Here is a 240945-nt window from a genome sequence, read left to right on the forward strand (position 1 = left end):
TTCATATAAATAAATGAGCCCTTGTGGAATATATTATCTTTTTTATTCTATAAGTCTCCATTTTAAAACAGAAATAAGCTCAAAAGTGTCCTCATTCGTGAAAGTGGGGACACAAATAGTTATTTGTACAACCATGTTCATAAAAGCATCATCCAACATAGTCAAAAGGTGGAAGGAACCTAAGTTGCCCATTGACAAATGAATGGAAAATCAAAATGTCATATATATGTACCTGCAATGGAATATCATTCAGCCTTTAAAAGAAAATTCTGGGCTTCCCTGGTGGCGCAGTGGTTGAGCGTCCGCCTGCCGATGCAGGGGACGCAGGTTCGTGCCCCGGTCCAGGAAGATCCCACATGCCGCGGAGCGGCTGGGCCCGTGAGCCATGGCCGCTGAGCCTGCGCGTCCGGAGCCTGTGCTCCGCAACGGGAGAGGCCACAGCAGTGAGAGGCCCACGTACCGCCAAAAAAAAAAAGAAAAAAGAAAAAAAAAGAAAATTCTGTCATATGCTACAATATGATGAACCCTGAAGACATTATTAAGAGAAATAAGCTAGTCACAAAAGGACAAATACTATACGATTCCACTCACATGAGGTACGCAGGGTAGTTAAATTCATAGAGACTGAAGATAGAATGGTAGTTGCCAGGAGCTGGGGGAAAGGATAAATAGGGAGTTTTAGTCAATGGTTTCAGAGTTTCAGTTTTGCAAGATGAAAAAATTTCTGTGGATGGATTGTGATGATGATCGTACAACAATGTGAATGTACTTAAAGCCACTGAATTGTACATTTAGAAATGGTTAAAATAGTAAATTTTAGGTTATGTATATTTTACCACAATTTAAAAAAAGAAATAATTTTTAGAGTGTCTTAATTCACATAGGATTCTCAAGAAGCTATATCTAAAGGAAAGATTCATGTTTTGTGTACCATGATCCTTAGAGACTGAAGTAAGAGATCAATGAGACACGATTAATGAACACATCTGAAAACCCCTAAGTTTCACACAAATATATGGATTTTATTGACACACGATATTTTCCTACAGTAATAAATAGAATGCAATCTTAAGGGTTACTTTGGAGTTCAGAAGGCAGTGTATCCTTGATAGGGGTGGTCAGATTTTGTGGTACCATTTTCTTTAGAACTGCATCTAAGAGGGAACAAGTGTACTGGCCGGGAATCACACAGGTATATGCAATATCTGTGTGGGCCCTACTGTTTCTCTCCACACCAACATAATTCATAATTCATAATTCAAACTGGCTAATATCCCCCAAGTTTTCCCCTCCTCCCAGTTTTAACATATCATAAAAATAGCTAGTACCATAAAAGTCAACATTTCAAATATAAAAATCTCTTATACAAATATAATTCATAATATAATCATTCTTAAAATACAGCCATTTATATGTGTTTGAAACATTATTAAAATAAATATTTCCTAGAGAAAATTTCATTTGCATCACAAAATTATAAAACAGAAGCATATAAAACTAATTCATGATTGACTCTACTTCAGTGTGTCCATTATCTCTCCTGCTCAGTATATACAGTATGAAGTACACATAGGTAGCCTGAAAACATACCACATCACCCTTTCTATACCTAGATCTTTGAATTTCACGTACATCTACCTGTAGCGCCCACAGCCTACCTGCCTACACACTCTACCTGGAGCTTCTGGGTGATGAAGGGTTCTCCTGCACCAATTTGCATTAAAGCGTTTTTCCAGCCATCCTTCAGTTCAGAAGTCTTATGAGCTTGTTACTTTCTGGAAGCAGACATCTTCTCTTCCAAATCAAGGGAGCTACATCTTGGTTCCCTACATGGGACTGTAACAGCCCGTTTCCCAGATAACGGATGTTTTCTGTTTTATTTGCATTTGGGTACTGCTGAATGGTACTAACCCTGATTTCCAAGATCGGGAAGTTCTGTCTCCTGACTGATACTTAGGTGTTGTGTGGTGCATATCTTGATGGGCTGTCTTGTGACTCTCACAGCATTCCATTACTTGCTTGGAAACGGGGCAGTCTGAATCCTTAACAGACAATATAGCTGTGTTTTTAAATATCGTGGAGAAAGTGGAGAAAAAGGTATATAAACATATATAAGCCACTAAAGTTTCCAGTTATCATTACTTAATTGTATCTCTAAGTAGTATGATTACAGTTCTTCTTCAATAATATAAATGAGTAAGTTTCACTAAACAATAAGTTGAAGAATTAAGCTGGCTGACGTTTACAGCCACCTTTCCAGTGACGACCAAAGGGAAAAGTTTTCAGGAAAAGCTGGCTTGCGATTCCAAGTGGTAAACCTTCAAGGATTTGAAGTACCTGTCACACGGTTTGACCATTGCCAGGAAGCCATTCATCCACGGGAACATCCTTAATTCCTCTTACCCGAAGTTTTCCTTTTTTAAAAAAACATCATTCATCCTTGTTTTCTGAGGCAGAAACTCTTTTTTTTTCTTTTCTTCAACTCCACGCGTGAATGTCCCAGGCAAACCTTTGTTCTGCTCTCTAAAGCCTTGTTTCTTGTACCTCTTCTTCCGTCTCCTCCTTCAGGGCAGCGATTTTGGACCGAGACGTCTGCTTGCTCGAGTTCCGGTGGGGGAAGAGCTTCAAGCGGACTGTGGGGCTGATCGCCTGCCGGAAGAGGCTCTTCTCGCTCAGCATCCTCTGGATGGAGTCGTACTGCCGCACTCTATTCTCCTCTATGACCTAGGGAAGTGGCCGTTAGTGACAACTCGGACAAAGAGGCAGGGCGGACCAAAGCAAGGCAAGAAGGGCACAGGCTCAGAGGATGAGGAAAGCCAGAAAGAACACACAGCGAGTGTCCAGAGGCTTGCAGTCTGAACAGTCAGGCAGAGCTTGTTTCACTGCTGAGTCCTCGTGCTTTATGGAGCTTCTACCATTTGTGAAATCAGCTGTAATTTTTTACTTAGAAGCTGGGAGATTGCTTTTTTTAAGTTGCTATAGTACTGAACAATGTGCTTCTTCAGAGAACTTTAGAGGAACTAAGGGGGCTTTGAAAACAAGAACTATTCATGTTAGATCCCTTGTGTATTAACCTTACAAATGAGTGTTAAGTCCACAGCACCATAAAGAGTTGAACCACGTCAACAGTGGATTTGAAGCTTAACAATTTCAAATTGGTCAGGATGTGCCTGAGTTACTGTGCCTCCTTCACTCGTTCAAGCTGAACCTGACCGTAGCTGGGCAAGAGGTTGTGAGTCGGCCCCTAACTTATCACTCGAAGCTTAGTAATAATAATGGTAATAACAATCCTTCAGTAAGAAAAGCATTTACCTCCAGGAGCCTGAAAAGCCTTAACAGAAATGATGTGATACATCATCCTCAGGATTTCCTTGTGGCTAAACCCAAAGGAATTTGTAAACATCACTTGAAAGAATCGGTGACAGTTTTGAAACCACAATGAGAAGGTGGTTGGGAGACGCACTAAGCTGAGTTCCAAATAATGGCTAGAAAAATGAAATAAACCTTTCAACTACTGCGTTAAAACCATACATCAGGTTGCAAGACAATCCAGGCCTGTTCTGGACCCCATCCATGGGAGATTCAGTTACTGAAAGCATCAGGACCTAGTCTTTTTCATGACTGATCCCCAAATAAAAGAAGCAAAAAGTATAGATGTTCCAATTTATTAATGTAATTTAGTAATAAGCTGCTATTTTAGATTGGCTGAATTCCAACCTCAACTCGTTGCACAAAGTGAGACACTTGGGCAGGTATTTTGAGTAAAGCTGGATAGCTGTGAGCTTGTACATTGCTGTGACTTGCAGGAACCAGCACATATCAGATTGTTATCAAGAATCAAAGGAGAGATGAGATCTTAGGTAAATTAGAAACACTCACCAAAAATCGCTGACATTCCAACATTGCCTCTATCCTGTGTTCAGAGAGGATTACTGTGCAATCAGCAAATGCTTGTTTTAGGGTTCTTCGAATGATCTGGTATGTTCTAGCAAAGAAAAAATACCACATATAACATCACAGAATGTTAATAATCTGTCTCTATCCTTGATAACATACCTATTCTTCTGTCAATGTAATTCCTTAAATTATCTTTCCTTGAATCCTTTTAACAGAATGTTGCAATAGAGTCAGCCACAATCAGCTTTCCAACCACAGGGCAGATTCTAAGTTTTCATAAATAAATAGGACAAATATTTGGGAAAAAATTTCACAGTTTGAAAAAAGTTTCCCAAATAAGTATATTTTTCATTATGTAGCATCAATAGTAGTTCTTTATTTTATGCTATAAATATTTCCTATGTTATAAATGGGATAGTAAGGAAGACCATAAGGATCCAAGTATGCCTATGTAACTAAATATTTTACCACACGTCAATAAGGGGGAAGAGTTTGTATGAAATTGCAAAATTACACTTAGAAGAGAACACATGGCTCTTATACTAGGAAATAAGCACTTGTGCGCATGTCAAACAGTAACTTTTCCACTGGGCAATTATTTCATATCTAGAAGGTAGTCTCCTGCTTGCAGACATGACAGCCTGATGGAAATTTGTGTCAATATGAAGTATGTCTCAATGATTCTTTTCCCCCTGTGTTATTAAATAGCAGGAATTCGGAAACTCACATTGGATCCAGATGAGCACTGGGTTCATCAAGCAGCAAGATCTTTGCTTTACTGAGAACGGATCTGGCCAAGCACATCAGCTGCTTGTGGCCATGGCTTAGGACACAACCCCCATCCATAAGGACAAAATCAAGCTTCCCAGGAAACTGCTCTATCACAGATCTGAGTCCAACCTGCAGAAAAGAAAGAGGAAAAACACTGGGCTTAGGAGGGGTAGTTCACATACTACAGGGTTAAAAACACTTAAGAGGCTGATAATCTGAAAAGACAGGAGTTCTAAAAGTTTAAATTTCATAACAACCCCCCACCATTCCTGCTATTTGGCTTTAACTGAACAAAAGACTATGTATAATCTTGGCAGCTCTAAAGCATCAGTCTACAGACTGTTTCAGCTCTGTACTTTTCCTTTCATGAGGTTTTCAGGGAATGCCTATTCTATGCCAGGTCCTCCAATAGGGATTAAAGAGAGGATAAATGGTCCGTGGGCCCTGCAAAGCTCAGGATTTATAAAGACATACACAGATAATTATAACACAATTTAATACATGCTAGAAAAGATAATATGTATAGAATGCAGTTACTTACTGTATCATGACAGATTCTTTTATGTTACCTTCCATTCTCTACTCTGTAATAACAGAGCATGAAAGGCAGCAATAAAAATCAACTGAGGAGCCATTTAAAACCACATATGGCAATGTACTACTCATCTCTTTAATTCATAAAAACTGACTTTAAGAAAGTCACGAAACTATGAAGTAAAAATAACTGGAGTTAAAATAGTGGTGTATTACTGGAGATTTAAAGGTGCTTAAATATTCGGGTGGAATATGAGAGTTGTGTTAGGGTCAACGGCTTATTTTTTTAAGCTAGATAGGAAAAATAAATAGGTTGAAAAAGCAAATGAGATAGAGAAACCCGTTCTTTCGAAATAAGATAAAAAATGTAACCTTGCCTCATATCACTTATTCAAATAAATGTGCATTGACATATGTATTTTTGCCAAGTGTTGCTGAGTGTTTGAGACCTAAAGAGATACACATATGATTATATCCCGCCCTTGGGAAGTCTGGGATTTAGTATTGGGAGGTAAGATGTGTTCCCACCTACCTGTAATACAGGCAGAATAAGATAGTGGCCTTAAGACAGACTCTCACGAGTTCAGTGATGAATCTGGAGATGGCTCACATCACTGTGTTTGTTCAGTAAATATTAACTGTGCCCAGGATATGTATTGCAGCCAATATTCCTTTCCTTGAGTGGATTTCTCATTAAAACAACCTCACTTTGTGTGAATTCATTAATGTTTGAAAAGAGTTTCTGAGATGGTAGGGAAAGTAAACATATTAATTAGACAAGGGGGACTATTCTCATGTATCCTGGAAGACTCAAACATAAAACTAATTTTGGATCTAACCAGCTGAGAATGTGAATAAGGGCTCTTGGGTGAGGAACTGGAGGACTTGTGTTCTTTCTCTCTTCAACTTTCGCTTTTTATTGGCTTCAGCCTGTGAACCTGCTACATCTCTCCCCTCTTGAAACAAAACCCCCTCATTTGCCTCCAGGTTCTCCTTTAGCTATTATTTATTTATTTAACAGATCTTTACTGGAGTATAATTGCTTCACAATACTGTGTTAGTTTCTGTTGTACAACAAAGTGAATCAGCCATATGTATATATATGTCCCCATATCCCCTCCCTCTTGAGCCTCCCTCCCGCCCTCCCTATCCCACCTCTCTAGGTCATCGCAAAGCACTGAGCTGATCTCCCTGTGCTATGCAGCAGCTTCCCACTAGCTAACCATTTTAAATTTGGTAGTGTATATATGTCGATGCTACTCTCACTTTGCCCAGCTTCCCCTCCCCTCCCGTGTCCTCAAGTCCATTCTCTACGTTTATGTCTTTATTCCTGCCCTGCCACTAGGTTTGTCAGTACCATTTTTTTTTTAGAGTCCATATATATGCGTTTGCATACAGTATTTTCTCTTTCTGACTTATTTCACTCTGTATGACAAACTAGGTTCAGACTCATCCACCTCACTACAAATAACTCAATTTCGTTTCTTTTTATGGCTGAGTAATATTCCATTGTATATATGTGCCACGTCTTTATCCATTCATCTGTCAATGGACACTTAGGTTGCTTCCATGTCCTGGCTATTGCAAATAGTGCTGCAATGAATATTGTGGTATATGTTGCTTTTTGAATTATGGTTTTCTCAGGGTATATGCCCAGTAGTGGGATTGCTGGGTTGTATGGTAGTTCTATTTGTAGTTTTTTAAGGAAACTCTATACTGTTCTCCATAGTGGCTGTATCAATTTACATTCCCACCAACAGCGTAAGAGGGTTCCCTTTTCTCCACACCCTCTCCAGCACTTATTGTTTGTAGATTTTTTGATGATGGCCACTCTGACTGGTGTGAGGTGATACCTCATTGTAGTTTTGATTTGCATTTCTCTAATAATTAGTGATGTTGAGCATCCTTTCATGTGCCTCTTGGCCATCTGTACGTCTTCTTTGGTGAAATGTCTATTTAGGTCTTCTGCCCATTTTGTAATTGCATTGTTTGTCTTTTTGATATTGAGCTCCATGAGCTGTTTGTATATTTTGGAGATTAATCCTTTGTCCATTGCTTCATTTGCAAATATATTCTCCCATTCTGAGGGTTGTCTTTTTGTCTTGTTTATGGTTTCCTTTGCTGTGCAAAAGCTTTTAAGTTGAATTAGGTCCCATTGGTTTATTTTTGTTTTTATTTTCATTACTCTAGGAGGTGGGTCAAAAAAGATCTTGCTGTGGTTTACATCAAAGAGTGTTTTTCCTATGTTTTCCTTTAAGAGTTTTATAGTGTCTGGTCTTACATTTAGGTCTTTAATCCATTTGGAGTTTATTTTTGTGTATGGTGTTAGGGAGTGTTCTAATTTCATTCTTTTACATGTAGCTGCCCAGTTTTTGCAGCACCACTTATTGAAAAGGCTGCCTTTTCTCCATTTTATGTTCTTGCCTCCTTTGTCGTAAATTAGGTGACCATATATGTGTGGGTTTATCTCTGGGTTTTCTATCCTGTACCATTGATCTATATTTCTGTTCTTGTGCCAGTACCATACTGTCTTGATTACTGTAGCTTAGTAGTATAGTTTGACATCAGGGAGCCTGATTCCTCTAGCTCCGTTTTTCTTTCTCAAGATTTCTTTGGCTATTCGGGGTCTTTTGTATTTCCATACGAACTGTAAAATTTTTTGTTCTAACTCTGTGAAGAATGACATTGGTAGTTTGATAGGGATTGCATTGAATCTGTAGATTGCTTTGGGTAGTATAGTCATTTTCACAATACTGATTCTTCCAATCCAAGAACATGGTATATTTCTCCATCTGTTTATGTCATCTTTGATTTCTTTCATCAGTGTTTAATAGTTTTCTGAGTACAAGTCTTTCACCTCCTTAGGCAGGTTTATTCCTGGGTATTTTATTATTTTTGCTGTGATGGTAAATGGGATTGTTTCCTTAATTCTTCATTTTGATTTTTCATTGTTAGTGTATAGGAATGCCAGAGATTTCTGTGCATTAATTTTGTATCCTGCAACCTTGCCAAATTCATTGATTAGTTCTAGTAGTTTTCTGGTGGCATCTTTAGGATTTTCTATGTATAGTATCATGTCATCTGCAAACAGTGACAGTTTTACTTCTTCTTTCCCAATTTGTATTCCTTTTATTTCTTTTTCTTCTCTGATTGCCATGGCCAGGACTTCCAAAACTATGTTGAATAAGAATGGTGAGAGTGGACATCCTTGTCTTGTTCCCAATCTTAGAGTAAAGGCTTTCAGCTTTTCACCATTGAGTATGTTTGCTGTGGGTCTGTCATATATGGCCTTTATTATGTTGAGGTAGGTTCCCTCTATGCCCATTTTCTGGAGAGTTTTTATCGTAAATGGGTGTCGAATTTTGTCAAAAGCTTTTTCTGCATCTATTGAGATGATCATACGGTTTTTATTCCTTAATTCATTAATACGGTGTATCACATTGATTGATTTGCATATATTGAAGAATCCTTGCATCCCTGGGATAAATCCCACTTGGTCATGGTGTATGATCGTTTTAATATATTGTTGGATTCTGTTTGCTAGTATTTTGTTCAGGATTTTTGCATCTATGTTCATCAGTGATACTGGTCCATAATTTTCTTTTTTTGTGATATCTTTTTCTGGTTTTGGTATCAGGGTGATGGTGGTTTCATAGAATGAATTTGGGAGTGTTCCTCCCTCTGCAATTTTTTGCAAGAGTTTGAGAAGGATCAGTGTTAGCTCTTCTCTAAATGTTTCGTAGAATTCACTTGTGAAGCCATCTGGTCCTGGACTTTTGTTTGTTGGAAGATTTTAAATTACAGTTTCAATTTCATTACTTCTGCGCACGGGCTTTTTCTAGTCGCAGCCAGTGGGGGCTACTCTTTATTTCAGTGCACAGGCTTCTCATTGCGGTGGCTTCTCTTGTTGTGGAGCACAGGCTCTAGATGCGCTGGCTTCAGTAGTTGTGGCATGCAGGCTCCATAGTTGTGGCTCATGGGCTTAGCTGCTCCGCAGTGTGTGGGATCTTCCCGGACCAGGGCTCAAACCCATGTCCCCTGCATTGGCACACCGATTCTTAACCACTGTGCCACCAGGGAAGCCCTAGCTATTATTTAATGTCTCCCCCTTTTCTCATCTAGAAATCTTAAATAATGAGTGTGTATCTGTTGTCTCTACTGCCTGAGACCATAGAACATTTTTTCCCTTCTTCAAACATCTATTCCTTGCCTTATGAGAAACCACACCCTCTATGGACATTTCTTCTTATTATCACATGTAGGTAATTCTCCCTCTTCCTGTCCCTTGAATATTAGTTTTCCTCATTGCCAACTCTCCAAATGCTCCTTCTGAGATCTTATTCATGCTCAGAGTATCAACTACCACCGATAAGCGAATGATTTTTCATCTTTATATCCAGCCCTGGACCTCTTCCAAATACTTCTCAATCTTCCATCTCCTTGCCAGTCCTATTACAACAACCCTAGGCCAGGCCATTATTGTCTCTTAAGCTTCATACTGTAATCTCAAGTTGATTGTAACCCGACAACCCCACAGGGATCCTTCTAAAATATAGGTTTGACCCCATCATTTCTCTGTTTTAAATACTATGGTGGCTCTCCTGCTGACAGAATAACTGAACTCTCTCAGATGGCAGATAAGGCATCCAGAATTGAGCCCCCTCCACTTTTACTTCCAGCAGCACTAAACACTCAGCTTGTAGTTCCCCATACACCTTGACCTTCTCAGGTTTGTGCCATTGCTTAGCCGGGAGCACCATTCCAAATACTCCTGATCATCCTCTAGGGCAGTCAGGCACATAGTCACAGAAGTATGGGTGCAAGTTCCCCTGTTAGACTGTTGGCTTCCTGAGGGTAAAGACATGTGCTCTTTAGCTCACTACCAATGTCAGACACATTGTCAGCCTCAACACACCCATTCATTTGTTCAACAAATGTGTACTGAGCCCCTGGAATGCTGGCCAAACAAAACAAACACAGTTTTGATGAATGACAAATCAATCCGATTTAAGGAAGAATGACAAATGGTAAATGAATGAGTGCTGGTTTTAGCTCCCCCAATATGGAGTGTGATCTAAAACCAGTCACTTCACCTGTCGGTGTGCCTCCACTTTCTCATCTTTAAGACTCTATAAAACTCCTTAAAAACAAATTATCAAATAAGAAGTTCTTTAACACTGATAGGTCAGCATTTCCTTTCAGATCAATCAGAAATACTTGAGAATTTTTCTTAAGTCAAATTAAGCATCAAGAAAAGTGCTGATGAAAGACTGGAGCTATGAAGTCACACAGAAGTGGCTTTAAGTCTGCACTCCACCACTCGCTGGCTGACGCTGTCAGATGTGTTACTGGAAGTCTCACTTAGCTCACTGGAAAAAAATGGAGAAAATACTAGGATAGACTTCAAAGGCTTGTAATGGGGACTAAATGGGATAATTTGTGGAAAGAGCTTGCCACAGAGTGTAGCTTGTGGTAAGCACCTAATCAACCCTGACTATTAGTATTGTTAGAGCCTGGGAAATCCCAAGACATGAGCCTGGCCACTGAAACGTTTCCCTGGTATGACAGTATGACTTGTAAGACTTTCCCTTTACAAGTTATCTTGGAAAGCAAGTTAGCAGAAAGTGTCACAATACTAGTAATTTACATCATGCTTAGTAACAAGGTTGAGACTTTGTTAAGAACATTGCAGCATGTAGTCTCCCTTTAGATTCACACCAATCATACTCTAGTTTCCTAAGGCCATAGGGGGAAAGCTACTTTAGTGTGTTATACTTTGTACTTTCTTGTGATAGAGAGCTGAGCAAAGTGTGTGGTTCTTACCCAAATGAAACTGTTTCTTAACACAAGTAAATAAGTACCTAAATATATAGCACTGTCAATATTTAGAGAAGAAAACTGTATAAAATGAGTGACAGAGACACAGGCCAATCTACGGTGCATTTTGCCACATTCCTATCTCAACTGTTTTACTCACTATCAAGTATAGTAAAAATCTTTTAAAATCATATTCACTAGAGAAAGGTCAACATAAGTTAGTAAAAGTTTACTAGTTTGAAGTCAGTGAATATTTAACAAATGTATTAATTACCTATTTTCTGCCAGATATTGTGATAGGCTTTGGAGAGAAAATGGGAAGCAAGATAGACTAGTAATTGGTTTTTAAAAGATATAAAGTTCTTGTTACCAACTCCATGTACTGATAAGAATGGCTTAAATTAACCTCGTGATTGTTTGGGTGCTCAGTCATGTATTCCTTAATGGACTCTTACTGAGAGTTTATTAAGTTCTAGGCACTATGGCAGACCTGGGAATTCAAAGATGAATAACACAAGGCTCTGCCTTGAAGGAACTCATGGCTCAGACAGGGAGAAAAATAATAGGTGGGAAATTAGTGTTAAAAGAGAAAAGAGCTATGGGGGGGAAAAAAGACTTAAAGGGAACTTGCTACAGAGATCATCTAATTTAGTGATCTTTAACAGCAGAATTCTTTAAAAATAAATATATACATGTATACACACATATACATACATATTCCCAATATAATATTATTTACACTATTGTCACAAACCACTTTTCAACAGATTAAAAAAAATACAAACTTTAGATTAGCTCTGTCCAAACTAAGGTGAATTTTAATTACTGGGATCTAAACATTTCTAAGTATTTTCGTTCCAACTTAGCATTACAAATTAATCAAAGCATCAAAAGTTTGTGGATATAAAGAACTTTGGGAAGAAAGAATTTGCCAGATTTATGCAGTTGAGCTAATAAATCATATGTATTTCCAAACTACTATTTACAAAGAAGAAATTTTATTTTGTGACATATGAAACTTAAAAAATGTATTACAGTCTGTAAAGGACCAGGTATTTTCTTCAAAGTGTTGACTTTTGCTATCGCTGCCCTCTGGAATGTTATTATAGAGCAAGAGTTTGCTCTTGTGATAAGGAAACATGAAAAAAAAATCAGAAAAGTGAACTGTGGTTGGACTGGGCAGTTATAAAAATAGACTCTGTCAACTCCTTTAGACACTCCTTTTGCTATTCTGCAGGTTTTCCAGGGCAAATTTTCACCTTAAAAGGCCACTATTTCTGTTAGTTTGTTTGCCCTCTAAAATAGCTTACCTGACTATCGATGTGTAAGGAAGGAAACTATTTTCTAAGTAATCCAAAAAGCAAACAATTACCGAACAGTTTTCCTTCTAAAAGCATTCTAAACCATTCTAGAACCAACAGATGTGCTGCTTGGATGACACAGGGTAACACAGACTGTGGTGAAGGAGCCTGAGATTCTGGATGCCACTGGGAAAGCTCACTGTGGCGAAAGAGCCTGTGAACCAGAAATCAAGGGAGACAGCTGTTTCTGCGCCCACCACCCAGCTCAGCTAAGTCCCTCCGATGTCTCAGGGCTCAGTGTCCTCATTGCTAATGGTGATACCCATTGTGTGTCAATCACAAGGCTACCTGCATGATACATTACACATGAACCATTTATTTATTCATTTAAATAAATGAATCAGATCATTCATCCATTCATTCATTCATCCAATCAATGTTTATTGAACACCATGCACATGCCCAACACTACTCTAAGCAAGGAAATACCACAGTGAATATCTCTGCCCTCAAGGAACTTACAAGCCAGTGGTGGACATGGACAAGTTAAGAGGTAAATCTCTCTCCCGTGCGAAGAAAGCTGTGAAAGGGGTGGAGGTACAGGATACACGTAGGAGGGGCTCCTCTCTCACACCTGGAGCATCAGGGCAGGTTTCTGGGAAGAAGTGATGTGTAAGGAGAGGCCTGAATGGTGAGGGGGATCAGGCAGTGAAGGGCTGGGGGTGCCCCAGGCACAGAGCGTGTGAAAAAACCTCTGGAGAACAGACAGCACATGGTGCCTTAGAGGAAACAAAGGAATTCAGTGTAGCTGGATCCTGGCAAGCAGAGGCAGTTGGGGAGGGAGTTTAGAGAGGCAGGCAAAGATGAAATCATGAAGGACGTTACAAGCCACCTTGAGCAGTGTGGACTTTGTCCAACAGGCAATAAGGAGCCTTAGAAGGGGAGAAACAAGTGCTCAGATACAAGGCTGCAAAGAACAGAATGAACTGTAGGGAGCCGGTAAGAGAGACACCAGACAGGAGCCTGTTTCTAAAATCCACATGAGAATTAGTAGTGGTGTGAGATGGGGATGGAGAAAAGTGAGTATATCCTAGATTTTTGCAGGAGACAGTCTTGACAGGGCTTGATATGTGAAGACAGGTGGAGAAACTGGGAGTCAAGGATGAGACCCAGGTCTTGGCTTTGGGCAACAAGAAGCTGGTGATGCCATCCACTGGAATTGGAAACGCAGGACACTTGTGTGGGTGGGGCAGCTAAGAGACTCACTTATGGACATAAGATGCCTGTCCATGCTGAGATGTCAGGTAGGGAGCTCTGGGGACAGGAGGATTTGGGAGTCATCAGCACAGAAGTATTAGTTAGAGCTAAGAAGATGCATGGTATTTCCCAGGAAGAGTAAGTAAAGTAAGAAAACAATTAGGATTCTGGCAAGCAACAACATTTAAGAGACGGCCAGGTAAAGACCTCATGAAAACATGATTGTAATAGCTAACATTTACTTAGTACCTATTATGTGCCAGGCCTTAGGCTGGGCCCATTATACATATTAGCCTGAAAATGTACAGCAATGCTACCAATTTATTAGACCACAATGTTAGGGTCATCTTTTTGTTTCCTTAAGATTCAGCCTCCTTTGAGATTCTCTTTGGTCTACACAGCTGGTAAAGTCAGTGCTCCTGTGGAGAAGCTATCTGGTCCTGAGTTGTTTGTGAAGGGGAAAATTAGATCTCTGTAGTTCTGGGTCTTAGAAACTCTTTCCCTCCCTTGGACTTGCTTTAAATTCATCCATAGAATTATAAGGCATACAGTGCCAAGATGAAGGTACGGGCCTAGGGCACAAAGGGTAAGGAAGCTGCTTTGGCCAGTTTTGTTTCCAAGTCTTAGAGCTTGTAACTAATCATGTTCCTCATGGCTTCACACAAGTCAGCCCAGATCTGCAAAGATAAGGTTTCACACTGGAGTGCAGGGCCCAATCCAAGGTAGGAATAGAGTGTTTCTTGGCCTGACATTGTCATCGTGCACACTTTTGATTTCCGTTTCAGGGAAAGGGGAATTACAAAGAATTGGGATAAGATTCAAGTGTTTGGCTCTCTGCTGTTACTCAACTCATTTCCCTCTAGAGAAACAAGTCATACCAAGGTCACAGAGAGGACTTAGATGAAATGAAATTCAATCCCAGTTTGCCCTGGTCAATCCTGGTTTACACCTTTTGTCCCATTATCCTGTCCAGGTGAGAAACTGACCCCTCCCCAAATGGTCCTGTTTGGGCAAAGTATATGATCAACCATATAGGACTAAAGTCCAGACCCCAAAACTTGTAAATCAATGCCTTTTCTGCTTCTCTGGGATGTTGCTTTTTTGTCTGTGCTCCATTCTAAGGCCTCCTCAACAAAATGTATCACTGTTACTCAAACACATGGCATAACTGTGAGGACAGCAGCCCATCTCTGTTTTTGAACAGCAAATTATTTTTAAAAGGATCAGTAAAAAAGATATACCTAGGGGGCTTCCCTGGTGGCGCAGTGGTTGAGAATCTGCCTACCAATGCAAGGGACACGGGTTCGAGCCCTGGTCTGGGAAGATCCCACATGCCGCAGAGCAACTAGGCCCGTGAGCCATGGCCGCTGAGCCTGCGCGTCCGGAGCCTGTGCTCCGCAACGGGAGAGGCCGCGATAGTGAGAGGCCCGTGCACCGCGATGGAGAGGTCCCCGCTTGCCGCAACTAGAGAAAGCCCTCGCACAGAAACGAAGAGCCAACACAGCCAAAAATAAATAAATAAATAATTAAAAAAAAAAAAGATATACCTAAGTATGAGTTGATCAAATAAAAATCTAAACAGGTAAAATTTCTGCACATATTGGCATTTAAAATCTTAACCATGTCTTCTAAAATTTTAGATTTTTTTATGATCCTGATTTCCTGTAAACTTTATTGTGACTTGGCAATACTTGCAGATTTTATAAAGTCTAATGTCTTCCTTTCAAAGTTTCTCTCCCACCACACTGTGTTCCTATAGTTCATTCTCTGAAGTCACATCAAAGACCTTAAAACGTGTCACTTGCAATTTAGTTAATGTTTTCTTTAAAACCCCTGTTTGTTCGGTAATAAGGAAACTTTGATAATGAAGACGGTTAATCTAAGTGCATTTTATTAGGGGCATGTTAAGGTTAGACACTCAATGGGTAAGTGTTTAACACTCACAGGCATTTCAAAGCTTCTGTCAAGATCTACTCTGAAGGGAGGAAGCCAAGGAAAGAACATTTGGGATAAACCGAATTGGGCTTTACAACAAGGACCAAATATGTCAGAGACAGTGGAATAAAGCTGTTCTCTGAGAAGACCTTTGCATCTCAATGTTCTTAGGCCCCATAATTGTAGTCTGCCACCATCCAGAGCTTTGGACATAAACCTCAAGTTTAGTAAACTAGAACAATTTATGTTCTCCTTTTCTTAAATAAAACGCCTGTATTTCAAGGATTATCAGTTAACAGCTAGGGTGTCGGTTAAGGGAACCAAGAATCCCACTCTAGCTCTCCCCCAGCCCTAAATTCCTTAACCACCTGGTGGGTAAATACAGGGTATTATTTAGGAATTTAGATTCCATTTTAATCCATGTATTTCCTATGGTGTCCTAATGACCTCAAGGAATAGAGTCTGCCACATCTACGTCATGTGGTATTTTGGCTGGAGGTGCTCACAGCCAAAGCCTCTGAAGGCAGTTGATTTCTGGCGACTTCCAGAGAAGATTGTAGCCATCTTCAGGTGTTCTAGGATGATCATTAACCTTTTGTGCTAAACCTATGCTTCCCAGAGAAGTATATCATGTCAAACCAAAGCCTCCTTCTTATGCTGGGAAAGTTTCAGAACCTAGACAGGGAGTAGATGAGATGGTGTGGACAGATGCTCCTCTGTATCGGGAATAATCCTGGTGTGCTGTAGGTGTCTGGGTCTCTCCTAGTTCATGTCTCAGTGATGCGCATTTGGGAAGAAGGCCAGAGTATACTATCTCTGGGGCCTGAGAGTTGGAAACTTACTACTGAGGAAAGGGCTAGGTCTAATCCAAAAAACTCGGTGCTCGAGGTATATTAGAGTTTTCCATTTTAAAGTTATCCACACACACATGCACATACACGCACAAAAGTGTATAAAATCATCTCAGCTGTGATAACCACTCGTGTGTATGAGCAACCTTTTTCAGAATTACTTCAGTGAGAATCCTTACCTCATCAGCAACTTTCCATATTTCTTGATCACTCCACTGCCCATAAGGATCCAGGTTTTTTCTAAATGTGCCATAAAAGATGAATACTTTCTATATCAATAAAAAAAGAGGAAAGCATGAATAACCTAAAAAACTTTGTATATTTCCCTCATTTTATTGTGAAATATTCCAAACAGAAAAAAATATTTAAAGAAATAGCACAATAAACATCCATGTACTTACCATCCAGTTTTCTTAAATTTTTATCATATTTGCTTTGTATATTTTTAAGAAATAAAATATTACAGCTACATTTGAAGCCCCTTGTCAACACTTGTCTAATCACAATGTCCTTAGAATAAAGAAACTGAGATCACTATAAGTTGTGGGAAATTAATTTTTTTTATTCCTAGTAATATTCCTTACTATGAACAAATATAAAATTAAAGTTAAAAATTATAAGTTTATGAGTTATAATTAACTTGTTAGAAGAAATTCCTATTTTGTTCATGTATTTTCCCTGGATTTCTTTTATGATCCTAGCTTCCTCAGGGGTTCTGAAACTCTATGAATTTACAGACACTCAAACACATATATTCATAGGGTCTATAAACCAAGGCACACTTCTACTTATACAACCAGACAGACACAGGAAAGTGTCACGACTTAGAGATCAGTGAAAGAATGAGAATCAAATATTTGTTTAACTGAATGTATGACACAGAAGGGAGGGGAGGCAGATGAGCTGGATCCTGCTGAGGTAGCAAAATGACAATCAAATTTCCTGTAAGGAGCATTGCACAGCTATCCCCCCTACTTGCTACATCACTGTCTACTTAGGTCTGCCTATATGAATAAAAAATTTTTTTTAAAGAAAATCACTGTCTCACTGGGAAATGCTGATGCAACAATAAAGATAATATTTAGGTCTCTCTCTCTCTGTACACATGGGTGAACTGAAAAATACTTTTGATGTAACATTCAGAAAATTTTTTTCTTTACCATTTTTCTTTTGCCTTTGGTTAATAACATCCAGTCAGGAGAATTGAGAACTAAATTCTTTGAAGCTTTAGTTTTCATTAATTGCCTTAGGCTAAGAGAGAATGCTCAGTGCCCAACTGGTCTGTGAGGAACTGCACAAGGTAAGTCAGCCCCAGATGAATGGTGTCTGTGCCTCTCAGGCAGAAGGAGAGTATCCTCACCATGGCAGCCAAGTTCAAGGACAGTCACGTTAGAAACCTCAGTCGCCGGGGCATAATTTATGGCTTAAAGAACAAAGTTGTGGCCAAATATCACAGGAACCCTCTGGAGAAGGCAACAAGACTTATGCTGGTATTTCTTAATCTGCATCAAATCACGTTCCTAAGGGATGCTTCCACTGCTTTACAGAAGTGAATATAAGAGACAAATATATGACTCATAAGAGATGATGGATATATTTGTACATCCTCCTCCAAGCTTCCAGGTAAATGAAAGTAATGTCCAAATAAGCTAAAGAGAGCAGACAAAGTGTGCTATCAGGAGATTCTGATAAACTAAAGAGAATTAAATAAGAAGTGGTTCTGAGAAGGCCAGTCAATGTATTATTGAAGCAATTAGGTTTATTTGGTATCTAAAGTTCAAAGGCTTGCCAATGGAATTTTGCCATTTACTGTTTTTCACATGTTTTCTTTTAATATTATGTTTCTTTATATAAAAGCTTCTAGCATTATTGAGAAACATAGGAAATAACAACTGTGAGGGTTTACCAAGTATAAGCCAATGTATTACTTCACTGAAGTTATCTCCACCGGGAACTCAGAGGCCAGAACACAGAGCTCCGGTCTATGGCAGGCTTACCGTGTGCCTGGCAAGGCTCTTTACATGTGTTATATCTTTTTATCTTCATATCAGCCTAATGAAATAGATCTTATTGTACATGAAGAAATCACAGCTGGGAGAAGTTAAGTGACTTGCCCAGGGTTACTTAGCTAGTAGTTATGGAGCTGGAATTCAAACCTAATAGTGTTTGTCTCCAAACCTGTGCTCCTCATAACCATAGCAAAATGCCTCAAGTCCTGGGCAGACCAGTTTTTATTCCTATCTGGAGCTCAAGAAAGATTAAAGGTTGAGCAGGTGCAGCCCATTGGGTCCATAAAAAGCCCATCAGTGCTCAGCAGCATAGTCATAATCCAAGCACTGCTATCCATCCCTCTGGTCACGGGCTCAGTTCCTGCACTGGGAGTGGAGATTTCAGCTTCCTGTTCCTATTCAGGATCTGACTTGAAGGTTTTTATATGGGTTACAGTGTCCTTGTAACTTTCAAAGAGACTTAACACATCCAATGGAAGAGCACAATAGGAAATTTTACTTTGGCCAAATGGAAAAGGCCATTATTCTGGAGGACTGTGTAGAGGCCAAAGGTGTCATAACATCAAAGCAGACACAGAAGTTATAAAGGCAAGGTGCCTTCCTAAGATGCTGTGGCAATGCAGCTCTGGCCTGGTAGGTATACCTGTGAACAGGAACCCAATATCTTTGAGCCTTAGTGTTATTGTAAAATGGGGAGATGCTACCTTTCTTCTCAAATCTTCTCTCACTTCGGGCTTTCCCATTTTGATAGATGACACCTTCGTTTTATCAATCCACAAACCTTGGAGTCATCCATGACTTTTCTTTCTTCCTGATCCTCCCAAAAGGAACCAATCATCAGTCCTGTGGATTGTTTTCCCCAATGTATCTCAAATCCATTTGTTTCTCTATCTCTATGGCCACCACATAGTTCAAGCCACCCGTATCTTTCTCTGAACACTGTAAGAACCTCCTAATTGGTTTCCTTCCTTTCACTCTTGCCTCCCTCCCAGTCTACTCTCATTTAGCAACCAAAGTAATCACCACAAGTGTAAGTTGCATCATGTCATTAACCTTTTAAAAAACTGTCAGTGGCCTTCCATTACATTCAGAGTAAAATGTAAAACCCTTAAGATGGCCTACAGACCCTGCATGATGCAACCTCTTGCACTTCGTCTGTCTCGTTTAGTGCCCCTGGCTACCCCACTCCCTTTTTCACTCCAGCCTCCAGCCACCTGGGTTTCTTTTACTTCCTCAGTTCACTTCACACATTCTATCCTCCCTGCCTGGGAATCTCATCCCCTACCTTCTTCCTACGGCCAGCTACATCCTTCAGGTCTCAAGTTCAATGTCACTTCCTCAGAGAATCTCTCTTGATTCTTAACACCGAATAAGGTCGTCCAGTAGGATACGGCTTATAGTGAATATTAAAATTACATATGCATTTATGAGCATTTTGTTTTTAATGTCTATCTCCTCCCCTAGACCATAACTTTGCTGTGTACCCTGTCATTAGCACACAGGCTTTACATAGTATATGCTCAGTAAACACTGCCTGAATAAATAAATGGGCTGATGTGAACGTAAGAAGTAAAACTATGAAACATCACAGTCACAGTTCAGCACATACTATTTTTCTTCCTTTTGAAAGAATAGCTACCACAACCCAGAGTGTTTAAATGAATAGTACTAACAGCCCATTAAAGCCGTGATGTTTGTAATTGCTTGAGAAATGGTATGCCTAACTTTTTTTCACAGTAGCCTGATAATTTATATGTAATAAATGTATGGCGATATACTATATATTAATTTTATTTAAAGTAGATACATATTCAAAATTACACTGGAAGGAAGTCTTTGTTGAAGCTAGACATCCAAAAATTTTAGATGCAGTCGATTTGATACCATTCAGAAATTCTATAGGTCTTTTGTTTACAGTTTATTGTCTAGCGTTAAAATAATACTTTAACTCTAAAGAAAAATTAAGTGAAGGAACTGGTTCAGTTAAAATTCAGTTTCATACAATTAATCAAACATTCCATTCTTGTCTGACAAATAGTACCTGGCACTCATTTGCTTTGAGGGGTGCCAGTGGGTGTCCCATTGTTTTCTATACTACTGGAAACAGTGTTTCTACAAACTCATCTCTAAAGCTGAGAGGTCCTTGGAGGTCACCTATGTCCTTTTCCTGGTGTACAGATGAAACAGCCAGGGTCCTAAGAAGTTATATGGTTTGGCCAAGGAGGCACAGTCTGATTGTGCAGCAAAAAATACGCTGGAAATTATATATCACAATGATCTTCTACCTCTCTTTCAAGAAACTGTTCACTGGTGGGAAAATTAGGATGTGCAAATATTTGATATTTATGTAATGTCATCACGTATGTATGCTACAAAAACAATTCTTGGGGCTCAAGGAAGAACAAAGAGAGCACCATTGTTCGCCACCTGACTCATCTCTTCCCTGAAGCTGACTCCTCAACCGCTCAGGTCAGTGGCGATGGCTGAGCCTGTGTGGGGCGTTCAGGGCTGGCCACGCATCACAGCAACAGGCATTATGCTTTAGCCTTGGAGGTCAGATGAAAAACAAAAAAGCATTTGTCTTCTGCGGTTATTGAGTGTAGTATAAATTAAATAAGTGGGAGGAATGACTCCTTATCCTTAAGTGTATAGTGTTGCTTTGTTTTGGCTCAGAAGGGTGGGAAAAAGAAATATATATATACACAATATGTATATACATACATATACAGTGTATAGTTTTATTAAAATGTGGCCCAAATGTTTATAAGCAATGAAGTGTCTGTGATCTTGCCTTTTGGCAATGTTTGCAAAACTTTATTATACATTGAATTTGTACAATAAAAATTCATCAATATGAACAAATCATGATCCTAAGGTTGGATTACAGAATGTCTAAAAATAAATGCTGCTTTGCTTTTAGGAACATCTAGGAAGAAAAACAAGGTGAATTTTATGAGTCAAAAATGTTTAAGCTTGATAACAACTTGAGAATAACTTTAAAATTTTGATGTACGTGTCATTTATTTGTAGGTAAATTGACTGCATGTAACGTGTTCAGATTTTTGTTTCTGTAAAGTCATTTAATGTTTCATGACCTTTTACACTACGTTTTAATACACACTTTCTCAGAAATAGCATTAAAAAATGATTTTCAGATCTGGCCAAATTATCACAAATTTCAAATGGTTAGGCTCAGAAATAGTACAATTGTGTTGCACTAATGTCCATACTAGTTATTTTTCGTTTCTCCCTTGAATTCGGCACTCCACGCCCAATGCCCACTGTCCTCTTCAGTTTAGTCCAGGCTCTCACCACATCACAGCTAGAGAGTTTCTGAGCCCATCTCCCTGCTTCCCATCCTGCCTGCTGAAGTCCTCTGTCCACACACAGCCAGCCGCAGCATACCCTTCGGCTGCTCTTTTCCTACCCTCCTTCCAGCTCAAGAAAACTCAACCCACTCCTCGACCATTTTAGTACTAGTGAAGTCTTTCCCTCTTTCTCCTAATGCTCCCTAACAGGTGGCCTCCTCTGCCCATTTTGCCCCCACAGCTCTTTCTAGTTCCACCTCTGTAGCTGTTTACAATATCCATGTCTAGGATCCCAGAATATCCTCTCCACAGCTCCCTGCCCCCAACCCTTCTAAAACCTACACATTTTATGACCCTTTAAGGCCCACCTCCATCATCATCTTCTTTGTGAAACTGTCAATACTCATTTGTCAATACAAAGATGAAAGAGACATGCTCCTCTACCCTTAAGGAACTCTAAAAAATAGTAACAACCAGCATAACACAGTGTGTTGTAATTGCTACATGCCAGGGAGTATTTTAAGTACTTCGAGTTATTTATTCCTTTACTCATTTAATCCTCATAAAACCCCAATGAAGTAGTTACTACCATTATACACATTTTACAGACAAGGAAATTGAGGCTTGGAGAAATTAAATAAATTGCATAAGTTTATATGGCAAGAAAACCCAGACACTGGTAGAACCACAGCCTCTTGTAAAAGAGAGCAAGCATTTAGTGACTCAGCAGAAAAATATACATCTTGAATTCCTACCATGTAACCTACTGTATGTGCTATATAAGACACAGAAAAATCAGTAAGGGAAAAAAAAATCTATGTTTAATTTAGCATTGCTACTCTATTCTTCTTGCTAGATTTCTTTGATTGTTGATGATTTTGTCTTTACGTCTTGCTTCCTTAACTAGTATATCTACAAAGTGTTTATAATACTGAGTGGAAATTAAATAAATACACAGATAATTCCAATATAAGACATAGAGAAGTACCAGGAGAGATTTGTAAACAAAGTTCTAGATCCCATCTGGGACTGGGATGTGGGAGTGGAGAGCTGGGGTTAGAGACAGGGTTAACAGGGAAAGGGAGTCAGAAGAGGCCATCTGGCAGAGTTTAACATCTGAGGTGCCAAAGTGACTCCAGTGAACGAAGATCATCTCAGACAGAGGAAGTGCGTGGACAGAGGAAATGACCGAGAAAAGTGAGGTATATCTCACGGCACAGTAAGTCCAGCTTGACTGAAACTTAAAGGTGCCCAGGTATGAGGAGTGGTGGATCTGACTGGACAGGTTGGGTTGGGACCAGATTATCAGGGACCTAAACCACAAATGGAAGAATCTGGATGTTATTCAGTGAAGAAAGGGGTGTCTTAGAAGGTTTTTGACTTGGCAAATCACAGAGCTGGAATGCTACTGTAAAAAGTTTAATCTGTGTGCAACATGTAATAGAGAATTCCAAAGAATAAGGTGAGAAAAGCACAGCAGTGGGGGTAAAAGAAGGAAGGCTACAGTTCTGTGGTGGAAGTAGCAATGACGGAGCTTGGAGCTGGATTCTTGCTCATCATTACCCACGGCACTCCATCACTATACTTAATTACCTATGCTTAATTTATCATTTTGGCTTCTTCCTCTGATCGCTGACTTAAGGCGATGAGCTCCCACTGAAAGCTCATGGGTGGGATTGGGACCTCAGTATCTTTTACATAAGTATGGAACCTATGGTACTTATTATCATTTAAAGCATATGGAAGTAGTTTAATAACTAATTATTAAATTGTTAATCATTGTGAAATTGAATGTGAACTGCTGCACTCACAGTTCCATTGTTCAGCTCTACAGATACATGACTTGGCCCTATCTGACATCCCTGACAGCAAAAGATGCTCCAGCTCTGGGGGAAGTCGTATGCAGGTATGGATTATTTTCAGATCATAAAGTCTTATTGCAGGAATAGGCCTAGTCATTCCCCAATTATAGTTTGCAGCCCTTCAAATTTGTAATTGAGGCTTTAAAATAAATTTAAACTTATTTTTCTGTTTTTCATGAATTAAGTGATTAACAAGATTCAAGGCGAATGAACAGTTTTAAGTCTTGGTGTTCAATTGCCTAAGCCAATGGGACTCTGACTATAGGCCTCACTGTCTTGTCCACGCTCTCAGAGCTGAGAGGTAGAGTAGAACAAATTAAAGAAGGCTCCACCTTGAAATGTACACAATGTCCTGTTTTCCACGCTGGTACCTTCTCTAAGATTGCTTTCTAGCTGCAGGAGGGAAGAACACACAAATACACACACACACACACACACGCACACGCACACACACACACACACACACACACACACACAAACTGCAAGAATCTGCCGAAACTAATGACATCTTGTGATTCCACAGCTGATGTCTCGGGATCACTATGAGGGAGAGGGAAGTTTCTTGTTCAAAGTTCCTGTTTCATGTGTCTGAAAACAAGTGATTAATTGACCTAGAGATCTCTGCTATCTCAATGTCAGAGGTCTTGGGGAAACTCTTGCAAGGTCAGAAAGATGGAAGGGAAAACAAAAGATGGAAAAGCAAACAAAAATAGTTCCTGGATTTTTAATTTCTTCTTTCTGCTTTTTAAAGATCAAACTCCAGAAAAGGAAAAAAATTACTTAATTTGAACTTTCAAAGGAAAGTTGGGAAAATAAAAGCAACTCTTGGTTTGGATGTTAAAAAGGTCTGAGGAGTTTACCCTCTTTCTCTCTTTCTTGGGCATTCACTTAACGTTCTCAAGATGTCACTGTACAAGAAATAGTACCTTCTGTCTACAGACATCCTTGTGATACCGGAAGACAGTCCCAGAAACCAGGGTCATAAACATGTACAATGAGAAGCATTTTTATTAGCACGATTACACAGTTTTAAAGGCGTAGCTCAAAGTATTTCTTGTTTAGTTTATAAAAAACTTGATGCCATGGAAGAGGGAAAAGGCAAGTTTGGAAGATTCATGTTGGCAGAGAGGCAAGATAAAGAATTTTCATAATTCTAGCTCACTTGGTTTTCCTCTACGTTTTGCATATTTGGGTTCCTAAATAGAACATACAATAAAACAAAAATCTTTTCATCACATGGCAGGTAACTAAAGGATTCTCAATGAAACTGAAATTATTTCTTAGAGCTTTGCTTATTCTAATGGGTGTATTTGTATAAACAAGAACAACAAAAAAGAACAAAAGTTTCACTACTGTAGTTTAAAATGGGATCAGAAAACAGAGTCAACTGAACGGCAGTGCATCTCGGAAAACCAAATTCTATGCCATGCTCTTCAACATTGTTATCTTGCCTAATGCTGTCACCTTGGGATACTTGTATTCCCAGTGTTTCTTTATCTTCAGACCCTCTGACAATCCCTTTTTTCTTTCTGAAGAAACAATACTGTTTTTCAAAAGTTCAACCAAAGCTGAACTTTTGAAAAAGCTTTTGATGAAGCTTCTGGCAACATGACAAAGTTTAGACAAATGAATTAAAAGCATCAGTCTAGCAGTTACAATATTTAGTGCCTCACTAGATGAAAGGAGCAAATGTTCCACAGAGGTAATCTATCAAGACATACAAGCTGTTTTCTCAGGCTAGATTTGTAGCCTGTAGCATCTACCTGGAGATGCTCCTGGCATTTTAATTTTGTGTTAAAAGTAGAGAATTGTTAGGACCATGGTAGTAGAAACGATTCAGTGCCCATTAGTATAAGGGGAACAAAGATATTAAACCAGCAACTATATCCATAGAGATGAGAACAAACACCAGTAGATATACAGCCCATGCCTTTCAGATTTGGTCCCAGTAAAGACATTCCTTGGTTTCCATTAAGATCATTTAAAAATGGAACTGTTGCTATTTCTCTCATAATTAAAAAGTCCTCTTGCACAATAACACAGATAGAATGATACTAAGCCAGTGAGGCTGAAGATCCTTTGTGACCCAAATCAAAGAGTGACATTAAAAAAAAAAAAAGCTACAGATTACTCTGACATGGTTCATTCTTTTCAAAGAACAAAAAACCAATCATTACACTTTTTATTTTCAATTCCACTACTTCAGGCTTCCAAGTGTTTGTTATTTCAGCAGCATCTTTTATATCTTGCAAAGCATTTCTCAACCTGCTGTGATTGCTAACTTGGAGCTCAGACCACTGAAGCAGAAACAAAACGTTGATAAAAACAAAAGCCCCATGCTCCTGCAGTGGTTTACGTCTTCCGGAAAAAGCTATCAAAACTATTAATAGTTCGATAACTGTATGTCAGAGAATTCCAAACTTCTAGAGGTAGTTTCTCTCCTATGAAAAGGCTGCATTGCAGAAAAAAAAAGACAGCGATACATAGGGAATATATTTTGCAGGGAAATGTGAATTTCTTGAGTGCAAGTGTCAAATAAAGGGAACACTGTACTTAGTCATTTTTTTTACTAGCTAAGTCTTTCTGGCTTACCTGTGGTAGGACTCCAAAGGCTTTCCTCCACTGTTGCAAAGTTACTGAATCCCAAGACACACCATCTATCTGGATTTCTCCTTTGGTGTTCAGCAGTCTCAAAAAAGCCAGTAACAAAGTGCTCTTCCCTGATCCAGTTCTTCCCAAGAGGCCCACCTAGAATATCAGTGATGGAATTACTCCTGTGACAGATAGATACAATACCATAAATGTAATCTGATATTATACGTTAATAAAAAACCCCACTGGAACCGTTTTCTTGTTGCTGTTGTTGTTTTTTAAATCATCACCAGGGGAAGTTTCACTTATTCATTCAAACCTTTTTGCACACTTCAAATTCTGACCAAAATTGATCTGGAACAGAGCAACCCTGGAAGACAATATAGAAACTGGCCATAACAGATTGGACCCCTGATGCTGGGTTCAGTTATTACTGACCTTTACTAACGGCAAAAAGGTTGAAAATGCCCATTTTGCATGGAAGAAAACAAAGATACAGTGTCTTAATGCACTAATTTTTTTTAACATCTTTATTGGGGTATAATTGCTTTACAATGGTGTGTTAGTTTCTGCTTTATAACAAAGTGAATCAGTTATACATATACATATGTTCCCACATCTCTTCCCTCTTGCGTCTCCCTCCCTCCCACTCTCCTTATCCCACCCCTCCAGGCTGTCACAAAGCACCGAGCTGATCTCCCTGTTAATGCACTAATTTTTGAGAATGGGCTCAAGCCAGAAGCGGAGACCTGTAGCTTGATCTAGTTCCAAACATGAATATGAGTTTGAAAATTAATAAATCTGCAACGGTTCTAATATTTAGATACTGCCATAATAAAATAAGCGAGCATCAAGTTTAGGCCTAAAATAAAGAATAAGTTCACATTCTCACAGAAGGCAGGTTGGGCCTTACCACTCCTCAGTGGATAAGCACATGGACAGTTGTCAAATCAACTTTTTATATCCATTCTGATTGGCAAGAAGAGAATTTTAGGAAGCAAAAGGGATATTAAGGAAAAGAAAAAACTAGTCTTGCTCCTTAAAGACTGTAAGAACACAGCACGGAAGTGAGAAGGCTGTGCACTGCAAGGAGAGAAGAGGTGCCTCATGTGCCCCACAGGGAGCTGACTCTGTGTTCTGATGCCAGCCCAGACCCAGCTCTCAGAGGAAGATGCTGTGAGTGGGACAGAATATTTCTGCAGTCATTAACTAAACCCTGAATAAAGTGCTCGACATTTAGTGGCACTGAATGTTTCTTTCTTTCCCCTTACATTATTGCTATTTCTTTTTTATCATTTGGCCTTTTTACAAGAGAGCTGAACAAATGGTCTTGTAAATCGTGCTTTTTACACTATTTGTGGTAAAGGACAGTTTTGCTTTGTGTTTTCGTTTCCAATCCACCATCAGTACTTTAAAAAGTAGAAAATAAAAATGAATTTCTAAATGCTTACTCTCAATTTCTATACTTATTACAGACTAGTAACAGTTTCTAAACCAGAACTAGTTACAGACCACAATAAATGCTTGAGAGTGTACAGAAACCCACAATAATAACTTATTGAATACTGATTAGGAACCTGGTAGTAAACTAGGCCTTTAGGTAAGCTGATTAAACAAAAGTGACACAATTGTCTTTCTGTCTATCATAAGAGCCCTATAATGGGAGTTTCACATGTTTGTTTTCTGAGACAACTGAGAAAATCAGATAAACAACAGGTTATACATAACACCCTGTTGAGGTTCTTCATACTACTAATCACAATTGGTAATTATTTTATTTATTCTTTCCTTGATTATTGCTTGTATTCACCCAAAGAATATAAGTTCAAAAAGGGCAGGGTAATCTATCTTGTTTTCCACTGAATTCTCAGAACCTGGCATAGTGGTTGGCTCACATAAATACTCAATAAAAACTTATTTGGATTGACTGAGAGACAGTCAGATGGAAGGATGAATGGATGGATGGACAGACAGACAGATAGGTGGGTGAGCAGGTGGGTAGATAGAGGGAAGGAAGGAAGGAAGGAGGGGAGGAAGGGAGGGAGGGTAGATGAATGAATAAACTTCTTTAGTAGATCTAATAAATAAATGGATATAGTCAATTTTGGTCAATTACCAGATCAACTCTTAATTTAAAAATCTTGTGGAATTTCATATGCACACTTCTATTTCTGAATCAGCCCATGTTGTACAAGCACATTCACCATACATCATGATTTTCCAAACACAACAGTAAGGCTTTGTATAAGCAATCTGAGTATGCCCTGTGTAGATGAGGCATGAGGAAAGAGAAGCAAAGGCAAGTTCAAGAGCAGGAAGTGATCTGCTCTAAAGTCATATCAAGCACTTTTGATGAAAAGTTCCTTGAGTTTCAGACTCTTAAATCATTAGCCAGGATTCTAATGATTAGGATAAATGACTACATTCCTTTTCCTTAAGAAGCAAATATTGAATGTTTAGAGAACACAGGTTTTATGTTGGGATAAAACCGGATTCAGAGGCAATTTGTAAATCTTTAGCTTTAAAGTTTTTAGCTATCGCTCTGGTTTCCTTATATTGTTGAACTGCTGGCATTGCATTATGCCACACACGGTTTTCAACAGCGCGGAATCTAATTGGTTCATACATAACAAAGTCTTCTGTTGTTTATATAATTGGCACATAATAATTCTTTTCCAGGATTTGTTTTTCCAGGCTTCTCAGTGATCTGTTGAATAAGGCCAGAGTACTTCCCGCAAATAAGCTTTTAAGATAGATCTTAATTCCAAGTCAATGTTTTCTAGTAACTTCAGTGTACCTCCTCTTTGAGAACTTTGGATCAAGATAAATCAAAATGTTATGTGGAAAGTTAAACAGTGTTGAGTTTGGTGCTAGCTGTAATTGCATTGTACCATGACTAGAACAGTCTCAGTACATTCTTTTCAGAGTGTCTTATTCACCATTTTAATACTGCAACAGATTGAAACCTGTTGTAATTATTTTTCATCTCCTTTAGTCTCCAGAAATCAAGATGCCAAATCAAATGAAATTTGGATCCCCAGAGTTATAATAATTGTAACTTTTATATGTCGATTATTAATCTGTTTATTATTAATAAAACATAATTCCTAACATAATAAGTTCTTGAGACTATGCTCCTTATAAAACCAGTATAAGACAGAAGTCCATATGCGTTTAACAAATCAAATAGATACTAAGCACTTATGCTGCTATGATCTGGGCCCTTGATATTGTTTGAATTGTTTGTGGCATCTTAGTATTTTAAAGAGACTACAAATGGAGAGAGCAGATAAGCTCACCCAAAAGAACCGACCTTGAAGTCTGATTCAATATCTATTTAATCAGAGAACTATCCAGTACTGTAATATATACAATATATCATCTGAGGCATTTTGTTAATTCTAGGTTTATCATGAAAGACCTAGCTCCAGATTAAAATCACAGCCTGTATTTTGAGAGGAAAGAGAAAAGGAAAAAAAGGAAGAGATATTCTAGTTAGGGGAAGGTGATGTTAAAAATTTAGGCAAAAATCAAAAGCTTTTAAGAAAAAACTATTTGAGACTGAAAAGAAAAATAAGTTTTTTTTAAGTTACTGTTTTTAAGTTAAAGTTATGAAATACTTTCTACATTTCTCATGCGTTGAAAATAAAATTTAAATCACAGGTTCTGTGAAGCAAAGGCCTAAATTAAGAGCCAAGAAAGTAATAGGACATCTCTTCACTAAAGTAATTTCTATGAACAAAGTGTTTTAATATGAATATTGAATCATTTTTATGCATAAAATATTGACTTTTTCCTCTTTTCACCATGCTATAGGCTGAATATTTGTGTCTCTCCTAAATTCATATGTTGAAATCCTAACCCCCAATGTGACAGTATTAGGAGGTAGGGCCAATGGGAGGTGATTTGGTCACGAGGGTGGAGCCTTCATGAATGGGATTAGTGCACTTATAAAAGAGGCCCCAGAGAAATCCCTTGTCCCTTCCACCATGTGAGGTTACAGTGAGAAGACAGACACCTATGATGAAGTGGGCTCTCATCAGACACTGAACCTGTGGGGCCATGATCTTGGACTTCCCAGACTCCAGAATTGTGAGAAATAAATTTCTGTTGTTTATAAGTCATGAAGCCTATGATATTTTGTTATAGCAGCCTGAATGGACTCAGACACACCATAGAACCAAGGACACTGAAATTCATTAAAAATTAAACAAGAAATGCCCATTTAGGTCCTTTTCAAATGTTTTCTCTCTCTCTTTTAAGAAGATGAATTAGACCACAGTTAAGATTGCAGGACTTTTGGATAATAGAAATAATATACAGATGGTCCCTGACTTAAGATGGTTTGACTTACAATTTTCTGACTTTACAATGATGCAAAAGCAATATGCATTCAGTAGAAACTGTACTTTGAATTCTGAATTTTGATCTTTTCCTGGGCTAGTGATATGTGGTATGATACTCTCTCATGATGCTGGATAGCAGCAGTGAGCTGCAGCTCCCAGTCAGCCATGTGATTATGAGGGTAAACAACTGATACACTCACAACCTTTCCATAACCATACAACCATTCTGTTTTCACTCAGTTTAATATTAAATAAAGTACATGAGATATTTGACACTTTATTATAAAATAGGCTTTGTGTAAGATAACTTTGCCCAACTGTAGGCTAACGTAAGTGTTCTGAGCTTGTTTAAGGTAGGCCAGGCTAAGCTATGATGTTCAGTAGATTAAGTGTATTAAATGCATTTTTGACTTAATATTTTCAACTTCTGATGGGTTTAATAGGACATAACCCCATCATAAGTCAAGGAAGATCCATACTAAACTTGAGCCAACTTCTTAATCACTATGCAAGAAGTTTTTGGGGGGGCATCTTGTTACAGTTTGTAAGATGTTGTTAAAGGTTCTAAGGGCAAAGCAGTAGAAATTACATTCTTAAGAGAGTTGCTCAGAATAACATTTTAAGAATCAATTCCTACTGTAATCAATCATATGACCTAGAAGTAGGTATAATCCATTCATTCATTCATGCATTTAACATATAGTAAGCTAGGCAATGTGCCAGGCAAAGGGACAAAAAAAATTGAAAAACAAGACTTCTAGTTTCTGGTCCAGCATATAAGGAATTTGGGTGTCATCACTCTATATTAACAACAAGTGAAAAGCTAAGCAAACTGAAAATCAAAACTCTTCTTAGATCCTTCAGAAAATGAAGTCACAGGGCAAATCACTGCCACCACAAGTGGAGAGACAGACAGAATCACAACTTACTGGAACAGAAACCCATGATCAGAAACCTCCATAGCAACTCGAGCGAGGGTAGGGAAATCTAAACTGTAACCAACAAATTGCTGGAGGCTCAGTGTGGTCAAGTCTGAGAGTAAAAACCTCCCAGGGAGGTCATTCATAGAGAGGTCCCCACACTTTTGTAAGTATTACCTCCAGAAGCTCAATCACAGAGGTCCCCACACTTTTGTAAGTATTACCTCCAGAAGCTCAAAGTACACAGAAATACCCTCTGGTGCATCCAGCAGGAAGATGTGGGAAACCACAATTTCATAATATTACAGAACATTCTGTTTTTCTTAACAAGGCCTCCTTCAAGAGAAACTATTTTACCAGAACCTAACCTACTGGGTTTTTTATTAGAACCTAACTGACTGAAGAAAGGAGAATACTCAACTCCAGCCCACATAAGTGTACTGTTGCACCTAAGGGGGAGAAAAATCTGAGAAGCACTTGTGAAGTTCACTGCTCAAGGGCACAGTCTCAATAAAAGACTGAGACTTAATTATAGGACAACAGAACACTTCCCTTTCCCCCAGACCTTACACCACTAAAGGCCTAATTATCAGTTTCTTTTATCCAGTATGTCATGCCCACCTTTCAACAAAAAAATCACAAGGTAGGGAATTCCCTGGAGGTCCAGTGGTTAAGACTTCGCCTTCCAATGCAGGGGGTACAAGTTCGATCCCTGGTGAAGGAGTTAAGATCCCATATGCTTCGTGGCCAAAAAACCAAAACAAAAAAACAGAAGCAATATTGTAACAAATTCAATAAAGACTTTAAAAATGGTCCACGTCAAAAAAAAAAAAACTTAAAAAAAAAATTACAATGTACACTAAAAGGCAAAAAACACAGTATGAAGAGATTGAGCAAGCATCAGAACCAGAGTCAGATATGCCAGAAATGTTGGGATTATCAGTCTAGGAATTCAAAACAACTATGAATAATATGCTAAGAGCTCTACTGGAAAAAGTAGAAAACATGCAAGAACAGATAGTGTAAGCAGAGAGAATGAAATTTTAATAAAATTAAAAAAGAAATGCAAGAGATAAACAACAACAACAACACTTTAACAGGAATGAAGAATGGCTATGATGGGCACAGCAGACTGAACATGGCTAAGGAAAAAAAAACCTGTGAGCTTGAGGCTATGACAACAGAAACCTCCAAACCAAAAAGCAAAGAGAAAAAGACTAAAAAACAGAATATCCAAGAACTGTGGGACAATTACAAAAGGTATAACATACCGCCAATGGAAATACCAGAAGGAGAAGAAACAGAGAAAGAAACAAAAATATTTGAAACAATAATGACTCAGAACTTCCCCAAATTAATGTCAAAAACTAAACCACAGGTCCAGGAAGTTCAGAACACCAAGCAGGATAAATGCCAAAAAACTACATGTAGGCATATTATATTCAAACTACAGAAAATCAGAGATAAAGAAAAAATCTTGAAAGAAGCCAGAGGGAAAAAAACCACCTTACTTATAGAGGAACAAAGAAAAGAACTAAATTCAACTATTCTTCAGAAAACATGCAAACAAAAAAAGAATGGAGTGAAATATTTAAAGTGTTGAGAGAAAAGAACCACCAAGCTAGAATTCTGTACCTTGTGAAATTATCCTTCAAAAGATAATGGAGAAATAAAGAGTTTCTCAAACAAAAATCAAGGGAATTTGATGCCAGTAGATCAGCTTTGCAATAAGTGTTTTAAAAAGTTCTTTAGGAAAATTAATTAAGCCAGAAATTCTGATCTACGTAAAGAAAGGAAGAGCATCAGAGAATGAATAAGTGAAGGTAAAATAAGAAATATTATTTTTCTTATTCTTAATTGATCTGACAGGTAGTAGTGTGTTCAAAATAATAATAGCAACAATGTATTCAATTATGTATATTTATATATATGCTTCTGTATAAGTGAAATGAATGGCAGCAACAATACAAGGGACAAAGAGGGAGGAAGTGGGAATACAGTTGACCCTTGAACAACACAGGTTTGAACTGTGCAAGTCCACTTACACGCAGATTATTTTCAATAGTAAACACTACAGTGCTATAATATCTAGAGTTGGTTGAATTAGATGATGCAGAACTGCGGATAAAGAGGGACCATGTGTACAGAGCAATCCCAGATAAACAGAGAAGATATTTTCAACTGTGCAGAGGGTGGGCACCCCCTACCTCTACTCTGTTCAGTGGTCAACTGTATTTTGTTATAATAACATACTTCCAAGACCTGTGAGGCACTATAGTGTTGTTTAAAGGTAACCTGGATTAGTTGAAAACATTTATTGCAAATTTTAGGGCAACTACAAAAAATTTTAATCTCTCTCACCTATTTCTCTCATCCTCCCAGTGCCCACCCCTCTGGCAACCACTTGTTCTCTGTATCTATGGCTCTCTGTTTTGTTATATTTGTTCATTTTTTTGTTTTTAGAGTTCATGTATAAGTGAAGCCAGATGGTATTTGTCTTTCCCTAATTTCACTTTAAAGAAATAAACCCACTTTAAATGTAAAGGCATATATAAATAGATTAAAAGTACAGAAAAAGATATACCATGTTAATACTAATTAAAGAAAGTTGTAGTAACTAATTTTACACAGAGCAGACATCAGAGCAAGAGAAATTATCAGATAAGGGGTACCATATAATGATAAAGGGGCCAATACTCCAGAAAGACATAATAATTTTTAATGTGTATATGCCTAACAGTGTGTCAAAATAACATGAGGCAAAAACTGACAGAATTGCAAAGAGAAATAGATGAATCCACTATTAAGTTGGAGACTTCAATATTCCTCTATCAAAAATGGACAGACACAGAAGTTAGAAAATCAGTAAGGATATAGTTGAACTCTACACAATCATCAGTCAATTGGATATAATTAACACCTATAGACTACTTTATCCAACAACAGCAAAATAACATTATTCTCAAGCTCACAGGGAACATTCACCAAGATAAATCACATTATGGGTCATAAAACACAATTTAACGAATTCAAGAGAATGCAACTCATACAATGTATGCTCTCAGACCATGATGGAATTAAACCAGAAATCAATAACAGAAAGACAGCTGGAAAATCCCCAAATACTTGGACATTAAAAAACACATAGGTTAAAAAAGAAATCTCAAGGGAAAAAAGATTTCGAATAAATGAAAATAAAAAAGAAATTTATCAGATTTTGTGGTATGCAGCAAAAGCAGTACAGAGGGAAATTTATAATATTAAATGCTATAGAAAATAAGAAATATCTAATATAGAAATATCTAATATATCTCATACAAAAAATATATATTTGTAGTATAATATAAATATCTTGTATAGAAAAGAATATGTAATACAAAAAAGAAGAAATATCTAAAATCAATAATCTAAGCTTCCATCTCAGGAAACCAGAAAAAGAAGAGTAAATTAAATCCAAATTAGGCAGAAGAAAAATAAATAAATAACAATTACAGTAGAATCAACCAATTGAAAATAGGAAATTGGTAGGGAAAATCAATGAAACTAAAAACTGGTTCTCTGAAAAGATCATTAAATTTTATAAGTTTCTAGCCAGGCTAACTAAGAAAATAAGGAGATGACACAAATTACTAACATCAAAAATGAAAGAATATTTACCTTATTTAGCATAAGGAATGTGGTTAATATTGTAATAACTTTGTATGGGGATGAATGGTTACTAGACTTATTGTGGTGACCATTTCATAATGTATGCAGATGTCAAATCACTATGTAGTACACCTGAACCTTACATAATATTGTATGTCAACTATATTTCAATTAAAAATTTTTTTAAAGAAATGAAAGAGGGAAAGTCACTACATCTCTTAATACATATTATTAATAGTGAAGAAATACTATGAACAACTCTATGCCCACTAGTTTGATAACTTAGATGAAATGAACAAATTCCTTAAAAGATACAATCTGCCAAAACACATAAGAAGAAATAGAGAATCTGAATAGGCATATACTTTTTAAAGAAATTGAATTGATAATTAATAACCTTCCAAATTGGAAAGCACCAATCCCAGATAGATTCACTGGTGAATTCTACAAATCACCTAAAGTAGAATTTCTACCAATTTTCTACAATCTCATTCAGAAGACAGAAGCAAAAGGAATACATCCTAAATCATTCTATGAAACCAGCAGTGCCATAATACCAAAACTAGACATTACAGATCAATATTTCTCATGAATATAGATGCAAAATGCTTTAAAAAATTAACAAATGAAATCCAACAATGTATAAATGTAAATGTAAATCCCATGACCAAGTGGGATTTATCCCAGATATGCAGGGTTGGTTCAACATTTGAAAATCAATTAATACAATCCATCATATCAATGGGCAAGAAAAATAATACGGCCATATCAACAGATGCAGAAAAAACCTTTGACAAAATCCACCATCAATGCCTGATAAAAACTCTTAGCAAAGTAGGAATAGAGGGAAAGGTCATCAACTTGATAAAGAACCTCTGCAAAAACCCTACAGCTATTATTACTGAATGATGAAAAATGTGAAGCTTTCCCACTAAGATCAACATCAAGGCAAGAATGCCCCCTCTTACAACTGCTTTCAGCATCCTAATCTTAGCTAATGCAAGACAAGAAAAGGAAATAAAAGGCATACAGATTGAGAAGAACAAAATAAAACTGTTTTTGTTCGCAGATGACGTTATCATCTATGTAGAGAGTACAAAAGGATAAATACTAAAACTCCTGGAACTAATAAGTGACTACAGGAAGATTGCAGGATACAAGGTTAATATACATAAGTCAACTGCTTTCCTACATACCAGCAATGAACAAGTGGAATTTTAAATTAAAAACAAAATACAATTTACATTAGCACTCCCCAAAATGAAATACTTAGGTATAAATCTAAGAAAATATACACAAGATCAGGATGAGAAAAACTTCAAAAAGTGATGAAGTAAATCAAAGAAAAATTAAACAAGTGGAGAGATATTCCATGTTCATGGATAGGAAGACTCAATATTGTCAAGATGTTGGTTCTTCTCAACTTGATCTATAGATTCAGTGCAATCCCAGTCAAAATCCCAGCAAGTTATTTTGTGTATATGGCAAACTGATTCTAAAGTTTACATGGAGATGCAAAAGAACAGTCAACACATTATTGAAGGATAAGAACAAAATCAGAGAACTGACACTACTCAACTTCGATGATTTTGGAAGTTGACTTAAAATATTAAGGCAGTCTAATAAGAACATCTTCAGTTTTCCAGCTTTTTGCTCAATGACTCTCTTTAACTCCACTTCTCTTTAACTCCACTTATCTCCTTTCCTCCTGTCTCAAGAAACAAAATAAAACAAACAAACAAAAAAAAAAACCCCAACTACTCCTACAGGACAAAGGCAAATCCCTCTATATACCCATCCTCTTACACAGATGTTCTTGCTTTCTCTCTCCCACCACCAACATTGGTGTTCTATACAACCCCTCAATTTAGGAATCACCCATTCCCTAAGCCTTTACAGTTGGAATTCTACCCTCACTCTTCTACATCACTCCTCTACACCTAAAGACTCTCTTAAATATGGGTTCTCACAAGTAGATGGGCATGTATCAGCACCACCTGGAAGGTGTGATAAAACACAGACCACTGTTCCCACCCCTTGGGCAGTAGGGCTCAGTGAGGCTCAAAAATATGCATTTCTTGCAAGTTTTCAAGTGACACAGATGATGCTGGTGCAGGAACCACACTTTGAGAACCACTGCTCTCAAAGACCATGTGGTAGCAAAATCAATTAGGATTTTCTGAGTTATCACCTCCCTTTATTGCTTTGGCTCTCAAGATCCATAATCTGCACCAACTTGCACCAGTCTTGGATCCAATTACATCCTTTATGCATCCTCCAGTCATCGAATGGCTGAACCAGTCATTGTTTTCCACACATGCTCCATGCCTCATGTTTTTCCCTCTGCCTACAGCACCTTTCTTCACCCACCTTAATCATTCAAATCACAGTTTAAGTCTTGAAGCCTCATTCTAAATGCCACTTCCTGTGGAAAACCTTCCCTGAATAGCCCAACTCCTAGCCAAATGATAATAACTGCTTCCTCTTCTGAACTACCTTAGCATTTTATCTATATATCTCTTATTCAAGGGTATAATTTTTTTGGGGGGGAAGGGAGCTCTTTTCAAGAATAAAGATTTCAAAGCTATAAACACAAAATTATGTACAGGGCCTTGAAAGGGGCTCAGGCAAGTGAAGTTCTTTGAAACCTCAGCCTTGTTAGCTTCAGAGTAATTCTGCTTTAGCTGTTACTGGATTTCACATTTCCCCTTTTAGAATGACATCTTCTGTGACAGATCTCTCTCTCCCTTTCTGTCTTCTGTCTTCTTTCTTCTGCTCCTTCTTTTTCTTCTTTTAAGAGAAGCAGGTAAAATAGGACTTTGAGGTCAGACAGATCTGAGTTTGAGATCACTCAGTGAACTCACTGAGTTCACTCACTTAACTGATTGTTAGTTTCTTCCACTATGCGCAAAAAGGGTAATAACATCTACCTTTGGAGTTAAAATAAGATCAAATGTGATAGCAAATAAAGGTCTTTAAACAGTGCTTAGGACATGATAAGCACTCTATAAACATCTATAGCCTTATGTGAGTGATTTTCAATTCCCCCAAAGCACCTAGGGAGTGTCTTGCAAAGACACATCACCTGCTTCCTGTATAAAGGTTCAGAGAAGATGGAATGCCTGAGCATATTGCTTCTTCCTCATTTTACAGCATCTCTGATTACTACTCTCGCATCAAGGAAACTACCTACAAAAACGAGGACTCTGAAACTCTGTCACTCTACTCGGACTTGTTTGTATTTAATTTAGTGGGCAAGTGAGCATTGGAAAAGCAAATGGATGGGAGAATGTCAGGAGTAGGGAAAGCAAATAATTTACCAAATCTATTCCTCCTGTGGATCAAGCTATCTGCTGCTGTTGTTATAACTTCACAGTGCTTTTGGCATCCATCCTGGTGACCCTCAGCTGCCTATGGCATTCACTGATGTATAAGCAAGAAAAAGTAATTAATTATGCTTTTCTCAATGGAAGGGAAGAATGAAGGCAAACCATTAATTTTACTTAGTTCCAAAGCATAACTTTAGACAACCTCATTCTAATATTAGGGGAAAATTCAGTCTAAAACCTAGTCTTTCCATTTATGCCCATTTATACTTTTCTCTCAGAAAAAAAAAATCTCATTCTTGATGAGCATAAATATAATAGAGAGCTAATTTTAGTAGTATGTGAATATATTTTTCCTAACTAGACTAAAAGGTAAGTCAAAATTTCCAGTGTGCAATTTCAAGCCATTTAGCATAAGATGTAGAAAATTTTTGCTCACTCTATACATTTTTCTTATCAGAACTTTGCCTAATATATCCAATTATCAAACATTCCTAAACCCATGGGCAAAAGCAAGTGAAAACAGTCTGTTTCTGTGTTGGTGACAGTGATGGTGGCCTAACGAAACTTACTGACCATTATCTCCCCAGTTAAAAAAAAAATCTCTGTTTGAGATTAAACCACAGAGAGATGAAGTTTTAAAATTCAGTTTTCAGTGAATTCGTTGGTGGCGCAGTGGTTAAGACTTCGCGCTCCCAATGCAGGGGGCCGGGTTAGATCCCTGGTCAGGGAACTAGATCCCAAATGCATGCCACAACTAAGGAGCCGGTGAGCTGCAACTAAGACCAGCGCAACCCAATAAATATTTTAAAAAATAAATAAAATAAAATTCAGTTTTCATAAGAAGTGGCCCTATTGTATTCTATCTCAATTTAAATGGAAAAGAAAGCAATCAAAACAATATAATACTCCTGCTAGATTTATAGAGTGGCCCAGAATAAGGAATCTGGAGAGAATGTAAAATCACATTTACAGAGCATAAAATGTAGAGAGAATGACCATCCCCTTCTCTAAGAATCAATTCCAGAATCCGTATATTTGAGTAACTTCTGTGAATTCAGCCCAGCGCTGGGATCCATAAAAAAACACTTTAAAATAGTACAAGGTTATTTTTGCTTATTAAATAATAAAAAATTATTGCTTCATAAATAATTATAACTTAGCACATTATTGGCAAAAAATTTAACAATCCATACCTTGATGAAAACTCCAACTAAACAAGAAAATTGGAAAAAGCTAAGAAAAAAAGTACCACTTGTTTGAAAGAGTGTCAATTACATAAAATTTAAGAAAACTTTAGATGGAGTCAGCAACAAAATATTTCCCTCACCTGAAATGGAAGATAGTTTCAAGATGCAAAATCTAAAACATGTTATAATTTTGGTTTATTTAACAGCTTCTTTAGTTGGTAAGGTAGCAATCAATTAGATATTCTGCAAGTAGAATCACATTTAAAATGGTCCCGGGGCTTCCCTGGTGGCGCAGTGGTTGAGAATCCGCCTGCCAATGCAGTTCGATTCCTGGTCCAGGAAGATCCCACATGCCACAGAGCAACTAAGCCTGTGCGCCACAACTACAGAGCCTGTGCTCTAGAGCCCGTGAGCCACAACTATTGAGCCTGCATACCGCAACCACTGAAGCCCACGCACCTAGATCCCGTGCTCTGCAACAAGAGAAGCCACTGCAATGAGAAGCCTGCGCACCGCAACGAAGAGTAGCCCCTGCTCACCACAACTAGAGAAAGCATGTGCACAGCAACAAAGACCCAACTCAGCCAAAAATAAATAAGTCAAATAAATTAATTTTTTTAAAAAAAAGATCCCATTATATGCCCAGGAGTGGGATTGCTGGATCATATGGTAGCTCCATTTTTAGTTTTTTAAGGAAACTCCATACTGTTCTCCATAGTGGCTGTATCAATTTACATTCCCACCAACAGTGCAAGAGGGTTCCCTTTTCTCCACACCCTCTCCAGCATTTATTATTTGTAGACTTTTTGATGATGGTCACTCTGACCAGTGTGAGGTGATATCTCACTGTAGTTCTGATTTGTATTTCTCTAATAATTAGTGATGTTGAGCATCCTTTCATGTGCCTCTTGGCCATGTGTATGTCTTCTTTGGAGAAATGTCTATTTAGATCTTCTACCCATTTTTTGATTGGGTTGTTTGTTTTTTGATATTGAGCTGCATGAGCTGTTTGTATAAGCAACCTAAATGTCCATTGACAGAGGAATGGATAAAGAAGATGTGGCATATATATATATATATAATATATATATAATGGAATATTACTCAGCCATAAAAAAGAACGAAATAATATCATTTCCAGCAACATGGATGGACCCAGAGATTGTCATACAGAGTGAAGTAAGTCAGAAAGAGAAAGACAAATATCATATAATATTGCTTATATGTGGAACCTAGAAAAATGGTACAGATGAACTTACTTGCAAAGCAGAAATAGAATTACAGATGTAGAAAACAAACTCATGTTTACCAAGGGGGAAAGAGGTGAGTGGGATGAATTGGGGGATTAGGACTGACATATATACACTACTATGTATAAAATAGATAACTAATGAGCACCTACTGTATAGCACAGGGAGCGCTACTCAGTGCTCTGTGGTGACCTAAATAGGAATGGAATCTAAAAAAGAGTGCATATATGTATATATATAACTGATTCACTCTGATGTACAGCAGAAACTAACATAACATCTTAAAGTAACTATACTCCAATAAAAATTAATACAAAAATAAAATAAAATGGTTCCATTATATAGACTCAGGACTTTGCAAAGTATATTTCACATGAAACAATGACTTCATATAATAACTTGAAAATATTTGTGTTCAATATTGGTCCTAGTCTACAATAACAGTGTTACAAATGGATTCTACTAACACATTGCTTTAGGCTACTGAAATTCACTTACTGAACACAGGTTTAACAAAGGAAGCAATGTTTAAATCTCACCCTCTGGCCAGGACTTATTGAGAAGGAAATGTTCTCTAATATGGCATTCCCACCGTCTATATACTTCACTGTGAGGTCTTTCACGGTCATTCGGCCCCCTGAGGGCCAGATGTCATCTTTCTTCACATGATGATTCTCGATAATCATAACTTTTGAGAGCTGGCCATCCTTGGATGGTTTCAGTGACTTGTTAGGTTTACCATCTTCTGCTGGCATATCAATAAACTTAAAGACTCGGCTCACAGATCGCATCTGAAATAAAAATAATTTTTAATTTTTCTTTAAGAGCTGCAGACAATGTCGTAATTAGTTTGGTGTTTGCTAAAAAATAACTTTTAAGATGGGATGCTAGCTAGTCGTCACTTGGTTATTTGTTAGGTTTTTCAATGAACTAACAGGAAATAACTGGATGTAATTAAAAGCTTAACCAAGAGAATTAACTAGGATTTCTATAAATGTGCTCTGTATAAAACTGCTTGTTTTTGTGATCAGTAAATTCTCAGTTATGCAAGTCACACATAAATAGCCAAACTCTACTCAAGGGAATAGATGATGTCAAGGGGAAAACTTTTTTCTACCATGAGTAGTACTACACAATGTTTTACAACTGGTATATTATAATAAAATGTTTCACACCTCTAAACCACTACATAAGAGTCTTGCCTTACTCTCACAGTACATTAATAACTATCAACAGTTCTATGTCAGCTGGGTGGTAAGTGGACTCTTGAGGCTTAGTAAATTTTGAATAACCACAATAATCTTCAAACAAATTTAAGTCACTGGCATATATCTGTAGTTAAATATTACATTTTTAATCTGAATTACTTAAAGATCAATTTCCATTGCTGAGCAAAATGTGACTGTGTGTAAGAGCTGTATTTAAAATTCAACCATTTTTAAAATTATTTTTTAAAATGTATTTTATTGAAGTATAGTTGATTTACAATGTTGTGTTAGTTTCTGATATACAGCAAAGTGATTCAGTTATGCATATGTATATAAATTCTTTTTCATATTCTTTTCCCTTATGGTTTATCACAGGATATTGAATATAGTTCCCTTGCAACAGTAGGACCTTGTTGTTTATCCATTCTATATATAATGGCTTGCATCTGCTAACCTCAAACTCCCAATCCATCCCCCACCCCTGCACTGCCTACCCTCCTTGGCAACCACAAGTCCATTCTCTATGTCTGTGAGTCTGTTTCTGTTTTGTAAATAAGTTCATTTGTGTCATATTTTAGATTCTACATATAAGTGATATCATATAGTATTTGTCTTTCTCCTTCTGACTTACTTCACTTAGTATGATAATCTCTAGTTGCATCCATGTTGCTGCAAATGGCATTAAGAAATTCAACTATTTTTCAAAGGTGCTTAAATTCTTTAACAAGAACATATTTCTCTGAACAACTATAATTTATTGGAATTTGATTTTTAAAATAGCCTGGCATATAATAAGCATCCAATAAATATTTGAAAAAATTTAAGTGAATAAAGGGATAAATATGTGAATGATTAAATATATAAATAAATAAATGAATAAGAAGAAAGAGTTGGAGACTTTGAATTCACTCAATTTCTTTTTTTTTTTTTTTTTTTGCGGTACACGGGCCTCTCACTGTTGTGGCCTCTCCCATTGTGGAGCACAGGCTCTGGACACACAGGCTCAGCGGCCATGGCTCACAGGCCCAGCCGCTCCGCGGCATGTGGGATCTTCCCGGACCGAGGCACAAACCCGTGTCCCCTGCATCAGCAGGCGTACTCTCAACCACGGCGCCACCAGGGAAGCCCTCAATTTCTATTTTTAAAAGATATCATCCTTGATTCTATGGCTTAGTCCTTCACAGGTGTTAACAGCTTACTAGACAGAAATTTTTTTGTCTTAAAAGTAATTGTTGATTCTGGCTTTACCCAGTCGAGATTTTAACCTTCTCCTTTACAATGTTAATTTCTTATCATTGTATTTATAGTTAAGGTTTAGATTATTAGAAATGATTCTTTTTGCAAAAAAATGGTGGGAAGAAATGCCTTTGGGCATATGTCTCTATTATTTCTATTTTTCATTATCAAAAGGTGAAATGGGAAGAATTCTTCACCTTTAGTATGAATGACTGGTAGATGAATCTGAGAAGTTTAGACATTGATCCTTAACTGAACATTAAAAGTTCCACCTTAGCAAATCTAATAGCGTTGCCTGTTTTCACATGCACTGATCAAGTCTGCTGTTTATAAAGAGCTTTCTTCTGTCTAGTAATTGTGTGCTTCAATTTCCTTCGTCTTGAGACTATCTTTGAAGTATCTTCAATAATTATTCAAAATTCAAAAAGGGAATCCTTTTAAGCCAAACCCACTGTAAATGGAAGTGAAAAGTATCCAAAGCCCACATCCATCATAACTAACTCTAGAGGAAATGAAAGGCATATTATAACTAGTCCTCTGACATAGTATTTTAAATTCCAAATTATGGGTGATTTTCAGGGTTTGTTAAATCCTGATTCAGTTATTTTTTATTAATTTTGAATTAAAGTAAACTGTTGACATTTCTGCATGTCAATGCTGTGAAGAATTCTGAACTAGTCTTTGGTTAGGTGCTTTAGTATGTCAAGAAAGGTACTGTATAACAAAAATCTATCGTATTTTCATACTTCCAAGCAATCAAAAAGAACATTTAAATATTGCTATCTAAACTACTCAAAATTATATGTGGTGTTATTAGAAAATGACATTCAAAACTACTATTTTGGTAGCACTAAAATGTAGTGGATAAGCTTTCTGTGTAAGGATTTGTGTTTGAGTACAGCAAATTACATTCTCCATTAGCAAGGGTGAATCCAGAACTTCTTTGTTTGCTTGGTTTTTTTTTGTTTTTTTTTTTTGCGGTACGCAGGCCTCTCACTGTTGTGGCCTCTCCCGTAGCGGAGCACAGGCTCTGGACGCTCAGGCTCAGAGGCCATGGCTCACAGGCCCAGCCGCTCCGCGGCATGTGGGATCTTCCCAGACCGGGGCACGAACCTGCGTCCCCTGCATCGGCAGGCGGACTCTCAACCGCTGCACCACCAGGGAAGCCCTGTTTGCTTGTTTTTTGAATGCAGAACTTCTAATGTCAGCTATGATAGATGGAATGTACCTATCAAATTTAGAAAACAATTTTCAACTCGTCACCTTTCATATAGTCTAATTGCATAAAGTGACCCCAAGACAGGCTATTATAGTTACCCACAGCATGGTCAAATATCCCTGACCAAGAACTAGTTCACCTTAACAATGGGCACTCATCCACAGCACATGAACATTCACTCAACTCAATGGGTTAGAATATTTTCTGATGGGAAGAAAAGGTGGCTAGGGCAGACACCTGCATTATGGTCAGTTTATCAGCCACTGAAATGCCGCTACTGAATAGATGATGTGGCCAGATAATGTTATGAATTGCTAACTAATTCCTTGTACCTCGCAGGCTCTCCAATTTGCACATTCTACTTTCACTGCCTCTCAAAGGAGAAGCTACATCAGAACCAGAGCACAGAAAATCATTTCTAGTCTTGCAAGTTGCAAAAATTTGCCTTTGTAGTCAGAGATTGACAGTTTGAAAATTCTGAGCCACATGAATATTGCCTTTTAAGCTTCAAAAACCAAAACCTGAAGGACACGAAGCACAGTGTTTATGTAAAAAACAGTAGTCATGGATGAAATTCTGATGGATGAGAAATAGCCTCTCTCCTCACTGCACAATCCAACTCATGAATGGGCTGAGACACCAGTTCCTCTTAAAAGAAGCACTGCCTTGCAACTGAACTCTGGTTCTCTCCTCAAGTAGATTTGAGGGATTTTAGAACATAGGAAGCCTATGCCTCATTTCTAAGGTGGAGCCAGGAATGAGGAGGGCCTTAGAGAAGCTTCCAGTGCCCGGCATGGCACAGGAGCAATAGAGTGGACACGGATGCTTGGCATGTCTAGACATAGATAACTTGACATAGCTTCAGATTTTCTTGTATTTCCAGAATGGTGCTGAAGGGAAGCCAAAGAATCCCAATGCTTTGATCCCTCAGGGTCTTCCATTCCTCAGAGACATGGAAGCAGCTGAGAGAGAGAGAGAGAGCTCACCTAGGGAGAGCTCAGAATCAGGACCAGAAGGACAAAGACCCAATATACCTGGACTGTACACTTCTAGGTCAGAGATAGTCTCGGAGACAGCAAGCACAACAAGGGACAACCTAGGGCCAGACGCCCCCTCCTTCAGGGTCTTGGTATCCTGTAAACTCCACTCACAATTTATTATAGTTTCACTTCTAGGAAGATCTCTGTATTTGCTGAGGTTGTTTCTTCCACTCGGCGGAAGGCATGTCAAATAGAAAATAAATTTGACTATAGCACAAGTCATATTTCTCGTACACTTGATTTCACAGCCAAAGATTCACACCTGCAATCAGGGATGGATCCAGGTTTGGTGGAACCTGAAACTTCAGTAATTTAGGGGACTCTTCTTAAGAAAAAGAATATATATACAATGAAATCTTAGCCATAAAAAGGATGAAATATTGCCATTTGCAGCAACATTGATGGGTCTAGAGAATATCATACTAAGTGAAGCAAGTCAGACAGAGAAAGATAAATATTATATGATATCACTTATATGTGAAATCTAAAAAATAATACTAATGAATCTACCTACAAAACAGAAACAGACTCACAGATACAGAAAACAAACTTATGGTTACTAAGGGGGAATAAATTAGGAGTATGGGATTAACAGATGCACACTACTATAAATAAAATAGATAAGCAATAAGGATTTACTGTATAACAACAAGGATTTACAGGGAACAATATTCAAAAAGAGAGAAGAAAGAAAAAGAATTAAAATTCCGCATAAAAAATTAAGTATAGGGCCTTCAAAGGGTTCCATGCAAGTGGGAGAACGTGAAGCTTACATCTTATGGGCTTCAGTTAAATCCACTGTGGCTATTACAGTAAACTTATTCAAGCATTGTTTGTTGTATCTTCCCCATCTAGTGTTTACCATCATGCAGTCCCTTAATAAATCTTTGTTCATAATGAATTAATGCATTGTTCTACCTCATATGCAGAAAGCAGTTTCTGAGCAGGGAGAATGACAGTGCTGTGAGGACCTTAGCAGGAAATCCAGGCTGCAGTTGTAGCCTCGGCCTCTCAGCCTGAAAATATACACTGCTATCTGGATTAGAAGGAAGTTGTAACATACCAAACTATTTTTAGTCTCATATATTTGTCTTCATTGAGCTTTTTAAACTAACTTAATTCTGTCTCTAATTTGGAATGTCTAAACATTTTCAGGTGATATGTAAAAACTGCCACGCCATTGTCCAGCTATGTAGATGGAGCTGGATGGAAATTCAGAGTTGGCAATTTTCAGAGTTCTGTAGACGGAGTCAGGCAAACTCCTTAACCGTAAGCTGCTGCTTCTGTGCATAGAAACGTGTTTCCCGAAGAGGAATGAGGGGGAAGCTCTGTCTAGCCCACTGACAGCAAAGTCTCAACGTAGCCATTACCAGCTTAGGTGGGAGAATGTGTCTTAGATTTTAAGAAGTAAATGATGAAGCCAAAATGAGACTCAGGCACTGAAACATCAAACCTTTCCTCACATGAAGAGGAAAACTTGATATAATTTGCACAGATTTCTATAAAATTGGAGTTGAACTAAAATGAAGTGGGATTTTTGCTTGAGTAGCATCTGCTTAATTTTGGGCTTGATTATTTAAATTTACTATGCTCAAAAAATTCTCCTGAGTCAATCTTTAAAACTGAATCTCATTATCTTTATGATAGCATCTAAATCAGAGGTCCCCAACCCCCAGTCTGCGGACCTCTACAGGTCCGCAGCCCGTTAGGAACAGGGCCGCACAACAGCAGGTGAGCGGTTGGGCAGCGAGCAAAGCCTCATTTGCCGCTCCCCACCGCTCCCCATCGCTCGCGTTACCACCTGAACCAACCCCCCAACCCCCCGTCCGTGGAAAAATTGTCTTCCACGAAACCGGTCCCTGGTGCCAAAAAGGTTGGGGACCGTTGGTCTAAATTACTAATCTAAGCATCAGGAGAACAGAGTCTTTTGGGAAAAGACAGCTCCACAGCCTCATCTCAACTTTATAACATATATTTAGTGAAAAAGAAAATGATTCCTGATTTTCCTTTCCACCTTTCATTAACAAAGAGGCTTAAAGATCTATTCTAGGGCAAGTCAGGAAGCCAGACTCCTCTCCCTCACAAAATATTGCTCTTTTTCCTTTCATCCTTTTGGTTATTTGGAAACCAGTACATCAAAACTGTGCATTAACACCTAAACTACATGCTGTAATACCCCAAAAGCCATGATGATAGAAAATATATTTCATAAGCCTGAGATCTGGCTGGCAACACTGTAAAGAGTTTTCATAACTGGTTGTTATAAGAAGATTATAAGAAATAAATGTGAAGAGAATCATCTAGAAGAGTGACATGTGAAATAACACACATTTTGCAAGAGAGATTTTCAAAATGTGAAGTACATGAAAGGGAGGATTAAAGTGTTTTAAATCATAGATTCTTCCTGGTAGACCCAAACTAAATGCTTTTCAGAATCAACTAACTAGAGACCTGAGACCCAAGACCACATTAGAGTCATCGGCATAATCTTTAAGCCATGCATATAGATTTAAGAGATAATGGTTGAGTAGTGACCACCTGGAGGGGTGGGATAGGGAGGGTGGGAGGGAGGGAGACGCAAGAGGGAAGAGATATGGGAACACATGTATATGTATAACTGATTCACTTTGTTATAAAGCAGAAACTAACTCACCATTGTAAAGCAATTATACTCTAATAAAGATGTAAAAAAAAAAAAAAAAAGAGATAATGGTTATTATAGAAACAGACTCTGCCCAAAACATATTCTTGAAACTCTGGTCTATCTTTCTGCACCCATTACTTATGCTCCTAGAGCACTTAAAAAGTCAATCAGAACTGTATTGTTATAAATTATTAACAGCATAAGTGAGTTACTTATAGTATACTATAAATTCTAACCCTTTGGAAATTATTATAGCTTGCTATTTAACTTGTGGCAAATCACATGGCAAGTCAATGTCACTTTTTCTGACTGTAAGAAGTGAGAAAGAGAAAGAAAACACATTACAACTAATGACAAAAGACATATCCTAAATAAACGTGGAGGTATCAAATATGTTGTGCCTATTTTAATAATTAAGAGTTTCAATAATCAAGGTACTAAGTGCCAATAGGCAAAGGAAGACTCTTAAATTTACCTATCTGAAAAGGTCTGGTATCACTTACTGAATCTATTACTCCAACTTGAACTCTTTCTGGTGTTACTGTTTTTTAAAAGCACATGATAGGCCATCAGCAAGTGCTTGGTGAATGCAACTGGGTCTATGTGGTATCCATTAAACATATTTCAAAGGAAATCTCAAGAAGAGAAGATTTACTAAAAAACAAAATCCAGAACAACAAATCAAAATATTTTCCCAAGGTTTTGATTTTCCATAAGCATCTTAATTTTGAGATAGTGCAACTTCCCCAAGTTCTCTCTCATTAAGCACCATCCTTTATATGTCTTATACAGATTTATATGTGTCATTGGTTGATATACAGGACAAAAATAATTTGCTGATGGTCTGTCAGTTCCAAGGTAAATTCTATCCCATAGACCAGAGGTCAGCAAAACTATGGCCCAATGGCCAGATCCAGTCACATCCATTGTTTACATTAGCTTTGCCCGACAAAGGCTGAGTTGAATAATTGCCATAGAGACCACATAGCTCACAAGGCTGAAAAAAGTACTATCTAACCCTTTATAGACAAAGCTTGCTGACTCCGTGCCATGACTCTCAGAAAACTGGAGTGAAAATGAATCTTAGAGACCATCCAATCCAGTGATTCACAAGTCTAGATATACCAGAATCACCTGGAACACTTTTTAAAAGATAGACATCATGCCTGGTCACCTCGCCCCCAACGAAGAGAACGGCTTTAACTAATCTTAGAGGACCCTGAGTAATCTCTCTCTTTATAAAGTTTCCACATGCGCTGTCAGGTTGAGAACCTCTGTTCTAATCCATTCCTTCTTGGTACAAATGAAAAATTCTAAACCCAGAAAGTTAAAGTGACAGGCACAAAGCTCAACAAATTTTCCCAACTTTTCCACACTCCCGCAATCCCTTCAGGTTCTCATAAGCCTCTCCTACTAATTCAAGACCCAAGAACATCTTAATGGTGCTTTCTTTGTCTTTCTTGGTTCCAGTAACACACTGGTTCAGAGTTCTTTATCAGCTCTGACAACTGCAGTGGTGAATGACCTAATCATTGGACATGAGCATTCAGGGACAGTGGCAGATATGTGTGATTCCTGAGAGCACCTGGAATAGTGCCTGTATACATGCCAGTCAAGACTTGAACTCTTTCATAGGTTCAGAAGAGAATGTCAGAGCTAACAGAAGCTTAAAAAATTTCTAACCAAAATAGAATTAGGCATCAGGAGCACTGAAGAAAAGGCAGGTTCCCCACTTCTCCTCCCATCAGGTTTCTTGTTGGTCATTATACAATCAGTCACTTGATCTTTACTGGAACCCAAAATAAACACGGTCAATAAAAGGACAAAGGAGAAACAGAGGGAGTTTCTATTGACAGAAAACTCTTCTCAGATTACATCAATCTTGCAAGAACTTTCTGAAAACTCATTAACTGGAATCTAACTGTGAACCGTACAGAGGCACATTCTTCCCTGCTCATCCCGGCGGCTTCCTTTAATCCTGTGTTATTAGGAACACACTCTATAACAGGGATGGCTTATCTGCTGCTGCAATTGGTAAATTAAGGCAGTAGATACTATTCATATGCTCAGATCTTTTAGCTGTGCTCACTAGGATGTAGACAGTCCTGAAAACAGATGAATTGTCAACTGCCTCATTCAAACATTGAGACTATGAGTGTGGGCAATTCACTAGTCACCAGACGGCTTGATAACCACTAAGTCTGAAACATCACCTCATCACCTTTCATCCTTTCTACCTCTTATTTATTTATTTAATTTTCACTCATTCATGGAGGCAAAAATCTAGGTATGCACAGCCTATTTAAGATATATAATGTTTAAGTAGCTAACAATAGGAGACAGAGAAGCTTTATGGTACTAAAAATGGCAGGCATCTTGTGAATCCAAATAAAATAAGTAAGTACACAGCTTTGTTAATTAAGAACACAAAAATTTTAAGATAATAGCTTTAGCAATAACAACTATAATCCATATAGTATGTGAGGAATGGAGCTAAAAAGAATTAACACTTCTCTTTTCATCCCATCTACAGAACAGTATGAGATACACAACTGAAATGAATAGAGAGACATACATGCTATTCATGTCAAAATGAAGAGTGAATTAGAAATAATAGTTTTTAAAACACTGTGATATCAATTGAAATAATTGGAAATCCCCTAACATGGGGGTTTCTAGTGGGAATTATTAAGTTGGACTCTGATAACTCTGGGGTTATTCACAACCTATTACACTATGCTGTTCATAAGGTGACAATGTTCAGATGATTTTTTTTCCAAACTGCTATATAAAACTAGACAAACTAGTAGGTAGAAGTTTTGTTCACTTTTAATGGTCTCTTGATACTGCAAGCATATTTTGAGGAGATTCCAAACAAGAGCTTTTGCCCTAGAATGTCGAGTCTACTGGAAGACATTCTATCACTGTGTTTTATAAACACCGGGAGGTGTCAAGTTAGTAGATGGATATCTATTTAGAGGGCAGGGGAGTGGTCTAAATTAGAGATATGAATGTGTAATGCATTGAGAGATGATTTCTGAAGCATGGAGTTAGATAACAGCTAGAGAAAGTGTAGTTAGAGGAGGGCTGGAATACAGCTGATGTTTAGAGCTCTGCAAGAAGATGAGAGGCCAGCACTGAGAACTATGGAGGAACCAGAGAGGTAGCGGGAAAACGAGGTGGGAGGAGCATCACCCTATGGAGAGAAGAAAGGATCACAAGAAGGACATGTCCATGGCCTAAGTAACTGCTGAGAGGTTGAGAGAAACAAAGATGCTGGCTCTGGAAAGATGTTGGTCATGAGTGCTGGGGATGATGGAAATGAAATGAAGCAGGTTATGTAAAGAATGGGGGGGGGAGGAAATGGAGTCAGGCACTCTTTTAAGAAATTTTGCTGAAAATTGGTCAAAGAAATGGAGTGCTAGCTGGAGATCAAGGGATGGCAGGTTTTTTAAAAAAATATATATATCTTTATTGGAGTATAATTGCTTTTCAGTGTTGTGTTAGCTTCTGCTGTACAACAAACTGAATCAGCTATATGTACACCTATATCCCCATGTCCCCTCCCTCTTGAGGCTCCCTCCCACCCTCCTTATCCCACCCCTCTAGATCGTCACAAAGCATCAAGCTGATCTCCCTGTGCTATGCAGCAGCTTCCCAGGATGGTAGTTTTATGCTAGGGAGAAAGGTCCCACAAAGAGGGGTTGATTGCATATCACTGGCCTTTATACAGGAGCGAAGACACAGAGAGCACTGGAGCATATGAGTAGTGGTGCAGAAGGGTGGTGGAGAGAAAGGAGGGAATTCTTCCTGGTTGCATGTTTTTTCTATATAGTATGTAGCAAGGTCATTGGCTGAGAATGCAGGGGGTGGAATTATTGGAGCATCTAAGAAGAGACAAAAGGTGGGAAAGAACCATCTTAGGGAATAAAATAGAGAATTTATTAGGAAAATGTAATAAAAGGGTTGTTGACCAGTTCTGAGTGCCAACATCTGAGATGTGCAGTCAGTCATAAATGCAAAGATACCTGAGGTTGTGATGAGGAAGTGTTATCCTCCAAATATTACCTCTACTGTTTGAAAGCTAATGAAAGCTAGGCACCTGGGTTAAGCAATGGATGAGCAGTAGAAGAAAAGTCATATTGCCATTTTTATAACATCGTATTTCTGTTGATGGTTGACTCTTTGTTCATGCCTAAACCCAGCCAGATGCATAAATGAAATATTCTTTCCAAGTCTAAAGACGTTTTTCTCTGGGTACCTTTGTACTGAAAAACTAAAAGTGTGTGTCAAACAAAACACCCTGTTTACTGCATTTTAAACTCAGGTCTAAATCCATTTCAGAACTCAATAAAGTAAAGTGAGTTTTTACTTCAGAGGTCACAAGGACCTTTAGTGTTAACATATATGTAAACATGAAATTTGAGGGCAGACCTCTCTCCCCTTCTACTTTCAACGTATGCTAGGTGAAAACCAACAGATTACTGGACAACTTTAGCAGTTGCAGAGGTGGAAGCAGCAAGATGGGAATTAATAACTAGATAGAGGCCCAGGAAAGACCAGTTGTGCTGTTTGGCAGGGAAATGAAAACTAACATGATCGCTTTGATATTCAAAGAAAAGAAAACGACTTTAAAATATATGATGAAATGCAAATATTGATACTTTTCATAGATTGTATTAGAACATAATAGTTTTTTGCAAAGATCCTTTTATGCCAGGAGGTGAAACAATGTCGGAGGCGAAACAATGTCAAAGCACAGGTCACAAAGCCCAGGATGACCATGTGAAAAACTAGAGAAATAAAAATGCCTGAAGGAAATTTTAATGGAGATTAGACATGCAAAACAGACAGACACCAAACAAAGAGAGGCTGTAGAGGCTGTTACATAAACCAAGCAAATTAATGTGACAAACAGAAAGGAATTGTGCATATACGAGGTAAAGAGATGCTTTCAGATAAAGAAAATGAAGTGAAGTGCATGAGGATTTTCATCGTAAAGTCAAAGTTGTAGAAAGTTTGAACAAAGAATTAAATAGATGCCAGCACAATATGTACTTACTACCTTCCTGCTATTTTCCAACAGAAACATTTTAAAGTACATTGACAAGACTCAACCCCAAAAGCGTAAGAGCTAAGTGAGGAGATGAATGGCGTCACTAAAAAGAGTTGGTCAAACTCAAAAAAAAAAAAAAAAAAAAGATGTTAAAAGAAAAGAAAAAAACCCTGCCATAAATCAGGTTAAGGTTAAATTACATTTCAATGAATTACTACAATGCTTTGGTTAAATAAAATATTAAGTCACATAGACAAGAAGAGGGCATGAAAAGGTTTGGATTTTCCCTACAGAAGTATTTTTTATAATGATACTTGTTCTGACAGGAATTGATTATACAAATTTCACAGCTGAACAAATGTGTGCATTCTGAGAACACGTCAACTGTCTCAGAGAATAATAAAAAGAACCTAAGCCAAAAGGGTAATAACAAGTGTTATATAGTCATTCCCAACATGGGTTTCTAGACCGTCCACAAATATAGTATTGGATGTCTGATTTTGAATACAGTACTCCAGCTAGACTAATAGAAGTTGATGATGAAGCTATCCATCCAGACCAACTATACCATCGGATGAAAATTATGCTTTTTTTTTTTTTTTTTTTTGTGGCGATACGCGGGCGTCTCACGTTGTGGCCTCTCCCATTGCGGAGCACAGGCTCCGGACGCGCAGGCTCAGCGGACATGGCTCACGGGCCCAGCCGCTCCGCGGCACGTGGGATCTTCCCAGACCAGGGCATGAACCCGTGTCCCCTGCATTGGCAGGCGGACTCTCAACCACTGCGCCACCAGGGAAGCCCATGCATTTGTTTTTTAAATAAAAAGGGGAAATATGCCTTGATTCCATTTATCTCTCACTCTTGCTGCCATGGCATTTGTGCCCTGGACACAGTGTTACCTCACATACATTACTGCAGGCTCTGCACTCCAAGGAACCAAAACAAGAGAAATCACAAAACCAAAATATGGTCTTTGTACACAGTAATAAATTACATAAATATGTGGCAATATTGACCAAGCAAAAAGAGAAGGCAATGATAAACACTTAAGAATGAGGAGCTACCACCAAAGAAAAAAAAAAAGACTGTGGAAATTTTAAAAATATGAAAAAATATTATGAAAAATGTAATGCTGATAAATTTGAAAACCCAAGATAGGGGAGGATTTCTTAAAAAGATACCAAAAGCACAAAACATAAAGGAAAATACTGAAAAATTTAACTTCATTAAACTTAAAAGTTTCTTTTCATCAAAAGATACTATAAGCTAAGCCACTGACTGAAGGACCATGTTTGAAATGTAAAGAAGTGATAACTGATTCAGAATTCATAAACTCCAACAAATGAATTAAGAAAGAAACCAATCTACTTGATAAATGAGCAATCGAAATGCACAAGCAATTAACAGAGAAGGAATCTCATATGGCCAATAAGTATGTATTAAGCTGCCCTATCTCCTTAGCATTCACTTCATACCCATCAGATTTCCAAAATTAAAAAGTCTGACAAGAAAGACTATCATCAGAAAGTCTACAAATAATAAATGCTGGAGAGGTTGTGGAGAAAAGAGAACCTTCTTACACTACTGGTGGGAATGTAAATTTGTGCAGCCACTATGGAAAACAGTATGGGGAGGTTCCTTAAAAAAATTAAAAATAGAGCTACCATTTGATCCAGCAATCCCATTCTTGGGCATATGTCTGGAAAAGTTAAAAGCTAATTCAAAAAGATACATGTACCCCAATGTTCACAGCAGCACTGTTTACAATAGCCAAGACATGGAAGCAACCTAAGTGTCCATCGACAGATGAATGGATAAAGAAGATGTGGTACATATATACAATGGAATACTACTCAGCCATAAAAAAGAATGAAATAATGCCATTTGCAGCAACATGGATGGACCTAGAGATTATCATACTAATGAGTAAGTCAGACAGAGAAATACAGATGCTATATATTATCACTTATATGTGGAATCTAAAAAGTAATACCAATGAATCTATATACAAAACAGAAACAAACTCACAGACATAGAAAACAAACTTATGGTTACCAAAGGGGAAAGGGAGGGGCGGAGGGATAAATTAGAGTATAGGGTTAGCAGATACAAACTACTTTATATAAAATAGATAAGCAACAAGGATTTACTGTATCCACAGGGAACTATATTCAATATCTTGTAATAACCTATAATGGAAAATAATCTGAAAAATATATATATAACTGAATCACTTCACTGTACACCTGAAACTAACACAGTATTGTAAATCAACTATACTTCAATTAAACCAAAGTCTGACAATATCAAGTGTTGCATGTCATAGCTATGGACCTCTGAGAATTCTTATACTCTCTTGATGGGAGGTTAAACTGGTACAACAGATCTTAGAACAATTTGGCACCATCTTGTAAAGTTGAACGTGGGTGAATTCTATGGCCTAGCAATACCACTCCTGGATAGCTATCCTAGAAAAATCCTGGGCAAGGAGACTGCAAGAATGTTCACCGCAGCACCAGATCTTGATTGTGGCTATTGATGTGGAGGAAAGAAGAGTTATGGGTTTAATGAGAGATAGATAGTGACCTTCGATTTATCCGCAGTGTTTTTTATATCTTAAACTGGGTCTGGGTATATAGTCATCCCTTATGTTATTACCTATACTTTTTGGTTCATCTGAATTTTTTTTCATAGAAGATAAAAAGAATAATACTTACCAAGCTATCCACATCTATGCTAGAGTTTACGGCCCACTGTAGTGTACCCATGATATTCATGGCTAAAGTTAGAATAATCCCAGCTGTTCCTTCTCCTTCACCTATAGGTGGAAAAAAGATATAAACAAACTTTATGCTATTTCTCTCTTCTGTGAGCCACTTTATGTATTCCTAGAAGAGGGCACATATTAAAGTTACATTTTGATTCTGTGCCAGTTTTAACCATTTTTCATCTCAGATCCCCACAGCATGTATCCCTAGTAATAATATGCCCTGTATATAATAAGTATTCAACCAACATTTTAAATCAAAGAGTGATTGACTATTAGGAAAGAGTTACCTTTTTTTTTTTTTTTTTTTTTTTTTGCGGTACACGGGCCTCTCACTGTTGTGGCCTCTCCCGTTGCGGAGCACAGGCTCCGGACGCGCAGGCCCAGCGGCCATGGCGCACGGGCCCAGCCGCTCCACAGCATGTGGGATCTTCCCGGACCGGGGCACGAACCCGTGTCCCCTGCATCGGCAGGTGGACTCTCAACCACTGCGCCACCAGGGAAGCCCAAGTTGCCCTTTTTTAAATGCTTCAGATATTGAAGGGGATGTTGGTGTTGGGTAAATATCACTTTTATCCCTTCTACTATTACTCTGTAAGTAATAATACCTTCAAAGACTTCAAATAATGGACAATGGAAAAAAAGTACTGTGTCTGAATAAGCTCCTCTACAAAGAAGTCAAAAGTAGGAGAGATATGTGTGTGAACAGCATCCAGAAGATGTTTAGATGTACTTCATGCCTTTGCGAGGAGGACTTTCTCTGCCAATCAGATGCTGCTGGGAAGAAAGAACTTCGAGTTTCATGGGGAAGTCAGAACTCATGGGTCTGCCATTTGGAAAAAGAGAAGACTGCTCTTTATGTTAAAAAAAAAATTGACTCGTTCACCCAGGAAGAACAATACTTAAATGTCTAATTAAATAGTTTTTAAGGGCTACAGGGGACCACTAATTAAAATTCATAAATACTCTCTATTCATAGCCCTACAATTTTTCTAATAGGAATGTTCTTAAATTATTATAAATTTAGGTTATCAAGTCTCAATTGAGAGTCAGTCTTTGCATCTGTAATGCATGATAAAACTGTCATAGGGTTCTAAAATTGGGAGAAATAATTCATCCCATTATTATGAATTGAAACTTTGCTTCTACAATTCCTCTAACAGAAAACAAACCATAGATAGCAGGTATGTGCTTTTCATACTAAATCATTTATTCTAAATAGGTAAGATTTATCCAGGGCCCCAATATATTACTCATTCTGAAGATTAAGATGAGAGTAAGATAAAATTTTAAAAATAATAACAATAATAAGTAATATGAGATTTTCAGGTGCTTACTATGGACCAGGCACTATACTAAGTGTTTTATACAAATTATCACGTTTAATATTCACCACAAACTTACGGGATAGGTACTATCATTATGTTTATTTATACATGAGGAAAATGAGGGCTTTAGAGAAGTTAGTTAAAGTGTACAAGTTACCACAGCTGAAGACCAGCAGAGGCAGGGTTGTTATTAGCTGTGTGGCTAACATTCACTCTGGCTCGGCATCTGATTTAATGGATAGGTCCTGAACTATACTGATTGCTAAATGCTTTGACTATCATGCCTGGTAAATCGGGACTCAATCAGATCCTTAACCATTATGTTATAGCACATGATATATTGGTTTGAATTCACTGTTAACAAATCCTTGTTCACTCAGCCCTCTTGGATCCCATTTCAAATAACTTAATCAAAGGCAAAATTTTTTAAAAATTCTGAACTGCAAAAGAGATTTTATTTTGTTTTAAAGTTGCCCCAAATTACTGTACTGCTAAGGATTTAGTTCATTTGCCTGACCCTTTATATTCCTTTCATAGAGTAATTTCCCATCGCCCTAGGCTGAGAGAACAGTGAAGGCGGGGAATCCACTACTCTCACGGCACCTGTGTGGATGGCAGGTGGACCCTTCAGCCAAAATGACCCTGTTTTCGGTTCTTGCCCATACTTGGTAACTGGACAGAGGAAGTCAGCTGTTCATTCAAAGGGCCTGAATGGAGAGGCCATATAAGATCACTGTAGCACAGCTCAGGGACATCAGGGAAGCCAGTCTTCAGAGAAAGAGAAATGAATGAAGTAGCCAGAGGAAGGAGTGGGCACAGCCGGCATCCAGTGCCCAGAGACAGGAAGCTCTGAGTCTGACTCTCCACGCCTGTCCCATTTTCCCTGGAGGCTCCGTGTGCCTCCCACCCTGTGCTCCACGAGGTCCTCCTATAATTCTCCAACACGCACTTCATTTTGTTTGATCCGGATTCTATTCTTAGAAACGAACGACCCCTCAGATTTGGCAGTCACTCTGCATCTCTGTCCACAGTCACATATATAAGATATTTCAACTTTTCTTATAGCTCAGTAATTCACCTTTTTTAATTAGAAGAGCTCACTTGTCTATATAGGTTTTCATTTTACTTACGATGAAATAGTTTACGTTTGTCACCCAAAGATCCTAAAACTCAGAACATCTGTATTTGAAAAACATGGCACTTTCACCTAAGTTCTTTCACTTCTGTGGCAGTTTTTCACCATGCAAAGTTCACATCAGGATGACAAATTGCACCAACAGGTGGTTAAAAGAACAAAATTTACCAGGGATGGAGGTTTTGTGTGTATCTGTATATAAATTTGGATGTTTCTTTTCCCCTATTCAGAGAGTTCTTTAATAAAGAGACCTGTTACTTTTGAAGCCAAGATCCTTTATCAAAATGAGAGTATTAGATGGTTTTTCTCTTTGAATCACAGATTTGTTATCTGACACTCCTTGTATCTCAGTTTTTCAACTGCATACATCTCTAATTCAAAGAAATCATTCATTCAACAATAAACAAAGTTTTTGATCAATTAACTCTCAAAAAATTGATTTAAAGATACCTAAAATTTTTCACCTATAAGAATGTAGCATTTTATTGGTTGGCAAAGCTTTAAATTAAATGCTTAGCTAAATAGTTAAGGAGCTCACAGTACCTGTTGTTAAAATGGAAATGAAGGTAACAGCAATGAAGAAGAGGACAAAAATCAATTCTATTCTCATTTGGAACCAGCGCAGTGTTGATAGATACAAGAACCAGTTGGCAGTATGTAAATTCAGAGCTTTGTGGAACAAAGTTTCAAAGTAAGGCTGCCGTCCAAAGGCACGAAGTGTCCATAGTCCTTTTAAGCTCGTAACAAGATGAGTGAAAATTGGACTTCTGCCTGTGAAATATTCCCATAGAAAATAATGCAAGTCATGTAAACACATAATGCAAATTCTTACTTTAAAAAGAGTGGCTTAAAGAATAACCAAACAACAAACGTCATTGGTTAAAAAGGCTTTTCATTCTGGTGCTGTACTTTGAATAGATGCAATCTGTTATTTTTTTAATGAGTTACCCTCTTTTTTACTTGGTTACCATGGATGGGAACTTATTATAAAATCACTGCCATTATTTATTCATATTCCTTGGCTACCACTGGGCATTGTTTATCTGACTAATCCTAAATTAATCAGAGAAAATGTTTTTCTTTTGAGACAATTTATTCAAGGCCTCAATTAAGAAAGTTTATGTGACTTAATTTAGCAAATAACCTTCAATGCAGAAACACACTGGAAATATATCCCCTGAAAATGCACCCAAACAAAGGCTGTTACTGAACAATGTGCTTCCCAAAGAGCTCAAGCAGTGTTTGGGGGCACACAAAAAGGCAGACCCCCAGGAGAGAAAGGAAAGGTGTCTGAAAACAAGCCAGAGGGAAGAATTTTGTCCAGTACCATTTGGGAACACACACAAACATTTAGTGATAGTAGCACTATCTTTTCAAATTTTAGTTTATATGATTATGAATGGATATCATATACATCAAGCCTCCTAAGACTCTATATACTTGTTTTAAAATCAAAATGAAGTCACATGGTCATTAATTAATAAAAACAATCTATGTGTTCTTTATAATTTACTGTTTCCTTTTCCTACTTATACTATTTTTTTGGGGGGGGATAGTTTGTGGTTTAACATTATATTTTAAATCTGAAAGAAGACAAAGGTCAAATTCTCAATAATAATACTTAAGATCTAATGAATAACAAAAGTATGAGACCCAAGAGAGTTATATATGATGAGAATGTACAGACACGGCCTGGATCACAGTTGAAATAGATGTTTTTAAAAGTCATTGTCATATAATGCAAGAGTTTAAAAATAGGAAAAAAATTTTGGAAAGGTACATAAATCACAGGTAAATATCCACGAATAGCTCTTGTGATATTTTCCCAGGTGAGCGTTGCATAGGCTGCATCATACCTTCAGATTCCAGCTGTTTGAGTTGCTGTGAGGTGCAGAGGAAGTAGCCTCTCAATAGAATAAAAGCCGCTATCACTGGCACTGTAGCTAGGAAGATGTAGGGTTGTAAAACTGAGACTACCGCCATAGCCCCAATCACAATTAATAACAACTGTGGGATCAAAGAAAATACACTGGTAAGTAAATAGTTCCGTGTTGCAAAGTGGACAAGGTATGTTAGCAACATCTTTCTAAATAGGGTCTTCACACTCTGTTCCATTCTTAATACGGGGCAGGTACCTTCATACTGGGAAGGCAGCCACCTCAAAGTACGTTTTTCGTAAGTTCTATCAAAATTCCAAAAATTGTTTAGGTTGCTCATAATAATATTTTGAAGTTTAGAAAACACGGTATTCTTGCATCTTAGTATATACTCACTTCCTATACACTTTAAAGTGCTGTATGACAAATAAATTTTAAATGAACATAATTTTTTTCTAGCCTGGGCTTCTTTTAAAACAAACTTTATATTTTAAAATAATTTTAGTATGAATATGAAATTTTAGGATTTATTTTGTTCAGACAATTTCTGAAAATTGGGCATTCATCTTGGAGCCTTTTGAGTCAGAAAAATCTGGTAGGCTTGGTCATCTAGGCAAGCTGCTTAATTTCTCCAAACCTAGTTGATTAACATTTAAGATTAAAAAAAAAAAAGTATACTTAATAAATTTCACTCCCCTTCCTGTTTTTGTTACTGTTCCTTAAAACAATCGAAGATGACCTAGAGGCTCAAAAAAAAAGAAAAAAGAAGATTTGGGGGGTATGGCTGATTTAATTTGAAATTAGACCACTTTTCTCTCATATATTATCAAATGAATTTTGTGTTTCAGTCAAGCCCATTCATTAGAGACATATCTTCACATTATCCACCCTCAAAACTGGATCCTTGTGGGCAGTCTCAGAAACAAGTTAACCATATTGGTGTTCTTCAGATCAAGTTCAATGCTTAAATTCTATATTTCCAAAGGACACTAAATCCATACATATTAAAAAAAATCTGCTAACATTTGTTCCACAATACCCCATGTGAATAAAGCATAAATAAAGTAACTGTCACAACAAGGGTTGAAAAATAAACCTATCATAACATCTATCTGATAATCACTGAGCCAGTTGTCTACCAACTGCCATGGGTGACATATGTACTTTGTACAACCAATGTACTTTGTACAACACATGTACAACCGATACAGAAATACAGAACATTTTGGTAGATGAAAACATGAATAAGCATGTAACTAAGATCTGCATAAATCTTCTTTGAATGGGTTGTTATGTTCATCTAAAGCTTCGGATGATCATATCTCAATGATACTTTTCTAGGGAAAATGCCTCTAAGGTGTCCATCATCAAATTCTACAATAAGCCGTTCACTCATTTTCTTTCAACAAATACTCAGATAAATACAGTGCCAAACACTGGACTAAGTACATATGATGACTCAATAATCTAAAGAAAGTCTTCTCTATTCTGTTCTTGCCCTACAAGTTCCACCAGTACAATGAGAAAGCCTCAAACGCCCCAGTTACTACATGACAAGACTTCATCAATGGCGAAGGACTCAGTTGTTTAACTGAGGGTATTTATTTCTCAGAAATAGGATCTTTTGAAAAAAAGAGAAAAATTAACTTCCAAGCATTATTTACTAGGAAATACAATTTAATTTAAATGGGCCACCATATTAAATACCAGTATGTCTGAAACACAAATGCTATTGCATTGGCAACATGGAAACGTTCAGCTATTCCATTAGAATCAGGGTTTTTTTTTGTTTGCTGTTGACAGTTGTGAACGGCACTGTGTTCATTTGTCTTGTGCTATTTTTACCATGTAATTCCAATCTGGAGCTGTTGGATTATAACAATGGGTGGGGAAAGTGATCATTATTTTTTCTTTGTTTGTTTTTTCTTTTTTTTTAACATCTTTATTGGAGTATAATTGCTTTACAATGGTGTGTTAGTTTCTGCTTTATAACAAAGTGAATCAGTTATACATATACATATGTCCCCATATCTCTTCCCTCTTGCGTCTCTCTCCCTCCCACCCTCCCTATCCCACCCCTCTAGGTGGTCACAAATTACCAAGCCGATCTCCCTGTGCTATGCGGCTGCTTCCCACTAGCTATCTGTTTTAGGTTTGGTAGTGTATATATGTCCATGCCACTCTCTCACTTTGTCCCAGCTTACCCTTCCCCCTCCCCGTATCCTCAAATCCATTCTCTAGTAAGTCTGTGTCTTTATTCCTGTCTTGCCCCTAGGTTCTTCATGACCATTTTTGTTTTTTTAGATTCCATATATATGTGTTAGCATACGGTATTTGTTTCTCTCTTTCTGACCTAATTATTGCTGATATGGTGGAGATTCTTAGGAATGACAATAACTATTTTACAATAGAACAGGAAGAATTGTGCAGCCAACCCAACCAAGATATCACATAGGGTTTGAGAAGAATGGAGAAGGTGGGTAAACCTGGAAATGGTGAAGTATTCACAAAGTAGATTTCCAGAGATTAAAATTATCCAGAATAAAGCCCAAACTGAGAAGTGGACAGTAAATCTAAGCTTTGAGGAAAATAACTCTATTTGCTTTATAAGAAGCCATCCTTAGGCATTGAGGTCAGAAGCTAATAATTTAGCACTTGTGCAAAACTAAAGGTACTGGTTTAATATGTTTGATATTCTAATTATACAAAGAAACTTTAAATTCTGTCCTAGTTTTTAATTCACAGTGAATAAGAAACAAGTCATTTCAGACCAGGTATATTAGTGAGAGGACAACAAAATAAATAAATAGAGGGACTTCAATACAAGATGGAAATGTGAGTACAGATTCTAATTCCCATTCATCCTTACCCAAATCCTAAAATTCTAGGGGAAAACAAATCAACAGACTATAAAACCTGCAAGGCACCAGATGATAAGAATGAAGGATCACTTTGAAATCATTTAGAAGGTTAATTAATAAATTGATTGATCAATAAATAGATAATAAATACCTATTTAAAACCAGGCAATGAACACCAGATCTGGAATTTCATTCATAATTGATAGTTAGTCCTTGAGAATTTTTAAGCCAGGCATTAATGGGATTAATAGAATGAATAAGGGAAGAAAAAAGATGTAAAAGACACAGTAGAGATCAAAGTGGTGGGACTCACTGTGTATTCATATATTAGGGTAAGACAGAAAGAATCAAACAAATCTAAAGATTTTGAGGCTGATAAGAGAAGATTTGCATATTTTAAAACACGGAGGCTTCTGTTTTGTGAAAAAAATCAGTCACTGAAGCATAGAGATAAGTAGGACGCCAGGATAGTTCTTTTTCTGTGTGGCTTCAAGTTCAAATTTGTCATGTATGGTCCACCTCCAGTATGCCCATCGGCAGCATACGACTTTAATACTGAAAGTGACCATCATCAGACTTATCTTCCTCACTTGAGAAACCTGAGACTCTTAGAGATTAAGTATCTTGCTCAAGGTAAAATAAACAGTGGTATCTGCAGAATAGAATCTGGATCTTTCATTTTCACTATACAATGTTCCAATCCAGAAAGTAAATTGCCCAGAATATTATCAAATGTTAAGAACTAGAGTTAATAGAAATAACATTTTTTTAAAAAAAGGAAATTTACAGGTGTGCTTCATTCTGTGAAAAAAATCTGTTTCTGAAATGTGACTAAAAAGAAATTTAACTAATCTGAACATAAGTATAACCAAAGGGGTTCACAATTTAAAGGACCCCTCTGATGCATTTTTTAATGAATCAAAATTAATCAGATTTTTACTGTATTTGATTGTCATGTACCATGCTTCCTTAATGTGAGACCTCCTTGTAAATAAAATAGGGAAATCAAAATAAAAAAGCCCTGCCCAATCACTTATGAAACAACTAGTGAGCTGCAACAACATTAGAAGTTGAGCAGAAACTACTGAAATTGCCGTAAGAGGAAGGATGAGAACCATCACATGTGTCAAGACGTGTTAATTCATAAAATAAATGTTCAAAACTGCACTCTCCCAAAGGACTTCTGAAGTAAGCCTTACACTGATTCAGAAAATACTCAGCAGACTACAAAAGTTTTTTTTTTTTAATTATCAAGGGCTAACATTCGTGAATTCTTTTGCAATCATGTCAAGATGTCCATGTTCCAGTTTGTACCTGATTTAATAATATTACAGTTGAGACCAGTCATTTACAATCCTAGAACAAGGAAGAAATGTCCGGAAATTAAAGAAAGACATGGGAAACATTCCTTCACATGCATAAACTCAAAGCAGCGGTTAAAGAATTCCAGCAGCGGCTGCTAAGTTATATCCCTAAACAGAGTAACTGAAGGAAACTCAAGATACTAAAGTTCACCTGGAACAGTTAATGTGTTTGACTGTGCCAATCATTCCAGATGAGGTAAACTGACAATCTGGTTTTTGTGCACCTGCCAATGTCAGTTGTGTATACACACAAATGTGATAGCCCGTATGTTATTCTATTTCACAGGTTCTCAGTGGCGGAGGTGGCAAACAACTCATCCTAAGATGGGCAGCATCCTGTTCCAAGTGTCTCTCCAAGGAGGTCATTGCGACTGCGTCATTTACTCTCTGAGGCTCAACCTAAGCCAGACAGTAAGCTGTTTTCAAACCTCGTTCAACAGCCAAGGTTATTAACTCAGAACACTCAAGTTCTGTCACTTATGAAGTCTTAATGCGGTATCCCCTAGGTCAACTTCATCTCCAACCCCTTCTTCCCTTCTCCACTTTCACCAGCAATCACCCCACCCCCAGGACACATGCTCAGAGTCAGGCTGCCCTGCAGGTGTCTTCAGATCTGTCACCCAGGGATAGTCCTGACTAGTCCTGAATTTTTCCTTCCTCTCTCACCTGCTTGAAAACTTACCTGTACTTCTGTCCCTGCATTATGGCCCTTACTGTGAGATTGCTAACTAGCTAATCTTTGCCAAAGTGTTCATGGATGAGACTGGTTGAAACTGTAGTCCACCAGGAAACTGACTGATCTACATTTTAACACGGGCCCTCTGGAGGTAGGTGACTTCTCTTAAATAATGATGCCAATGTCAAAAATGTCACACTTCATGGGCAGTGATTTGGGGGAAAGCGGTCTGCTATACATCTTAAATCACTCCCAAGTAGACAGCTATTATATCTAAATGAGGAATTGCCTTAGGTTTTGGTCAGGTAAACAGTTCTGACTTACTACTGAATTTACTAAATTTATGACTATTTCGAAGATTTTTTTTTAATATTGAAAAGATTTATAAATATACAGGCTTCAACTCTTAATCAGATGAAAAGTAAGCAAGAACTAATTTACTACATTTCCTAATTAGTTTTAAAAAGTGCAACAAAGCAAAGTCACTTAATATTACTTATTTTTACAAACCTGAATGAAGTCAAATATGGTAAGAGGCAGAAGATCATCCAAAACTGCTATATCTTTGGAGAATCTATTAAGAATCCCACCTATAATGTGAAGAAAAATTCTTCAGAAACTAGTAATCTTAAAAATACATATCAATATCTGATGAATTTGATAACTTTGGATCACAGCAGAAGCCTTCAGAACTCAAATACAAATGAGTACATAATCATATATATATATATATATATATATATATATATATAATGACGTACACAATGTTAGTACAAGGATTCTAAGTTGTACAAAGATTCTAAATAACTCTGTGTTCAACTTATTGTCTCCTACTTTTAAACTTTTATAAAATACAGATTGCTATAAGATTCAGGCAAAAACCAAGGTCTTTAATAGAGCCCTATCACAAATTATGTCGGGAATAGGCACCCATCCTACTACTACAGTCTCCCATTTACAAGCCTGAGTTTAGTAATCATTTTCTGCATATGTTCTCATCATTCCCTTATATCTGTATTTTGTAATATAGAGCCTCCGTATCCTTCAACTTCCACACCTTTCTAAAACATACCTCAGCAGAACCCGTGGCTGCTCTCAACCCCTTCCTGCCCACCATGTGGACCTCCTTTGCCATGTCCTCCTTTTCTACCCTCTTCACTGGCAATCTAAGCTTCAGTCTGTCTTCTAAATTAACAGACTCACATTTGTAAGTCTGATCACTTTTTCCTTCAGGGAAGAAAAGTTACACATGGAGTGCTAGGTGGCAGGCACAATGCTAGGCACTGAGATAACAGAGGTGAATAAGCCTTGCTCCTTGCCCTTGAGGAATACGTTGTCTAGGGGTGAGTTAAACCTATAATTATAACATATTACTGTACAAACAAAGTGATATTGAATCTTATCATTTACTCCCCCCCCATTTACTGCAGGATAAAGTCTAAAATTCTTAGTTTAATATTTAATACCTTCCATGATTTGGCCTTAAACTACCCTAGGTACAAGCTTCCTCTTCTCAAACATTGTTTCAAACTGGCTTATTGTTTAAATACACCTTATACTCTCCTACCTCCTTGCCTTTTCCATGTAGCTCCTCTGCCTGAAAACCCTTTCCTCTCATGTCTACATGTTAAAATCTATGTCTCCTTCCTGGCCCAACTCAAATGTCTCTCCTGCAAGGAAGCATCAATTTTTACACCAGCTCAAATTAATCCCTTCTTCCTCTGGACACACTTAATACCTTTAATACATCTTTACAGCACTTCTGTGTTGTAATAATTATATCCATGTTGTACAGTCGCTTGTATACATGTCATTTCTTTCTTCTAGACTGTAAATTTCTAGAGGTCATTGGACCATGCCACATTTATTTTGTATCACTCTGAGCCCTCGGCAAAAAGCCTTATGTAGGAAGAATTCAATTATTTTTTTATTTGTCACTATCTCCTTGCCCTTACTAATGATATTTTATTTAGCATATTTAATTAAACATATTTGTATATCTTTTCATAAATGAATCAAAAATTGAAAAAAGTAGCGTATGGTATTTATTCTGTGTAGAAAATGAAAGTTGCTTTGGTAAAAAATAATATATATACATACATCATTCTAGTGCTTAGTATATTTCAAATGGGAAACAATAGAAAGGGAACAACAGTGGGGAACCGGCATTTATTTCATGTTGGCTATGTAACAGGCTAGTAGATGATGACTTCTTTTCATTCTCACAATGACCCTCTGAGATAATTATTCCTTTCCTCATTTTACAGATGTGGATGCAAAGTCTCAGAAGAGTAACTTGCCCATGATCATCACTCTTATGAGGACAAGCCAGACCTCAAATAATTCCCATGCTCCTTTCATTATATCTCATTGCCCATTTCTCACTGCTAGAATCCTGGGCAAATCCCCTACCTTCTCTGGATCTCAGTTTTCCCATTTAAAAAAATGAAATCATTGGATCAAGGTAATTGGGCATTCTCTTTTAGGTCTAAAATTTCTTAGCTCTAAAACAGAAGTGTGGTGATGAGTATATCCAAATGAGGCAGGGCTTTAGTGATACACAAGGGCTTAAAAGAATAAATGTAAGGAAGATCTTCTTGAATACGAACACTGAAATGTTTTACCCAGAAAAAAATGATGGATAATTCTTATCTTGAGATTTTTAGATACATATCACTCTAAAAATCTCAGTCTTGGAATTTATTCTTTCCTTTATAATCAAGCGTTCCTGTGTCTACCTCCTCTCCCTTGACTGGATTCTTCCAGGGCAAGAACTGTGCCTTATTCATCTTTTCATACCAGTCCCTGGCTTAGTGCCATAGAAAGTAAGTGTTCAACAGATTTCTGTAAGAATAAAACTTGGGAGATTCCTTATTAACCTCAGATTCTTTAAATGTGAATTTGTCTAAAGGGGAATCAATAAAATTGATTACTTTCAAAGTACCTTATTGTCCTTAGTTTTTAAAATCTTTGGTCCCTCTATTTCACTACTCTTACTTTCTGTGGCCTTAATTATTTTTGTTGAGGTATAATTGACAAAAAAATGGTAAGATATTTAAAGTATACAATGTGATGATTTAATATATGTATACGTTGGGAAAGGATTCCTCTCACTGAGTTCGTTAACACATTCATCCCCTTTCATAGTTACCTTTGTGCGTGTGTGAGAGAACATTTCAGTTTTATTCTCTTAGCAAATTTCAATAATACAGGGCAGTGTTATTAATTATAGTCACCACATTATACATTAGAGCTTCAGACCTTACTCATCTTATAACTGACAGCTTGTACTCTTTTACTAACCTCTATGATAGTGTCAAAAATACTTTAAAAATACATTTGGGATCCACCCAACCCATTGAAAACAACCTTGAATGAATTTATGGGATCATCTTTGAACAGTTACATGAAACTAGATTACTCTACCTCATCAAAACACTTTATTAGTAAAAGAATCTTAGAATTTTTTTGATCACTTCAAATCTTCTCCTCTTTTAAACAACAATATACATTGGCAGCAAGATGCTTAGAAGGGGGCTAGATCAAATATCTGAATAGAGAAGGACAGCTGACTCAGAAGGGCCTGCTTCTGCTGCTACAGTCCCATCAGCATCATGTCCTAACAAACTGAGCTACTCTAATTAACTGATACAGAAATATGAGGAGTGACTGTATCTGAGAGCCTATAATACCTGAGACAGGTACCTGCCAGTCATAAGGAAGCTCAACAAAGGGTAGATGCCTGCATGCAAAAGCCAGTGCTACTACTAGAAAACCAACCAACTCACAGGCCCTGTTTGTGGAGGTGCAGTAGCTTCATTTTGTACACCTAGTCAAGTACCTGCTTTCAACGTGTTGAGGGTTGACATAGGGGCTTGAAGAACAGACTGTAACATTTTGTGGTGTAGTATTTTTGACACTCTGATTAAAGCATGCACCAGTGGTAAACCTCTGAAGAGTCCCAGAGCAAGCAAAGTGTCAGCTACTCCCACATAAATGTAAAAAACATAATACGAGCTGGTGTTGGTGATGATCACTGCATAACTGTTATTTGCACTCTTAGTACTATTCCCTTTGTCTTGAGGAAGTACTCTGTAAAGCAAAAGGAAATTGCTATCAGGCAACCAAACTTTCCCATTGAATTTCCAATACATGTAAATGATGCTGAATTTGAGTCTAAAGAAACACAACATATTTCATTAGCAGAGCTTATGCCTTTAACCTGAAGGACTTACTATTGCAAGAAAGTAGATTAAGTTTTTAACCACTGAAATAGATAAAATTTCAAATACTCAGAGAAAATACTAAGTGTGCAAGGTTGTTTTAAATATTGTTATTGCATTTTATGGAAACTAAGCACAACTAAATCCTTTAAAAATTGGTAAAGAGCTGCAGGAACTGCACATGCTCACAATTTTAAACAAAAGAACTCAATTTTCCACTACAGTACTGTGGGGAAATGAAGCAGAGTGGATATTACAATAATTAATAAGACCCAAATAATCAATAGAAACAAAATACAATCCACAATAGGACATGGAATACTCACTTTGGAAGCAGCCACAACAGAACCAAAGAAGCAGCCACCTGGAATGGAACAATACACACTTGATTTTTTTTTCCAGCATCTTCTCCTATTTTTCCCACACCCACTTCTAATTCCACCATGACTAACATTGAAATATATACAATTTCATTTTCCTTTGCTTTTTTCCTGGGTCCAGCAGCTGCAATAATTGCTCTAAGAACCACTATTTGAGGTGAGAACATGTTAAGTTAATGGAATTCCAATTTCACTGAATAAAATACTTTTCCATTTCTCTCCTTCATTCAACAGGAACTGTTCATTGAACCTCACAGGAAAGCTAATACTGCAGTTAAACACTTTAAATAATAAAGTTTGTTTCTTATGAAGAGATTACTCTCAGCCTGCTGGCAGATAATTTATCTGGTTGATGGCTATAAATAATTTCATTTGTCATACAACGATTATGAGGGGCATAACTATAAGACCAATTAATTACTGGAAAAGATGAGATATATATTTATGAAAACCAGTTAAAATCTCAAAAGTGTAAAAATTCATGGTTTTTTGGGGGGTGGTGGTGGTGGGATGAATTGGGAGATTGGGATTGACAGATATACACTAATATGTATAAAATAGATAACTAATAAGAACTTGCTGTAAACAAAATAAATAAAATAAAATTCAAAATAAATAAATAAATAAATTCATATTTTTTAAATAAAGATAAGGTGCATTCAGGTTAAAACATACACTATTGGCACTATTTGGGCTTTCTCAAGGTGGAAACTTTTGGTTGAAGAACAAATGTTCTATCTCATAACTAAACCAAAGAAGAAAAATGTTTAACAACCATGATTTTATTTTTTAGTTTCTGTGTTATTTAAATGATCTGTACTCTGTTCTATTTCAATTTGGCATTGCAGCCTCCTAAATGCTTGGGAAAACAATCTTGTGATGATACCAACACAATTATAATACCAGAAATATTTACACAATTATAAGACTGAAATTATACAATTAGCCTGATAATAACTTTAACAAAGAATCAAATAGAAAAAAAAGGAGAAATTGTAAGTAAAATAATTTGAAAATGAACACAGAGTAAAAATAAATAGGGGAGAAACAAATACGCTTGGTATAAGAAATCTATCTCTTATTTCATAATCAATTTATCTTAAGTATTTAACAGTACCATATAAAAATTATGGAGAATAATTAGCATTAAGAAATTACATTATGAAGTTATATACTTTAAATAGTATATAATTTTTGTTAAATTTGCATACCAGATAGGAGTATAATAATGAAAAATCTAATAGCATCATTCTCACTTTCCTACTTTTTTTCATTATACACAGAGCCTCCATGAACCATATTAATAAAAAGAAAAACCACCTTTGCTTCCTTGAAATTCAAGTGAATTCAAAATGACAAGAAACACAGCAATAATCTAGCTATTTCAAAAGTCTTTGTTCCAGTACAAATGTTTTCCTATTTCCTAAGACTAATCAAATTATTCAAGAACCTAGATAAGGGTATATTTGTGAGGGACTCTTTGGTTATTATAGTCCCTCTTTGTTCCAGTGAAAGAAGTGTCAATAATGTTGGCATTCCAACCTTCTCTGAATGTGAGTAAATCCCAGAAATAAATATTTTATAATATTTACAATAACCAAAGCAGTTGTTCAAAGACACTGGTCTAATCAGTGTAATATAAAGTTATTTCTTGGCTCTTGTGAATAGAGACCACTTGCGGAAGAGACCACTTGTGGAACCACCAACCCAAACTACTTTTATTGACTGGAACAAAAACATTTCCAAGGACTTGACATAATGACTTTAATGAAAATGTCTGGGGCATATAGAAACAATTAAGCAAGCAAGTTCTAACATTTAATTTCCAAAATGTTTGCGGTTGGGCTTCCCTGGTGGCGCAGTGGTTGAGAATCTGCCTGCTAGTGCAGGGGACACGGGCTCGAGCCCTGGTCTGGGAGGATCCCACATCCCGCGGAGCAACTAGGCCCATGAACCACAACTACTGAGCCTGCATGTCTGGAGCCTGTGCTCCGTAACAAGAGAGTCCGCAATAGTGAGAGGCCCGCGCACCGTGATGAAGAGTGGACCCCGCTTGCCACAACTAGAGAAAGCCCTTGCACAGAAACCAAAACCCAACACAGCAAAAATTAATTAATTAATTAATAAACTCCTACCCCCAACATCTTCTTTAAAAAAAAAAAAATGTTTGAGGTTATAAAGTTCATACAGTTTGTGATAGAGTGACAGTACTGAAAGATTAGAGGAAAAGCAAAAAGGTCATTATTTTCAGCTCTTCCAGGGTTTTAAACATCATTCCATAACACATAGAAAATGGTCCCGTCTATATCAGCACTGTCCAAGAGAAATTTCTACAAAAATAGAAATGTTTAATATCTGCACTGTTCAGTATCATTGCCACTTAATACACATGGCACTTGATCACTTGAAATGTGGCCATTGTGGGTGACTGAGGAACTGAATTTTACATTGTGTTTCATTTAAAATAATTTCATTTAATTTACGTGGTCATACAAGGCTGGTGGGCGGCTACTGTACCGGACAGTGCATGAATAGACTAAAACTGTTAGTTAGATAGCGGTGTAGCCAGAGTATTTATTATATACCCATGCTAAGTATCAGGAGTCTGATGATGGTGTCCTCTAAGGATAGATCCCTGAACAGTCAACGTGATGATTCACGAACTTTGCAAATGACCCCAAATGAAAAAGAGTAGCCAGTATTTAGAAGCTAGGTCACAATTTAACTTATATAGATAATTTGTCTCTATGATTTAAAAAATAATGGCATGTCGGGGATAGAATATACAGCATATACATACGGAAAGAGAAATTAAGTGCCTCTTTCTGAAAGGCTTATTTGCTAAATGAACTAGTAAACATCTTCGGACACGTGATAGATGAAGGTTGATCATCTATATAGTAAAACACCAACAGTATGATTTCAAAAATAAGATGTGATGGAGAACTACAGCAAGAATATATTCAAGACCTAGGAGGAACCCTACCATGACATAACCTGGCTAGGTACAAGTTTGATACTCACAACGAAAGAAAATAGGCGTGAAAAGAGAAGAAAACTGCCAAGGCCAGGTACAGAAAAGGTTCAAAAATGTGAATACAACCACGTGAGGTATAACGGTCCAATATTCTATCATGAAGAACTTTAATAAACTACAAAGAAGACACTCCTAAATACTTCACTGTGGAATATCTTCAGAGGCCTTTAAGTATGACTTAACGGTTCTAAACACTCTGGATGCTGAGCCTAGTTAATAACAGCAATCCCTTCCTGTCATAACAGATGTTCCGGCCTCCCTTCGTGTCCCCATCCAATCCATTTTCCATATAGCAGACAGAGTGATCTTTTTTAAAGCATAAAAAAGTCATATCATACCCTGAATGAAGCCTTTCAAAGGCTTCCTGTTGCATTTAAAATAAAACCCAAACTCTTTACTTCAGCCAATGGTTCTGCAAACCTGTTTCTGGCCTGCTTTTCCAATGTCACCATGTGACATGCCACTCACTTCTCTCTCCCACTGTTCCAATTGTGCTGGCCTCCTCTCAGTTTCCATAATTTACCAAACTTTTCCAAGACCTTTGCATTTGCCCCAGTTTCTGCATGTCTGAGTCCTTCTTATTTTTCAGGTATGAATGAAATGTCATTTCGTCAGGAAGCCTTCCCTGTCTATCCTCCTTTGCCCAGATTTATATTAGCCCTTATTATAATATAAGTGCCTTATATTAATAAGGCTAATATAAGTGCCTTATATTAATAAGGCACTTATTACACTCTGTGATTATTTCCATCAAAATGTATTTATCCTCTGTTCTCTTTCCTATTATAGCCTTAGTGTCTAAAACAACGCCCAGTAAACAGTAGGCATTCGGTAAATCTGTACTTAATAAATAAAGGAAGGGATAAATAAGAGTATACTTAAATAAAAAATACAGGGACTTCCCTGGTGGCATGATGGTTGGGACTCTGCACTCCCAATGGGGGGGGCCTGGGTTCAATCCCTGGTCAGGGAACTAGATCCCACGTGCATGCCACATCTAAGAGTTCGCCTGCCACAACTAAGACCCAACGCAACCAAATAAATAATAAATAAATATTTTTTTAAAATAAAAAATACCAATGTCAACAGACAGAAATTATATACTAATCACATAGAAAACATTTAAAAAAGCATAACATATCATGATATGTTATGTAGGATAAAGATAAAGAACCGGAACCAATTCATTCTATAAGTTCTGTGCAGAATTCAGAGCTCTTCCCAAGTCACACAAGGAGATCTGTGTGTAAGTGACTACCATTTATATAGTATTGGCATTTTGAGTTTTCACCAAGGAGCACAGTATTATGAATGCTCTGCTAACATAAGTACATTAGTGTATTCTATCTGTACACTCTGTTTTGTACTTCATGGTATACACAGCATATAGAATTATGCCTGACATACTGAAAGAACTAAAAAAATACATGTTGAATTAGTAAGTGGCTGAATGAATGACAGGCAGTAATAGTAAAGTGACACCTTGTTATGACTTAATCGCAGATTTCAATGCTTTGCAGGTTAAATCACGCCCTAAAACATAGACACTTGCTAAGTAATGCTGCCTTAAAAGTATTACTATCAATAAAGGTATAACTATCATTAAGGTATTATGGGAGCATATATTGTGTATACTAATAATGTAAAGCCACCTAGTGATTCCTCATTAGCAAACAGAAGGGAAATCATAAGGGAATAGTATGTAGCAGTTCTCTGACACTTTTCTTAAAACTCTCAGGAATAAAAGGACTAAACTGGATCTTTAGATACTCCAGGCAACAATAATACCCTCTGGTTGTTGTAAAAGTAAGGAGGAAACTGCCTCCTACTGTATAATTTGCGTTTCTTCTCTATCTAGTCAATGCTGTACTGCCAAGTTAGAGCACTAGAGAGACCAACATAATAGAAATTTAAAAGCCTATATCCCTGGTGCTAATATCTAAGAACTTAACAGAAGACATTGTTCTATGATAAAGAAAACAGTATAAAAATATAAGGTAGACTGACTCCTTTATCAAAATGACACTCTAATGATAATTGGTAACAAACTGAGTAGACCAAACTAATTTTTTCAGTTTAGCACTTTGAAGAAATAAAAAAGTTATTACTTTCATACTCTAAAAGGGAAGTTTATTGAACCTACTCTATAAAATTATAAAATCTAGATTGAAGTGGCCCCTATGAAAACTAAAAATGGGTATATCACTTCCACAAAGGAAGAAATGTATCTTAACTTTTCTTTAGGTTCTCTGATCATGTTGAGTATGACGCTCTAAATAAAGTTTAAAAGACCTAAACTATCTTCCTGGATTAGCACTTGTACCATGATGCAAAGCACATATGAGATATTTCAATGGTAATGAGAAGAGGCACATTGGTATTAAGAAAGGAGCTTAGTCTAAAAGTAAAATTATGTAAAATTTTGATTCAAAGATGTGACAGAATTGTGAACATCTGAATGATTTGTTTAGCTGTATAACGGTGCACATGATGAAAACAATTACTCTTTTTCTACTATCACCAAGTTTTTGTTATTCAAAATTTTGAGAACCAGTCAATTGGCAATGCCTTCAGGATATTGGGCCAAAAAAGGCTCATAATTTTTTATATTATTTCTTGCCTAGAAAATGAGATTACTGGTTATTTTGTCCATTAAAAAGAAAAGTTTTTGCAATAATTGTGAGAGCTCAACTAATAATGGGAAGTTATACAACATTTACATCCTCTGTTGTAGTTTGGTTTCTAGCCTAAAGACAAAGGACCACTGTCTTCTTGAGTAAGTGAGCTGATAATATTGTACACATGTTCAGTGGCTCAACGCTCAGTCTCTAATTAATTAACTATACACTGTGTTGAAAGGCATGTAAGTTCAGCTCTACAGCTCTACAGCTCTACATGGGACAAGGGTCCTGTAAGTGAACATAAATCACCACCACGTTCAGATAGGACTATTTTTTCTCATAAAACTAAACTGAAGACAGTCAAGTAATGTTGATCTTTCAATGAAGAGGTTCAAATCATTAACAATGACAAAGGGCTGGTTTGAGATTAACTGTGGCACAAGACTGAGTTTCATTCGCGTTAATGTTGGTCATTTGGCATGACTGGCAGAGATTAATGAGGTAAATTAAAAATACATTTCAACATAATTTTCATTACCTCATGTGAGAGTCTCAAGTTACTCAACCCCATAGTTTTGTTAAACTGTAAAAGGAATTATTGAAATTTTTACTATATCTCTGTCATGGACTTGTTCACCTCAAACTAGCTTGAGCTTTATAATGATGATAGACATTAAGGATATTAGTAAGAAGAGCAATTAGCATTGCTCATTATATGCCAAGCCCTACAGTAAGTGCTTTATAATCATGATATCTCTTAACCCACAAAAATGACCTTTGAAATTGGTACTATTACAACCTCCATTTTATAGATGAGGAAACTGAGGCTCAGAGAGGTTAACTAACTTGTTCAGTGTCATAGTGTTAAAAACACAGAATTAGAATTCACAGCCAGATCAGTCTGAGTCCAGAGGTGGCACTATGCAATACTGCATCTCACATTCAGCCTCCATTTGTTTTATTAATTTAAAATAGTAGTAGAGCAAAAGAAGTGATATCATCAAAACTCAAAGATCAAATGGAAACCAACACTTTATAGGTGAAGTGGTATGTACAACTTTTGGTACATACCTTTAATATTTTACACTACTTTACCTGGTCAAGGAGGAGTGATAATATTTTATGTGGACTTCTTAACTGAGGTTACAAGCAGCCTAATAAGACAATGGTGTAGTTTTAAGTTTGGGTTTCAGGTATGTATATAATTATACACCCTCAGGAGAGGCAGTACTTCACCTGGGTCATTTCTCCCCCTGAAGGCAGCCTGGGCCTTTATGTTGGATTCAGGCTGTATATTAGGACACATCCAGCAGTATCCTCTGAGATAAATATCTAGAGTAGTCATTCACAGGCTGAATCCAATCCACAGATATGTTTTTTTGTACCCACGTAGTGTTCATTTGTTTGTTTTGCTTTAACCAACTACCCACACTTAAAAATGAGAAATTTTTACAGAAAAAATCTGTAGTTTCATCTTATGTTGAAAAATAAGAAGGTTTAGTGAAACTGATCCCAAAACCCCTCATGGGAAGTCCTTGGCTGGTGTTGAGTTACGACTGCCTCCGTTCGACAATTGGAGGGCAAATATTCTCCATCCAGCCTCCAAGCCACTTCACCACTAGACATCCTCTGCCAAGCCTCTTTTCTCATTTAAGTGGCTGCTCCTGACCTAGAGAATAACCTCATTCACCAACCAGCTTCAGAAACCTCTTACCTTAATGCAGAACTGAACCTGTGACCTACTGCCCCCCTCTTTTGTTTTAACCTGGTGATGTGAAGGAGAGCAGCATGGTAAAGAGACCATGATGGTGGCATTGAAGACAAGAGAATTCTGTAAGCAAATGGGTGATTTGAATCTCTGAAAGGCTTATTTAAAATGATTTCTAAGCCACTAATATATATTTATTTTATTTTGTGAGGAAATAGTCTTTTAAAGGTGGTGATTCATCACTGGCTTTAATAATGCAATATCTAGAGTCAAATGAATTTAATATTTAGTACAGAATAATTTTCATTGTTTAAATTCAATTCATATAAAGACATTCTACTTTGAGGTTTTGAATGTCTCAAAAACTCTTCATATAGAAGATATGTGCTTAAGTATATTTTATATGCTATGTATGAAGTAATAAAATATCAGTAGAAGAACTATACATATCATTATATGATATAAAATTTCATATATACACTTACATTTATGCATATATATACATTTATACATGTACATATATATATCCTTCCAAACTATTCCTAATTTAACTTTAAATCACATTAATATTTAATAACAGAAAATTCTTACCTCAGCCAGAAAAATGACTAAGCACCAAATTAGCACAAAAAGTAAGCTCTTGCGGACAGTAATATATCGAAGGTATGTGTTCCATGTAGTCACTGCTGGTATGTTCTCCACATCATCAAAAAAGCACTCCTGAAAAAAAGAATCATAGCTATTACAATGTGACAATACAGGTTCACACTAGCACTGTGGTTTTATTTTGAATGTGTGGAAATAAAGGAATATTACTATTTGAAACTAAGTGAATTTCAACAAATATAAACCATTATGAATGACACATGTGATGTCACTCCACAGCCAATATAATGTCCACTGGAGCAACATAGCTTTTTGAAAAATGAGAAACACTGCAATTCTTCAAACTCTGAATGTAATATTGCTGATAAAACAACTGTATTGTTTTTGAACAATTTTACCATTTTAATGCTTAACAGTGTCACACATTTTATCAAATAAATGGTACCAGCAAACTGAAGCTTCCCAGAACCGTCCTTGACTTAACTTTGAGAGCTATAGTTCAATAATTTGAAAGAGAGAAAATCCAGATATTTCAAAGGGAAAGGATAGTTTTGTTTCTTATAAAGTCAACAAAATTCACAAAAGAAGCACTAGAACATCAAAGAAAGGGTCCTAGGAAATTGGAATATGACACGCTGGTTAGATGTAAAAATTTTCGAAGCCAAGTAAACCTGGATTTGAATCTGGACTCTATCATTGACTTCCTAGGAGCTGCTTGAATTCAGGCAGCTGAACTTCTCTAAAATTTAGTTTCCTTCTCTATAAATGAGGATAATGAGAGGACCTTCTAAGAATATGCTCATGGCACTAGAAGCAATCAATAAATACTATTATCAGTCAAAGTGATCATTCTTTACAATTAAACTTATAGAATCAGGTTTGAGAAATTCATTCAGATTGGTATTAAAACCATACAGATAAATTATCTTTTAGGAAATCTTTTTTAAGATTATAGAAACACTGAAAGTATGTATTTTAGAGATCATCTATTCTGTTCCCTCATTTTACAAAGAAAGAAACTTTGGCCCAGAGCCATTAAATGACATGTGACTTGCCAAAGGTCACACTACTCGTAATTGATCTATACTATTAAACATATCAATTTATTACAACACTGTTTCATCCAAGGCACTTAAGGAATTTTTCTAGTTTAAAAAAAAAACCCTCCTCTTTTCTATTGCCTATTTTAAAAATAAAAGCATTTTATTCTTTAGAACTTAATATAAAAGACTTTCTACCTGAACGTTGGCACTAGTATATGTTGAATTTCACATACCTTCTTTAAAAGAAACCTGCCCAGGAATCCTACGTATAATGAAATTTAAATGATAAAAAAGCTCACATTAACTAAATTCAGGCAAGACTGAGGTATAAACCAGAAGGTTAGTCCTGTTGAGAGACTAGATGTTTATATACCTTATAGAGGCTACCTGCATACAGAAACATTTCTTTGTCTCTCAATAACTGAAGCTATTATTTGTTTATATATTTGTTTTCACTCCACCTCTTCCCTCAGAGGTTTTAGGAGGGTAATGAAACAGATTTATAATAATTCATAATTTTTCTCATTAATAATAATGATTATCACTGCTTAGGAAAGGACTCAATATTAGTCCTTGCTTTGACTTACAATACATCTGACGGTAAGAGACACCACAAAAGGCAATAGTTGATTCTTTCACATCTCCAAGTTGCTTTACATAATGTACATACTTTGGACTTCGGGAATCTTAAAAATAAACCTCATCCTAAACTCAAATTTGAGTAAGTTTTGCTACATAGTATGTATTACATCCCACTCTTTGTGGCCAAAAGAAAAAAAAGAAAGGAAAACACAGAAACACCACACTGATTACTTATACACACCCTTAAATCTTCTTCATTAATTTCTTCACTTATTTCAAAGCCAGTATCTTCAGATAACCGTCTTGAATATATATCTATTTCAGTTAAATTCGCCTGAGGGGCCAGTGACATTTTTCGTGTGGATGTCGCTGTCTTTCGCTGAATGCTTTGACCTTGGTTCACCGAGGAGCGGGTCATAAGGTTCAGGACTGACTGCCTCCTTCGTCCCTGAAATGTGGGACCAGCATCGATCATGTTGCTCCGAGGCAGGATAGCCTCTCCCAGTTCAGAACCGGAAACTAAGGATAGTCTTCTCTCTGAAGGCTCAACAGAATCGTCTTCGATGCCATTCATTTGTAATGGAGTCTTCTGTACAAATGAAAATTTCCTCATAGAGCTGATTGAATTGAGAATGGAGTTCTTCCTTTTTTCACCAAACTCTCCAGTCTGTTTAAAAGATTGCTTTTTCGTTTCATTCCAGGACACAGAAGTATCTCCTTCTAGTGAGAAACGCCGTAAAGTCTCAGTTATGATTGAATTTCTTCGTTCTGCAGTAAACTGGTCAAAAGTGTCATATCCCATGAGCTTTGAGCTGAAGTCGGGCCGTTGATTTTGTAATTCAGAAAATGTCCCATAAAAATAGCTGCTACCTTCATGTAAAATTAATATTTTGTCAGCTTTCTTTAAATGTTCCATTTTAGAAGTGACCAAAATCCTAGTTTTGTTAGCCATCAATTTACAGACACAGCTTTAAGAATATAAAAATATATAAATATTAATTTAATAAACAATTTATTACAATAGTATATATATTGCATTTTAACATTTTATTAACCTATTCTTGTATAAAACCTCTACCATACAATGTTATTATTATACTTAAGATAAGTAAATATTCAATAGTAACTAATTTGCACTTCTTGAATTATTATGACATGAAATACTGTATTATTGAATTATTATAGTATGCTACGTTATAAAATTGAGTGTTAACAGACCTAGAATGAAATTAAATATCTGATATTAAATAAACATTTGACTTTGAATGAACTGGTTACCCTCTGGGTCATGGCTGATTCATCTAGAAAATAAGGGAATCGTTAGATGACCTTTAAGATTCCTTAGGGTTTATATTTCTACATGTCTTCTAAAATGTCAGAGCTTTCTTGTTCTTTAAACTTTCTACTCATTTCCTTTTACATTTTAAGTTGACCACCAATTTTGTCCTCAAGAGCTTATATTAAGACTAATTTTATTTGTTAAAAACACAACAACAGGGCTTCCATGGTGGCGCAGTGGTTGAGAGTTCACCTGCCGATGCAGGGGACACGGATTCGTGCCCCGGTCCGGGAAGATCCTACATGCCGCGGAGCGGCTGGGCCCGTGAGCCGTGGCCGCTGAGCCTGCGCGTCCGGAGCCTGTGCTCCGCAATGGGAGAGGCCACAACAGTGAGAGGCCCGCGTACCACAAAAAAACCCACAAAAAACAAAAAACACAACAACAATAACAAACCTGAGAATTGGATAATACATTTGACCGTCCTCCAACAAAACTTCCCTCTAAGTCTAGAAGTAAATCCTGACTAGAACCATCTGAGACCAATTTCTTTTTGGCATTAAAACATTTTATATTATATATTGATAGAAAGAGGCATCATTCTAGTCTATACTCTAACATACTAACATAACTAGCAAAGTTTATATTGGTAAGAAGGTACTTATAGTTACAGGATTATAAAAATAGTATCATAGGTATTAAATTTTGCTAAATTCTAGGAAAGGTGCTTCTAGGAAAAACATGGCCATTTTATACACACACAATCTACATCCTTATTGATTAAAATGAATCATGATAATTCTCTTAATAAACTACTTTATAGTCTATGAAATCATTTTGAAACCTTAAAATCAAGTTATATAACTAACTGTTCCTGGTAGGAACTTCACATACGTTGAGCCCTAATGGGAGCTCCAATGAAATGTATACCCTGAGCTTTGTGTGACTGAGGAGAAGGTTCTGAAGGAGGTATTGAGGTAGATGAATAGTCTGAGCATTCACCTATATTAAAACATTAAAACCTTCAGTTTCTTTGGTTCCTTAAGAAGTTTACTACCTAAGGAGGAGATAAAATAAAATACTAACACGAAAAAAGTGAATAAAAAGTTTAAGTATAATAATCAATTAAAATAATATAAGCTATGTCACAAGACAATAATACTATAAAAACCTACATAAATAGTGATTGTTAAAGTAATAATGGGAAAAATTGGTTCAGCATAAGGTGGACAGAAAAGTGGATGTGATCTTTAATGTTGACCATAGAGGGAAGATCAGATTTGAGTAAGTGGCTACATTACATTCTGCCATTCTGAGTCACAATGGTGGACATATTTCTCAAGCAGTAATATGCAGCCTATGGTGGTATAGTTGTTCCTTCTTGTCTTTTAGCATGAATAAGTTATTCAAAGAACATACCTTTCAAATATTTCTTTTTCTGTTAACACATCTAGGTATCCAAAGGGAGAGTCTAATAGGTACAAATCAGCATCTCTGTATACTGCTCTAAAAAGAAAATGGAAATGAAATTAGATTCCTTCAATATTTCCCATGTCTTTTGGTATGGATTATTTTAAGTGAAGAACAAAAAGATAAGTCATATGTGATTTTTATGGCTTTTCACAATACTCCAAAAACTGCTGAAGTGGTTTTGCTAAATATAAGTGACATACACTTGAAGTTACAAAAGTTACAAACTGAATCACACCATACATACAATTTTAAATATTACCTCAAAAAAGAAAAAGAAAACCTTTTAACAGTAGTATCTATTTACAGCCAAGCACTATGCCACACGCTGGGAATACAATCGTAAAAATTACACAAGTTCTGCCCTCAAAGGTCTTGCATTTTGGTGGGAAACAAAGAAGAATAGACTGTTTCAAACCTGTAAAATGTCAGAGACAGCAATTAAATTGCAGCACTTATGTGAAATTATTTTTTAAATATTTTTGCAGTGTTGACTGTTACCAACAAATTGATAGCAGTGTTGTTACGGCTGTATGATTGACATTGCTCTTTGCTCCTTATAGTCTTAGTTTCTGGACCATACTCATAAAAATGCCACACAAATGAAGGATGAAAAATTTGCAATGAAACTGTATACCCATATTATTTCATATTAGAAAATTTTAGAAAATTTTACTATTTTCTAAGTTAAAAAATAAAATTTTATGAGCAAGTAAAATCTTCATTAAGTTGATCTTAGGACAGTAATAAGATGAAGATATGGTCCCATATGAACGCAAGTGAGGCAATTTCTTCATAACATTTAAATTTTTTCAGCTGTGGTTGTTAGTACCCTATACCTGTGCCAGTCACATAGCATTCAGTGTTTACGTATAATTCTGTAAAAAAGGAAACTGTGTTTAGTCAGCAGGTAACTAAGAGAAGTAATAATAATAATAATTAAAAAACAGAACTGACAAAAAGTCAAAGTAAAATCTAGAAGAACCTTTGCAGTGTAAATTATTTTTCAAGATAACACGTAAGAACTAGATAAAAGTCCCCCATCTAAATGTACCCTCGAGGGCTTTCTTCCCTTACTCAGCTCTTCTCTCTATCTACACATCTATGACCACAGTTTCTCAAGAGATCAGAAATAACATATTCATCATCCCCAAATGGACACCACATGACACATTCAGATCAGAAGAGCAATAAACAATTATTTTCTTTAATGCCTCAAACTGTGTGCATTTTATAATAAAACTGCATCTTCAACTGGTAAATACAAACTCAATTCTATTCTGAATGCCTGAAGCCATAGAGCATATCTTACCTAAATTTGAAATGAAATGTTTAAGACAAGTCTTACTTTGGCTCACAGATTAATCAACTTTCAGTTATTTAGAAAATATTATTTTGTCTGTGAATTATCCATATCTATTGATTTATTACTTGACATTGTAATCCCAAGATAAGGTGTGGTTTAATGTAGAGTCAAGACGACCTGGTTCAAATTGTAACCCTAGAATTTCCCAGTGTGGATTTTGGCAAGTTAAGATCTAACCTCCTCATTTATCTCATTATCTCTTCTATAAGTTGGGGAGAACAATCCTTTTTTGGCAGAGTGATATGGGGATTAAGTAAAATTACAAATGTACTCATGCACACCCAACCCAGAATAGTACTAGGCAACTGTAGGTGCTCAGTGAGTTAGTTTCCTGTCCCAGCTTTTGAAAGCACAAGAAAGTAAGGGAAAGAAGCCAAAATATCAATAAGTCAAGGTGATTTCTTGCTAACAACTTCGGCAACACACTAAGAAGAATCTTGTTCAAATAAAACTGGAGTAACATTTGCCATACCACATCACCAATAATTTTTTAAACTGAGAGTTACAATTTAACCGCAAAGGTTTCTTCTTGACACAAATTAACTATACATATATATATATATATATATATATATATATATATATATATATATATATATATACACTTCCCTTTGACACTTCAAAATGCTTAGGCCAAGAATGTCTCCACCAAGGGACCACCATAGCCCCCACTATATTAGATGTGCTTGTCCTATTTATTTTTCTTTAAAGATTACAGACTTTAAGCTAAGTGACATCATTTGCCCTGTTATCTCTGTCATGAGATTAATTAGTTATGTTGAAAATTTTGAAAATTTATGTTTATCTAAACCAAGTAGCATAAACAGAAGCCTAGAGCAGGTGTGTACATTTTGGGATGGGGCGAGCAAGGAACTGTATGAAGGACTAAATAAAAATTTACATCTTCTCTTTCCTGGGCTAGGCAGAGTGCCAGGGTTTTCCATTTGTAGTCAATCATATCATGAGGCAAACAAACACACACACCAACATAAGGGTATGCATTTTGAAAAAGCCATCAGCTTTATCAGACATGAACACTATATCATTAACTATAATTCTTAAAGGTTATTCTTAACCTGCTACCTATAAGATCCTGGGCATTTTTCAATTCCAGAAACAGAATATAAAGAAATAGAGAATCATCTATAATTTTTTACATGCATGATATTTACAACAAATGCTCACTGGACCAATAATCAGATATTCACCTTGCTAAAGAAATTCTTGCTTGCTGACCTCCACTCAATGTGATTCCACCATCTCCAAGAACTATGTTGTCTTTCTCTGCAAATTTGGAGATGTCCTATTATCAAAAATAGACAGAGAGGAATTGTCAGTATGTTGGACCTGAATTTGAAAGGTACATTTTCCTTCAAATGCAATCGTATATCAGACTTCTGCTTTAACCACAGCAGAAATTGTGAACACCGCATCTCAGTTATTTTAAATGCATTTCAACTGCTCAAAACATTGTTGAAATTTTATAAAGAAAACTTTAATTTTTCAAATGTTATTTATGATAAGTAAATAAGAATTGGAAAATATCAGAAAGTAAAGCTTATGCATATTTATGATATGTAAAGATGTGTGTATATCATCCATTGACCATTTTACAAACCCAAGTGCTATTAATGTGCTAAAGTGCACTTCCTTTCAATTTAAATTCACTCCTTTAAAAGGAAATCCCCAAAGATGAATAAACCTCCTAATAAGAGAAACTAAAAGAATACCATTTACAGCTCCCTGCAGTATCTAAGCATATTCAGTGACCAGGGGTACAAGGCATCTCTTTTCCACACTTCTCTCACCTACCCACCCAAACAACACAGCCTTCTCCCTCATCCATCCTCCCACCTCATTCTTATGTCCTCTCCCCATCCGCTCTGTCTCTCCTGTCACCTCCCTGCCACACGTGTCCTGTCATCCCTTCTCCAGTTAATGAACTCTGTGGCAACAACCATGCTAGACATTGTGAAAGATTAGATTTTATAAGAAACAGTCCTCAAATTGCAGTCATTGTAAGTCTAACTTGGAAAATAAGCCATAATCCTGGAGAAAGCTAAAAAACATCCCAAAGAATCAATTAACCATTTTAAGATAATAAAATATGCAATTAATTGGCAAATTAATTGTTCAGAATATAGAAGTATTGTAAAGTAAGTAGAAAATGCTATAATGCTTTCTGGAATAGGTGAGGTTTGCCCTGAGACTTGAGAATGTGACGAGTTAGATGGATAGGATTCTCTCTTTAATTCAAAACAAGTTCTTTGCCTTTTCTTTTCTCAACCCCATACATCTTCTCTTTTCTTTTGTTACCACCTTCTTCTCTCTCCCTCTATTAAAAATACTCTTCCACTCTATTCCTCCTTTTGCTTTCACAATCTAGAAGCAGTACATCTGCTCTCCTTGAACTGACATGAACATTACCTGTATTTAAATTGTCAAAATGGTTACTTATATTGTCCATTTGTTTTTGTTATCCACCATATGAAAGTCAAATAGAACTTCATACACAAAACTGTAAACTCACAAAGCTGGTAAATTAGTACATGATCATTCATATTAAAAGCTAGTTGGCAGCTCCTGTAGGCTTAGAACCATGCCAGCCACTGCCCCCAAGGAATGGTTGCTGTCAATACTCCTGAGCTAAGGGGACCAAAAAGGATAAAAAATGTGACTTAAAAAATGCTGACATGTTGGAGGAGATACAGCAGGACCCAGTGGAGCTAGCTACTCAGGCACTGGAGAAATACAACACAGAGAGGTCATTGAGACCCATAGAGCACTGTGATGAGGAGGACCTTCTGAAGTTATGAGACACGTGAAACGAAGTGCTTCATTTCTTTCCACTGGACTGAATTTTTTTGTTCAACTCATGGACCAGGCCACATAACCAGGATTCCATCCAAATAACAAGGACTACAGCTAAATTCCACACCCGAGGTTTTAAATCTCAGTCTTGCTAAGGGAGCATGTCCAGGAGCACCTCAGCCTTTAAGCCTTTAGTGAACAGTTCTATGCAGCACAACCTCTGTACTCAATTTAGAGCAATTAGTAAAATGGCTCACATGTGTATTTCTTCTCTGCTGCACCATATTTTCCTTCCCCATATCCCATTCCCTTTTTAAAAAATTAAATCTTTTAGAGGAAAAGAAAGAATAATTTATCTTATATGAATAGATTGAGTGCAGGCTTTTGTAAAGGAGGCACATTTTCTAACACAACCTTTTTTTTTTTTTTTTGGCTGCATTGGGTCTTCATTGCTGTGTGCGGGCTCTCTCTAGTTGCAGCGAGTGGGGGATACTGCTTGTTGGGGTGCGTGGGCTTCTCATTGCGGGGGCTTCTCTTGTTGTGGAGCACGGGCTCTAGGTGTGCGGGCTTCAGTAGTTGTGGCTCGCGGGCTCAGTAGTAGTGGCTCACGGGATCTAGAGCACAGGCTCAGTAGTTGCGGCACACGGGCTTAATTGCTCCTCGGTACATGGGATCTTCCCGGAACAGGGCTTGAACCTGTGTCCCCGGCACTGGCAGGTGGACTCTCAACCACTGTGCCACCAGGGAAGCCCTCTGACACAATCTTAAAAAACCAGAGGTTGCTGGAATTATTGGAGTTTTTTTTTCAAATTTGAATTCAATACATTATCAGTTAAATCAGTTAAAATTTCTTTTTTTTTTAAATTTAGAAATATCAGTAGTTATTTTGATGGTACGCTAATAATACAGTTACATTTAGGGGATTATAGATTTGGAGGGTGTAGAATCCTAGCCCAGTGCAAGAGTTTAACAAATATTTGTGGAATGAAGGAAGAAAAAAGGAGAGAATGGATGAAGGAAAGGTAAACAAACATTAAGTGACAAAGAAACAGGTGCATATAAGAAAATAAGAAAGGTGTACAGCATAGAAAAAGAAAGAAAATGGGAAAAGGAATAATTGTCAGAAGAAGTAGACATCTGTAGGAAAAAGTAGGAAGATACTGGCAGCATAAAGAGACAAGAAAAGTGAAGGGAAAGATAGGAAATGATAGAAGACAAGGAACTATAATTGACACTTTAGCAAATATCTCGAGTGAATGTAAATGTCCAAAGAATACAAATGCAATTTATTTCAATAATTTTCTTCTCTTAAGACAGAATAAATAAGAGGCTGTTTTAGCCAAATTTCTCTCACAGGAGCCTGTAATATTCATCCTTTAAACAAGCCAAGGAAATAGGAGAGAGAAGGAAAAACAAAATCTCTTTCTTCCTTCCCATATGAGTAGGCTGAAACGTAATATTAGAGAAAGAAATTGGAAGATCCTCAAGTGAGCTTAGACTTTACATGTTCAGATTGAATGGAAAACCATCAATTTCCTCCAAAAAAGACCAGAAATAGCCATTCCTTTGAGTATCACTCCTCAAATCCTGACCTGGAACTGGTCCGGGAAAGGAGAAAATACATTAAGAAAATGAGGGATTCAAGGAAGGAATTGCTTAGATGGTTTCCTGGTACCAAGTTAATCTATTTCAATTATAACCACAAGCTACTCTGTTTCATTTTTAGTTTCAGAACGCTATTAATTTTGAGCTCCTATGATAAGGTACTCTGCCCCGTGCCTGGTCTGTTCAGCACGTTCAGTCAGTAAGCCACGCCTGCATCCCTGGGGTGCCCCAGGCCTGCCTGGCATGATGCCTGGTAAGTGACTGGTCATCTTCTTTGGCCTGCCTTAGATGGAATGGGATTTCTCAATGTGAAATTTCCCCCCATACTTGGGAGAATTTCCAGGTTGGGTGCACCCTGGGAAAATGCCATGACGAACTGAATCTAAGCGTCTCTGCTCCCAAGTCACTGGTGAGCTGAAATCTGAATTATGTTTGCGGTGTCCATTTAGAGAGCTGTTGGGATGTCATGTAAACTATGCTAATGGTGATGGTTCAATAAGTAACAAAGCTGGAATACTGAACTGCATGGCATGGGGCCCAGGATTTGAACCCTGCTCTGCAGGCTTATTGTGAAATCTCAGTTACTTAACAGCTTTGTAACTTAATTCTAACCATAAGCTAGGTGCAATTATAGTCCATCTTTTATAAAGGGTGCTCAGTATAAGAATTAAGAATATGTCATATACAAAGCAATTCAATAAATATAAATCAATGAAGTGAAATGTGCCAATCCAAGTGGAATATTTTTAATTCTAAAATAAAGTTTAAAACAAAATAAAGAACATGAATGGCAACATTGACCAGAGAGCACAATGACTTATTTTGTAGCTCTGTTTCTGCTAATAACTGGATAAGTAGCTTTGGGCAATTCTATTCTGGCCTTCAGTTCTCCCTCTGTAAATGGGAGTAATAGTACCTTCCTTTAACAGTTGCAAAAATTTGAAGTAACTTCATATAAAGAGCTTGGTCCATAAGGCACACTCAAACTTTGGTGATCTGCAATTTTAGAATGATATATTTACCAACAATTTGTGTACATCATTCATTTCCATTTGGCCTTGAGTAGAATGCTTACCTGATGTAATACTCTGCGCCATTTTCATATTAAAGGAAAAGCAGATTCTTATTAAGGCCTGAAAATATAGCCTTTATTAGCATATGATTGTAAGAAACGTACAAGGGATAATGTATCGGAAAAGAATCAGACTTAGAATTGGAAGCCGTGCATTCAAGTCCCAAGTTCACGTGCCTTTACCAAATGTACTTTTGTTGAGGTTGCTATGTATGTAGTCACATGTTTTGAAACTAAAAGTCAAGGTTCTTAAGGGTGACACCATATTCCCAGACAAGATCTAGATACCTTCCAAATGCTACCTCTCTAGAGATGGTTAGTTAATTTTATTTAACATTTTAGCCATGGTAAATTGTGCTATGATATTTTTATTCATCTTATTATCTTCTCATTATAAAAGAATCAAGGAGGGTAGGGAACACCTACTTTCTTTTTTCTGAGAAACTTTTTCATGTTTTTGGGATGATTCTGTAGTATTTGATTAGAAATTTCCACTAGAATATGTTTCAGCAGTACAAACAAATAAGAAGACTATTTTTAACTCCCCACACTTTCTGCTAATTGACTGAGGTACTACTGAATGAAGAACACCTAGTTAGATAAATAAATATTTTAGCAATCAACACCAGAGTAACCTTCTTGATGAGTCAACATCAGAATTCTATAATAAGAAAGCAGCTTGATGCAAGCTCCTTTCAGGAAGCTCTGTGCTTGAATTCACTGGTCCACATTTATTTGCAGTCTGGACTAGACTGGACTGGAAGTGTAAGATTTTGAATTTCAAAATACATAGCTCCGGGCTTCCCTGGGGGCGCAGTGGTTAAGAATCCGTCTGCCAATGCAGGGGACACGGGTTCAAGCCCTTGTCCGGGAAGATCGCACATGCCATGGAACAACTAAGTCCGTGTGCCACAACTACTGAAACTGACACAACTACTGAACTGGTGGCAACAAAAGAGGCCACCGCAATGAGAAGCCAGTGCACCGCAGCAAAGAGTAGCCCCCACTCGCCTCAACTAGAGAAAAGCTCAGGTGCAGCAACAGAGACCCAGCGCAGCCAAAAAAAATAAATAAATAAATTTTAAAAAACACAAAACATAGCTCTGTCAGATGCTCTGTGATCTTCACTGGCATTTGCTACCAAAAAAAAAAAAAAGTCTACTGATAACACCATTGTACATAAATCATTGAGCTTTTGTGATTTTATTTCTATAAGATATATTCTCATGAATGAGATAGCATGGTCACAGGTACGTGTCTTTTCTTTTTAAAAGTTATTGCTGCCAGAATCCTTTACAAAACAACTTTTAAAAGTAACCATTCCAGGGCTTCCCTGATGGCGCAGTGGTTGAGAATCCATCTGCCAATGCAGGGGACACAGGTTCAGGCACTGGTCCAGGAAGATCCCACATGCCGCGGAGCAACTAAGCCTGTCTGCTACAACTACTGAGCCTGCGCTCTATCGATCGCGAGCCACAACTATTAAAGCCCACGCACCTAGAGCTCGTGTTCCGCAACGAGAAGCCACAGCAGTGAGAAGCCCATGCACCTCAACAAAGAGTAGCCCCCGCTCACCGCAACTGGAGAAAGCCCACGCGCAGCAACGAAAACCCAACGCAGCCAAAAATAAATAAATTAATTAATTTTTTTTAAAAAGTGGGGGGCTTCCCTGGTGGCGCAGTGGTTGACAGTCCGCCTGCCGATGCAGGGAACACGGGTTCGTGCCCTGGTTTGGGAAGATCCCACATGCCGCGGAGCAGCTGGGCCTGCGGGCCACGGCCGTTGAGCCTGCACGTCCGGAGCCTGTGCTCCGCAACGGGAGAGGCCACAGCAGTGAGAGGCCCGCGTACGGCAAAAAAAAGAAAAAAAAAAAAGTAACAGTTCCATCATCAAGATTTGATGGAACTGTTACTTTTCTTCACATCATCACCAACAATACGTACCATCACATTTTAATTTTTGCTAACTTGTCATTTTAATTTGCATTTTCCTTAATAATGGTGAAATTTTAAATATTTATTGGTAACGTGGGTTTTGTCTTCTGTGAAATGCCTGTTTTTACCAGATTTTTGTCCTTTTCTTATTAATTCATTTTTCATTGTAAGGTATAGATATTAACAACTTTTTCTTTAATATTTTTAAAACATTTTCCCTGTTTCTACTTTCACTATGTATGTACCATCTGTCATATGCAAAATTTAAATTTTTCATTTAGTCAATATATCTACCTGTAATTAGTATATTGGTTAAAAAATACTACTGCACTTTCAGGTTGTACAGATAGTATCCTAAATTTTCTTGTAAAATATTTATTACTCTTTTTAAACTAAAGAATTTATTCAAGGTATGATTTATGTTTATACATGGTGTGAGATAAGAATGTAGTCTTATTTTCTTTTAGTTGGATAGTAGACATAATTTATTAAATGATGTTTCCACTCAATTTACATATCAACTATCATAGTCTCATATTGCCAAAGATCTATTTCTGGGTTCTCTGTTTGGTTCCTCTGATCCATTCTCTACTCCTACACTAATATTCTGCTGAGTTTTTGGTGTTTAGGTTTTTTTAATGGCTTTAAGTATGATTTAATACCTGACAAAGCACAATTCTTCTTCATAAATTTTTGTCTCTTTTTGCTCACTTAGTCTTCTATATAATAAGAATATTAACAACAATAATATAAATAATAATACTAATAATAGCTAATGGATATTGAGTGCTTACTATGCACCAGGTACTATTTTGAGCATTTTACAAGTATTAACTTCTTTAATACTCATCACAACCCTATCCCCATTTTAAATATGAGAAAATTGAAAGTTAGAAAAGGTTAATATCATTCCAAAGATAACACAGCCAGTAAACAATAGAGCCAGAATTGAAACCAAGGCAGTTTGTCTACAAAGTGTATACTCTTAACTACTCTTTATATTTCCTCCCACATGAAATTTAAGTTCACGTTAATAAAATTCCAAAAACAATCTCATTCAGATGTATTGTGATTTTATTAAATGTATACATAAGTTTGGATGTGATTCGCATCTTAGGATGCTAAATCATATCTTTCCATTAATTCAGTTGTTTTAGATCTTTTGATAAGACTGCAATCTTCTTCATATATGTCCTGTAAATTTCCTGTTACATTTATCCTTAAGTATTTTATGGTTTTCTACTATTGTGAATTGAATAGCTTTTCTTTTTTTCGGTATGTGGGCCTCTCACTGTTGTAGCCTCTCCTGTTGCGGAGCACAGGCTCTGGACGCGCAGACTCAGAGGCCATGTCTCACGGAACTAGCCGCTCCGCGGCATGTGGGATCTTCCCAGACCGGGGCACGAACCCGTGTCCCCTGCATCGGCAGGTGGACTCTCAACCACTGCGCCACCAGGGAAGCCCCTGAATAGCTTTTTATTTCCACTTCTAGATTGTCGTTGCCAGTGTAAAGAAAAGCTGATTATTTTTGTATGCTCATCTACTATTCAGCCATCTTATCATAGTCCCTTATTAATTCTGGCAGGGTTTTGCTCTCCGTTTGCCTTTGCTAGAATCACTTCGGGTTTTTTTAGGTGAACAATTTTTTCACAAACATGTAATATTATTCTTATTTTAAGACAAATGGCATTAACCTTTCACCATTTAAAATAATGCTAGGACTTCCCTGGTAACACAGTGGTTAAGAATCCGCCTGCCAATGCAGGAGACACGGGTTCGAGCCCTGGTCCGGGAAGAACCCACATGCCACGGAGCAACTAAGACCGTGCGCCACAACTACTGAGCCTGTGCTCTAGAGCCCACGAGCCACAACTACTGAAGCCCATGCGCCTAGAGCCCATGCTCCACAAAAAGAGAAGCCACCGCAATGAGAAGCCCGTGCACCACAACGAAGAGTAGCCTCGGGTCACGGCAACTGGAGAAAGCCCACATGCAGCAATGACGATCCAACACAGCCAAAAATAAATAAATAAATAATTTTTAAATAAATAAAATAATGCTTACTTTGGATTGTTTGTTTAAAAAAGGTACGAAGCTCTTTAATGAAGTTTTCTCCTACTATTCTTACTTTGAAGTTTTATTAGAAATAACTGCTGAATTTATGTAAGACTCTTTTAGCATCTACTGACCCTATTTTATGGTTTTCTTCCTTCAATGTAACAAATTATATTGTATTTATAGATTGTTTATATCGAAGCACCCTTGTATTCCTATTCATGAATCTTGCCTGATATTTTATTTTCTATACCATACTGAATTCTATTTAGTAGTATTTTATTTGATAGCATTTTATTTAAATATCTATATTCATAAGTATGATTTATTACAGTTTTCTTTTTTATATAATTTTTCATATTTTGATACAAATACTATTCTGGCTTTAGAAAATGAAGTTTTTCATTTTTTTCTATGATTTGGTATGGTTTAAATAATATTGGAAGTTATGTTATTAAAGGTAAAATAGAACCCAGCTATGAAATTATCTAGTGATAGTGCCTTTTAATTTTTATTAATCCACATTGAACCAACTTTACAATGGTAAGCTGTCTATTCAAGTTTTTTTATGCTTCTTTCTTCAATTTTGATCATTTGTATTTTGCTAGTAAATCATCCAGTTCCTCTAGGTTTTTAACTTTTCAACAGATTTGCACTAATTTTTAATAATAGTTTTAATCTTGTCCATATTTTTGCTTAAGCTTCTTCATCATTCCTAATATTTTAAGTCTTCCTTACTAAAGACAAGGATAGATTTAACTATTTTACTGGTCTTTTCAAAGAATTGGCTTTGAGGAATTATTATATCTTTCATTTATCTGTTTGTTTCCTACTTCATTAAATTTTTATCCTTACTTGCTCCCTCTTTTAACTTATTATTTGGTTGCTTTTTTAAAATTCTCAAGAAAAATACGAATTTTGTGTATTTTTAGGCTTGCTTCTTAACAATAAAGGCATTTAAAGCTATAAATTTCCCTCTGAGTACAGCCATGTTCTATAGATTTTTATATGAAGTGTTCACTCTTTCAGTGTATTCTAGATTTTAAACAATTTATACTCAGTCAGGAGATTTTACCTCTCAAAGTATGTGTTTTTCAACTTAACTAGATTAATCGTAGCTAAACAAATTTTATCTTTTACCAAGCATAGGTAACATGTTTAGTCAGACATTCTCATTAGAAACTCCGAACTATGACTTAAGAAGAAGCTAAGAAACTATTTTTTAAAAAAGAAAAGAAAAGAAAGAAAAGGAAAAAGTTTGAGTGGAAGAAGAGTGCTATTAAAAGGGCTTACATCTATTTCCTAAAATTTTAATGGATTTTTACAGACATTCATTAGCCAAACTTAAAAAATTTGGGTTTGGGCTAAATTTAGCTTAAGAGAAGAGATCTACAAACTTACTTGAAAAAGATCTAAATTGGTATGAAATTTAAGGGTTTTGTTCACTTGTTTCTTTTTTAGAGAACTGAAGATGTTTTAAGTGTTAGATAAGATTTTATCCGCTAGCAGAGGAGTTTCAAGATGGCGGAGGAGTAAGACATGGAGATCACCTTCCTCCCCACAAATACATCAGAAATACATCCACATGTGGCACAACTCCTACAGAATACCTACTGAACGCTGGCAGAAGACCTCAGACCTCCCAAAACGCAAGAAACTCCCCACATACCTGTGTAGGGCAAAAGAAAAAACAGAGACAAAAGAATAGGGACGGGACCTGCACCAGTGGGAGGGAGCTGTGAAGGAGGAAAGGTTCCCACACACTAGGAAGCCCGTTCGCGGGTGGAGACTGCAGGTGGTGGAGTGGGGGAAGCTTTGGAGCCACGGAGGAGAGCGCAGCAACAGGGGTGCGGAGGGCAAAGCGGAGAGATTCACGCACAGAGGATCAGGACGACCAGCACTCACCAGCCTGAGAGGCTCGTCTGCTCACCCGCCGGGGCGGGCGGGGTCTGGGAGCTGAGGCTCTGGCTTCGGAGGTCGAATCCCAGGGAGAGGACTGGGGTTGGCTGCGTGAAACACAGCCTGAAGGGAGCTAGTGCGCCACGGCTAGCCGGGAGGGAGTCCGGGAAAAGTCTGGAGCTGCCGAAGAGACAAGAGACTTTTTCTTGCCTCTCTGTTTCCTGGTGCACGAGGAGAGGGGATTAAGAGCGCCGCTTAAAGGAGCTCCAGAGACAGGCGCGAGCTGCCGCTATCAGCGCAGACCCCAGAAGCAGGCATGAGATGCTAAGGCTGCTGCCACCAAGAGACTGTGTGCAAGCACAGGTCACTGTCCACACCTCCCCTCCCGGGAGCCTGTGCAGCCCGCCACTGCCAGGGTCCCGTGATCCAGGGACAACTTCCCCGGGAGAACACACGGCATGCCTCAGGCTGGTGCAACGTCACGCTGGCCTCTGCTGCCGCAGGCTCGCTCCGCACTCCATGTCCCTCCCTCCTCCCGGCCTGAGTGCACCAGAGCCCCCGAATCAGTGGTTCCTTTAACCCCGTCCTGTCTGAGCGAAGAACAGACGCCCTCAGGCGACCTACACGCAGAGGCGGGGCCAAATCCAAAGCTGAACTCCGGGAGTTGTGCGAACAAAGAACACAAAGGGGAATCAATCCTGGGGGCCTCAGGAGCAGCGGATTAAACTCCACAATCAACTTGATGTACCCTGCATCTGTGGAATGCCTGAATAGACAACGAATCATCCCAAATTGAGGAGGTGGACTTTGGGAGCAACTATATATATATATATATATATATATATATATATATATATATATATATATTTCCCCTTTTTCTCTTTTTGTAAGTGTGTATGTTTCTGTGTGTGATTTTGTCTGTATAGCTATGCTTTTACCATTTGCCCTAGAGTTCTGCCTGTCCACTTCTTTATTTTTTTTTTAGTATAGTTTTCAGCGCTTGTTATCACTGGTGGATGTGTCTTTTGGTTTCATTGTTCTTTCTTTCTTTCTTTTAAATTACTTAAAAAAATTTTTAATAACTATTTTTTGTTTTTTATTTTAATAACTTTTTAATTTTAATTTATTTTATCTTTATCTTTCTTTCTTTTATTCTCCCTTTCATTCTGAGCCATGTGGATGACAGGCTCTTGGTTCTCCAGCCAGGTGTCAGGGCTGTGCATCTGATGTGACAGAGCCAACTTCAAGACACCAGTCCACAAGAGACCTCACAACTCCATGTAATATCAAACGGGGAAAATCTCCCACAGATCTCCAACTCAACACCAAGACCCAGCTCCACTCAATGACCAGCAAGCTACAGTGCTGGACACCCTATGCCAAACAACTAGCAAGACAGGAACACAACCCCACCCATTAGCAGAGGGGCTACCTAAAATCATAATAAGGTCACAGACACACCAAAACACACCACCGGACATGGTCCTGCCCACCACAAAGACAAGATCCAGCCTCATCCACCAGAACACAGGCACTAGTCCCCTCCACCAGGAAGGCTACACAACCCACTGAACCAACCTTAGTCACTGGGGGCACACACCAAAAACAACGGGAACTACGAACCTGCAGCCTGCGTAAAGGAGACCCCATACACAGTAAGTTAAGCAAAATGAGAAGACAGAAACACAGCAGTTGAAGGAGAAAGGTAAAAACCCACCAGACCTACCAAATGAAGAGGAGAATGGTGAAAATACAAGAAACATTTAACAAGGACCTAGAAGAACTAAAGAGCAAACAAACAATCATGAACAACACAATAAATGAAATTAAAAATTCTCTAGAAGGGAACAATAGCAGAATAACTGAGGCAAAAAAACGGATAAGTGACCTGTAAGATAAAATAGTGGAAATAGCTACTGCAGAGCAAATAAAGAAAAAAAAAAAAAAAAGAAAAGAAAAGAATTGAGGACAGTCTCAGAGACCTCTGGGACTATTAAAATATTAAACACACCAACATTCGAATTATAGGGGTCCCCGAAGAAGAAGAGAAAAAAACGGACTGAGAAAATATTTGAAGAGATTATACTTGAAAACTTCCCTAATATGGGAAAGGAAATACTTAATCAAGTCCAGGAAGCACAGAGAGTCCCATACAGATAAATCCAAGGAGAAACATGCCAAGATACATATTAACCAAACTATCAAAAATTAAATACAAAGAAAAAATATTAAAAGCAGCAAGGGAAAAACAACAAATAAAATACAAGGACATCCCCATAAGGCTAACAGCAGATCTTTCAGCAGAAACTCTGCAAGCCAGAAGGGACTGGCAGGACATATTTAAAGTGATGAAAGGGAAAAACCTACAACCAAGATTACTCTACCCAGCAAGGATCTCATTCAGATTTGACGGAGAAATTAAAACCTTTACAGACAAGCAAAAGTTAAGAGAATTCAGCACCACCAAACGAGCTTTACAACAAATGCTAAAGGAACTTCTCTAGGCAGGAAACACAAGAGAAGGAAAAGACCTACAACAACAAACCCAAAACAATTAAGAAAATGGTAATAGGAATAGCCATTTCAATAATTACCTTAAATGTAAGTGGATTAAATGCTCCACCTAAAAGACACAGACTGACTGAATGGATACAAAAACAAGACCCATAAATATGCTGTCTACAAGAGACCCATTTCAGACCTAGGGACACATACAGACTGAAAGTGAGGGGATGGAAAAAGATATTCCATGCAAATGGAAATCAAAAGAAAGCTGGAGTAACAATTCTCATATCAGACAAAATAGACTTTAAAACAAAGACTATTACAAGAGACAAAGAAGGACACTACATAATGATCAAGGGATCAATCCAAGAAGAAGATATAACAATTTTAAATATTTATGCACTCAACAAAGGAGCACCTCGATACATAAGGTAAATACTAACAGCCATAAAAGGGGAAATCGATAGTAACACAATCTTAGTAGGGGGCTTAAACACCCCACTTTCACCATTGGACAGATCATCCAAAATGAAAATAAATAAGGAAACACAAACTTTAAATGATACATTAAACAAGATGGACTTAATTGATAATTATAGGACAATCCATCCAAAAACAGCATAATACACTTTCTTCTCAAGTGCTCATGGAACATTCTCCAGGATAGATCGTATCTTGGGTCACAAATCAAGCCTTGGTAAATTTAAGAAAATTGAAATCGTATCAAGTATCTTTTCCGACCACAACGCTATTAGACTACATATCAATTACAGGAAAAAGTCTGTAAAAAAAACAAACACATGAGGCTAAACAATACACTAGTTAATAATCAAGAGATCACTGAAGAAATCAAAGAGGAAATCAAAAAATACCTAGAAAAAAATGACAATGAAAACATGACGACCCAAAACCTATGGGATGCAGCAAAAGCAGTTCTAAGAGGGAAGTTTAGAGCAATACAATCCTACCTTAAGAAACAAGAAACATCTCAAATAAACAACCTAACCTTATATCTAAAGCAATTAGAGAAAGAAGAACAAAAAAACCCCAAAGTTAGCAGAAGGAAAGCAATCATAAAGATCAGATCAGAAATAAATGAAAAAGAATGAAGAAAACAGTAGCAAAGATCAATAGAACTAAAAGCTGCTTCTTTGAGAAGATAAACAAAACTGATAAACCGTTAGCCAGGCTCATCAAAAAAAAGGGAGAAGACTCAAATCAATAGAATTAGAAATGAAAAAGCAGCAGTAACAACTGACACTGCAGAAATACAAAAGATCAAGAGATTACTACAAGCAACTATATGCCAATAAAATGGACAACCTGGAAGAAATGGACAAATTCTTAGAAGAGCACAACCTTCTGAGACTGAACCAGGAAGAAATAGAAAGTATGAACAGACCAATCACAAGCACTGAAATTGAAACTGTGATTAAAAATCTTCCGGCAAACAAAAGCCCAGGACCAGATGGCTTCACAGGCGAATTCTATCGAACATTTAGAGAAGAGCTAACCCCTATCCTTCTCAAATTCTTCCAAAATACAGCAGAGGGACGAACACTCCCAAACTCATTCTACGAGGACACCATCACCCTGATACAAAAACCAGACAAACATGTCACAAAAAGAGAAAACTACAGACCAATATCACTGATGAACATAGATGCAAAAATCCTCAACAAAATACTAGCAAAGAGAATCCAACAGCACATTAAAAGGATCATACACCATGATCAAGTGGGGTTTATCGCAGGAATGCGAGGATTCTTAAATATACACAAATCAATCAATGTGATACACCATATTAACAAATTGAAGGAGGAAAGCCATATGATCATCTCAATAGATGCAGAGAAAGCTTTCGACAAAATTCAACACTCATTTATGATAAAAACCCTCCAGAAAGTAGGCATAGAGGGAACTTACCTCAACATAATAAAGGCCATATATTACAAACCCACAGCGAACATCATCCTCGATGGTGAAAAACTGAAACCATTTCCACTAAGATCAGGAACAAGACAAGGTTGCCCACTCTCACCACTCTTATTCAACATAGTTTTGGAAGTTTTAGCCACAACAATCAGAGAAGAAAAAGAAATAAAAGGAATCCAAATTGGAAAAGAAGTAAAGCTGTCACTGTTTGCAGATGACATGATACTATACATAGAGAATCCTAAAGATGCTACCAGAAAACTACTAGAGCTAATCAATGAATTTGGTAAAGTAGCAGGATACAAAATTAATGCACAGAAATCTCTTGCATTCCTATACACTAATGATGAAAAATCTGAAAGAGAAATTAAGGAGACACTCCCATTTACCACCACAACAAAAAGAATAAAATATCTAGGAATAAACCTACCTAAGGAGAAAAAACACCTGTATGCAGAAAATTATAAGACACTGATGAAAGAAATTAAAGATGATACAAACAGATGGAGAGATATACCATGTTCTTGGATTGGAAGAATCAACATTGTGAAAATGACTATACTACCCAAAGCAATCTACAGATTCAATGCAATCCCTATCAAACTACCAAAGGCATTTTTCACAGAACTAGAACAAAAAATTTCACAATTTGTATGGAAACATAAAAGACCTCGAATAGCCAAAGCAATCTTGAGAAAGAAAAATGGAGCTGGAGGAATCAGGCTCCCTGACTTCAGACTATACTACAAAGCTACAGTAATCAAGACAGTATGGTACTGGCACAAAAACAGAAATATAGATCAATGGAACAGGATAGAAAGCCCAGAGATAAACCCACACACATATGGTCTCCTTATCTTTGATAAAGGAGGCAAGAATACACAATGGAGAAGAGACAGCCTCTTCAATAAGTGGTGCTGGGAAAACTGGACAGCTACATCTAAAAGAATGAAATTAGAACACTCCCTAACACTATACACAAAAGTAAACTCAAAATGGATTAAAGACCTAAATGTAAGGCCAAATACTATCAAACTCTTAGAGGAAAACATAGGCAGAACACTCTATGACATAAATCACAGCAAGATCCTTTTGGACCCACCTCCTAGAGAAATGGAAATAAAAACAAAAATAAACAAATGGGACCTAATGAAACTTAAAAGCTTTTGCACAGCAAAGGAAACCACAAACAAGACGAAAAGACAACCCTCAAAATGGGAGAAAATATTTGCAAAGGAAGCAACTGACAAAGGATTAATCTCCAAAATTTACAAGCAGCTCATGCAGCTCAATATCAAAAAAACAACCCAATCCAAAAATGGGCAGAAGACCTAAATCAACATTTCTCCCAAGAAGATATACCAATTGCCAACAAACACATGAAGGAATGCTCAACATCATTAATCATTAGAGAAATGCAAATCAAAATGCAAATGCAAATCCACCACACACCAGTCATAATGGCCATCATCAAAAAATCTACCAACAATAAATTCTGGAGAGGGTGTGGAGAAAAGGGAGCCCTCTTGCACTGTTGGTGGGAATGTAAATTGATACAGCCACTATGGAGAACAGTATGGAGGTTCCTTAAAAAACTACAAATAGAACTACCATATGACCCAGCAATCCCACTACTGGGCATAGACCCTGAGAAAACCATAATTCAAAAAGTGTCATATACCACAATGTTCATTGCAGCTCTATTTACAATAGCCAGGACATGGAAGCAACCTAAGTGTCCATCAACAGATGAATGGATAAAGAAGTTGTGGCGCATATATACAATGGAATATTACTCAGCCATAAAAAGAAATGAAATTGAGTTATTTGTAGTGAGGTGGATGGATCTAGAGTCTGTCATACGGAGTGAAGTAAGTCAGAAAGAGAAAAACAAATACCGTATGCTAACACAAATATATGGAATCTAAAAAAGAAAAAAAAAAGGTCATGAAGAACCTAGGGGCAAGACGGGAATAAAGACTCAGACCTACTAGAGAATGGACTTGAGGACCCGGGGAGGGGGACGTGTGAGCTGGGACAAAGTGAGAGAGTGGTAGTGTATGTACGGACATATATACACTACCAAATGTAAAATAGATAGCTAGTGGGAAGCAGTCACATAGCACAGGAGATCAGCTCGGTGCTTCGTGACCAGCTGTAAGGGTGGGATAGGGAGTGTGGGAGGGAGGGAGGCACAAGAGGGAGGAGATATCGGGATATATGTATATGTATAACTGATTTACTTTGTTATAAAGGAGAAACTAACACACTATTGTAAAGCAATTATACTCCAATAAAAATGTTTTTAAAAATTAAATAAATAATAAAAATTTTAAAAAGACTTTATCCGCTAGCAGTACTTTCCTCAATAATATTTTAATGGTGTATAAAATATTTTCTTTGGTAACTATAGTATATCTAACCAGAGGTTATCACAACTGCTATCCAAAATACTCATTATAGTGACTGGGGTATAGACACACATACATTTGAATATACATATATATACACATACAGATTGCATTTTTATACATCTTTATATATGTACATAGATATGTGTATATATATATATATTACTTACACGTATATGTATGGTATACATACATATATGCATGTGTTTACTCAGCTTGATCTCTATCATCCACTATTATGGTGCTAAGCAAGTGAATTCTGCATAAGTAAAAGGGGATGTTTATTGATACTTTTCTTATGAACTAGGTTACTAGTTCTCTTATCACAAAAATAATAAAACATATGTGGAAGATATGGAGTTCTTAAGTATCAACTTGTCTCACTTTCCAAAGGTTTATCCTCTTCAATCCTGTTAACATAACATAATGAAAGCTGATTCATGGAGAATGCTCATCATATCCCATGACCCTAAAATATAGGAGAAGTCATATTTTTTCTCAGCTGGTAGCGGATAGCTTGGCCAAAGAACGTATGATCCACATTACTTTGAACAATTCAAATTCATTCAATCGAACTGATCATGTCACATCCCTGCTTAAAACAAAACATCATAAAACAAACAACCAAAAATATATTGGATCCTTGTGAACTCCAGAATAAAATCCAAACTTTAAAAGATGGCACACAGGCACTTCCCTGGTGGCGCAGTGGTTAAGAATCCACCTGCCAGTGCACGGGACACACGTTTGAGCCCTGGTCCAGGAAGATCCTACATGCCACGGAGCAACTAAGCCCCTACACCACAACTGCTGAGCCTGCGCTCTGGAGCCCATGAGCCACAACTGCTGAGGACTGCACGCCTAGAGCCCGTGCTCTGCAGCAGGAGAAGCCACCACGCACCATGACAAGGAGTAGGCCCTGCTCGCCACAACTAGAGGGAAAGCCCGTGCGCAGCAATGAAGACCCCATGCAGCCAAAAAATAAATAAATTAAAAAAATAAAAATAGAAAGATGGCATACAAAACTTTTCCCAGCTCATTTCTTCAGACTCACCTCCCAGCACTCTTCCAAATACGTCTTGACCCTTAGCCACACGGAAGTTTTACTGTTCTCCAAATTTACCATATCTTTCACTATTTGCACCTGCCAGTCCCTCTATCTAGAATGGCTTTCCTCTACTTCTTTATCTGGCAAATTCCTTTAAAATCAATAAAAATTTAATATCCTCCATAAAGTCTTCCATGACTTCTTTGACAACTAGTCATGACTTTTCTGTTCCTATGTGTTATAAGAGCTTTTATGTCTTTTCTTATTAATTGTCTGTTTACCCTCAAAGACTGTGAGCTTCTCAAGGGCAAGGGCAGGGTTATAATTTGCTCTATGCTTTGGGAACCAGGACAAGTTTAAATTATTATAGGCATATGTTCCAAAGAGTGAGCAAGTATTTTAGGCAATTTAGAGATGGTTAAGATTAATCCCCTGCATTCGGGAGCTTACAATTTATAATCTATCAAGGACAACTTAATGAAAGAGCTGGATTTTGAGCTGAGATGTGGTTTCATGCCTGGGAGAACCTTTGTGACTTCCTCACAAAGGAAGGTTAGGTTCGAACCTAACCTCATGGAACCTAACCAAGTCTGCCCCCAACTTATCTCTCTGGCCAGCTTGAGATACTGGGATATGTCACTAGAGCACACTCGTTAACCCTAAATAATAAATAAAGTTAAATGGTAAGCCTACTGTCATTTGAAAAGTAGATTCTGATGGAGAGTAAACAGACAGATGAACGGAACAGAAGATTCCACAAACAAACAAACAAACCCACACACAGATCAGAACCTAGCATAAAAGTGTTAGAATGACAGTTTATAGGGAAAGGAGAAACTGCTCAAAAAATTATCTCATGACATATGGATCTCCATTTGGAAGATAAAATTAGACCCCTAGCTCATACCAAATACAAAAATTAATTCCAATGGTTTGTAGTCCTGAATGCAAAAAATGAAACTTTAAGAATATTGAGAATACACAAGAATATATTTTTATGATTTGTATTAGAAAGGATTGTCTTAAAGATAAAGAACAAACCATAAAAGACAATATAGATATAATTCACTATATGAAAATCAAAAAACTCTCTATAACAAAAGATTCCAGAACAAAACATACATTGCATTACCTCCCATCCCTAAAGGAGAGTAATGCAATGTATATAACTGTTTTAGTACAGTCCCTCCAAGCTGCAGATACCAAGAAAGTATTGAACATGAAATTATCTTATTATGGGAAATACTTGCATAAAAGAAAACAGGAAAGGAGGCAAGGAAGGCTGGGAGAGCTGTCAGACCTCAATGCAGTTCCAACCCCTGAGCGAAGGAGAGAAGGACAGAAGGTTAGATGGAAAGACATTAGAACACTTTGCAATCTAAGCAAGGTCTGACAGAGCCATCTGAGAGTCTCTGAGCCAAAATCCATTAATAAATAAGTCGCATGTCTTTCAGACACAAATCTGCTTCAGTATCCCTGCCACACTCAATCATTTGTGGGAAGGTGTAGTCTCAAGACAAACTCTGAAAGTGAAGGATTTTAACTCATAGCAGTGGGCCCTCATTCAATTACATTCCCTACGACAGAGGTGTATAAGGCACATCTCACAGCTACCACAATCTTACCAAAAAAATGGCAAAGGATATGTAGTCAAATGGCTAACAAATATAATCTCACAAGCAATCAGGGAACTGCAAATTAGAACAGTAAAGAGATAGGACTTCTTACAACTTAGAATGGCAAAAATTAAACTCTCTGTCAAAAACAAGAGTTTTCAAAGATTGAGGAAATGGGAACGCTCATAAATGACTGTTCATAGTGTAAATCGGTACAGCTACTTTAAAATACAATTTGGCAGCATCTAGCGATACTGGAAATGTACATAATATCCTAGGACACCACAATTCATCTATTTATACCGGAGAAGCTCTTACATACGTGCAAAGAGAAATATTCAAAGATTGCCATTGCAGTACTAAGTAAAATCTTAGAACAATCTAAATATTCATCAAGAGCAGAGTAAATAAAATGTTACACATAAGCACCATCCAGCAGTTTAATAGAATGAAATAAATTTCTACATCTAAGTAGCATAGCTAGACCTCAAAAAGGTAACTGGAACAAAGAAAGCAAGTTGAAGAATTATGTGTACAAATTATACCATTTATGTAAATTTTTTTTTTTTTTTTTTTTTTTTGCGGTATGTGGGCCTCTCACTGTTGTGGCCTCTCCCGTTGCGGAGCACAGGCTCCGGACGCGCAGGCTCAGCGGCCATGGCTCACGGGCCCAGCCACTCCGCGGCATGTGGGATCTTCCCAGACAGGGGCACGAACCCGTGTCCCCTGCATCGGCAGGCGGACTCTCAACCACTGCGCCACCAGGGAAGCCCCATTTATGTAAATTTTAAAGCCACACAAAACAATTAAGTATTGTTTATAGATAAATATATATGGTGTAAATTCATTTAAATGGATTGAAAAGTACATATCACATTCGTAACAGTGATTGCCTGAAGCTTGGGGTTTATGGAAGAATGATGGTGAGAAGGATTTGGTGAAATGTTCTTTTTTGTTTGTTTGTTTTTAACATCTTTATTGGAATATAATTGCTTTACAATGGTGTGTTAGTTTCTGCTTTATAACAAAGTGAATCAGCTATACATATACGTATCTCCCCATATCTCCTCCCTCTTGCGTCTCCCTCCCTCCCACCATCCCTATCCCACCCCTCTAGGTGGTCACAAAGCACAGAGCTGATCTCCCTGTGCTACGCGGCTGCTTCCCACTAGCTATTGGTTTTACATTTGGTAGTGTATATATGTCCATGCCACTCTCTTACTTTGTCCCAGCTTACCCTTCCCCCTCCCCGGGCAGGATGGGAATAAAGACGCAGACCTACTAGAGAATGGACTTGAGGATTTGGTGAAATGTTCTTACAATTTGTCTAGGGCTCTAACAATATAGTTAAGAAAACAGGGATGTTGTCATATGAATGTTTCCTATCTGGAATAGATGTTAGTGATGCAGATTACCTTGAAAAAGCACAAAAATAAGAGATTCCTGCGTCTGAAAAAGATTTGATGTTCTGAGCCAAGGCACTTGGCCTCCTTTTCTGGACTGAAACCATTTATGAAAAGAAATGTGTCAATATGGATAATTTAACAAATATCTCAAAGATCATAATTACTAGAAAGCTGCTGAGATTGAAGTGAAACAAAATAGTAGGGGTAGACTGAAGAGAATTGTGAATAAGCCCATTATTTTAAGATCAAATGCATTAATAAAACCAATATCCTGCTGCTAATGTGAGTACTTGTTCTGATTACTTTATTGTTCATTTGGAGATTTCTTTATTAGTATTTAGCTTCTATTTAACATAAAACACTTTGTTTTGTATACTCTGTTAAACATTTATCTTTGCTGATGACTAAGGGCACTCCAATCTGGTGCTATATTTATCTTAAGGGTGTTGGTTTTCAGCCTTGGTGCTATCATGAGTTTAAAAAGCAGCATAAGAGCATGTGCTGCCCAGAGAAACTTTGCAACCAGAGACAAATTTGATTTCTCTTTACTTGCGCTGCAACTTCTCTTGAGTTCTCTTGGAGTTACCCATAAAAATTATTGGAGGAGGGCTTCCCTGGTGGCACAGTGGTTGAGAGTCCGCCTGCCGATGCAGGAGACACGGGTTCGTGCCCCGGTCCGGGAAGATCCCACATGCTGCAGAGCGGCTGGGCCCGTGAGCCATGGCCGCTGAGCCTGCGCGTCCGGAGCCTGTGCTCCGCAACGGGAGAGGCCACAACAGTGAGAGGACCGCGTAGCGCAAAAAAAAAAAAAAAAAGAAAGAAAATTATTGGAGGAAATCATTTATTGGAATTAAGATACTGGGCATGATTTGATTTCTAATATAAAAATTAACTACTGAGATTTTTCTAAACCTAAATCTTAAAATAAATCAAATATAAACTTTTAAAAATTGTGATCAGTTAATTTTCCTATTGAAGGAGACCCTGAAAAATCTTTCTTTGCAACCACCCTACACTGCCATTTCAGTTTTTAATAATTTTCTCATCACAGTTTATTTACAGATAAAATCAAATATCTGGATCATTGGTTTTCAAAGTATGATCCCTGGACCAATTATTTCAGAATCACCTGGGGAGCTTGCTTAAAAATGCTGCACCTATTCTTACTCAGAAGAATTAGGGCAGAGTACAGGAATCTGCATTTTAACCTGTGATTTTTATGCCTGTTTGAATAGGTACCTGTTCTTTTGGCTAACTTCCTTTACAACATGCTGGTCAGAAAGGCAAATGTCAACTTCAAAGGATTCTGTGCACAAAAAACATTAAGTCTGTTTGAGATTGTAAAGCACTTGAAAATACTTAGATAAAGAGTACCAGCGAGGGTAAAAGTAATATTATAATAAATGTGCAATAAAGATAAACTTATTTTATTATTAAAAAAGTATATAATATACCCAATGTTATGAACATACTTTTCACACAAATGTGTACCACTTTACTTTTTTAAAATGCACCTAAATTTCATCACCCTGATATTATTCAACTGAGCCAGACAAACCAGAAGCTGTTAAGGAGGAACTGCTAATACAAAGCTCATCAACTCTGACGTGAACATAGAGGAATGGTATAGGGTATTAGTATATTGAGAGACAAAGAACTTTAAAGAAAGGGTGAAGTGTTACATTTAATGGTCCTATGTAATTTTGCAATATTTGCTGAGTACATTTGAGCTTGCTGTGGCTCTGTAGATAGGAAAATACCATAAACCTTGTTTTATGGCTGTCTTATCACTCTTCAGAACAACCTTGACAATACAGCTGCTTGTGGTAAGGGAGGATGGTGAGAAGCTTGGGTTGCGGGAACATGAACTTCAGAAGTAATGCCATTCAATAAAGCATGTCTTTAACAGTGAATCATTAGACAGTTAATGCCACTGTTATTAATGTTTAATAATTACTAAGCACTTGTATTATGCTTTATGCACAAGGAAACTAGGCAAGAAGGAGGAAGGAGAAAAGAAGTGTTGGGGGAACAGAGGGAAGGGGAAGGGAGAAGAGAGGAAGAAGAGAATGTGAGAAAGCCAAGAGAGTATTGTATAGAGAGAAAAAATGAATTAACCATTTTTGCACACAGCTGTTGTAACTGTGGATGTAGCACTGTATGACATGTATCCACAGAGGGAGGTTAACTTCTAAAGCAGGGAATATACATGAATGAATTCTATAAATTAAAAATTGGAGTTCTGTTCATTAGGAAAGACAGTCTGTTGGCCTAAGTCAAACTTGATTACAAATAGCTGTACCTACAAATATTGGCTAAAGATTAATCCTTGCTAGAAAGCTTAAGAAGTGAGAACATTCTATCAACTTGAAAAATAAAAACTCTTCTTTCACTGGGCTTTGGTACTGACCAATTCGTAGCAGAAAACTCGATTTCCAATATATTCGTTATTGGACCCAACAAAAGTACAAAAAGCACTATTATAATAGATATTACAGTCTTTTGTTGTCGATATTAAACTATTGTTTAATATTCATATATATATACATACATGGTTTTTATGTATGAACTTGTGAGTACATATGTAATTCTATTCATAGCTTGAAGAGCTGTAAAATGCAGTGCTTTAACGTATCTTGAGATAAGTGTCCCCAAGGAAGCTAAAAAAGATACTTGAGACAAAGAATCTTATTTATTGTGTTCTGGCTCTACATTAGACTCATTTAATGACAGATTTCTGGACTCCAGATTTCAGATTCTCTGAAATGATTCTTAACAATCTATTTTCTAAAAGCTCTCCCTAGATGATTTTAATTCAGTTGGTCTAAGAATTGGCAGTTAAGAACCTACTCATTCCTTAACTATCTTTTCTAGGTCTACCCGCCCAAGATACTGGGACAAATCCAGCATCTAGAAAGTACTCCTTTCTCAAGAGCTTCATTGGCACATTACTGTGTTATCTCGCACTTGATCCTGCTCTGGAGTTCCTCGCAGGTCTCCCAGGTCCCTAGTAACCAGGGCTCCCCAGGAGATGGGCTTCAATATGTCCTTACCCATCACCTCTGAAGTAATCCTACCAAGATCTTATTCTCTCAAGAGCTCATTTTAAAAAACCAGCTGCTCAACTTTCCCTGAGAAGGCTTTCTTCCCTGAGCTGACTGCCCACCTACTTAGGCCTCCAGATTTTAAATTTGAGGTCATGAGGCGTGAAGAGGAGATTCTGCCCCAAGGTGAGAAGAAAAGAAGATAATTTGGAAGAAGATATGGGTAGAAATGTCTTGACATTTAAATTTCAAGTGTGTTAGTATAGGTGGTCTTCCCAAGATCAAGGAGTACGGAATTTAGGAGTATGGTAGCCTGATATGTCAATTATATGAAAATAAATATCCTGCAAAGACTTTTCAAAACCATGTCATGATATTTTCAGTGCCATTAGTTCACAAGTCTTTGTCATCATAACCTTCTCTTTCACAAATGGCAGACTTATAATCCCAATGGTTTAATAATACTGTTACAATCATAGTGACATTAACCAGCCTGAAGTCCTAACTCAAAGTCTGCAATGTTCAATGCATGAGTCGTAGGAGTTTCTAATAGGCAACAACCCTAATCGAGTATAGCAAAAAAGAGAAGTCAGAAGATTTGGATTCTCTTGCTGGTCCCATCAGTTATGAGACGTGATCTTCAACAAGTCTCTCAAACTTTCATTTCTTACACTTTAAAATGTGCATAACAATATTTCATAAATGTCTATCCACATCTCCATTACCCCCTCCAGTTTTCATGTTACACTGGATAAATCTCCCTAAAATATTGTTTTTATTATGGTACTCCCTCCAGTGAAGAAAAGCAACCATGGAGGACCCACCTGCTCCCCTCCCAAGGGGCCTGTGCTCTCACTAAGCACCACGTTTCACCGACTCCTCTTGCAGCTAAACCGCTGCATGAGAACTGCATTTCCCCAGGTATATGAAACATGAAAGTGAAGTGTGGATGACTCTCTCTTTCTGCCTCTTCTGGCTATTTGGTTTAATTGCTGGCAAGTGGGGAGACAGAAACCACGATCTGATTGTTCTCTCCCAGTTCGGCTCTCATCATATACGCCTTCCTTTCCAGGTCCCAGCTTCGCTGCACCACCTAGAGTTCCCCTGAAAGTGCAGTGCTCTCACTTGACTCCAGCCCATTTCATCCTACACCCCAGCCACACACAACTGATCATAGCTCCTCGAAGGTACAATGTTCTCTGTTGGCTCTCAGCTTTGTACATTGTGTTCTCTTTCTGGAATATTCTCCCTGTTCTTCATTCAAATGATTCCTACTCATCCATCATCTCTCACCTTAGATGTCACTTCCTCCAGGGAAACCTCACCTGACCTTCTAAGACCAGATTAAGTGCTGCTTCTCTATACCATAATAAGTACCCGGTATTAACCAATATCGTAGAACTTAACAAACTGCACTGGTTTTACTTGTTCATCTCCACCAGAGTGGAAGACCTTTGAGGACAGGGATTGTGCCTTTTTTACCAGTAATTCCGAGAGTTTGACGCAGTCCTTAGTTTAATGTTTGCACTCACAAATATTTACTACATGAGTGAATATACATATTCATATATATGTGTGTGTATATATATATATTTTTCCCCCCCAAAAAAATCTGTAAGTCAAAAACTCATTACAGACAGGACCCTTGTTATACTTGCAGGCAGCATTCAGAGTACCTAACATATACTGTGTCCACAGCAGAAACTCAACAAATGCTTATTGAAATCAATTTTTTAATTTATGAAATTTGAATCAAGGGTAATTAAACCTTCTAAATAAAAATTAGGTACTACAGACTTGGTTCTGAAACATATTCATGGTAATATAATTGCCATTTCAAGGGCAATTTTTGTCTACAGAATACTTATACTAAATTTTTAGAAAACCCAAGTGTCCCTTCCTGGAAAGGAATTTATGAACATTACCAAATTCTAAGGTTCTATTAAAGTCTAAAGTTCTATTAAAATATAAGTGTAAAATCTTCTCTTGACCTTGTTGAATTAGCCATCACTACAAAATGGAAAATTCCAAGAGTGTGGGGTCCAGTATCCCAGTTCTTCAAAAGGGATGAAACATCAGGCCTATATATAATGATACAGCATGGCCTTGACCTTTGGAAAACTTAATGATGTTTTGTTTTTTAATATGAGGGGCCTGGCTTAAACATCTTAATTTCATTATCTATTCATGAGATAGCTTGGTCCCAGACAGTTATAATTCGACTTTTTTTTTTTCTTGCAACTAAAGATTCTTTTATAATTCGACTTTTATAGTACTGTTCTGTTGATCTGCCCACATCTTAGGAAGAGGGGCAGTCTTAGGGTTATTCAGGTTTTAGAGACGTAAGAACTCCCGTTTGTTTAAGCTAATAATTAGTTCCAGAATTGTAATCTTAATTGCTAAACCCTAGTTCACATTTTAGAATTCAGCACATTTTCATTTTGATTGCAAACTCTAGGGAAAGTGGTCACTAGATAACTAGAAAGTTAGAATTAATGGACCAATGCATGCAAAAATGCTTAGCAGAGCAATGCTGACTTGTGCCCTCCCAATGGATGTTAGCTAGTATTTATTTTTAAGTTCCAGGGTTCAAATGAAGTGAAATAATAGTCTAGTTCAGGAAACACTATGGTGTTCCTGTTTGGTTCCACAGTTTTATTAAATAAATGTAGTTGCTTCATATTACAATAAATAAATGGGAGTGCTTTCAAACTTAATTACCTATCAGTAGAAAATGACAGGTGGTTCAAGGTACAGTCACTTAGTGTGGTTTATTCTGGTTTAGGGGACATAGTTCAGTGTGTTTCGAATATCTGTTTTGGATGTCTATTATATCTTGGCTACTACTGAATGCAAATGTTAATTTGTGTGGCCATTTTTTATTTACAGATCTCCCAACTGAACATTCCTGAATTCTCCTACAATGGCGGATTGACCACCCAAAGGTCAAGTCTGTTCAATGCAGGTGAGTTTTGGCCAGATCTGAAGATCCAGGGGTCAAATTCAAATTTAATTAGTCTTGTGGTATCTGCATGATGGAATTTATTTTCCAGAACAGCTGTTAACTCATTTCTTTGCTTACTTCCCTCCCAAGTTTTTCATATTTCTTGCCAGTTTCCCTCCCAAGATTTCTTTCTCTTAGTAATCTCTTGCCAAGTTCCCTCCCAATGTTTTTTTCTTCTAGTGACTAAATGTGAAAACTGTCTAGTGGAATAGAAAACACAAACAGATTTTACTTCTTCAACTTACACAGTAAATATTTTTATTACAATGTGTATGTAATGAATGGCCATGACAAATATTTACCTAATGACGACCATTTTGTGGTTACAGAAGGACTGCAACAGCTCTGTGGATACCAGTAACATATCCTAAGCCTCGGACCTCTTCTCACATCCCCAACCCCACCTCCCACCATGCACTGTTACAAAAGCCAATTACGGCTCCAAACCAGGTCCTCTTACAAGAGGGTGAGTCACTGAAGAAAGACAGTCCAATTACTTGGTACCCAAACACTAGCCTGACTGGGATCTGTTGCTGTCAGTTGTGAGACAGTGTCATAGGATAAGATATTGGAGAATGGCAAAGGAGCGGTATTCTGGAAAGTTTTAAAAGGCAAGAGGACAGTGAAACCTGTCACTCTTTCAATGACAAAATATGATTATAATCTCCTTACGGGATAAGTAAATTAACGGGGGCCCAATTATATTAATTCCTCTTTTTGAGCTAGTAAAATCTTCAGTGCTGGCTACAAAAGTCACAAATATTTAGGAGGATTCTAAGGGTAGTTTGGGAACGTGGAAAGAAAAAATTGGAGGAGAAGTTAATGGGCACAAGGATACAAAATGGTATTTTTAAGAATTAACTATTAATTTGTCTAGAAATCCATTCTACTATAATCTAGATCCAAAGTAGGACATATAAGCAAGACATGGAAAAGTTCCTGAAAGAGGAGACCTAAAGGTGAAGAGTCAACAGGACTTGCTTACTCGTGTCTGCTTGTTACAATTTATTCTATCAGCATAGCACTGTCTCCATGCTCTTCCCTGTGATAGAGTCTTCACTCAATCCCACTGGCTGAATAGTTTTCAACCACAGACTGAAATCAGAAAACTATGTGAACTATGTTGTGCATGCTTTTCCCTATCGAAGCAAATTTGCACCTACCTGCCTACTCCTATGACACCAGGCATCATTACACACTCAAGTGCTTTGTAGATATCAAAGTTGAATAAAAACACAAAAATGAGGAAGAAAATATTCCGCCTCATCTACAGCCCCAAGTCTAGATGTAGTACATTAAGAAACAGATCAGCTTTGGCAGTCAAAATGAAAACCTACTGAATCATGAATGTTTGTATTTGGTGAAAGGGGCCACAGAGAGAACACGCTGAGGGAGTGTTGGGCTGACACCAGCTGTTAACCCTCAAGGATTCTGTAGGTATTTTCTGTTCCTGTGCTCAAAACTCCTCCACCAAATGCTTAAAAAAATAAAACCTTCATCTTGGAAGGTTCTCACTGGCCTCTTTCAAAGGTGGGAACAGTTGTTTAACAACAACAAAAATCGGTAACTCTAAAGTCACTGAAAATAGGGGAAACTTGATTTTGACTGTCAGGATAGTCTAGCACTTTTAATTATATTTATTTGTCACTCCCAGCAAAAACTTGTTGTTGTATAATTGTCTCCTCAAACTCTGAGACTGTGAGGCTCAGAAAAGGACATTTTCTGAGCAAAATTCTTTGCTACTTCAAAATATTTCTGAAACAGTCATCCAACAAGAATTTATCCTTCTCCCTATCAATGTGCTTGGTGGAGTATCCCAAAATAAAATTTTTAGAATCACTATTCTCAAGGAATTTACCATGTAGTTGGATAGATAACAGCATACAGGAAACGTTCAGTAAAGAGAAGAGAAAATCATATACTAATGTACTCATTGTACTTACTACATTTGCCAGTTTAAAGTACAGGAATTTAGGGGAGACTGGATGTTTTTGCCTATCATAAGATGACTAGGAAGACCTAAGTCAGTTGCAAAAGTCAGCAGGACAGAAAGGAGCAGGGACTCAGGGACTATTAAAAATAAAAAACTAAGTGTTTTATTTGCTATTTTAAGGACATCTAGTGGTGTCCTCCACTGGTACTTTGTTAGCAATACCTGTGATCCCTCTGCTTGATCAGACATCTTAGTCATCGTAAGATCAGACATCTTAACTGACCTCCACATCCTTCTTTTCTAAACCCATAGCATCTCTACCTGTACCTCTTTCCAGTTCCTGTTATGTAAGGAATCCTTAATCCTAAACCAATTTCTCGAGGAAAAAAATATTCACTTTTTCCCAAAGGCTCATTTTTCCTGATGCCCTTTCCTAAGGATGCAAATATTGAATAGTACACAAATAAGGGATTCCTTATCTTCTCATAATTACTCTGATACTTTAGTCTCTTCTTGTCCATCATTGACATTATCTGGATTACTGAAATAGCTTCCTATTAGTCTTCCTCCTTCTAATCAGAATAGCAAATAGTACTACTACTACTAATAATAATAATCACTGTTTTATTTATTAAGTACTTTCTATGTGCCAGAAGAATCCACAAAACCCTATAAAATAGGTAATATTATCCTTATATTGCAGAGGATAAAACTCAGTATACAGCAAGGTTAAGTAACTTTCTTCAGTAGCCCAGCTCTATCAGGTTTCAAAATCTCTGTTCTTTCTGCTAGTCCACAAAGGTTCGAATCACATCCACCTTAATTCTGCTTCTCATATCACAGCCAAAGAGATATATCTAAATTGCAAAGCTGATTACATCACTTCCCTGATTAAAGCTCTCCAAGACCAAATTCCTGAGACTGGTTTTCAAGGCTCCCAAGACATGGCCCTCCGGCTTCATTCCTCCCCACTCAGTGTCCCCCAATAATACTCTCGTTCTATCAAGATGCTTGTGGTTCCCTGCGCAAACCAAGTGGTTTCATGTCTGGTTTTTCTGCTCATGCAGTTTCCTCTGTCCAGAATATATTTTCCATTTTTACTTATCCTTCAAGGTGTCTGTTTTTAGAGAAAGCCTCCCTGAGAAGCTCCCTCAACTGGACTTCTGTAGTGCCTGAGAGTACTTCTACCCCAACGCTTGCTATATTGTATTGAAATGGTCTCTTTGCATATGTTTTCTTTGAGTAAAGGGATAATAAAGTTTTCATTTTGTACCCACCTTGCCTCCACCACAGTGAACGGTGTCTGGTAATCACAGAAGTCATGTTGTGGGGTCTGAAAGGGAGAGAGAAACTAGAAGCACCTCCCAACCCTGTGGCCATTTCTGGAGCATGGAACCAATATGCCTACACGCCAGACCTTCAGGATCGTATGCCAACTGTTTTCTCCCACAGAACACTCCAACTTTTGTCGATTGGGTCATGTAGACCAGCTATAGATGACCACTTTTATAATTTTCTCTTAAAACTGCTTTTGTCAGCATCAAAATTGATATTGATGATTTTTCATGGTTCTCTTCAATTACGCCAAACCCCACCTTGTTTCCCCAGTACTCACTAACAAGAACAGGCTCTCAGACACATTTATCTTACGTCATGCTCTCTAGCAGTATCCTCCACCTCCAAAGGAAATAGAAATGAGCTACTGTTTACTGAATGGCTAATTTGTACCAGATGTTGTGTTAGGCGCCTTCTATTTATCTCATTTAATTTTCTCAACAATCCAGGGAACATCACTCATCAATCTTCACTTCTTCATATCAACCTAATCTTCTCTATTCCTATTGGCAGCTCTAATGTTCTTAATCAAAAAAAATTCCTCCAACGCCATAAGTTTCACTCTTGTCACCATTAGAATTCCACAGGGAATCATTCCATCAGAGGACATCAGCCTTGTGCCTCCTCTGGAGATTACTCCTTACATTAGCAGACTCAGCTTCATCCTTTTACTCCTATAGAAATGTCTCTTTTGTTCCTATTAGAGCAAGCATTACATTCTTTATTGATTTTTTTTCCCTACTGGCCCATGAACTTCCGCAGTATATAGATCTTGCTCTATTCATATTTTCATAAAAGATAGCAAGTTTCAATAAATGTTTTCAAAATTGAGACTCCCTATTTTCTTATAGTTTAAAAGTTCATTTAGGCACAGAAAACCATATATTGTGTGATTCTAATTATGTGAAATATCTAGAATAGGAATATTTTAAAGACAAAAGTTTGCTTAGGGCTGGGTGGACGAGTTAGGTATGAGAGAATGTAAATTGATTGCTAACCGGGATTTCTTTTAGAGGAGTTCAAAATGTGGCGATGGTTGTACTACCTTGAGAATATACTAAAAAAAAAAAGAAAAAGTATTATACACTTTAAAAATAATTTTAAGGCTGGCCATGGAATCAGAAAAAAAAGAATAATATGTTTTTATTCTTATCCTCTTTCCTTCATTATTTTAACAGTTTTATCAAGATATAATTCACATACCATACAACCATTCATTAAAATACAGGTCACTTTACTATGCACTCTTTAGAAAATAGACCACATCTTATTCAACTTGGCATTCTCAGGACCTAGCACACTATTCAGAAGATAGTAAATGCTCATTCTATGAATTAGGTACCTATACCTCTGAATTTACTGCTACTAATATAGCTATGCCATATTTGGGTTAAATATACTTCCATAGGTTTACTTGGGGGAATCAAGACACTATTTATAAAACCATTTCTATGGGAAGAGATATATTCAAAGCAAAAAATAAAACCTACCAGAAGCCTGCCAACACCTTGCCACTAATAAACAAATAGAGCCCCTGATTTATCTTGCAGGGCACTCACTATCAGTCCTACATCCTAGCCCCCTCCTAGACAAATATCTGTATTCTCTAGAAACATGCAGATGCTTTATAACAAATTTAATGAGTGTTCCAACCTCTAGGTTGTAAACACTATCCCTGGAAGAAGAGCTTTTGAGGAATGAAGAATATTTTCTTCAAGGTAAATCCAGTATTTTTCAGGATAGTTTTCATTTTTATTATGCTTTCAGAGTGTATGAAAAATAAGAGAATGGAGCTTTTAAAAACTACTGTTGAATGAGTCAGTATATACATAAAAAGCCATTTGTTCAAGGATGTAGCCCTCTTTTGTAAGGACTGCAGTTTCGATCTAATCCACAATTAGCCTTTTTTCTATTTTTCTTGCACTGCATTTTAAGCTTCATTTTATTCCACTGCAATTTTTTTCATAAAAGTTGATTTAAAGGAATCTACTAATGTCAAATGCCATTTACCAAGGATAGTGATTTTGAATCAAGATCACTATTCAGGCAATACTACTGATAAACCTCATAATGTGATATTTTCCCTGCTGATCAACCTCATAATGATATATTCCCTACCATTAACATCGATAATTATTGAACCCTTTATTATGCAATTTATGTATTGAATAGTACAAGATCCATGTACTGACTTCACTTGGAATGCTTTCTGTATTTCCAGATGATTAGCTCATTCCTCGATATTGTCACGAAGTGATTCATCGTAATTTTGCCTCTGTTTCAGAGAATTAGTCACTAAAAGTTGTATGGTTACACGTTCAAGGCCAAAGGATGAGATCTAATCACAATTTAATTGCTGATTCCCTACTGGTGGTCAATGTTTGTTTCATTAGGCTATGGTGTTATTAAAATAATTAAAATCCTCTTATGTAATTTTGAAGTACCTTTTAAAAAATATATGCTATATAAATGTCCATGGAGGACATCTGTCTCACTAATAAGTGTACAAAATTCTTACCATTCATAGAGTTTTTATTGTAACCAAACCAGACCACCATTTAAAAAATAAATTGTAATTTCTTTATGTTTCTGCAAGCTTCTTACAGCAGGGGTCATATATTTTATTAATTAATTTACTCACAGTTTACCCATTGTGGAAATGTGATTAATATATACAGATTGATTAAGCAAAAAGTTAAATATCTAGTTTGAAGGTTTCATATGCATAATCAGATATTTTTCACATAATTACTTACCTCTTCTAGTTGGCATGCTTTGATGACACTCCTATATCTATACTCATCATAGGAAACACCAAAGATGATGTTATCTTTAATGGTGCCAGGCATGATCCAGGAAAACTGAGAGCAGAATGAAATTCTTCCACTGTGCTTAATTTTACCCTCTGAAGGCTCCAGTTCTCCCATAATCATCATGAGAAGTGAAGTCTGGAAATAAACCCATTGTTATTACGTTAAATCACTTGATCAAATCACTCTCAGGATGCACGTGCCTCCAACTGTCATCCTAAGCAGAAGTAACTCTTCTAATTTTTAAAGATTCTATATTAATTTATTCAATTCAAAAAAGTTTAAGCACTTCCTGTTCTAGGTATACTGCTATGCACAAAAGATATGAACAGGAATAAAACAAAGAGGAATAAAAGAGACAATTACAATGGAGTGTGATAAATGCTACAATAGAGGCTCACAGAGATGGGGCACCTAATTCAGATTGTTGGGATGGGTTTGGAAGAGGTCAGGGAAAGATTAGTAACAGCTGACATGTATTGACGGCTCATTCATTTTCTCATATGCCTTGTTCAATCTATCTAATGCCGTTGTACCTTTCTTGGAAACATGTTCAGAATCTGAGGGCTTCTTCCACTACTACCTGGATTAAGCTAATATCATCTCTTGCCAGAATAAATACAATAGCCTTCTAACTTACCTCTTTGCTCTGCGCTTGTCTTCCTATAATCTATTCTCAAAGTGGCCCTGTCAAAATGTAAGTCTGATCATGTTACTTTTCTACTGAAAACCCTGGAAAGGTTTCTAATGTCTTCAGAACAAAAGCCTAACTCCTCACAAGGCCCTTTGTAAGTCCCTCAGAGCCTTTTTACAAGGTCCCAAGTAATGGTGTGGCTCCCATTACTTCTCTGACAGCTCTACTCTCCATGGCTCACTGTGCCAACCCCACTGACCTCCTTGCTGTTGTGTGAACTAGACAGACACAGTCCCATTTCACAGGTTTGCTCCACCCCTTACCTGGAAGACTTCCCCAGAGAGCCACATGACCTAATCTCTCACCTCCTTCAATTTTTTGCTCAAATGTTACCTTTCAATGAGGCCTTCTCTATCTCCACTGCTTAAAATCACACCGCTATCACCAATCTTCCTTTCTGTTTTATCTTCATAGCATTTACTATCATATGACATACACACACACACACACACACACATATGTATATCTCCCACTAGAATGTGAGCCTCTTGGGTTGAGGAAGAGGGTATGTTGTGGGTTTTGTTCACTACTATATCCTCAGGGCCTAGAATGGTACCTGGCACAAAGTACCTACTCAATATAATTGCTAAATGATATTGTATTTTACTCAATAATTTAATGATATGATACATTATATTAAATTAGAAGGGCTCAATAACTTTAAACAGTGAATTACTGGTACATAAATATAGAAACCAATGGAAGTGAATTAAAACTACACAAACAAATCCAAATGCATAAAAGAACTAGTGTTTGATAAAGATGTCATCTAAAATCAGTGGAGAAAAACAGACTATTCAGTATATGGTGCTGAACAACTGAACAGCCAACTGGAGGTCAAACAAAAGAACTGTAGCCATATATCACACCATATGCATGAGGAACTCCAAACAGGCCAAAGAATAAGTACAAAAATAAGACCATAAAATACTTGAAGAAAACATTGAAGGATGCCTAAATTTAAAAAAAACAGAAAGAAAAATGGAGTAAGAAAGCCTTTCTATGACTCAAAATCCAGAAGCTATAAAAGATAAATTAAATCACGTTAAAAAAAATCTTGTGCACAGAAAATGAAAGGAAAGAATGTCAAACTGAAGTAAATATTTGCAAGTTATATCACTCAAAGGAATAATTTCCCTCTTAAGTGATCTTAAAATCAAAAGGAAAAACACTAACATCTCATTAGAAAATTGTGCAAAGTATACAGATATTTTACCAAAAATTAAAATAGAAGTGGCCTTTAAACATATGACAAGATACTGTACTTTATTCATAATAAGTGCAAATTGAAAAAAACACTGACATACGACTTCACCCAATGAGACTGGAAATAATTAAAAAATTAGATGCCGTCTGCTGGGGATGCTGTGGGGTAATAAATCTGCAATCTTATATGGACTGTATGGCACGTGAATAAATCGATGCAACCTTCAGGAAGTTTGACAGATATACAAATGCTTTACCATTTCTAGGAAGCTACCTTGCAGAAATACTTGTAGGCGTGCTAAATGGCATATATGCAAGATTAGTCATAGCGTCATTCTTTGTGTTAGTTAAGCACTGGAAATAACCCAAATGTCAATCGATAGGTGACTCATTACATTACAGACCTCTAACCAAACAATAAAATACTATACAGCGATATATATAATATATATACATTCAAAAAATTAACAAGAGTAGCTGCCTGGGTTGGGAGAAATGGTGGAAAGTGGAAAATAAGCAGAGGAGAAACAGAAGTGAGAGGGAAAATTTTCAACTTTTTATACATTTTAATTTTCCAGAATTTTTAATTTTAATAAATAATAATATCACCTAAAATATATTAGGAAGAAAGGAGGGACAAGAGACAGACATCTTTGTGATATCTAGTTCAGTAAATTTTAAAATTCTTATTGTATAGGGAAAAAAATTCCAAAATTCCTTATTTCTACATAAAATTCTTCTATATAAAAATTAAAACTAGAAGTGTTATTTTCATATAGAACAGCTTTATAAATCCCAACAATGGAATGGATCTGATTATATATGGATTACATATCTATATATATAATATATAAATATATATATGTGTAGGCATATATTATATGTGTATATATACATATATATGTATACATATATATGCACACAATATACAGGTTAAATATAGGTTTGTATATATTAAATACAAAGGTTAAATATATATTTAACAATATTTATCTATATAAACTTATATAGATAAATATATAATATTTATCAATATAAACATTTATCAGTATTTTGGTATTTTGAGAGATGTGAAGTTAAATGTAAACATCGTTGAATATAATACATATATAAAATACCAAATATTAATAAAACTTGGCAGACTTTGTATTTTATTTAAAAAGTAAGCAAAAACAGAAGCCAACAGCCATTCCACACATCTGATGCTCAGTTATTAGCAGAGCAAGCTAAGAGTTCCAGAGCAAGGCCAGCCAGGGCAGAAGACAGAGACTATGTGCTGTCAGGGGTTGTCAGCAAGGCCACAGACCTGCTTCAGTTGTGTAGACAAGAGAAGAACTAAAAATCCCCACACCCTGGGGGCGATACCATAAGCCAGCCTTTAGTTGGGGATACCCAGGAGTGTAGACTCTTACACCAGTACTGCTTAATTAAAATAATTCAAGGAAGTTTCATAAATGAAAGATATTGAATGTAGATTAGAACCCCCCCAAAATTCATTTTCCCAAAGACATTCAATTAAATAAATTTATATCAAGCTATTACATGCTAGGTACTATGATAGTCCTTGGAATATAAAAACAAAGAAGACATGATTCCCCTACAGTCTAGACATTAATAACAAGGGAGAGTGATAAAATTAAACCTGACCTTACTGGGTTTTTTTAAGAGACTAGGACGTGTGTTTTATTCAAAAATTAAACAGTCCAATAAAAATTAGGTTTTAAAATCTGTAAACTCTTTGACTCTGCAATCCTAGTCTTAGAAACTGATCATTAGAAAATTATGAAATGCACAAAGATACTGATCAATCGATTTACAAATAATAGAGAATGCCATCACAACATCATTTATACAAAAATAACTTGGCAATAATCTGAATATTCAACAAAAACATGTAATGCTATGCAGCCATTGCGAATGACTGTGTTCTGCAGATAAAGCTTTGTGATGTGTTTGATTTCTATCTGAGTGAAATTGGTTACAATACAGTATTAGAGAATAATCCTATTTTGGTTTTTATAAACACATATATATAGGAAAATGTCTAGAAGAAAAATATTTCAAAATATTTACCCGATTATCCCTAACAGCTGAAATTAGGAATAATGTGCATTTTTTCCCTGATATTTTTTGTTCTATCTGCATTTTCTTGCTTTTCTACAAAGTTTTAACAACAGTATAAACAACTACCATTTATTAAGCATGTATTTTGTTCCAAGTACTGCATCAAGGGCTTTCTATACATTTCCTTATCTAATCCTTATACCTGACCTTATTGTATTTTATATCTCCGGATTTCCAGAGATATAAAATACAACCAAAATCTCAGAGATAGCTACTTGATCCATAATGTCCTTCTGGACACAAGTATACACATATATATGCTTTTATAAAATGCAGATCATAATGTACATATTATTTTATAACCTGTTGTCTTTCTTCACTTAAGAGTATCTTCAGAGTCATTTTTTAACATCCCTTAGCCTGACTGAATAACATGCCATTATATAACTACACCAAAATTTATCTAATCAATCCCCTATTATTAGATATTTAGGGCTTCCCCCAATTTTGGGCTACTGAAACTATGTTGTGATGAATATATAAAATCTCTGCAAACATACTAGGATAAGTCATACAAATCGACAAGTTATTTGGTTATTTTTAAGGCTTTGGATATACAAATTACCAAATTGAGTGGTGCAGGAATTATCTTGAAATGTGAATATTTTCAATTATTCTATCTTATATTTTAGTTAGACCTTTTATCTAATAAGATTATAAAATGCTCCATTCCTATACTATGAAAGGACATCCTCCTAGACTGAGTTGCCAAGTTGTTTCTCAGAGGGGTTTAATTATTCCTAAGGAGTCACTGCCTCCATCTGACTCCATCTTCATGTCTACTTCCCAGAAGATGCAACTGTAACTCCAGCCAGCAATTATCTGCTCATCAGTTCTTAATACAGTTGCCTGAAATTTAATTGCTGGTTAAGTCTTGTAATCTGTAATCCCAAAGCTATTTGTTTACACCTTTAAAGAAGTAATTTTAAACACCTAAACAAAATTAATTTTAAAAGTTCTGTGAAATACTATTACTGTGTGCTCACAAGCAATCATTCTTGTTTAGATCATCTGTGACTTGGTTATTAGCAACTCCTCCTATGGTATCATTTTCTTTTAATAGTGATAATTGCTAGTAATATTATACAAGAAATAGAAGAAAAAAGTAGCACTTGAAGAAGAAACACATTTTTCTAAGAAGAAAATGCACAACTACAGCTACTTTATTGAAAGGCCTGTTTCTCATGTGGGAGAACGTACCTGGAGAGAGAAATAAGCAAACTGTATATCACTAGCACTATGAACACCAAATTCAATGATTAGAAATCTTCTATGGCATTTTGTTTCCCACGTCTCAGACTAAATTCTTCCAAATGTGGTTCTTCCTAAATTAGACATTAATAAATAACTGTCTTTCAGGAGTATTTCTATTTTTATTTACATTTTTATCTTATAGCAGCACTGCTCCTTCCTTCCTCCCTCCCTTCCTCCCTCCTTTCTTCCCTCCCTCCCTTTCTTCCTTCCTTCCTTTTCTTTCATCAAAGCTAAAATTATAATCAAATGGGATGAAGAACCTATTTTTAATAGACTTTCAAAGCAAATACCTATTATCCTTAGTAGCCCATTCCAAAGCCAGGAGGCCCTTTCTTATCCCTGATTTTATTCCTTCATGCCCTTTAAATTTATTTCCTAGATAAAGACAACAAGTGTTTATAATTATCTGAACAATAACTCAGGTCTTTGAAGATCACTATAAAGTCTTCTTCTGACAATAAACTTTGACCCTTTAGCTTTCTAACCTATTAATTTCTGTCAGATGTATCTCCAAATATCCATGGTTTATAATTAGTTGGGGTGGGGGCAGGTGTTGAGGCTGACCAGCACTGAATAAATTAACATTCCTATGTATTGCCTTCAAAAAACTGTCCCAACTCAATAATTTTTCCTCATAATAAATCATAAGCAAGTCCGAGTCCATTCTCCAAAATTCTAATGTCAACAAAATGGGACCTTTTACATGCAGTTACTGAAGTAAAATCTAAGCCATGATTTTCCTGGACCAGCTCTGAGAAAATGTCTGTGCCACAGACTGGTAAAAATGGATGCTTTATTTGTTCAATAAAGTTATTGAATGCTCATCCTGTATGTGCATGATGCTGTGCTGAGCAGTGTCCAAAATATAAAGATATAAAAGAAAAAGTCACTGAAAATAATAGGAAGAAATAAAAGGCTAGAGGATGCTATCAGTGGAATAATTTATATTATAAGGAACACTATATCCAAGTATTCTCCTAATACCAATGTAAGAATTTCTCCAAAACACCTATTACATTACAGACAAACTAGAAAAAGAAAGGAGAAAATCATGTCAAGTTAAGATCTTCATAATGAGGTATAAATGAGACTACCTTGCCTGCTCCAGTAGATCCAGCGACGGCCAACAACTGTCCTCTTTCTATATTGAAACTGATATCTTTCAGGACAGGAGCACCGAGAAGTGAGAAGTTACTGAAGAAGAGGCTGTTATCACCATTGGAAATTTTTCTATTGTTATTATTTTGTTTTGCTTTCTCAAATAATTTCCCAAATCCCTGTAAAAAAACAAACAAATATGTTTTTCAGATATTTTCAATAGCTATTTGCATTATGTATGATTAGTTTGAAAAGCACATGGCACATGACCCATACTTTACAACACACAATTGATAGCACATGATTTCTAGAGCACATAATCCAAAACATCTGAAAATTATAATAATAATTTCAATTTCTCAGATTCTTGCTCACCGCCAAATTTGATTAAAGATATCTATCTACATATATAAAGGTATCTATCTATATATATGTGTGCGTGTGATGTAAATATATACACACACATAAATATATATCCTCTCCTATAGGCTGGGTACATAAACATAATTATTTAATCTTCAGTAGAATAACAATATATGAGGTAGATTTTATAATCCTCTTTCAAAGCTGTAGACTGTGACTCAAAGAAGTTAAGCAACTAAAGTCACGTAAGTAGTAGGCCTGAGTAGAATTACAACCCAGATCTTCTGCTCTATCATGCTGGTAGTACCTTCCTCTGAGAAGCTCAAAGCATTTCTTTAATTAGCTATTATTAAGTGTAAATATGATGATACTGCCATATGATTTGAATGAATTCCATTTTTGTAAGAGTAGCTGGGAGAAAGAATTCTCTTTTGAAAGTGCCCTGCTTCTATACTGCCCCATGGAAAGCTTTAGGGTAGTGGTCTTCAAACCAAAGTAAACAGCACTACAGATTATCAGGAGGAAGGTAGTGCACACAGTTTTAATGGAATGTATTCCCACATCCTCAACATGCAAAAGTACTCCTTCCTAAAGTTAGTCTGCCTGAGAATTTGCCTGCTGTTTGTCATTTCTCTTTCCCACTTCCTGCTCATAATTGTCCTTCCCTCACTTTACACAGAAGAGGCAGCCTTCTCACTAGCCCTAAGTTTAGTTACATTGCATTTTCTGGAGTGTAAAAAGCTCAATAATACAAACAAGGGGACCGTAAGAGAATGATTTTCTCCTGAAAGGTGATCCCATAAAAGCAAAGCCAGAAATACTGAAGGAGGTAACATCTTATTTCACCCAAGTTTCAAACTGATGGCGATCTATGTGTCTTATCATCTCAGAATCAAATTTCAGAAATGAATTGAGAAATAAGATATTTTAATTAACTTATTATTTATTTAATTTTAATGAGTTAATAATTTAATACAAATTATTATCTGTACTTTAAAGTCAAGTCACACTTTCCTGACATAAAGCAAGTCACATTTAGCTGATTGGCTTGACAATGAGACCTGACTTCATAAATTCATTTATTTCCCATGAAATTGCACTGAAACTGCAGCTCCCAAGTTTTGAAAAAAATTATTTAACATATGGAAACAATATACAATAGACAAGAATTACATTCTTTGCCACCACTTAAACCTATGTTGAAAAATTAGTTTTTAAGTTGAAAAGTCAACTTAAAATGTATCAGATATACATAGTTTTTCAGAACTATTTTAGGGCATACATAAGCAATTAAGCTTAAAGACCACTGCTTGAATTCTTATGATATGGATGGCTAACATCCCTTTCAGTTAACAGATAACTAAAAGCAAAGCTTTTAAGAAGTAGGCAATGAAAAGTCTTTAAATGAGACAAAGGCATCTGTTATTCCTTTATTCATTTATTTAACTAATAGACATTTCTTGAGCATCACCTCTGTATTAAAGACCACTTCAGGGACTTCCCTGGTGGTCCAGCAGTTAACACTCCATGCTCCCAATGCAGGGGGCCTGGGTTCGATCCCTGGTCAGGGAATTAGATCCCGCTTGCGGCAACTAAGAGTCCGCATGCTGCAACTAAAGATCCCCGAAGATCCCACGTGCCGCAACTAAGACCCAGCACAACCAAATAAACAAATAAATATTTTTTAAAAAGACCACTTCAAAAATCCCACATAGGAGAATAACATATGGATAGATATTAATACTGCAATGTGTTTAGTGCTACAACTGAAAATTCACACTAAGTCCTATAGGAACGCATTAGAGAAAGCAACTGACTCAGTCTGGAATTTGACCAAGTAAATGACACAGTACTAGGCTATGAAGGATGTAAGTGGTTATTTCACAAGAGCAAGAAATAGTCTAGGTGTTCCAGGAAGAAGGATCTGCATGCACATTTTAGGCTTAAAAGAACAAAATACATCTCAGGAATGGTGAGTGGCTAGGTGAGATGTATATGGTAAGATGACAAAGGGTATCCTTGGTAAGGTGGGCAGTGCAGGCTATTAAGGGGCTCATGTGCCATGCTTAGAAATAGGACTTTTATCCAATAAGCCCTTGGACCAATGGAAGGTTGTTTTTACTAATAACTTTAATTTCTGAGTACAGAAGTAAAACACTTATTTCAGGAAATTTGGTAAACAGAGGAAAGCAGCAAGAAGAAAAAAATAATCACCTGTAATCCTACCACTGAAAAGAAACCATGTTAAACATTTTAATGATACCCCTCCACTCCTTCACGTATATATATATATAAAATCATATATATGATATTTTACAACATTAAGGAAAAATTATACATAAGGTTTGTGACCTGCTTTTTCTGACTTACAATAAATCATAAATATTTTCACATACCATTAAACATTCTTTTAAATATAATTTTAAGTTCCAGGATAGTATCCAAGAGCATGGATAAAGTATAAATAGTTCTCTATTTTTGACATTATATGGTTTTCTTTTTAACTTAATAATTCTGTGATGCATGGACTTTGCTATAAATCTTGGAGCAAATCTCTTTTTTTTTTTATAAGTATAAATTCCCAAACGTGGGATTTCCAGGGCAAAAGGTATAGCAAAAATTCTAAGTCTTTTAAAAAGTAGTTCCAAATTTTCCTCCATTAAGGTATGAGAGTGCTAGATTTGAGGAACCATTATCAACACCGTTGCTTTCTGGTTTGGGATTTATTTTGTTTTGTTTTGTTCTGTTTTTTCTGTTTTATAGGTGAAAATGGAATCTCACTATTGATCTTATTTTTATTTGATACCTAGTAAAGTTGAACATGTTCCATGTTTACAAGTCCCCTGTGGTTGTCAGAGGAAGGATTATGATATCCTTTGTCTTTACTTCAGTCTCTGTCTCATCTTCTCAACTAGCTGGGTAATAAATCATGACATTCTGAATTTCAGTCTCCTGAGTTGTTGAGGGTTTTAAATGAGGTAATGTATATGAAAGTATTTTGTATACAGTAAAGCATTAGTCCATTTCTTTTAATTAGAGGCAGAGAAAACTAGGCTGACCTTTTGGCTCTCTCCTAACCAGTTGTATAACCTTGTTCTAGTTACTTAAAATCCCTAAAGCTCAGTTTCCTAATACATAAATAGAAATTGTACCTATTCAGTTTGTGTGGTGTGAGGGAAGAGTCATATATAACTCATCAGGGACTTGCCTCTTGAATAACTGGGTGAACGGTGACATCATCAAATGGGTGGAGAAGACAATGGAAGGAGCAGATTTACGAAGCTTGGGGAGTGATAAATGTGGGTGCTTGAGGAGCTTGCAGGGAATTTGGAAATAATGTATGAAGTTCAGGAAAGAAACTGGGGCTAAAGATTTGCCTTTGAGAGTCATCAGCACATTGATGTCAGGTGAGCCTGAGTCACCCAGAGAGCATGAAATGCCAGAAGGAAGCCTAGGTGCAGACACAGTGGCCCATCACCATTGAAGAGGCAGGCAGGGAAGACTTAGAAGTCATGGTCGGAATATAAGATGACATGGAAAGAGTGGTTCACTAAAGCTAAGTTAAATAAGTATTTTTAAAAGAAAAGTTTTAATGTATTGGTAAGGGCAGAATCCAGATTGCAGCAGGGAAGAGTCATAAAAGATGACGAAGTAAGAACAGCTTTGATGGCAAAAGGAAGCAGAATGATAAAGCTTGGAGGATGAGGCTGGGCGGGCAAAAGTCAGAGAAGAAATTTTTTTAACTTGAAAATATTTAAATGTGAAAAGGAGTCAGTTGAAAAAAAGATGTTAAAACTTGTAGAGAGAGACTAATTGCTGGCCCCATGTCCTGAGAAGACGAAGCAAGATGATAACAGTTTAGTCAAAGGCAGGAGGAAGCATACATCTTTCACTTAGATAAGAAAGAGAAGAAAAAAATAATCCCAAGGGCAAAGAAAGAAGTTATAAGTATGCATACATGATGCTGCATATCTTATAGCATCTATATATTTTCTCTATATCTTACAGAAGTCAAGGCCATCTGCTGGGGGTGAGCAGAACCTAGGAGAGATTGGGAGTTTCAGGAAAGTGGTAAAAATCTGGAAAAGCTTTTAGAGAAATGGTAAAGAAAATTAACTAAATACAAATGAAAAGATTTCCCAAGAAAGTTTATAGGCCCATTTGAAGTTGAAACAATAACTGTATAAAACTTATAACTGACTAGAGTATATGATTTTCCCAGATAGCACCTCCTTTGTCAAAGATATCAAGTGAATGTTTTGTAGCAAAAGATTCAGTGAAAGGAAAAGGGAATTGAGGGTGCTGCTGGGAGAAGAACTGAAGTGACTGGTGTTGTCATTGGTGAAGGTTAAACCAGGAGTAGTCCAAAAGGGAGAACTAAGGAGCCTGGAAATCTTCATGAAATTGGAAGGCAGTAAAGGTGGGATGAAGAGACTGAGAGAGCTAAGGTTAGGAAATTCTGAACTAAGAAAGAGATTCCAGAGTGTGACATTTCCAAAGTGGAGTAAGTCTAGGTGCTCACCAAGCTCAGCATGTGACCATGAAAGGAAGCTTCTGAACTAACTGTAAAACGTAAGTTCTGAGGACAGTAGTGGAAGGATTTCTCATATGGGTGCTGAAGTTTCAGACATGATGGCAGAGATTTAACAAGCACCACTATCCCGGGTAAATATCATCAAGGGGTATCCAGAATTTGACAGCTGACAGAGTCTGGAGGATGAGGATACAGCCAGATGGAAGGTTCACTGAAGGAGTTGTAGTCTGTGACATTTGGGTCCAAAACCTGACTTCAGCCCTTGCCTGTTCTGTGAGCTGAGCCAGGTTCTGTAACCTTCCTAAGCCTCCATTCCCTTATCAGCAAAATGGAAACATTAAGATTTCATCATAGGAATGTTATGAGAAATAAGACAAAACATATAAAGTGCTTATCTAGTACCTGGCAGATTGTAAGGGCTCAAGCATGCTACCTATTTTATTAGATGAAAGCAGAGTGAAACGGAGATTAGAAAAACAATTGTAAGTACTGTCAAACTTCTTATTTTTCTTCCTGCCTAGAAAGGCATTTGAAATTCCTAAAATCAAAGAAGTAAAATCAACCTGATCCACACACCTCTCCACAATTTTTCTGGGCAGATAAAGAATTATTCTCTTACCTATGTCTAAAAAAATGAAGTATAGTAAAGCCCTTGAGGTCAAGTTACTTACGTAAATAAAACCAATTTAAGATATTGTGAAATATGTAGAAGTGGGACATTGGTTTCATAACTCCTATGTTTACTCAACATAAAAAAATGATGAGGAAAGAGGAACTCAACAGGTATTCTCAATAATCAAATATTACTTCTTTAGAAGCTGAAAAATCATTGATAATATTTTTTCTGACCATGAGAAATATTTACTACAGAATTTTTAGTAGTGAATTAAAATAAGTAAAAATAGTAGAAAACAATACATTGGTCTATTTCTCATACATCTTTATGGTGACTGGTGTATGTAAATTGCATTGGATTGGAACTTGAGATCAGAGAGGGTAGCATTTAGTGAGGAACTATCATGTGCATGGTACTATGCTGAATACTTTCCATAAGTTATCTCAGTCAATCCTCACAACAAACTTGCAAGGTATATATTAATATTCCCATTTTATAGATGAAGAACAGGAGGCTCCACAAAGTTCAATAACTTGGTCTAGATTACACAGATAGTAAACGGCAGAACCAGGATTCAAACCCTGTTCTATCTGGCTCCAAAACCTATAAGCTTTGTATTACTTCCTAATTTGTTATGTGAAGCAAATTACATGACTTAGAGAAAAATAACGAGGCTTGCCTATCGTATTTAATATTCCTGGGCCTCTACCTCTTAATCTATAAAATAAGTTCTATCATCATGCTAACTTTATTGCCCATTCGGATGAAAACCAGAACCACAAACAAGCAAAGCTTAAATATTTAGAACAAACAAAAACAAAAAATATCTGACCTCCTCCCAGAAGGCTGTTACATTCTCCATCACTACTTCTGTAGTTGTTAAGTTATATTCCAGTGTCTTATATTCTTGCTTTTGTAAGAAATCCTGTTTGCAAAAGAGAGCAAAAACGTATTGCAGAACCAGGATACCATTAATACATTATTACATCTATTTTACACTCTAATAGTGATGCATTCTGTACTTGGATTTTATGAATTACATTAGAAATTGTTTCTTAATAAAATAATTTTATAAGTGTTCTAAAGTTAATTTGCCAAGTACTAGAATTAATCATTTTGAAATGTAATATTTTATACAACTGTTTTTATACATTAGATTTTTAACATACCACTGATTCATCCTTGTACTATTACATGTTAACCTTAGTGATGAATTTATAAAGCACACCTGAATTACCCACCAATTGCCTCCACTCAACATTGAGAGAGAGAAAACTATCATCTTCATCTTTATAGCACCCTCCTTATTAGAGGCATCATTAGCATCACTTCTCTGGGTTAAGTAAAGGTGTGAAGATCTGATATAACTGATTTTAGGGCATCAAACCTTGATTCTAAAAGAAGGGCTCTATTAGCGACTCAGAATCACAGTGCTCCTAGAGATGGTGGGAGCACGAGGAAGAATTAGGTTTATGCATCCTGAAGTCTTCTTCATAGGAGGTAGTTTTAAAAGTCTTGTCCTTGCTAACTTTCTCCCTTCTCGCCTCTTCAATTCACTCACTATCTCTATTTCGGTTTCCCTCTTTTTCTCCCAGTTTTGTTTTTAAGATCTGTTTCTCTGTCTGTATTCCTGTTTAGTGAATCTGTTTCCCTGATGCATTCTCTTTGGGTCTCTATGTCTGTTTCTCTCTTCTCTTTCTCTGTCTCCCCACCATGTCTCACATGGCTGTGATGGACTAACAGAAGAAATAAGACTAGTCCAAGAGCTGCCATGGTTCTGAGCTACATTCACCAATTTGTCTAAATGGCAGGTCTCAAACTCACATATTTTCAAGATGATAAAACTAAGGAAGGTGACTAAGTAGAGACTGTGATGAACTGGAGAGGGCAGACCCTCTCTGAGTGGGGAGCTGCCACAGCTTGTGAGGGAAGAGGACCCAGTTTACGGTATACTTCAAATTTTCAAAAGAGGCTGAAGACATGATTTGTTGTATATGTGACAGCACACAATTTTTAAATGCTGCCAACTAATTCAAATGCATTGTTTTAGGTTGTTTTGTTTTGTTTTGTTTTTGAATGTAAAGGTCAAATAAAACAGGTCAAGGGCCAAAATTAAGTCCATGGGCCACCATTTGCAAACTCTGGCCTAGGCTAAATAATGGCAGAACTACCTGAAAGTGGCTCACCCTTCACCCTCATTTTTAACATTTATGTCACAATGATTTAGTTTCTGGGTTAAATATTTAAATGGATATCAAACAAGTATAATAAAACATTTTGAACTGTATATTAATTATAAAAATTAAAACCACACCCAAGGTTATGGTGCTGATTCTGTTAGCTTTGCATTAATTGAGTCTCATTACCTGAGGACTTTAGAACCTCTCTTCAAAATTACCAGCTACATCACCTTGCTGATATTTTAAGGTAATTAATGTGTCACAAAATGCCACTGTCATCCATCATGCAGTCCAGAAAAACACTTGGAAAAGTTTAAGGCGAACATTCCTAGTGTTAGCTGGAAAAACTTATAACTTCCGGATGAATCTGCCACCATCGTTTTGCACATTTGCCAAGTTCATTAGAACTGCTCTACCGATTGGTTACTTGAATAAAAATCTCCAGAATACAGAAACAATAATTTCTTCAATTTCTCTGACTTAAGAGAATTTCACAGGCCTTCATTTTATTTCACTAGGCTTTCATTACAAGGGCTCATTAGAGCACATACAGACTCAAGAGAGGAAATACTGTGCATCAAACTGGCCCAAGGCCAAGAATACCTCTCCAGAGAGTTTGCTCATGAGAAAAGTTCCAAACTGTTCTAAATTCATTGTGTATGATGCCCCATTTTGGTACATTACCTGTATTTTGTTTATTGCTCCAAGAGAATCATACCAAGTTTGTACAGCCCAGGGGAACTGCCGAGTGACTGCCATGCGCAGAACGATGCAGAATGAGATGGTTGTGAATATTTTTCGAAGGCCGATTCCATTAAGCAGTGCATAAGGAAACACAGATAAAAACACTACAAAGAACCCTGAGAAGAAGAAGGCTGAGCTATTGAGGTATCTCACATAGGCTGCCTTCCGGGTCAGTTTCAGTTCTGTTCTATAAAAAAATAAATAAGATTTGGGATGCTTATTTACTTTTCAAATATCAGGCATCTTGGAATTAAAAATCTGAACATAGACTCTCAAATCTTTCTCTCTGTGTTCTGATCCTTGTTCTACCCTGCATGAGCTGTGTGACCTTGTGCAAGTTATATAACCTCTCTGGGCCTCAGTTACCTTATCTGAAAGGGAGATGGATCATAATGAATGTACCAGTGTCTTGCATATACCTATAAATATTATTTTAAAATTACAATAATCTTAATAATTATTACTATAATTATATTATTTTTATATCTTTATTCACTTCTTTATTAATTTTTAAGATTAATGACACTGATAATTTTTTGTTTGTTGGTTGGTTGGTTGGTGTTTTAAGTAATTAAGTGTGGATATGAGAATAATGACTTATAAAGGAAAAAGACAATTCTGGGATTCCCTAATGGATTGTTAACATTTTAGAAGTTCTAGCTTGACTTTGGGGAACCTTGAAAATAACATATAAGCCATAGAGGAGTGGTTCTCAAGCCTTAGCATGAGTAAAAATCACCTGAGAAACCTGTTAAAATGCAGAGTTTCAGGTCCACCACTCAGAGAAACTGACTGAGTCTGCAGTAGGCCTCCAGAATCTGCAAATGGGGCCTCCCTGATGGCGCAGTAGTTAAGAATCCACCTGTCAATGCAGGGGACATGGGTTCAAACCCTGATCTGGGAAGATCCCACATGCCGTGGGGCAACTAAGCCTGTGCACCACAACTACTGAGCCTGCGCTCTAGAGCCCGCAAGCCACAACTACTGAGCCCATGTGCCACAACTACTGAAGCCCATGTGCCTAGAGCCCATGCTCAACAAAAGAAGCCACCGCAATGAGAAGCCTGCGCACTGCAAGAGAGTAGCAGCCCCTGCTCGCCACAACCAGAGAAAAGCCCACACTCAGCAACAAAGGTCCGACACAGCCAAAAGTAAATAAATAAATAAATAAATAAATAAATAATTTTTAAAAAAGAACCCAAGTGATTCTGTTACAGGTAATTTTTGAAAAATTATAAGTGAGTAGATGCTGCATCCTCCCTGTCTCTCTCCTTTCAGTATAATTATTTGCAATCATACTTCTGATCCTTTAGTCTGAACTACAAATGTGAACAATTTTTTTAACACACGCAGAAGAGGTTTAAATGCACCAATAAGCAGAAAACAGGGAGTGCAGAGGCTGGTGAGAAGAGAAGACAATGCTGCCTTCAACCTCCGTCCTACTCTTCCAGGACCATCAAAACTAGAGTCACTTGTGATCCTCCTATTCAGCTCTTGCAAGGGAAAGAGCAAAGATAAAACAGACAAGTAGAGAGTGCTGGTGGGAAGTAGCAATAGCCGCGCCCGGCATTTAGTTCCACATGCTTGTACAACTCAGAAAAGTTCTCATTCTCAAGTTGTAGAATTCAGAGGAAATCTTTTTTTTTTTAAGTCTGAAAAAAATGTAATCCGGAGCCCTCTGATGAAGAAAACGAAGTTCAATGTTCCCAATCTACATTGTGACTCCCAGTCTAATGCGGTCTAGCCTACCTATCTTAATTATTTGGTATTGAAGGCAGATTATGATTTGGGAATCTCACTGGGGTGTGACTCTCAGCTCTCCTGGTTATAGCTGTGCCATCTTAAGCAAGTTTCTCTTTCCTCTGATCCTATAGAATCCACATCTACAGCAGAGAAACATATCTCCCCTGTGGAGTTGCTGCCAAGATAAATGACAGCACAGCACAGGGCCTTGCACTTAGAATCTACATGTGTGTTGCTAATCTACAACAGAAAGAAGAACACTATTGGCTAGGCTTATATGTTTCTAATGCTAGAAAATACTGTTTAAAAAAAAGTTAATAAATTTGTCAAAATTGTTGTGTATTATAAACAGTTGAGGAAAATGAAAGAAGTGGTACTATAAGAATAATGGAATCAGAAACATCTACAAGAGAAGGAGTACTTCCCCAAACTTCTGCTACCAGTGTCCTTGTCCTCACGGTGAGACACAGCCACCCCCCACCTCTTCAGGAGACCCGACAACACTAGCAGAAACTGAAACTCAGCAAGCAATCTGCTGCTGACAATCAAATCAATTTTGTGATATTTAAAACTTTTACTGAGAGGGCAGACAGCAGAAGCAAGAAGAACTACAATCCTGCAGCCTGTGGAACAAAAACTACATTCATAGAAAGATACAAAACATGAATAGGCAGAGGGCTATGTACCAGATGAAGAAACAAGGTAAAACTGCAGAAAAAAAACTAAATGAAGTGGAGACAGGCAACCTTCCAGAAAAAGAATTCAGAATAATGATAGTAAAGATGATCCAGGGCCTCGAAAAAAGAATGGAGGCAAAGATCGAGAAGATGCAAGAAATGTTTCACAAGGACCTAGAAGAATTAAAGAACAAACAAACAGAGATGAACAATACAATAACTGAAATGAAAACTACACTAGAAGGAATCAATAGCAGAATAACTGAGGCAGAAGAACGGATAAGTGACCTGGAAGACAGAATGGTGGAATTCACTGCTGCGGAACAGAATAAAGAAAAAAGAATGAAAAGAAATGAAGACAGCCTAAGAGACCTCTGGGACAACATTAAACACAACACATTCGCATTATAGGGGTCCGAGAAGGAGACGAGAGAGAGAAAGGACCAGAGAAAATATTTGAAGAGATTATAGTCGAAAAATTCCCTAACATGGGAAAGGAAATAGCCACCCAAGTCCAGAAAGCACAGAGAGTCCCATACAGTATAAACCCAAAGAGAAACATGCTGAGACACATAGTAATCAAACTGGCAAAAATTAAAGACAAAGAAAAATTATTGAAAGCAGCAAGGGAAAAATGACAAATAACATAGAAGGGAACTCCCATAAGGTTAACAGCTGATTTCTCAGCAGAAACTCTACAAGCCAGAAGGGACTGGCATGATATACTTTAAGTGACGAAAGGGAAGAACCTACAGCGAAGATTACTCTACCCAGCAAGGATCTCATTCAGATTCAATGGAGACATCAAAAGCTTTACAGACAAGCAAAATCTAAGAAAATTCAGCACAACCAAACCAGCTCTACAACAAATGCTAAAGGACTTCTCTAAGTGGGAAACACAGGAGAAGAAAAGGACCTACGAAAAAAAAAATCAAAACAATTAAGAAAATGGTCATAGGAACATACATATCGATAACTACCTTAAACGTGAATGGATTAAATGCTCCAACCAAAAGACACAGGCTCACTGAATGGATACAAAAACAAGACCCATATATATGCTGTCTACAAGAGACCCACTTCAGACCTAGGGACACATACAGACTGAAAGTGAGGGGATGGAAAAAGATATACCATGCAAATGGAAATCAAAAGAAAGCTGCAGTAGCAATCCTCATATCAGATAACATAGACTTTAAAATAAAGAATGTTACAAGAGACAAGGAAGGACACTACATAATGATCAAGGGATCACGCCAAGAAGAAGATATAACAATTGTAAATATTTATGCACCCAACATAGGAGCAACTCAATACATAACGCAACTACTAACAGCTATAAAAGAGGAAGTCAACATAACACAATAATAATGGGGGACTTTAATACCTCACTTACACCAATGGACAGATCATCCAAAATGAAAATAAATAAGGAAACAGAAGCTTTAAATGACACAATAGACCAGATAGATGTAATTGATATTTATAGGACATTCCATCCAAAAACAGCAGATTACACTTTCTTCTCAGGTGCACATGGAACATTCTCCAGGATAGATCACATCCTGGGTCACAAATCAAGCCTCAGTAAATTTAAGAAAATTGAAATCATATCAAGCATCTTTTCTGACCAGAACACTATGAGATTAGAAACGAATGACAGGGAATAAAAATGAAAAAAACATAAACACATGGAGGCTAAACAACACATTACTAAATAAGCAAGAGATGACTGAAGAAATCAAAGAGGAAATCAGAAAATACCTAGAGACAAAGGACAATGAAAACACAACCATCCAAAACCTATGGGATGCAGCAAAAGCAGTTCTAAGAGGGAAGTTTATAGCTATACAAGCCTACCTCAAGAAACAAGAAAAATCTCAAATAAACAATCTAACCTTACACCTAAAGGAACTAGAGAAAGAAGAACAAACAAAACCCAAGATTAGCAGAAGGAAGGAAATCATAAAAATCAGAGCAGAAATAAATGAAATAGAAACAAAGAAAACAATAGCAAAGATCAGTAAAACTAAAAGCTGGTTCTTTGAGAAGATAAACAAAATTGATCAACCATTAGCCAGACTCATCAAGAAAAAGAGGGAGAGGACTCAAATCAAAAAAATTAGAAATGAAAAGGAGAAGTTACAACAGACACCACAGATATACAAAGCATCCTAAGAGACTACTACAAGCAACTCTATGCCAATAAAATGGACAACCTGGAAAAATGGACAAATTCTTAGAAAGGTATAACTTTCCAAGACTGAACCAGAAAGAAATAGAAAATATGAACAGACCAATCACAACTAATGAAATTGAAACTGTGACTAAAAATCTTCCAACAAAAGTCCAGGACCGGATGCCTTCACAGGTGAATTGTATCAAACATTTAGAAAAGAGCTAACACCTATCCTTCTGAAACCCTTCCAAAAAATTATGGAGGAAGGAACACTCCCAAACTCATTCTCTGAGGCCACCATCACCCTGATTCCAAAACCAGACAAAGATACTACAAGAAAAGAAAATTACAGACCAATATCACTGATGAATATAGATGGAAAAATCCTCAACAAAGTACTAGCAAACAGAATCCAACAACACATTAAAAGGATCATACACCATGATCAAGCGGGATTTTTCCCAGGGATGCAAGGATTCTTCAATATACGCAAATCAATCAATGTGGTACACCATATTAACAAATTGAAGAATAAAAACCATATGATCATCTCAATAGATGCAGAAAAAGCTTTTGACAAAATTCAACACCCATTTATGATAATTCTCCAGGAAATGGGCATAGACGGAAACTACCTCATCATAATAAGGCCATATATGACAAACCCACAGCAAATATCATTCTCAATGGTGAAAAACTGAAAGCATTTCCTCTAAGATCAGGAAGAAGACAAGGTTGTCCACTCTCACCACTATTATTCAACATAGTTTTGGAAGTCCTAGCCACAGCAATCAGAGAAGAAAAGGAAATAAAAGGAATCCAAATTGGAAAAGAAGAAGTAAAACTGTCACTCTTTGCAGATGACATGATATTATACATAGAGAATCCTAAAGATGCCACCAGAAAACTACTAGAGCTAAACAATGAATTTGGTAAAGATGCAGGATACAAAATTAATGCACAGAAACCTCTTGCATTCCTATACATTAATGATGAAAAACCTGAAAGAGAAATTAAGAAAACAATCCCACTTACCATTGCAACAAAAAGAATAAAATACCTAGGAATAAAGCTACCTAGGGAGACAAAAGACCTGTATGCAGAAAACTATAAGACACTGCTGAAAGAAATTAAAGGTGATACCAACAGATGGGGAGATATACCATGTTATTGGGTTGGAAGAATCAACATTGTGAAAATGACTATACTATCCAAAGCAATCTACAGATTAAATGCAATCCCTATCAAATTACCAACGGCACTTTTTACAGAACTAGAACAAAAACTCTTAAAATTTGTATGGAGACACAAAAGACCCCGAATAGCCAAAGCAGTCTTGAGGGAAAAAAAAGGAGCTGGAGGAATCAGACTCCCTGACTTCAGACTATACTATAAAGCTACAGTAATCAAGACAATATGGTACTGGCACAAAAACAGAAACATAGATCAATGGAACAGGATAGAAAGCCCAGAGATAAACCCACACACGTATGGTCAACTAATATATGACAAAGGAGGCAAGGATATATAATGGAGAAAAGACAGTCTCTTCAATAAGTAGTGCTGGGAAATTGGACAGCTACATGTAAAGGAATGAAATTAGAACACTCTCTAACACCATACACAAAAATAAACTCAAAATGGAATTGAGACCTAAATGTAAGACGGAACACTATCAAACTCTTAGAGGAAAACATAGGAAGAACACTCTTTGGCATAAATCACAGCAAGATCTTTTTTGATCCACCTCCTAGGGTAATGGAAATAAAAACAAAAATAAATAAATGGGACCTAATGAAACTTAGATGCTTTTGCACAGCAAAGGAAACCATAAACAAGACGAAAAGACAACCCTCAGAATGGGAGAATATATTTGCAAACAAATCAACGGACAAAGGATTAATCTCCAAAATATATAAACAGCTCATGCAGCTCAATATTAACAAACAACCCAATCCAGAAATGGGCAGAAGACCTAGATAGACATTTCTCCAAAGAAGACATACAGATGACCAAGAAGCACATGAAAAACTGCTCACCATCACTAATCATTAGAGAAATGCAAATCAAAACCACAATGAGGTATCACCTCACACCAGTAAGAATGGGCATCATCAGAATATCTACAAACAACAAATGCTGGAGAGGGTGTGGAGAAAAGGGAACCCTCTTGCTCTGTTGGTGGGAATGTAAATTGATACAGCCACTATGGAGAACAGTATGCCAGTTCCTTAAAAATCTAAAAACAGAATTACCATATGATCCAGCTATCCCACTACTGGGCATATACTCAGAGAAAGCCATCATTCAAAAAGACACATGCACCCCAATATTCATTGCAGCACTATTTACAATAGCCAGGTCATGGAAGCAACCTAAATGCCCATCGACACACGAATGGATAAAGAAGAAGTGGTACATATATACAATGGAATATTACTCAGCAATAAAAAGGAACGAAATTGGGTCATTTGTTGAGACGTGGATGGATCTAGATATTGTCATACAGGGTGAAGTAAGTCAGAAAGAGAAAAACAAATATCGTATATGAACGCATATATGTGGAATGTAGAAAAATGGTACAGATGAACCGGTTTGCAGGGCAAAAGTTGAGGCACAGATGTAGAAAACAAACGTACGGACATCAAGGGGGAAGCCATGGGGGTGGAGGTGGGTGTGGGAGTGTGATTAATTGGGAGATTTGGATTGACATGTATACACTGATGTGTATAAAATGGATGACTAATAACAACCTGCTGTATAAAAAAATAAATAAAATAAAATTTAAAAATTAAAAAAAAAGGGAATGAGAGCATGTCCTTCTACTCTGCCATCTTGAGTCAATCTCCCTATGACTTTAGTCTTGTTAATTAGAATACATCATTAGAATGCTTAATTGTATACCCTGATATGGACATTTACAAATAAAAATAAATAATTGCTCCTGAGTGAAATAAAAGACTTGGAGTTTCTTAAAAAAAAAAAAAAAGAACATATATAAGAATCACCTAGAAAGCAGTACTCACCATAATAAAATCACTAACACTATATGAGTCATAAAAATATTTTATCTTATTAAAAAAAATTGAAAGTGACTTTATTACCAGAGAGCAATAAAGAAGTAGATTTTCAGGGAGTGTTACACAGCCTTTTGCCCAGTGCAGCAGTGGCCCAGGCTGAGGTCAACCCTTTGCAGCGCATCCTGCCAATCTCTTCCAGAACATTCTATTTGCTCTTTTGAGTAGAAGCAATTCTTGCTTTCCCATATTTACGTCAGCACTTTGCAGCCTTTTCAGGTAACAATTTCATGCCAGATTAAGGAACCGGATTATACAAGTTAAAACCAAACATTTGCTATTAGAATTGGTTAAACAAAAATACAGAATAGGAAGGATGGATTTCATCTTTTGAGGAAGAGGGGAAAAGAAACCCAAAGTCAAGAAAAGTCAGCACCTAGAATGATCTGACCAGGAGTTTACCCTGAAGCTTGAGAAAACCAAATTCTCTGATAATCTCCTCATCATTCTGGTTATGCCTGTGCCTATAGGCATTTAAGAGTGACCCAGGGGCAAGTGTGATGGAAAACTCACTTGTTAATGAGAAAAACTTTCAACCAACTAAACAAGATCTTTAAGGATGTTTCTGGAAAGAAAATATAATTTCTTTCCTGGATTTGTCTTGAAAGGCATAATAAAAACAGGTGACCAATTATGTTTGGGCAATAAATATGCTTTTACTCTTTCTATTTACACCGCAAAGGACTTAACATTTCAGCATTTCTTTTGTTGTTCCAATCACACACCTGCAGCTCAGTTACCACTGTCTACTGGAATCAGCAGCCTGATATCCTGAATAACCCATATTCACAGCATCCAAAATGCGACTCTTCCCTTTAGTACCTTTTTTCCCCAAGAAATTCTCATGAGCTAATTCATCTTGAAATTATTTGCCCTTTAACAGAAGATCTATGCCCACTGAATCTCAGAGAGCCTTTTTTTTGGATTGCAATTTGTAGAACATGGAACTTGACTGAAGAAAAATGGTCACAGCTATAGATATGCCCTAGTTTATATTTTGTCCAAAATTTTCTCAGTGACAGTATCTCTCAGTCTGTGCTGTACTTTTTTCCTGGCTATAATCTTTACTAATCAGTGAGAGAAGGGTTATCTGAGGTAAAACAAGACCAGATATGTAGACGGTTGCCAAGTACTGATTCTACTTCAGGTGGCGGCTTTCATTACTTGAACTGATTTCTCAAGTGGAGGGTTTATAGAAACAAAATGTATAGATATTACCCTGTATTACTCTTAAGTTAAGGAAGAACAAACGTATTTTAAACAAACAAAAGGGTTTGTTTTTTGTTTGTTTTTCATGAGCCATAACATATAAATTAAGGAAGCTATAATACTAGAGAATCATTTATTTGGTTCAGAATCATATCTTATTACTCTAGCAGTTCCATTTAAGGTTTCAATCAGTCTCTAGAATCATGATCATTATTTTAGTCAATAAGCATATTAAGCAGCTATAAGCACATACAGACAATTCTTTCATAAGGGATACATATCCTTGTAGTGCAAAATAGCATACTTAATCACCTATGTAAAACGATAGCCCCATGAAAATGACATTAAGCCACTAACACATGAATATTGATATAACTTAATACAGCTGTTTGGTTGTCAGAAATTTCAAATATGAGCTGAAGTCCACTCTAACATACTCATTTTTATTTATTTATTTTATTATTATTATTTTTTTTGCGGTACGCGGGCCTCTCACTGTCGTGGCCTCGCCCGTTGCAGAGCACAGGCTCTGGAAGCGCAGGCTCAGCGGCCATGGCTCACGGGCCCAGCCGCTCTGCGGCATGTGGGATCTTCCCGGACCGGGGCACCAACTCGTGTCCCTGCAACGGCAGGCGGACCCTCAACCACTGCGCCACCAGGGAAGCCCAAGACATACTCATTTTTAATATGTTAAACCGTAATTGGCTAATTCAATTGATACTGAAATTATCAGAATGACTTACTGTCTTAGGTTTTCAATTATTTTTTCCATTGCTTCTTCCCAGCAGTAGGCCTTAACCGACTGGATATTTTCAATCATTTCTGATGTGATCACCAGTCTTTCATTAATCTTTCCAGCTCTCTGATCTCTGTAAATAATCCATCCACCAATCAAATACTTAGTAAAAACAAGTCAAAATGTCCACTAAGAACTGCCCAAGCTTTTAAGAAAAGCCACATTTCTTTTATTAAAAGGATGTTTATTTTATTATCAAATATATACTAACAAAAATAGTAACTGTCATTTAGTAAATGCCTCCCATGTGCCAGACACTGTATTAGATGCATGTCATACATTATGCCTAATCCTTCTGACAACCTAACAGAGGTGATTACCTCCATTTTAAAGACAAAAAAACCCAGAAACACAGTGGCTGAAGCAGCTTGACACAGGTCATGTAACTAGTAAGCATGCAATCTGGGATTCAAACTAAGAGCTATTTGACTCCAAAATTTGTACACTTTCTATCATACTCTAGCTGGCACACTAGAAGTCCTCTTTCATAAGCAGTGACTGGTGTCACCGATTCATTCTGTAATAAAAAGCAAGTAAGGCTGTGGTGTGATGATTCATGAACCAGGGTAGAAAAAGCCTATAAACTCTCCCCAAAATCTATGCATTCCCTCCCATTCACATAAATGTTTTATCCATTGTACCTAAATCTCTGATGTGCAAAAAGTGAACTGGATGGTAACATATTTCTAAAGAAATTCTATAGACTAACAAGCAAAAAAATGTCCCCTTGATATAGAAAGTATTATTTATGTCATGAAAATAATTCCTTTTTTGTGACACCTAGCAAGGAGATCACGGTTCAGTGCATAGAGAAGTTCTGGTTTTATTAGAGTGGGCTTTTGGAAAACCTAATTTAAAACCCTTTCAAACTATGTAAATAAGAGCGCTACCTGTACTTCATCAGCATTTTCCCTAATCCGGCTTGAAAAAGGGCAAGGACTATGAGAAAAGCAAGTCCACAGAAGGCCCAGGCCTGTAACAACTCCCAGAGCAGCCCCATCAGCAGCGTCACTTGCAAAGGAGCAATCCACACGAAATGTGCCAGTGCAAGTCCCTGAAAAATAAAATCACAGTGAAAACCACTGACATTTGTTCCTCCATGCCCAAAACAAAGGAAAAAACAATCAAAGAAGAAAGAAATCAAGCACAGTGAGCTCATACAATCAAACACTTCATGGTTCTGAACACACTAAAATCTAGGTATTCACTACATGGAACACGTAGCAATGTGCTTAAACATTCTATGCATAGGATTTCCCCCCAAACAAACTTCAAGTCACTGTGATCTTTTTCCAGTGGAATTGCATGGTGATTGAAGAATTTATTTTAAATAACTTACTTCTGTGTGGATAAAGCAAGAGCCATGACACAGAACATGAGAGAACAAAAGACTCTTCAGAAGTTCAATCTACACAACTGTACAACCCTATCCCGACAATATATTCAGAATACATGCATGCTCAATGCAACAGTAATTTATTTAGCACCTGCTAAGGGTTTGACACCATGTAAAATACTAGAAATACAAAGGTAAATAAAACAATCTGTCCTCAAGGACCTTGAATTTTATTGTGACAGAAGACAGCACTGAACAAGAATTGCTCAGAGTATCATACTCAGCCAAAGTAAATACCTGATTTAAAGTATTAAAAGGAAACAAGGTCTGATAGGGACTGAATTTTTAAAAAACCTCATAAATACAAAGCAAGCTGAGGTGCCCTTGAGTTGGGTGGTTCCGTGAGACCCCAAAATGGCACTCTGCTACACAACTTAGCCTTCTCAGTTTTCAGAAATAGGGAAGGTAGGGATGCTTATGACTTAACCACTTATTACTGTTATCTGACCCAGAAAACCTTTGGGGTTGTATGAGTTATAATAAAGATGCATAAAAGATTAAATCAGTAGGTACATACTTCATCAAATTTGTTCACGTTGTTGGAAAGGAGACTAACAAGTTGTCCAATACTTATTTTATCTAGAACACGGCTTGACAGCTTCAAAGTCTAAAAGGAAAATGGGAAGTTAGATGTTGTCAATGAACAATAGACAAATATATTTATAAGTAATGTTACAATACAGCTGAGGAATTAGGTAACCATGCACGCATTTTTAAGTTAAGGTAATGAAAATTATTTTATGTTCATCTAACTCAGTGTCTTCTCAGATTTATAAATATTTCTCTTTACAACAAATATTACACTGGCATGCCTCTTCTTATTTTATTTTACAGTATCTAGAGAGGAGTAAATATTTTTTCTAATCCAAAATGGGAACAACATTGTACTTAAATATTCATTTATATACTGTAGAGGGGTTTTTTTTGCTTTTGTTTGTTTTTATAAAAGATGGAACCAAAAGCAGTGAAATTTGAGATTAATACCTTGGCCTTACAGGGAACTATATTCAATATCTTGTAATAACCTATAATGGAAAAGAACTGAAAAAATATATATATATCTATATCACTTTGCTGTATACTTGAAACTAACACAATATTGTAAACCAACTATACGTCAATAAAAAAAATTGTTTTAATAAAATCTTGGCCTTAAATTTTTCATGCAATCTTATAGTAACTGTGTTGAATAAAATTACTGTTAAAGTCAATAAAATTATATTACAAATAATTTAATCATTAATAATTTTGTGAAAGATTACATTAATAAAAAATTCTTAAATTTTACAAAGAAAAATATATCCATCTATACAGAATAGAATTTTTATGTAGATAAATTATTATGAAAGATCACAGTCATACTTTGCCTATAAAATTTAATAAGAATTGATTTGCCATTAGATGGCTTTGACTGAAGAGTACCTATCTAATATTTGCTTCAACTGAATCCCTCACATATGTATTGAGCACTTAGTAGACACAAATCACTATATTCAAGGCTTCAGGGATTATTGTTAAGATTTCTTAAACATAATTCTTGCCTCAAGATAACCTAGTACATACATAACTAAATATGATAAATTAGTTAAAGGGAGTAGATAGAATAAAATAGGGTGATTAAGAAAAAGTTCCCATATCTGGTTATATAAATCTGCAAATATTTTATTGAGGTTGAATTTTAAGATGGGTGTGTAATAATGAATAGCATTTAGATAAGCACAGATGAATAAGGAATAAAGCAGTTAATTCCAAAATGCTATTAGAGCAATATGGGGCAGGGGCTGGGGGGAATCCATTGAGCTGGATGACACATGACTTGGTAACATACTCAGTCTCAGGTAACTTGAGACTGGGCTTAACATGGGTTCCACATGGCTTAACATGGAGTTTATGTGCACAATAAACAGTGAATATCTGTTCACTCTAGTTAACTTTATCTTCTTGAAATTCACAGGCAAAGCTCAATCTAGTTTGTATTTAGAGTCATTATTTAAAATATAATTTGAATGTATCATGGTTACAGATTTTGGAACAAAGAAAACTATGCTCTATTACAAAATCTGGAACAATGTGGGAAGAATTAGTGGCTGCCTGCCACATGGATGAAACTGGTCAGATATGGTACCAGTTGATTTTAGGGACCAAACCACAGCCACATGGAGATGAAATTGTATTCTTTGGTGATGATGTTAATGCAGGTCAATAGGTGTGGCTAGAGGGGTAAAGAAAATGTCTAAGAACACAGATAATCAATGTTGAAAAAGGACAGACACAACTTCTAACTTTTCATTAATGCATTCTGGGTCTGAAAGCACATATATCGTTGTATTTGTGCTAAACATTATATATGAACTTATTCACAAACTAACCTGCTCCTTCTTTGATCTCCCCTCCCCTTAGCCCAGAGCACTTCATGTTTCTCTCTGCCTATGTAACACAATTTGACTTGTTATATTATTTCAGTACTTATTTTATGTTCTCTAATAGTTGGAAAACCCTCCACTTCAAGGATTGTGACTTACCCATTTTAGAAATTTTGAAGCAGTTCTTGCACAATGTTTTATATCTTTTAGGTCTTAGCTTCTCAAAATATTTTATCCATAAAATAGGGATAATAGTTTCTACCATATGGAGTTTTGGTCAAATGAAATGATATACCTAAAAATCACTTAGAAGCTTGTCATGTACATCCTTAGCTGTTAGTTATCATTATGATAAAATCACTTTTATAAGTATTTTTAAACTGGATTCAACTTCCTTTGATATGCATTCTGTATAAATTCTACCCTCCAAATAATACCTAATAATTTCTTCACTTACATATAATTTCTGGATCAAGATAAAATTTTTATTGATTTATCACCCATGCTTTCCTGGTACTTGTGAACTGATGAGACTGTGGTTCAGGTGATTTGATTAAACTGCAGAGTCGGTTTTTCCCTTGTGCCTCCACAAACGGCTTTTTTGAACAATAAAGTATGGCTATCAAGGTTTTACAACACCACTGATCTTGCATGTATATTATGGAAGTGCTATGGGTTATTTGCTAGAGGGAATTTCAGGTCCATGTCCCTTATAAGCCAAGCATATAAAGTTTTTACATTGGGGAAAGAAAAAAGAGAAGGGTAAAGCAATACCCAAATGATTCAACCAAACAGGTTTCTATAATCACTTGGTAGATCAAAGGGTCACACATGAATCAGGCTGGTGAAAGCACATGTCACTGAGATGACCTTAAATTGTGTTTGTAAGATAAGGGAGTCTTAATCTGAATTCATCCAAAGCACGCTTCAGCAACTTGGGCTCTTAACTGGACAATGCATACAGAAAAGCAGAGAAGGGTCTTATGGTTGCCATGCATGTGCTATTCTAAAAATTTTTAACTTGCAGAACTTAGGATGACAAAAATCTAACTCAAAATAAGGCAGTGGGGGCTTCCCTGGTGGTGCAGTGGTTGAGAGTCCGCCTGCCGATGCAGGGGACACGGGTTCGTGCCCCGGTCCGGGAAGATCCCACATGCCGCGGAGCGGCTGGGCCCGTGAGCCATGGCCGCTGGGCCTGCGTGTCCGGAACCTGTGCTCCGCAACGGGAGAGGCCGCAGCAGTGAGAGGCCCGTGTAGCGCAAAAAAAAAAAAAAATAAGGCAGTGGATACCACCACTGTGTCACAACTAGTTAAGGTAGAAATTTCTATTGCTTGGGTTATTGTTAACAATTTCCTGTTATTGAACATAAAGATACATGGCATTTTACCATAAGATGATATTTTGTCAATGACTTTTATGCAGATAGTAAGAATCATTTCAATGGGGAGCCATGGATTCCAAAAACTGGTATATGACTAGTGAAAAAAAAAGAAATCTAAAATATAGGCAGTTTATAGAAGGCACTCAATAATTATTAGTTGAAGTAAAGTGAATTATCAGCGAAAATTAGAAATATTCATTATTGCTGCCATTTATTTCACAGGTATACAAAACTGATTTCAGCATTTAGCCCTTATTTGTATCAGCATGGCATTTAAAACATGATGCCACTAACACGTAGCATGGAGACTGTGCAAGAAAGTATTACCTTCTTATAAATCAAACTAAACATAGCTATTCTCATCTGCATTCCAATGCGATGGAGGCCAAAAATGGCTGGGTGAAGGAGCAGCATCCTCACGATAAAGAGAAGGCATAAGCCTATGCCTAGGTAAATCGCAATGGCGCGTTCTACCTTGTTATCTGGATCATAGGAAGCAATGATTCTTCCCAGTAAGAGAGGCTGTACTGCTTTGGTGACTTCCTGCAGAAGATGGAAAACAGAAATGAAATTTTATTTTTCTTTCATAAAATGCCCTCATAATTTCAACCCAAGAAGTTTCATCTTTACAGGAGATGAAAGAGAGCCATGCCATACATGAAACTCTTGATGTCCTTTGTAATATCTTTATACTTTGAAATAACATTTTATTTTAGGTTACAGCAAAAGTCACTTGGAGACGTTTATGTATGAGGTACTCTTTACTAAAAAGCGAAGAGCGGCCGTAAAGCAAAGGTGTAATTTCTGAAATAGTGTGTCAATTGGTAACATCTACATAGCAGTTAACAATTCATAAAATATTTTTCATTTGATTTTTATGACAACTTTAGGAGTCAGAGTAAGCATTAATATTTTCACATTGCAGATGAAGAAACTGAGGCCAAAGAGCCCAAGTGATTTGACGTGATTTCAAAATAGAACTTTCAAAAGCACTTTGAGCGATGGAATTATTACCAAAATGAACAGTTTCTTGAGGCAACCACATAAAGGGGAACTGGCAACAGGAGGGAGGAGTATAAAGGCACAGGTGGTATTTAAAGCCCAGTGCCACACCCTTCGCAGCCTGGGATAGGTGGGGATTTTAGGAAAAAAGTGTGACAGAAGACTTCAGCCTCAGGCCAGTTTCCAACATTTCATCAAGTCCTCAAAGGCCTATGAGTTAACAAGGGAAGACCAAAGTTGTATTTTCCAAATCTTCCTCATCAGACTTTCCATTCATCACTAAATCAAATTGTTCATCAAATTCATTACCATTTTGCCTGAATATATAAGAATAGATCTGAACACATGGATTTGAACCCAGAAGGTCTAAGTCTTAACCATCTTGCTAATTTGCCTTCGAAAGAGAAAGACATGTAATCCTGTCATTTTGTTTTATGATGGCCTAGTGAAATGGTTATCTGAGGCTAAACCCTTCCGGGAAATAATATTATGCTAATTGATTCCATTTCAAATGTATATTTTCAAGCCAGACTGCCCCTTCCCCCAGTATTGCTCAGCATTACTTTCTGGCAGCCCATAATTTGCTTTTTTTTTTTCCATTTTCTACTATGTCTTTTCTAAACCTCAGTGTCCAATCCCACCAGCCCTCTCATTCTCAATAAATGAAAATGCTTTCTTATAGCAACTTCATCCCCACAAGGAATCCTAAGCTATAGCACCATCATTGATTGACCACTAGCTTTGGGTAGCTGCTCACTCTATACCTGGTATTCAGTACCTCATTTCAAATTAACTGTGTAGACCAAGAATGTGAATGTAGGAAAAGATTCAAATGTTTTAAAAGAAGTTTACAAACTAATCACAAACATGGAATATTAGAGTTCTCTCATCTCACACAGCCATATTTTAATATAAGTTTGAATTTCAGCAAACAGATAGGTGCTGAAAAGAAAATCGTTAACTACCTACCCAGATATACCATGTTACAGTTGGCCAATATCAACTGAAGAGCACTTTTTTTTGGAACTTCATATCATCTTTATTTTATATTTTTTAACATCTTTATTGGAATATAATTGCTTTACAATGGTGTGTTAATTTCTCCTTTTTAACAAAGTGAATCAGTTAAACATATATATATATCCCCATACCTCCTCCCTCTTGTGTCTCCCTCCCACCCTCCCTAACCCACCCCTCTAGGTGGTCACAAAGCACCGAGCTGATCTCCCTGTGCTATGTGGCTGCTTCCCACTTAGCTATCTGTTTTACATTTGGTAGTGTATATATGTCCATGTCAATTTCTCACTTCTTCCCAGATTACCCTTCCCCCCTCCATGTCCTTAAGTCCATTCTCTATGTCTGTGTCTTTATTCCTGTCCTGCCCCTACTACGTTCGTCAGAACTTTTTTTTTTTTTTTTTAGATTCCATATATATGTGTTAGCCAGCACTTGTTTTTTAAAAAGTAAATGAGTGGGGCTTCCCTGGTGGCACAGTGGTTGAGAGTCCGCCTGCCGATACAGGGTACATGGGGTCGTGCCCTGGTCTGGGAAGATCCCACATGCCGCGGAGCGGCTGGGCCCGTGAGCCATGGCCGCTGAGCCTGCGCGTCCGGAGCCTGTGCTCCGCAACGGGAGAGGTCACAACAGTGAGAGGCCCGCGTACCGCAAAAAAAAAAAAAAAAAAAAAAAGTAAATAAGTGAACAATTACTGCTTGTTGGCATGTGTAATTTTATGCATGCTTTGTACTTTTGTTACACGTGTATCCATTTTTAGAATGTATAGAACTGTTTTTGAGGTTTTAAATTTTATATAAATGGTATCATATTGTGCTTCTTGCAACTTTTTTTTAACTTAAAAGTTGTGTTTCTGACATTTAGTCCCATTGACACTTGTATATCTACCTCATTTATTCTGAGTGCTGTTTAACATGACATCCTGTGAATAAATCAGGCTATTTACCCCACTGCCCTATGTTGGAGAAGATAGGTTGTTCCCATTCGTAAACTATTACAATCTGTGCAAGCGTTGCACTCGCTGTTTTCATTAAATTCTATAGATCCATGCCAAACTTTCTCTAGAGTAGATAATTTTATTTCAAAATAACTCCTTAAACTAGGAAAATGTACAGTTAAACCTTGGATTTTAAATTATATGTATAAATATATCTGCAATACAAATATAATTTTCTATAGTATGTTTATAGTGGCAATATTTCATCCTCAAAATTATTTTTAGATCAATATTTTATCCTAGAATTTTTCAATATTATGCTGTTCTTCATAGACAAATGTCAATGCCACATCTACTTTGATTTACTTTTCCATTAATAGTGGGTTTGCACTTGGCTAAAATGCTCTCAAGTTGCAGTCAAGGGCATTGGATTCATGTGTGCCACCCATGCTGGAGATATTGTGTGTGGCCACAAAGCAGAGAGTAAGTAAGGAGCTTTGATGTTTACCAGGCATACCACATAAAACATAATTTCTTGTTCATTATAAGACAATAACCAGAAGACTATGATCTGTGACTGCTTCTCATGAATCCAACTGCTTATATCATAATTAACATAATCACCTTTCTTTTTCCAGAACTTGTATATATATATATATATATATATATATATATATAATCTCCTAATAGATAATATTATCAAATATAGCACCACTGATAAAGACCACAGTACATATTTCTAAGGAGTAACTCCTATCTGTGGAATGCTAAAAGGAGCATTCTGAGGAAAAAGAGAAATATTTTAGTAATTGAGCTGTACACAGAATTTTTAGAGTTAAAAATGGTCAGGCTTACATAAGTTTTCTCCTATTGACTAATCTGAACTAAAGTCCCTGCCATTGTATCACCATTATATTTTTTCCATAACCTGTCACCTCTATTACAATAGACCCATTTGCTGAATTTATTTTGATTTATAACAAAATAAATAAAATTGTGTCAATCTGATTCAGACACCTATTCTGCAGGTTGCATAACTGAATTAATTAGTTGTCTTCTTGCCTCAAACAAAAGAGGACATACTCATCCTTTGAACAATAACAGCTATTCCACAATGACACTGGTAGTATTACAGTGGGAGGGTACCTGTTCATAGAAAAAAAATGCAGTTTATTTCTGGTAGAGAGAATTCCAATAATTGGACCATCTGCCAACAGCAAAACAACATTAACCTCACCACAACATGGAATTGTCAACATTCAAGGACAAAATCAGCACTCCAGACCCCTCCCTCCTATAGTTTCCCCTACTCTGTTTTAAGCAGCATGTTCTCTAATATTTATAATGAAAGCATTTACAGACATCACCTGATTTTATAATTTGGAAGGGAAAACAATGGTAACTGATACCTAGCTTAATCTATGTGTGCAGTCCTTTACAAAAATCATCCCTGTAATGACTGGGACAAACACAGTCCTCTATTCTTGATATGTGAAAGTTGTGTGAACCCTGTTGCCAGTGTATTTTCAGTTACACAAGAAATTTCCCAATTTGCCACCATATAAAATAGTGTAAGCAGACTGAGGCTTGAATGTAATGAGTCAGAATGTAAATTATTTTGAAAATTTGATAAAATGTTTTATTAAATTTTAATTAGACACAAATCAAGATGAAATTAAGGGTTCACTTAGATAATGGAAGAAGGCTGATACCAATCTTTAAGTCAGCATGACAGGGAAATGAACACTGAATTCAGAGTCATGAAACCCAAGTTCTTATCCCAGCATGTTACCTACACTCTGTGTCACCTTAGTCACTTCCCTTCTCTTGACAGTTTCCTCACTGATAAAATGAGCGGTGGAGCAAGCTTATCTTAAAGTTCCCCTCCAGAGCTAATATCTCAGATTATATGATCTGAGTCTGGGGCGTCCTGTGGCAGAGGCTGAGGATTCTTGGGCAAATGTCCTGGTACACATCCTGACATCACTGTGGGTGTTTTCTACTCAGAGGGATGCAGGTCTGAATAGGATGAGTTCAGAATGCCATGTGGGTAGAGGGGGTCAGGTTAGAGAACAGCACAAGTGACTACATTCCTGCTGGGAATAATCATGAATCTCAATTTAGATCAGCCTCCCAGGGGAAAATTAGGAAGCCTGAAAATACCTCCTGGGAAATACATCTGGTCTCCCATGGGATCCCCCAGACCAGAACTTAAAGTCACTGTAGATGAGTCTGAATCCTTTAACCATTTTGTTCTACCTGCACACCTAGGACAGAGTCAGATGTTTCTAGAGATGGGGATGTCCGCTGGATATTCAGACCAAGAAAGAAAGTTCAGGTGAAAATAAAAAACTTAGTTCACGCTTGCAATTACATTAAATTAATTAATCCCCAAATAACTTTACTTTAAAAATTACAATTCCAAATCCAAAGCATAGTTGTTTCTAATACGGGAAGAATCATTACTGAAGAACTTCTAAGGTTACATTGTTTTCTATTGTGCGTAGTCAGTAAAATCATCATCATCATCATCATCATCTCAACTTGCTTTAAATATATTTTATATATCTTAATCCCAGAAATACAGAAATAAGAAAATAGAAATAATAGAAAATAAGAAAATAGATTCCTAGATACCAAGTGTAATAATCAATTAAATAAGTATCCCAATTATAGTAACGATACAAAAGATACTTTGTAAATACCAATAATTAATATATACATATCTTAAAATATATTCTAAAAAACATTACTAAGACTTATTTCTTAAGTGTCAAATAAATGGAGAGACTTTAAAACTTTCCATAAAATAATCTGAATATTGCAAAGATTACATTCTCCTCCAAGTTATTTTATAAGATTAATACAATCTTCTTCAGAATTCCAAGTGGATTTTTTGGATGTGAACCACAAGAGCAGGGACTGTCTTAGTTTATGCCACAATCTCAACATCATGCACAACACCTAGCACAGAACATCCACTCAGCAGATACTTGTTGAATCAATGGATAAAATGATACTAAATTTCATTTGGAAAAAAAAAAAGAGAGATTAATCAAAAACATTTGAGGAATAAGAATAATGTGTGAGAAGGTATACATTACTGGATATTAAATTATATTATACAGCTATAATAGTATGTGGCATGACAAAGAAATAGACTGACTTATCTGGAATGTTCAAGAACAGGTCCAAGTACGTGTAGCAATTTTATATATAATAAAATATGGCATTTTAATTCAGTGGAGGAAGTGCAATAAGCAATGGAGAAACTGTATATTCATTTTTTAAAAATTAGATTTCTATCTCATACATACATCCAAATAAGTTCAAATGGATTCAATAGTTACATGTAAAAGATGAAATAATAAAAACATACATATGTGTTTACACAATATTTGGGTAGAAAGGACTTTTTAAAATGTCAAATGACAGAAACAGAAAACAAAACAAAAAAAACTATGGATACTGGCAACAAATTTTTAAAAACTGAAACTTCTGATTGTCAAGAAAATTAAAAATTAACAAAACTCACTAGAAACAAATGACAGTCACCTCATACTGCTCAGAATGGCCATCATCAAAAAATCTACAAACAATAAATGCTGGAGAGGGTGTGGAGAAAAGGGAACCTTCTTGCACAGTTGGTGGGAATGTAAATTGATACAGCCACTATGGAGAACAGTACAGAGGTTCCTTAAAAAACTAAAAATAGAACTACCATATGACCCAGCAATCCCACTACTGGGCATATACCCTGAGAAAACCATAATTCAAAAAGAGTCATGGGGCTTCCCTGGTGGCGCAGTGGTTGAGAGTCCGCCTGCCGATGCAGGGGACGTGGGTTCGTGCCCCGGTCCGGGAAGATCCCACATGCCGCGGAGCGGCTAGGCCCGTGAGCCATGGCTGCTGAGCCTGTGCGTCCAGAGCCTGTGCTCCGTGACGGGAGAGGCCACAACAGTGAGAGGCCCACGTACCACAAAAAAAAAAAAAAAAAAAAAGAGCCATGTACCACAATGTTCATTGCAGTTCTATTTACAATAGCCAGGACTTGGAAGCAACCTAAGTGTTCATCAACAGATGAATGGATAAAGAAGATGTGGCACATATATACAATGGAATATTACTTAGCCATAAAAAGAAACGAAATTGAGTTATTTGTAGTGAGGTGGATGAACCTAGAGTCTGTCATATGGAGTGAAGTTAAGTCAGAAAGAGAAAAACAAATACCATATGCTAACACATATATATGGAATCTAAAAAAAAAAAAAGGTTCTTATGAACTTAGGTGCAGGACAGGAATAAAGATGCAGACGTAGAGAATGGACTTGAGGACACGGGGAGTGGGAAGTGTAAGCTGGGACGACGTGAGAGAGTGGCAGGGACATATACACACTGCCAGATGTAAAATAGATAGCTAGTGGGAAGTAGCTGTATGGCACAGGGAGATCAGTTCAGTGGTTTGTGACCACCTAGAGGGGTGGGAGAGGGAGGGTGGGAGGGAGACGCAAGAGGGAGGGGATATGGGGATATATATGTATACATATACCTGATTCACTTTGTTATACAGCAGAAACTAACACACCATTGTAAAGCAATTATACCCCAATAAAGATGTTAAAAAAATTTTTTTTTAATTTGAAAAAAAAAAGAAACAAATGACAGGCTGAGGAAAATAGTCTCTCATAGATCAATAAGAATGAGCAAACACACCAAAATAAAAATAGACAAAGAATATGAAAAGGCAATTTGCACCCCACAAGAAATATGCATAATACATAAAAACAGTTTAAACTCACTAGGAACCAAAAGTAATGCAAATACAAATGATAATATACTGTTTTTCACATAGCAACTTGGAAACATTTTTTAAATGATAATAAGTATTGTTAATGAGGGCTGAATTTCATACTTCAGTATCAGGAAAGTAAATTAATACATCTTTTCTGGAAGGCAACTGGAAAATCTACTAAAATTTAGCTTTTAAAGAGATGTGCATTGAAGAATTATTTATGACAGTAAAATACTGGAGGCTATCTAAATATTCAACAATGAGGAACTAATAAACTATGGTACAGCCACATGAGTCATTAAACACTAAAATGATTAGGAAGAGAAATATCTAATGATATGAAAAGGCATTCACAAAACATTAAGAGGAGAAGTAGATTTATAACACATGTAAAGTAATGATCCACCTCCCTTCATTAAGTATATATTCTCACGGGAAAAATTGGAAAGATAAACATCAAATTTATCAATCATTATCTGATTATTTTCATGATTATGAAAGAATATACTTATGACAACAAATAAATGATAAAAAGAAAACATGCATATAAAAAACTAGAACAGAGTAAACACACATGCAGGCATACACCCAGAATTTATCATAAAATACAAAGACTACTGGCTTATATACCAAAGCAAAGGCTTAAGATTCTGCCTTTGACAGGGTAAACAAGAGTGTCAAATTTTTGTTTATCTTGATACACTAGAGTCTTCTGGAAATTTTTGGCTTTATACAATTGGCTAAATGAAAAAATTTTCCATATTCAGCATAGAAAATGAAACCTATCCAATGCTCCAACTGTACGTAGTTTTTACAAAAATGTATGTATACTATACCACAGGGGTCTCCAACCCCCAGAACTAGGCCACACAGCAGGAGGTGAATGGCAGGCGAGTGAGCAAAGCTTCATCTGTATTTACAGCTGCTCCCCATCACTCGCGTTACCTCTTGAGCTCCGTCTCCTGTCAGATTATCGGCGGTATTAGATTCTCATCAGAGCAAGAACCCTACTGTGAACCACGCATGCGAGCCATCTAGGTTGCACACTCCTTATGAGAATCTAATGCCTGATGATCTGAGGTGGAGCTGATGTGGTGATGCTAGCACTGGGCAGCGGCTGCAAATACAGATTACCATTAGCAGAGAGGTTTGACTGCACAGGGACCATAATAAATCAATGGCTTACAGACTCATATCAAAACCCTATCAGTGAGTGGCAAGTGACAATTAAGCTGCATCTTATGGAGTAGACTGGACATAAGCAACACACGGGTGTCACTGTCTCCCACTGCCCCCAGATGGGACCATCTAGTAAGCTCAGGTCTCCCACTGATCCTGCATTATGGTGAGTTGTATAATTATTTCATTATATATTACAATGTAATAATAATAGAAATAAAATGCACAATAAATGTAATGCACTTGAATAATCCTGAAACCTTCCCCCCTCCCCCCAGTCCGTGGAAAAATTGTCTTCCACGAATCTGGTCCCTGGTCCCAAAAAGGTTGGGGACCGCTGCCATACCGAGAACAGGATCTCAAAAATATTGTTATAGTATCTGTCTACCCTGAATCGTGTTTTTAGATTCAGTGCCTAATTTAAAAGGTTTTGCTTTTGGTATTTACCTTTGCGTGTTCACTGACTTATTAACTATTACCAGCAATGTCTTCACTAGAAATCTAAGCTCTATTCTTCATGTTGTGTAAGAAAACGATCCTAGACTTGCTGATACAGCAGCAAAAGTAGGTTTAATCCAGAAAATGCAATAATGGAAGACACGTTAAAATAATTTTAATTTCTGAAGTAATGCTTAGAATCTAGGTATCATTTTTAAACATTAGCAAAATATTTTCCTGTGCCCTATAAAAATGAAATTGGTACTTTAAGACTTGCTTATAGCATATACAGAGAAACAAGTAAATGCAAATAATAGGAGTATTTGTGAAGGTAGGTAGAGATTGTATTTAATGATACAGTAACAGGTAACATTCATAAAGCACTTGCTATGTACCAGGATCTATTCTACATGCTTAACTTGTTTAATTCTCACAATAATTCTATGAAATATGTGCTATTATTGTCTCCATCTTACAATCAAAGAAACTGAGACAAAAAGAATTTAAATAACTTTCCCAGTATCAGACAGCTAGCAAGTGGTAAAACTAGGATTTGAACCAGATAGTTTGACTCCAGAGCCCCCCATCTTATTCATAACCTTAAATAGAAAAGACAGTGTTATAATATGACCTGGCAGTTGATCAATTCAAGCATTGTGACTAGTCAGTATCAACCTACCAAATAAAGTTACAATTTAATATCACCGTAATTTAAGATAAAGCCATTTCTCTAGGCCCCGTATCATAGACACATAATTTAAAAGGTAGAAACTATACACTTTCACCACATCACACTCATTAGTCACCATAGGATACTGGTTAACTACAAGAAGTAAAGAGGCACCATGTTCACACCAAGAATGAGGAAACTGGGCCCCCTCATATCTAGTTTAAGTTGAAAGTACAAGATCACAGACAATTCCTAACTTACAAATCGATTTTGTTCTAAATTTCACACGTGAGAACAGACGCATTTTGCCCTAGATACAATATCCTACCAGACATGGTGTTGGATTCCTAGGTTCGCCTTCAAAAGCACATACAATGGTAAATGCTCTTGGAGCACCTCTGGGTTCAATAGTACTGTAAAAGCCTAACCAACCTGCATAACAATGATTTTACAGAAAGAGATGGATCATCTCCTCCATGCAGTCTTGGAAGAGAAACATAGTCCCTCCTAGCTATACCTTTGCCCTCTCCATGCACACAGTCATCTATCTACTTCTCTCCAGCAGAGTCTTGAGAGAGAGTGCCGGAGGAAGATACAGAAAGTTAACAGTTAACGTTGGGACACTGCAGTAAACCCTCAGCCACATTTAATCTCAGTGGGATTCTTTCACTTCTATTCAGGGGCTCTTTGACCATGATTAGTCCACCTACTTCTCTTTTCACAATAACTGTAACTTCTAACTAGGCTTTCTCTTCTTTCATGACCCTGTAAATCCTTGCTACTCAAAGCATGGTGCTAGGGCAAACAGGATCTTCACCAGGGAGCTTTTAGAAATGCAGAATCTCAGGTTCCACCCAAAATCTGCATTTTAGCCAGATGGGAGGGGGAAGTGGTTGATATGCATATAAAAGTTTGAGAAACACTGTCCTTCTGTCATTAAAGGACTTAATATTTATTTTTTTGTCTAAAATTTTTTTGATATTATCATTTTTAAAAAATCAAACTAAAAAATTCCACGTGTACCACCCCCTAATACCCTCACCTTAGATTCTAGCGAAAGTCAGATGCATTCAGTGATAACGTTCCTGCTTGTCTACCTCAGTCAGAATCACCCGGGGAACTTTAGCCCCAAGCTCATCCCAGACCAATTAAGTCACATTATCTGGGGTTGGGCTGCTGGTTACTCTAAAGTAAAAATTCTCTGTTTCAAAGAAATCTAAACCCCATGATTTTCCAAACCAGGAAACAGGAACTGGGTAGTACACTGTGGGGAGCACAGGAAGTACAGCATGTGTGTTATGGATGGGGGTTCTAGTAGAGGGTAGAAATATTCAGGATGTAGGGTGAGTGTAGGCAGTGTAGCATTCAAGTCCCTGCTGGGGTTAGAGAAGCAGCTAGATATGGGGGGATGTGAGAGGAAGCTGAGAAAAGAGGTCTTCATGACAGGCATCTAGAAAATTTGCTGGAGGTAGGTGACCTTAGGTGAAAGGGACAAAAGTAAGTCAAAGTGCCTAAGCCAGAGACTACCTGTGTGCAGAATTCCCCAAAACACTCTCTTAGTTAGCAGTATGCTTAAATTCAACACCTACCCAACGTGTCTGTCAAAACATAAGGGACAAAGATCTTTTGCAAGAGAGACTGTGGGACTTGAAAACTCTAACAGCCTAAGTCCTAAGACTTCTTTATGACTTTAAACTTCTTGGAGTTTAAGAAATTTAAATAATAAAAGTAGTTTGACTCAAGTTGCACTGACATTTATCTCAATTTGATGATGGAAATATGCCCAGAGCTGCCTAGGAGTCAAGAATATATTTGAGTGAATGCTTGTAAATTTCTTATCATAATAAAAGTATTGTGATAACCATATTCTCTCAGTAATCTGCCTACAGGACTCCCTTCCCTTGGCTTCCCTCTGACTGTCCTTAATTGACTTGCACACACAATTCTTCAAAGGCCAGTTTTTCCTTTATGCTGGGAGTCTTAAATGTTAAAGGCAATGTTATATCTGGCTGCTGAGTCAAATGGAGAAAAAACAAGTACACAGTTAATCATGAGAGGCCATAGCTAATACGATTTAAAATTACATCAGTACTGCAGAGACACAAACTCTTTCATGATGGCATTTCCTTTTTCTCTTAACCTTTCACAGTCAACAGCTTCTTTTTTTTTTTTTTTTTTTTTTTGGCCACACCAGCATGGCATGTGGGATCTTAGTTCCCTGACCAGGGATCAAACCCGTGCCCACTGCAGTGGAAGCTCGGAGTTTTAACCACTGGACTGCCAGGAAAGTCCCAACAGCATATCTTATAGTACTTTTTCTATCAGTCCTGAAACCAATCAAATATTCTTTATACCACAATGATCCTGGTTTAGAGGGATTAAGAACACACAGGATATCTTGAAATATGTCCACCTTTTACCAAGAGTAGTGTTATAGCAACTTCAAGAATCCCTGCTCATTTAATGGAAATTAAAACATTACCAAGATGACACACACAGAAGAAAGAAGAACTCCCCAGAAAAAATACAATAAATACTAAGGCATTGGTATAAGTTGTTTAAAAGAATAGAGGTCTTATTATAACAGTGAAATTTTCTCCCCTTCTTTTCTTCCTGTAACAGACAGAAAGGATGAGGTAGAGAGATCAGATGCTCTGAAAAGCTTACACTCATCTTAATGACCACCATATAAGTTCTTAAAGACTTAGCCCCAGTTTTCAACGTTTTTACCACTTAAAACTGCACAGTGAGGCCGTGAAGCCTTTACTCTGTGACAAGGGTGAGAAACCCACAGCCTCACCACACCTGTGCCATTGCCAATGTTAATTTCCTCTCCATGCCTTCTCACCATACACATTTCAGCTGCTTTCCCCATCGGTTCTTTTCCTCACCCATTTTCTGCTGGTTATCAGTAGAAGTTGAGCTGATGGAAATCAACTTTGCCCTTTAAACATGCTGTCAGTTCCAGACCAGTGGCCCTGGGCTCAGCTTAGATCAGGACCACCACTCAGTCCCCTCAATCCCACCCCTGGGTAATTAATACACCAAGAAAGGCTTTAAGATTCCTTTTGCTGGGATATTTTTAAGCTTGAGAAGTTTAAGAATAAGTTAGTCCTTCTCCACACCCACTCCATTCTTCTACCCTTAATTTTTTCTATATGTTTGACTCTTAGCACTGCTGGCTCTTGGGTGGATTCCACACAGTTCCTTCCCAAGTATAAGTGGGAAGAGTCCAGTTGGTTCTCCTGTCCTGCCACCTGCTCTGAACTTTCTTCAGATTTGCCCCTGAGGTGACCCTGGGAGAATCTTCAACATTCAAGCTTTTAACCTATATCTCCTGAGCAGATGGCAAAGAAGCTCAGCAGACCCAAGACTGATTACTACAGTCACCATTCTATTGAGTACCCACATACAATCATTACAAATATAGTTACATAGCAATTATAATCTGATCTAATGCAAGGGTCATAGGTTTTGGAACCAAAGAGACCTGGCTATCACTCAAATTTACCACATGCGTAACGTTGGAAAAGTTACTTATTTTCCTGCATCTCAATTTCCTTTTCTATATATTTGAGATACTAATGTCTGCTCCATGGAGTTGCTAGGAGAATGACCTAAAATAATCTGTATAAAAGGGCTTAATGCTGAACCTGGAACAGATTAGGTACTCAATAAATATTAAACTATATTTTGTTTATTTTTTGATCTGTGTATACCAGACCAAAAATAAATTTTATAAATATGTTCATGTATCATCTAAATTTTCATGTTTAGGTGACTGCTTTGGTTCACATGAAACTTCTCTGCTGGTGGAATCTAGAGGAATAAATTATCTCACAAGTCAGGCTGAGCATAAAAGGGACTTAAGAATTCAGCCTCTCTCCCAGCTTCTACTCAGTTGTGCTTATGTTAACCAATGGAAGCAGCATGTGATGGAGAACATGAAGAGAAAATTTTGAGTTTCTATACAATCTTAGTTATGACATAACAATTATTTGAAATATCATTCACTTCAATCCAAGGATGACCTATTAAGAATGTTGCATTCTCGGGACTTCCCTGGTGGCGCAGTGGTTAAGAATCCGCCTGCCAGTGCAGGGGACACAGGTTCGATCCCTGGACCGGGAAGATCCCACATGCCGGGGAGCAACTAAGCCCATGCACCACAACTACTGAGCCTGTGCTCTACAGCTCGCGAGCCGCAAGTACTGAAGCCCGCATGTCTAGAGCCCATGCTCTGCAACAAGAGAAGCCACCGCAATGAGAAGCCCACACATCGCAACGAAGAGTAGCCCCCTCTCACGGCAACTAGAGAAAGCCCACGTGCAGCAACGAACACCCAACACAGCCAGATAAATAAATAAATAAAATGGGTGACATAGATTAGTGGCTATATTAGTACAATACTAGAAAAATAACTCAGTGCTGAACATATATTTTTTAAAAAAAGAATGTTGTATTCTTATATGCTATGGGCAGAGTAAACTGTACTTCTATACACTGATACAAATGCAGAGAGTATACTCATTAAGGCAAACAACAAAACATTTTAAAAAATTAAGTCAAATGGAGCCAGAGCTATGGATAAAATTTTTCCCCCAAACTGGGACTTCCCTGGTTGATGCAGTGGTTAAGAATCCGCCTGCAAATGCAGGGGACACGGGTTCGATCCCTGGTCTAGGAAGATCCCACATGCCATGGAGCAACTAAGTACATGTGCCACAACTACTGACACCCACGCGCCTAGAGCCCGTGCTCCGCAACAAGAGAAGCCACCGTAATGAGAGGCCCGCGCACCGCAACGAAGAGTAGTCCCCGTTCGCCGCAGCTAGAGAAAGCCCGTGTACAGCAACGAAGACCCAACGCAGCCAAAAATTAAATAAAATAAAATAAATAAATAAAAATTTTAAAAAATTGTTTCCCAAAGCTCTAGGTGCTCTCATTAAGAAAAATCACCTGAAAGATATCTTAAAAGATAGTTAATTCTTCAGCTACCTTATTCATATTTACAGATAAAATATTTTCACCCCCAAACTGCTGCAGGTTTCTACAGAGATAGATAGATAGATAAATAGACAGATAGATAGACAGACAGATAGACGGACATCAATAGATAATTTCAAAAGCCAGAGCATTTCTCCCAGGAGGTAATCAAGAGCATTACAAAACACTGGGGACCTAAATGTGGTCATCTTTGTCAAAATAAATGTGTAAATGTATTTATTTGCTGTGTATTAAGTACAAGTTCTTAAAGCAATGCAACTTGCATGGCATCTCTTCGGGAGACACTATGGCAACCCTCACTCCCAAAGGCATGAAGACCAGTATAATTACAACACAAATCCATTCAACTGGTACCTAACCTCCCAAAGCAAATATTGTGCACAGCCTTTACTTGAAGACTAAGTAAGTTTTCAACTTGCCATCAGTTTTACAGGTTACAGTCAAGGATTCCGAATAATGGTCTGGTGAGGTAAAAAATAATGGATCAGAGTCATATTTGACAACAGCTGGGGAACATCCCAGACTGCACTTAAACACCATAAAGCCTGGGATCTTCACGCATTGAGCTCTCTTCACAATGAGGAAGACATAGGAGACTAAGAAAACATACTGCAGGAGTACTTCACTGCCATATTTTTAATTTTTGCTATTTTTTCTTGAAACAATTCAGCATGCAGATATGATTTCAAAATATTACAAACACTCATATATGTAATTGCTGAATTTTACCTAATTCTCCTCCTGACATTGTCTCTTGACTTTCTCCTGTTGAATACAGGAAAATAAAATCATCAGCAATCTCATATACCCGTAATATAATGTGATTTGGGATCATAACAGAAAATAACTTTTTAAAACAAATTTATTTTACTGAACCCATTTGAAATTATAAATGGCCACCTGTGTTCCAGGACATCCTAGTTCCAATGCATTTTTTACTTGTCTCCACTAGAGTTTTAGTGGTTTCAGAGTTAGCCTTTTACCTGTGTATCAGATTACCCTAATCCTTCTATAATCATAAAAATGAATATAGGGACTTCCCTGGTGATGCAGTGGTTAAGAATCCGCCTGCCAATGCAGGGGACACGGGTTTGAGCCCTGGTCCAGGAAGATCCCACATGCCACGGAGCAACTAAGCCCATGCGTCACAACTACTGAGCCTGCGCTCCAGAGCCCATGAGCCACTACTACTGAGCCCACGTGCCACAGCTACTGAAGCCTATGCACCTAGAGCCCACGTACTGCAACAAAGAGTGGCCCCTGTTCGCCGCAACTAGAGAAAGCCCACGTGCAGCAATGAAGACCCAACAAAGCCATAAATAAATAAATAAATAAAAATGAATATAATTATTTTACCCATAATGAACTTACAGATGAGATCCTTACCCCTAAATATAATATGATTCCATAGAACATAAATCTCCAGAAAAAGCATCGCCGAAGGGCATTAATGAGTTTGGGATTTTTCTTCGAGGCCAGTTCTCTATCCCATTCTCTGCAAAAGAATACAAAGTGGGATCAGTAAGTTGCATGTGCAAGTATCTGAGTTCTCTATTTCCCTTAACATAGTTTTATTCACACAAGTACATTCAAGGAAATTAACCCAAGTGACTAAAGAGACAAAACCTTGTGGGGACCTTCCAACACCAACGCTCAGGCAGATGTTTCGCAGAATTCAGTGCGCCGCCATATATCAATTTTCAAGGAGTTGACTTCATGAAAAGGCCACACTATATGTGTTAAAGAAAGGTTCTGGGCTTCTAAGAAGCAATGAATGCAAGAGGTGGACAAATAAAATATGACTCTTATGAATACACATTGCTGTGCTTAGAACAAGGTGAAAAATAAATACTTATTTTTTTCCCCTTCACCTCTTGATCTTTACCTGTTTAGAATTGTAGTGGATTTTACAAAATCTAACTGTCAAACCAAAAACAAGATTAAAAGTCAGGTGGATTTTTCTGTGATTTAACATTAGAAAAACTTGTTGTTTTTAAACGTAGGGGTATGAAACAAGTATCATCAACTTTGATTTTCAAATACTAAAGTCATTCTTTACAATAAACATCTTTGGAAAATTAAAACAGAATCATATTCTACATTTTCTGGCAGGAATAGAAATTAAATAAGTCTGAAAAATGGTTGGTGTCAAATAAATGTCTTTGTTTTCTTTTAAATACTATACATTCATCAGCCGATTATATTTACATTTTTGCCACTACTTTCTGTTCATAAAAACCCTCTTTCTCTTCCCAAGTGGATAAAATATATCCCTAAATGTTACCCTCATCTTCAGTTTTAAACTGTACAGAGATGAAAAGTTTCACAGGAAAGAACTATATAAAGACTTTATATTTTATCAACAGCTATTCTCATTACTATCCATCTACCATTATTAGAGGTGGTTCTAAGGAAGACCACACAAAGGAAGACCACACAACTGAGATTTGAGGGCAGGTTTGGCAGTCATGGGCATTGTGCATGGACACTGGCTCCCCTGAGAAGCTTACTCTCTCTCATGCCTAATTACGCTATGCCACCCATCTACCTGCTCACACTCTTCCCACTCTTCCACTCACACACAAGACTTGCCTCCCATCCATGTCATTTGGTGATTCACAACGGGGTAAGAAGCTAAATGTGGAGACAGATTCTGCCTCTCTTTCAAAGGAAGAATGAGTCAGATGAGAAAGCCAGGAAGAGAGGTGGTACATAAACCAAAGAAATGGTTTCAAGTTGGGAAGAACTGGTCAACCCTGAAGTCATGGTAGGAAGATGTCATTATATTTGACATTAAGAGACCTCTGGTGACCCTAGTCAAGGTCATTTTAGGAATATGGTAGACCCAGAAACCATATTTCAGGGAGCTGAGATGTAAAGGAAAAGAGAAGTAGAGAGACCAGGAGAGCACAGAGATATTATCTGTTGGGGGGGGGGGAAATGAATGAGGTAGCGATCTGAGAGGAAGGCAAAGCTGGGGAATGTTTCAGTGGATGGGACTTGAACTACTGGACCCTGAGGGAAGGAATCAGCAATGAGAGTACATGGGGTAGTTCCCACAATACCACAACAGACCCAGTAAGCATTCCAAACACCGAGAGTTGAATCATAGTGGAAGAAATTTTATACTTATCAAGTTTGTAGCTTAGCTACAATCATGGAATGGATGTGCGATCTGCATACAGGAGTAATGCACAGGGTTCAAATCCACGGCCACAAACTGAGCCAGATGGGCCAAGGTACCTCAACCACATGGTAACCACCTAGGGCCTTCGTCACATATCATCTTTGAAATCTGTGGCCAGGGTCACTTTCCAAGGGTGCAGAGATACAAAGCACTATAAGTGATATTTCACTCTTTCAAAATACTTCAGTAAATTCTAAATAACAATTTTTACAAAAAAGAAATAACAGAGTGAAGAAGAGATACCCCCAAAAAGACAAAAATAATAAAGATAAAGTTTATGGACTTATGCCGGCACAGTGTTGGATTGAAACAAAATAGGTACATTTTAAACATTGAATTGATATGGAGACACAATGAAAACTGAGGAGAAAAAACTGTTAGGCCAGATAATCCTACAAATTCAGGTTATGTCCTCTATTTGGCCATAAGTAAAAATAAATCTGGAGTATGCAGGTTTTGATTAATCTAGTCCTACTCTGATTAATCTTTCCCTCAGCATCCATTTAGAACTTAGATATTCATTAACTACTATATTATTTTGAACTTGCTGATATACCTACAATATACTATGTTTATATATTTTATCTCTGCAGAAGTGTTACAGGTTTTTACATAATGCTAGCCATTTCACATTCAATCATCATTCATTCATTCAACAAATATTTACTGAGCACCTACTACAGTCAGCCCTTCATGTCTGCGGGTTCCTCATCCTCAGATTCAACCAACTGGGGATGGAAAATACTCACCAAAATAAATTCCAGAAAGTTCCAAACAGGAAAACTTGGATTTGTCATGTGCCAGCAACAATTTACATAGCATTTACATTTTATTACGTATCATAAGTAATCTAGAGATGATTTAAAATATACAAAAGGATATGTGTAGGTTATATGCATTTTGTATAAGGGACTTGAGCATCCATAGATTTTTATATCCAGGGGGAATCTAGCAAGGGACAACTGTATATACCAGACCCTATTCTAGACCCTATTCCAGGCACATCATAAACTGAACAAATCAAACAAAAACAAAACAAAAAAATATATCCCTGCCCTCATGGCACGTACACACACTAAGTACTCGACATTAGGAGCTGGACCTTGAACTTGGAAATGTGAAGCTGCTACTCCCACTAGCCTAATTCTTTGAATAAAATCAAGAAAAAGTAAGGCTGAATATCTTGTCTTGAAATTTCAAAAGAAATTCAATGAATTTCATGAAAATAAGGTAAACAAATTGCAAATCTACTGAACTATTTTATTTTGGTGCAGTAAAAAGTAGCTAATTCTTTTTCTTTTTCCTGTCAACTCCCTCTCCCCTTTCCCCTTCATCTGGTATCAGACCCTGTACCGCTGGCACAAGACCCAGTCTAGCTCATTCATAGATTGTTGTTGGTCCAAGGAGTGAGCTTGTGACTCAAAAGTTTCTGGGATTTTTCACATCTGGCCACAGAGAAAGGACTCTTTCCTCTGTGGTCTATAAAAATGTGAGCAAAGAGTTCTGAGGACCCACTCCATGGAGGAAGCTGGTCTGAGAGAATAAAACCAGTCCCTGGTTCCACTGAGTCCCTAAGGCCAATTCTCTACCTAGGCCTTCACACAGGTTGACTACATGAACCAATGAATTCCCTCTTAAATAAATTCTCTGGCAACCAAAAGGATTATAACCAGTACTCTTAGAAAGGGAGACTTCTTTACAATGGGAAACACTGTTCCTGGGGAGGCCAGGAGTATAGACCTGGGTTTGAACCACAGCTCAATCAATTATTAGCTGGAAAATTACATCATCTCTCTGAGCCTCAGTTTGCTCTTCTGTAAGAAAGAGATAATGACGCTTTCCTTCCAGAGTGGCTGAGAGGAGATATTACACCTGGCATTCAAAATATACTCAAAAATATGAAATTTTTACATTTCTTTGACATCCAACAGCCTTTACCCTAAGATTTCCAAGTATGTACATTTGTATTCACACATTAAGATTTTGGAGGCAAATGTACACAACTTGCTTCATAAAGATGTGATTCCAGTCTTCACAGAATCCACGTAATAGTCTTCAAAGACAGGTAGCTTCTCAGAATTCAAATATGTGTTTTTCCAAAAAAGGTCCTATCTCAGGAAAATGGTTTTTCTTCTTTCATCCTTTCATTGTTTAATTCTTAACTAATCAAGACTTCATCAAGAAAATAGGATGTTCCTATTATAAGTATGCCATTTTAAGAATTAAACCCTCTAATGTCAGTTCTCTAGTCTCTAAATAATATTAATTTCTCTCGTCAATAAACAATGGGTATGAACATACCTTTCCAATTTTTCAGATAGATTGTCAGCAGAATCAGAAGAAGAGATATGGTATATGTCTGACAATTCCAGGCGCTTTCTGTACCCTTTCCTCAAAATTGGTCTGGTCCAGCTAAAATAAAGAGAGGAGAGACAGATATAAATGTTAACTTGATTTGATCTCCAATGTAGACTTGGAATCGGATACAGTTTCAAATTTTATAGCATGTGGAAAATGGTGGTAGTGCATAAATACGAGAATAAAATAAGTCAACTTATATAAGTGCCAGGGAGTCATATCTTACAGAACACAACTATATAAAACATCATCACCTCTGAACTGATGTGACTATAGCTTTGTCTAAAAGGATGGGGGATGACGGTAGAATCATCATCTTTCCCAGAGGAAAAAAAACAAACTGCTAAACATTCTATACTAAAAGTATTCTTCAAGAAAAAAAAAGAAGAAAATTCCCCAAAATAACCAGATACTAGGAGTTTATAGTTTGCTGAAGTCCACTCTCTACCACTTCAAATACAAAATGATCTGTGAATAAGAAGACAGACCCTCAAACAACACCCTTATATAATTTTGTTAACCATAGCTCACAGTACTCAGCAATGAGCTATTTGTTGAATGAACTGACTGTAGCTGGAGTATCAATTTGTTGACTTAATCATCACCGCTGAATGAGGGTGGGGATCATAATTTTATGTTTTGTCTCCTCACCCCATAGCAGTTACGCACATCTGCCCTCTAGGCATCTAATAAATAACAATTTATGATGGAAGCTAGGGAAGCTGGCATAGTAAATACTTATGCAGGATACTCCAGTTATTTTCAAATACATTGTTTCTAACTACTGTGAATAAGGAAAAATAATCATCACAGAGATAAGAAAATCTAAAAAGAAGTCAAAGACAAGGGAAAACAAAGAGGAAGGAGAGAGGGGCAGGAGAATTGTAAAACAAAGAAATCACGTACAAAGAGAAACTTCTAAATGAAATTTGAGCAAATGAGACCTTTCTCATATGAAATTTCATATATTTATTTTTTAACATCTTTATTGGAGTATAATTGCTTTACAATTGTGTGTTAGTTTCTGCTTTATAACAAAGTGAATCAGCTGTACATATACATATATCCCCACATCTCCTCCCTCTTGCGTCTCCCTCCCACCCTCCCTATCCCACCCCTCTAGGTGGTCACAAAGCACCGAGCTGATCTCCCTGTGCTATGTGTCATATATTTATTAAAGAAAGGAATTGAACTTGGAATCAGTGATTCCCAACATATGTTTTTACCCTTACCATCTTTCTTTTCTTCAGAGAGTCCTAAAATTTGGTGTCATTGAGACGCTGGTAATACATCAACATTCATGTTACCCACCAAAAATCAACAGGGAGTGTTTTAGCAATATCTGAGAAGCAAAATAAACTTATACTAGGAAAATTATTCTAGCAAAGCCATTCAGAATAAAAAGAGGAAATGCTATGCCAAATGCAAACATTTTGACATTGTTTCAGGGCAAAACTTTGCAGAAGGCTCTCATGTCCACCTTCACCACTCCCACCCCAAGAGTCCAGATTCTTGTTTACACTTCCCTTGTCTCCACCTTCTTCAGTCAGCCACTGCCCTGTGTTCCTGATGTCTCTACAACTTGTCCTTCCTTAAAATTTACCTGAATTAAGACCCAGCTCAAGGACTTTGCTGGTGGTCCAGCAGTTAAGACTCCACCCTCCCAATGCAGAGGGCCCAGGTTCGATCTCTGGTCAGGGAACTAGATCCCACATGCCGCAACTAAAGACCCTGCATGCTGCAATTAAAGATCCAGCGTGCCACAACTAAGACCCGGCACAGTCAAATAAATAAATAAATATTAAAAAAAAAAAAGACCCTGCTCAAAGGCTCAGTAGTTTCACCAACCATTTCTGACCAAGATATCAATGAGTGACAATGGTTTAATATGTCAGTTTCTTCCATTAACTTGCAATATTTGCATCTTAACAAGAGCCTTCAAACTTCAGCAAAGGGTGATAATTGTTTTATCTTTATTGCCCAGTGTGATCCATGGGCAATTTCTCCTGGAGAGCAAGAATGAAAATAGTTAAGGACAGTCTGAACACAGCAGTTAAAGAAGTGCTGTGATCATGCAGCATCTGCATTGGGCATCGTCTGTGAGACTGCTGGCACACCTGCCTGGCACTCACAATCTAGCAGCCAACATAAGCACTTTGGAAGCACATTTGCCAATACAGGGGGCAGTAAGGGTGTGAAAAATCTGGGACAGCAATTTAGGATATAAACTCCATTCTGTTGGTTATAAGCCTTTGTAAACTTAAGAAGTGAAAAGGTGAAGCAAGTGTTTACTACTAATAAAAAAATTATGTGTATATAGCACTTTCACAAACACTAGCATATTGTGATTTTCATTGGAAAGTCTTCATAGGTAGGTAGAACAAGAAGAGATCATTGCCCTACTATAATGATAAAGAAATGGAGGCTCAAAGATGTTAAATTTGTCCGTTACTAAATGCCACAAACTAGATTTTTACCACATTCTTCTGATGTTATTTCTTCCTTTACCGTGTTCAGCTCTTGTGTTTAGGAAAATTAAACTTGGTGGGTTATTCTAGACATAGTGCTGGAACGTGGGTCTGGAAGCAGGGAGACCAGAAGCTAGCAGACTGCAGGCAGTAGTGTGGTGTCGTGTACTGACAAATCTTTAACCATGCCTTCTCCAGGAAAACAAAAAACAAAAAGTGACTTATGGTATTTGCCAATTTCTGTGGTGTAAATACTCCCACCATGACCAGTTTCAAGTCACCAAATGTGAAGTCACTGAACACAGAGTTGGGAAGAGAAACACAGCTGCATATTATAAGATAGTGTGATTACCATTCAGATACAATCAACATAACCTCAATACATAGGTAATAATTATGTAGTGATAACTTTTCAATTATTACCTTTGTTTTAATATAATTTATTTAATTGTAAGTGTAAATCAATTATTTTTTAATACTAGTTGTACTTAACAACCAGCTCACAAAGTTCCTGAAAATTTAACAATCAGCTCAGCCAGAAAGGGTCAACAGCAATAGATCACTGACTGCCAGATGGTTGACAGACTCAGAACAAGGGTAATAGCATTGAGAATGGAAAGGAAGGGGCCTATGGAAAATTTAGAAGAGAAAAATATACTGCATGTATTAATAAACCTTTCATTTTCAGTATGTTTGAAATTGTTAAAATATGAAACTAAATTTATAAATAAAGAGTTCACTATCTGTAAATATTACAATACCAAAGACATTTTCAGGAAATTTAAAAACAAATCTTTTCTTTCTTTTAAAAAGTAAATAAACAGGGGCTTCCTTGGTGGCGCAGTGGTTGAGAGTCCGCCTGCCGATGCAGGGGACACGGGTTCGTGCCCCGGTCCGGGAAGATCCCACATGCTGCGGAGCGGCTGGGCCCGTGGGCCATGGCCGCTGAGCCTGCGCGTCCGGAGTCTGTGCTCCGCAACGGGAGAGGCCACAACAGTGAGAGGCCCGCACAAGAAAAAAAAAAAAAAAAAAACTAAATAAACATACATCTTTTGGTCCATATCTAAGACCTGATCACCGTTTCCATTAATGAGTTTCTAGATCATTTTTAAAATACTTTAAGTAACACCTACATTTATAAAAAGCTTCCTGCGTTATCCATGCCCATATTAATGTTATACCAAGGCATCTAGTTTTGATTATCAAGAGTTCCACAGCCCAGCATCATCAAATCAAACATATTCAGTAGTATTACAAGTTAGCCATTTATAATTATTAATATAATTTAGTATTTCTGACAGATTCACTACAGTAAACCTATATTTGAAATCTGAAATAGAAACAACTTAAGGTAAATTATGAGAACTAAAATCAATTAACCTTAGGCTGCCTGGCAATCACCAGAGTTATCTGAAAGAATTTATTTCGTGAGATTAAACCTAAAAGAAAATTGAATGAAATTTCTGCCCCATCAAGGAGGTCTCCATGACTACCTCAAGCCAGTCACAGAAATACAAAAAAAAACCCCCAAAAAACAAAAAACTCCCCAGGTATCTACACTTAGACATTCACTGAAATATTAGTTACTGTAAAACTCCAGCCACCGCTTTTTTTGAATGAGCTTGAGTATGTTAAACATACTTGGATAGAATTTAGAAATGCCAACTCAGGATTTCTACTTCAGCATTTCTTCCATTAAATATTAATGAGTACCCAGGTATTTCATTAGCAAGGCAGATACACCTGGAATAACCAAAAGCAATAAACACTATTCTTCCTCCTTATCCTCAAATTTGCTCCCACCCACCTTTCCTCTCACCTCTAACTGATCTTACCCTTCTCCTTCATTCATAACCTGTCACTGTATATTGAAAATGGCCTTATAAATTGATCTACTTAGAAACTGTGACAGTTTCCAAAGTTCTCGTTATTTCTAACAGAAACTAGCTAATCATTAATTACAAGGTAGCAGACAGAGATCCTTAAGATATATAGTTCTTTATAACCTAAAGTTTGGGGACTTCCCTGGTAGCGCAGTGGTTAAGAATCCACCCACCAATGCAGGGGACACGGGTTCGAGCCCTGGTCCGCGAAGATCCCACATGCTGTGGAGCAACTAAGCCCGTCTGCCACAACTACTGAGCCCGCGAGCCACGACTACTGAAGCCCGCGTGCCTAGAGCCCATGCTCTGCAACAAGAGAAGCCACCGCTCACAGCAACAAGAGAAAGCCCGCATGCAGCAATGAAGACCCAATGCAGCAAAAAATAATAATAACAATAAATAAATAAATTTATTATATATATATATATGTATCCTAAAGTTTTCAACAAACTTAAAAAAAGTCTGGTACCCAGACACACTGTGCACTTAACGATAAGAGTCTTCAGGTTTTATTAAGGAAAAATGCTATCACTTGATTTTTTTAAATATATACACACACATATACACCATGAAACTGTATTTAGTTTCTTTTCTTAGGACAAAATTTCCGATATCTACATAAATTTAGAGTGACTTGTAATTCCTTATGATGAAAAGAATTTTCCAATTATAGACACTATTAAAGCTTTGATTTTCATGAAACCTATCCCCGTAAAACCACATAATTAAAGCTTATAATCATTTTTCCATTTGACATTTGGCTTTTATTAATCCAACAGAGGCATCTGACATTTTCATCTGCTAGAATTTAAGATGAAGGTCAGGTATCAGATCTTTTCAGTTTCAGATGATTTTGTTTGTATAAAACAATCATGCCTCCACATTATTTAACATTACTTTTGATTTAACTAGCCAGATAAAATGAAATGAAATAGCAAATTCAAACCCATGGTTGCATGACACATCTCCTAAATACTGACAAACGGATACACTCAAATGACTCAGCCTTTTTCCTTTTTGCATGAAATAACACTTGAGGAACTAAGTAGAAATTACTCTAAACTGCTTAGTATGGACAAAATTAAATACGCTAGAGGTTTTCTCATCATCCAATATATTTACCATGAGTTTGAAATAGCCCAAATAAGCTGGATAGTCCTAACTAAAGAAAACGGTGAAGTTCAGGCTGAGGAAAGAGGGGGAATCATTTGAACAGACTGTAACAACAAATCTCAAATTCCTGCAGCATACTCTGCCAGTTTGCTTTAGGTTTTTTGATAAATGGCTATGATGGGAAGAATTGATTTGAGACCAGAAGTCATTTCATCCCTAAAAGGATGTTTCTTTTCTAATTCACATAAATAACACTTCAAATGTCACAGTTATTTTATCAACTTAGATCTGGTGTTATCTTATAGTTGGATATGTTTTTTCTCAATGAATTTTAGTAAAAATAAAACTTGAGAAAGTAGTGGCATCTAGCTCTCAAAAGTCCTGTATAAAACTTGTAGGCTTCAAGAATGCACCCCAAAGTCACAGCACTGGAGTGAGGGTCAAGTCGGTGAGTCTCTGTCCTCTCATCCCACAAGGTAATTAAACAGGGTTTGCTGCTTACCCATAAAATGGTAAATTTATAATAAATAACCACTTTAGTCAGCTCAATCACCTTTTTGCTTGCTAAAGATGAGCTATTTTTGTGTTTGAGAGTTAATTTCTCATGAGGCTCCTAGTTTACCAAGAGAACAGTAGAAGTTCTTTTTCTTTCTGTAGATGAGTAAACAGTAAATGTAGTCAATGAATTTTAGAAGATTTGGAAAGATAATTATTTGCTGCTCAACAAAACACTACAAACCAATTCTGAAAAACCTTCCGGAGGCCCAGAAATTAAAACCATAACATAAATTACTTTAACTTCATGCTTAATGAACCTAAACATTAAATAGGAAATCGATCTGCCCATTTTAAAAGATGCTCCCAAATATAAATGTATTTGGAATGTAAGCATATTAAGAAAACTTCAGGAAAGATATTTTCTTTTTTGCTTATCTATATTCACTAATGTTTAACTATGAGCATGTATAACTTTGGAAATAAGGAGGAAGTTCTTTTTAATTAAAGAAGAAGTTACATATTATAATTAGTACTTGCTATGGCTAGCTATGCACATAAACTTTCTAGTCAAATATGTTTTAACTCCATGATTTTCATATAATGCTCACTATTAATTTTCATTTCCCATAAAGCTGCTTTCTTTTCTTTCCTAATATGATTGTCTGAGGTAAAACTTTATAATGAAGACTACAAAACTCCAGTCACCTAACTTCTACTGCAAATCTGTTACTGGAAAAACTGAATTAGTGATTTTAAGAAAACTCTAGGTATTAACTGTCATTTTCCAGTCATGTGACCTTGGAAATAGCTTTTCTTAAGCTCTCTCAGCTGCAGCTCCTGCTGGAAATAATTACTATGACTACCTGGTTTTCATGGGGGCAAAATTCAATGTTGTCTATAAAATATTACAGCTGTATGTTATTGCGTTGCTTCTTCATAGAAACTATTTGGCTTTAGTTTAATTTTCAGAGCACTAGAGTTTATTATTATTGTGATTATAACAAAAGTACTAGCTAACCTTAATAGACTATTCCTATAACTCTCTAAAATTCTAAGTATTTCACATACGTTATTTCATCTGATCCCCACTACAATTCAAGAGAGAAGCCCTAATATTATCTCCATCTTACAGATGAGTAACTGAGGCTGAGGGAGCTTAAATAGTTTATCCAAGGCAGAGTTAGAATTTCAAAACAGGACTGTGATAGCAAAGCCTACACTTGTACCAAATTTGCCATATTAGGACTAATTTTAGAAGAAGAGGAAAAAAAGCACACAGATAAGTATAATATGAAAAGCATAAGCAACAATAGAAAAAATAGATAAATTTGACATCATCAAATTATAAAACTTGGGCTTCCCTGGTGGTGCAGTGGTTGAGAATCTGCCTTTAATGCAGGGGACACGGGTTCGAGCCCTGGTCTGGGAAGATCCCACATGCCGCAGAGCAACTAGGCTCATGAGCCACAACTGCTGAGCCTGCGCGTCTGGAGCCTGTGCCCCGCAACAAGAGAGGCCGCGATAGTGAGAGGCCTGCGCACCACAATGAAGAGTGGCCCCCACTTGCTGCAACTAGAGGAAGCCCTCACACAGAAACAAAGACCCAATATAGCCAAAAATAAATATAAATTAATTAATTTAAAAAAATTATAAAACTTTTATGCCTCCAAGCAGACCATCAATAAAGTAGAAAAAATAACCCAGAGAATGGGAGAAAATTTTTGCAAATCATATATCTGATAAGAGACCTGTATCTGGAACATACAAGGGACTCTTACAACTCAGTAATAAAAAGACAACCCAATTTAGAAATTGGCAAAGGATCTGAATAAACATTTCTCCAAAGAAGATATACAAACACCCCAAAACATATGAAAAGATGTTCAACCTCATTAGCCATTAGAGAAATGCAAATCAAAACCACAGTGAGATTCTACTACACACCCACTAGAAAGGCTAAATAAAAAAGACAGGTAATGATAAGTGTTGACATAGATGTGGAAAATAATATTAGAGCCCTTATACCCTGCTGGTGGGGAGGTAAAATTATGCAGCCACTTTGGAAAACAATCTGAAACAAAATATTAAACAGAAAGTTACCATATGACCCAGCAATTCCACTCCTTGGTGTATGCTCAAGAGAAATGAAATATGTGTCCACATGAAAACTTGTACACAAGTGTTTATAACAGCATTTTTTATAATAAGCAAAAATGTAGAAACAATCCAAATATCTACGAACTGCTGAATGGATAAATGTATAATCCTACAGCTTGAATATTGTTTAGCGATAAAAAAGAATGACATACTGATGCATGCTACAACTTGGATGAATCTTGAAAACACTGTGCTAAGTGAAAGAAGCTAGTCACAGAAGACCACACTGTTTCTTTTATATGTAACGTCCAGAACTGGCACACCTACGGAGAAAGTGGATTAGTAGTTGTCCAGGGTGGGGATGAAGGAGGGAATGGGGAATGATTGCTTATGGGTATGGAATTTCTTTTTGGGGTGATGCAAGTGTTCTAAAATTGGTTGTAGTGATAGTTACACATCTCATATACTTTAAGTAGGTAAATTTTTTGGTATGTGAATTATATCTTTAAAAAGCTGGTATTAAGACAAACAGCATAAAGAAATCAATTGTCAGCATGGATTTTAGAAACTTTTCCCAAATGTTTGATTTTCCCTCCTAGAGTTGGTGAAATGCACATTTTTATTATGGTGACTTTGACACTCTAAATGCTTTCATATATGTCAGTGCCTGGGTAGCTGCTACAAGTGATTAAGACTCTGTGCAAAGCCCACGAAAGGATCTAAGGATTGATGACATGAAACATGAGTCATATAAATTGTTTATTCCTGGCCCCCGCAAGCAAAGCATTTAATTGCTGGAACTACTATGAATACAGAAAAAATAAGAATGGTGAGGGAGTAGCACTGGCATAAAAAGACCACTTCTAACAGCTATACTTAATCCATTCACATTTATTGGATTTCAGGGACTCAAGCAATTGAGAGACAATTAGCAATGCTACAAAAAATAGCCCAAGTCCGTGTACTTTAGAAAAGCAGCCTCAGAGCATTGTTTCATGGTTTTAGTTTGATTTTTATTCTATCTGGGCATGAAGCCACAAGTAAGAGACACAAAACTGATTATAGCTGTAACAACTGGCTAGAAAGATAGGATGATTAACTACCCAATAAAATTGCTGCATCTTGTATGAGTTCACTTTTAGGAACTCTTTACTAACCTAGAAAGACAAGTGATAACATTGCTCTCTAACTTCTGATTTTTATTTCCATTGGCAATAATAAATATATCTGGGGGCTTCCCTGGTGGCGCAGTGGTTAAGAATCTGCCTGCCAATGCAGGGGACATGGGTTCGAGCCCTGGTCCGGGAAGATCCCACATGCCGCGGAGCAACTAAGCTCGTGTGCCGCAACTACTGAGCCTGCGCTCTAGAGCCCGCGAGCCACAACTACTGAGCCCGAGTGCAACAACTGCTGAGCCTGCACTCTAGAGCTCACGTGTCACAACTACCGAGCCCATGTGCCACAACTACTGAAGCCCGCGTGCCTAGAGCCCATGCTCTGCAACAAGAGAAGCCACCACAATCAGAAGCCCATGCAAGACCCAACGCAACCAAAAATAAAAAAAATTATAAAAAAAAAGAAAGAAATATATCTGAAACCAAGAAAATAAGGAAGAGGGGAAATGGATTGGCCTTCTGATTTTATGGTAGAAATGCCACTGGGTTACTGGCTGGCATTTGTAAAAGCTTACAGAGAGAAACTTGTGTGACTATCAGAAAATCACCATTATTTTAGACAATTCCATACTAGCAACAGAGCAGAGAAGCAGTTTTAAGCATGAAAGGAAAAGAAGGAAAACAAGTTCTACGTCATCTTCTAAGGTAGGAACAAAACATACTTCACATGAGTGATGTAAGGATATCTCACACATGATATATTGATTTAACTGGTATTTATAATTAACCCACTTATTCCCTCACTTTTTTTTTTTTTTTTTTTTTTTTTTTGCAGTACGCGGGCCTCTCACTGTTGCGGCCTCTCCCGTTGTGGAGCACAGGCTCCGGACGCGCAGGCTCAGCGGCCATGGCTTACGGGCCCAGCCGCTCCACGGCATGTGGGATCTTCCCGGACCGGGACATGAACCCATGTCCCCTGCATCGGCAGGTGGATTCTCAACCACTGCGCCACCAGGGAAGCCCCTCCCTCACTTTTTTACATAACTCTGAATCCCTTATTGAAGCTCTTTGTTCACCTAGTTTGTTCAGACACCATCACTAGGACCCAAAGTAAACACTCGCTAACAGGCTTCTTCATCCTTCGGCAATGAAATCCCCATGTCCTTCAGGGTCAGGGTTGCCATTCTAGAATTAACTCAACATCTGGAGTCAAGGCCACTTGATATTTCTCTGCTAAAGTCTTTCTTGCAATATGGAGATAACTCTCCTCTCTTGGGGACAGAAATCCTCTGAGAAGCTCTGGGCTGTGGAGTCAGGGATCTGTTTGGTATGAGCTGTAATAGGCAAATCACATGCTAGACTCTCATGACCTTCAACTTCCAAATGACTTAATGACCCCTCACCATGTGTACAAAAAAAAATCACTACTTATTAAATCCTCTGTGATACCTGCTTTCCAGTTACTGCCTCAAAGCAACTTTTCCCAAAATTAAAAAAAAAAAGAAAAAAAGCAGTCTAAGTCCACCCAACATAGTTTATTTGAGGATGTTTACTTGTTTATTTTGCTTGATAGATGGAATGGTAAAATGGAGGTTGGAGACAACCTCAGAAATGTTTTAAGATGAAGATGGTTAAGAATGAATCTTCCAAGGGTAACATTCAAACGTGATGCATCAGGAAGACAAAGCTGGTGGTTTTTTAAATTTAGGCATGATAAATCTGGTCTCTAGGGTTCTGCTTGGAATCCTCTAGCCAGATATATGATCAGTCAAATTCTAGAATTTTTCTCATTTATCTTAACTTTCTCTTTAACTTGTGTATGCTCTATGTTCTGTTATACTGTTATCCTGCTGCTACTCATGACTATTTCTCAGGATTCAAAGAGGCTTATGGCATTGTATTCAGACTTCTCCGCTGCAGATAATTCCCCATCTTCAAACTGTATATGGAATTTGGTCATTGGTTGCATTTTAACCCTTTTTTATCTTCCATTGTTATTAGTTCACCCTCTAGAAAACAAATCACAATTTATAGCATTACAAGGTAAATTTAGGGGCTTCCCTGGTTGCGCTGTTGTTGAGAGTCTGCCTGCCGATGCAGGGGACACGGGTTCGAGCCCTGGTCTGGGAAGATCCCACATGTCGCGGAGCAACTAAGCCCGTGCGCCACAACTACTGAGCCTGTGCGTCTGGAGCCTGTGCTCCGCAACAAGAGAGGCCGCTATAGTGAGAGGCCCGCGCACCGCGATGAAGAGTGGCCCCCGCTTGCCGCAACTAGAGAAAGCCCTCGCACAGAAACGAAGACCCAACACAGCCATAAATAAATAAATAAATAAATAAATTTTAAAAAAAGGTAAATTTAGCATCTTCTTTATTTCTCCCTGCTTTGGCAAGGTGTGGAGTGTTTGCAGACACATTGTATGACTCAGAATTTAAGATTCAGATCCTGTTCCTGAGGTTCTGGAGCAATGCTAATGCTATTTTTCATTTTCTCGGAGCCTTGATGTCACTGAGAGGGACACTGACACTAAAACTCCTATGAGATGTAAGAGGAGGAGAACAGTAGTGGCTGAACCCTCACTCATCCCCAGTGTGAATCCCAGGAAAAAAAGGAGGCCTGACAGAAGCAGAGAATGGAGACAGCCATTGGTTCAAGGTTTATCATGGAAATAAGACTTCACTGCAAAAGCCTTACTTTAAATCCTCTTCACTTAGTCTCTACATCTTTTTTTCATATAGGCAACATATAAGTAAATAAAGATCCACAAAATAACCTAAGTTACTTTTTCCCCCAATAGCAAAACACGCAATAATGGACGACTGAATCATTAGATCCTAACAAGCAATTTAAAAGCTCAGAACAGTCACCTTTGGAATCAGGTCCTTAAAAAGAGAAATCATAACACAAATGATAATAGTTTAGTGCAAATCATTTTTACAGGCAGTTAAGAATTGTTTTTACTTCAAAATGTCATAATCTCTTGCTTGCATATACACGTTAGGAAAAAGAACTTTAAAGGAAACATCAAGCCAGATTCTCTTCCTTTTAAACTCTGTGGGAGCTCGCACTGGATGAAACCATTGATAATAAGATGGCTCTTAATTTTTTAAAGGATTCTCCTATTCCTATCATTTGATACAGCACTTTTTTTGGTTTTGTTCCAACACCAGCCAAATGCCAGGTCACACTGAAGAAAAATTAATAACTTCCTCAAAATAAAACCTGACCTCTATTTCCCAAAAATCTCAAACGCATTGAAATAGTTTCATATGAATTACGTGTGTCTCTCTACGATCTAGGTTTAATTTTCCTCCCATGCATTCCATTCTCTCCTGTACTTCTTCCACCTGAGCTGTCATTACTAATTGTCTATTTGCTTGTCTGCCAAACCCCTGTGTTTCCAAACACGCCAGACTATAAACTCCTCAAGGGCAAATACCTTAGAGATTTTTTTTTACTGCTGTATTCCCTGCCTACCACAGAGCATAGCACATAACTGTCACTCAATTATTTTTTAAATTGTTAAATTTATGTTACCACATTATACTTTGCTAGTTTATTTCCCTCATAAGATTAACTTCCTGAGGACAATGTAGTTGTAATATATATCTTTATATCTCCATAGTCTGGTCCAGTGCCTGAGGCAGTGCAAAAAAAAAAAAAAAAAAAAGTGAAAATATTTTTCAAGTCAATGGTAAATGCAGTGCAAATGTGAGGGTGCCTATACTTTTCCAGGGACCACTTTTTATTAACAGTTATGCCCCTTTTCTGAGTCATAAGTTAAAGCCAATAATTCTAAAACTTCCATCCAAAATTATTTAATTCTCCTCAATAAAATGTTTTCATTTTTAACACTCTTCATTACCAAAACATTCTAATGTCTGGCCTTCAAGCTATTTATTCTCAGTGGAGATGTACCAAAATTTCATAAATGGAAAGTTGTTCTTCAGTCTACTCAAGAACAACTGGACGCTTTTTCTTTTTCATTTATTTATTTATTTATTCTTTCTTTGTGGTACACGGGCCTCTCACTGTTGTGGCCTCTCCCGTTGCGGAGCACAGGCTCCAGACGCGCAGGCTAAGCGGCCATGGCTCAAGGGCCTAGCCGCTCCGAGGCATGTGGGATCTTCCCGGACCGGGGCACGAACCCGTGTCACCTGCATCGGCAGGCGGACTCTCAACCACTGCGCCACCAGGGAAGCCCTGGACCCTTTTATTTTGACCCTTCTTGACCGTTCCCATGTCATGTCACCTGACGTACTTGACATTGTCTCCATGTTACCTGTGTACCATTACAAATGAGGTACACACAGCTTTTTAAAAAATTTCATAAATTAGTGTAACCCTCTATATGTATTATACTTTAGAGTTTCAAATTGCTTCCATAGCTCATTCTGCTCCTGAAGACTATTACTATTTTCGGTTGAATTGTGCTCCTCTCAAAAAAGATATATTTTAATTCTAACACCAAGTACCTCAGAATGTGATCTTTACAGAGGTGACCAAGTTAAAATGAGTTCATTATATGACTGGTGTTGGGTTGCATGGGTTGCATGGGTTGCATGTCCTTATAAAAAAAGGAAATGTGGACACAGAGACAGGCACACAGGGAAAATGCCATGTGAAGATGAAGGCAGAGATCAAAGTGAGGTGTCTATAAGTCAAAGAGTGCCAGCAAATCACCAGAAGCTGGGGGAGAACATGGAACAGATTCTCTCTCAGAGCCTCAGAGGAAACCCAACCGGCTGACACCTTGGTCTCAGACATCTAGCCCTCAGAACTGTGAGACATTACATTTCTGTTGTCTAAGCCACCCAGATTTTGGTACTTTGTTACAGCAGCCCTAGCAAACTAATGCACTGGCTTATAAGAGCATGATGGTAAGAGGGTGTTTTTGGATGAGACTTACACTTAACTTGGTGGACATTGGACAAAACAGATTGCCCTCCATAACGCGGGTGGGCCTCATCCAATCAACTGAATGCCTGAATAGAACAAAAGTGCAGGCTTGACCAAACAAGAGAGAATTCTCCAGGAGATTGCCTTCAGAATAAAACTGGAACATCAGCTCTCCTGGGTCTCCAGCCTACCAGCCTATGCTGCAGATTTTGGACTTGCCAGCCTTCATAATCATGTGAGCCAATTCCTTGTAATAAATCATTTTATATACATATATATATATATATATCCTATTTGTTTCATTTCTCTGGAGAATGCTGACTAATACACATATTAAACACTCAATGAATATTAGATCTCATAATAATGCTGAGCTGTGTTAAGAGGAGGAGAACTCATTGTACTGATGAGCATAACATCATCATCAAAGTTAAGTAAATTACCCAAGATCATATTGCTGTTAAGTCACAGAGCAAGGATTCAAGCCAGGTCTGTCTGATTCCAAAATACATGTTTCTTCCCCTATATATTGCTACTTAAGAGTTGACAGTAAGGATAGAGACAAAGTCAAATGTGAGACCATTTTCTAAGAGTATAGGATGGGTGAAATGAGGACTCAAGGGAAGGTCGAGACCAACCAATATGGGGGAAAAACTAGTTCAGTGGTTTTCAAACTATGGACCCCAACACCTAGTGTTCCCCTGAGATACTTCCTGGAGTTCACCAACTTTTGATTTGAAATGTCAATATTTTAAAGTATGTTTTACTATTCTAAAAATAAGAATAAAATCATCACACATTCCCAAAACTGTTATATGAAAATTTTAACACACTGGGTCCATCCAAACATTATCCTGGACTTCAAGGCTAACTCATTTAGTGTCCACTGTGCAGGAAAGCTTCCCCGACATCTCTTTGAACCTATTTAAACATATTGCAATCTGTCATTGGTTATACCCACACTGCATAAGTGAGCATGTTCACTATAAACCAAGTGAACATGGTCTATAGGGAACATGCACCAAGACATGCATATATAGACTTGCACCAGGCTCAATTAACAGCCCATCATATCTCTGGCATACCTGCTTATACAAGGTTTCATTCCAGCATAACAGAGAGTTGTGCAATTCCCAGGGAATGATAACAAGAAGCATATGATATTATCTTGGTTTTACAATACTTTACCATGCTTACTCAACAATAAGGTGACATTGATTACAAGACTCATCATCAGTGTAATAATGGCCTTTCCAAAAAAGCCCCTCTAAATTAAATATACACAGTTAAAACATTTTTTTTTCAGTATTATATACTTATTCACACAATTACACACCACTTCCTTCTTCAGTGTCATAATTAAAGTTTTCTTCTAAGCCTTCACATTCAGGTCAAAAATATACTTTTGAATTATTCTTGGTATTCACAGTTATGAATAGGGTTACAAGTGGCAAGTTGCATTCACACCACCTTCACCTGTAGGACAGGCAGTATAATTTCAAAGTAAAGCACAGTGCTGAGCTTGGGCAACTTCTACCTTAATTACAGTGCTTGGTATGCCAGACAAACTTCAGACTAAATAATTACTGTTCTTTCAAAACTAGATCACAGAATAATCTTTCTCAAGAAATTTCAAGCAAGAAACTAAATTTAAGTTAAAAGTCAACCTTGTGGGGTACAACCAATGCAAATAATTCAACTGAAGTTACAGGAAGATATACCTTCTATGAACTGCTAAGTTCCCATATTTCAAGTTATTCCTGGGCCTGATGGCTGACAGGTTTCTTTTGACATCAATTATAAGAGTCATCTTAATTTCAGAAGCATAATGTGAAAAACGTAAGCATGTAGGACCAAGGAAAGAGCACGTAAATGTTATATAGTCATTTCAGCCCTTATCTTGGAGCAGGAGGTTACCTATATCTTTGTATTTATGGAGGACTTACTGTCTTTTATTTTCACTTTTATTTGCATATATTGCAGTTCCATGGAAGATTTCCTTTGGATTCTGGATTCACTGATAAAAATATTGTTTTTAAAAAATTGTAAAAACCACTGCACTAGGAAAATCCAAGATTTATACATACAAAGAGTCAAACATCAAGTTGAAGAACCATCTGCGAGGTGACTCTGCCTCTTCCTTCAGCCCCAAGAAATACAGTAAGAGTAAACATAAAGAAACAATTGACATGAGTGATGAACAACCAGGGAATGGTGATCAGAACAGGACACCAAAGAGGGTGGGTGGTGGTGAGAGGAACACTAAAGTGACTGAACCTGGAACTCAGCGGAGGGGATTAAGTTGGTAAGGAAGGAAGAATGGCTACAAAAACACAACAGAAAGCCTAGCTGAGTAGGTTTGACAAAGTGGAAGAAGGCAGGAAGCTAGATTTAGAAAATGAAAAAGATGAAGGGAGTTGATTAGTACCTGGATGGAAAAAATAAGGGTAAGAAGTGCAGTCTGGGTCAAGTTTTGTGAAACTGAGCTGTGTTCATGTAACAATGGTTGGCTAACGGCATGCCTTTGGCTGATCACATCTCTCACTCTTCAACTGGACATTTAGAATTTTAAAGACCTCATTAATCTAAGACAAGACCCTTCCCTTCCCCTCCCCATCCTTCCCTCTTCACCTCTCTCCGCCTCAAGTAGTTTGTCTTATAGACCCACGCAAAACACTGTCAGAGGGCATGCTCCTGGCACTTCCAAGAAGAACAGAGTCTAATGCCTTATTTAAATAATATTATTTATAATACATGTATCAAAAATAAATTTCAGAGACAAGAAATTAAGAAAACCTATATACAAAATTAAGTGAAATTATATAATTTACCAATTCCATTCTAGATTGTTGGATAGTGTGATACACTGGTTAAAAGTTCTAGAGATCAATGTAAGTTCATGTCTTGACTTCACAGTAATTAGCTGGGTGGCCTTGTATAAGCTCTTTAATCTTTCTAAACTACATATTTCTTACATGTAGACTCTATCTAAAATTATTTGAAGAATTCACTGAGATAATACGTATAATCCCTGGTACATAGAAAGTGCTTAGTAGATGTTAGGAGATACCGGAGGCAAAACTGCAGATTTCAAGAACTATTTAAGAGGAAATTTTGAATTCTGTGGCAAGTTGAACGATATCTATATTTCTATTGTTAATTTGCTAAAAAAAAATGTGAACTTTCAAAATTCTCTTCCTTGGATCCTAAGATTAAAAAAGAAGAATGTTAGGATGCAACTAGAGATTATCATACTGAGTGAAGTAAGTCAGAAAGAGGACAAATACCATATGATATCACTTATACGTGGAATCTGAAATATGGCACAAATGAACCTATCTACAAAACAGAAACAGACTCATAGACATAGAGAACAGACTTGTGGTTGCCAAGGGAGAGGGATGCACTGAGAGTTTGGGGTTAGTAGATGCAAACTATTACATTTAGAATGGATAAACAACAAGGTCCTAATGTATAGCACAGGGAACTGTATTCAATATCCTGTGATAAGCCACGATGGAAAAGAATATAAAAAAAAGAATGTCTGTATGTGTATAACTGAGTCTCTTTGCTGTACAGCAGAGACTCGCACAGCATTGTAAATCAACTATACTGCAATAAAAAAAAATTTTTTTAAAAAAAGAAGAATTTTAGGAAAGAGAAGTTTAGTGGAGCTGGGAGAAGATGGAATCACCTCCATATCCCACGTTTTATGATTATGTGGTAGAATTCTGGTTTTTGTCCTCAAATCTACAGTTTTCCAATCTTTCATTAAGGTTGAAAAGCACTAGTTGGGCCATTTAAACCCACTCTCTTAAGATTAACTTAATGGCTTTTAGACTTTAGTATGCAAAAAGAATCACCTGAAATGTAACAAACAAACAAACAAACAGGAAACAAAAAACCAAGATTATAGTTGCCCTCTCCCAGAGATTCTGGATTTAGTTGGTATGGAGTGGGACCTAGGAATCTGCATATTTAATGTAAGATATATTATAGATACATAGATCTATCTTAATATATTTTTTGAGCAGGTGACTGGCAATTTGAGAAGCACTTATCTAAAGCTATAGAAAATACTGATATTTATGAAGGGCTTCTAATTTTAAGAGCATAAGTTTTTACCTAAAGAATTTCTTGGGACTTCCCTGGTGGCAGAGTGGTTAAGAATCTGCCTCCCAGTGCAGGGGACACGGGTTCGAGCCCTGGTCTGGGAAGATCCCACATGCCGCAGAGCAACTAAGCCGGTGCGCCACAACTACGGAGCCTGCGCTCTAGAGCCCGCGAGCCACAACTACTGAGCCTGTATGCCACAACTACTGAAGTCCGCACACCTGTGCTCTGCAACAAGAGAAGCCACCGCAGTGAGAAGCCTGCACACCGCAACGAAGAGTAGCCACTGCTCGCCGCAACTAGAGAAAACCCACACTCAGCAACAAAGACCCAATGCAGCCAAAAAAAAAAAAAGAATTTCTTAATCCTGTTTCTAGCTAGATTTCTTTTCCAACACAATAACTAAACTTTGATCAAATTTTCATTGATAGGAGATTTGGCAACTCATTGTTTTTTAATAATAACATACGTGTCTACTAACCCCAGAATCTAACTCTACTTTGCAGTAATAGTGGCTGGAGTGACAGACCGTGACTCAAGAAAGACAAGAGTTGTGTTGCTACCCTTGGCAGAAACAGAAACAATTGAATCAGCAAAACCTTGTATGAGAGTTCAAAAAGGCTGCCAAGTTACAAGTTAACACCTCAGTGGATCCAAAGACTGTGTTCAAGGACTAAATACAATATACATTTCTAAATGTAATGATCTTATCTTTACATTTCATAGGAAGTATTTAAAAAATTTTTAAATACATCGAACAATATTTGCTGTCAAGGAATTATACTGCTGACTTTAGAAAAGTTTATGTGAGATGACCTTTATTCAGTCATTTGGTAAATCAATAAAAAATTTAGGCCCCCTTCATTAAATGGAGTAAGGGAAAATCTATAGATATATATGATGGCCTTTGCTCCAAAGAGAAATAAAATTGTCTCATTAAAAATATCAATGTGAAAATTCTAGTAAAAGAATAATTAGAATGTATAATAGGTTTTGATATGTGGCCTAAGCCTTCAAACTGCTATATCCTGGAATATATCAGAGATTCAACATTTATACTGAATAAAGGCATGCATGCATGAATAAATGAATGAATAAAAATCACATTAGTATTTCAAAAATTACTTTTACATTAATGAGTTCATTTTACAGTGGTTGTCTTTCTAGCTAATAAAATTGCGTAAAACCTTAGCTCTGATGTTATTGGGATGGCTGAATTGGAGCTTTAATTTCATCAGTCTTATAAACTCTTAATACAGTGAATAAAATTTTGGATCTCAGCATCATTATATATTTTATGCTCTTATTTATGAAACTGATTTATGAAAATACCTATTGTTTAACTTCATGAATGATGTCGAGCCAAGTTTGCTCCATAATCAAATTAATCCATAGGGGATTTATTTGTGCACTTTTGTTCACCGTCCATATATACAAGATATACATTCACTTTTATGGATAGGAGAGATTAACTCTAATAGATCTCAGATGAAAAGTGACGGAAAAGAGGCTAATGTGTTTCAGAAGCCAACCCTATCTTTGATTGAAAGGGAGAAGTTCTTTTGGTAATAAATATTTCATCAGCTTATTTATTATTTTGAAAAATGTATTCAGAGGTCCAGACTAAATTGAGTTTAAGGTCTTTTTTTTTTTTAAGACTAGATTGTGGTACATACATTTAGGAAGAAATTCTGGAAATAATCATTGAAATAATCTGTTTTAAAATTAAACTGTCAGGCACCCAGAATACTCACATGATATTTGAAGAGAAAAAATATTTCAGGTGGAAAACTCAGCAAAGCATTGATCTTCTGAAGAAAAATAATAGTGTACTAACTTAACCTAGGATTTTCCTAGAAAGTCCTGTAACCCACACAAGAAAGCAAACAAAAAAACCAAATTTTCCTATTTTGTTATACTTTGGAATTCATGGATTTGGTAAAGCAACTAAAATTTTTATTCAAAATTGATATTTTATCTTCAGAAAAGTCAAATGGAAAGTTTTTAAAATTTCATATTTATAAGTAAATTTTTACATTTCCATCAAAAATTAAATTTTAGAAGTATAAACAAACTGAATTAGTCAAGTTTTATTCATTCAACAAGTATATATATATATATATATATTTTTTTTTTTTTTTTTTTTTTTTTTTTCCTTGTGGTACACGGGCCTCTCACTCTTGTGGCCTCTCCCGTTGTGGAGCACAGACTCCGGACGCGCAGGCTCAGCGGCCATGGCTCACGGGCCCAGCTGCTCCGCGGCATGTGGGATCTTCCCGGACCGGGGCACGAACCCGTGTCCCCTGCATCGGCAGGCGGACTCTCAACCACTGCGCCACCAGGGAAGCCCCAACAAGTATATTTTAAAGGCCTACTATTCACCAGGGAGTCAGACAGGTGCTGGAACCAAAATATGGATAACATAGAGCCTATACCTTAAAGGATGCATAAAAAAAATGTATACGCAAAAAAGAAGTAAAGAAGAGATGGTCAGTAGGTTCCTATAAGACAAAACTATTCTGAGAAGTTAATATCTAATCTAATGTTAAACTACTGTTCCCTCTTCTGAAAAGTCCACTTTGCATGTCTAAGTGTTTCACTTACTTTTAAAATTACTCAATTATTGAATACACTAATGTTAATTACGAATGAGCCCTGAAATTTTTTCTAGATCTTTATTTAAAACTAAGTAATTTTAAAGCTGCAAATTCTGAAGCTTATTGCAATATTAGTTTTTTAAAAAATATTATATGAAATTCAATTTTCAGTGCCCATAAATAAAGTTTTATTGGAATGCAGCCCTGCCCATTTGTTTGCATCCTGTCTATGGCTGCTTCCCTACAATGGCAGAGACTATGTGGCCCACAACATTGAAAATATTTACTACCTGGCCTTTTACAGAAAAAGTTTGCCGACCCTTGATGTAAAGGATAGCAATGGATTTGGGCTGAAAAAGTACAGCTTTGTTGTTGTTGTTCTATTTTCCAGAGTTCGTAGAGATATTTAAAATAAATAAAATGTGCAAAGAGAGCTTCCTATAAAGTTTCTCCAGTATGCTGCCTCTATGAGGATTGCTAATCCTGGCCAGCAGTGGCTTCATTTTCTTGTTGCTCCCATAGCCAATACTGGGCTCCAAGGTCTGGCCTAGAATCTCCTCGAAACACAGCTGTCAGCACCTCTAGGATTCTGCCTATTAAGCTTAATTTTCACGTAATGGTCTGACTGGTAACAGATGAAACTCCTGTGTCCCTTTCTGAAGTTAAGAACTTCAGTTAAGAATTTCACTAGGTGTTGGGGTTGGGTGTGAAGTTGGGCAGAAGGTAGCTGCACCTATGTAGGCAATGCTAAGAAATTTCTGTGTGCTTTAACAGGTTCAAAGTTTTAACATAAAACAATGATATGTAATCTTTTCAAGAGTATGAGAATCTTCCTCTTTCAGATTAACAAAACTTAATAGTGGTATTAGGTATTAAATTAGGGTTTAAAATATATATTGAAACCACAGTGTTACCCATGGGCTTACACATTCTACATTATATATTTCTGTAACTTTGAAATACCTTTTTGCTAATGATCGTGCATTACCTTTTTCAGTTATATTTTTTTCAGATTGTATTTCAGAAAATCTTTTTTTCAATCACCGCAGACAATACTTAAAGCCCCAGTGAATTTTCATACGTCCTTCTTAAACGTCTATGATCGTAATAATCAGCTGTGTAAAAACTGCTGTTTAAATGTGTGAAGTTATGGTGGGGTGGGGACCCTTCATATATCAGTTGGTGGGTTTGCAGGGGAGGGTGCTAAGTAGAATTTCTAGGTAGAATTTAACTAGTGCTGTCCCTAGTATACCGCTGCTTTTTTTCTGACACACTCTCAGGTGACTCCATATCAGAAAAAAGTTCAAAAAGTCAGCACTTCAAATTATTACCTAGATACCACCCTGGACTTTACTGAACAGTGTGAGGGATGTATTTACGATTCTGACTGTCACCTCTGACATCTAAATATCTCTCACCTAAAGCTCTAAATCACTTCAATGTGTTTTCAAATAATCATATTACCTGGCCTTGAGCCGTATCATCATTTCCTTTCTCATCTCAAAAAGAAGTTGAGAGTCTTCATAAGCCTCCACCTCCCCCCGCAAGATGCCTCCTCCAACCGAAACCTCTGCCCTCAGCAAGCGTCAGCACCACCCACTGCTACCCATGTCAGCAAATCTAGACAGCATCCTTGATTCTTCTCTCTTCTTCACTTCCCACCTCTAATCAATTACCAAACCTGTTGATTTTACCTCCTAATGTCTTTCAAATCCATCTTTCTCTCTATCCCAGCTGCTACTCTTTCATTTCATCAGTTTTTTGCAAAACTGCAACAGCTTTCAACTGGACACATTGCTCCCCTGCTACAAAGCCACGGCTTTTGACTTTCAGTATGATAAAGCCCAGACAAAGTTCACCAAGCCCCTTACGATCTGGTCCTCGCTAGAGTTCCAGACCCAGCTCCCACATATCTTTGTCACACATCTTATGCTCCAGTTACCGGGAACTTCTTTGACTCTTTTGAAGGTGCCATGCTCGCTTTTGCTGCCAGTGCTACACACAGTCTGCCACTTCTGTGGCATTTTTCCTAACCCAGCCCTACCCTTTTTGTCTGGATAGGTGCCAACTCAAGAGTCACTCCTGCAGCAAGCCTTCCTTAACCGGTCTAAGACTGGATTAGATGCCCAGGGAGAGTTACTATAAGCCCTTGAAAATCTGGGTTTCAGAGAACTCATTCCATGAAGGCAGCACCAATTTCTTCCTTGTCCACGTCAACCTTCAAAATGCCTCTCATAGAATACAGAAGGTGGTGAATTAATGAATTAAGGTATCCTCCAAGCTGTGCTGAATCATAACCTACAAAGCCAGTATTGCTCTGACTCAGTTCTCTGAAGCAACCTATGGGAAAATTCTCTGATTATATCAGAGTAGAGCCCAGTTGTCCAGTTTCAGAGCTAAGAATCTTAACCAAAAGGACTGAGCAGAAATCTTCAAATCACTTCTTGACCCCATAAGCAAGGAATTAGCAAGCAGGCCTTCCCGCAAGGCAAAGGCCTGGCTATAAAGGAAGATAAGAAATATTTCACGGAATAATTACTCTAAGTATTAGAAAATCTGTCCAGGGTCCTGCTCACTTTGACCTCTCTTTATCAGAATAATGCTGTATTACAGGACTGTTGAATGTCAGCAAACTACAATATCCATAAATCTCCATGGATCACCATGGAAGTATCATCATCACAAAGAAATATTTAGTAAACTGTTGCATGCAGGAGTCTTGAAATGGTCTGAATACTAAACAAGTCACAGAAGGCCCTGACATCCAGGGCTTTACAATTTGAAAGAGTCATTGATGTCAAAAGATAGTAATAAGCTAACAGAGCTGCACAAAGAATAGAAACTTGACAAGTCTTGCGACTTGGATACAGCTGTGAAAACAGATCATTCAGAGCTCTGTAAGAATATATTCGTTCTCTACATCAAGCAATCTAAGTGAATTTTTACAGGTTTCTTGCAAAAAGAAGCCTAAACTCTTAGGTTCAATAGCAAAGCCACTTTGTAATGCTAATTTTACTTTTAAACAACCACAAGGTAAAATCTTAGGAGCTGAAGAGAAGCACCTGAAATAGTAATGTTAACATATTTATAAAGTAAGCCTTCAGTCAGGGTTCCCAAACAACCAGACCTCTATCATAATCTGTTTTCTCCTCTTGACATCATTGCATCACAGAGATTTTGCTCCAGGGAAGAGCCCTACACAGATGCGTCAGGAATCACTGGAATCAAAATTGCCAAAATTGCTGCTGAGTCAGAGGTGGTTTTAAAGTTTTGATAAACAACATATAGCTGCACGCTAAACGGTTAACACCCTTCCCTGATGGTTTTGCAATCCTATACTTATATTGTAGCTCTATCACTGAAATTATAGGTTCCTGTGAAGCGACACTGATAATAATACATTTTATACTGGGGATCATTTAAGGGCCTTTTAAACAAGTTTTAACATTTATGCACTGAATATTATCACACTAACTCCTACTTCTTCCCATGAAACATTAATGGAAAACTGAAAAACCATGATTTCCCTAGTGTATCAGTTGGCTCTAGAGGATATTTTGACTGTCACATCAAACATAAAATATTAATGAACTAGTTAAGACAGCTGATTCCACTTCTCTCTTTAGCAAGGGATGGAATATTACAGTTACACTGTATGGTATGCGTTATAAGTATATAAGAATCTTCCCAGAGAGTTGAGTAATACTTTGAACCAGCATATAAAAACTATTGGAATACACTTCATAACCAAGGAGGAATTTTTTAAACTTGCAAAATGAACTAAAAGAAAATATATACACATATATTTTATATAATAAAATATAATTACAATTTTAGTAATATCATGCAGAGGAGGTACTTTTAGAACTGAGAGTTAAATCAATCAAACTTGACACATATCCCAAGTTGCAAATCTGAACTGTATCATAAAAATCATGATTAGCAAAAGACAGATGGGTAGAAAGGAATTTTAGGGGACTGGGGTAGGGAGTCAACATTTGTCAGTGTTCAGGCAACACTGTTCCAGAGGGGCCCCTGTCCCAAAAGTGGCCTCCTCCAATTCCTACAAGAGACAAAGCCAAGAGAATGTATGGGAACCCTGGGCTGTCCTCACTGGATGGCATTTGCCCACTGACTGACTAAATGAACTCATGCTATTGAGGGACCCTTGGCAGCTGTACGTATCAATACGAATTGTGCAACTCATACTGGCATTTTGTTTTATGCATCTATTTCTTTTGATTTGGATAGTCTAAGCCTTGTCTGAGAGACGAACCTGAGATACAATATGTGTATTGATCAGGATAGGAACAGGCCCTTGTTTGAGTGGCCATCTGGTCTCCCTTGGCAACATTTCTATAAATACCCCCAACAAACTGCAAAAATACTTATGGCTCTGCCATAATTTTAGATTCCCTCACACCTTGCAAAAAGTAAATAAAATGTAAATATAAAGTCATTGTGATGGATTTTTTTTTTACATATACTGTAATTTATATAACCAAATTAGTGTGGTCCTCTTCAAAATTGTCATCTTTATGGGTCTTTCATTACATACTTGCTGTGATCATCTTCTGTTGCTCAAAGCACTTTCGTTTCTCTTCATTAAGAAATGTCTTTAAAGTTTGCAATACACTTTTGGAATGATAATACCTAAGCTTAAGTAGCACTTGGCTGTTAACAAAGCAAATTATGATGAAAAATCTTTACACTTTTTTGAGCTACAATCAAAGTCATTTAGAAGCAAGTCCAAGTGATTGGTCTGGGTAATATAACTTTTAATCCAAAGCAAGCTATGACTATAAAATAATGGCTAAAAAAGGTAATGAAGCTACTTATGAGAATAAATTTATATACTGTTTTAAAGTTAATTGCATTAAAAGAATCCAAAAATATTCTGATCAAAGGCAGAATTTCACTGGTAGCTACTTTGATCCACCACATCCATCCTGATGTAGAAATTCTAGTGTATTTATTTAAAAATCTCTCATTACTTCATATTTAATGATTACAAAAGTAACTTAAATTATCTTATTATTAACCTGAGACTTACAATATTCGACTCTTTGCTGAATTTCCACTTTAGAGCCTAACCTTGTTTACTTTTTGGTCTTACTTGAGACTTACCTGTGGAATTTATTGGGGGCCCCTATATCCAGTCTTAGTAAGAAACCTGTGGCATTGTACACATGGATTCTGTGGGGCTCTGACAATTCCTCAAGTATAGATCTAGACTTCTGGTATGAAAACCATGACCAAAATTCAAGCTGTGTCATCTGACACATGGTTTGGTACACAATCTAACATCTAAAGAGAATATGGGAAATTCAGGACATGAGAGAAGACAGAGAACAAACTGAATAACCACCTTTAAAAGTTAGAAAATGTAAACTTGACAAATTGCTGAAAAATGAAAAACATAATCTCTCTTGGTAAACATTTGTAAATCAATTGCACTGGTATATAAATTATAAATTCTATGCAAATATATCACCTCTAGTTTAAAAACATCTTTGTATTTCATAAAAGCTAAGTTAATGTAACTTGGTCTCCATGATACACACTATTTGAATTTTTGTGGTGAAATTCTCTTTTAGGTTATGTTTATAATATTGACATTATTATTATTTTATGCATTATGACACCTCAGATATCTTTCAAATTTCATACTTGATGTGAAATTCATGCAAAATTAAGAAAGTACTTAGGGTTTCCCTGGTGGCGCAGTGGTTGAGAGTCCGCCTGCCGATGCAGGGGACACGGGTTCGTGCCCCGGTCCAGGAAGATCCCACATGCCGCGGAGCGGCTGGGCCGGTGAGCCATGGCCACTGAGCCTGCGTGTCTGGAGCCTGTGCTCCGCAACAGGAGAGGCCACAACAGTGAGAGGCCCGCGTACCGTAAAAAAAAAAAAAAAAAAAAAAAAGTACTTAAATTTTTCCTAAACATTATTCGTTTTCCCAGTAACAAAATCTAGACAATAAAAGAGATATTTAATATAATCTATAAACCAGATCAAACAGCTTTACTCTTTTATGACTCTGAAACTGAATGGATCATACTCAGAAAGTTAAATTCTGAGGCATTTAACAACATATGATACAAGCATATGACTTTTTTCCTGTATATCTGGTAATGCCATGTTGGACGAGATTTTTCCTAAATTAAATTCTCATCTAGGCCCATTCATCGCACATACAGATGGATGGTCATAAAATTATATTCAACAAAGATGAATTGAATATTTTATATAAACAAGGTATGTGGTATTGTAAAGAATGTAAAAATATGGTAATTAATAATAATAACAGTGGCAGCTAACATTTACTAGGCTAACGACTTTACATGCATTTTCTCAACAGATTAACCCCTAAGACATCGGTCCTACTAGTGTCCAAGTTTTAAAGGTCAAGTCACACAAACAGAGATGTTAAGGGACTTGCCTCAGGTCACAGAGCTACTAAGTAGCAGATCCAGGATCTGAATCAAAGCAATCTGAATCCAAGGCCTAAAACCCCGGACCACTAAGCAGGACTACTGTCTAATCCGAAGACAGAAAATATGTTTCTTACCTTTTCAGAATTACAACCCAGAAGGAAGTTTATAATCACTGGTACTTTAGGTGAATGTCAGTTCCTATAAATAGTAGGAACTTAACTTTTAAAAATATACCTATTCTTAGAGCAACTTATTATAAAGTAGTTTGAAGAGCAGGACTGAGTATGCTCTTCACAAATTTAGTAGCCATTATAATATTTATTTTTTAACAAACCCACCTGAGAGCATTTTTAAAACTATACCAAAATGTATAAAGTGATGTTTTAAAAAAAGAAAAAAATACTTTGATAGACCAACAGTGATATAATTTAAAGTTCCTTAGTATTATACTTAGACGTAGCCATGGGATACGTATTCTTCTGAAAACTGCATTTTTTTTAAAACTGCATTTTTAGACAGAATGGCATTTAGGTTCCTCCAAGTGCTCTAGTAGAAAGGCTACAATTTATGCCAATTACCATTCTGATTTTGTAAATAACAGGAAAACAGATCAACAGACAATCCCATTCATACAGATGCAGTAACAAAAGGTGCTGAAAACACCCACCCAAGAGGCAATTCCAAACAGTAAAGTCCTTCTCTCCCATCCACAGGGAGGAGCTCTCCTTCTACGGCCTATGCCCTCTCCTTAGCACCTGAGTTCCAGGTTTGCTGCACATTCAGAGAATAAAACATTTTAGAAAGATATGAAAGCCAAGCTCCTTTCTCCCACACACACATGAGCATGTTTATAATGTATTTGGCTTTTCTGATACCTAAGTATGCTGATTCATTAGATAATTATGAATTAGTAATATCCCATGAGAGAGCTGAACCTATTCATTCATTCATACAAGTATAACAGAAATAAAGTAGATACAGTATCCAAAGAACACTTCAAATATGAAATGCTACATCTAACTACACTTTGCCTAAGACTCTGAACTTAGACTCAATTTTTTAAAATCTCATTAGATGAAGTTCACAAGCTTTTATGGCTCATCACATGTAAAGTAGGATAAGAGTACAATTTATTAAATGTCAGTTGGTTTAACTTCAGTACCTATTCCCATGGTTTCACATTTCCATGGTAATTCTGACCCCTCTTTTAAAATGTATAGCTTGTAGAATTGGCTTTTTTAAAAACAGATATTTCGAAGGATTTGCTTTCATTCTTAAAAGAAAGAATAATGGAATTGTGGCAAATACTTGTTAGATATACTCAGTATCATAACAATAAAAACTTTAAGCACATATTACCCACTTTATATTTCTCCCCTATAAACGTTCAAAATTCAGTCAACAAGTGTTTTCTGAGCACCTACTACATGCAGGCATGGCACTTGTAGTACATGAGCCAAGAAGACTTCTAAGTTTCCAAGGCATGAAGGAGGGAAAAATAGGGGCCAAACTAAGTATTTGTTATTAACAAGTTTATAATTCACAAGTTTCTTAGAAAAATCTAAGGAGACAATTGCACAGTAGCACATTTGGGTCTTGAGAGTGATTTTCAGCTGCAAGTAGTTAAAACTTCAGGGTTAAGCTAAGGCTCTTTATTCACACAATCGGCTTCAGTTTATTCTTTTATCTCTTCCTAATGTTTTCTATCTTATTCCACAAAATCCTCGTTCTCCTCCATAGCAATGAATGACAGCGCATCTTTTTAAAAAACTATTCCACTTTCCCCAAAACCCAGCCCATACACGCGTCCTCCTCTTTCCTGGGCACGTGTGCTTCCAAAGCTCAGCTGGACACCCTCTCACCTGAAAAAAAGTTGGGAGAAGACGCTGGCCTTTTCCAGAGGCGACCTCTGCATGGTCTCTGGGAGCACCGGGGTCCCTGCCGGGGCAGGCCGGGCACGAGCTCCTAATGCCAAACGCCCTACTCTTCTCAGAGACTGCCGCTCGCCCCTTTTTCTCTGACCTGCTGTGATGTCATTTGCTTCCAACTCCCCCCACCCACCCCTACCCCACACACCTCCCCTCTCCTTTCGCTCCTTCCCCCGCCTCCACTGCCCAGGTTAAAAGCTGGACGCTGCCTGGTCCGGCCCCAAATTTGCTCTAGCGGCTTTCTCCACCCCGTCCGCGCCCAGCGTCCGCGCCGCGCCCGCTCCTTCGTTCTCGCCTCCTTCCCTCCCTCGCTGCTCCGCGCCACCCTTTCCCGGTTCTGACTCCCAGCCTTCCCTCCCTCGCGCGCGCTCCTTCCAGGTCCGTGTCCCTACCTACCGTCCGGCCCCAGCCCAGCCCGCAGGCGGGGGACCGTCGCGGCCGCTCTCCAGGTCCAGACAGAAGGAGCCACCAGCGGAAGCAGCGCCAGTCAGTCCGCCAGGAGCCTCCTGGACCCTCCTGCGCCCCAGGCTCCGCGAGACCCAGGGCACGCCGCGGCCAACTTCCCCGAGCCTTCTTCCTCCTCCCTTTTTCCGAGATCCTAGCCGGGTTCGTGTTACGTTTGCACGGTGCCTTTTGAAAGGGGAACGAAAAGATGTCTCTCCTGTATCAAACTGCAGCCTCGGAGAGCTGCAAAGTTCCACGGCAGCGTCTGATGTGTTCGCCTTAGCGCTTCCCTTGAGAGTCAGAGGGAAAAACCAAGCTTGTTCGTTTTCAGGCTTAGGTGAGCTGCAAGTGTGGCCCCTTAGGAGACGTACTTCAGGTGGAGGGAATCCCTATAAGGACGTAAGAGGAATTGCCGCTTTGTCCATTACCCGCCCAGGATTTGTTCATTGTCTGTCCTAAGTTTTTCAGTCCGGCTTGCAGTTTTCAAGAAGGCTTTTGTATGTGTTAGCGACTACGATGATGACAAGCGGACAGTGTGTAGACTCACCCGCCATCCTATAGTTCCTAGTCTCGTTCAGCAAAATATCTTGGCCAATAACACTGAAAGGAATCCAAACAATCTTTGAAGCGAAGGTAGCATGTTAACGCTGACCTGCCTCAGAGAAACGCCATCTTCAACTCTTGAAGGGCATCTAAGCTTTCCCAGGTGTGGGCGCTCTAGCTTCCCCGAGTTTTTGCTGCGTGGATTGTGTGCCTGTTTGATGGTTTTTAAAGAACCAAATCGTTCGTTCCTGAATCCTGTTGTGTAAAAGCAAGGGCACATTGAGTTTAAATTGAAAAATTCCAATGGAAGTAAAAAGTTTGGTCTGATTACGTTAATGCCTCTACACCTAAAGCAAGGGCGTTTACTTATGAATTGCTTGTTGTTCACTTGTGGTCACCCAGATACAGTACAAATGAAACTGCAATTCATAATAATAGAAAGACAGGAACACGTATTTAAATTAATAAATGTGTTCAAATCAAGTCTTTATAGCTCCCCTTTGCATTTCCATGTCACCTTTTTTTTTTAACCTTAAAGTGGGTTTTATAAGCATTTCAGTTTTATTATCCTAAATTTTAACAGTAGGGAAAATAACACTAAAGAGATAGGCAAATTGCATAAAGTTAGATACCAGGAGAAAACTTAATTTCTAACACATGATCTCTTGCTTCAAATCCTGTACCTGTGTTTTCCTCTCTCCCGTATGGCAGGCAAATCTAGGCTCTGCCTTCATTATTGACTTTTCCCAGGTATGTGATTGAACTCACTTCATCCACTTTCCCACCCTCCACTCTACTGTTTGCTTTATAACTGCTAATGTAACCCATCAAATGTAATACACACATTTTGAAAGGAAGCGGTAATCAGTTCCTCTTTGTTCTCAAAGAGCAGGAGACAATAAAGAGATTAAGAATTGAGTTCCAAAGAAGATCAAAGAAGCTGACCAAGTGATATGCCTCAGAGACCCCAAATATTTGTCAATCTCTTTCCTCTGAAAAGAATAGATAAAATAGTGACTATTTCTTGATTTCTTACTATTTGCCAGGCATCATCTCATGGGAATCTAACAACAACCATGTAAATAGGTGTTATTCTCCCCAGTTTTCAGTAGAGGAAACAGAAAAGAGAAGTAAATGCCTGTAATGATAGAGCTAACATTTAAACTCATGTCTGATTTCAAACCATCATGCCTATCAGTGCGTAATATTGCTTCTAATCAAATCATCCCTCATGCATTTATGTACTGTCACTTACACTGGTATAACCAGTCTTTCTTCTCATATTAGTTTCATGCAGTCGTAACTGCTAGACCTATTCAAGAATGAGGCAAGAAAGCAGAAATCTGCAAACCAAGTAGCTACTGGAGTTCACACTTTTAAAAGATGACATCTAACTATAATATTCCATTTTAAGTTGTGTACACACACATATTCCTAGGAAGACCCTAGTTTTTATCATGAAAGGTTACATCCCAAATTTGTTCTTGGCATAAGTAAGACTTCACCATTATTCAGAACATTAACACGGTTAGCTGACATGAACAAATGAACTAATTGAGACGTGATATTCAAGGCTTGCATCTACGCACAAACGTAATGTGGGAGTGTAGATTTATGCACTAGGAAAATGTTCAAATATGGCTGAAGGTCATGACTGAAATCCTAAATGTGTCTTTGAGATGTCAGGAATAGGAAAGAGATTAAAGGGCCAGGATGAAAATAAAAGGTGGTAGTAAGAAACAATGAAACTCTTCTCTCCAAGCTGCTCAAATATCAGCTCACAAAATTTTATAATAACAGCTTAATATGTTAAGCACTTACCATGTATGTAAGGTGCCATGCACAGAATGCTTTGCCTTTTTTTAATCCTTATGACACCTTCATGAGATATTACCTTCTTCATTGTCTGTATATTATAGGTGAAGAAACTGAGGTATAAAAAGTTTAGTAATTTTCCCAAGCAAGTTTCACAGTAAAAAGTAACAGAGAAAACTGAGATTTGAACTAAACAGTCTATTGCCTGAGCACAAGCATTTAACCACTACTCATACTCCCCCCACAGAATTTCCTAACATTTTAAGCAGAACTGACCTTCAATATAGAAGATTAGGTGGCCATTTGTATGGGGTTTTTTAATTGTAGAATACATATAAAATTTGCTAACTTACACCTTTTTTGAGTGTACGGTCCAGTAACACATTCACACTGTTGTGCAATCACCACAATCACAGTAACCCTTTTATCTTGTAAAGCTGAAACTCTATACACATTACACAATAACTCCCCATTCTCCCTTCCCCCCAGCCCCTGGCAACCACCATTGTATCAATTCTTTCTTGTTTTTTATGATTTTGACTCTACCTCACATACGCGGAATCACACAGTATTTGTCCTTCTGTGACTGGCTTATTTCACTTAGCATAATGTCCTCAGGGTTTATCCATGTTGTAGCCTAGTGCAGGATTTCTTTCCCTTTTAAGGCTGAATAATATTGCATTGTACGTATATATCACATTTGGCTTATCCACTCATTTTTTGGTGGGCACTTGGGTTTCAGCTATTGTGAATAATGCTGCTGTGAACATGGGTGTAATGGTGTGGCATCATTTTAAAGGTATATGAAAAAGAAGCAAAAGAAGAGAAGAAGGAGAAGGAAAGAAAGTCAATATTTATTTAGTACCTATTATGTGTTCAGCAATGTGCCATGTGCTTCCTCAAATGATCTCAATATATGAAAGCTTGAGATAACCTTCCTCTCATATATTCCTGTCATACATTACTCACTCCACCATGAGATGATGGCTGAAGTTTCATCATTAGATATCACCAGAGTGCAACTGCCTATACTTATCCATTATGTTCAATTTAATATGACTGTGTTCCTCAGATTCTCTGTTGAGAACAGGCCTTAATAGGGATAAGCAGGTCATGACAATGAGTGCACTAAAACCTGGAAAAGTAGAAGGAAAAAGGAAAAAGTCACAAAACAAGAGAAGGGCAAATTCTTGTCAGCTTCATGTGCATAGGCTGGCTCTGTATATAAATGTATCTAAGCCAGAAGAGTAAGAGCAGCTGAGCTTTCCCACAGTGTGCCACAGTATTGGCCAAGGATGCAAGTACACATCATAGTCTTACAAAGATGTTTCAGATCCAGACAGAGGTGTCCTGGTACATGACTAAGCCAGATTATCATTTATTTTTACCACTTCCAACATTCTGTTTGGTCTGAAAATTCTGTTTATAAACACACATGCACACATACTTCTGTTTATATACATACATAACCTTTCTTCCCCACAACCTCCTTGGAGACAAGAACTGTGTCTTCTGTTTTCCTTTCAACTCATCTCTTATTTAGTAATACTGTGTACAATCAAACAATTTTCTCTCGGGGTTACTGACCTAATAGTTGAAATGTCATCCTAAAGGGGGAATCTGAAGATGCTCAAGAGATGAATCGTTGCCATTAATGTCTCAGCAAGCAAGAGCTCAGTGCTAAGGCAGGAGTACGGAATAAAAGAGGATCTCCACCCTCCAAAACTCAGAATCTACCCATGGTCATCAAAATTCCCTGAAGAGGGTAGCAGAGTGTAGTGGAAAGAGCTTGGGCTTTGAGGCAATGAAGAGCTGGTTTTTCAATCTTGGTACCGCTACTTACTTAGCTGTGTGGTCTTGGGTAAGTTACTTAACCTTTCTGTGTCTCAGTTCCCTTTTCTGAAAATGAGGTTAACAATACCCACTTCCAAGTGTTGTTGAATGTATTCAGTCATTGTCTTTCTACCTCAGCACTACTGACATTTGGGGCTGAGTAACTCTTTGATGTGGGCGGACTGTCCTGTGCATTGTAGGAGGTTTAGCAGCATCTCTAGCTTCTACCCCTTGGATGCCAGTAGAACTACCCCCTCCCCCCAGATGTGACAACGAAAACTGTCTCCAGACTTTGCCAAATACCCTCTGGGTGGCAAAATTGCTCCCGTTATGAATCACTGGATGAAATTATTTAAAGGTGAGGCATACAACAGCCATAAAGGGCTTAGAACCTAATAAGGACGTCACAAACTTTAGAATTTATTGTTACATATCACTAGTGATAAATCAGAAATCAGTGTAGCATTGCAAAATGGATGGTTACAGAAAACGGAACTTCTTAACAGCTATCAGAATTCTCAGGAACACTGGGCTCTCTCATCCCTTCTGAAGTTATTTGCTTGTATTCAGATTACATAAAAGACGGAAATTCAGGTACCCTTCCAATTGTAAGCTAATTTTGATTTAGAGGCAGAACTATGTTTTTATACTGTGGAAACATTCTTACTACTTTTGCATTGAAATGACATTTGAAAGCTCTATTTTTCAGTTCCTCTCATTTTAAGCTCATCACTGGTGGTATATTCTTAACAACTGTATCCAGATGGAGTTTGGCACCCTGAGAGTCTTCTTTAACTTAAAAGTACTTCCTTATAAGGGAAGCCTTAAGGATACTCAATCTGTACAAAACAGGAGATTATTAATGCTACTAATGAACTGGAACTATTGTGAACAATAGTTAAAATACTTTGGGGCTTCCCTGGTGGCGCAGCGGTTAAGAATCCGCCTGCTAATTCAGGGGACACAGGTTCAAGCCCTGGTCCAGGAAAATCCCACATGCCGCGGAGCAACAAAGTCCGTGAGCCACAACTACTGAGCCCACGTGCCACAACTACTGAGGCCCGTGCGCCTAGAGCCTGTGCTCTGCAACAAGAGAAGCCACCGCAATGAGAGGCCCATGCACCACAATGAAGAGTAGCTCCCGCTCACCACAACTAGAGAAAGCCCGCACGCAGCAACGAAGACCCAACACAGCCAAAAATAAAATAAATAAAAAGTAAATAAAATAAAATACAGTAAATAAAATAAAATACAACTTTTTCATGAATGTAAAAGCTAATAAATCTGGGATTTTCTAAAACTCCTTTTTATCAAATGTTTCATTGTTTACATTGGTGCTTTTCCATTTTTCCTACTGAAGCTTTTTTAGAAACAAGAGAATGTATAACACCAGATTAAATTTTCATTGATGATATCGTCTTGAAAGCCAGATGTTCTCTATAGAATTAAAATTGTGGTTTAATATATTTAAAGCTTAAGAAAAAATTTCCTCAGGCGAATTCTATACTAATCTATGTGCTTCATAGAAGAGTTACATTTAGAAAGGCAGTAGAGAGACTTCCCACTGGTGGCCCAGTGGGTAGGACTCCATGCTCCCAACGCAGGGGGCCTGGGTTCGATCCCTGGTTGGGAAACTAGATCCTGCATGCATGCGGAAACTGAGAAATCCCACATACCACATCCAACATGCCACAACGAAGATCCTGCATGCTGCAACTAAGACCTGGAACATCCTAAATAAATAAATAAATCTTTAAAAAAAAAAAAAAAGAAAGAAAGAAAGTAGAGCGCAGTAAGTAGAATAGTAGGTTATTTACTTATTTGCAACTATTTCCCCCAAATAGATAATTTATAATAAAAACCTATAAATCAGGAGAATGTTTGAAATAAAAAATAAGAGAGACTAGGTGGGAAATTGTTATCGTATCTGGGAACTAAAAGTAATTCTGAATATCTTGGTTGTCAAAGTCCAAAAGGTTGTATTATTCTCATAGTCTGATACCTGAGAGAGGTCGATATGCAAGTTCACCTGGGGAAAAAAAAAATCCTCCCTCTACCCCAATCTTTGAAGAGTTTGTCATTCAAAGACTTATAGAATTATTACTGAATGACATCATGGTCATTATTTTCAGCAATAATTTTTTCAGAAACATCTATTTGATGGTCATTTCTTATACCAATTCATAATTAAAGCCAAGGACACAACATGAAGTCAGTGACTCAAGGAAGGCTGTTCAGCCTGGGAAACTAGAATAGAAGAATTCCCAGGTTCAGAGTTTCCTTTCTGTTTTGCTTTAACTTACCCTAAATAGACAAAGTCTATGAGATCTTGTTGTTTTAGACACTATGCTGGCTACTTATTGATCTACAAGTTCAATGTGATTGGTGAAACTAGGGTGATTAATCTGTATGGTCAAAAGGACAACCGATTCCTGGTTCAGTGACTCTGGCTCATTGGCCTCCGCAGCCTGCATCCCAGTGTCTCCCAGTGTGACTACAACCTCCTTAACTTCAAAGACTGCTGAGAGGCAGCACTGATGAAGTGATGGCAAAACACTTTGGAATTCTTATTTACTTGAGCAAGAATTATGTTTAGCAATATGTATGAAAATCGTCTAAATCCTTTCTAGAATAAAGTGTATCATGCTAACTAAAGAAAATCAAACTGACAAATACGTATCAGAGTTTTCATCTAAACAAATTAGACAGTCATAAAATTTTACCTAAAACTAATTGAAAATTTTTATAACAAATTAAGTTTAGCATGATCCTGTTTTTCAAGAAAAAAATTATATGTTTATATATTTATTTGCTGCATAAATAATATTACACACCTCAGAAAAACCCTATAAAGATGGTATATTTATTTTCATCGTTGTTCCATTTTACAAATGAAGAAACTGAGGAACAGAAGGTTAAAGACCATGTCCAAATTCAAGAAATAGGGCTAGAATTTGAACAAACCTATTGGTTTGGTTCTGGAGCTGAGCATTTAATCATGGTGCCCTGTGTGTAACTGGACCATATAGAACGGTTTTGTTTGTTTAACTAAAAGGAGCTGCTTTTTACAATTTATCCACTTGCTTGTCTGTTTAGGTGAAAACAGGGGCTTATTACAAAGGAGATGTTTCTTTCTTCTTTTCTTCATTTCTTCAGAATCCACTGAGTGGTCTCTTCATTATAGGATTATAAAGTAGGTAGGTATCCATGGGGAGAAAGGGGGAAACAAAATCTTTTTTCTATTTCTTTCTTTTTAAAAATAAATTTATTTATTTGTTTTTGGCTGCATTAGTTCTCCATTGCTGCAGACGGGCTTTCTCTAGTTGCGTCGAGTGGGGGCTACTCTTTGTTGCGGTGCGTGGACTTCTCATTGCGGTGGCTTCTCTTGTTGCGGAGCATGGGCTCTAGGCGTGTGGGCTTCAGTAGTTGTGGCACATGGGCTCAGTAGTTGTGGCTTGCGGGCTCTAGAGCACAGGCTCAGTAGTTGTGGCGCACGGGCTTATTAGTTGCTCCGCAGCATGTGGGATCTTCCCAGGCCCGGGCTAAAACCCATGTCCCCTGCATTGGCAGGCGGATTCTTAACTACTGCGCCACCAGGGAAGCCCTTATTTTTCTTTTGAGGTTCAACATAGAATCTATTTGATGAATTGAGATGACCCCAACTGAAATGCTCAAATATGGACACCAAGGGTCCCCATGGAGAACCAGACATACCATGAGAGGAAAAGTTTAATGTCAATGTCTTCAGTTTGGTGGGAGATGGGCCACTTTGCAGCTGAAACTGGAAGGTGGCCTTTTCCTACCCATCATGGGATGCTGGGCGGGCCTTGCCAACTACTGGAGAAATGTTAAAAGTCCAATTATAATGTACTACTGGCTGAGACTAAGGTGGGGGAGTGAGCTTCATCTTCCTCTAGGAACTGCTATGACCTCTGCAGAGATCTGTTCCAACAGGGTGATGATCGTAGCAGCGCGCCAGGGTGCATCAGACTCTGTAGGAGGACGTTTTTTCACCAGTAACACAATGTTGTGGTGACAGAGGCTCCTGCAGCAGAAAATGAGGTGGGGCATGCGACAGCAGCCTGGTCAGATTCTCCATATTCTCCATCTCTCTGGTGTTTGGAAACAGAAATAACCCCTTTGGATGATGAAAACCCTGGGGTTCCTGGACAGTTGGGGGATGGATGAAGAAATGCATCCTGTGAAGTAAAGTGACTTTCTGATTCCATTCCACAAATGTTTTTTGGAAAGCCTATAGCGCTGCAACTCTATGTCAGGAAGGGGGGAAAGATGGAATTCTGCTACAACCTTCAAAGGGTTTCATAGATCTAATTTGTTACTTAAACTGACAAAACAAAGCATTAGTTGCCTGAGCCCAAAGGAAATTACCAGGGTCCATGTCTCTTTCATTCATTCTGGATTCTGCAAAATCTACAGCAACTCCCTAAATCTTCTTCAGCAACCTTTCTTTTGCCCCACCCCAGGGCTGCACTGTTTCCCCATTCCTGGTTTTAGGATACAGTTACAAAGACGCCCTGTCAAGAGTAGCAGAAAAATACTTCCATCAAGTAACTTTAAACATATGACCCATAACCAGCTTCCTCTACTAGTTCATCAGAAGTTAATATTCTTAAATAAATCCTATGAGTGTTACGTGTCTTATGTAAGTGCCACAGTTATACAGCATTCCATTTTGTGCAGGTTAAGAGCAATAATTTTTTAAATGTAGAAATGCCAGATAAGACACAATTTTTAGAACTCTAAATTGGCAATTTTTTTCTTAAAAAAAAAACAAACAAAGGGCTTCCCTGGTGGCGCAGTGGTTGAGAGTCCGCCTGCCGATGCAGGGGACACGGGTTCGTGCCCCTGTCCGGGAAGATCCCACATGTCGTGGAGCGGCTGGGCCCGTGAGCCATGGCCGCTGAGCCTGCGCGTCCGGAGTCTGTGCTCCGCAACGGGAGAGGCCACAACAGTGAGAGGTCCACGTAATGCAAAAAAAAAAAAAATCCAAAAACAAAAAAACACTAGAGGAGCTTCCCTGGGGGCGCAGTGGTTGAGAATCTGCCTGCCAATGCAGGGTACACGGGTTCAAGCCCTGGTCCGGGAAGAACTCACATGCCCGCGGAGCAGCTGGGCCCGTGAGCCACAACTACTGATCCTGCGCGTCTGGAGCCTGTGCTCCGCAACAAGAGGGGCTGCGATAGTGAGAGGCCCGCGCACCGCGATGAAGAATGGCCTGCGCTTGCCGTAACTAGAGAAAGCCCTTGCACAGAAACGAAGACCCAACACAGCCATAAATAAATTAATTAATTAAATAAAAATTTTTTAAAAAACAAAACAAAACACTAGAAGCCTCCAAAATGGAAGTGTCTCAGTCCTGTTTCTGTGGAGGACCCTGCAAACTCGCCACTCCTCTCAGAGGCCAGGCTAAGGAAGGCACTGGAGGATCAGCAGTTCTCACACCCCTGTCAACACAGAGCTCTCCCCCGAGACAGAGCAGAAGCTCCACTCCCCATGCCCCTCAGGGCCCTAGGGGGAACAGAAACCTTGAACCTTTCTGCACCTGCCGAGTGCTTGGCACTGTGGGAACCCAGCAACTGACAGCTCCCTGGAGGGGAGCCAGGCCGAGTGGAACACCCAGTCCCACGCTGCGGGCTCCTGGCCAGCTCAGAGCCAGCCGCCAGCTGAGACTGCACTGCTATGTTTTTCAAGGCCCAATTTGGTCGTGAGTCTAATTGTCTTTAGGAATTCTTTTTGTTCTCAACCCAAACAAATTTGAGGCTTGTAACAATCTGGATAATTCAAGAAAAATGGACTTTTTTTCTGGAATCTGTTTCTATGTTCACTGATAATTAAATTTAAAATATACTTTCATTTGGCTGTGTAATAAAATAAACTTTAGATCATCTCCTTTTAAAGTTCAGAGCTTCTTCACTGGGAGCTGAGAATTCCTCACTTGTAAAACGGGCGAAACAAGAGCTTTCGTTACATAGGGGTTGTTGTGAGGATTAAGTGAGTTGATATAAGTGAAAAATGTAACAGATTATCTGACATAGGATAAGCACTCAATAAATAGTGTGTGTGTGTGTGTGTGTGTGTGTGTGCATGAGTGTGTTTCAAATTTCACATCCTTACATTAGTGATTCACTGAAGGCTGAAGTGGTTCTTCCACATTGCTTTTTTTACACAAAAGAATGAAATGAGCATGGGATAGTTCTTTTAATGCACATCTTCTCACGAAGTTTTACTTTTTGTTCATTTACTTCCTTCAAAAATAAGGGAAAATAAAACTCAACAATAAGAAAACAAACAACCCAATTTAAAAAACAAGCCAAACATCTGAACAGACACTGCACCAAAAAAGATATACAGATGGCAAATAAGCATATGAAAAGGTGCTCATCATCATTTGTCATTAGGGAATTGCAAATGAAAACAAGACACCACTGCTCACCCTTTAGAGTGGCTAAAATCCAAAAAACTGACAATACCATATCCTGATGAGGATTGATTGTGGGATTGCAAAATATACAACCACTTTGGAATACAATGTGGCAGTTTCTTGCAAAGCTAAGTATAGTCTTACTAGACAATCTAGCAGACATACTTCTAGGTATTTATCCAACTGATTTGAAAACTTACATCCACACAGAAATCTGCATGCCAATGTTTATAGTCGTTTTATTCATAATTGCCAAAACCTGAAGTAAACAAGATATGTGTCAGTCGGCAAATGTATAAACAAACTGGTCCATCTCAACAGTGGAATACTACTCAGTAATAAAAAGGAATGAACTATCAAGCCACGAAAAGACATGGATGAATCTTAATTGCATATTGTTAGTGAAAGAAGCCAGTGTGGAAAGTCTACATACGGTATGATTTCAATTATATGCATTCTGGAAAAGGTACAACTATTCAGAGATGTTACATGGATCACTGGTTGCCAAGACTTTGGGGTAAGGAGAGGGTTACATTAATGGAGCACAAGGAATACTTTTAGGGCAGTGAAACTATTCATTATAATACTGCAATGGTGGATACATGATACTATGCAATTCCCAAAAACCATAGAACTTTACAGCACAAAGAGTGAACCTTAATGTCTGTGAATTTTTAAAAAATCATTTAGGTGATCAGGAATGGGGGGTGTCTCCAGGTTGGAACACAGAATAAGACAAAAGAATCTAACTGTATGACAAATATATGAAACAACCTCACTGAAAGGAATTGGGGGAGAAGTGTTGTGGGAGAAGCTTCTGGTCTAAGTAACTTGGAAACAGTGGAGTCTGTAAAACTAAACGTAAAAGAGTCTACATAAGCACTCCTCTAGTTGATAAAGTTTTATCCCACAGGGGAACAGGTTAACGATTCTGAAACCACCATACACGTATACTGGAAACGAACGAGTAAGTAAATAGATAGTGGACAGTGGAAGTCAGGTTTCTCACTATTAGAGTGGGAAGCTACAGATAAGGAAGAGGAAGAGATTAGAATGAGCCATACTGTAATGGATTAGAATTAGAGACACCAATATTAACTCACTATGAGTTTAATAAAGATATAGATGCTTATACTTTGAATTATTTATAGACGTGTGTATACACTAGTTAGCACACACACGTATATTTTCTTGCTCTGTCAGCTGAGATAGCCTAGAGACTATGACACCTCAATAGCAGCCACACACCCTAACACCCAGATCTTGGTATTAAATACTGTTCCTCAATTCAAAGAACCAGGATTCCTTTTAGGACAGGGGCAGAAAATATACAAAAGGAGCCTAGAAAATCTTATAGTGCCAGAAAGTAAAGAAGTGTTAAAACAAAACAGAAATAAAATTTGGGGTATTTTAAAGGGAAAAGAGCACACCAGTGGTCAAAGATGGAAAAATTTGAGCAATAAAATAATTATAACCCAGTTCAATTATAACCCAAGTCTAAAATAAATATCTACAAGTCCATAGTGGCAAAAATAAATGATTTAATAAATTAATGGTAGAGAATAGACAAATTTGCAGCACAAAAGGATTTCACTTAGATTATGTAGATACCTCACTCTCAGGGAGGTGGAGCTCAACTGCCCACTCCAGTGTGGGCTGGGCATAATGACTTCCTTCCAAAGAGTACAGTATCAAGGGGAGAACAGGTAACTTTATAGAGAAGGAACCTGACAAACACTATTTCAGCCAGGTGATCAAGGTCAACATCAACGGTGACAGGTCATGTTGACAGTATGTACCCTTGACATTATGTGATGAAGATGGCCCTTTTCCTCTGTGGTCCTTCTCCCTAAAACTCATAACCCTTGTCTTACTATGAAAAAACATCAGACAAATCCCAAACTGTCAAGGTCATCAAAAATAAGGAAAATCTGAGACGTTGTCACAGCCAAGAGGAGCCTAATAAAACATGAGGATTAAATATAATGTGTTAACCTGGATGAGATCTCGGAACAGAAAAAGAATTCTGGGGAAATCTGACTAAGGTATGGACTTCAGTTAATAATGTATCAATATTGGTTCATTAATTGTGACAAATGTACCCTACTAATGTATGATGTTAACAATAGGGGAAACTGAGTGTGGGATGTATGGGACTTCTCTGTAGTATGTTCACAATATTTCTGTAAATCTAAAACTATTTTAAAATAAAATTTTTATTTAGAAAATAAGGGAAAAAATTTTATTGATTTTTGGCACATTTCCATGCAACCACAAATTACTAACAATTTAGACTTTTAATAATCTTTAATATTTAATAACAATATCTCAAGCTCAGTCAGGTCCTTTTATCTCATATTTAGCATTTTCAAAATTAATACTTTTGTACTTACTTTTATTAATTATTTCTCTTGCAAGGGTGAGCATAGGATCTAGGACTTAGAGCATGAACCACATAAGTCTGGGAAATTGGCTTCAAATTGGGTTACTCAATGACCTTAAAAAAACCTTTCTACTCCCAGTGGGAAATAAATCATGTAAAAAACAATAGTCAATGAGTATTTCTTAAAAACTAATTTTAAGAAAACTAATAAGTTTATTGATTCCAAAAAACTCACAAGAAAAATAAAGTCTTCATGTTCTAATGTCAATGTCGGGACCATCAAATTGGCCTGCAATTATTCCATAATCTGTAGCTATTGTTAAGAAATTATTAAGAAAATGGAAGTCATCTCTCATGCCAAAGTTTTAAGGTAATATTAACTACTCACTATGAAGTTCATATGACTTAAAAATAAAGGTGAGTTTGGCCACAGAGTGGTGACAAATTTCTACTCACATTTTATTATGTAAAAAACATTTGGATTCTAGGAGAATATTGGATTCAACTTTAAGGTGCTATTGTTTATTTTCTCTAGGAAAATACTTCACGGAAATAATTATATTCTATCTGTGTGATTCCATCTGTCCGCGCACTCTGTTCTCTCTTTCTTCTGCAGTTAACATTACTGACTTTCAGCTTAAAATTTTATGTGAGATTGCTATGAATTAACAGAGTTGTCACATTTCACTCAAAAAAAGAAAAAGTATTTTGGAAGTAGTTGAAGTTGTCCAGCCATAGTTTTTACATCTCTGTTGGAAAATGTGTAGTAAAACACGCTTTGAAAATAAAATATTTTTCTTTGGGGAACAACTAATGTTTTAAGACATTGTTCCTCACTTGATCCTGTCTCATTTTCAAATCTGAATCAAACCCACTGTGTATCCAGGATAAATGAAATGCAGGAAATTAATTAGTATTGAGTTTCTAATGTACTAAGCCTTTCATTTGTTTTCTCCCCCATTTAACTCTCTCAGTATCCTTATGAGATGATTACTATTATACAGTTTTACTCTTAAGGAAAATACAATTCAAAAGAATCTTTACCATACATATCTAGAGCCTTCTATCTAGTAGAGGTAGTCCTGGATTATATCCCAAGACCACTCTCTGACTACACTGTTGTGGGGTAAAATGTCACTCAGTGAGCTAAAATCATTGAGAATAGGAAATTGTTGAAGTAATGCCCAATACGTTTTTAACAAGAGATCTTTACGAATAAAAAAATTTAAGTTTTTACCGTGTAATACCAGCAAAATAATTTGTTCTGGAAAATTCATCTGGCTTCTTAACATCACACAGATTTTTGGCATTTGGAAGAGGGGACACTATGGTTGTTCCCTTGAGTCCCAAGAGGTCCACTTTACAGAGCAAAGGGCAAGAAGGAAGGAGAGAATTACAAAGCAATTCTCTCTTTTTACTCTTCCCACACTCAGAAGAAGTCAGTTGATGGGACACCTCTCATTCAACAGTTCAAGTCAGAGCTCAAACCAACGTCCAGGACCTGTGGTTGGCAGAACGGGTTAAGGTTAAATTATGTATTTGGAGAGTAATATAAGTTTTGTTGCATTTGAACATGGAATTCCATGTGGTTATCTGTAAATAAAGACACATACTGAGTTTTGTTTTGTAACACTGCACAGAAATATTTAAACTTACAGTTTTTTAAAGTGAGACAAATTTTAAATTCTTATTGGAACCTTTGAAATGGTTGGGACTACACTGAGTGTTTCACAACTACATAATTAACAGAGTTTTGCACACAAATAAATGTTTATTTTCAGATACCTGTTGGCCATATATATGCTTACTCAACTGGAAAGTGCTGGTCATTAGGTCATCATGAGAGCTATCCTTCAGATATATTTTTGTATGTGCAAACTGTCCTCTTGATATTTTTCCTTAGTCGTTAAAAAACTACCTTCATTTTTTTCCATAAAATTCTACATTGATAGCATTTGCATACTAATAGTTTTCCTAAGTTTAAGTTATATTGGGAATTATCTTAAATGCCTTCATGTGCTATACTTAAAAACAAATTGTAGGTTAGCAAAATGCTTTTAACTTTTGGTAAATTAAAAAATTTATAGGTAAAAAAATGAGAATATGAGACATATATGGGTTATTCATATTGCAATTTACTTCAAGTCATTAAAAAACCTTTAGTGTTCTTATAGATTTTTAAATGTTTTTAATGCATAATAAAGTTTAAATAAGTATAAGTTAATGTATTTAAAATACATTTATCAATAAACTTGACAAATAAGTTTAACTTTCAAGTTTTCATATAATTAATTAGCTATCTCTCAGGAATGATTCTTGTGGTGGACATATCAGAATCACTTGCATTTAATAAAACTTAATTAATTCTAACTTCACCACTCCTTGGTTCCCAATCCTTCTCCACTCCTGCTTCTTGAACCCCTGATATTTATGGGCATATGTCAAATCCCTCAGGTATACAGGAGTAGGATAAAAGGTTTATACCTAATGCTTAAATAACCAAATTTTATTTCTTACTACTGAATTATCACAAGCAACTGGGTCCTCTTCATTTCTTCTTTTCCTCTTCATTATAAAATAATTTTCTAGAAAAGGTTGGGTTCATATTAATTTAGCAAAGTAGGGCTTGAAACACATCATTCTACTAATTAGTCTAAGAGAGAGAGATTACATCAGAAAAGAATACCTAAATGCATACATTTCAAAAAATAAACAATGGTAATTCTAATAATGAGTCCATGCTTCCAATTGTGCCTGATTTCTATGCACTGTATTAGAAGAAGAATCAGAGATTCTCATCATTTTTCATCCCTAGCCTAGTTTCGAGAAATAAATTATGCTAATTCTCATCAGGTGTTCATTTTTGATACTAAGTCAGGAGAGTCACAGAGAACACAGTTCTCTTTGTGTGCCTCATACTACAGGGAAATATGCACTTAGTCACTCAATCAGTAAGAATGAGTAATTTTTAAGTTTCCCAGTGTCTAGTTCTTTGATCTGACAAGTGTAAAACAAGTAAAAGTTAAATTATAGGCATTAAATTTGAAGTTAATATTAACTTTCAATTCTATTTCTGAATAATATTCTGATCAAATTAAAAATAGGAATTAATGCAGTCTATTTATATACAGCACCTTTTTGGCATATAATTAAATTTAACTCATTTCAGTGAATCTCTATCAGGGCCCCTCACACAGGAAGCCGGAGGGTCCTTTAGCCCAGGCCTCAGGTGATGCACAGTCCCAGGGATACCCTGGCAAGACTGAAAGAAGATAGTTGCTATACAAGGTTAAACTTGAGTCCAGTTACTAGACCACATCAGCTGAAGTGTACTATGAGTTAAATGTTTCAAAAATCCTATGATTATCTCATGAACATCACAATTACTTTGGGGATTATTGTGGGCATTCATATGTTTTAATTGCATCCATTTATCAACATAACATTTTAAATACACCACAATTTTGTAACCCTGGCATTTTTAATATACTGAGGGCCTCAAAAATGCAAATGGCCCTAGCCTCTCTGAATATCTGACAGGTTCTGCCAGCTGCAAGGCACCATGCTGTTCTCTGGGGACAAGAAGACATAGTCCCTGCTCTCAACAAGCTTACTGTCAGCAGAAAAAACAAATCAAATACAAAAATACCTATTATAGATAATAGAATAAGATAAGGGCCACTCTAGAGAAGCAAATAGCCGTGAGATTCAATGGCACCAAAATCTATTTCCAGTTAAGAATTAAAATATCTTTAAGAGGAGGTGTCATTGAAGATGGATCTTGAAAAACAAGGCACTACTGACAGTCAGAGATGAGTGAGAAAGACATGAATGGAGAGGGACATCTTTAGAACAGCACTGTTTGGTTGGTGTGTAAAAAGTAGAGGAGGAAGTGAACATGGAAAATCAGATTGGGACCAGGTAGTTCAGAGTCACAAATGGCAGGGTAAGGAGTCCCACTCCTACTCTCATTGGCAAAAGAAAGTGAGTATGGGGTTTTCAACAAGGAAGTAACATCATCATGCTGCCTTTTAGGAAGATAAAACTGGAATAAATACACACGGTGGCCTAGTGAATCAGGAAAAGATGGTATGGGAAATCAGTGTGGAGGTTGGCATGCAGCCCTCAGCCTGAAGATTCATCACTCTTTGCCTAACCCGAAGAATTTCCTTTTTCCTCAGTCTTGAAGACCCTTTCTTATATTCTCCCTCCACCTAAGCTATAAGCTTACGTACAGGGGGTGATCAGAAGAAGTTCTCTTTTGTTCAGGGTTTTGAGACACTCCTTATTAAGACCAGGGGGATTTCTCATCAAAGGTACGATTTTCTTCCTCACCCAGCTTGGTTCCTTTAAAAGAAGCAGATCTTATCCTATTATATATTTATTGTGCATAGTCAGGAAATTCAATACCAATTCACAATACCAGGAAGCATTTAGTCCAAGAAAACTAAGTGACATACATCACTGCTCCCATTTGCTCAATAAAGTTAGTATTAAGAGTCACTCAAGTCAAAGTTGTTTTTTTCTTTTCCATCGAATAAATGAAGAATAGAACTGGCCTTTCCAAGAATGAGATTATTTTTCTAGTTTTTCCTTTTACTGAAGACTCCATTTTTTTCAACTGTACATGATCCCCTAGCCTAGTTCAATAAATGGATTAAATTTAGGATTAGTCTATGACTTTGTAATTATCGCTAACACTTATAAAGCACTCACTATGTGCCGGTAGTGTTCTAAGCACTATATATAACTTCGCTTGGCAGTTAAAAAAAAAAAAAGAAAAAGATTCTTACAGATGAGGTTCATAGAGGAGGAAAGAAAGAATTCCTAGCACTTGGAATAAGTAGCATGGCTATTTCTCTTCCCAGTGGTAGAACTTATTCAGTTTCTTCCTGCTCCTGTACTTCCAGAACAATGGTATAATTCAAACAGAGAAGGCAAAAATCCAAGCTGCCACTTGACTTCTGATTTAACAAAGGTTACGTGGAAGCTGTCCTGAGCTGTTGCATTACATAGTTTATCATACCATCTAATGTTTTGAAAAGGATGTTTTATTATTGATTAAACAAATTTAAAGTTGCAAGAGAAAACATCTTAATATACCTACAAAAACTATATTTAAACATTCCCATGAGGTACACTACTACAAGAAAGAGAAAAAAAAACCTCTACTGCATTGAGCTTGAGTTTCCTTCAGTTTTATTTTATTTTATTTTATTTGTTAAACATCTTTGTTGGAGTATAATTGTTTTACAACGGTGTGTTAGTTTCTGCTGTATAACAAAGTGAACCAGCTATATGTATACATATATCCCCATATCCCCACCCTCTTGCGTCTCCCTCACTCTCCCTATCCCACCCCTCTAGGTGGTCACAAAGCACTGAGCTGATCTCCCTGTGCTATGCGGGTGCTTCCCACTAGCTATGTATTTTACATTTGGTAGTGTATATATGTCCACGCCACTCTCTCACTTCATCCCAGCTTACCCTTCCCTCTCCCCTTGTCCTCAAGTCCATTCTCTACATCAGCGTCTTTATTCCTGTCCTGCTCCTAGGTTCTTCAGAACCATTTTTTTCTTCAATTTTGTTTTAAAAGACACATTCGTTGATTGAAAAGCTGCAAACTATGCTTAACAACCCTGCATATTGAAGTAATGACCAAATAACTGTATTAAGATACATATGTAAAATATGCAATAAACATATCCATAATTGAATTAGAAAATCAAAATAAAAGAGGTTTAACTAATCAGCGTTAGCCAAAATAAGGAGCATGGTAGACATATAACCTCAAAATGCAAATTAATTCCTATTTTTCAATACAATCACTGATTTATAAACTTAAAAATTCAAATAATTTCATTTGAAATTCATTAATTAAGCCAAATATACCTATAAAGAGTGAAATTTATACTTAAATATCTTTCAAAATAGAATAGCCAAAGAGAAAGCAAAATAACCTGCTTTGTAAACATTTCGGAAAAGTGTTTAAATAGTTTTTAATCAAGACCAGGAAGAGATACCTATATTTTCTTCTCTCTTCCTCGCCTGCCCTCTGCTGGCAAAATAGAGAAAAGTGAAGAGTAAAGAAGCCTCACACAACATACTGAAAAAGTATTATTTTTAAACAAGAAATGTACTATAGAGTTATATATATAATTTTCCATAAGATTAATTTGCCATCATATTATCTCACCACTCATATGTGAGTTAATATTGGAATAAAAAATAATGTTTAGAACTTGGAAATATTTCAGTATTTAAAATAGTTCAGATAAATGACCATGTTAAAATAAGAATATAAACATAAAAACATGTCAGAGTGAGAGATACTTTATGTCATTTACATCCTTACTGACAAGTAAAACATGCACTAGGTGAGTTTCATTAGCAGCACTCATAACTGTTTGAATGACTGTAACCAAAAGGGTCTGATTACTGGATCACTGTGAGCCAGGACAGAGGGTGGTCTGCAGGGCTTTTTCTCTGGTCCTCCCTAAATAGCATTCCCATTAATGCTGAGAATGAATAATAGTGAATCCCAATCTATAAAGATCTCAACTAACTGGACATTGAACCAATTCTACCACAGTAAAATAAAACAGGAATTACTACATTGGTCCACAAGTTGCACAAGCATGAGGTTCATAGTGGTACTATTTGTGAAAGAGACTTGCACATTTTAGATATTAGCAAAGTTAAAGTAAGTCTACAGCGTGATACAAGTTTTCCCCCAAGTTTTCACATAAGTGGAACTCTACAGTCTGTTCTCTTTAGAGTCTGGCTTCTTTCTCTCAAATTATGTTCGCGGGATTCATCCATACTGTTGTATGTAAAAGTAGTGCACTCATTATCATTGCTATATAGTATCCCATCATATGTATATACTTGATATGCTTATCCATTCTATTCTTAATGAATGTTTGGATTTTACAGTTTTTGCACTTCTTTTAGGATATCTAGGAGTAGAAAATCTGGGTCATGAGTTTTACATATGCTCAATTTTAGTAGAAATCTCCATAGTTTTCCAAGTGTTATATCATTTCATAATTTATGCTCTAACAACAGCAGTTCTAGTTGTTGGGAGTTCTAGTTGTTCTACATCTAAGATAACACTTGGCATAACCATGTTTTTTTTCCTTTTTTAATTTTAGTCATTTCGGTGAGTAGTGGTATCTCATTGTGGGGTTTGATTATTAATAATTTTGAGTCCATTTTTATATGTTTATTGACCAACTGAATGTGTTCACTTGTTCAACACATCTGCTCATTTTTCCACTAGATTATGTGTTCTCTCTCTCTCTCTCTTATTGATTGTTGGAAGTTCTTCATATATCTGGATATAAGTTCTTCATCTGATATAACATATTGCAAATATCCTCTTCCCTTTGGTGGGTTTACTTTCACTCTTTTAATGATATCATCTGATGAAAGAAGTACCTAATTTTTTTAAAATAAATTTCTTTATTTTATTTACTTATTTATGGCTACATTGAGTCTTCATTGCTGAGTGTGGGCTTTCTCTAGTTGCAGCGAGCAGGGGCTACACTTCGTTGCAGTGTGCAGGCTTCTCATTAGGGTGACTTCTCTTGTTACAGAGCAGGGGCTCTAGGTGCACGGGCTTCAGTAGTTGTGGCAGGCAGGCTGAGTAGTTGTGGCCCGTGGGCTCTAGAGCGCAGGCTCAGTAGTTGTGACTTAATTACTCTGTGGCATGTGGGATCTTCCCGGGCCAGGGATCGAACCTGTGTCCCCTGCATTGGCAGGCAGATTCTTAACCATTGCGCCACCAGGGAAGTCCCAAGAAGTACCTAATTTTAATGAAGTCCTTCATTAATCTTTTCCTTTATAGTTGAGTACTTTTGTATTCTGCTAGAAATATACAAGTGTCTTTTGGGCAAAATCCAGGTTTACTTCTCCAAGCATTTTGGCCTCTCAAGTCCTGGCTGCTAATCATGCTAAGCAGGGAAGGGAAGGGGTAGGAAATACACAATGCTGTCTTCAAATATTTGAAAGGCTATCATAGGGATGAAAACATTAGGTTGGCCCTGCATAGTGCCCTGAAAGAAATAAGAGCTTAGGTTGGAAAGTAACAACATAAAATTGTATATCTGACTAGCCCAATAATGAAAAGAGATTGTACTTTCTCCCTGTCACTGGACGTGTTGAAGTACAAGCTGATGCATAGTTTTCTGGAAACATACATTCTAAAAGATAACCTTTAAGCCAATCCATGTGACTTTAAGAGTGTGGCTATAGCATGTGATGTAGAACAGAATAGTTGCCCTATATGCCACCAGCTTAAAGAAATTAGGGTTGAACTTCCATAATATCCTTATTTAACTCCTAATAGAATTCACAAATCTTTATAAATTCTTACTTGCAACTATTTATATTTTCAGTCTCTATGACCTCCACTTTTTAAAATAGTATAGTAATTCCCTTCACATTAAATTTTCATTTTGAAAGTTTTTAAGGGAAAATCTCTACCTCTAATATTCCAGGATTTGTCAAATAAGATTCTATTTATCCTAAGCATAGGCTTCAGAATTTAACTCCAGTCCTTTTCCCATTCTACCTTCATCTATACAGAAGAAAAAAATTTCTGTTAACTGATAACATGGCAGTGAATGTCCTTCAATTCTTTGTTTATTCTAAAATGCATTCTCCAGCATATTCTCCATAAATTCTCCTATAGCTCTATGTATTCCTTGAAGTTCAGTATCAAAAATATATAAATATTACGAGAGAACATACTACTAAGATAGCACTGTACTGTCTTGCTTAACCCTAGAGATAGACAGACCTAGTTCAGATTATATCCCTACCATATTCTAAACCATGTTACTTAAACTTTCTAGGCCCCAGTGTTCTCATCCATAAACTGGAGATAATAATATTACCTACCCCATTGGTTGTTGTGAGGTTTAAATGAGATATTGCCCATAAAATTTAACATAGTGCGTGACTGGCAGCATACTCTTTCCTTTAAAAAAAGTATATGTGGTGGAATATTATTCAGCTGTAAAAAGAATGACATTCTGCTACAACTTGGATGAACCTTGAAAACATTATGCTAAGTGAAATAAGTCAGACACAAAATGATAGATATAGTATGATTCCACTTATAGAAGATATCCGGACTAGGGAAATTCATAGAAACAGAAAGTAGAATACAGGTTACCAGGGGCTGGAGGGAGAAGGAAACAGGGAGTTATTGTTTAATGGATACAGTGCTTCTATTTGGGATGATAAAAAATTTATGGAAACGGATGATGGGGATGGTTGCACACTGTGAATGTACTTAGTGCCACTGAATTATACCATTAAAAATGGTTTAAATGGTACATTTTATGGTATGTATATTTTACCAGAATAAAACAAGTTAATTAATTTAAAAATTTTTAATGAGACATCATTTTTAACTTCCCAAAATCTCTAAGGAAGGTCTACAGTGACTCTTATAAGATCATGTCCCTACAATGATAATTTGGATTCTTTCTAGGCTTACATTATATCTTATACTTAGCCATACCAAAGTTTAACTCTCTTCTTTCTGTCCTCCCTCCCATAATTCCAGACTTTAAAAATCTCTTTCTTAAGCTTTTCCACATCTATAAAGCATTTATTATATGATTGTGAACTTAGACATTTAATATAAGTGCCTCATCTATAAAAATTTTGAACTAACATCAGCACTTCTTACGGGGAGAGCCAACTACAAAACTTTACTTTTTAAATAAGTAACTGCCCTGACTCTTTGTTACTGGTCTCTAAATCAGTTCCTAAACAAAGCAAATCTTTCCCTCCAACCCTATACCAACCCTATAGTGCGTGTCTTAAGAAATAGTTTCTGGGGTGTTTGTGTATGTGTATGTGTGTGTGTGTGTGTGTTGGGATGTGTGTGGGGAATGGGGGGAGCACAGCAAGGAGAAGGAAGACTTTGTCAAAGGTATTTTTTCTAATGTTAATAAGTTATATCTATTTGTTCCTCTTATTTCAGATAGTTATTTAATCATTCCACTCAACTCAACTTGATTGGGTGGCATGATTTCCCATTACGTAAATCATACAGTTCATCTGCAAATAGACTGTGTTTGCTTAAATGTTCAACAATTATACCATTCATTACAAATTCTACCAGCTTCCCTGCCCTTGAAGTAAAAGTAAGCAATCTGTAATCAAAAAGGACCTCCACTGGAATGCTTTGTGTAGATCGATTACACAGAAGTTGTTTGTAATGATAAGATTTACACTTAGTCAGCTAATAGTAGTAGATTAATATGTGCTTGGAAAAATGAAGTCCTTCATGAGCACCACCTAGCCAAATTATTTCATTTCTTAATCTTTGTATTATTTCCTATTCCTAGTCAGATATTTTATAATATATCCTTATTATTATATATACATTTAAAAATCCTGGATGGACATGGAATTTGCTCCACAAAAACTATATATTACTACTGGTACTTAATAGGTACCTGAAAACTAGAGGCAAAAACTTGTAATACTCTGGAATAGAAAAAAATATATATGCTCTTCCACTAATCCTAGTTTTCTGTTATCAGAAAGTATTCCAATTTTGCTTTTACTTTTCCAATTGCTTTTACTGATGTAACTTTCATTAACAGAAAAAATGCAAAATAGTAAATCTAATTTTAGCCACAGGATTACATTCTCAAATTTCTACTGGACATCCTTGGGCTAGCAGCAGCCCAAGCAGTGATTACAAAAATTTATCTATGTTCAGCTTTAAAATACTCTCAGTAAAAAGAACACAGTATAAGAGCTACTGAGCCTGATCACAAGATGTGTTCATCATGGGGATTCAATCTATTGTCCTATCCATTTACATGAGCAATCAAGGAACCTTCTGGGAGAGAATTTCTACTAAGGAAAGAGAGAACTGAGTAAACTCTCTTGGTACAAAAAAAAAAAAAAGGCAGTGTATTGTGGTGGTTAGAAAATGGGATTAGGGGTCTTAGGTCAGGTTCCCTAGAAAGGCCTGAGGTGAGCTTTATTAGGGTGTACTCTCAAAAGTGAAGGATAGGATAGGTCAGGAGAAGCAAGAGAGGGGCCCAGATAGAGATTAGTTTCAGTTTGACCCAACAGGAAAGCTCCAGAGCACAAACTGTACCACAGAATTATCCTTACCTTGAGGCAAGTGGTCAGACCTTTGTAACCCTTATAATCTAGTCATTGGTCAAGAGCTACTAGTAGGGACAGGAGGAATCAGTCTTCCAGGAGAGAGTAACTTGCTGAGTTAGCAGTCCACAGTCATATCAGCTGAGGATGGGATGGCCAGCAGGGTAAAGTGGATCCAGTTGCAGCATCAACATCTACTGCAGGGTCCAAATGACCAGGCTTTTAGTCCCACCATGTAGCTATTAGCTATACAACACTTGGAAATTATTTAGGCTTTCTGAACTTGGGTTCTTTACCTATAAAACTGGGGAGAATAACACTTACCTCTCAAGGTTGTTTTGAAAACTTAAAAAATGTATATATAGTACTTGGGCTGGTACTGATCAAAGTGCTCAACAAATAAATGCTTTTAAAAATGCTAAGTAGCTAGAAGGCAAGAATGATTGAAAGAATAGCATGGTTTATTTCAAATGAATATGGTGCTTGGCAAAGCTCTACAAGTAAGAAAATATTTTGGGGTGCCCTTCCAACAGAGTATTGCACAATAAAGGTATTCTTGCCTGTTTTTACAAATGTCTGTGTAATCACCAAGTCTCCAGTGACTCAGCGGTAGCACTCAGTGAAAAAGACAAAGTGGTGCGGTGAATGGTGTGATTCTCATGAGAGCAACAGCCTTGCCCAAAAGGCACAGAATAGTTGGCAGAAGTTGCAGCATCCAGCAGAAAGGAAATAGAATAGGAAGAAAAAAATGGTTGAGCCTATGCCATAGCTGACAAACTTGTTATTCAGGACATAAGAGACACAGGGTGGAGGCGGATGCCTAGCACAAGGCTCAGTAGCAAGGGTGGTGATGGTAAGAGTTAACCAAAGAAAAATAGCACTAGATCCCTAGAGGGCACTGCTCTGTCATATTTATTGATGTAGGACATGGTTGACTAGCTTACAGCTACTGGGTCAGCGAAAACATTTGTGACTGGCAACAACTTCAGTAGACTTGCCTTCAGCACTATTCGGTCTTAAGATACAACAGGGAATAAAACACAGATGCCTGCTATAGGAGCTTATACTCTGGCAGGGAATAAACATAATAAATAAGCAAATAATATATAATGTAGTATGTTAGAAGGTGGTAACTGCTATGGAATAAAAAAAAACATGGAGTAGGGTAAGGCATGTCAGAGGATGAAGAAGCAGGTTAGAGTATTAAACAGAGTGATCATGTAATGTACAGCATGGAATACAGTTAACAATACTGTATTGTATATTTGAAAGTTGCTAAGAGAGTAGATCAAAATTTCCTATCACAAGAAAAAAAATTATAACTACATATGTGTGGTGAGGGATGTGAACTCAACTTATTGCAGTAATCATTTCTTAATATATATATGTCATATGTTATACAACTAAAACTAATTCAATGTTATATGTCAATTATACCTCAATTTAAAAAATATAGGGCAGTCATAATAGGCCTTAGGGAGAGGGTAAAACTTGAGCAAAGACATAAAGGAAGTGAAAATATTAGCTTAGTAGATATCGTGGGAGAGCATTTCAGACAGAAGAAACAGCCACAGCAAAGAAATTTAAGTCAGAAGAGACTAGTGTGTTTAAGAAAAAACACGAGAGGAATAATCAAGGAGGAGAGTGATATGAAATGAGGTCACAAGGGCAAGAGAAAGAAGCAACATGTGCAGCAGGGGATTCAAAGTGGAGGGACAGATCGGGGGATACCTTCAAGATGGCGGAAGAGTAAGACGTGGAGATCACCTTCCTCCCCACAAATACACCAGAAATACATCTACATGTGGAATAGCTCCTACAGGACACCTACTGAATGCTGGCAGAAGACCTCAGACTTCCCAAAAGGCAAGAAACTCCCCCACGTACCTGGGTAGGGCAAAAGAAAAAAGGAAAAACAGAGACAAAGAATAGGGATGGGACCTGCACCTCTGGGAGGGAGCTGTGAAGGAAGAAAGGTTTCCACACACTAGGAAGCCCCTTCGTGGGCGGAGACTGTGGGCGGCGGAGGGGGGAAGCTTCAGAGCCATGGAGGAGAGTGCAGCAACAGGGGTGTGGAGGGCAAAGCAGAGAGATTCCCGCACAGAGGATCGGTGCCGACCAACACTCACCAGCCCAAGAGGCTTTGTTCACCCGCCGGGACAGGCGGGGGCTGGGAGCTGATGAGGCTCGGGCTTTGGAGGTCCGAGCGCAGGGAGAGAACTGGGGTTGGCTGTGTGAACACAGCCTGAAGCGGGCTAGTGCATCACAGCTAGCTGGGAGGAGGTCTGGGGAAAAATCTGGAGCTGCCTAAGAGGCAAAAGTCCATTGCTTTGGGGTGCGCGAGGAGAGGGGATTCAGAGCACAGCCTTAATGAACTCCAGAGACGTGCACGAGCCACGGCTACCAGCGCGGACACCAGAGGCGGGCATGAGATGCTAAGGCTGCTGCTGCAGCCACCAAGAAGCCTGTCACTATCTACACCTCCCCTCCCGGGAGCCTGTGCAGCCCGCCACTGCCAGGGTCTCGTGATCCAGGGACAACTTCCCTGGGAGAACACACGGCGCACCTCAGGCTGGTGCAATGTCATGCCGGCCTCTGCCACTGCAGGCTTACCCTGCATTCCGTACCCCTCCCTCCCACAGGCCTGAGTGAACCAGAGCCCCCTAATCAGCTGCTCCTTTAACCCCGTCCTGAGCAAAGAACAGACGCCCTCAGGCAGCCTGCACACAAAGGTGGGGCCACATCCAAAGCTGAACCCCAGGAGCTATGTGAACAAAGAAGAGAAAGGGAAATCTCTCCCAGCAGCCTCAGGAGCAGCGGATTAAATCTCCACAATCAAGTTGATGTACCCTGCATCTGTGGAATACCTGAATAGACAACGGGTCATCCCAAAATTGAGTCAGTGGACTTTGGGAACAATGATATATATATTTTTTCCCTTTTTCTCTTTTTGTGAGCGTGTATGTGTATGCTTTTTTGTGTGATTTTTTTCTGTATAGCTTTGCTCTTACCATTTGTCCTAGGGTTCTGTCTGTCCTTTTTTTTTTTTTTTTTTTTTTGTCTGTTTTGTTTTTTAGTATAGTTTTTAGTGCTTGTTATAATTGGTGGATTTGTTTTTTGGTTTTCTTGCTCGCTTCTTTCTTTCTTGCTATTTTGCTTCCTGTTTTTAAATTACTTTTTAATTTTTAAATTTTTAATAATTATATTTTATTTATTAAATAAATTTTTAATTTAAAACATTTATTTTTAAATAATTTTTTTAATTTATTAACTAATTTTATTTATTTTAATAACTTTATTTTCTTTTTTTCTTTCCTTTTTTTCTCCCTTTTCTTCTGAGCCGTGTGGCTGACACAGTCTTGGTACTGTGGCCGGGTGTCAGGCCTGTGCCTCTAAGGTGGAAGAGCCAAGTTCAGGATATTGGTCCACAAGAGACCTACTGGCTCCATGTAATACCAAACGGTAAAAGCTAACCAGAGATCTCCATCGAATGCTAAGACCCAGCTCCACTCAATGACCAGCAAGCTACAGTGCTGGACACCCTATGCCAAACAACTAGCAAGACAGGAACACAACCCCACCCATTAGCAGACAGGCTGCCTAAAATCATAATAAGGTCACAGACACCCCAAAACACACCACCGGATGTGGTCCTGCCCACCATAAAGACAAGATCCAGCCTCATCCACCAGTACACAAGCACTAGTCCCCTCCACCAGGAAGCCTACACAACCCACTGAACCAACCTTAGCCACTGGGGGCAGACACCAAAAACAATGAGAACTAAGAACAGACAGCCTGTGAAAAGGAGACCCCAAACAGAGTAAGTTAAGCAAAATGAGAAGACAGAGAAACACACAGCAGATGAAGGAGCAAGGTAAAAACCCACCAGACCAAACAAATCTAGGAAATAGGAAGTCTACCTGAAAAAGAATTCAGAGTAATAATAGTAAAGAAGATCCAAAATCTTGGAAATAGAATGGAGAAAATACAAGAAATGTTTAACAAGGACCTAGAAGAACTAAAGAGCAAACAAACAATGATGAACAACACAATAAATGAAATTAAAAATTCCCTAGAAGGAATCAATAGCAGAATAACTGAGGCAGAAGAATGGATAAGTGACCTGGAAGGTAAAATAGTGGAAATAACTATTACAGAGGAGAATAAAGAATGAAAATAATTGAGAACAGTCCCAGAGACCTCTGGGACAACATTAAATGCACCAACATTCGAATTATAGGGCTCCCAGGAGAAGAGAAAAAGAAAGGGACTAAGAAAATATTTGAAGAGATTATAGTTGAAAACATCCCTAATATAGGAAAGGAAATAGTTAATCAAGTCCAGGAAGTGCAGAGAGTCCCATACAGGATAAAATCAAGGAGAAACACACTGAGACACATATTAATCAAACTATCAAAACTAAAATACAAAACAAAAAATATTAAAAGCAGCAAGGGAAAAACAACAAATAACATACAAGGGAATCCCCATAAGGTTAACAGCTGATCTTTCAGCAGAAACTCTGCAAGCCAGAAGGGAATGGCAACACATGTTTAAAGTGATGAAAGGAAAAAACCTACAACAAAGATTACTCTACCCAGCAAGGATCTCATTCAGATTCGACGGAGAAATTAAATCCTTTACAGACAAGCAAAAACTAAGAGAATTCAGCACCACCAAACAAGCTTTACAACAAATGCTAAATGAACTTCTCTAGGCAGAAAACACAAGAGAAGGAAAAGACCTACAATAACAAACCCAAAACAATTAAGAAAATGGTAATAGGAACATACAGATCAATAATTACCTTAAATGTAAATGGATTAAATGCTCCAATCAAAAGACATAGACTGGCTGAATGGATACAAAAACAAAACCCATATATATGCTGTGTACAAGAGACCCACTTCAGACCTAGGGACACATACAGACTGAAAGTGAGGGGATGGAAAAAGATATTCCACGCAAATGGACATCAAAAGAAAGCTGGAGTAGCAATTCACATATCAGACAAAATAGATTTTAAAATAAAGACTATTACAAGAGACAGAAAAGGACACTACATAATGATCAAGGGATCAATCCAAGAAGAAGATACAACAATTATAAATATTTATGCACCCAACATAGGAGCAACTCAATACAAAGGGCAAATGCTAACAGCCATAAAAGGGGAAATCGACAGTAGCACAACCATAGTAGGGGACTTTATTAGCCCACTTTCACCAATGCACAGATCATCCAAAATGAAAATAAATAAGGAAACACAAGTTTTAAATGACACATTAGACAAGATGGACTTAATTCATATTTATAGGACATTCCATCCAAAAACAACAGAATATACTTTCTTCTCAAGTGCTAATGGAACATTCTCCAGGATAGACCATATCTTGGGTCACAAATCAAGCCTTGGTAATTTTAAGAAAATAGAAATCATATCAGGTATATTTTCCAACCACAACCCTGTGAGACTAGATATCAATTACAGGAAAAAATCTGTAAAAAATACAAACACATGGAGGCTAAACAATACACTACTTAATAACGAAGAGATCACTGAAGAAATTAAACAGGAAATCAAAAAGTACCTAGAAACAAATGACAATGAAAACACGACGACCCAGGGCTTCCCTGCTGGCGCAGTGGTTGAGAGTCTGCCTGCCGATGCAGGGGACGCAGCTTCGTGCCCCAGTCCAGGAAGATCCCACATGCCGCGGAGTGGCTGGGTCCGTGAGCCATGGCCGCTGAGCCTGCGCATCTGGAGCCTGTGCTCCACAACGGGAGAGGCCACAACAGTGAGAGGCCCGTGTACCGCAAAAAACAAACTAACAAACAAACAAACAAAACCATGACGACCCAAAACTTATGGGATGAAACAAGAGCAGTTTAAGGGGAAGTTTACAGCAATACAATCCTACCTCAAGAAACAAGAAACACCTCAGATAAACAACCTAACCTTACACCTAAAGCAATCAGAGAAAGAAGAACAAAAAATACCCAAACTTAGCAGAAGGAAAGAAATCATAATGATCAGATCAGAAATAAATGAAAAAGAAATGAAGGAAACAGTAGCAAAGGTCAATAAAACTAAAAGCTGGTTATCTGAGAAGATAAACAAAATTGATAAACCATTAGCCAGACTCATCAAGAAAAAAAGGGAGAAGACTCAAATCAATGGAATTAGAAATGAAAAAGGAGAAGTAACAACTGACACTGCAGAAATCCAAAGGATCATGAGAGATTACTACAAGCAAATATGTGCCCAAAAAATGGACAACCTGGAAGAAATGGACAAATTCTTAGAAATGCACAACCTTCAGAGACTGAACCAGGAAGAAACAGAAAACATAAACAGACCAATCACAAGCACTGAAATTGAGACTGTGATTAAAAATCTTCCAATGAACAAAAGCCTAGAACCAGATGGCTTCACAGGAGAATTTTATCAAACATTTAGAGAAGAGCTAACACCTATCCATTTCAAACTGTTCCAAAATATAGCAGAGGGAGGAGCACTTCCAAACTCATTCTATGAGGCCACCATCACCCTGATATCAAAACCAGACAAAGATGTCACAAAGAAAGAAAACTACAGGCCAATATCACAGATGATCATAGATGCAAAAATCCTCAACAAAATACTAGCAAACAGAATCCAAAAGCACATTAAATGGATCATACACCATGGTCAAGTGGGGTTTATCCCAGGAATGCAAGGATTCTTCAATATATGCAAATCAATCAATGTGATACACCATATTAACAAACTGAAGGATAAAAACCATATGATCACCTCAATAGATGAAGAAAAAGCTTTCAACAAAATTCAACAACCATTTATGATAAAAACCCTCCAGAAACTAGGCATAGAGGGAACTTACCTCAACATAATAAAGGCCATATATGACAAACCGACAGCCAACATCATTCTCAATGGTGAAAAACTGAAACCATTTCCACTAAGATCAGGAACAAGACAAGGTTGCCCAGTCTCACAACTATTATTCACCATAGTTTTGGAAGTTTTAGCCACAGCAATCAGAGAAGAAGAAGAAATAAAAGGAATCCAAAAAAGAAGAAGTAAAGCTGTCACTGTTTGCAGATGATATGATACTGTACATAGAGAATCCTAAAGACGCTATCAGAAAACTACTAGAGCTAATCAACGAATTTGGTAAAATAGCAGGATACAAAATTAATGCACAGAAATCTCTTGCATTTCTATACACTAATGATGAAAAATCTGAAAGAGAAATTAAGGAAACACTTCCATCACCATTGCAACAAAAAGAATGAAATACCTAGGAATAAACCTACCTAGGGAGACAAAACACCTGTATGCAGAAAACTGTAAGACACTGATGAAAGAAATTAAAGATGATACCAACAGATAGAGAGATATACCATGTTCTTGGATTGGAAGAATCAATATTGTGAAAATGACTATACTACCCAAAGCAATCTACAGATTCAGTGCAATCCCTATCAAATTACCAATGGCATTTTTTACAGAACTAGAACAAAAAAATCTTAAAATTTGTATGGAGACACAAAAGACCCTCAATAGCAAAAGCAGTCTTGAGGGAAGAAAATGGAGCTGGAGGAATCAGACTCCTTGACTTCAGACTATATTACAAAGCTACAGTAATCAAGAAAATATGGCACTGGCACAAAAACAGAAGCATAGGTCAATGGAACAGGATAGAAAGCCCAGAGGTAAACCCACACACCTATGGTCAACTAATTTATGACAAAGGAGGCAAGGGTATAGAATGGAGAAAAGACAGTCTCTTCAATAATTGGTGCTGGGAAAATTGGACACCTATGTGTAAAAGAATGAAATTAGAATACTCCCTAACACCACACACAAAAATAAACTCAAAATGGAATCGAGATCTAAATGTAAGATCAGACACAATAAAACTCTAGAGGAACAATAGGGAGAACACTCTTTGACATAAATCACAGCAAGATCTTTTTTGATCTACCTCCTAGAGTAATGGAAATAAAAACAAAAATAAACAAATGGGACCTAATGAAACTTAAAAGCTTTTGCAAAGCAAAGCAAATGACAAACAAAATGAAAAGACAACCTCAAAATGGGAGAAATTATTTGCAAACGAATCAACGGACAAAGGATTAATCTCCAAAATATATAAACAGCTCATGCAGCTCAATATTAAAAAAACAAACAACCCAATCCAAAAATGGGCAGAAGACCTAAATGGACCTTTCTCTAAAGAAGACATACAGATGGCCAAGAAGCACATGAAAAGCTGCTCAACATCACTAATTATTAGAGAAATGCAAATCAAAACTACAATGAGGTATCACCTCGCACCAGTTAGAATGGGCATCATCAGAAAATCTACAAACAACAGATGCTGGAGAGGGTGTGGAGAAAAGGGAAGTCTTGTGCACTTTTGGTGGGAATGTAAATTGATTCAGCCACTATGGAGAACAGTATGGAGGTTCCTTAAAAAACAAAAAATAGAATTACCACATGATCCAGCATTCCCACTACTAGGCATATACCCAGAGAAAACCATAATTCAAAAAGACACATGCACCCCAATGTTCATTGCAGCACTATTTACAATAGCTAGGTCATGGAAGCAACCTAAATGCCCATTAACACACGAATGGATAAAGAAGATGTGGTACATATATAAAATGGAATATTACTCAGCCATAAAAAGGAATGAATTTGGGTCATTTGTAGAGACATGGATGAATCTAGAGACTGTCATACAGAGTGAAGTAAGTCAGAAAGAGAAAAACAAATATCGTATATTAATGCATATATGTGGAACCTAGAAAAATGGTACAGATGAACATGTTTTCAGAGCAGAAATCGAGACACAGATTTAGGGAACAAACGTATGGACACCAAGGGGGGAAAGTGGCAGGGGGGGCAGGTGGTGTGATGAATTGGGAGATTGGTATTGACATGTAAACACTAATATGTATAAAATGGATAGCTAATAAGAACCTGCTTTATAAAAAAATAAATAAAATAAAATTCAAAAATTCAAAAAAAATTATACATATAATCCACCTTTCCTACTTAGTAGTCTATGGATTATCAAATTTGAAAAAGAATAAAGCAGCTAACATTTTGTAGTTGTATAAAGTTTTCCTTGTAAACATAAAATGTCACTGTATCCTACTCAGACAGGAAGAAACAAGGACCAGAAAGAAACTTTTAAGTCAAAAAAAAAAAGAAAGTCTACAAATAACAAATGGTGGAGAGGATGTGGGAAAAAGGGAACCCTACCACACTGCTGGTGGGAACGTAAATTGTTGTTGCCACTATGGAAAACAGTAGGGAAGGGCCTCAAAACACTGAACACAGAACTACCACATGATCCAGCAATTCCACTTCTAGGTATATAGCTGAAGAAAATAAAAACCAAATTCAAAAAGAATTCAAAAATATACATGCACCCCAATGTTCATAGCAGCTTTATTTATAATAGCCAAGATAAGGAAGCAACCTAAATGCCCATCAACAGATGAATGGATAAAGAATTAGTGATATATATATATACACACATACACATATATAATGTGATATATGTATATTATATATATAATGGAGTACTGAGACATAAAAAGAATGAAATTCTGCCATTTGCAACATTATGGATGGACCTAGAGAATATTATACTTAGTGAAATAAGTCAGACAGAGAAAGACAAATACTATCTGCTCTACATTATCACTTATTGTGAAATTTAAATTTAAAAAATAAAACAAATGAATGTATATAACAAAATAGAAACAGACTCACAGATATAGAGAGCAAACTAGTGGTTACCAATGGGGAGAGGGGAGGCGGGAAGGGAGAGATCGGAGTATGGGATTAAGAGGTACAAACTACTATGTATAAAATAAATAAGCAACAAGGATATATTGCACAGCACAGGGAAATAGAGCCAACATTTTGTAATAACTTTAAATGGAATATAATCTATTAAAATATTGAATCACTGTTATACAACTGAAATATATAAAGTATTGTAAATCAACCATACTTCAATAAAAAAATTGTGGAAATTTAAAAATCCATGTTGCCTATTAGAACATGAAAAGAATTAATAAGGAAGAAAACGATTTAATTTGATTAAAAGAAACAAAATAAAAGATTAGTTCCAATAGAAAAAATACTTGATATAAATGACAGTGAGATTTTAGTTTCTTTCAAATAATAACAAAGTGTACAATTTATTTCCTGCATAGAGTATACAATTACTCAGGGTAATACAGTTTATAAAATAGAGCCAAAAAATGTGTCAAAATTTCAAGTAACCAATGGAAATAACTTTCATAAAACATGGTACCTCCAACTCCATTGTTAAGAAAATAAATTAAGATACATTAAAATGCTCGGTTTTAAAGTTTTAAACCTTTGCCTAGGAGGGAAAATTTGTAATGTAATACTGGTTTTGATTCTTCTGTAAATTTAATTAAAATTTATCCTTAAGTAAAAACATCTATACTTGCTGGTGTCTAAAGAAGTAAGAATGACTTTGCTGTATACCTGAAACTAACACAACATTATAAATCAACTATACTCTAATAAAAATTTTAAAAAAAAGTAGTAAGAATGGACAGACCATGTAAATCTGAGTTTAGGTCTCAGATCTCTTTGACACAACCTGGATCTAGTACTCCCAACTGTCATGCAAATGATCACATTTACCTTTGCCTATTTAGCACAGGATTTATGAATAAATCACAGGTATGAAAACACTTAGAATTCTTTGAAATGACTTGACAAATTCAAATTACCTATTTATTAGTAGTAGTTAAATAAGAAAATATAATATCAATAGCAAACATTTATTTGATTTTTAGGTAATACTTTGCCTATTATGAAAAACAATGTGTCATGATGAGAATGTTAGGAAGTTATATGAAAGATCACTCTTACAAGAAGGCAGAATGTGAAACCTGTCTAAGGCTTAGTTTCCATATTGTAGTGGAATGGCTGAGAAGAGGGTGAACTCTGAGGACTGACCACCTGAGTTGACTCCTGATTCTGTTACCTTTTAGTTGTTTGACCTTGGTCAAGTTTTGTAACTTCTCTGTCTGAGTTCCTTATTTGTAAAATGCGGATAAAGCACAGTACCAATTTGGTAGGGTTTTCATAAGGATGACATGGATTTGCAGCAGTCATTCTTGACTGTCTAACTCAACACCCATTCTCAACCTTCTTTTCTCTTCTCCTGCTCCACTATAAAGTCTGAAAAAGTGTAAAACTTGATTTCTCAATCTCCCTTTCAAATTGGGGTGCTAGGTGACAGTGCAAGCAAAGGAGACAAAAGCAGAATACTGTTGGAGCTTCTAGGAAAGCTTTGCCTTCCCTGATAAAAGGAGACAGATTTAGCTGGGATAAAAGGGGAGAGATGTAGCTGAGACCATCCTTTCCTTCCTTCTTTTTTCCTTCAACACAAACATGCTGCTTGGTGTTGGGAGAGACATCTTACAAATAGGAGAACAAGGTCAAGGGAATGGGATGCTGTCAGAAACCACTATGTCACTGAACAAATGCCAGTTGCCAGAAGCCTTTTAATATGAAAAGGTGAACTGTAAGTTTTTAGCTGACTGACACTGAATATTGTTACTTGCAGTTATAACTATTCCTAACTGATTCAGAGTTAATACATGTGGAATGCTTGGAATAGTTCTTAGCCATGATTAATGCTTAATAAATTTTAGCTATAAGTATTATTTTCTAGTTGATCATGTGTTATATGTCATCAATTTTATATTCATTAATGTGTGATATGTATTTGTGTGGTTTATGTATCTTGCCTTATAGTTTCAACATAGAGTTGTAATATTATTTAAAATTCACTGTAGTTTAAATACATGATAATGGTACATGATACCATAAATACATGGTCATTTCTTGGAGCAATTAATCTGTCTAAATGCCCATTTTTTTTGCTGTCTTCTTTAATTATATCTTTGAGCTTTATATCTGTTATAAAGATATATATATATCTGTTGAGCTTTTCTTGTTATTCATTAATATGTTACTAACTTAAAAGTTTTGGAAAAGATGCTGTGGAATTTCATCATTTGCTCCCTTTTATCCATTGTTTTAGAAGTTCTGTTTTTTTGCAACATTTTCAGAATAAAAATGTTGAGGCACTTATGAGCTTCTACTATTTCCTAGCAGTATACAACTATAATGTTCTGTTGGAAGTAAGGGCTAACTACTCTTAAGGCACTTTCTTCCACCATGCCTATCTGAAATGCAGTAGATTTATGGATATACATTAAAAATCTAGAAAGAAAAAATAAAATTAAGAGGACAATGAAAAAAACTACAAGTTCTAAAATTTACTTTACAAGTTAAGTAAATGAGTAAATTTCCTAGTTAATGCAAAGAAAAAACAGATATCAAGTCAAAGAAACTAATCATTTCCAGGAAACGAATCATTCAATTGTGAACCTGTATCCAACTCTATGTAACAGCTGATTTTAGAGTTTATTAGCACTCCCTATATTATGAAGAATAAACCAACACTCTTGATTTCAATTACCCCCCACCCCCGCCAAACACACATCCACATACACACACACACATCCCTGCTTTTCCACACATTTTCTTTCACTGGAGTAAATTCAGCCACCATTTACCCAATTTTTCAGGCTTAAAACTTGGATGTCATCCCTGACCCCCTCTTTCCTTCTCATCTCACTTCCCATCTATTAGCAGTTTTTATCTGCTAACTCTAAAAAACATATATATCCTGACTCTGGCATCTAGCCACCTCCAAAGATAACTGCTCTAGACCTACCCTTCTATGATCATTTTCAAACCTGGGCTACATGTTAGCATATTTGAAGAAATAAACATGACACAAACAAACATTTTCATTAACCATTACTTCCTTGTATTACTTCCTTGTATTATATTGGTTAATGCTTCTTTTAACACCCATTTTCATCATTTCCTGATGACTTTTTTCCTCTTTGTTTAATTGGTTGGATTGGTTTAGTTCTCTGATCTAACCATGCTCCTTAAGGAAGAAAACAAATCCAAATAAGAATCCACTCCTGTTTTAGTAGTTTAACCTCATCATTTTGGATTTTTACATTCTCCCACTGGATGTAGATAACTGCCCTAGATCCAGCCCCACATCTTTCTTCTACAACCTTATCCAACCCTGGCTACACATTAAAATCACCATAGGAGCCTTGAGCAATATCAACTCCAGGACCCTACTCCCAGAGATTTTGATATAATTGCTCTAGACTGGGGCTGGCTAGAATCATCTCCAGAGGATACTAATATGCAGGTGGGGTTGAGAAACTAGACTATTGTAGTAGATTCTTAATTGGTATTACTGCTTCTACTCTTGCTCCCCTTGCATACAGTGTTTTCCCCTTTAGCCAGAATGACCTTCAAAGTGGGAAATCAAACCCTAGGAACTCCCTATAACACTAAGAAGAACACTTCAGAGAGGCCTTCTCTGAAATCCCTATTTCAAATTCCCATTTGCCTCCACTAATCTCTATTCCCTTTACCTAGTTAATTTTTCTTTATAGAACTTATTATTACCTGATATTTGATTATATATTTGTTTCTTTTTCTTACTAGACTATAAACACTCTGAGGTCAAGAATCTTGCCTTTCTTACAACTCCATCCTCCATGCCTATGTATAGTAGGAGCACAGAAAATATTGTGGAATCAATTAATGTTATTTTTTTTAATGCTTATCTCTTCCCTTGACTGTCTTGAGCATATAAATTTTAATAATTGAAAAAAAAATTTTCAATTACCATTTTTATGCTTCCAAAATTATGTCTAAAAGAAGCAGTTACCCCAACTGGATCCCAGACAGGATTAAGTATTAAGGATCCCAATGGAATTTTTTTAAATGAATGAAAATGAGACCACATATATTACCATAGAAAATAAGCAAGAATTATAACTGCATGATAACATTAAATTTAAAACTAGTTCCCCACAAATACAGCATTATCAGAGGTACTGGTAAACTAAACTGTATTAGCTAATCATTACTAATGTCTGAGTCAAAGCTTAAAAGTTAAAACAAAGCAAAACAAAAAAACACCCAGGAACTAAGGAAAGTCTAAATTTGAGTAATATTTATTTCCCAGATACTGCTGTTTTCTTGCCCTCTTTGTTTTACCAGTCTCCTATCATCAGGGAACTAAGCAGAACACTGTGGTCATTAACAGAGGGTAGGTGGCTTTCTGACCCACTCCAGGAAGTCACCCTGGGGGAATTCCCAGATCTTTTCAGACAAAACCAAATTACCCATTTCTTATCTGTCCAGGAATGAAGCTTGTGATTAACCTGTAAATGAATCAAGGTTTATTCTGAGTCTGGTTTACTGGTCAGAAGATGAAATCTGCTTTGGAAGAGAGTGCTTTAGAGACAGGGCTACAGTGTGACGGTGAAACACTTGCTAGAAACAAGGATCCCTCTTGTGCTTTTGTGTGCTTTGAGTGCTTTTGTGGGCATCACACTTCCCTGAGTTAAACCTGAGCCCCATTCTGGAGCCAGAGAGTCTGCTGTGAATTCTGACCATCCTACCTAGCAGCTGTATAATCTTGGGCTATTTACCTAACCTTTCTGTATTTCAGTTTCCTCATCTGTAAAATGGAGATAATAATAGCACTTACCTCAAAAAGTTATAGTGAGGATTACATGGATTAATGGATGTAAAGTGCTTAGAAAAGTGTCAGGGCACAGGAAAGTTCTACATAAGTGTTAAAAAGTGATGACTAAAAGCATGGATTTCAGAGCTGACTGTTTTCTGCATTTGAATTCCATCCCTGCCAAGGTAGATGACCTTAGGCAGGTGACTTTACCTTTCTGTGTCTCCATTTCCCCTTTTGTAAAACTGAGATATTTACCTCAACAGGGTTGTGTAAGTATTGACCTAATATAGGTAAAGTCCTGAGAACTGTGACTGGAATATAGGAAGTATTATAAAATGAATTTAGTATCATTATTATTGCTGTTGTAATCATCTGAGGTTATAATTCAGTGCCAGAGTTTTGAGACATTGATCTCTTCCAAGTCTTCTGCTTCTTTGATCATTATTTCTAAAAGAACAGTCATTCCACAAGGATGTATTTCTGGCCCACTGATCTCTTCATCCTATCTATTCTCCCTCAGCAATATCATTGCTTTAATATATTCATTATCACCTCTTAGGAAGATGGTTTCTAAAGCTGAATTGATAGACCAGCCCTCTCTGGGAGCTCTACACCTTATCTGAACATGGATGTTCCTCAGACATTTCAGACTGTCTCTGTGCAAAACAAAACTTATCTCCATTTCCATTTTCCTCTTCTAATGTCCTTGTCACATTAGCTTTGACTTCTCTGTCCCCTTGTCCTTCATATAATCACCATTCTGATTCTTATTCACAATAAATTTTGAATGCATCCTCTTCTCTCCATGTTTGCTGCCACTTCTCCAGCTCACAATTATAGCAGTCTTTTAATGGGTCCTGCCACCTCCTGAAATCACCTTGTGAAATCAGTACCACACCTTATTCAGCATAAAAGGGAATGAAGTGCAGATATGTTACAATATGGATCTTGAAAACATTATGCTAAGTGATATACGTGGTATATTGGGTTGAACCGTGACCCCCTAAAATTCATGTCCACCCAAAACCTATGAATGTGACCATGTTTAGAAATAAGGTCTTTTCAGATATAATCAAGTTAAGATGAAGTCACAGTGAATTAGGGTGAGTCCTAAATCCAATATGACTGATATCCTTACAAGGAGAGGGGAATTTAGATACACAGGCCCTCAGAGACACAGACACACAGAAAAGAATACCTTGTAAATAAAGAAGCAGAGATTAAAGTGATGTATCTCTATAAGCCAAGGAATGTCAAGGATTGCTAGCAACCACCAGAAGCTATGAGAAGGCAAGGAAGGAGCCCCCTCTAGAGCTTTCTGAGGGAACATGGTGCTGCTGACACTGATTTCAGACTAACCTCCAGAATGGTCAGAGAATAAATTTCTGTTGTTATAAGCCACTCAATTTGTAGTAATTTGTTATGGTAGTCCTAGGAAAATAATATATATAGTATGGATATACCACATTTTTTTTATCCATTCATCAGTTGAAGGACATTTGGGTTGTTTCCAATTTTTGGCTAATAGGAATAATGCTGCTATGAACATTTGTGTATATTTGTGATCCATTTTGAGTTAATTTTTGAAAAGAAGTGAGGTTTTCAAAATTAAGTCCACTTTTCTTACCTATGGATATTCAGTTGATCCAGCATCATCTGTTGAAGACCATCCTTCCTCCATTGAACTGCTCTTTCATCTTTGTCAAAAACCATTTGGTCTTACTTACATGGGTCTATTTCCAGGTTCTCTGTTCCATTCTATTCCTTCTCCAATACAACATAGTCCTGATTACTGTAGCTAGCTACATAAGTCTTAAAATCAAGTAGAATAATTCCTCCTACTTTATTCATCTTTCTCAGAATGTTTAAGCTATCTAGTTCCTTTGCCATTACACATAAGTTTTAGATTAATCTTATCTATTGTTATAGTCTGTTCAGGCTGCTATAACAGAATACCATAGACTGGATTGTTTAAAATAACAGAAATTTATTTCTCACAGTTCTGGAGGCTTGGAAGTCCAAGACCAAGGCACTGGCAGATTCAGTGTCTGGTGAGAGCTTACTACCTCATTCATAGGGCACCTTCTTCTTGTGTCCTCACATGGTAGTACAAGAGAGTTCTCTGGGGTCTCTTTCATGGCACTAATCCCATTCATGAGGGCTCCACCCTCATGACTTTATCACCTTCCAAAGGCCCCACCTCCAAATACTATCATTTTGGGGATCAGGTTTCAACATATGAATTTTGTGGGGCCCGGGGGGGGGCGAGGCGGGGCTGGGAGACACAAACATTTAGTCTATAGCATCTATATTTACAAAAAATCTTGCTGGATAAATTCCCAAAGTTTTAAAAATCAATTATGTGTAGATAACTCCAAAATTTATACCTCCAAGATCAGCCTTTCTCCTGAGCTCCAGAGTTGAACATCCAACTACCCACCTGACAGCTACATTTGAGTGTTTGATTTTGAATATGATAATTTTGGGATGCTCATTCCATCTTCACGTTTATCCTATGATCTTCCCCCATCTTAGTAAATGGCACCACTGTTTAGCCAAATGCTCAAACCAAAAACCTCCTCTACAAAAGAAGTTCAGTATCTTTAAATAGACATATATATACATACACACACACCAGAACATGACTTTTATCAGTTTAAAAATATTTCAGTGTCCAATTGCTCTTACAGTAAAATCTAAAAATCCTTGCTTAAGGCCAACAGGTCCTCTCATCACATACCCCTTCCTTCAGTGAAGCTCCAGCCTCAGGCCTTTCTGGTCCAAGCAGGGCAGGGACAAGGTAAAGTAAATGACACACCTAGAGTGCAAAATAGAAGAACTTACAGGCTCTTAAGAGTGTCTCCTAAATTTTTCTCCCTAGGGTCTTCACTTGCCCCACCCTAGTCCCAGGCCTTGGTCCAAGCTTTTTCCTGCCTTAGGGCCTTGGTACTAGCCATGTCCTCCACCAAGAAAGCTCTGGTCTCTCACTTTTTATGGCTGGCTCCTTCTTGTCATTCATGACTCTGCTCAGGTCAACTACCCTATTTAAAATAATAATAATAATAGTACTAGCTAAGATTTATTTACCTCTTACACTGAGACTGGCTCTATTCCAAGCCCACACTTTACTTAATCTTCCAAACAACTCTATATGATGGGTACCATCATAATCTCCATTTTACAGATAAGGGAACTGATGAATAAAGACGCTAAGTACATTGCCCGACAGCACACAGCTCCTGATAGTAAGTGATTTGGCTGGGAAACAACCTAAATTATGCGATTCCAGAAACTGAGCACTTGTTTATTTCCTTGGGTCACTTACAATCTGCAATAATCCTGTTTGTTTACTTGCTTACTATCTTTATTCGTTAAAATGTTAGTTCCATGAGGCAGCTTGGTTTGTCTTTGATGTTGTCTCCCCTAACTTAGTTATGCCTGGCTGTGCTCAGTGATCCATGACATTTATGGAATGAATGCATTTAGAAAGACAGACCTTGCCCTCAAATAACCACACTACTTAAAAATACTTATCTGTGAAAATCTCTGAAGTAGATAATTTCAAAATCTTACACCAAAGACCCCTTAAGGGAAAAAAAAATATTGTAAAACTTTCTTATTTACAAAAATATTGTAAAACTTTCTAAGAATGGTGCATGGCTAAATTATCTTTAGGTATATACATGTGCCCTACTCGTTGATAGGTCTACTTTCCTCTGGCAGCAAAGATAATCATTGTGTTACCAATATTTCATCTAGAAGCTGGAATAGATGCAGAAAAGTCAGTTTGGACCGCTTTCACCTGGAGTTGTTTGTATTGTTTACTTTCTGAAAGTTTAAATCATTTCTTCTTCCCAGCTGTTTTTTTTTTTTTTTTTTTTTGCGGTACGCGGGCCTCATCACTGCTGTGGCCTCTCCCGTTGCGGAGCGCAGGCTCAGCGGCTATGGCTCACGGCCCCAGCCGCTCCGCGGCATGTGGGATCCTCCCGGACCGGGGCACGAACCCGTGTCCCCTGCATCGGCAGGCGGACTCTCATCCACTGTGCCACCAGGGAAGCCCTTCCCAACTGTTTTGATGCATTCTTTTCCCCACTCCTCCCCTTTCTCGATTATTTCCTTTAAGGCATCTACACTAGCCATCTGGGGAGTGTTTGATGTTCCGAAGTTTCTAAATCTACGATGAGATCCGAGATCCCATGAAATTTAAAGGACGAATTCTCCTGGTTCCTTTGTCAGCTCCCATTTATCTGCCGGCTCCTTGAACGTATGGGTGATGTTCCTCAGGGAGGTATTCTGGCCAACAGCATTGGCCAGGGGACGCATGTTTGACAGTGGATTTGGCAGGGGGACAGGTAAAGGGA

General features: G+C 37.2%; 1 protein-coding gene across 9 annotated transcripts; it reads right to left on the bottom strand.

Moving 5' to 3' along the window:
• Positions 1-1001: 1001 nt before the first annotated feature.
• CFTR (CF transmembrane conductance regulator) lies at positions 1002-197443 on the bottom strand. 9 transcript variants are annotated; one of them, XM_033428228.2, is made up of 27 exons: positions 197260-197443; positions 168123-168233; positions 164021-164129; positions 148070-148138; positions 144368-144457; positions 143345-143508; positions 142402-142527; positions 132714-132960; positions 130682-130774; positions 124333-124515; positions 117907-118098; positions 84746-84840; positions 82121-82207; positions 79667-80393; positions 77786-77914; positions 69775-69812; positions 69067-69317; positions 65736-65815; positions 60304-60454; positions 58991-59218; positions 55935-56035; positions 41354-41605; positions 26135-26290; positions 16543-16632; positions 4625-4797; positions 3880-3985; positions 1002-2724 (listed from the first exon to the last, which is right to left on the bottom strand). In XM_033428228.2, exons 1-27 carry the CDS (start codon positions 197310-197312, stop codon positions 2524-2526), a joined length of 4302 nt encoding a protein of 1433 aa, XP_033284119.1. In that variant the 5' UTR covers positions 197313-197443; the 3' UTR covers positions 1002-2523. The 9 variants fall into 9 exon arrangements, 8 of the variants coding, with proteins under 8 accessions (XP_033284119.1, XP_049571149.1, XP_004269898.1 ...); XM_049715192.1 differs by having other exon boundaries at positions 41423-41605; positions 147923-148138; XM_004269850.3 differs by having other exon boundaries at positions 147923-148138.
• Between the last annotated feature and the right edge of the window lie 43502 nt (positions 197444-240945).

Source organism: Orcinus orca, chromosome 9 (genome assembly GCF_937001465.1).
Source record: "Orcinus orca chromosome 9, mOrcOrc1.1, whole genome shotgun sequence".
NCBI lineage: Eukaryota > Metazoa > Chordata > Mammalia > Artiodactyla > Delphinidae > Orcinus > Orcinus orca.

Excerpts from the sequence above, each read along its gene's own strand:
- CFTR (XM_004269850.3), bottom strand. The coding sequence starts at position 197,312 with ATGCAGAGGTCGCCTCTGGAAAAGGCCAGCGTCTTCTCCCAACTTTTT. Across the intron at positions 124,516-130,681 it reads TAACAGCCTTCTGGGAGGAG|GGATTTGGGAAATTATTTGA; the intron begins GTCAGATATTTT and ends GTTTTTTTACAG. Across the intron at positions 80,394-82,120 it reads GAAAAAGAAATATTTGAAAG|CTGTGTCTGTAAATTGATGG; the intron begins GTATGTTCTTTG and ends ATATTCTTAAAG.